This window comes from Cataglyphis hispanica, chromosome 8 (genome assembly GCF_021464435.1).
Source record: "Cataglyphis hispanica isolate Lineage 1 chromosome 8, ULB_Chis1_1.0, whole genome shotgun sequence".
Taxonomy (NCBI): Eukaryota; Metazoa; Arthropoda; class Insecta; order Hymenoptera; family Formicidae; genus Cataglyphis; species Cataglyphis hispanica.
The window spans coordinates 5,156,864-5,405,472 of record NC_065961.1 but is presented as its reverse complement, the minus strand read 5'-3'; the positions used below and the strand labels follow the sequence as shown (position 1 = coordinate 5,405,472).

At 33.7% G+C, this 248,609-nt stretch overlaps 19 protein-coding genes and 2 non-coding genes across 33 annotated transcripts; 10 read left to right on the top strand and 11 right to left on the bottom strand.

Moving 5' to 3' along the window:
- Positions 1 to 1,414: 1,414 nt before the first annotated feature.
- LOC126851503 (17-beta-hydroxysteroid dehydrogenase 13-like) lies at positions 1,415 to 2,945 on the top strand. The gene is made up of 6 exons (XM_050595555.1): positions 1,415 to 1,573; positions 1,674 to 1,850; positions 1,927 to 2,076; positions 2,148 to 2,407; positions 2,525 to 2,650; positions 2,726 to 2,945. Exons 1-6 carry the CDS (start codon positions 1,430 to 1,432, stop codon positions 2,790 to 2,792), a joined length of 924 nt encoding a protein of 307 aa, XP_050451512.1. The 5' UTR covers positions 1,415 to 1,429; the 3' UTR covers positions 2,793 to 2,945.
- Positions 2,946 to 3,508: 563 nt separating this feature from the next.
- Positions 3,509 to 5,684, bottom strand: LOC126851495 (aurora kinase B). Its single transcript, XM_050595544.1, has 6 exons — positions 5,386 to 5,684; positions 4,913 to 5,104; positions 4,695 to 4,829; positions 4,463 to 4,621; positions 4,072 to 4,303; positions 3,509 to 3,960 (listed from the first exon to the last, which is right to left on the bottom strand). The coding sequence occupies exons 1-6, from the start codon at positions 5,493 to 5,495 to the stop codon at positions 3,862 to 3,864; spliced, it is 927 nt and encodes a 308-aa protein (XP_050451501.1). The 5' UTR covers positions 5,496 to 5,684; the 3' UTR covers positions 3,509 to 3,861.
- Positions 5,685 to 8,025: 2,341 nt separating this feature from the next.
- On the top strand, positions 8,026 to 14,304 carry LOC126851476 (probable cytochrome P450 305a1). Its single transcript, XM_050595510.1, has 8 exons — positions 8,026 to 8,462; positions 10,494 to 10,748; positions 11,552 to 11,792; positions 12,093 to 12,252; positions 12,340 to 12,448; positions 13,015 to 13,195; positions 13,375 to 13,634; positions 14,072 to 14,304. The coding sequence occupies exons 1-8, from the start codon at positions 8,372 to 8,374 to the stop codon at positions 14,257 to 14,259; spliced, it is 1,485 nt and encodes a 494-aa protein (XP_050451467.1). The 5' UTR covers positions 8,026 to 8,371; the 3' UTR covers positions 14,260 to 14,304.
- Positions 14,305 to 16,178: 1,874 nt separating this feature from the next.
- LOC126851455 (symplekin) lies at positions 16,179 to 22,204 on the bottom strand. Its single transcript, XM_050595453.1, has 16 exons — positions 22,065 to 22,204; positions 21,426 to 21,622; positions 21,101 to 21,334; positions 20,726 to 21,012; positions 20,344 to 20,573; positions 20,085 to 20,270; positions 19,551 to 19,996; positions 19,179 to 19,451; positions 18,815 to 18,998; positions 18,492 to 18,733; positions 18,172 to 18,350; positions 17,938 to 18,098; positions 17,697 to 17,832; positions 17,229 to 17,593; positions 16,919 to 16,996; positions 16,179 to 16,795 (listed from the first exon to the last, which is right to left on the bottom strand). The coding sequence occupies exons 1-16, from the start codon at positions 22,116 to 22,118 to the stop codon at positions 16,709 to 16,711; spliced, it is 3,339 nt and encodes a 1,112-aa protein (XP_050451410.1). The 5' UTR covers positions 22,119 to 22,204; the 3' UTR covers positions 16,179 to 16,708.
- Positions 22,205 to 22,348: 144 nt separating this feature from the next.
- On the top strand, positions 22,349 to 25,209 carry LOC126851482 (ketohexokinase-like). Its single transcript, XM_050595517.1, has 5 exons — positions 22,349 to 22,474; positions 22,756 to 23,147; positions 23,913 to 24,237; positions 24,305 to 24,567; positions 24,643 to 25,209. The coding sequence occupies exons 2-5, from the start codon at positions 22,993 to 22,995 to the stop codon at positions 25,088 to 25,090; spliced, it is 1,191 nt and encodes a 396-aa protein (XP_050451474.1). The 5' UTR covers positions 22,349 to 22,474; positions 22,756 to 22,992; the 3' UTR covers positions 25,091 to 25,209.
- A 450-nt stretch (positions 25,210 to 25,659) lies between these two features.
- On the bottom strand, positions 25,660 to 45,563 carry LOC126851640 (uncharacterized). The gene is made up of 15 exons (XM_050595791.1): positions 45,389 to 45,563; positions 35,261 to 35,420; positions 34,238 to 34,392; positions 33,964 to 34,141; positions 33,609 to 33,738; positions 33,382 to 33,502; positions 32,743 to 32,868; positions 32,310 to 32,370; positions 28,281 to 28,427; positions 27,591 to 27,745; positions 27,089 to 27,266; positions 26,726 to 26,855; positions 26,478 to 26,604; positions 26,219 to 26,344; positions 25,660 to 25,905 (listed from the first exon to the last, which is right to left on the bottom strand). Exons 1-15 carry the CDS (start codon positions 45,403 to 45,405, stop codon positions 25,836 to 25,838), a joined length of 1,881 nt encoding a protein of 626 aa, XP_050451748.1. The 5' UTR covers positions 45,406 to 45,563; the 3' UTR covers positions 25,660 to 25,835.
- Positions 45,564 to 49,071: 3,508 nt separating this feature from the next.
- Positions 49,072 to 49,145, top strand: Trnai-aau (transfer RNA isoleucine (anticodon AAU)). Its single transcript has one exon. It is a non-coding gene; the product is annotated as a tRNA-Ile (tRNA).
- Positions 49,146 to 50,037: 892 nt separating this feature from the next.
- LOC126851480 (uncharacterized) lies at positions 50,038 to 73,835 on the top strand. Of its 2 annotated transcripts, none has more exons than XM_050595515.1 (6): positions 50,038 to 50,359; positions 70,080 to 70,149; positions 70,598 to 71,308; positions 71,627 to 71,870; positions 71,966 to 72,056; positions 72,310 to 73,835. In XM_050595515.1, exons 2-6 carry the CDS (start codon positions 70,098 to 70,100, stop codon positions 72,418 to 72,420), a joined length of 1,209 nt encoding a protein of 402 aa, XP_050451472.1. In that variant the 5' UTR covers positions 50,038 to 50,359; positions 70,080 to 70,097; the 3' UTR covers positions 72,421 to 73,835. The 2 variants fall into 2 exon arrangements, with proteins under 2 accessions (XP_050451472.1, XP_050451473.1); XM_050595516.1 differs by lacking the exon at positions 50,038 to 50,359 and adding an exon at positions 53,754 to 53,804.
- On the top strand, positions 53,730 to 53,802 carry Trnar-acg (transfer RNA arginine (anticodon ACG)). The gene has a single exon. It is a non-coding gene; the product is annotated as a tRNA-Arg (tRNA).
- A 130-nt stretch (positions 73,836 to 73,965) lies between the features above and the next one.
- Positions 73,966 to 90,372, bottom strand: LOC126851472 (tubulin-specific chaperone cofactor E-like protein). 2 transcript variants are annotated; one of them, XM_050595503.1, is made up of 8 exons: positions 90,085 to 90,372; positions 81,726 to 81,909; positions 79,849 to 80,459; positions 79,258 to 79,660; positions 77,750 to 77,919; positions 77,453 to 77,561; positions 77,131 to 77,235; positions 73,966 to 76,773 (listed from the first exon to the last, which is right to left on the bottom strand). In XM_050595503.1, the coding sequence occupies exons 3-8, from the start codon at positions 80,445 to 80,447 to the stop codon at positions 76,621 to 76,623; spliced, it is 1,539 nt and encodes a 512-aa protein (XP_050451460.1). In that variant the 5' UTR covers positions 80,448 to 80,459; positions 81,726 to 81,909; positions 90,085 to 90,372; the 3' UTR covers positions 73,966 to 76,620. The 2 variants fall into 2 exon arrangements, with proteins under 2 accessions (XP_050451460.1, XP_050451459.1); XM_050595502.1 differs by lacking the exon at positions 81,726 to 81,909 and having other exon boundaries at positions 90,085 to 90,371.
- A 5,840-nt stretch (positions 90,373 to 96,212) lies between these two features.
- Positions 96,213 to 113,942, bottom strand: LOC126851639 (protein stoned-B-like). The gene is made up of 13 exons (XM_050595790.1): positions 113,167 to 113,942; positions 104,382 to 107,101; positions 102,865 to 103,997; positions 102,275 to 102,733; positions 102,024 to 102,192; positions 101,595 to 101,793; positions 100,858 to 101,352; positions 100,367 to 100,601; positions 100,058 to 100,226; positions 99,712 to 99,826; positions 99,160 to 99,478; positions 98,619 to 98,829; positions 96,213 to 98,466 (listed from the first exon to the last, which is right to left on the bottom strand). The coding sequence occupies exons 2-13, from the start codon at positions 107,066 to 107,068 to the stop codon at positions 98,322 to 98,324; spliced, it is 6,336 nt and encodes a 2,111-aa protein (XP_050451747.1). The 5' UTR covers positions 107,069 to 107,101; positions 113,167 to 113,942; the 3' UTR covers positions 96,213 to 98,321.
- Positions 113,943 to 114,610: 668 nt separating this feature from the next.
- On the bottom strand, positions 114,611 to 180,243 carry LOC126851450 (uncharacterized). 8 transcript variants are annotated; one of them, XM_050595431.1, is made up of 18 exons: positions 179,762 to 180,243; positions 178,184 to 178,296; positions 177,843 to 177,900; positions 165,399 to 165,459; positions 164,310 to 164,391; positions 161,205 to 161,290; positions 160,522 to 160,675; positions 159,409 to 159,593; positions 126,595 to 129,463; positions 125,585 to 125,761; positions 120,782 to 121,001; positions 120,254 to 120,489; positions 119,534 to 119,864; positions 119,184 to 119,392; positions 118,443 to 118,642; positions 118,192 to 118,364; positions 117,939 to 118,103; positions 114,611 to 117,818 (listed from the first exon to the last, which is right to left on the bottom strand). In XM_050595431.1, the coding sequence occupies exons 1-18, from the start codon at positions 179,823 to 179,825 to the stop codon at positions 117,325 to 117,327; spliced, it is 5,877 nt and encodes a 1,958-aa protein (XP_050451388.1). In that variant the 5' UTR covers positions 179,826 to 180,243; the 3' UTR covers positions 114,611 to 117,324. The 8 variants fall into 8 exon arrangements, with proteins under 8 accessions (XP_050451388.1, XP_050451389.1, XP_050451395.1 ...); XM_050595432.1 differs by having other exon boundaries at positions 165,399 to 165,456; XM_050595438.1 differs by having other exon boundaries at positions 127,726 to 129,463; positions 179,762 to 180,232.
- Positions 180,244 to 182,806: 2,563 nt separating this feature from the next.
- On the bottom strand, positions 182,807 to 188,095 carry LOC126851467 (transmembrane protein 62-like). 2 transcript variants are annotated; one of them, XM_050595492.1, is made up of 13 exons: positions 187,376 to 188,092; positions 187,155 to 187,266; positions 186,927 to 187,064; positions 186,525 to 186,851; positions 186,299 to 186,431; positions 185,704 to 185,859; positions 185,464 to 185,611; positions 185,256 to 185,378; positions 185,099 to 185,180; positions 184,886 to 185,014; positions 184,639 to 184,813; positions 184,323 to 184,550; positions 182,807 to 184,260 (listed from the first exon to the last, which is right to left on the bottom strand). In XM_050595492.1, the coding sequence occupies exons 1-13, from the start codon at positions 187,577 to 187,579 to the stop codon at positions 184,203 to 184,205; spliced, it is 2,013 nt and encodes a 670-aa protein (XP_050451449.1). In that variant the 5' UTR covers positions 187,580 to 188,092; the 3' UTR covers positions 182,807 to 184,202. The 2 variants fall into 2 exon arrangements, with proteins under 2 accessions (XP_050451449.1, XP_050451450.1); XM_050595493.1 differs by lacking the exon at positions 185,704 to 185,859 and having other exon boundaries at positions 187,376 to 188,095.
- A 2,050-nt stretch (positions 188,096 to 190,145) lies between these two features.
- Positions 190,146 to 192,637, top strand: LOC126851498 (uncharacterized). Its single transcript, XM_050595550.1, has 6 exons — positions 190,146 to 190,401; positions 191,029 to 191,191; positions 191,360 to 191,574; positions 191,662 to 191,715; positions 191,802 to 191,911; positions 192,139 to 192,637. The coding sequence occupies exons 1-6, from the start codon at positions 190,348 to 190,350 to the stop codon at positions 192,338 to 192,340; spliced, it is 798 nt and encodes a 265-aa protein (XP_050451507.1). The 5' UTR covers positions 190,146 to 190,347; the 3' UTR covers positions 192,341 to 192,637.
- Positions 192,627 to 194,281, bottom strand: LOC126851483 (odorant receptor 67a-like). The gene is made up of 4 exons (XM_050595518.1): positions 193,926 to 194,281; positions 193,247 to 193,636; positions 192,963 to 193,167; positions 192,627 to 192,825 (listed from the first exon to the last, which is right to left on the bottom strand). Exons 1-4 carry the CDS (start codon positions 194,279 to 194,281, stop codon positions 192,640 to 192,642), a joined length of 1,137 nt encoding a protein of 378 aa, XP_050451475.1. The 3' UTR covers positions 192,627 to 192,639.
- Positions 194,282 to 194,375: 94 nt separating this feature from the next.
- Positions 194,376 to 197,686, bottom strand: LOC126851493 (phospholipase A1 member A-like). Of its 3 annotated transcripts, none has more exons than XM_050595542.1 (8): positions 197,363 to 197,686; positions 197,133 to 197,270; positions 196,720 to 196,771; positions 196,373 to 196,518; positions 195,975 to 196,217; positions 195,373 to 195,573; positions 195,137 to 195,296; positions 194,376 to 195,032 (listed from the first exon to the last, which is right to left on the bottom strand). In XM_050595542.1, the coding sequence occupies exons 2-8, from the start codon at positions 197,188 to 197,190 to the stop codon at positions 194,960 to 194,962; spliced, it is 933 nt and encodes a 310-aa protein (XP_050451499.1). In that variant the 5' UTR covers positions 197,191 to 197,270; positions 197,363 to 197,686; the 3' UTR covers positions 194,376 to 194,959. The 3 variants fall into 3 exon arrangements, with proteins under 3 accessions (XP_050451499.1, XP_050451500.1, XP_050451498.1); XM_050595543.1 differs by having other exon boundaries at positions 197,632 to 197,648; XM_050595541.1 differs by having other exon boundaries at positions 197,133 to 197,686.
- A 2,795-nt stretch (positions 197,687 to 200,481) lies between these two features.
- LOC126851492 (ubiquitin-like-conjugating enzyme ATG3) lies at positions 200,482 to 203,160 on the bottom strand. Its single transcript, XM_050595540.1, has 6 exons — positions 202,819 to 203,160; positions 202,277 to 202,465; positions 201,944 to 202,189; positions 201,710 to 201,862; positions 201,482 to 201,609; positions 200,482 to 201,393 (listed from the first exon to the last, which is right to left on the bottom strand). The coding sequence occupies exons 1-6, from the start codon at positions 202,888 to 202,890 to the stop codon at positions 201,231 to 201,233; spliced, it is 951 nt and encodes a 316-aa protein (XP_050451497.1). The 5' UTR covers positions 202,891 to 203,160; the 3' UTR covers positions 200,482 to 201,230.
- Positions 203,161 to 203,271: 111 nt separating this feature from the next.
- Positions 203,272 to 204,636, top strand: LOC126851501 (uncharacterized). The gene is made up of 5 exons (XM_050595554.1): positions 203,272 to 203,473; positions 203,555 to 203,690; positions 203,780 to 203,937; positions 204,021 to 204,133; positions 204,446 to 204,636. The coding sequence occupies exons 1-5, from the start codon at positions 203,328 to 203,330 to the stop codon at positions 204,502 to 204,504; spliced, it is 612 nt and encodes a 203-aa protein (XP_050451511.1). The 5' UTR covers positions 203,272 to 203,327; the 3' UTR covers positions 204,505 to 204,636.
- A 220-nt stretch (positions 204,637 to 204,856) lies between these two features.
- LOC126851464 (sodium-dependent neutral amino acid transporter B(0)AT3) lies at positions 204,857 to 211,979 on the top strand. The gene is made up of 14 exons (XM_050595487.1): positions 204,857 to 205,137; positions 206,165 to 206,423; positions 206,492 to 206,678; positions 206,744 to 206,859; positions 206,946 to 207,053; positions 207,135 to 207,218; positions 207,310 to 207,471; positions 207,596 to 207,706; positions 207,780 to 207,981; positions 208,046 to 208,248; positions 208,336 to 208,537; positions 208,617 to 208,776; positions 208,855 to 209,118; positions 209,207 to 211,979. Exons 2-14 carry the CDS (start codon positions 206,241 to 206,243, stop codon positions 209,403 to 209,405), a joined length of 2,181 nt encoding a protein of 726 aa, XP_050451444.1. The 5' UTR covers positions 204,857 to 205,137; positions 206,165 to 206,240; the 3' UTR covers positions 209,406 to 211,979.
- Positions 211,980 to 212,283: 304 nt separating this feature from the next.
- Positions 212,284 to 214,176, bottom strand: LOC126851496 (E3 ubiquitin-protein ligase CHIP). The gene is made up of 4 exons (XM_050595545.1): positions 213,925 to 214,176; positions 213,385 to 213,583; positions 212,963 to 213,285; positions 212,284 to 212,862 (listed from the first exon to the last, which is right to left on the bottom strand). Exons 1-4 carry the CDS (start codon positions 214,039 to 214,041, stop codon positions 212,620 to 212,622), a joined length of 882 nt encoding a protein of 293 aa, XP_050451502.1. The 5' UTR covers positions 214,042 to 214,176; the 3' UTR covers positions 212,284 to 212,619.
- A 17,712-nt stretch (positions 214,177 to 231,888) lies between these two features.
- On the top strand, positions 231,889 to 235,748 carry LOC126851638 (tigger transposable element-derived protein 1-like). The gene is made up of 4 exons (XM_050595789.1): positions 231,889 to 232,015; positions 234,577 to 234,963; positions 235,071 to 235,277; positions 235,417 to 235,748. Exons 1-4 carry the CDS (start codon positions 231,889 to 231,891, stop codon positions 235,746 to 235,748), a joined length of 1,053 nt encoding a protein of 350 aa, XP_050451746.1.
- Positions 235,749 to 248,609: the final 12,861 nt, after the last annotated feature.

The window sequence follows — 248,609 nt, the reverse complement described above, 5'->3', positions numbered from 1 at the left end:
TATTCTCTCAATTGTTCCTTTTAAAATAAATTCGCGCATTGAAAGGTTATGTTATGTAAAACTTACATTTCCCAAAAAATACTGATTCAAGTAATAAGCCGCAATTTGAGGTACAACAGGTACTAAGCCTACAATAAACATCGATGGAAGTATCTCGTACCACATTTTTCTGAAATTCTTACAATCTGACAGAGATGTATGAAATTTCTCCCTTTCGTAAAGGATCAAGACAATGACGATATAACCTATGCGACTACGCGCAGGCGCAGATACATTCATACAGATGGCATGAATAGAAAGAAAGAAACAGAAGAGAGAGATACACAAGATATCAAAGTTTTTTTCTCAAAATCAAATAAAAATTGTATGCGAAATTTCTTTTTATTTAAAATATATGATTAATGAAATAATCAGAATAATTTTATTAAAATTATTATCAAAGTAATGTAACGTTTTATCAAAATATTAAAAAGCTTATTTGCACTTTACCATTGCATGAATCAAATAAAAAATGATGCCACGCAGCCTCGCAGCCATAAGATATAAAATACATAGATCTATTATCTTCGAAGCCTATTTATTTATTTCTAGAAACTCTAGCACTCAAAAAAAATTGAAAAGGATTGCATTCCGATGATTCCGATTCCTCTTTGCCTATATCATCAGCTGATATTTTGACAGTTGATACTCGTCTATATATTTTATGTATCTATGCATGCAACGATCTCATGTCGATAAAAAAATCACGACTGATGTATTTTTACTGATATTTTCTTATATCTATGAATTGATCGGTGGAATTTTAATAATACTCCAGAAATCAGATGTTCGTGTACGTGCATATCGAACATATATATATATATATATACATGATTTAATTCATTTGATATATAATTATAGGAAAATTCAACACACTTTATTAAATATTTCGAGCGCTGCATTAGCCGAAAAGTTCTAAATAATTTTAAAGATCTAAAGATGTATCGATTATGTCGAATCGACTTGAATTGATTAGTCAGAGATACCTCGTTTAAAATTTTTTCGACTTTATTGAAATCTGAGATAACACTCTTGAAGAAATCGGGTAGTGATGAGGTGATGGTGTCCTGGCACGATACGCGTTATCAATAAAGTTCACGGCATTGCTAGATATATATATATATATATATATATATATATATATATATATATATACATAAATGAGGTATATACATCGTTACAATTCTTGAAAAATTTACATTGTACTTATTAAATCTAATAAATGATTCCTACAAGAATAATATATATGTAGGATGAGCTGAAATATCGGAATGAAACTGTGCGTTTGTTCCATGAAATCGTTTTCTTATCTTGTTAAGAATCACATGTATTGAAGATGATTTTGTATAATGTTGTTTATTCTTCTCAGGTAAATATTCGATCACTAGAGATGTTGCTCAGAATATATTCGCTATGTATTTTAACATTGGATCTCATGATGCTCCTCTGTGGAATATGCTACGCTATCCTGATTGCAATCTATAGAATGTTTAAACCGCCATCCTTGAAAAATCTTAATTTTGAAGTTGCTATGGTAATAGTGGGAATATATAATTAGCCAAATATAATTATAATATATAATATATAAACTGTGATGAATTCAAATTTTGTTACTAATGTATGTTATAATTTAGATTGTAGGTGCAGGACGTGGAGTAGGTAGGGAACTCGCTCTACAGTTATGTCAATTTGGTGTCACGGTTGCTTGCGTAGATATTAATATTGAAACTTGTATTGCTACTGTACAAAGTGCTAGGCAAATACATGGAGTATGTAAGAATTATCAGTGTGATGTACGAGACAAGGAAGCAGTATGTATTTTTATTGTTAAGTCACATAATCATGTCGATTTATTTGTATTCTTATTGGTATATTGATATTAAATAGGTTGTTCGAACAGTAAATCTCATTAAGAAAGAATTAGGAGACATTACAATGCTCTTCCATTGCTGCGGTTTGCCCAGTCCACGTGCATTAGTACAAGCATCATCAGAAGTAAGGGATATTATGGACTTAACAATCATTAGTCATTTTTGGGTAAATGTCCTTTTGATATGTATTTTGATGTACAAAGTTTGGAGAAAGTATACTCAATGTTATTTTTATAGTTGTTGGATTCAGTTTTGCCATGTATGCGACATGCTGGTAAGGGTCACATCACAATCTTGTCTTCTGTCGCCGGTCTTTCTAATGGATCAAGTAATCGTAAAACCAGAGTTCCCTTATCTACTGCTCAATTTGCACTACAAGGATTAGCTGAGTCTTTACACATGGAACTGAGACATTCAAATAGTAATATCATTGTTTCATTAGTTCATGTATATTCATTTATTGTTGGGACAGAAGCTGCGAAAGATATACGTTTTAGGTAATAAACACATTTGTAAGCTATATATTTAATTTATATCATTAATTTTTATTAATTTTATTGCATATTGATTATTTATTTTTTTAATTTCTAAATTTCTCAAAATATATTTTGTAGAATACCAAGTTACTTTGGTACAATGTCTGCCACGGAAGCAGCTAAACAAATTTTAGATGGTGTTCGCCGAAATTACGCAGAATTTAGTGTACCAGGATATCTGTTTTATCTCGGACATATCCTTAGGTATTTTTGTCATTTTTTTATGAATTTATGAAATAATAGATGAATAATAAGCTAACAATTTTCTTATATTTTCAGGATTCTTCCAAAAAAGGCATCCTTAATGTTGCGAGATTTGTTAGACACTGGAGTTGATTTTGCATGATGTTATATACAAGTAATATTTTGTTATATTTTTTTTTTAATATGATTGCGATATTTTGTTATGTGCAAATACACATACCTTGATACTTAATGTGCATGAAACTCAAAACTGCTATTTTTGAGTATGTATAATGGTTTTATATTTACTTATTTCTTAAGAAGAAAAATATACAGCAGGAATGAGAATTTATGCAACAAAATATATTTTATTACTTTCATGTAATATTATCATATTATTTAATTATATTTTACTTGCATGTTTATGGTGCATAAATATAAAAGTTACATTTTACAAAGTATATTTACAAAGATATAATATGTACATATATTGTACAATGTTGAGACTGATTTGTAGATTTTAATTTTCATGCATAAGCAATATACTGTGTATACTGTATATATAAATCAATTATATTAAACTGCTGTTTGTATAATTTTAGTGCCTGAATTAATGATTATATTATTTATAATGATCACAATGCAGTAGTAACTTTTAAACAGATTTGCATTACTATATAATAGCTGCTTAATTTTCAATATTATGCAAATAAGCAAACAAATGATTAAAATATATCGCTTGCTTAATTCTATTTTTGGAAAAAAAGATTTCTATTAATTGAGGATGTGTATCTTGTTTGTTTTCACATACATTTTACTTGATAGATGCATAAGTTTATTCATTTAATAAAATTTATTACTTTAGGAAAAGTAACAAATACATTAAATTATATCAACTTCAATCAAAATAGTTGGTCAAATTTGTAAAATGAATATTATTATATATGATAATATTTTGTCTAAAGAGATGAATACAAATCCAGAGTGTTTTAAAAGTTACAAAAAATTAAAACATGGAAATATTCATAATTCTAAATATTACATGATATGAAAGAACACGCTATAAAAAAACAAATGTTGATACTTATTGATATTTTTGATTCTTTAGTCCTTAGATATATAAATATATTTTTGATGTCGCATCTAACTATAAAGCAGAAAAGTAATCAAATACAAAATATATATATATGTTTAATAATACCAATGAAGAAAAACCTTTTCTCTCTTTTAATTCAAGCTTTCTGTTTAGGTGAATCTTTGTGTTCTATAATCCAGGGATGTCTTTTAACTTCAGCCATAGAAATTCGCTCCGTGCTTCTTTTTTTGATTAGCTGTAAAGATAAATTTATAAGTTAAATATATATTTTTATTATTTGTATTTATTTTTTTATTATTTATATTTATTATATATGTGATATAAAGATATGAGAGATAAATGCTACCTTAGATATAAGGTCTTTGGCTCCAGGTTTAATTTCAACTGGCCATTTTATATGAATAGTTTTTATTTTGGCATATGTTTCTTGCGTAGAACCACTTAAAAAAGGTGGCTGTCCTGTAAGGAATTCATAACAGAGAATTCCCAAACACCAATGATCAACATAGATATCATAGGTCTGTCCCATCACCATTTCTGGTGGCAGATAATCTAAGGTTCCACACAATGTGTTCCGTCTGAAAGGATAGAATTTTAATATCAAACTGATTCCCTAGATTTGAACGGAATCAACTCTTTCAATATTATCAAATAAATAATACTTTTGAAATTATGATAAAAACATATTCGAAATATTAGCTACTAAACTAATAAAAACGAGTGAATTTCAGGCTTACTTTGAGGATGGTGCATGCACAGACCATCCAAAGTCTGCGAGTTTTATATCACCATCATATGTGAGCAATAAATTTTCAGGCTTTATGTCCCTATGAATCACATTGTTTTTGTGACAATATTCCAAAGCATCGGCCACTTGATAAGTATATTTAGCAGACCTGACAAAATATTTGAAGCATAAGTAATTTGTAAAAAATTATATATACAATAATAAGAACTATAAATATATACAAGTGCTCATTAAATTTCTCATCTGGCTGACGTTTTAACTCCTTATATAATTCACCTCCTGCGGCAAATTCCAAAACTAAATAGATTCTTTTAGCATCATGAAAATACGTTAATAATTGAAGGATATGTGGATGTCTGTAATAATAAATATAAATAAATGAATCAATTCATCTAAAAAAATATTTATATAAACATGTCTTAGAATGTAATGTATATACCTTAAATGTGTTTGTATTTCGATTTCTCGCATTACTTGCTTCTCCACACGTCCTTTTACCAATTCAACTTTGTACAATGTTTTTAAGGCAACCATATAATGAGTAGTCTTCTCTCTAGCTAGATACACACGACCGAATTTTCCTCTTCCTAGAGGTGCTCCAATTTCAAAATCTTCTAAGTTCCATTGGTAGCTTAATTAATAATATATATTATATAAACTGTGCAAATATTTAAAAGATTATTTATCTGATTTATGTTTTATGAATCTTTTATTTTATACAAGATTAGTTGAACAAAGTTTAAAGTCTGGCAATAAAAAATATTATTAATTTGATATTAATTCATGATCAATTTAAAAATCCTTTAATAATAATGAATACATAATAAAGCTATTATATGCTTATAAGCTTAATAAAGCTTATTTCCTTTAAGTACTTTTGTATAATATTGCTATTTTAATATATTTACTTACTTTTTGCCCCTGTTTTTAACGTGATCCATCATCTTACGAATTGTTTCTTCAATAGCTTCCTTGTACTCAGATACAGTTGATGGCATTTTGAATGCCTGTCCACTTTCCATTGTGTGAATAATATATTGTACAATATTTATATGTTACTGAAAAAGAAATATATGATGTAATATATGTATAAAGTCTGTCCACTATTATTCTTTCTCTATTAATTGTATAATATTATTTATAAACGTAGACGTAGTTCAATTCAAATCAATCAGATATGAATATGTCTGTACGTGCCACATGATAACTGATATTCTTTTCCCTCGCATTTGAATCTTAAATTTCAACGTCACAAATAAGCGACATCTGCATTCAATGGATACAACTAACGATAAACTGATGGATTGTCCAGAAGCGATGGAATCTGATTGATGGATTTATGCAAGTAACTAGTAATCAGAGATTCAACTTTTGGTCAATAGTTGGACTAGGTATTATATATGTCTATGGTTTAATAAATTTATTTAACGCATGTCTGTACGCATTTGTCAGAAAAGAATGGAAATTGAGAGGTTATTCCAAAAATACGCGGGAGCACGCGTATTTTATTTTTGGAGTAGAGAAATTCGATTGTCTTCAATTTCAGATAAATCCTAAAATATAGTAACTATTATAATTGTGCTTGTTCAAATAGCTAAAATAAGCTATAATCGCTATAATCCTATAATCGCTTTCTTCTCTCGTTTTCTTCTCTTTATATATATCCTTTACATATACTTATTCTTTATCTGCTATTTCATGCATTGTTTTTTTTTTATTAGGCCATATTTAAATATATATATTCTTTTACATAGAAATATATTTTAGAAAATTAAATATACAATATATGTTATGGGCGTGATATGATATATATACGTTACTCAGAAAAAAAAAAAAAAAAAAAAAACACTAAAAATTAGGCTATTTTGAAAATCATTGAAACAGGGAATCATCGTAAACAAAAAATTGAAAAAAACATTTTATTTGAAGCTTGAAGTTTCAACTATAACGTGATATCAATTTTTTTATTTTCTTATTTCTAGAAAAGGTTTTCTTTCAATATCATGTAACTCGGTCAAAAAAATTAAAATCGTAGGAAAATTGAAAAAAGCAATTTGTAGGCAAAATATTGTAGTTTATAAAACTTAAGTAGAATTTTTCGAGAGAAATTTTTTTATCGATCTGCAGAGCACTAAAAATAAATAATTTTAAGGAACAAAACAATGTGTTCTTTTTTAAAGCAATTTTAAAGCAGAACAAGTAAAATAAAAAAATTTTTTAAAACCACCGATAGCGGGTTAAAATTCAAATTTCCAACTTCAAAATGCTTTTTTAATTTTATATCTACAATGATTTTTTATCGAGTTTCAGCGGTTTGAAAGTAGCCCAATTTTTAGGGTAAAAAAAGTATTCCCTATTTTTTTTTTTTGAGCAGTATATATATCGGATGTATTATATATTTAACGATTAGTAACTATTATTATTATTTTCAATTTTCAGATGAAAATAAATTTGTCAAGATCATTTAAAAGGTATGTTAATCATTTTGATGTTGGCTATACATCATGATAGAAAAATGCATTTAATAAGGTACGTATCATTTCAATTTGTTACGATAAAATCATAAGAAAGACCGAAATTAATATATAGTTTCATTTATTTTAAACTCGATTGCGTTTAAGATAGATAATATATATTAAAATCTTTTGAGAGTGGGTAAAAAATAAAACGTGTAAAAAAAATGCAATTAAAATAAACAGATATGTGACAGTAGAATGTAACAAGTAGATGAGCAGCCGCTCATTATTTCTTAATTTATGCATTAATCGAATTAATATTATTATATTGCACCGTAATTTTATAAACTTTCTTTATAGTAATTTGTTTACAAAATTTCTTAAAATTAAATAAAGAATTGATATATATTTATAATTTATATTAATTTTTCATCTGATATAATTGATTTCTTTATTCAAGTTTTACTGAAACTTAAATTAGAGATTAATCTTTTTGGCAAACTTGAATATAAGGATTGAAACTAATAAAAAATTTCCTCAAGTATATTAATTTAAAAATATTAATGTAATCATAAGGTGACAATATTATGTTGGATTTAAGAGTATTTTTTCGAATAATATATCTCATATATGATTTGAATATATTTCAATGAAAACGTAAAAATTTATTTCGAATTTTCTAGCTTCTTCGGATTCTCAATTATCGCGTAATATCCGAAAGATAGACTCACAATATTTAATTAATATGTTATTTAATTAATATTTAATATATTAATATTTAATAATCGTTGTTAATTAATTCGTATGTACCATATAAGTTAATTTTCGCGCCAAGAGCAGCCATATATACATTTAATGATATAATCGCCAACATTTTTAAATGCGCATTGTTAATGGCAACATTAAAATGAAACAATAAATTAAAGATAACATATTATCATTAAAAAGAAAATTTAATGTATCGACAAGCATATCATTAAATAAATAATTTAAATATATGCGGTTTATTATAATGCGCTTTATCACCGAGATAAGTTCGTTTCGCTCTCGTTAAATAGAAGTTTCCTGGTTGGAGCCACCATCATTAACTATCGAATATAACTCGCTGTAATCCGACAATTTAGTCAGTAGTCAGTTGATCCACACCCATACAAGTAGATCTCTTATTCGGGCGCGCTCAAATAATGTCAGATATCTAGACATTGAGTTGTGACCGAATAAAAATAATTTTTGTTGAGTAACACAGCTTCGTAAGCAGGTCTACTTAAACAATTTTCAGTCTTAATAAGACACGTAAACGCGATCAATTGAAGAAGTCAATTTTAAGCTCGGAAGTCTTATCAAAATTTATCTATCTGAGAACGGATAGAACACGACGAACTATTCTGAGGAACACGTGTTAATTCCGAGAAGAGAAAGAGAAAAAATATCAGCGAGACACAATGATAATGATATTGACCGCGATAATTTTGGCTCTTTTCCTAATCATCATATTACAAGAAATGTCAAAATATCCATCAAATTATCCACCAGGTAAAATGTTATTATTCTTTTGCTCCTCTTTTGCTCTACAGAAAGAACAGTAGATGCAATTATATTGCGTATTTTTATCTTATTAGAATCATATGTTAATATAATAAGATCATATTTTAATATAATAAGATTATAATATATTTTTTCTATATAGATTAAATGTCTAATTATAAACGAAATGCTTATATCCGTAAATATTCTTAGTTATATAATTTTTCATATACAATACAAAATCTTATTCTCTCTCTTTAATTAAAAATAAAATTTAAGAGTTAAAAAGAGTTTTTAACTTATTTCAGTGATAAAGACTATAATAAGCCGCATATATTTAAATTATTTATTTAATGATATGATTGCCGATACATTCAATTTTCTTTCTAGTGATAATATGTTATCAATTATTTATTGTTTCATTTTAACATTGTCATTAACATGCGCATTTGAAAATGTTAGCAATTCATTATAATTAAGTCATATCATGAATAATTAAATTGTTTAAAATGTATGCCGGAAACTATTTAAAAGATAAATCTTATCTGTATCGTTTAAATAAGAAGGAAACTTTTTTCTAACTCTTTTAAATTTTATTTTATGATTAAAGAGGGAGAATATATATACAGTTGATCAGAATTCATGGAACAATCAAGAAGGAAATGAATCTTAATGCCTTAAAATAAATCGAAATGATTGATTTTTTTTTTTAGTTAAAGTTCTGTTTTCGAAAAAAAATGAGTTTGAAAATCTGTCGATTTTCGATTACATGTTTATTGACTGAAATTCAATGAATTCGATTTTATTGCGGACGTTTTCGTTTTTTTTTTTATTCATTAAATTATTATTAATTTTGTCCAATTATGTACACGTATTTGACAGATTTTTAAACTTATTTTACTCGAAAACGGAGCTTTAATTGAAGAAAAATTATTCAAAATTATTTCAATTTATTTTGAGGCGTAGAATTACCTCCTTCTTTCTTGTATCATAAAGTCTAGCACACTATGTATTTAATAACTATTCTGATGAAAAAAGTGACGCGATGCTAACAAATTTTATTGTAATTTACACAAAATGCATTTTTTACGTTGCTTATTAAACATTTATCTTTTAATTCTAAAAAATTATTTTTATATGTTTGTAAAATTTGAACAAATTATTGCATAAATTTGAGCATTTTATATATATATACACTTGATTCTTAACCTTGACTTCTCAAAGATAAGTAACATATTGTTCGGTTTAGAGCAATATGTTACTTATCTTTGAGAAGTTCAAATTTTACAAACATATAAAAATAATTTTTTAGAATTAATCACTTATCACTTACTGCTCGAACTATTTAATATACTTGAACAATTTAATATAAATAACTGCGAATTAAATCGATTTATTAAATTAGGCAACTAATAGTATTTTCAATTAAACGGATTTTGATTAATAATGTCATTGTATCTACCAATAAAAGACATTTCATTTGTTAATTTGTCAATTTCTCGCGTCATTTTCACACAAAAAATCGCTCTGTTTCATTTACAGACATAATCTTATTAACATGACGCCACTAATTTTTTTTACGAATATTATCTCTTCAACGTCAATATTCTTAATAATAATTATAATGGCATACTTGATATGCATTCTTTAGAATTTTTTTTTGCGTTTTTTGTATGTTTGCGCTTGCGGAACTAATATCAACGGACTGATACATTAATTTTATTATTAACACGCGCTAATGATGACCAAAAAAAAGGCCGAAAGGTTTGCCTAGAATTTTTGTAAAGTTTACCTATTTACAATAAACTTTGATGCGCTACTAATAACCGCGCTTGGCTCGCATTGCCTTATATATACATTTCCAAAAAAAAAAAAAAATCCTTAAAATCAGCCTTTTTTAACCGTTACTAATTTCTACTCTTAAATAAATGTTGATTTATAATTATTTCTAAAATAAAAGTGAAATTAAGCATCAAAGAAGAGACATTTTTACACAATAATAATTTTTACATTTACTTTATATATATAAAAAATTTTTAGGTCCTTTTCCATGGCCATTTGTTGGGAACATATTTTATTTTCGAAAATTGTTAAAAAAGCTTGGCGGATTACATTTTGCTTTTTTGGAACTCAGCAAAAAATATAATAGCGATATCATCAGTCTACGATTAGGAACCAACGACATGATTATTGTTTCAAACAGTAAACTTATACAGGAAGTACTTAGCAAAAGAGAGTATGACGGACGTCCTTGGAATGAATTCATAAAGATACGAAACATGGGAATGAAAAAAGGTAACGAATTTGTTTGGAGTTATATTAAAGTTTCAAATTTTAGCAAATTGATTTTTTTATAATATAAAAACTTGTATGTACAATTTTATCATAGAGATAATTATTTTGCTACTTTAGTTTTTTGAATTAAAGTGGAATTTCTTTTTTAAACTGTTAACGAATAACTAAGTTATTTATACATATGCGTTCTCAGCTATCAGTTTTTAACATTTCTATTTATATCTCATATCTTCTCAAATATTTGATAATAGTAGAAATAAATTTAAGACGAGAACAATCAAGTAGGAAATGTAGATAACAGTCAAGACACAAATATCGGTGTGTGAATTTATTATTATTGTATCTCATATATGTTAAATTAATTTTATTAATATTTATTATATCTTCTAAACTAAAAATTTAAAAGGTTTCTCCTCTTCAGCATACGTCATATATCACTGAGAATTGAATTGTTTTATCTTTTTTTTTTACTTCTCGAGAAATAAAATTAGAGAATTTCATATATTGTATTTTAGGTATCATATATTGTATTTTTTCATATTTTGTATTTTACTATTTGATATTTTTTTTCGATATAAAGTCATGATAAAGTCACCTAAAATACAATATATGAAATTCTCTAATTTTATTTCTCAAGAAGTAAAAAAAAAGATAAAACAATTCAATTCTCAGTGATATATGACGTATGCTGAAGAAGAGAAACCTTTTAAATTTTTAAATAAATACGTCCGGTTAATATCTGAGAATTGTTGCCTAAACAGCAAAAATTAAGATGATGACTTAATTAAAATTACTAATATTAGGAATCACGATGAATGATGGTCAAGATTGGAAAAAATTACGCTCTTGGTCGGTACGCACTCTAAAAAATATTGCTTTCGATAAACAAAAAATGATGCAGTTTCTTATGGATGAGCTGACACTTATCCTGGAGAGACTAAAAGATGGTGGCGTGCAAGATATACACCCCATAATTGCACCAACTGTAATAAATGTATTTTGGGCTCTAACAACAGGAATGAAACTTTCTGAAGATTCGTCAAGGTACGAGATGTTTTTCGTATAATAACTACCGTAAATTTATTTCCCGAAAATTTTGAATGTAATTCAAATGTAATATATAATCGATTCTTTGCTTTCTGTTTTCTGTTCTTTACTACTTCTCTTTCGTTAATTTAATAATATTTTATATGTAATTATGTGTTAAGTGCACAAAAGAGTGTGTTGTGTTAAAAAACTGACAAAGGTCTCTCCGAAAGCAAACAATGAAAAAAATATAATGATTCATTTATATAAATCGATTTGATCTGTAATGGTTTACCGTTTTACTCGTTCTGACTATAGATTACGGAAATTTTTTACCTTAATGGATCGTCGCTCGGATTTATTTGATATAGCTGGTGGAATTTTGTCCGCTTTTCCTTGGCTACGTTACGTCGCTCCTGAGTTCACGGGATATAAAACCCTTCTCGCATTAAACTACGAACTTAAGGACTTATTAATGGTAATTTTAATGGCTTTTATTTTTAGCGCCTTTGCTTCCATTTATCAAATATATTTACGATCTATTGTAATTGTTTCGAATATATAGGAAACTATTAATAAACACAAACAACAATATGTCGAAGGAAAAGAAAATGATTTTATCGATGCATTTATCCAAGAGATGATCACGGAAAATGATAAGTCTGTGTTTTCAGGTACGAGTCCAATTGCTTATCGTTAATGACGTTCAGAGAGTAATGCAACAACCTCATTTTCTTTTTATAATTTATTATAAAGACTTTAAATATATTGTTACATCATATAAACTCTTGATATTCATTTAAGTTTATTTTTCAATATAATCCCATTTTAATTTTGCGATTTTATGCCATTAAAATACGCGAGCTTGTATATTGCTTTTATTACTCTGACTGTATGTTATTTTGCGACTTAAATGCGAGAAATTGAAAACAAATTAAAGAAATTTTATTATAACATTTTTGTTTATAATAGTATTTTAAAATTGATTGCTAATTTCTCTCTCTTGATGAGTGCTTACAAATCGAGTTGTAATTGTCCATCCATTCTCCATCGATAAAAAATTTAATTAATGTTTTTTGCACATGACTCAACGACTTTATTTTTAAAAAGCTATTCATCATCATAGCGAAAGACCTTGAAATCACTATACACTTCACTTTTACCCGACAAAATAATGAATTAAAAAGAAATAATTTATACTATTTTTTTAAATGTGCGATGTTTTATGTTTTCCTTTAAGATGATAATCTCATTTTAACGTTGCTCGATTTTTTCATCGCTGGAATACAGACCACAACGGCAACATTAGACTTTCTCTTTTTGCAAATAGTCAATCATCAGGATATACAACGCAAACTGCATGAGGAAATCGATGTCGTAATCGGCTCCAATAGACTTCCTACTTTGGAAGATAGAATAAGGTAATAATGTGTGATAAAACTTTTAATACATTTTTATATAAGCGTCGAATAAATTTTTATTTCAAAATATTTTTTGTGACTTTTATTTTTCGCGTGTATTTTTTATTACTTAGCTCTTGAAAAGTATATTTAATTTTGAATTATTCATTTTAAATTACTTATTTAATTTCAAATTACAGAATGCCTTTTACGGAGGCTGTACTTTGCGAAAGTCAACGTATATGGCAAGTTACACCTATAATTGGTCCACGTCGTGTTCTCAATAATACGACACTTGGAGGTTACACTATACCAAAGAATGCCACCGTTTTATTAAATCTAGTTTGTAACAATATGAATCCAGAATTATTTCCTGATCCGACTTTATTCAAGCCAGAAAGGTATTTGGATAAGCAAGGCGCTTATCAAATGGACCAAAATTTAATACTATTTGGAAAAGGTAAATGATTTATGGAGAAATAAGTTATAGAGAAAAATTAAATGTTGCAACATATTTTACAAGATTTGTCAGTTATAATTATGTATTATAATTATGATAGTTCTATCGTTCTCCAATTGTTTAATAATGCAAGAATTTAGTTAATAATGCACGATCTTCTAATCGTGAATATCTTTTCCGTTGAAAAGAAATAGTATTGTCTTAAACAATATGCGAAATCGTTTGCTACAATGAACTATAATTATAGTCAAATTGAAATCTGGATATCGATTATGTTTTTCTCTAGGGCGGAAAAAATATTACTATTGAAATTAATGACAAAATTTTTTACTTTTCACGATTTCGCCCTAAGAAAAGTTACATGGTTGATATCCTGCAGCAATTATTTCGATCAATATTCGACAAATATTCTAAAAATTCTTCTTTTTTTTTGTTAGGGAAAAGAAGATGTCCTGGTGAAGTATTGGCAAGAAGTGCTTTGTTCCTACTGTTTGTCGGCATAATGCAAAAATATTATTTACGTCCAGTACCAGGTGAAAAATCCATCAAAATAGATCATATCAGTGGAATAATAGTGAAATCAAAGCCTTATCAAATGTTAATTGTTCCACGAAATGTAACGTAATATGGATAATATATTCAAATTTATTAAATTTATATAAATATTAAATATTAATTATATTATTATGTTCTATTTAAAAGAATTTATTTCGAATAAATTTCATCTTGTTTTGTTTAACATTTGATATTAAAATAGATTTGATTTTAATATTTTTTATAAAAGATAAATGTAGATTTAATTGCTGAAAAAAATAAAAATGCGATTGAAGAGATCCTCTTTCTTTTTTTTCTTCTCTTTATGTAAAAATGTGTCTATTCTTTGAAAGTAACATAGATACGACTTTGGCGATTAGTCATAAATGTAGCTACGAAGTTTGCAAACAACCTGGTGTATGGATGATCTGGTTTGTATCAAATACGAATCTTATCAAAAACTTTGATACGATGATCGCTTTTTTCAAATATCACTCTACAACCCAGAAATCTATAGCATGTTATAAAAAGATAGAAATATCAGGTGTAATCTGTTGTGTTGATACTTTCAAATATCAAGTCTATTAGATCACAAGATAAGATAATAGACTTATCCTTCCTCCGATACAACTAATAAAAAAAACTGTTTAGAACTGTTGTAGGTGTAGGCCATGTAAACATTTCGCTCGTGTTTTTCTCGTTTGTTTTCTGCTCGTTCATTCGCGAATATACCTTTGTATTTGCAGGTATTTTAATTCTTTTTAAGTGAATAGAGATATTTGATATACTAACAAATTTCTTCTATTTTCAAGATTCTTCCAAAAAAGCTTTTCATATTAATTTGTTAGAGACATTGGAGTTAATGTTACATGTAAGTATGCAATATCCTATACATAAAAATATCTTATGCCTAATGTATATGTGCAAATGAAAATTACAATTACATTCAGAGACTAATAATAGTTTTACTTTTTAACAGATTATTATTATTCTTGAAATCTTTACTAGATGTTGTTTCTCACAGCAAGAAATTTCTAATTTCTTTTATTTTTTTAACGTTTATTTAAAACTGTTTTGTATATATAATGTTTCATCATTTATTTATTCCTTAAGAGAAAAAATATGATAGATGCACAGATATGTAACAGATATGAGAATTTTTTTATGTAATAAAAAATTTTATTATTTTTTTATATACATAATATGAATTAAATAAGCTGTTTAAAAAATTGTTTACTTAAATTATTTTTATATGATTCTGTGATGTTAAATTCCATGATTAAATTCATTTATGTTTTTATACATATTAAATTTTTTTGAGTACACATATATAATTTCTAACGTACATATATACATATATGTGCAATATTTTGAAATTAATTTGTGATTAATTCAATTATTATGTACACCCGACAGTAATATATATATATATATATATATATATATATATATATATATATATATATATATATTACTATATATATATATATATATATATATATATATATATATATATAACCGATAGTAATATATACAATTATATCAAACTAATATGAACATTGAATTATATTTTTTTCTATTCCATTAAAATATTATTTTTGTAATAATCGCGATATAAGTGTAATTTTCAAACGGATTTATATTATTGTAAAATGGCTATTCATGTTGCGATGTTACGCGGGCAAGCAAGCAATTAATCGAGAAATGTGTGTGGTCACTCGCGAGCTTTTAATTTTAGAAAATTAGAAATTTATGAGATAAAATTTCTGTCAATCAATTTAAAATTCTGTCAATCAAATTAAAGTTTTAACTAATCTAGTTTCCTATTCTCTAAAACTTCATGTGTATTGTATGTGAAATATATCTGATAAATATATTATATTTTAGATAACTTACACACTGATATTTCTCTCTCTCTCTCTCTCTCTCTCTCTCTCTCTATATATATATATATATATATATATATATATATATATATATATATATATATATATATATTGTAGCATTAAATCAAGGCATTAATCATAAATGTAAAAAATTTTTTAGAGATTTTAAGAAAATTGATATTTTTTCAAATATATCGAAGTTCATCAATAGCTTAATTTATGAGAAGAATCAGATAGCATCCATATGCTCTCAACATCACATTATATATTAAAATGAATATATAGATGACAATGATATATATAATATCAAATCAAAATCATTAAAAAAATATTAATAATCACTTAAATCGCTGCTATCTTACTGTTTTATCTTAAAATGTTTGCGATTTTACTCTTCCTATAATCGCACATTTAGTGCTAAATGTTAATTGATTAAAGTTTCAAATTCAAAATTATACTCAGTGCCAAATGGGGCTATAAATAGGGATCATTGTCAATGCAATATGTAGCTGTAATACACATAGTTTACAGCAAGGTAAACAAAAATAAAAATAAAAAATAATTTACTGTATAGATTACAGTATTGCAGATTCGTTAAATATTAAAATACTCAGTAGACGATGCTTCTGATCCTAACACTGGAATGATTTTATACTAATCTAAACCGGGAGGAGCTGGTTCCGAAAGATCAATTTCCATTGTATCTGGTTTTTGATCATTCGAATAATCACCAGGTGGTGCCTGAAAGAAATTGATGGAGGAGATATTTTTGGGTCTCCCCAATATCGTGTTTATTTTAAAGAATTATATTATAAAGAGAGGGCTTAAAAAACTGTTCCTTTATATACAGGCATCTTTACTCACAATATCAAACTCATCGTGCATGTCACAGGGCACTTTACCCTGTATGACATCCATTATCGATTGCGGAATGTGTGCTTTCTAAAAAATAAAAATAAATATTGTATCTTAATAAAATGTTCTCCTTTTTCTTCATTGAATTACCAAATCAATATAAAACATACATAAAATATTAATATTATTTATATTAAAGCTTTGCTATATTTAATATCAAATTTAGAGTATGTAATTTTATTTTAATATATTTATTCATCTAATAAATTCAGTTATGTTTAATATTACATGTGTGATAAAAACATGCTAAGGAAAGTACCTGATTCTCGGCAAAAGCTTCAACATGGGCTAGTAAAGGAGCGCGTAAATTACTGGCCATTCGGAGCGCCTCTGCCAATTGTGCCGGCGGTAATTGCAGAATAACAGCAAAACTTTGTGGTTGAGTGCGTTCGCAACATTTGACAAAGCCTTCCCATACTTTTGGCTGTTTCCACACTTGCTTCAGAATTAGACGCTGAAGTATGTTCATGACAAATCCGCTTAGCCTGGGATAAAGAGCTAAACTCTGTATAACTGTGCGCATCAGTAGTGTTGGCAGAGGTGTCATCTCCATAAGGTGTTGCATCACAACCGCGACCGTTTCTTGCGTATACGCTTGTTTTTCAGCAAAGCAAAGAGAAGTTGCTGAAACGAGAAGAGATATATTCGTAAAGTTTATGGGCAATTACAATTTTCTCTTAAATATAATATCCTCTTAAATAAACAAATGTTACAGAGAATGATTTACCTTTAATAACAGTTTTTAATTCAGCCTTGCTTGAATCTATATTATGTAAAGCTATTAATAATTCTGCAGGTGTAATAGGTGATGTATGAGGTATACCGCTATCATTATTATGTGTTCCAAGTAATCTATTAAATACCTTAAAAAAAATAAATATATTTATTAATAATACTTTATAGAATTATGCTTAAGAGATAGCAGACTGAAAAACGACTGAAAGAAACTTAAAAAAAAATATATTTACTTCTTTGACGACGATAGGATTTAATTTTATCAGTTTTGGGAGTGCGGCAATCACTTCTTTTTTTGTGAGTCCATTTAGGACAGGTATTAAAAATCTTACATCAGAGACTCTAGTCTGATATAACTCTCGTACCCTGGCTACCAATTCTGTACTTGGAGCAGCTACATATACAAACAACATGTAAAATACAAAAATCAAATAAATATATTTTATCTATAAGTAGTGATAACATACATTTCTCTGTAAGAATATGTATAATCCTTGTAACTAAAGTTTCAGATCCTTTTGGACAATTCTCAACAAGTGCGAGCAGCTGTGGGCTGCCCATACCTAAAGATCTTACTGGTCCCTCCACTAATCTTAATACAATACGTTTCACATCTGCTGCCATTGATGTATACACTCTCGCCAACCTATCATAATTAAGCATATAATTGTAAGAATAGAGATACATATATACTTATATATATTCGTTTTTTTGTTTTTTTTACAAAAAGATATATATATATATATATATATGCATTTAATATAATATATGTTTTAATTGCACTTACTCGTGAATGAGATCTTGATGTTCACTGAGAAGAGCAAGATATAAACCTAAACAAGCACGTGTAGTCGATTCAGTCCATTGGCTTTCAATTTGCGGTCTGCCTCTATCTTGCCCAAAAACAATTTCAGGTGGGTTATGAAGACGTAAAAAGCCTAGATATAGAACTGCATATTCCTCAATCAGTTTACTTAATTCTGGCCTGCTGTACAACTGACAGACTAATTGTATAGCAGCCTCCCGTATCTATATAAATACGTTTTATGTGATTTAATACATTTGTTGTATATAATTATGTGTCGTATAACACTTGATTTAAAATCTTACTGTATTGTTTTCATGTCCAGTATGGCATAATAAGACATTTAAAAATACTAGTTGTTTCGTCGGTCTACGCACTACCATTTCTTTCAGAAGATGCAATGGTGCAAGACCTCTAATTTCATCAGACGACACCATTTTCAAGGCCTCTACAGCATCTTCAGTTATTAGTGGTGCCTCCAGATATAATCTTTAAAAGAAATATATATATATAGTTTGCCAATTAGAAATTAATATAGGTACTGGTATATACACATTTCTTTTTTTTTCTAGCACAATATTACATTTCTACATACATACATATATACATACATATATATATATATATATATATATATATATATATATAAAAGGGCAAAATTAATATTACCTGGATAACAATGTATCGCGATCTTTACCCTGAACTAAATCGATAGCTGATACTAAAGTGCATAATAAAAAGTTATATGCTTGATGTGGAGCTTCCTGTGGTTTTGTACACAATGTAGTCCGCCTTTGAAATCCTTGCAACAATGCATACTCTTCATACAGCCAACCTAAAGCTAAATCTAATCGATTTCGCATATCATCGGTAATATATCGCAGTACAGCTTCCTTAATATAAGGATTAAAAGTAGCTGCTAGAGTAGTCAGAATTTTAGATCTGTAACATAGAAAAAAATAAATTATTAAAGATGAACATCTCTATTATATATGAGAATCTGTCTGTTTATCATTATCTAAATTTATATTCTGTTATTACCTTATAGCGGCTACGCCACCGAGAACTGCGGTCTTTTCTGAAAGTAATATTCGATTGACAGCCATCAACAACATTCGATCTTTAGTTTCCTTTGAAAGTGGTTTTGTCACTTCTGTTAATTTTAATGCTTTCAAACGATTTCTAGCTTTTGCAAGAGATTTTTCATGAGCTTCCAATGATGCTTTCGCTTCTTTCTCCTTCTCGCGATCTTTTTCGCGTTTACGTTCACGCTTTGCTTCAGCTACGCTAATAGTGGGGTTCTTAATTAAATCTTCCATTACAGCGTCTTCATCTTTGGTATCTTTTTTGTGCTTTTTTGCTTTAGTTTGTTTGATTTGCGCTGCTAACAGCTTAGCAATTGTTTGGCGTTGTATATTAATATCAGTAGTTGCAGTAGGTTGATATTCCCTTTGGAAAATTGTTGTCATAGTATCTGGTACCCATGCCTGTTGAATGCAGCCATTCAGTAAAATAAGATACATTTTAATAGCTTAAACTTTGAATATAAATTAACATATAATTTGTAATACATACCATACTGTCCATCACTAAATCTGTGGCAATTTCTACACTGAGTCTTTCAGCAATAAAACTTTCAGAAAGTTCAATCAATTCTGGTAATTTAAATGAAGGAAGAAGACTTGATGCAGCTTCTACTTCCTCGGATATTACAGCCACATCAATTTTTGCTCGTTTTGCAGCACTAGCAGCTGCTACTTCCTATGTAATAAAAATTCTTTAAAAATTATACAAACACAATAAAAAAATGTTTCTTAAATGAACTCTCATATACCTGTTGACGTTTTTTTATTCGACGAACATCTTCTGGCTTTGGATAGGCCTTAATAATTTCCTGCTCTTTTGCTCCAAGTTGTGCTAATTGTTTAGCTATAGTTGAAGCATATTCTACACTAGCAGGATGTTTTATTAATCCAAGAAGCGTAAGTTTTAATTGTTTTTGTACACTAGTTACTTGAGAATCAGATAGCGTTGGTGGAAGATCATGTTGCAACCTCTGTAAAGCTACATTACATCATTAAATTTTATGCAGAAAAGTTTTAAAAATTAGCTTATATGTATATATATATATATATATATATATATATATATATATATATATATAAGCTAATTTTTAAAACTTTTCTGCATATATATATATTCTGCTACATACATACCTTGAATTACATTTGGCATAAACTGTGGTCTCATTTTAGCAATTAACGCCAACGATCCCATGCATGTCATTAAATTGACGCTACTAACATGTGGAGATCCATGAAACTTAATCAACAAATCCATAACGTGATTTGCTTCTTCTTCTAATTTTCGTCTACGAGCTATTTTCAGTGTTAGCGGAATATCTTCAAGAGAAAAATCATCAGGTTTCTTTGGATAATCAGGATCTGGATATGTTTGTATTAAAATTACACCTTCAAGGAATTTTACAGCTTGTGTTCTTATTCTGAAATTAAAAATATTTTAACAACATTAGATTTACCTGTTTAATGATAAAAATTATCTTCATAATTATTTTTGATTATTTTACTTACCCATCGTTATCACTGTCAATCATATTTATGATTTGAACTTTGAGAGCACTTAGTTGAGTCCATGCCAACTCCATTTCAGATGTAACAACAGTAGCACTAGCAATCCATTTGAGAGCAGCTCTAAGAATTCTACCACTAGCTCTAAGTGCACGTTTAGCCACAGCCGATGTTTCATCTGATGCTAATGTAAGAAGTATTTGAACTATACGAGGGATTACCTCTGGTTGTTTTATTCTAAAAAATTAATTATAAATAATTATATTATATATTACATAAATATTTCTTGTAAATATTGTGAATGATAATAAATAAATTTAATAATAACCCAGCTTCTTCGATGAATCCTGTAATGGTTTTCCTGACCTCGGCGCTTCTATTTATCGAAAATTGAAGAACATCGTCCAAATAAAGCTCTAACAAATGTGGCTCTTTATTCAACAGAAACTCTTGTATTTTACATATATTTGCAACCTTAACTTCTTCAGAGGGGTTCATAGAAGCCTCATTTATCCATTCAACAATCTGCATATACGATAAAATAAATTTGAAAGCAATATAATAGTAATAATCCCTATTTTCTCTAGTCTTAACATTAAAAAAAAAAAAAACAATAAAATTGCTACTACATCATTAAAATATTTTTTGTTTTCATAGAGCATTATGCATTCGCAATATTAGCAACAATTTGTCATTGACATTTGCGAGTGACAGAACCAAACATGTGTGCAAACGTAATCTTTGATTTTGTGCATAATATTTACATAAGGATTGCCATACATTTTACCACAAAGAGTACAAAAGCGGCTCTTTGCGTTTTCTCTCATTTACGCGAATGCATAACGCGAACGACGTATCGTCGAATGAGACACGGTAACATGCCATTTCGCCGATAAAGTTTCGTCGACAGACTATGCGCGCGGATAACGAGACGCGAAATTTTGAGATGAAAAAAATCGCCACTAACCAAATCGCCCGCTCCCTTTTCCGGCTCGGATCTTCTATGCAAACGTGGATCCATCGTTATTTATATATACAAACAAACGGCAACGAATCGTGGAATTTTAACACGGAATTATTAAGCCAGCAGGCGCGAATTTCTCGAGCCACGTGTGTCGCATAAGTGCGTTCGACGTGCGATGACACGCGGTTAATCGTTACGACAAATAAACGAGCCCTCCTCGCTCAATCGTATAATATTACGCAAATATCCGTCGCGGTACCGTAAGTTTGAAGGTAATTTCAAACAACGGGTATTGCGCGGTATGCTAAAAGCTCAATGTCGTCGCCATCTTGGCATTTTGAGCACCCTTCACGACCTTCACGACGATTCTCCTCCTCTTTCTGGCCATTTGGCGCAAGAATTTGAATGATCACGTAAGCGACAATACATTATAGATTTTTCCTCCTATTATTATATTATATAAAATACTTATAAGGGACAATTTTTTTCGAGCATCATATAATTTTCTAATTATGGCAAACTTTATTTTTTCTAAAACACAAACAATTATATTTCCATTATTTTTCCCGTATAAATGGGCAGAGAGTACATAAGAGAAAGAAAATAGATTAAATTTAATATATATGTCATGAGTCCACGCGATAAGTCATGATAATATATAGAACATATGATAATCAAGCATTCTTTATTTCAGATCTGCAATTGGTTGACTCTTCTTTATGCATATACGCTTTATGGACGATCTATGTAAAATTTATGCGAACAGGCCCTAATAAAAACAGATAAAGTTTATGTGCACGATTGTCAGCTAACTTTAGAAACGTTGTGGGTTGTGGGTGACCGCATCTATTCACGTGGCACGTGGGAAACTTCAAACTATTAAACAAAAGCATATGCTTGACCTTGATCGACACTTTCAATTGTCGACACGATGTCGAGTCCGGAGATTGACTTTAACGAAAAGGTCGTCCATGAGTCATCCTCACCGATGGAACTTTACGTGTCGAAGATCTTATGCGTGGGACGCATCTGCCTTGATATTGTTCAAACGTGCGAGCAGTTTCCTGCGGAGGATTCTACTCAAAGGTTAATGTATCATAATGTATCGTTACATGGTCCGAGATTCGTTCGCGCCTAATTCAAATGAGTTTGCCGTGTAAGCGCACGAAAATCTCATTGGCCACACCTCACATATATGTCCGTGATTTGCGACTGCGTATAAATTTCGTATCGATCATATGATCTTATGATGGAAATGATTTTTCTTTTTCTAACTTTTTTTTTAAATAGATAAATTTTTTAGCATCTTACATGAGATAATTCCAATAAAATACGCATATGTGTCCTCTCAACAATGTAAAATGTTTAAATTGTTTTTTCTATAAGAAAGCGATCCATCTGACATTGACAATAATAATAAGAAAGAATTCTGAGAATAATTATTTTAATATTCACCACATATAATACAAAAAAAAACTTGCTTGGATTTTTTTATCTGGAAAAAAGCATAAGAATATTAAAGAAATGACAGTGACGAATTTAATGATTACAATATTCATAAATATATGAGATAAATTAACTTTTTGTTTAACGTTGACCGTATTGATCTTTGCAAAAATATATATTTTTTTTAATGATAGTATTTGTTTTATTATTATCTTGTATTTTATATAAATTACAAAACATTTAATTTTGTGGAAGAAATTCTTATGGAAATTTTACTTTTTGTAATTCTTAATTTTTAAAAGTTATACATATATTATATTGTAGTCTTTTAATTTCTGATTTAAACATATTTTTATTTCTTATTATTTTATTCTTTTTATTTTTTATTGTAAATATATTTTTCAGATCTATTGACTATAGATGGCAAAGAGGGGGTAATGCATCAAACACTTGTACTGTACTATCGTTGCTAGGACAGTCATGCGAATTTCTGGCTTGTTTAAGTGCAGATGAGCATGTCAATTTTATGCAAAATGATCTGCGTAAATATAAAATTGACTATTCGCACTGTCCTATGATAAAAGGCACTGGCTGTCCTACTGCAACTATTATATTGAGTTTAAATACTGGAACTCGTACAATTGTGTATCACAATCAAAATTTACCAGAATTGACAGTAAAGAACTTTGAACAACTAAATTTAGCAGAATACAGCTGGGTTCATTTTGAAGTATGTTTTATAATGTAAATGATAAATTTTTATGTAGTAAAACAATTACAACATTTTATGTTATTAGGGAAGAAATATAGATGAAATGTTGCTTATGATACAATGTATAGAAAAATATAATAACTCTTTAAATGGTACAAATAATCACGATAAGAAATGTATGCCAATTACGATTAGTGTGGAACTAGAAAGTCCTAGATCAGGTCCAAGATTATTAGATTTGTTGTCATATACTGACGTAGCATTTATAGCAAAAGATTTTGCTAAGAACCAGGGTTTTAACGATATGAAGGAGGTAATCCATAGCATTGGCCAAGATGCCAGACTTAGGTAAGAAATACAGAAATTATTTTTTAGAGTTTATATATAAAATATTACTGTGATGAGAGATAAATATTTTTCTAGAGGAGCTATTATTTGTGCTTGGGCAGAAGAAGGTGCAATTGCTCGTACTCCTTGTGGTGCGATAGTACAGTCTCCTGCTTTTCCACCACACAAGGTGATCGATACTTTAGGGGCAGGTGACACATTTAATGCAGCTGTTCTATATTACTTAAATAAGAGTAAATTAGAATTTATGCATAAATATAAAGACGAGGAAGCGAATGATACTAATAAATTGGGGGATGACACTATTGATAATAGCACGATAATTAGACGAGATATTAAACAAAAAAATCTTCATATAGAAAATTTGGAATGTAATCGAACAAAATTTATTGATGAAATGGTTTTACAAAGAGCTATCAAATTTGCATGTTATATAGCTGGTGCAAAAGTCGGTTTAAAAGGCTTTGATCGTCTTGATAAAACTTTTAATCATATCTTACAATCCGATTTTTCAATACATTAGTGCAGAAGATATATTCATATATATTGTATATTTGTTTATTATTATTGTGGATTTATATAAATACAATATAATTTGCATTTTATATGTTTATGTAAAATAAAATTTAAATTAAAAAAATTGATATTTGTGCGTATGTATGTATTTATTTGTGTATGCAAATAATTGTATCTTTTGATATATTATTTTGATGAAGCGATAATTGTAGTTTATATATTCACTTAATATAAATTTTGCAGTGTATGTATATACTTTGTATAATTTGTCATAGAGCTATGCTTTTTAGAAATAGCATATATGCTAATGCTTGTGTTCATCTATCTAAGATAGCCAGAAATGAATTCTTCTATTCATTTTTGATATAAAATAATATTTAATATTTTTAATATTTATATTATCCCTTTTTCACACGCATAAATTTCAATTTTTTTTTTATTTTTGAATTATATATTTTAAAAATAATTATATATATATTTATTATCTTACTTATGAACATTAATAAATTTTTTATAAGTAGTGGAATGTAACACACATATTATAACGATAAGATAGAAACAAAAATAAATACAAAATAGGATAAATACAATATATAATAAAATAGAAAATACAATATAATGAAATACAATATAATAACATATAATAATATACGAAAAATTGATATAATTGTATCACATATGGTTTCTTTTTTTTTCTTTTTCATAAATCTTTAAAAATTTGATGATTTACAATTATACCATTTTCATATTAATTAACTTTCTGGTTCTACACCAGTGTCTAAAAAATCTCTTATTCTGTCTTGTGCCTTTTCAGGTAACAATCTGAAAAAATTAAATTATATTGTAAATAGTCTCTATATATTTTAATACATATTTAAAATAATTCAAAATATAATTGCAAATTGTAGGATATATTTTAATTTATTATATTAATAAATTATATAAATTTTTATTATACATACTACATACACGCACACATAATAAAAATAAATTTTTATTTTTATATTGAAAATTTAATGCAGTTGTCGACTTTAAGACAAATGTGGTATATTAAATACTGCACAATTCATGCTTTCTCATATTTTTCACATACAGATTTACAAATATATCATTATAAATATTAGATTTTAGTTACCTAATGAATGCAATGCTTAATGACCAAAATGAAGGTACAGAAAAATTGTTTATGTTTCGCCGTTGAGCACTAATTATTTGTGCAGCTACATATTTTGGCATATTTAATGGCATAAAGTTCGAAAGCCTGGAAGAAAGATGATACAAAAATATTCATTGCTTAGAAATCATCATTCAGAAATAAGCGAGGGGGTTTTTTACATTTGCGATTGCAATATTGCATATGCTCGTTTGTTGTATTAATTTTGTCTTAAACTTACGATTTATTTATTTTTGGATTTTTGCAAAGTCCCGTATCTGACATGTAAGGATAAATGGTAGAGAATTGGATTAAAGATTTTCCCTGGCTAGATATTCGTAATTCGTTCTTAAGCGTTTCCATAAGACCTAAAAAGTAAACGCTTGTGAAAGCAACAAATTTTTCCAAATTGTTAATTATTTCGAATGAAATTATTGAAGAAGAAAATGGCTTATAACGTCTAAGTATAAAATCATAAAAAAAAATTACCTCTGACTGCAAATTTTGTAGCGCTATAAGGCACTAAATAAGGAATCCCTACAAGTCCTGCTAATGACGAGAGTGCAACAATATGACCATGATTTTTTTCAATCATGCTTGGTAGAAATGCTTCTAACATCTGAAAACAATATGAATATTAATTCGCGAAGACGAATAATATATATGTCCATCTTATATATTTTTCATGTTTTTTAAATATAAGCAACGATATCATATTAAATTTCGTTATGATATAAAATTTCCGAGTACTATAATTATATTATCTGAAAATAATATAAAGCGAAAATAATATTTTTTTAAAAGCGAAAAACTAATTTAATATTCATACACGATCATAACTTCAATTCTTACCCAAATATGTGCTAGTATATTGATATCAAAGACTCGTCTGATCTGATCGCTTGTATAATTCAGGAATGTGTGACATGGCATTATACCAGCATTATTAATTAAAATAGTTACGTCACCGATTTCTTGTTTTATTAATTTAGCTATCTTGAAAACTTGTTCTCTTTTAGATACATCACATCTGTAGAAAAAATTAATTAGTCTTGATCATACGACATTAATTATATGTATATCATATGATATAAAAATTATAATATAATGGCATTATTCTACTGATGTCAGCTGAATTTATATTGAATGATATTTGGACGTAATATGATGTAATATTTTACATTATCTATGACGTGCAAGTTAATAAATGAAATGTTTGTCATATAACAAATAAACTATTGGCTCCATATTCTGCCAAGTTAAAGCAATTTTGATCATTGTAAACAAAAATAATGACCAGATCCTTTGATCATGATATGTGAGAAATAAGTAACGCTATAAGAGAACAACATACTGGTACGCATAAACCGGACTTTTTTCAATTTCCTTGATTTCATTTGCTACCTTCTCATTTAATTGTTGATTTACATCTAAACACACAACTGCCGCACCTAAATGTGCGTATTGAATCGCCAACTCTCTGCCTATACCGTGACCAGCACCTGTTATCTATTGCATTAAAATATACGTATAGAATATAAAAAAATGAGACTAATTACTATGCACATGATAAAATTTTTGTATTTTCAATTTGTATAATGTAATATCATAAATATATAATGTGATATCTTAGGAATGTTTATTCATTATTAATTACGCATCGAATTTGATATCAGAAGCGCAAAGTCGTACGAGTTTTTTTTTTTTTTTTTAATAATTGTTTCTTATTTTTATCTTTTTAATATTGCATTTTTTGAACAAACTTTTTTTATTTGTAGCGGTAAATATGGTTTAAGATCACTTAAAAAAAATTTTTTTTTGCAATTGCACATATACAATATAATGATACAATATAATATAATGAAAGAACGATAGCATATCGAAATTTTTTTTAGTAACTAATATTAATTGTGTGATTGTAGATAAATAGATAAATGAATATATTCACACTATTCGCAATATTTTTGCATTTTTTTTGTCAATTTCTTTCTTTGATTACGCGAATTTTTAATCTATATCACACATACACACATTTTGTACATACCAAAACAATTTCACCAACCACACTTTTTTCCTGTAATCCAAATAATTTGTGACATATGCTCTCACAGATGTAGTAAAGAATTTGCAGAAGAAGTTGTAATATTTTTGTCAAAATATATATAATCTCGTATAAGATAATCATGGTGAACTGTAAAAAATTAATAATTTCTTTATACGGATATATCCCGATTAATTGAAGTTATTCAAATTTTAGAAGCTATGATAGATAATTTATTGAACGATGTTTTTAAAATATATATTTCGAAACAGTTTTATCTTTAATTTTATAATTTATAAATCTCTCTAAATAGAGATATGTATATTATTAGAAGTTTTATAAATAACTTTGAATACTTCTAAAAATATTATTTTCCAGACATACTTTTGTAAAACTTTTTGTTTGTTTCGATGAATATTATTAATTTTCTTTTAAAGTTTTTATTTACAATTTATTTATATATCCGGTGTAAAAGATCAAAAGTTTAAAGTTAAGAGATCAAAGTTTTATAAAATGATTTTTATGTCACATTTTCACAAAAATATGTAATTTGCAAAAATATTGAACAAATATAAAATTAATTATGTATATCTCCAAAAATACTCAACATTTAACAAAATATTTCAAATTAAATTTATTCTATTTTAAAAAATAGAGAGATATTTTCAAATTTTAGAAACATTTTATTTGAAATAAAACTGTTGACTACGGTCTCACTGTTGATTTCTTTTTTGGAATAGACTAATTTTAATATAAAGTATCTTTTTTAACATGTTTTACTTACTTACCGTTACTTTTGAAGATATATACGTAACAAGGTCAATAGAAATTATGGAAATAATACACAACTGGTTTAAATCGGATATAAAAAAAATTTACGTATTGTTGCCGAAAAGTTAAACGATTTCCTAGCTATATGAAACAGAGGCAAAAGAAGATATTTTAAATAATATAATTTTTATAAACGGAATGTTTAGAAAGCAAGCGTATGAAGAAAACTAAGAACTGAATACGTGTATGATAAGCTCGGCTATATTTATCTAATTATAGTGTTCATAATAATCGATTGGCTAGTTGAAGGTTGTTTTATCGTGTACTTGTTTAAATTTTTTTCCGTTCTAGTCAGTCGAAGTCGAGTTAATCTTTACAAGTAAAAATGAAGGTGAGCTTTCTCGTTAACACTCACTGGCGAATGTCCAGAATAAACTATCGCTCTCGTAGACTCGCTTCCAATCTTAAAGAGGATACGCCTTACGTTACGTTTCTACATATTTATAAAAACTTGATTGCTCAATCTCTTGAATAACTCTCATTATTCTAAATAGTCGTAGTATTATAGACGCATGAATTTAAAAAAAAGAAATTGCTTGAGGAATATTACCTAGGAAGTAACAATATAAATGTGTATTAGAAATTTAAAAGGAATAGGAATTAAAATATATATTCGAAATTATATAATTATATAAAATAATTATATAAAATATACATTCGAATTTTAAAATAACGATTTTGTTTTATATATATATATATATATATATATATATATATATATATATATATATATTGTGAAAGTTGCGTACTGAATTCTAAAACAATGATATTGAGTTATATAATTTGTCAAAGCTGAATATAACACATTATATCAATTTTATAAAGAGATTTTTTTTTAAATATTATTTTTTGAATTGATTTACTCTAAAAAAAAACTATAAGAAGATAGTAAAACAAAATAAAATAGTAAAAATATTTTTAATTGAGTTATATCGTCATTTATTCATTTTACTATTTTATTTATAATTTTATTTATTATTTTATTTACTAATTTATTTTTATTACAATTATTTATAATTTATTTAATGTTTTCAAAAAAAGAAAATTTTTAATATCATAACTATGTTTTATATTCTTTTATCAAAATAAAAAAAGTTCACATTTCTAATATATGATTAGCTAAGAATTATATTTTCATTCTTTTATATTAGACGTGAAATAGAAATAGATCTTATTTTTGCTGTGTTATATTTTCTAGCGATCAAATTTAATACAAAAAAATGAGTATTATAATTATAGAAATAGAAATTATAAAAGGAAATAATTTTTAATTCTTTTATAGTGAAATCTTTATTTATGTAATTACTTAACAGTTATTACTAAACAGTTGTCATCTTTTATTTTTATATTTCTAATATTTTGAAATTTAATTTATTTGACAAATAACACAGTGTAATAGAAATATAATAGATATAATTAGACAACAAATTAGATATAAATTCGGATCTCGAGCAGCATTTGTATTGATGAATATTGTATCGAAATTGTGACTGCAGTTTTGATACAATAAATTTCCTTAAAGTATGTGCGTACAATATGGATATGTTATATGTATATATAATTGACTTTTTATATATTTTTTATCTTCGTTTTTTTACTTTTTATAGATTGAAATTTAAATACGCCAAGTTATTAATCTTCTGAAAGGCAAGCTTATATTATTGATAGGAAATACGCATTATATTATCGTATATGCAGCTCACAATTAGCAATTTACAAGCAATTTTATACACATAATGTATATTATATTATATTATATTACGCTCTATCATAATGATATGAATTACTAATATATATATATATATATATATATGTATGCGTGTGTGTGTGTGTGTGTGTGTGTGTGTGTGTGTGTGTTATAAGTAACTTATTAAATAACAATACACACAAATGTGAGCAGTAATATTCGGAAAATTATTGAATTAGTTTTATGAATAATAGACTATGCGCGATTTATATCATTACGTGTATATCATATTTTGGTCATTAATTTCACAGAACGAAATATTATTGTTTACGAACTAATGTATACGCTCATATGATTAGAAAATGATAAAGCATTTTTATGCAGTTTCTTTCGAAATACATTTTGCAAAAGATTTACTTATAGTACGTATGTTATTATAAAACATCTACACTTGCGCGTTTACACACATTATCTCTGTTTACAATAATTAATTATTTACTTTATTAATTAATACTTCATTAATTAATTAAAATAATTATTTTTACTCACATGTGTACGATACGTTCAAAAAGTTCCAAGACCGAGTTTTTTTTATGTATTAATACTATCTCTCGATCAATACTAGAATTAGGTAGAACCAATCTTTTGACATTTCTCATATTTTTTCATTGCATTATGTGCATTAGTTTCTTAATAATGCACATTAAAAGATTGCTTGTTTATTTTGCATTGTCCCAATTTCAAGAATGAAGCTAGAACAGGCCGCAATTAAATTTTGCTTCAAAAACAGTGACGAAAGCATATTAAATGATGGAAAAATGTACCGATTGCCTTAATTGTGCAAGAGTATTTCTGTGATTTAACCGATTCCAAGAAAGCCATTCACTCGAAGACTAGAAAAGAAAGGAGTCTCTCTCGACAAGTATCATCACAGACTATATCATCACGACTAACAATAATACAATTACGACCGTACGCTTTTCGCATCATTTTATATGTTTCCATTGCCGTTTTTTCATTTTTAAAGCAAAATTTAATTGCAATCTATTGTTTCATTCTTGAAATCGTCACAAATGCAAAACGAACAAGCTACCTTTCAATGTGCATTAATAAAAAACTATTGCACATAATGCAATGAAAAAATGTCAAAAAGTTGCCATCATTTAGTTCCAGTATTAATTGAGAGATAGTAGCCATTAAAAAAAAATCAATCTTGGAACTTTTTGCACGTACCATGTATAATAATAAAAGTATCGAAAAAAGAAAGAAAGACAATTAAATATCTTACCGTCTTATTTTAAACGTATTAATAATATAGAAATCGTTGGCAATTTTGACTTATATTTTATCTTATAAAAAATGTGATAACATAAAAGATTTTATGTATAATAGTATAAAAAATTTTATTTACTTTTTTTTGTATTTATATATATATATATATATATATATATATATAATACAAAAAAAAAATATATATATATATGAGCGTTTCTTGCTGTTAACTGTTAACTCGCCACCTCGACGCCGCTGTCTATGAAGTCCATTATGCTGTGTAAAGCATTGTCGGGATACATTCTGAAATGAAAATATTTATATACTCGACACTTGACGCTTTTTTTATCTTTATTTATCTAATTATTTGCTTAGGAAACTGTGACAGATATATTAACGAAAATTGACACTCGCAATATAATATGAAAAAATTTGATATAATAACGATTATTGAACATGTCTGATTGCTCATTAAATAAATACAATAATATATGTATATCTCTTTTTTTTCTCTCTTTGTCTACAGATATATCGGTTTATTTTTGACGGTCTTTTTTATGTCATCAACTATGATTTCAAATATTAATGCATCGAAATATTTTTTACGTTGATACTTTCTTTACCTTGTTAGAATCTTTATACATTCAAAGATTTTGTAAGGAAGATTTTGATTACCTTAGGACTTTGCTCAATGACAGCCACAGTGAAGGCACAGATCTCTCTCGATAGTCGCATCTCTGCGCATGGATTATTTCTGAAGCTGTTTGCCCCGGTGAAACCAACGGCATGGCATTCGGAAACCTGTTGAAATTAGAATATTTATTGATAATATCGATAATAAAAAAAAATTAAAAACTTCATGCTATTTTAAATTTTACTGCAAATGCTAAAGAAAAAGTGCGTGTGGTCTTAACGTGTACGATCTAAAATAAACTGTAGTGAATTTATTTTACGTCATACGTATGTTCCGTACATTTTTTCTATTTGATAAGAAAATCGCGATAGCTCACCTCGCATCCAAAAATTTAGTCTGCATGTAAAAAGTATAGCTAATTATAGTGATATGTACATAATTATACTCTTGTGCGTATTCACATGTAATCTCTCATTGTGATTTATAAATATATCACGAAAGATCTAATTTTACAAATCACTCTTGCATATAATTATTTGTTGCAATACGTAATAGTACATATAGTACTATTATCAACAATAATATAATTACATGTCGTGTGTATATTACAAAACATTCTTTATGAGTACATTCTTTGTATGTATATGTACGTTTCGCTCGTATGTACGTCTTACTCTTACTTTAGTTTTGGTTTCTTGCAAAGTCCGGTGTCTACCATGTACGGATAAATGGTTGTGAATTTGATTAAAGATTTCCCTTTGCTAGATATTCGTAATTCCTCGCTCATCGATTCCATTAGACCTGCAATATTTGCATAACAAAGTTAAGAATGCGCAGTCTCTCTGCTTTACATACATGAGCATGTTTACGTATAAAGTGCGATATTAAAATTATACGATTCGCTCACCTCTTACTGCGAATTTTGAAGCGCAATAAGGAACTAAATTCGGTAAGCCACCAAGTCCTGCCAATGACGAGAGTGCAACAATGTGGCCATGATTTTTTTCGATCATGCTTGGTAGAAACGCTTGCAACATCTGAAAATAATGGAAATAGTAGAACACTGTAGATAGTGTATCTTGCAGATAAAAGAATATTTTACATAGTATTATATATATATATATATATATATATATATATATATATATATATATATAACAATTAGATTATTTCTTTCAAAAGACAGCACATGTTTAAAGGCCGTTTATTTGTACATGTATATTTAATTAATTTTCATATGTTTATAGCTCTTAATAATTTACCCAGATGTGGGCCAGCACATTAATGTCGAAGATCCGTCTAATTTCGTCGGTCGTGTGATCAAGGAAAGCGTGGCAGGGCATTATACCAGCATTGTTAATCAGGATAGTAACGTCACCGACTTCCTTTTTGACTCTCTCGGCTACGCTAAGGACCTGTTCCCTCTTCGATACGTCGCATCTATGAAATAAAGATGCTTCTGTTAGAATTTGATCGAATTTTAATTTCAGCGCTTCGCGAGAAGCGTCTCAATCTAATCTTATAAACAATACGTACTGATATGCATAAACTGAATTACTGCCCGTTTTTTTTATCTCGTTTAACGTTTCCTCATTTGTTTGCTGATTCAAATCCCAACATATCACGGTTGCGCCAAGTGATGCGTAACGGAAAGCCAACTCCTTTCCGATACCATGACCTGTGCCTGTTACCTGCATAAGTAGAAAAAAAAATGTACATGATTATTTATAATTTATATATATCTTTTCAAAATAATCATTATGCTTTTCAGAGGCAAAGATAATGTTAAATCTCATATTTTATTTTAATACGCAAATGATATTAATTTGTCTTTATTAGAATTTGTCTTAAAATTGTTTTTGAAGAAGTGAAACATGTAAAAAGTAAAAACTATGTAATATATTTTTTGCAACAAACGCGTTAATTATGTATATATTATTCAGAGAAAATCACCTAATTACGAGCGAACTTATAAATAATAATTATAAATTTGTATTTATAATTATATTATAATATTATAATTATATTATAGTATTATAATTACATTATTATATAATAATTTATATTATAATTTATAATTATATTTATTTTTATTTTTATTATAATTTGTTGTTCATATTAAAAAACATTATTTTAAACGTTATTTTAGAATATTTTAGAATATTTATAGAACGAATATTTATAGAACGAATTTATTCTTGAATAAATTATGACATGATTGCAATTTGTTCTATTCTAAACGAAACGATAAATATGAATTTATATGCTCACTATAAAAGCTTCTAACGTAAAAGTAAAGAAAATAACAATGTTTAAAATATAGTATTAATAGTAATTCATCATCAATACATCATTATCTATGCGCATATAAATTGCAATAATTGCGTTTTATTTCTGTATTTGGCGTAGAAATAATTCTTTTAAATTACTAGAATTTTTTGCATGTCTAGTGCAGTATGTATATATATATATATATATATATATATATATATATATATATATATAATATGCAAATATAGTTTTAATATCAGTAATGCACATTGTAAACACGATACATACTAGAACGATCTCACCGGCTACACTCTTTTCTTCTGTTGGAACAAAAAATTTGTACACGCTCTCGCAGATGTAATATAAGATCTTTAAAATAAGCAGCAAGACATCCGCCAGAACTAACGCACCATTATATGCCTTTACCATGGTTATCTGATATATCGATCTGCAAAATTAAGGAGAAAATTTTGGTTATAATTTATATTATTAATAATATTGAATAATCTTTTAAATAAATTATAATAAAATTATTTAATAAATTATTTTTTGCAGAAAATAATTTATTAAAAAAGTTATTCATAGAACTCATAATAAACTTTACGTTTGTAGAGACAGAAAAGGAAGAGAGAAATCTTGTGAATATCAACATATGTATTTTAAATAAATTGACAAAGAAATTTTTGCAAATTATATATAAAAGAAATCTGATGTATCAACGAGGTCATATTTCAACAGAATACGCAATAGAACAACATAAATTGCTCTCAACGTTATAATATTCCCGGCGACTATTATTCTCTTTTTATAGTGTTGATACTTTTCATAATATCCTCAAGAATTAACATATGATTGACAGGTAACGATTAATCATCATAGTGTGATTGCTATTATTCTAATCTTCATTAATTTTTATACATTAAAATGGAATGAATAAGAAAATATTTTAATTGGTATGTCGTTTGTTTTCTCATAGAGGGAACTTTGTTTTATTTTTATTTCTCAATATAAAGAGAATAATAATTTATATTAATTGCAGCTAAAACTTTAAGAACTAGTAATTTATTAAGAAATGTTTTTATTATGAATATAGAATTTCAGTTTTTGTATGTGCTAAGATAATAAAATATTTACATATAAAATACATATATAACACATCGAAAACTCATCAAAATCGGAGGGAAACACTTTCATCCCTTCCCTTGTTGTAAAGAATCGAAAGATTAATGTAGCATCATTAATTTATTTATTTTATTTATTTGTAGGAACAATAAAATGGTATAATACTTCTTTTTACTCATATCATAAAAATTGATTTTTTTTTTGGAAGGGAAGAATCTTGAGACAATTTTTCCAAAATAACCGAGTTTATTTTTCTCCCGCGCGAATATGATAGCTCTATAAATCAATTTAAACTAGGTAACAAGAATCTATCGTAATATACGTCTACATTGTGTTATATAATACTCGTACTGCGCAAAAAGAACATTAGTTATAGTAACGAGTTGCAAATCATAAAATCATATTTTGATAGGAATATAACATATAATTATTTCGAGATTATGTCTCTCTGCATTAGATTATCATAAATTATGGATTAATTTATATATCAATCTTCTTTCTATTATTAGAGTGATAATATAATACTTTGTCATGATTAATATTACGTTATTATTCAGAGATTGTCTGTAGAGATAGTGAATAGTGTTTTTATTTTTTTATTAGTTTTTTTTTATATTATTAAAACAGCACATGTGATTAATAGCTTTGTTGATATTAATGATTCCCGAACTTCTGAATGAAAATAGATTGTTTTATTGTAACTTACATTTTGAAGCTGGAAACCAGAACGATATTACAAAATTTAGCCGTCGACCTTTGTTAATGAATTATTTTCTAAGCTTCTTTTATTTATCTAAATAATGCAAAAGTTTTAGAAATATTAGATGAACAAATGCATTGGACCTTCTATCTTGTTGGAAGGAACTAGGTTACTGCAGCAATTGTGAGTATATACTGACATATACTGATTACATGTTACATATCGTGATACACGAACGCATGGTATGAGCTCATTATTGTATCTAGCATCTCTATTCTGCATACTTATTAATTATGTTTATGATTTCTTTTTTGTAATATTTAATCGTACTTTTTATCTCATTATATAAAGAGATATAAATATATAAATACTTATTTATGCATTTCGAAGAGTATATTTTTACATGCAATTTATATTCGTCACGTTGTACTGTGTTGTTCAAAAAATTTTGATCATTAAACAAGTAATCAAATGCAATAAATATTTAAAGTAATTAAATGAATTTTTATGTACTTACTATGTTCGATAATTTTACATTATATGCTATTAATAACGTCTTTTTAATCAAGATTAATTTTAAAAATTGGTATTAACACGTTCTTTGAAGCTTCAGAAATGCGGAAAAAGAGATTAATCACGCGATCTCGCAAATGTTTCAAAATACAAGGCCACACGTTTGAGTGACAAAAAGTTTGTTAATATTTAATGAAAAGTATATATAAGAAACGTGTCAGAATTTTAATTTTCTGTCAACAAGTTCATTCAGATAAATATAATAATATTTTTTTTGTTAAGCAGATTGATAAATATATTCTACATATACGCTAATAAAAATGTTATATTATATATATAACTAATATATCAGATATATATAATATACATATTTAATTATTTATTATTTTTCTCATAAGAGAGATAAATATTTATACTGCATCTTATATAAATATTTGTTATGCATAATAATATTATGCATATATTAATATATTAATAAAGATAGTTTTAATTTAATTCTTGAGTAGATTTTATGATAAATGACATTATCGTTCTTTTTATATTTTTCTTATTATACATGGCAAATAAAATGCAGTATATAAATATCTCTTTTGTCAAAAATAATTTGTATTAATTATAAAAGTATATATTAAATATTAAGCTTCTTATCCAAAAAGTATAATAAAAAATTGAAGCTGTTATAAAACAAATAATAAAAAATAATTTATACTATACTTTTTTTCATGATTTAATTTATCAAAAAAATTCTTTCAAGTAATCTTCAGGTTGTTCCCCAGAGATAATTAATATGTGTGAAAACGACTCTTTTTATATTGCCGTGATAAGTATTTTGAATCATAATCTGACAACGTGTTTCGTACAAATCCTGCCGACGGCAGTTCAGAACCACATTTTATGCAATCTTGACCGTGAAGGTAACGAATCGAATGGTTTCCATTCCCCCTCCAGACGCAAATTCTTTGTCGGGTCTGCGAATATCAGAGCCTGTTTGGACCAGACACAGAATTATTTGAGAGAACATTTTTCTCTCGCATCAAAGAGAGTAGCCTTACCCTCTTTTATTTTTCCTTGATCTTTTTCTTTCCAATTCGATGTACAGTTTTCTTTACAAATTTGGATGATTCTTATAAAATGGTCATTAGTTGAACGTTCATTTAGCTATGGTCTAAAGAATTTGTACAAAACATGTTATTCGGTTATAATTTTAAGATCACTACAGTATAAAAAGGGGTATTTCCATATACATTAATTATCTAGGAAACAATCTGAAGATTATTATCCAAAAGGATCTTTTTCATAAATCAGATCGCGAAAAAAAAAAATAATATAATAATATAAATTATTTTTTATTCTATTTATTTATAAGATATTTAATTTTTTATTATGCGTTTTGAATAAGAAGTATAATATTTAATATACTTTTATAATTAATACAAATTATTTTTAAGACACACACACATATACACACGCACATACACAAGAGATATATTTATATATTGTATATTAAGTTTAAATTAAATCTCGAATATCAAGAATAGAATCTTTTATATGATTTATAGGAAGAATTAATTTTTTTCATTATTATACGATAAAAATAATTATTAATAGTTATAAAAATAGTCTGGCTAATATATTACAATAGAGATTTATATGCAGTGAAAAATTGAAGACTTTGAATGCCGCTAATTTTGTTCAAAAGTTTTTTAAAGTTTTTAAAATTTGGAATATTTATAATGTCCGATTAATTTATAAAGTTACCTCATAAAATCATATATTTTAAATTTCTCTCGTTGCACACTATCTGTAGACTGTATTACAAAGCATCTACAATTACATTAGCGTGAAATATAAAACGGATACAGAGAAAAATTATGATATACACTTGCATATGCTTGTCTTATAAAATTTACGATAAACTTTCGAAGCATATTTTTAACAGAATATAAAACCTATTTTTGACTGCGAACATTTTATTAAATTTGATGTTTTAGTGCTTTAATACAATAGAATATTTTTTACAAAAGAATTTTTATTTTTTGAATTAAAGTCAGGGACAAGATGATCAGATAATGAATTTTTTTAAATAATTAACACACGATTTTAAATATCTGTTTGATATTTAATATTTTTTTTTTGAACGAAATTTATATTTTTGAATACTTAACGAACTTTCAACACAGATCATATTTTTATAATTTTAATTTCTTTATAACACATATGATTGATTTATTAATTTTACATTTGATTTGCTTTTAATTGCGTTAATGACATCATTGATTTAATAATATGTTATTTTATCTTGTTTTTTTTTTTTTTTTGAACACAAATAATTATTGTACGTTCTACGTTGTTTATGAAAGAAAAAACTACTAGTATCGTGTCTTCTGACGTGTCTTCTGATGTATTTGAATAATCTGAATTCAGAGATTTCATTGTAAATTGAAGTTTTGCTCTTAGCATTGAAAATCAATAAAAATATTTAATTTTACTTAATTTGCATAATTTATTTAATGATAAAGAAACTATATTTATATAAAATATATTTTATTTAAAAAAAATATATATGTATATATATATTATTTTAAAATATTTTTAATTTTTTAAAAATATTTATTTATTATTAATATTTTTAAAATATTTTTAATAAAATTGTAATTTATTTTTGATTATTGAGAAATATTAAGAATTAAAAAAAATGTTATTACTTTCCAATAAAGAGTATATTCATAACTAAAGTTGATTATCAGAATGATAGAAATTGATTGACAAGTAGAGAGGACGGATTCAAAGAACAGAGTTGCGCATGCTGTTTATAACTCACATCTTGCATAGTTCTTCTCTTGCAACACATCTGCTTGCGTTCGTTTGAATCATTAAAGACGAACAAGTTGATCATAATTTCTTGTAAGAACAAGTTTAACATGACTAGTATAAGAGTATCAAAAATGCGAAATAATCGGCAAATTTTTTGATATCACCAGGGATTAATCTCATTCAAAATTAAGTTTTATTTTAGCGTTCAATAAAAAGGAATCAAAATTTTCTATATCTCGAATAGAGGTCATTCCCTCATTCTTGCTGCTCACTCCTTCACTTTTCCCTCTCGCGCGAAAACGAAAACTTTTCAAATTACGTTCAGATACTCACTGATACTCTCAGATCTGCCTTTAGGTAGAACACCGAAGACAATGCGGATGAACTTGGATAAGTTACGAACTGTCGCCGTTTGTGTACGGATCGCGACTAAACTGCGTTCGACTATAGAGCTTCTCTGACCGCTACCACCACGAATTTTCCATCACTACCACAATCGCGACAGCTGGTTGGCGCGCGAGCGTGAGCCATCGGCCTTTGCCAGAGATGTCTGACTATAAGACGACCGCAACCATTATCAACGTGCAGTGGAAACGTCTATTAAAGCGAAGCCGTCTCTGGACGGATGGGTGGCTGGGTGGGTGGATGATCGTTCGGTACGCGTTTGTACTTCCGCCAGTAGAGCATCGTTATAAGAGCTGGGGTAGCTAGAGAGCTCGAAGGAAAAATTATGGCTCGCAGAAAAATTGAAGTCGCAATGTAAATATTTCTTTCTCTCGAATATTGATCTGAAACCCCTGGGAGATCAGCGTGACATTAAACCGCGCGAGTTCTCCGTAAAGTTCATCGAGCAACGCGACTATTTATGTCATGGTTTATTGAGATGTTGGGTGAGAAGAAGAGAGACGAAGGATCTCCCTCTTTCTCTCTCTCTCGGAGAGCTGCTCTTTAAATAGAAAAGCAATCGCACGATTCAATCTCCATTTTTGTAAAGATTACTGTGAATTGTTGATTTAGAATTCTATCAGCTGATTACAATGACGTTTTTTTTTTCAGGGTTATCAAGTTGCTCTTCAAGAATTCAAAGTGAATGTTTGGAGAGCAGCTTCGATGCTACGGTCGTTGTGGAAAAACATATAGTTACTTTCTAAGAGTTTATTTCAGAGGGTAGAGATTTTAATATCATCTTTAATATGCATGTCAAGTCTTATAGATGCACTTATAGATGTATATTTGGAGAAATTTCCGGAGGGAGCTTGAATCTTAAGGAAGGAAACCAATGTAGCAGCTAAAAAAAGGCTATTTTTATTTTTTTCTGAAAAATAATTGTTTTTTTTTCGTATCATTTTATTAACATCGCAAAATACATAATTTAAACTACTTTTTGTGAAATTTTTGAAAATGTATTTTGTGATGTTAATAATGTAATTTGAAAAACAATTATTTACTAGACAAAAATCTTTAAATAGCCTTTTATTAGCGGTTACTTTGGTGTCTCCCCTCAAGGCGGTTCACAATATTGGCTATTGTAGCTATAAATATTAATATTTTTTAAAAATTTAATTACTAAAGATTTAATAAAAAGTAGTTAAAATTATGTACTTTTATTTAATTATGTAATATCAATAACATTATTTGAAAAAAAAAAATTGTTTATTAGAAAAAAATCCTTTAAAATATTTTCTTTAATCATTCTACTGATTTTTTTCCTTAAACATCATACTTTCGCTGACATCGGAATGCATCTTTTTTTTTTGCGAAAACTTGAACGAAATTACGAGATCTCCCGCCGGATTTACGCGCGATTCCTCGTGATTCGAACGCTCGCCAACGGATTGCCTTTCAGGAGCGTTTGCGCAATTTCACTTTCGTTTTACAATGTGCGAGTCGGCTGCGAGCCGGCTGTTCCAACGGAACGAGATCCGCACGCCCGGATGCATTTTACGGCGGGCACGTCGAATAACGCTATCGTGTAACCCGTCAACCTTTTGAGTAACATGTATACATTTTGTATAAAATTAATTCATGGATAAAATTGAAAAATTCGCCGATTATTTTGTATTTTTATTTTTCTTAACTGGTCAAACTGGTTCTTTCAAGGAATTACAATCTCTCTTATTTTTGTACTATACGTTTTATTTATATACAATATATGCGACCTATCTAAAATAAAAATAATTAATGATATGTGTGATCCTTGCGATAAATTTTTAACTTCTTAAATATCTTTGATGATGAAGGAGAACTTGAAGAATATACAATTGTGAGACCAGTATGTATAATTTTTTTAGAGCTTATCTTTTTACAATCGTAGAGTACACTTGAATATTGTACTTTCGTCTCTCATTAAAATTCTACCGAAGTCCAGCCCATATATCTTTCATATAACTTTTTTATCTTACTTGATAAACAATGATAAGGTAAAAAAGATGCATAGATATATAGAAATATGTGTTTTTTCGAGAATACGTAAATTTCTAAGATTGTTGCATAAATGTTATTGATGCAAATACAAAGTACGAGAGAATATAAAAATATGCTTCTTTGTCATTCGAAAAATAAGTTATTGCTTACATTTTGCTTAATTTATGTACTTGCAAAAGAGTTGTTTAACGTATACTACGCAGAAGAAATTTTTTTACTTATTTTTTTAACCTCTCACACTGCAGCTAAATTGAGCGAAGTGAGCAATAACAAAGTTATCATGTCGTGACTTTTCAAAATAAAATAATTCTTGCAAACTTAAGTTCAAAGTGCATAGATAAAATCTTACTTTTAGAAATTCAATTTAAATCTTTATAAACATGTTTGCATAAAATATTTAATTAAAAAAAAATAAATATATAAATAGTGATGTAAGTAATTAAAATGCCTGGAAAATTAGAATACATTGACAAAGATAAGTTTTATTATTTTGCCTTCTTCTCTATGAATTTTAAACATTTGGAGAAGACTTGCATTGAGAAAAAAAAAATAAATACTTTTTAAATTAAATTGATTATTATTAAATTTAATACGACATATTAAATCTAACATGATGTATTTGACTTAAGTACTTAAATATTTCAATAAAAAAAAAAAATTATATTAAGTTGAGTGCATATAATCAACTCAACAATTTTTTTTTCTTAGTGAATATGATTAAATTCAGGTTTTTTGTTATTTTTACATTGTATATATGCATTGAGTTTTATCAATGAATTTTAATTGCTATGGCGCTAATTATGTAAAAGTCAAATTAAAGTTATAAATATTCTTGCAATTTAATAATCTTACAAATTTTTGTAATCATTTTGAAATTAAATTAAATGATTAATGATTAATAACAATATAAAAAAGGCTTTAAATTTATAAATTTGTCAAAGTAAATATTTAATGAGATATTCGTCGAGAATAAAGATTTGCAATATTAAAAAATATTTTAATTTTAAGATGATTACAATTTGTAAAATCATTGAATTTAATCATTTAAATAATAAAAAACGGTTACATAAAAAGCAAATAAGTATTAACTCACATCTGGATCTTATTTGCTTTTTATGTAATTTTTTATTATTTAAATGATTAAATTCAATGATTTTACAAATTGTAATCATCTTAAAATTAAAATATTTTTTAATATTGCAAATCTTTATTCTCGACGAATATCTCATTAAATATTTACTTTGACAAATTTATAAATTATAATATTAGATATTTTATATTTTTTACTTTTAAGTTGAAAATTGCATAACTTTGTAACATTGAAATTTGAAATGCGATAATGCGCTTAAATTTATAAGCATAAAAATATTCATAAATTTTCATGATGTATATACGTGGCATATATTAGCATGTATATTATACATTAAATAATAATCTGGGAAGAATTGTAGAGATGTTTGAATTACGAGTATTTCATGATGAATTACCGGTTCAAGAATCACGCTTAGATTTTATATATAAAGTTGACGGATTTATTTAATATAATAAAATTATTGTCTTGAGATATTCCTAAGAAACGTTTATGACAAGATACAAAGTTCACGCATTATAAAATAAATTAATGAATTAAATCTTTTTATTAGATATACGCGATAATGGCTCACATATATGTATACATATATACATTTGTATAATAATAAATCTGTCAATTTTATCATTTACATATTAATCTTTATCTTAAGATGTGGTTGACGTTTATAACTATTATATATTCATATCGATCGATTGCTATGAATTTATTATTTTATTTTATTTTATTTTTCTTAAAAGATGGGAAGCTTATTACGATACTAATATTGCACCACATATATATACACATATATTTTTTTTTTCAAAATTATATGTTTGCTTATTAGGATACAGCGTTGGGCTCATATGAGTCATATTTTAAATAAGAAAAGATCGTTTTACACAAATATGTAGAATAAAAACAAAACTGTAGCATTCCACTGCACTCCACTGTTATTAAACTGATAAGATCTGATCACACCGCGAGTGACTAAGAATCAGGCTGCGATTGACTGACAATGAGAATTATATCTCAACCAGTTGATCGCGATTGATGGGTATTGTGCAAGCTATATGTACATACATATTTACTAAAAATGCTGGTAGATGGGTCAGATATATAGAAGTAAACGGTTAAAAGGAGTTGAATTTTTTTTTATTAAATTGCAAGATGTCAATTTTGTATTTATTGACCTAAGAATCTAAGTATATATTTCTATTCTTCGTGATGCGTGGTTTATAATTAAATAGAGCAACTCGACAATTAATAAATTTGTAATTTATAACGACACTTTTTAATTGTCATATTATCTTTTTTGTTTTTATAGATTTTTTATAATTTTTTTTTTTGGTTTTGATTGATTTTATTTTAATTATAAATTAAAAATTAAGTAGAATAGATTAAAAGTATATATATATATATATATATATATATATATATATATATATATACACTCTATTTTATTCTATTCTACTTACATAAATATCCGAGTTTGATTGACATATGTCTTTTTTGTATTAATAATTTTTGTATTAATTATTAAAAATTTTAAAACATAATTGTGTAAACGAGTATTAGGAATAGATAAATTATTTTCTAAAATAAAAAATAATTGTACTGAATTGATAAATCAAAAAATATCAATCAATCAATGTCATTGATATATAACAATATATCAGTGCTAAATTCGTTCTCTTGTTATCTTTATGCGCGTACGTGTTATATAATGAATAGTTATTAATTAAGATTTTATACAGTGATAAAAATTACTTACACGTTATCACTTGACATAGCAATGATATTATGATCTGTTCTAGCGAATTTTAGTTTCTCAAAGCAACGTGACACAGAATATACATGACACACAATTCTGATAAATGTGATATTATGTAATATTAAATGTAATATTATTAATGTCGAACAATATGTATTACAATGTTTGTCGATCTGTTCGGTACTGATGGGATATCACTCTGGCAGCGAGTCGTAAGTCCAAATGATAAGTTATATTTGTCTTGCGATAATGAGAATGATTTCTTGATATTAATTCTCAATATACGTATGTATACACAAACTTATAAAAAGACACACACACCGCCAAAATTTTAAAACGTTACATTTATGATAACTGATATGCTTTTCAGAATTGGTTTTAAATACAAATTTTAATGCTTTAATAATTATTATTTAGAGGCTATTGGTTGATTTAAAGCTATTTATATGTTATTTATTATGATTATAATAAATGTCAATATTTAATAATTATATAAATAATCAATATAAATAATATATATCAATATAAATATAAATAATTAATATTTAAAAATTAATAAATTGCAATAACGCATATATCTTTTCATATATTATTTAATATGACATCGCGTGTTTAAATATTACATAATTTGACTGAATATTTTTTAATATTGTATCTATTCTCTTACATAAGAGATACATCACAAGCGACCATCTCGGGACAGTATTCCAATTTATTGATTTCCTTCGGTCGTAACATTTATCGATCGATAACTGCGCATTCAGTCTTTGTATATGCAATGTAAATCTCTGACTAGAACGTAAGATAATATATTTTCTACGTATGTCTTTCAATCTGTTTGGAGAATCATATTTTGCGGGAAACTATCATTAGTTGATCGTGAGATAAAAACATGCTTTTTATTAATAACATGTTTGACTTAAAAATTAAAGCATGCGTACGATGTTTGCTTTAATTAAATTCTTTCAGAAAATCTGTGAGACATAAAAAAATCGCAGAATTTTTCGAAACAAATTCTTCTCTAAAAACAATTTGGAATAATTTATAATGTATTTTAATAAATATATAATGTATTTTTATTTTTATTATGTATTTTTATTTTTAAAGTAAAAGAGAGTTTAGAAAAAAATATTAACAATGAAATTTATTAGAAAAGTATAAAACTATTAGATGTATGATAATTGCAGTATTGATATTAGCGCAATAAAAAAAGTTACGCCAATAATATTTCTTTTTAGTAATGAAAGTAATAGTTATTACATATTTTCTTTTTAATCCATGAGGGATTAATTTAGCGCGAGATTACTATGTTTCGACTTTTCTCTTTTTTGCTTTCGCTTTATATTATTAATTATTTATTTTATACTATTCTTTATTGCTCTATTATTGTATACTCTGTTATGATTTCTGAGAAACTTGCAAAACAAAATGAAAGGCAGACGAATGTAGTAGCTGTGATAAACCGTGTTATTTCGCAAACTTTTATAATCCGAGACTGATTGTAAGTTCTTTTCTCGGAATACTAATTAAGTCAAGTATGTAGCCTCAAAATAAATACAGATAAAATATAATATAGATGATCATTTTTAGAGATGAAGTTCTTCATCAAAACATTTTTTTTTTCTCTTCTTTATGAAGATTCTTCATAAAGATTAAAACAAACTTAAAAAAAGTTCTCATTTATCATTACAATATTGAAATTTATAATTCGGCTTCAGACACAAAACATGCAAATGAGAAACATTGTGATAAGTTGTAAAACCTAATGAATAAAGCATTGATAATCCGACATTAGGCCATATATTCTTGTTTCCAAACATTTTGAAAGGGAAAAAGAGAGAGGGAGAAGAAAGACTTTGAATTATTTTCTTTTTTTATCTTGCATACATTACAGATACTCACAACTGTGTATTGTAAAGAAAAAAGAGAAGAAAAAGAATCTGACGTCTTGTTTCTCTTCTTTTCCATAAAATTGACTCATGAACATAATTAGAGATATATGTGTCTTTCCATATCTAATTATGCAATGTTTCTACAAATTTATGGAAATAATAGATAGATTTAGCAATATCTTTTTGCGAAATTTTTATTGCATGAAAACAATGTTGTTTAAATTTATTATTCTGGCTTCATTTTCATTCGCGTATTATATATGAATCTCTCAACATTTCGTACAATAAGAAATATTATTCAAAATGCATATAAATTCTTTATAATTTATAATTCAAACATATAAAGTGTTAATTATTATGCATTTGATCTTTATAAAAATTCCTGCCTCTTTTTAATTCTTGATTTTTTTTTTGATAGTTATATTTCTCATACATGCAAAACACCTTGATATTTTATAATTGCATACATATTTTGTTATGACATTTTATTTATTATAATTCCATATATCTTTGTTTTAACTTATAAGCTAAGATTTTTTTTATTATTTTAAAACTCGCATACGTTTATGTATTTTGATATATAAAAGAAAATCTCTCTCTTTCTCTCTCTCTCTCTCTCTTTCTTCTTATAATTTCTAAAATATATTTATTTAAGAGAAAAGATTTGAATTAATTAATTAGTTTGAATTTTTATGACTTCTTGAATTATAGAACTTACATCGTAATATATCGCATTGTCCTCGAAGCTCGAAGGGCATCTCGATTTTACGATAGTGCCCTTGCACTACCATATGTTAACATATGTTCGTTGACGTCCGATCAATTTACACTTTATATATAAGTTGCAAAAGAAGGAAGTCACTTATAGACTTGCTTTTAACCCATGCACTACGTAATACAATCAATCGAAACGAACAGCAGTCCATTGACCGGTCCTGTGTCGTTTCTATGAATAGTGGAATCGATATAGGGTTCACGAACTCTTTCCCGCACAAAAGAATGAAGATGCGTTCTCAGACGAGGACGACTATGTTTGAAAGATGAAGGATTATCGGTGTATGCAAGAAAAACAGATGGCCTTACGCAATATTTTGTAAATAATCTCGAGTTGTGCAGGAATATATAAATTCGCGTGGCAGACATTATGATAGAAACGTAAATAAGAGCCACTCAAGTATTTAATTATTTTTAGATACGTATGTTTTTAATATTTATATTTTTGTTAGATAAGGAAGATTTATTATACTTGCAAGGGAGATACTCTTGAAAGATTATTATTCTTAAAATTTATTTAGTAAAAGATCTTTAATTAATAAAGATTTACTTAATATTAAGAATTGTTTAGCTATGAAAAATAAATCTAATATTATTATATCTTACAATATTATTATATATTATATTATATAGGTAATATCATAATAACAATAATTTATTTATAAAAATAAATTAAATTAAATATCTTGACTAAATTTTTCAAAACCTTTGCTTTCTCCATATATTTTTATTCTTACACAAATTTTTATAAAGAGTTTCTACGAGATATATTATTGATTCTGAGTACTAAAGATTAATTTAAAAAATGAAAGTTGTAACAAGATTCATTAGCTCAGTTGGTTAGAAGCGTCGTTTTATAAAAATAACGAAGGACGAGGGTTCGATTCCCTCATGGACTAAATATTTTGCCTTTCTCTTTTACACAATGTATTCGCACAGAATATACTTGATATGATTTTCGCAGGTGAATGGCAGAGTTGTAGAGAAAATGCTGTCACGGCTAGATGCTTGTAAGAAGGCCCATTAGCTCAGTTGGTTAGAGCGTCGTGCTAATAACGCGAAGGTCGTGGGTTCGATCCCCCCATGGGCCATCTTTTTTTGCAATTTTTAAAATAATATTTTATTAAAAATTTATTTATTATATTTGTATTAAAAAGATATTAATATTAATTAGAAATATTGTAATATACAGAATACAACAACTGTAAAGGGAGCAGTTTATTCGAGATATTATATATGAGATTATGAAAAAAATTATGCAATTTATTATTTATTATTTTTAACAAGGCAAAATATTTTATTTTTTTTAATTTCTATTTTCTTGTTTGTTTTATTACATTTAAGTTAAAAATTTTTAAATTATTTATGTAAATCAGATTTTTTTATCTTTTCCTTGTGATTATCTGTTCATGATTAGCTAAAAAATAATAAAGTGAGATCTCTATATAAGTAACTGTGGATAAATTGAAACATTCGTATACCATTTATGCAATTAAAACAGTCGATAATGTTACCGTTCTTCAATCACTTTTTCAATGACAGTCACGAAAATATATTCAGTAATTGACAGTCTTTAAAAGCATTCCATCATGCTTCCGATAAAATGAAAATTTTTCAAGTTTTGAAATACAAGTTTTTATTGTTATCCGAAATACAATAAATAATTTATATCACAGTTATATTTTACTGCGTCGGCAAAATAGAAAGATCAGGTAATACAAGAATGTACCGTCACCTGTGGTGACGCGATGGCGGGGAAGGAGCGACACCCGGGCAGCCACCTGTCGCGCGCATGCGCGCTCGTCGCGTCGCGCAGGACACCATGTCAGATTCGGGACGCGCAACGTGATGGAGGGGATAAACACAACAGAAAGCCGCCGTACGTGTGAGACACGTACGTAGTTTTTCGAGTGTCGTGTGTATCCCCTCTACCACGATTTGACGTGTTGCTGAGCGTCCGGAATCCGGCATCAGTGACACCTCGCCGCCGATCGCGACGAAACAACGTCAGTGTGAATCAAAATGGCGAGCGCGACGACGGTCTGCGAGAGTTCGCGGCGCGTTTCGGCTCCGCTCTCGTTTCTCTGAACAGAACGCACGCGATAATGTGATCCACGTGACTCGCGTGATCGCGAAATTCAAGGGCCCGGTCGCGCCCATCTTTTACAACACAGTGCACAAATACGTCAGCAGGATACATATACGTGCGACCAGCAGGCCAGTGCGAGCGGGACACCCTCCTGCTTCTCGGACGATCAACACGGGGTGACATCGACGCGCCAAATTTCCCCAAGAGCAGCTAATCGTAAGTGTTGAATTATCATTTATCGAACTGAACGAATTTGACGGAAATCGAATTTGGTTATGTTTTAAAAATTGGAGCAAATTTTTTGTCGGAATGTCTTATCGCGTTAACGCGGTGCTCGATATCAACGTGACAGCCGCGACATAAATACGGTCGCGCGCGCTTATCGACTCGCTCTTACGCACGCGGCAAAAAAAAGGAGCTCTGCACTAATTCTCTCTCTTCTTTCTTTTCGCTACTTATATATCTTACGTAAAAGAAACGGCGTTGTATTTCGTAGAGATTATAGAATTACGTGATTATCCTCTTATATTGTCCGCATCGCGTAGACTTTTCCTTCCGTGCAAATCGAGCTACGTGAATTGTTAAAAAATTCGACGAGATTTCATTCGTGTATTTCGCTATTTTATGGTCTGATAAGTAAAAATAATAACAAAAATCTATATTTAATGTGTATATATGTAATATAAATAATCATAAAAAGAGACTTAATATAAAAAGAGATCAATCATTGAATCTTGACAGATATGAATTTTCTTTAATAACGTGATTTTTGAAAGATACGATCGGACAAAAATATAATTGATACGACGAGAAAAATATAATTGCAAACGTAAAACACTTCTTCCGGTTACATATATTTATCGTGTTACAAACTTTCGATATTGGATGTTGTAATTATTATCTCAACTTTTTATTCAACTTTACAATGAAAAGCCAGAAATAACCGAGACGGTTATATATCCCCCTATAAATATTGAAATTGCATTACTATCTCTGTCTTTCTCTCTTGGCTCGCGTTTCATTACTCCGGGATTTCTCTGAAAATTACATCGCGTATTGATTTACCGTTGTCGACTGTTGTACACGTTCGTTAAAAAACATGACACGCGTCGAACACAGCTATCGAGAACTTCGAGAATGGAATTGATATATATATATATATATATATATATATATATATATATATATATATATGTATGTCGATGATATAAATGTATATGTACATATACGAAGATGAATCGCGAGAAACAATACGTCTCGTACATCTCGCCGCACTCTTCCGGAAAATGGGTGCGCTTCTCTTCTTATATATACCTTCGATATCGCAATAAATAAGATTCCATTTTATCGTCTTTATGTGCGAAATAAAAAAAAAAATTATCTTGCATCGTACTAATATCGTCGTTAATCAATTAAATTATAATGTAATTAAATGTAAATATTGTATTATTTGGAATTTTCATATTAACTTCCATCCAATATATCTCGATATATTGATACTTAATATCATATATTTATCAAACATATGTGTTTATTATGACAAACTATTTTATATGATTGTGTAATTAATAAAGCAATAGAATTTAAGGATGTTTCGGCTATAGTAACAAAAAACTGTCAAAATTAAAAAAAAAGAAAAACATTTTATTATATTGTTTGAAAAATCAAATAAATAAATCCGGATTATAAAAAAATTAAAAAATCAAAATAATATGGTTTTTGACATTTTCAAGATAGTTGTAATATTTTTTTTTTAATTTATGATAAAAACTTTTTATCGTGAATATCCCTGAAATCAACTGCAAGAAACAAAAAAAAACGAGTAATTTGCAGAAAGAGAGAAAGAGATAGATAATATTTTTCTACAATTTTTAATAAATAATTGTTAAATGAGGAAGTAGATATAAATCAAATTTTTTGTATAAATGTCTATTAGAGTTTTCTTAATATATGTAAAAAATTTTATTTTGTCGGCAATGTTTTTTTTCCTTGTCAAATTAGTCAACAAATGCTAACAATACGCGATTTTTCAAGAATCAATACTAGATTTAAATTTAAATAATTTTCAAACTCTTAAGAGAATTGTGTTTAGATTTTGCACAATGAAAGAAGATTAAAAAAGATTATAAATAAAAATGACTGATTATTTTTTGAGTATAATCTACGTATATTCTAAAGAGGGAGTTGTTTTTTTTTTTTTAATTGTAAAAAAAATGTTTTATGCAATTTTTAAAATGCGGTCTTGGATGTGCCTATGCGTCACGTTCGACTGAACAGCGTTTTATGTGATGCTGCGCGCTACGAAAACGAGCGGTTCGCCTAAAGATCGATGCTCGACTCCAATTCAACGTGTCCGTGAAGTATTTGCCTCTTGCGAAGGGAAGGGAAGATTACGATTTATAAGCGAGTGCGAGAGACGGGCGTTTGCACATAAAGCGCGAGCGCTTTTTCATTATTTAATGAAATTATCAGAATACATCACTCGCGGGATATTTAACCGTCTCGTTTATTTTCGGTTTCTCATTAAACTTGCAAATTGAAGTGAAAAGAGGGGTATTAATTAGATCATCCAATATCGGAACTTAAATTACGTTTATAATTATATCCTTGATCTCGCTGGATATCCAGCCGCAACTCTCAAACCGTTACGTTATCAAAGAAAATTCAGATTTATCAGGTTTACACTTGGTTCACATTTAGCCTTTGAAGTCATTGTTGTGTTTTAGATGACTTTTAGAATCCAATAAAATTTCGCGGAAGAAAAATGCGTTTTGTTACGAAATATATATTCGGAATTTATTTGAATTATATTATTTAGATGAATTATAAAGATATCTGCCTTTTCTTCGGTTAATGTCAGATATTCCACCCGGAATTTGCATGAATGACAGCGCGAAAGGAATCAGGATATTTTTTTAAAAATAAACCACTATATATATAAATTATTGACAGGTTCTTTATTCGTTTGATAGATTTCTTTTAAAATAAAATTTTGAGATTACATATATAAATGAAATTGAGAATAACATAAAATTTGTTAATAGAAATGTTTGATCAAGTTTGAAATATTAATTAGTATCGATACATTTAAATCTTTCATTGCAAACTATAAAACTAGGTCAGATCTGAAAATCCTGAAGGACATCGAAAGAGAGGACATGTCCTCGGAAACTAGGATATCCGGTCATTTCAATTTTCTATCTTATTTATTTTCATTTATATATTTATATTTATGATTGAGATTTTTGCTCTTCAAAATAAACGAAATAATTTTTCGTAAATGAATTTTTTAACACAAATCTGAAGAAGCCTGTAAAACTTAATATAAATTGGAGATATTTTTAAATATTTATATATTATTAACAATATGAAAGAAATTTATGTAATAATATATATAATAAATGTCACATTTCTCTCTTGTAAGAATATATTAGGCTTTGCTATTATTTATAATAAATTGTGGCATTATTTATTATATTATTATTGTATATACAAGTATCAAATATCAAAAATAACTATTTCTCGTTTATATTTGGCGATTCCACTATCCCTTAATAGGTCGTTTAAATCTATTTCGTAATCAGATGGTCCTGTGGCGCAACGGATAACGCGTCTGACTACGGATCAGAAGATTCCAGGTTCGAATCCTGGCAGGATCGGAGTAAGTTTTTTTTTCTATTCTGTTTTATATTTTTCTGATTTTTCATTCCACCTTGATCAGATATTGTTTATGACAATTGCGCAACATAACCGGTTAGACGTGTTATCCAATCGAGTATCACGAGTATAGCGTATCGGAAAAAATAGAGAGAGGCCAGATAAAAGAGCATCGATATATACAATATACATCACGTAATGGGAGGAAATATTTTCCATCGTTGTTAGTATTGTAATTAGACTCTCGAGTATCGCAACTAATCGTACAATTTCTGATGAGACAATTAGTGCTTGCGGAAATTATGCGGAACGTTTCGGTCTTTCATCGATTGTATAAGCGATGTATTGTTGACGGTTCGCATACTATCGATCAACTTACGTAAACTCGGAAGGGAAGGGACATTTACAGCAACGAAATGATTCTTCTGTTTACGTAAAGCGCGTTTCGCTATTCATTAAATTTCATTGAATATGATACGAAAATAATTTTATGTTAAAAAAACACGTATAAATATTTCATGAATTCAATTTTTACAATATTTGTAATCAAATATTAATAAAGTGATAAATTCAATTTGAAACACGCGAAAATAAATTTGCAAATGATGAGATATCTCTGAAGAAGCGATTGCAGGGTGTCTACTCCCTGGAAAAACGTGGAAAACTTGAAATTCTCAGGGAATTCTTTTATATCTAAAAAAAGGGGATTTTTATGGAATTTTGTTGAGACAAGGAATTAAAAAAAAATTCTCTCTTTGATTTTTTTACTTTCATACTGTTATTAATAGACAAATCACCAATAAGCCATGTGAATTATTTGTTTAAAATATATTATAAATATATATCTATTTCTGTTTATAATTCAATGTCTTAACAAAATATTAAATGTGCAATCCATATTTAAACTATTTTTATTTATTTTTATTTATTTATTATTTTTATTTATTCTTTATTTTCTTTTTATTCTTTATTTTAATTTTTAGTGATAAAAAATAAAAATGTTATACAAGTTAAAAAAATTTATTTTAATGAAAGCTGTTCAGTTTTATTTTCAATATATTCGTAAATCTAATTCTTGAAACTTAAATGGTTTTGTGTTTTTTCTTCATATGAACGAAAAACATTAGAAAATGCGTAAAGTAAAAAAATTCATTTTAAGAAATTGCATTAAAAAATGTTTAAAATATTCTCGTTACCTAGAATTTTGTATAAAAATGCCTGGAAGAGGAATCAGGGAATTTTCAGGGAAATTTTTTACAAGATTTGAGTAGACACCCTGGATTGTGACATCGATTTATTAATTTTCCGACGATTCTACTTTTGGGACAATCGGTGCATTCGAACGTGTGTCTAAACTAAGCTCAACCAGGAACCGATTTTTTTCGCAACGCGAGTGCACGCGACGAGTTCTTCGAGGAATATCCAGAAATAGTCCGCGTTCCAGGCGTGCCGACCTGATGCGCGTGTCCACTTCCTTTTTTCTTCACGCTCGGCGCACCTTCTTGTTGGTCGAGGAGCGTATTTCGAGACAAATTCTTTTATTCGTCTCTTCTTTGGGACTTCCGCGAGATCTCACACTTTGATACTTTGGATAAAGCGTCCCAAAGCGCATTGTTCACTCTGTGGAATTGTTGTTTTCAACGATACACTTTTTCTGGAAGCGAAAAACTTTTCTGAGAAGAGAAAATACAGCCGAAAAGATGTCATAATCTGTAGGAAAAATGGGAAACCTTTAAGAAAAAGATATTAAAAAATAAGTAAATATTTAATAATATGATATTTTGATGAAAAAATATATTTAAATAAATATACGGATGTTTGTTTAAAAAATACGCTTGATATTTTCATTTTATAGTAATATGAAAAAAAGTCAATTTGTAAATCAATTATTTATCATGCTGAAATGTAGTGTATTTTTTATATTAAACATGATATCAATATAAAACTTGTTTACAAGATAAAACCTCTCTGTATCAGTTTTTTATTACATTTATTTTAATTATTGTGGTTGCGTGATATCGAGAGAAATATTTTAAATTTTAATTATTTTTTTTTATGTCTCTGTGTTTTCTCTATATAAATATATTTGACGTGTAACTTTTGCTCGATGCTTCCGATATATTATATTTATCTTTCTGTATTAATTTCAATCTTATTTAATTAATATATTCACATATTATAATTAATATTTTCACACAAACACACACACACACACACATTCCAGAAAATTGAAATACGTGATATTATAATATATAAAAAAAATATAAAATTTTGTTAAAAGTGATTATTATTTCAAAAAGTTCAGAAAACGTAAAATTAGAATTTGAAAATTAAAATTGCAATTCAAATATAAAAAATTTTTTTACTGTGAGATTATTTTTAAATCACTATCGATCTCACTCCGTATTCCATGGAACGTTGCTTGCCCATAAGATCGTAATATGCGTTGCCGTAATTGTTCGCTCAGCTGTTCCTCTAACTTCACCCGCGTTCTCCCTCGGGCTTCCGTTGAGGCGAATTTCCGCACAGGAAGTTCCTATTTCCTCCGAGCGTCGTGCGAACAGAACGAAGTTTGCATTTTACTTTTGTAATATTTGCTCACGTTTACGAAGAATGAACCGTGTCGTTTTGGAATGCATCGATCTTCGGTCAAAGAACCTATTGTTGCTTCCATGACGGATCGCGGAAAGGCAGCTAACGATAAGTGAAAGGATTCCCTTCCCGATTCTTATCGTATCATTTTTTAATGTGAACTTGCCGATTACGTAAAAAAAAAATATTTCTTTATCCGAGGAAAACGATTGCGTGAAGAAATTTTGCGAGATATTTTCCCGAGATTTTTCTACTATTGTCGACGAATAAAAATGATTGACTCGAGATTGGAACTGGAAGTAATATTGGAAACGAAATGTATGAAAAAATTTAATATTGTATCGAACTTTCAAAAAATTTCACGAAATTAATATTCGAGATTTTCGTGCGAGTACTTTACACAAGATCCGGCCGATGTTATCTAGACTCGTCGACAAGCGCGGTTTCTTTTCCGCAACGTGTTATCGTTTGGCGGACGCGTTCAAAGGAAGAGGAAATTCCTCTCCCTCGATTCTTTTCGGTTATCGCGGCTTTTCTTCCCGCGCAATGAAGAATGAAACAATCAAGCACTCTCTTTCTCATCTTCATTCAGCATCTTTGCTCTCGTATCGTGTCGAAATATCGTGCATGAAGGCTTTACCTAAGTTGCATAAAATTCTATACTATTGTACGTTGAGGTATGTACGAGATGCATCAACGATTTTCATCATTGATGAAAGCAGCTGTGCATTGTATAAGCCTGCGTTAAAAGATATCCATCACGGGCTTCGTGATGCCACGTGACTTACAGAAACGCAACTGGTAATCCCATTAAATAGGCGTTCCATCTTTCTATCTTTCTCTCTCTCTCATCGAATATTACACCTATTAAAATTGATCTATATTTATCCGCACGCACAAGCGTGGACAATTTTCTGACTGTCACAAATTATTTCATTTACTGCACGATCCTCATATTTTTTTTTATTAAGACATTTTAAAGACTCCCGACATGATAATATAAAAATAATAATAATTCTGGATTAATAGCGCGATTAGTTATTTTAAATTATGTATATATTATTATTACATTAAAATGCTTTTTATAAATTCTAATATAGAAAATATGTATACTTTAATATTTTTATTATATATTAAATATATAAAAAAAACAATGTGTGGAGATGAAATTTAAACTTAAAAGAAAATTTGCTTGAAATTCGCGCGAAAATGAATTGTTTTCTTTTTGTTACATTAAAAACTATTTATGGGGGAGATTCAAACATTTTGTATAACGCTGGAATAATATGATTTGAAAATATAACTCTAGAAATGAGAAATAAAAATGTTATTATATATATAAAAAAATAAATATAATTTTCGCGCAACAAAGTTCAATCCTTTTCAAATATACGATTTTGTTACATAATTTTAGAATCACTCTTTTAATATTTTCCACAACATTGTAATCTATTTTGTCAATTCGCATCGACGAAAAAAAATAAAAACGCTTTATAATAGTCATCAACGTTCTTTTAAAATCTTTTTTTTAAAAGCTTTAACAACGTTATTAAATTATAAAATATAATTAATATATACATACAGTTTCTTAAAAAGAAAATTGTATAAAGATATATAAATTATGTATAAGATTATGAATAATCATATATAATTAACTGATCAATTTATCGATGAAATTAAATAAAATTTTGCCAAAACGTGACACAACTTCTCTTGTAATATTTATCTTGTAATAATGTCAATTACGATTAAACGGTTTGAAGTTTTTGCTTCTTATCGATCGCACTTAATTATATTTGACGAAGCGAATTGCTGCATATACATGAGACGCGATGACGCTGCTGCAGCAGCGAAAAACTGCAATTTTTTTTTTCTCTCTGAAACGCCCGTGACGTACGTGACGCAGAGAATCGCGCTAATTGCGACAGCGAGACTTTACAGCGGCATGCTACTACTTAATGAACCTTCGCACCTTCGTGCGTGTACGCGCGTGACCGTCCGTGTGACCCCGTGCACGCAAGCGCAAACGGACTGTCTTTTTCGTGTCTTTTTACAGATTCAGCGTACGTTGTTTTTTTTTCCAGCTTTAGATAAGTCGCACTTTTGTAAAAAGATTTGTAACAGGATTTACAAAACGTATTTTTTCATATCTCGTTAAAATCCTCTGTTATTTATTATTGATAAAGAAAAATAAAGACAATATAAAGTTAATTATTCTAATATAAAGTTTGTTTTAGACGATCTGTAATTTATGACAAAATTCAATATTTCATTTATTATTTAAATTTATTATATAATTTTGTGTAATACAGAAAATATTTAAAAGTAAAATTCACGCTTATATAAAATATCAGAGTACCTACATATATATACATTAGGATATATATATCATATTTATAAAATTATAAATTGGATTCTCTATTTCTCGAAAATCTTCTAACGAATTATATCGTGTAAAGCGAGTTAATAAAACACGAACAAGAGAAGAGTAATAATATTAATTATAATTCTATCGTTGTATTCAGTTATAATTGTTTAAAATGATTCGAATATATTTTCTTTTATTTTATTTTAAATAGAAAATTATTATTATATTTCAAACTATTTTAATAAAATATTTGAAACTATTCCGCACGAGAATATCATGAAAATTATATTCTAAAGGTTACATCGTAGGCATTAATTAATGAAGTTATGCAATATCGTTATCTGTTGCTGGAAATTATTGTACGCAAACTTTTCATCGATAGTTTGCTTCGGAAAGTGTTCATTAAACTGATTAAAGCGCACGTCAGAAGGGCCAGAGGCAGGGAGGATTGAAACGAAGCAGGCAAAAGAATCTCGAGAAGAGGTATCTATTTCGATACATCACCTTCGATATAACTGATTCAATTCGCATGCTTATAATTGGATCGTACGCGACTTATAAAACGGCTGCGAAAGCGAATCTTCACTTTCGCTAGTTTTGCAACAACGCATGCGTGACTTGTGGTGCAGCTGCAGCTCACGAGGCTTTCGCGCTCTCTCTCTCTTTCTCTCGGGAATAATATATATGCATTATAACTTATTATCTCCCCCGCGAAGGAGTAGAAATTCACAGTGCAACAAATTTTATATATATATATATATATATATATATATATATATATATATATATCCAACGTTTATGCAGTTTCTCTCCTCACTTGAATTTTCTATGAAATATATTCCACGTCCTTCGACCGCGTTTCGAAATGATGACAAACTACGTATATAAACCGATGCGTCAGCTAATGTCACTTAAACGTCGGTCAAGTAATGCTAACTTGATAATGCGACGATCTTTTTATTGCACATGCATGGACCGTATCGTCATTAACGAATGTTGCATAAAATGTTCACGTAAACTTCGTAAAAGATAATTACACGTCATACTCTCATGATTTTTTGATCTAATCTAAGAATTGCTTTTTCCTCAATATATTATTTATATAGTCGCATAGTTTTTAAAAAAAATATTTTGATGAAAATATTTGTCAAATACATTTACGGAAAAAAGCGTCCTTTTAAATATTTTTATAAATAATCGTTATAATCTGAACTACATAATTCAATTGTCTCTTATTATATATTATAATATCTTTTGACTTTTAATACGCTTGCATTTCGTACAATGCGATGTTCGAATAGTGTACATATGGACAGTGTTTTCACGATAAAAGCCACATTTTTAATAAATTGACATAGAGATTGCTTTTTATGTTCACCAGGCGACAAGATAACCGTGTAAAATACATTTTTATCACATCTGTTAAGCATCCATCTGTTAGCGTTATGATACACGAATAAACCGACACAAATGTATCGATTTTACAGTGCACTAATTTTACAGAACAATACGGTCAAACTCAACAATAAATATTTAAGGATGTTTTGACTGTAAAATAATAGTAAAAAACTGTCAAAATTTAAAAAAAAAAACATATTTCTTATATATTTTTATTTCTTATATTAATTATATTGTTTGAAAAATCAAGTAGATAAATTTGGAAATTATAAAAAGAATGGAAGTATCACAAAATAATATGGTTTTTGACGTCTTTGTAAAAAGAACATAGTTGTAATTAATATTTTTTCTAATTTATGATAAAAATTTTTGATCGTGAATATCCCCTGAAATCAACTAGAAGAAACAAAAAAAAAGTAATTTGCAGAAGGAGAGAAAGAGAGAGATAATATTTTTTTTACAATTTTTAATAAATAATTTTTGAACGAGTAAATGGATCTAAATCAAATTTTTCACAAATATTTATTAGAATTTTCTTAATATATGTGAAAATTTGTATTTTGTTGGCAATATTTTTTTCTTGTCAAATTAATCAATAAATGCGATTTTCTATAAGAATCAATACTAACTTTAAACTTAAATAATTTTCAAATCGTTTAAAGAATTGTGCTCAGGTTTTGCACAGATACTCCGAAAAAATAGTAGAACAGTTTACGAAATTTTCTTGCTTATGTCAATGTTTTGACATATATCTATAAGAAAAGTTTAGAGAGAATGTGTCTGTTTTACTGAAATAACATAAACCTTCCATTTAATACACATGTGATCATTAATGTAAATTATACAGTGACTAAAATAAAGGTAGAGAGACCGCTATTAATACATTAACAAGGATGCATTTACTACGTAAAAGCGACATAATCGATATGGAAGCATGTCAAAGGGAATGATGCGTGTCATAATACTTCGCTAGTCCATTCCGCACTTAGTACCAATTAAGCCAGTATAATTAATTGTAAATTCTCTGGAATATATAGGCTAGCGGCTAGTAATTTTCTGAATCAATTTATAGGCCGACCGATCGATTAGATTAGATTAGAACCCGCGTTAGCAACCCGCGCGATAAATTATAATTACGAATGTAATTGCGCATCGATATCATCCACGCAATTCGAATCCCGTTGTGAAAAGTTGATGTGAATTTAATGTTTAGAGAAAAAAAGAAAAATCACACATATACTATATGTTGGGATGGGATTAGCGTAGAGTTTCTCTTTCGTGGAATTAAATGTAATTGCCATCGGATAAACTCATTCAAACTTTCGATCATAAATGAAGAGATTTTATCTTCCCTTCTTTCACGGGCGTAACTCGAGTTTAATCTACCGCAGAAATACCTCTGATGAATAAAATCCTCAATAAATTTCGTGAACAGTATTATTACAAAAATGAATTCGTTCTGCTCGTTCTCTATTATCATCCACGTTTGCAATTTTCATATGAATCTTTTCTTTCGAATATATTATATTACAATAAAAACACATTATATTATATTACACATTATATTATATTACAATAAACTTAAAAAAACGCGCGGATGAGAAATGTATTACAGTAAGTTTAAAAAAGTGCGATAAATTGTGAATGTATCTTTTAAATATACGATAATCTCGATAGATATTTTTAAAAATAGTCAGGATAAAAAAGGAGTCTACCGTTCTTAAAATAGATTTTCTGAAAGCGTTCACATTTTTCGCGAACGGAAATAATATCGATGAAAATGGAGTGTCAGTCGGGAAAGCGTCAAGCGACGAGAGGAGAATCGATGAACTAAAAACCATTTCCCAATCCCCGTTTTTTTACGACAAAAATACAAGAAGAGCGACACCGATTGTTTGACGAAACGGTACCGCTCTCGGAAAATTGCAACGAAAAGGTGTCTGTGAAAGACAATAGGGGTTCCAAGAAGAATGTTTACGAGTGAAAGAAATTCTGTTACGAAGAATATCATCAGAGCATCTGAAGATTCACCTCGTGGAAATCTCTCTTGTCGAGAAAGATTCCCATCGTAATTGTACTAAGCAAGTTGCGTGATGTGTAACGATTACAATCTTTATGGAATTTCGGCGCAAGGTCGAATTATTAATAGAATGAATGAGGTGTTTTTACTTAAATTAAAATTTTAGTTAAATAATATGCTTTTATCGACAATCTTTAACTGTGTTTTTCACATACAGTCGACTGAGTAATAAAAAAATAACGCTTATAATAATTAATAATATATCGCAATCTATGTATTTGATAATTCTTCACAAATTGTCATTTGTTTTTACGGATTTAAAATCCCGGATTTTACAACCGCTATCTCACGCTTTTACTTTACTCATTCACATACGATTATGATTGCGAAAGTTGCAAGGAAGTGTCGAGGAATAAACCTACATTTAATAGATCTAATCAACCACATCTAAAAGCGGTGTTCGACAAAATATCGCACTGTTTAGTTCAAAAGAAGGATATCCGCGTTTATATCGTGTAATGTATAATAAAGTATCGATATTAATTATATTAGATAAAGAAATATATCTAGAGGATTTTTTTTATCACATGAAGGCCAAGAGTAGTAATATTTTCTACATTATTGTAAATATAATATCTATTATACATATTTATTTATTATTACAATTACAAATTACTTTGTTATTTTGATAGCTCTTATTAATTATATTTGTCAACTGTCTTTTAAAAACATTATTGTAAGTACAATCTGTACAAGATTTGCATAATTATTAAGGATGTTTTGATTGGACAATAGTGGCAAGAAATTGTCAAAATTGGAAAAAGGACATATTTCTTACGTTTATACTCTGTTTGAAAAATTAAATAGATAAATTACAAAAAGAATTAAAATATCACAGAATGGTTTCTAAGGTCTTCATAAAAGAAAATAGTTGTAATTAATATTTTTCCTAATTTGTGACAAAAATTCTTAATCGTGAATATCCTCTGAAATCAACTGTAAGAAATGTAAATAAAAGAAAACGAGTAATTTGCAGAAAGAGAGAAAGAGACAAATAATATTTTTCTACAATTTTTAAATAACTTTTAAAGTAAGTGGATCTAAATCAAATTTCTCATAAACATTTATTATAGAATTTTCTTAATAAAAGTGAAAATTTTTATTTTGTTGGCAGTGTTTTTTCCTTGTCAAATTTGTCAATAAATGCTACAATTCTGATTTTCCATCAGAAACAATAATAACTTTAAATTTGAATAATTTTCAAATCGTTAAGAGAATTGTGTTCAGGTTTTGCGCAGATATTTAGAAAAAATAATAGAACGAAATTTGCATGCTTTTGTCAATGTTTCGACTTATGACACATACATTCTTAATAAGATGCATGAGATTTTAATCGCATTTAATTTTTTTTTGTCTTCTCATTGGTTATATAATATTTTTTTATCGCGTCGAAAAATTTGCGGACGCTCTTAAACGTCTTTTAAAAATCGCTTTCGAATGACACGGATTTTAATACGTTCCTTAGTAGACTTTAAATCTCGCGTTTTCGCCTATTTAATGGCCGAGATTCTCACGCGTGATACACTTTTATGTAAGATTAATTGGTTAAAAAGGCGATCTCACATCTTGTGTTCTACAATCGGGACCGTGTTATTCCGAAATATGGTGAAACTTCCTCGGAGGAAATTAGATTGCAATCGGAATATGCGCGCGTGTGTGCGTATGTGTGTGAAATCATATTGTGAATATAATATTGAACACGATCGAGTTGCAAATAACAGCTGCTGCTGTTATCTAAATTCGCTTCGAAAGACTGACATTCCTTTTAATGAGTGATTTCTTTCTTTCTGCTTAGCATTGTACGATTATTTTTGACTAAATTTTGATTTCAAATTTTTTTTTATCAGATCGCTCTTAAAGAGCATTAATTTAAAAATGTAGTTATATGACAGGAGACGGTGTGCCTTCAATTCTCTTATATTTATTTGTATAGATTTATTCACACATTCGATTAAATATTTTTGTGTCTTTTTTTTTATATTTACTATTAAATAAGGGATAAAATTGACAAAAGCTATAGAGGGAATACCAAAAATTGATTAGTCATTATATAATAATTGAATGCATCATTGATTCCAACCATTTACTTCGCTATATCTTCGTAATATTTTTTTTATATTTTTTGTGCTTTATGAATTATATTACATATTATATATTATATTATATATTATGAATTATATACATTGTAAATATTATGCACGGTTGCATCATACATAACACAACACTTAATGTTTGTTCTTTATCGCTTTGGCCACATGCACCGACAGAAAAAGATTGCGATAAAAAGCTTCTTGCGCAGCTGCAGCAGAGAAATACCATCCAATGGGAAAACATAAATGAGAAAAATGAAAAATTGTTTGGATCTAAATGTCACGCTGACCTTTTCGAATTGGGGATGACCGGTGAACGCAGAAATTCGAGAAAAAAAAAAAAAACAATTTTAATTAAAGAAAAAAAAAGAAAATCCAATTCTCTCTCTTCTAACAATGGCAAGCCTCTGCGCGAGTGCGGTGATTTGTGAAATCGAAGTATAATAAATGATTAGGAGAAGTTACACACCGGCCGCTGAAATTAATAGCATCGCGGATCATTCCGCTTCGCGGCTCGCTTTATTAAAAAGTGACTGAAAAATAGAGGCCGAGAGTAATCAGTTCACGACATATTAGCTTCGCGCAGTTTGCTCGAATAATTCTCTTTCGCATTCGGATACGCGGTGACAAATCGCGATTCATTTTGCAGTCCTCATTAGTACCACTTCTCTAATCCGATCGCGCGTCAACTCAACCGTATTTCTCTTCCCGATGCATTTCGCTCGATAAAACGTAGCTCGACAATCCGACAATCTTCGCGGTCTGATGATTTATGATTGCGCAAGAAGTGCAGTAATATTTTTTTCTTGGCTTGCCGCAATGTAATAAAAAATATCTTGCGTAAAATACTTGTACATATATTGCATTTTTTTTAATAATAATATTTAATAATATTTAATAATATAAACATTTTAATATTATAATAATATTTATATAATAATTATATATATATATATATATATATATATATATATATATTTTATTAATAAAATAATTATATTTAATAATAATGAAAGGATTCGAATTATAACAGTATGTTGTTGGAAACTGGAAATAATAAAAATTATATATTTTTAGTTTCTTAATAAAAAGCTTTTTATTTTATAAATCTTAATTTTAACGAAGAAATCGCTGAAATAAAATTTTAGAATTTATCTTCTCGAAAATATTGATATTGAATATTTCTGAAGAATACTCTATTGGTAATAATTCTGATTAGAGATTTCTAATGTAACTTAATTTTATTATTATATTAAATCCAACTCAGGTTAACCTTCGGTTAACTTGAGGTAAACATGGAAAGTGAATCAAGTGCAAAGAAATCCAGTTTCCATTCAATGCTGTTATTTTGGTTTTTAACACGTTCTTTCCGGAGATTGTACGATCAAGAAGTAAAATACGCTACTTTTACGTCATGCTCCAGCGATTGTATCCTGTCGCACATTTCTCCCACTTTTTATCGAATGTTCTATATCAGATTTGAAGATCGAAAGCAACGGAATTGAACAGCAGCAACTTCTGCGCCGTGTATCAACTCTTGTTACATTAAAAAAAATAAAAAAGAAATAATTTTTTATTTTATTTTTTTTCATTTTTTTAAATTTTATTTATAACTTAATTTTAAAAGTTCAATTACACGCAACTGTCAAAGAAGTTATAACTTTTAAATACACACACACACACACACACACACACACACACACACTTTATATGCGAAGATAAAGTCAAGGTTTGCGCAAAAAGATTGCAATTTAACAAGTTGATTGGCACGGTTATGTGACTCGACACTGTAATTTGATGGCATGATATCATAGATAATAAATTACATTGTAATTTCTCGATGACGTGAGAAACACACATAACGATCTCTGTGAGGATGCAGAAAACGGTGACTACATGAAACATTATGGTCTTGGATCAAATAACGCTGGAAAACGATAGAAAAGTTGAAAATTCTACCGAATTATGGGGGAGAGGGAAAGCGCTAATTTACGTATATTAAACGCCTTGTATCCACTTTGGAGAACGTTATACGCGGCGGTTGTTGAACTCGGATTATACGTTGCTGCCTGAACCGCGAAACGACCAATTTTTTTTTTACGAGCTTTCACGAAGACTGTATGTATAAGGCAATAGAAGTCAATTCATTAAATCAATTATCTCTTTGGTCTGAAAATCAAATGGAACGGAACGTACACGATATGTGAAGTGAACGCCTCCCACGCGGCTTCGCTCTTCGATGTGTTTGTATTCTTACAATTAAAAATTATATTTTAAATTATATATTAAATTAAATTTTAAATTATATTCAAAAATTTTTTTTTAATATTAAGTTTCTAAACTTTACAATATTGAAATATCAGAAATAATGTAAATTCTGTTAAAATAAATTTGTTATAATATAACTTGAGTCTTGAAAAATGATTTTAAAAAATTTTTAAATTTGTTTCAATTTTGATAACGAGAATAACGAATGACTTAATCTTCTCGTATACGTCGACATAATTCAGATAATCCACAGAAAAGATTTAAATCTTTGGTGTAATAAAAGACTTTAGTCTGACATTTTCTGTCGAGTATACATATTTTTCGTGATAAAGCAATTTTATATACTAACATGCAATTATCTATTTTGAAAATGGAGTTTCTACAGATCTTAACTTTATTCTCACAACGTCAGACATTTGGACTAAAGCAACTAATTACTGTTAATGCGAGCAGCAATTATAAGCGCGTTAACGGCACATTTATAATTGGGCGCATTTTGCATTCTATTTCCTTTTTTTGTCGACCCAAAAACGAAGTAGGACGAGGTTTAGCACGCGGAAGTTGCGTCATGCAACGCGCGATGTGCAGCGCATTTTTTTTTATTTGCTTGCACTTTGCAATTTCATACTTTGCGGCGATCGTACATTTACGAAGCGTAAATGTGTGCTTACGCGTTCTAATTCGTTTCGTGCATAGCGAATTAAGTAGATGTTCTAGCGCGACCCAAGTGTATTCTTAATCGCACTTATTCCTTTTTGATCTTGAAACGAAATGGAACGCGGTATAATGCCGCTAGATTCGCGTAAACATGTTAAGTTCAATCTGTATTTAAGGAGGAACTGGACGGATCAGTCAAAATTCAATAAATAATTACATTTCGAGATTCGTAAATTCAACATTGCACACACGTACACACACACACACACACACAAACATTTTTAATCTTTTAAAATATGTATAAAATTAATAATAAATTAATAAAATAAAGATTTGTCCTGTAGAATTAAAATTTTTTATTTAAATATTTTCAAATAATTTTCCGCTTCAAAATCTTTATATTTTGAAAATTTTCTTTTATTCTCCTACTTCCGAAAATGTTGGAAACATCCACTAAAATCCAAATTAAATTAAAATAAAATTAATTAAATGAAAATAAAATCCAAATTAAAATAAAATTTATCTAGTCACGTCCCTGTGTGCGCTCCATTCATGGACGCGTTACGATGTGCGAGATCGCGAGAGCTTCCGGCCCATGAATGAAGTCACATCGATGTGCGAAGGGTGCATTGTCAACGAGGTGGATCCTCTGTCGTCCGGCAGAAAAGAGGAGCGGTCTTTGTTCCGCTGTCTTTATTAAGCCTGAATTACCGGTCGCAAAGAATTGCGATGTTCTTCGGAGCATCTCTCTTCTTGCTTCCGGTTCCATCACCGAGCCATGCGTATCCGCGCAAAGGTGCGACTAGTTATATATGCTCGGAGGAGCATGACCGGCTTGACTAACTGTACACGTGTCTCTCGCATGCTGCTTAATTTTATAATCACTTTGGTCGAGGGAAGGCTCGTTTCCGCAGCCTCCGGCAGGAGCCTGTGACAGAGATTTTTGATCTAGAATATTCCTATGAGAATTATCTGAAATTCTTGAACTAACAAGAATTTTTTATATAACATTTTTATTTGTTTTTATATTTGTCACACTTATGAAAAAGTAATTAACAATGCGATATCTAGCTTCGAAGATAACTAGTTTCATTTTTCTCAAATTAAAAAAATTATTGATTTTTATTAATAAAAGTATTTATATCGAAATGGATGTAAAATTGAAATGAATATAAAATTAAAAAAAGAGATTTGATATTTTTTTTAAATCTAGAAACCGTAATCATTTTCATTTATATTTATCTATCTATATTAATTTACTAAGAACATTTTTCTCTTGTTTATATTAATTTTGAGCATTTTAAAATTTATTAAGATAAAACGTGAATCGAGATATGCGTTTTTGAATACGCATTAGATAGTTGTTTTGTCTTACATCTACTGAAATGTGAGTAGAGGGGGAGAGATAAGGTGTATGAATATCGTATGGGAAGGTAGCGATTTTTATAAACTGAATCCATTGATTTTATCGTTGGCGTAAAAATGCATGAAAATAGAACGCCTACATATGTGTTTTGTTTAAAACCTTTCGTGTTTAAAACAGCATCTGACGTACAAAGAAGAATAGCAATTTATATCTATACGCGACGTTCCATAAAAAATTGCCTTCAAGTCTTCAACTTCCTTTAGACACACATATGATTGTTACTTTGGAAGTTTAAAATAATAATTATAGATTTGCGTAATGTTAAAAATTAAAAGATTTAGGGATGTGTGTCATATGTCAAAACATTGACAAAAGCATAAAAATTTCGTAGTAAACTCTAATAAGTATTTATGCAAAACTTATTTAGATTTACTTACTCGTTTAAAAATTGTTTATTGTAAAAAAAATTGTAAAAAAATATCTGTTTCTCTCTCTCTCTCTCTCTTCTTCAAAATACTCGTTTTTTTTTTATTTCTTGCAATTGATTTTAGGGATATTCACGATCAAAAGTTTTTTTCATAAATTAGGAAAAATATTAATTATAACTATTTCCTTTAAAAATCTCAAAAATATTATTTTGTGATATTTTAACTTTTTTATAATCCAGATTTATTTTTTTAATTTTTCAAACAGTATAAACCTAAGGAATATGTCTTTTTTTTAATTTTGACAGTTTTTTGCTACTATTGTACAGCTTTTAAAACATCCTTAATACACTCGGACACGCATGTGTTAACGTATAGATAAAGCTTTTAATAGTTCTTAAATCGATCTCAGATTGATTTTCTATTTCGATAGAATCTTTTTACTCGCGATTATTCTATCGAACAAATTTCTCTTTCGTCGGGCAATAAAATGGAAAAGTCATGACGATCGATCCTTAAATAATGCCATGAAATACAATTCACGTCACGTCGCGAGCTGCAACTGGTTGCAGTCAACAGAGCATGACCATCACACTGTATCCTATTGTTCAACGTGTCTTTTTCTCCGCAACATTTTGCGCCGCATGAATCCTTGGTGCACAAATAGATACACGGATAATCTGTCGTTAATTTAAAATTACTATTAGATTATTAATATTCCATAAATAGAGAATTTTTTATGATTTTATTGAATTATTTCGTAATCGTATTCCTGGAACCGGTAACTGCCGATCCTAAAATTCCTCTCGCGCCGCAATGATTCACGGATCTCGCGATTGAGCAACACGCAGATTACTCACCGTAATTTTTAACCTTCTCCTTGATAAAGTAACCAGCATTAGCTACTCGTTCGTTCGTTCGAATCTAAATAGCATTTTAATACACTTGAATTAGTTGTATAGTGCGATGATCGATCATTCTGTGCGTTTGTTACACGTTGGTTGGTTTTATATATAGATGCATTCGTGTTTTCAGATACATCCAGATGACGCGATGACGCTACATTGGTGGATGCATTGGTTCTGGGTTACCGCGCAATTTCTTGGTGAGTCATTCTGTCAAGTTTTTTTCGAATATGTTAACATAGTGTAAGCTTATTAATCGCAAATAATCTCGTTTTTTTTTACTTTTTTTCTCTCTTTTTTTTAATTTGTTTATTAAATATTTTTTGTTAATTTGATAGAAGAATTCGGGCGGTCTTTTGCTTTAATTATATCATTTTATGCAATCAAATGATTTACGATTACGAATATAATTCAATTATCAAAATTCAATTATGATTAACTATAATATATTTTAAATAATTTTCGTATAATTAAATATAAATATTTTATATTTAAATTAATTTTTATAATTAAATATAAATATATACATATATTCTTAATATGTCAAAAATTAAAAATAAACATTTAAAAGAAGTTGAGTAAAAAAAACTTGATTTTAAAAATTTCATAGATGAAAAATTATTATAATATCCATTTCTTTGATGACAGTTATTCTCGGGAATCCCTTGCCGTCTACCACGTCGGATCCCGTCAATCAGCCTCAGCCATCCTCGAGAACGACGTCCCCGTCGACCGAGGATATTTATCGCTCGTCGAAGCCAGCGAGGCCGAGCTTTCGCATCGCCAAGGCCATTGGTCTTTATCCCCAAACGAATACGGCAGTGGTGGCTGACAGGCAGCAACCCGTCACCACCGTCGTTTCATCACTGTTGGAGCCACGTGAGAGTAACGGTCTCGGAACGATCGGTCACGAGGCTATCAACGAGTCGAGCTTCCACGGGAACATATCCGACGTCGTGCCAGTCGGCGTAACGACACCGGCGCAGCGCATTATCGAGAGATTCAGGAACCCAACCACGAAGAAGGACAGTAAGGTCACGTGGATTTTGACGACGAGCAAGTCGTCGGGTAGACCCAAGTACGATCAGGAGGAGAGGTACAATCAGTCGAGCGGCACCGGTAGAAACGTCAGCTTTGACGAGGCCGAGGATCTCACCGTGTTACCTCTCCAAGAGGAGATGAATAAGGCCGACCTGTCGCTAAACAGGACGAGGTCTTCTCTCGTAACATCTTTATCCGCGGCCGGTGTTACCGGTAACGCGGCGATCAGGACGTTCAATCGTTCCGAGGACGAGGTCGAGATTGACGAGGAGGTGGCCCAGACGCAACACTTTGCCACAGCGGCGTCTATTCTTGAAGGTGAACTCTTCAGGAAGAATTATATGCGAGCAAGTGAATAATTTCGCGGCCAATTAACAACCATGACGTTAGCTCGCGCGAGAGATAAAAGATTAGCGTTGTATTTTAATTTACGTGGATTTTCATGATGCCTTTATTGACCTCCTTTCTCATACTTGTTAATTCTGCTCTACTTTTCAATTTAAATTTAATTCATCTTTTTATTTGTCGCATAGAAATGACTAAATACAAGACAGTTGTATTTTTAGTGAGCATTTAGCGAATACAAAAAATTTGGGTGTTTTAAAATCATAATTGAAAAAAAAAATAAATTTGCAGTTGGCGTGAGCGAAGCCACTCGTCAGAGCAGAACGAGGAACACTTTCATTACGCAACACTTCCAGAGGGATCAAATGCAGGGAGACAATCGGTCTTCCGATTATATCGATACTGATAATAGCAACAGGGCCGAACAGCAAAGCTTGGGAACATCCGCCGCGGGTATAGCCGCTATAACGGGTAGTTGTTTGGCGACCGTGGCTCTGCTCAGTACAATGGGTAGTCTCGGGTTTATTATATACAGGTAACAAAGTCTTATAATGTGTTTTTCATTATGCCCGTTAGGTTAAACGTCTGCGTTCGCGTGTAATGCGTTGATTTGTTTCGCTTTCTTTTCAGGCGCAAGTACTTGAATCCCCCGCAAACATTGAATAGCGATAAATGCAGCAATCCCGATAGTTCCGGTTACATCGATGATTCCACCATTCGCGTTAGTATTATTATATATGTATATAGATGTACATAGATAATTCTCTAACATTGAAAAGATCAATAATTATATATATATATATAAATTGTTCTAGTGCATTTAATGAAAATAATTTAGTGAAGTGTACGTGTTATACTTTAAGTAAGCTTCAGGAATATACTTCTAACATCATAACGTTATTCTTCATAAAGTTTGATTTTATTAGATAAATACATTTTTCGAATTTACTAAAAAAGATATTTTATTTTCGTAGGATAACTCGGAAGAAATGTACAGTTTGGATAATGACTCGTTCCTAAATTCGCTGGAAGCTATGACAATACAGAATTACTGGACGGACAGTGTTAAGCATACGAAACTATGACAAAAGAAGATAACCCATCCTGGCAGGAGAATCGAAACGTTCAGCATTTCCGACGGTGAAGCGCACGAGCAAATCTCTCTGCTCGAGCAATAGTACTTACACTAGTCCTTGTGTATTCTGGTTATCGCGCGAAAAGTTTTGTCGAAGTTATGTGCAGCATTCGTCTACAAGAATCGTTAATTAGCCTCAATGATCTGCATCAAGGAAGGTAAGCTACCATGAACGTTACCATTGTGTACGATGAAAAAATTGTAGATCAAAAATTTGCGAGACGACGCGTATCCGTTCGCGGATCGTTTCACGCGAGCGTTGATTTACGTCACTTCCTCTATATTTTTCTACGACGCATGCGATCAGTAAAGTCGCAAGCTTAAGTGGCGCAATTATTCCTCTCAAATATTTCCATTAATAATATATAGTGCAATAAATACACAAAAATTGATGTACTTGTGTTATTAAGTTAATACAATAACGCTCCTCTATTCTGTCTAGAAAAGTAAGAGTACAAATAAGACTATATTAGTCCATAGCTAGACCTTTCGCTAAATTAAAAAGAAAGAAATAATTTAATAAGGATATTGAAGAAAGAGAGAAAAAAAAGAATATAATATTCTTAGGAGTACAATTATTTATATTATAGTACAATATATTTCCAATTATGCGAAAATGCGAAAATGCGAAATTGGAAACAATATGTACAATATTGTACTTACCAACGTCTTTTTAATCTTGGATTGAATACTAACGTCTTCTACAGTTTCACTTTAAATTTCATTACGATTATGGTGATTAGTTCGGCCATATTAATGAATTGTTTAAATATTTTCGAAAATCGGATTTACGGAAGATCGGACCAAATCGTACGTAGATCTAGCTTTATGCCTTCACGACATATCCAGCAGGAATATTGATTCCGTTGTTTTCCATTACAAATCTAGTTTATACTAATGTACATATATATTGTTGTAACGTTTTATGTATAAATGTCTGTGGCGTTGCGTCTGACGTGAGGCGCGATTAATTTTAAGTAGCTTTAGCACATTTAGTCAGATATATTTCTATACATCTGCGAAAGGGAGAAAAAAACAGAGAAAATACATTGTGATAGATCGTAGGATTTAAATAAGTGTAAAATTATCCGGTTCGTTTATGGTAACGGTTGTGAATAAAACACGTATGTATTATAGATTAACTGCCACCGTCCCATTTCTTTATCCGTAAGCTTTATTTGCAAGTGTATTTCCGATTGTTTCAATTTCAATCAATAATGAATAATAATCGTTGAAATTTTTATGAGTTTAGATTTATAATTGCTTTTTATTTAACATTAATGTATAAGCGTATAGTTTTTACCCACAAAAATTGTTCAAATTCAAAAAAATTCAGATACAATAAACTAAAACTATAATTTATAATCATGGATGTTAATTAGCTCTATGATTGTCATTTTTCGTGACAATAATTCAAAAACTAATCGTCAGGATTCAATCATGGCCATTTAAGTTCCTTGAGAAAAAAAATAAGGCAACAATCATTAATGAACGATTTGTCATATAAATGATTTATTTCGTTAGTACGTACATTTGCGCCAGCACAAAAAAAGGATCATATTATTATATATAAAATGAGAATAATGCAAAGTTCCTTTTTTCGAGACTAGACACATGCAGCATGGGATTCCTTTACCAGGCGGTCTTTATCCTTCCTTCGTGATCGATTTTCACTTACGTTCTTCGCCGTCTCTTGCTAATATCGACAATCGATTGTGTGCATCAATTATCGCGAAGGCAGGATGCAAATGGCATTGGAATCCGACAGTTAACGTCTTGCTATACTCTTTCCATCTACGAGAAACATCTAATCGAATTTTCCGAGTAGCAAGATTCATAATCATAAGAAAATCATGTGTATGTTATTAATGGATTTTATCATGAACAAAATTACTTATATCTTATATCTATGTCTTCTTTCGTTATTGAATCCATTTAATGAAATACTTTTAGTTTCTTGATAATTTATGCTAAACTAGAAGAGTACCAAATTTGTATAATAATATAGTAAAATCTGCTTTTACTACATACATGTTGCGAATATTTCTTTAATCATTGACCAAAGATTATTATTGGCAAATTATGCTACTTTTTATTAGCATCGCATCGTCGCAAGAGAATTCGATTAATGCTTCTCTTTATGTACAGAGAGCCTTGTCACACATTCTGAATCACGCTTTATAATATTCACAGGGCAGTGTTAGAAGTATCAGAGTTACCCTAGTACGCGTAAAAGGCAGACATAAGTGACTCTTCAAGCTTCGTTGCTTTTATATGAAGACCGAAATTCGATACACTGTCCGCTTTCTTTCTCTAACGCTTGTAGCTGAATATATTGCGCAGTACCGCCGGATTCAAAGAACAAAGCAACGTAACGTTCTAGTAACTTTCTTTTCGCAAGCTCGCTTGTGCCCTAAATCGAGATAAGCCGTAAATGCAACGAGATATATTTGTAGCGTTCCAGAGAGAAAAACATACTTTTGAGAATCGAGATGAGAATTCTAAATTATGAGCGTATTATTAATTCTTAAAGCAACTTTTGTTTATAAAATCACATTGGAAATTTATCTTACGATTCTATTCATAGTTATCCATGTATTATATGATCTCCATTCACTTTGTGACGAAGCAATAATGTACAATAGTTTACTCATACTGCGTTATAGTTCACCATAGAATTAAGGAAAAAAAAATAATGTTTGAGGGTAATTTATACTTAAGTACATACCGAGAATAGACTATCGATAACGCAACGCAGAGCTTCAACTTTACATAAATTTTATATGGTTTCGCAAATTTCTCTCACATTTTATCGAATTAAATGTTGTAATATCCTAATTTTAAATCATCTAGACAGGAAAAGACGAGGAAAACTGATGACGCTCTTGTGCTGTTTTAATTTCGTGCAGAGTTAAGAAAAAGAAATTTTTATATAAACGTATCATCTTGAGAGAAAGTACAGAGATCATTCAAAAGTTAAGATTACAATAAAAGTGAATGACACTTGCGAACCAGCGATATATTCTACTAATCTGAAGCACGAGATTTCCCTCGCATGTTATATCTACGCACAAATGAGCCTCGCAAAAGATCGCACGCATTCTTCATATCTATAGAAATACGTGCGCGACGGAAACGACAGCTGCGAGTGCTGTTTAAACACTTTTATCATTGCCCGGTGTTTGACAAAGAGCAACGAAACGCGTTCACGAACGAGTACTTCTTTAAAGCTAAACTGTGACCTTGATCTACAAAAATATTTCATTCTCTTCGTCAATAGCAACGTGTCTCGTTACAGTTGTGTTGGCATTAATTACGATTACGTGAACACGTCACATAATCCAAGTGAACTATTTTTCCCTATACGAATCCCTATCGTCCCCTAAGTCGAGCGTCGATAAATAAAAAGATAAACTCTCTTGAAGCTCGCATATCGTAACTACATCGAATTTGGTTGGAAATTGAAATATTGACTATGTACAATCCTTTCCCATTACATTTTGTCGTCTAAAATAGACGAAAATTATACTCTACATTAGAGAAAACTTACAAATCGACGACCATCTATTTTATCTAAGTGTACATGTATACACTGGAAACAATTATTCTTTAAATATGCCAGACTCGTTAGTAGCGGTTAAGTTCATACTAGAGACGATGGATGAGTTTTTTATATAGATAAATAATTGTATATAACAACGTCAGACGACTTTGCTGCGATCAAAATGCGATCGATCGCGATAATTCATGATGATGATTTTCGGAAAAATATATAGTTTCTAAAGAGATACTTTATGTCCTAAAAATTTCACTTGATATCAATTCATGATTATTGTATGTCAGTTATTATTTCTGAAATATTTGCAATATGATATAAAATCGAACATTTGCAATTCTTCTAAACTGTTAGTTCACATATATCTCCATGCGTGGGAACGTGGAATTGCTCTTCGCCGATTATAACAAATCAGATCTGCAACATTAATAAACGCGGTTATGAAAACCGATGTTTCTCTATCGATCTGTATCGATGGGATCATTACAATTCAGCAACAAACGAATCGCATCGCGAAGCAATAAGTAAGAGATCAAAAAACTCGAAGAGTTATTGGATTTCTTCAATACCGCTCGATTCACGTGTCGATTTTCTTCAGGAACGAATGGAAGATGTAGCTGAAGACGTAGACGCGAATCGATTCAATTTGCTATCGATGATGATCTCGTCGCCGTTTCTAATGTTGTATCGGTAGAGTTGCTTGTTCGGATACAACATTTCTTCCGGTCCGTATTGCGCTTTCATTACCTAAAACATCAAGATTCATTCCGCACGTATTCCTCGAGATTTGTATGCGATATACTTATTCGCGATTTTATTATAAGTGATAAGATAAACATGTTTTGTTTTTAATAATTGATAAAAATTCACAAAGGGTACACCGAGAAATTGTTTCCATACCTTGTTATTAATATTTTGGGAAATATTTTTTACAGGAAGTTACAAATTTTAAGCGATGGCATCCAGGATAAAGGAATCATATGAGAGGATTAATGAGGTATGATTTATATCGCGACTTCGGGTTTCTCAAAGGAACGATGGCGCAACCACACATTCTAAAATAATATTAAAATCGTTTAATTAATGTAGAACCGAACGGCTTACCTGATCAACGTAGAAGAGTCTCATTCTGTTGGCAGGAATTTTCACCATACTTTCCAATTTGGTTTTTAATTCGAATACTGTTCTATATACATCGACCGATCGTACCTAAAGGAATTAAAATAATATGTAACTTAATACACTATATGATGTAGAATTTTTTTATACATATCGCGAAATATTTATACAATCTTCATATTTAATTGTATTAAAAACAATTTTTAAACGAAAAAAAGAAAAAACTAAATTAATTTTCAAATTGCAAATTTTGTTTTTTAATACGACTTATGTAAAGTGTGATGAAATATGACACGGAATTAAATACCTCGACGAGATCTCCGTAAGTGAACGTGACCTTGACCCTTTTCTCCGGTGTCAAATCCACGTTTACCAAGGGGTCCAACTTTCCGTGAATAGCCACGAGCTCGGAATATCTGAAAATTGAAAAAGGGGGTCAAGTTGGGGCGTCTGCGGCGTAAAGAAGCGACGGCCGTGAAACTCTAATAGGCTCAAGCAAAGTTAGAATCGCAACAACTCGCGGGAAAACCAGAAGTGTAACGTGTATATGATTCGAAGCGATCGCCTTGATCATCAAGAAAGAAACGACAATTTCGAGACTTACCTTTCAGGCCGATCAGCTTCCGGTTTGTCCATATAATAACGTATAAAAGCCCTCTCGGCGTCCTCGCGTTCCTGAGACGATATCACGCCGCCGCCGTTCAAAGTCTCGACGTTTGGCAATCGAGCTATTAGTAGCTGCCGCCTCTCGTGTTCCGTGTATTCTCGAGGACTCTGATGTTAAATGAAGAAATATAAAGCGGTGAATAAAGATTCGCATAAGTCAATTACTAATAAATACATATAATAAAGAGATCTAAATTTTATATGTTTATATATATGTTTGCATTTTGAGAAATTATAACAAATATCTTTGCCATTTTAGCTGTAAGAATGGACGGATCTATAGTAATATAATTCATAAAAAAAAAAATAAATTATTGATACAAATAAAAATAATATAAAAAATAATAATTTATAAATTGAAAAAAAATGAATAATGAATAAATATATCTGAAATTATAATTCAAATTGGATAGCGTTATCAAAAATATGACTTACATTTTAAATCAATTATAAACAATGTCAAAGAGCTATGCTTTCATAATATATCGCAACCGCAATTATAGACACCGATAACTTAAAGAATAGAAACCACATTCTGCAATAAAACTGGTTGTGCATTGAATTGAAGGTCACCATGTTATGCGCATGTATCGTTTTAATTGGCATCGTTATGTGTTGAACTATTTTATTCTTATTCTGATTAAGCTCCTCCGTTTTATAATACAAAGGAGCGAATATCTTTCGCATAATTTCTTAATTCATACAGGACTTGGAAGCACAAGATGCGCTTATAGAGTTTATCAATCCCGAAAATTTGTTTTTGAAACTCATGCGTTGCATTAACGTGCAAGTCTACTTGAGCCAATGCCAAGACTCAATTGCTTTACGTCCATGCGGAAAGATCTCTTCGAGCTTTCTAGGACACGCGTATTTCTACGTAGTCACAAACAACTGTCGCATTCGACGATGTCGGAGATTAGACACGTGTCTCTAATCTGTCTATCGTCGAGCGCGTTCAGATTGAAAGACGCACTTTGAGAGGGTGAAAATAACCCTACGCTTCAAATAATTTCCGTAACGTATCATATTCCATAACGTATATTCTCCTTAATCGTTCGTGGGATAAATTTGTTTTGCGTTACTTCAAAGAACATAACTTTGCCTTCTGTTTTAAGTATATAACGGTTAAAAGCTCAAACTATTGCGTGCATTATAATTACCTTCTCTGTTAGAATTGATTTCTGGCTCGTGGAAAAATTTATTTTATTTTATTTTTATCGACACGACACAAGAAGCTTTAGATATTTTATTTTGTTATATCACGTGTATTATTCATTTAGAAAAGATGAAGAACGAATTATGCATCTCAGAAGTGAAATCGCATCCGGTCTTTAATCGACGAGCGAAACGTGGTATCGAAATACATCAATCGGAACGTTTCCCAAACGACGAAGGTAATGAGAGACTCGCCAATCTTTGATCGTCGGAAGAGGAAGAGTCGCTTACCTCGAAAAGCGGACATCCTTGAATCCTAAGCGACTTGAGTGCGGGGAACCTGGCGAGTCTCTCGACCTCGTCCCAGGTCGATAACAGGGTACCGTTCACGTTCAAGAACCTCAGCATCCTGAAGGGATCGTGGGGTGACTTGATGGTCGTTCCATTGGATTCCGACTCCGACTCAGATCTATCGTAGTTGACCTTGCTCTCGAATATCCTATTTCCCTTTTCCTCCGTCGATGACGTGTGCTCATCTACATCTAAATGATTCATGTTTTCGTTGTCCTGCCCATGATCCTCTTCCTTCGCTCGTCGATCGTTCTCGGATGGCAAATTCCGATTTTCCTCTAGAGCGAGCGATCTGATTGGGCACTCAGCGAGAACAAGACTCTTCAGATTTGGAAATAGATATCTAAAAAAAATACACGATGCCTATAATGAGATCTCTTAATATTTGAATATTAAGAGATTTCGAAACAAGGATAATATTAATTGTAGTTTGAATGTGGATAAAAATAGTTTTTATAATATAATTTTATTTCGTACATTAATGGATCAATTTCTCTTCGTTGTAGCATAAAATGATACATAGAAACTTACCCCAACTTGGAGATCTCGTTCCAAACTTCCACTGGATTGCCGGTGAAGTGCAACTTCTTCAGCGCCGGATTGACATTCTCCGGCTTCTGATAATCGAGGTCCACCGTTTTGTATTCGTTCAACGATAAATGAAGCTCCTCGAGATTCCGTAGAAGCCGCACCAGTCCCTGCACCGTCGACCAGGACACCCTAGTGCCGTTCAGCACGAGATTCCTCAGATGATCATAGTTACCGTGCTTGACGTCTAGTACCTCCGCGAGGCAGTTGAAACTAAGATTGACAAACTTAATTTTGGGCATGTGTTGCAGGATGCCGAACACCTCCGTCCACTGCGACAGCTTGTTCTGCGCCAGATCCAGTTCCTCGACGTTCTTGCACTTGCTACGTAGCTTTTCGGCATCGTTGCCCGCCGATTCGATGTCGCAGTCCTGGAGCACCAGCAGAGCAGGCACCGTATGTCGCGGCGACTTCTTGGGGATGAAGATGCTAACTGACAGAGCGGCTTTGGGTGAGCCGGACTCCGCTTCGTCATCCGTCAACGAGCAATCCGTCGTCGAGCTGCCGTATTTCAACTCCAGCGCTTCCAGCAACGACGGCATTTTTATAGCATTCTAGAAAAATTTTTGAAGCGAATATGCTTATTTTTTTATGTCCTACAATTAATTGATTTAAGAATACTTAAGACTTGTGCTACAGAATAGCACAATTATTATGAGAACAGGGTACATGATAAATATTAAATATATTATTGAAGTTGCTATTTTAAGAAAAAATGATAAAACTGAGAAAGAGAGAGTAGAGGAAGTCTTAATCTGTTTGAAAATATAAATTCTGTTCTCCCGAATGAGAATCAAAAAACAAATACGATTGAATTCGCACGCTATCGGCTGAGTAACATAAAGCGATTCCGCGGGAACAGAAAAGGGGGAAGGAAAAAGGGAGAAGGAAAAACCTTCGAGCCGGTCATCCTCGAGACAAGTTAGAATCTGGTCTCACCATATCCGCTAAGGTCACGCCATTGTCTTTTTGTGCAGCGACTGAGAACCGGTTCTCCGGGTAGTCGACACAAAACATTCTTCGTGATTGTGCTCGGCTCGCCCACGCGCCGACACGCGAAGACGGAATGAATCTAAATCTGTTTTGTCTATCGGTGTGTCGACTGAGAAAAATCATTCCCGATAAAAAAGGAAAAATTAACGAGGGAAAAAAAAATTTAATATTTTAAAAATGAAGCCTAAAGTGAAAGAACTCACAGAATATCCATCACTGTTTTGGGATCCCTTTATTTTAAGATTAAAAATCGGACTCATAGATAAAGACTTAGAAACATTAATTATAGACACTTTAGTTGTTTTTATAATAGCTCAATAATTTATATTTTATTTATATTTATTTTATTTATATTTATTTTATTTATATTTTATTTATATTTATTTTATTTATATTTATTTTATTTATATTTATTTTATTTATATTTTATTTATATTTTATTTAACTCTGAAATTAATTCTTTATTTTAATGATATCAAATTATTAAAATTGCCTTGTTCTCGAACTCTAATTTAAGTTTTGAGGCCATTAATTCGATTAATATCATACGGAAAAACTCTCAACGATTTTTCATGGTATCGCGATTTCTCGAGCGTATTAGCGATGTTTCGCTATGCAACGGCAATAGTAATCATTCACAGACGAGTTTTTAAATCTATTATACACGGCACGATTATTAATACGTAGCCCTGGATTACCACATCTTCAATCAGCGAATAAATATCTTTCTACACTTATACGGCCCACTCGGTCATACGACGCGTCTTCACTATGCATGACGACCGCGATTCAACCACCTTCCACGTGTCGCGCAACACGATACGTACCTGACTTTAATGCCCACAATTGCATTATTTATTAGACCGAAGAGAGTGAGATTGTTGCATTTGTATTCGCGAAAGTGTAGCGTCCGGCACAGTTTCGGCGTATCGAGACATCTTGAATTGTCCTGAGTTTGACAGCAGGAAGAAGAACACTCCTCATTACATGATCTAGTATCTTACTCGCATCCTGCGAAAATTATAAGACCGATAAAATTCATACGAAACAAAATTTGCATGCATCAGGAACTTTGAGGATTCTCCGAGTCCGCTCGCAAAAGAGGAAGACCGCGTTACGTCGATCGGACGACATGTAACGTAAAAGATTCGCTTTTGTCGAGCGCACATCAAATTACACTTGCGTTTACATAAGAAGATCATTACGATTACGTCGTGTCGCACATCTCGGAGCGTTTCATCAATTTACAGTTATTTTACGCCTGTGCATTCTGTAAAATATGTTATGGAGACTTCTCGCATAATCGCGATGCAAATTTCGCGCTCTATAAATATTCATCGTGATAGACAAATAATGATACATGTGATGAGACGAATAAATTATTTTTCTCTCTTTTTTTTAATTCACAATTTTTCTAAAAGATTCTATCCACTCTTGAGCTCGCGCAATTAAATTTTATTCTTTGAGGAAAAGAAAGTATGAAATCTCTCGCATACATTTAACAAGAAAAGGAAAAATTGAAAGACGAACATGGACATTCTTCAGAGAAAATAAGTATCTCGCTTTATGTATTTTTAAAAATAAAACAAAAATTAAAGAAAATACTTAAATGACTCGGAAATTCGGATACATTTGTTTGCGGAGAAAATCGGCAAGATGTGCGAAACCACATCGCGTATCAGATCGCAAAGGGTTAATTCGGGATGCTCTGGTTTTCATCAAGCTCCAATGACGTCGTCGAACAGGACCGATTTAGAGGAATAAGTGTTATAAATCGCGATCTCTAAGAGCGCTCGACTCTCCTACGTAATAGCGGCGATATCGGTTCAACGGCCATGCGAAATTAACTTTCTCCGCTCTACGAGCGAGCAAAGCGGGAGGCCTAAGCCACAAAATCGTGCGCTGCATCGCGCGTCACGTTAAAATCGGAGGCGCGTGTTTGTTGTTGCTCCATCCCAACGCGGTAGAGTCCCGGGAAAGTCCGGGCACGGTCAGTGGACACGTTTTCTGTATCTAGGAATTGCGTTCTAGATTTTCATCTTCTTTCGCGAGACGAATTTCTCGCGCAGATAATTTTTTTTTTTTTTATACGAATGCGATAGATGGATTTTTCAGTGATGGAAAAAAAGCACACACAGTAGTTAGAAAATTATTCCAAGAAAAATACGAGGTGTAGCATCCTTTTTTTTTATGAATGAATGTTAGTGCTTTAGCTAAATGAAAGGAAGAGTTTTTGCGGGGAACCGCGTGTATTATTATTTTCGTATGAATTTATATGATAATAATTACGTGTTTCTTAAGCGAGACGTAATTTCGGTTTCAAACTCACTTGCGAAATCACACGATTTACTATTTAGACATACAATACGTCCGTGGCTGACAATAAAATAGAGAAAAGCAAGAGTGAGAATGCCGTGGATTTAGAACAACTTTTTACGAATTACGAAAACCGTAAATGGAATACAATTGCAAGAGATTCACTCTCTACGTAATTTCACGCTGGTTGCAGATGTGTGTTTCGATTTATATGATAAAAGAATATTTATATTTCATATTACGACCTCTGAAAGCGAAGCCCGAGCATATCGACGGAGGTTCGAAGCGAAATTCCATGCTTCGAGAGAGACAAAAGATCCAAAAATATACGTTTTAAATTTTAATTAATCTCGATCATATATCATCACGTTTAAAGGACAACAGAATATAAATAGAAAATAAGTATATTTTCCACACAATAAAAATTATTTATTTTATATTATTCCCTATAAAAAAATTAACTCTAAATTCATTTATCAGCATCATAAAAGAGCAGACGGGTTTTTCAATTTTGGCTTCCTCATAGAGGATGATCTCAAAATTTGCGAAAGTTACAGTGTGTATAGACATTTTTCAAAAAATTCAAAATTTTATAAAAAGTGAACCCTTTCACCGATTTTTATCAAATTCAGTGCCAATCATCCTTTAATGATACTCTCTCCATTTTAAACAATTTTGCCCAATATCTCAACAATTGCAAAGTTAAAGTTTTGTACAATGTACATATGCATAGACATTTTTAAAAGAATATCATTTTTAGACATTTTAGAAGATTCTAAACACATTGGCGTAGAAAAAATATGACAAAAAGACAGCGAACATATAGCACGGGTACTCGCAGTTGACAATCAGCTGATTCGCGAGGCTCGAATGGCATTAAAGCGAGCCTTGCATCTCGTTCTCCCGCGCAGCCGGCTACGCGTAGCGTAACGCTAAATATACGACAGTGATGATGATTACGAAATGTCAGATAGAATTGGCGACGTAGTGGGTCACTCATGTTGCCGTTTATACAACGCTCGAACGCCGGAAAAGAGACGCGGCTGACCTTATTTCTCATTAAAAAAAATCCGGTCTTATCGTCTTCAAAAATCTTACTATTTTAAGCAAATTTATTCTCAAATGATCACTTGACAATTGCAGTGTTGAGTTGGAAGCGCTATTTTTTTTATAGATAATGTATATAAATCTCGATTTCTTATCGTTTATTATTTTTTATCGTTATGATATCTGCAACATTTTTAATTTATATTATATTTTACAGAATATTTATTTTAGCTTCGTCGTTTCTATTAATTGTAAACCTGTCTAGTGTAGGATTTTTAATTTCTGATTTATCTTTCAATTTCTTTTACGCTTCTACCAGAAATTTCAAGGTCGGGACACAAGCGCCAACAAGACACGATAAATTCAAATGCGCGTTTAACGATGAGTCTCGGTGAACGAGAGTAAGTCTTCGAAATTTAAAAATGGGATCGAGGTTAAATCGCAAAGGAGGACATCGGTGGATGCGTATTTTACGCGTATTTTATACGTTGTCATAAATTTTATATTTTGATCCACTAAAAAGAAACTTAAAAAGAATAAATGTTACGTGTCGCCTTCTCTCTCTCTCTCTCTCTCTCTCCTTTTGTCTCTCGTGTCAGCATCGCGGAAATAAAGTAGGAAACGATGGATTAGGCAAGATTGGAGCTTTCCTTACGTAGCGCACAATGCCTTTCACCGATCGCAAAAAAGCGAGGGAGAAAACTAAAAGCACCGATCGCGCATCGGAGCGAAACGGCGAACGTCTCTCGCTTTTCCGTCTCACGTGTAAAACCAGATGAAGTAACGTCGACGAAAGTTTGCGTCGCTCCTCCGCTGCGCAAATGCAGCCGTGTCGACGGAATATTACTCACTTTGCTCAAGGTTGCTCACGGACAGCACACAATGCCTATACATCTTTGTTGCATAGAGTCGCTATCGTTCGGTCAGCAATTTTATTGGCGGAATACCTTTCACGATATATATGTATATAATTCGTGTAAAACTATATTAAATGAGCATCCGGTTCATAAAAACGGCTTAAAACTGACGGCGAAATAATTTACAAAATTTCGAATTAAGATAACGTTCAGAGATAATTTTTGATATATATTTGATATATATTAATTTTTGATAATTTTTGAATATAAAAAAATAATGATAAAAAAATATAAAAATTAAAATAAAAAAATAAAGCGTCAAAAATTTATTAGAATAATCAATTATTATATATAAGAAAAATTTGTAAATTGATTAAAATATTTTCTTACAAAATTTTATGAGCCCAAATTTTACGGATGCAATTATTAACAATACACTGACAGCTGATAAGCAATGCCCCCGATTTCGCTTATCTCATATATTAGACATACTACTGGAAATATTCTACATGTATACATAATCAGATAATGTACTGTCTCTCTCTCTCTTTTTCTCTTTGTCCGTCGCTCGAATCCTAAAAACGCGTCTCGCATCAGCGCATGGCAATTAAATTGATGTGTGTGAGAAAGCGGTAGCGACGAGAGGAGGAGAAATATATGTATGTCATAGAACGTCTGTGCAATTTTTCATAGTCAGATCTCTCGATAAGTTTAAAATTCCGTTTCTTTTCAGGAAAGATTTGATGATCATGATTCGATGTAATTAGCGTGATTTCGAAATTTTTAACGTTATATACTTTCGCTCAAATTAAAACTGATATTAAGTTGAAATGCGGAATGGACAATAATTGCAAAACGAAATCTCCTCGACTCTAATTCTGTAAATTTAATATAAAATATTTACTTGCAGCTGAGAAACGCTGCGCAGTAGTTTTGAAACGCTTGGTGTGCATTATAGATAGACCGTTCATTAAAATACTATATATATTGCGGCGAACCTCTCCCTTTCAAGCACAACTAGCTGCGCGTTTTAGCAGCGGTTTATTCCTATATTGTAAGAGTCGTTAGACGTTATAAGAGTTTCGCGAATAAATTTTCCGAATTCGTCCAAAATCTTCGAGAGCCGATCAAAAAAACTTTGAAGTCATACAAAAAATTTTTGACAATTTTTTTTCAAGATTTCGATAATTTTAATAAATTATCAGGTATTATTTTTGCATCTATACATCAATCATGCGTTAGATTATAGATTTATCTTTATTACGTCAAGATGACGAAACATTCTCAAGCAATAGCAAGCATTCTCAAAATAAAAGAAAATAAGAATAAAAATGCAAATAATCTCTTGTCGATATTTAATATAAAAATATTTATAAAAATAAATTTATAAAATTTATAATATTTAAAAAAATAAAAATATTTAATAATGCTCTAGATTTCTGTGAATAATTGATAACACTCGGTTTGTCTTATTTTATTTATCTACCTTCGTTATCTAATGGATTTTAGTTCTTTTACACTTGCCGTGTGTAAACAAACACTTTCCGTAGAACGCCCAAGTAGTCACAGAATGAAATTGCACGGAATCCACTTTCTTTATCGCGAGGAACAACGGGAAGTTTCGCGAAAATATTCATCCGGCGGAAAATCTAGCGAAGTCACGCCACCGTAAGCGGAAAATAACCAGTATCAGTATGTAAGATTTTTTTAATGCGCTTGTTAATAAGATTGATTGCTTTGATTAAACTTAATCAGCAATTTGTTTAGACCGGATATGTTTACTGATAAAATAAATTCAATAATACGTGCAAGAGATACACACATACATTATTTACCAAAGATTCTCAATATCTTACAGACAATCGACAAATATTATTTCTGTGAGATTTTTATAAGATTCATCTCATATAAATATATAGATGCGATCTCAAGGAAAGGATAATTCTTGTAAATTTTATATTTTCTTTTTGTACGCACACACACATACGAGATCGAGAAAAAAAATAGCAGAGTCATGTTTAAATTTGTTATGGCTCTATAATAGTTGCAAAAAACTGTCAAAATTTTAAAAATATATATATTTCTTATGCTTATATTGTTTGAAAAATCAAATAAATAAATCCGGATTATAAAGAGAATTAAATTAATCATAAAATGATATGGTCTTTGATGTCTTCGTAAAAGAAAATCGTTGCAATTAATATTTTTCCTAATTTATGACAAAAACTTTTGGATCGTGGATATCCCTGAAATCAATTGCAAGAAACAAAAAAAGACCGAGCAATTTAGAAAGAGAGAGAGAGAGAGAGAGAGAAACAGATAATATTTTTCTACAATTTTTAGCAAATAAAAACGAGTAAGTGGATGTAAATCAAGCACAAATATTTATTAGAATTTTTTTAATATATGTAAAAATTTTTATTTTGTTGACAATGCTTTTTCCTTGTCAAATTTATCAATAAGTTTTACAATATTTTCGACAAGAATCGAATTTTCGCGAATCGGAAATTGCGATTTTCCATAAGAATCAATATTGACTAACTTAAATAATTTTCAAACTGTAAAGAAAATTGTGCCCACATGTTGCATAGATACTCAGAAGAAATAGTAGAACAGTCTACGAAATTTTCATATTTTTGTCAATGTTTGACATATGACACATACATCCTTGAAGAGATATCTCGAGTGAGAACGGGAAGATTTACAGAGATTCACGCGAGTGCGCATTGAGAAATCTACGCGGCACAGCTGTTTGATTTCTACGTGACGATCGATAACGCAATACAGCGATGCAATAGCAACAAACTGCAAACTGCGACGTATTTTTAGCGATCGAATGCACCGAGGATCTTCGTAAACTTTGGCTCTGGCATCGAAACGTGCCTCACTCGCGCATACACTCCTCTCCTCCCTTATTTACATAATATAACTTGAAATGGATTGAAATTTTATGTGAGAAAAGTTGTTTATTCGCATCGCGAGGATAGAATTTGCTGCACAAAGGCATTAAATCATCGCGAATGAAAGGACTCTGCTGTCGATGGGACGTGAAACTGATTAGATTTCAAACCGACTCGAAACGAATGCGCCATCAATTGCGTTGTAAATGTCAAAATAATTTGCATTTTATTGCACTTTAGCAAGAGTTTATCTCGCAACTTTATCTCGCATTTTTAGAAATAAAATTTAGTGAGCAGAGAAATAATAAATAAACTGCGTATCCGTTTTCAATAACGACAAAGAAAATAAATTTTTCCTTTGTTTCGCTCATACACTTTGTAATTTATTTCTCGCTGACTTCATATACTTTTATAATATATAATAGTAAACGTAATGCCGTTTATTTGTCTTTCTCCTAATTAAAATCTTATGATGCTCGGATAGCATCAGAGTCGAGTTGCGTGAAATCCTATCCTCCATCCTATCTCGACCTTGTGATCTTACCAAGGCTATTTACGCGGTGACAATACATGCTCTTTGTATGAAAGTACAATTGTAAAATTCGCTAGAACAATGAAATGGTTGCGGGGGAGCACCGCTGAGCACGTTGGAATTCGATTGCGCAATCGACGATCGGGACGTTTAGAGACGCTTTTGCCAGTAGGCGCGTTCGCTCGAAAGTTGCGTAAGTTGCGCTAAAGTGCAATGGCGCGAATAAAGACTGCGACAACAAGCTCCGAGTTATATCTGTGGAACACATTTTCTCGAGTTATGAACCGTTAAAGCATCGCGATACTTTTCAGCCACCCCGTATATAAGCGTCTACTTTCTATCTCGTCTTAAACGTTACGCAATATTTCGCGAAGTTTTATCTAAGTGTTTTATCGAGTGATTCATATCGACATTGAACAATCCAACGATCTAATAAACTGACTCTCTAAAAACGATAAATTAATTTTGCGAGAATTACGATGGTTGTCTAGAAATGTCACGCGATAAACAAGGAGTCTTGGATTTGGTAAAAAAGATGATGCTCGATATAATGAAGAAAAGTAACGGAAAGGTGGTTCCTTGCGGAATCGGAAACATCGCGATCGATTTGCAGTCCGATTATTAAAAAAAAAAAAAAAATTAAAATAAAAGAAATAAACCATGTTTAAAATAATAAATATTAGACGAAAACTAATATTCATATTTCGTAGCGAGGAAGATTTTTTTTTATTATAATGCTTTATATTATTACAAATTAAAATTTGAAAATATATGAAAAAATAAGCTTAATTTTCCATAGAAGTGACATGACCATGTTATTAAATATGAAAAAGTAATTATACAAATTTTTACAAATCTACATTTATATTTTCATCTATTCTCATCTCTTTTCATTTTGACATTTCAAACTACATCTCTTTCCTATATATGCGATAATAATAAATTATATAACTGATAAATTTGACACAGCTCTCTCTCGTATCATTGTTACTACTCCCCTGAAAAAAAAATAAACATGAAAGTCGCTAACGTTAACTGAATCACCCTGTAGATCAAGGTGAGTTCCACATCGCTTCCGGACGGCGTCTTACAATTAGATCTAATGATTGATACCGCTTGACGTATATGTAATCAGGAAAACCCGATAAAAAGGAAGCTTCCTATGAAAATACGGCGATGTCCAAGACAACGCGCGAGCGCGAGAAACGAGCTTCGGAGTCTTATCTATCGAGCGGTATGAACAATCAGGTCCATATTCGAAGAAGCCTCTTTGGCTAGGCTCTCTCTCTCTCTCTCTCTCTCTCTCTCTCTCTCGCCAGACAAATCTCGATGATTCTAAACTAAACGCGGACGCGTAGGTAACGCAATCACAATAGTTGCGTGCGTGTCACAAGAGCGTGACGGACGCGAACGTCGCGTCGCGACTTCCGCGATTGACGTTGGGCGCGGGTTTCCGTGAAAAAAAAATCTCGAAAGGGGTCAAATCGGGTCAAGGATCAGGTGGGACTTGAACGCCATCCGCATCTTTACTTACTACTTCGCGAATCGCCTTTGATAATCGATCACGTCACATCCGTGGATACATACACATATAATATAAACACAGACACACAGCACGCGTCTCGCGCGCGCGCGCGCGCAGGAACCGAGCGATGGTTATCTCCTACGCATTCGACTTCGCGAGCGAGATGTATTTTTCCGTCGCGTCAGCAACTTCACGGCGTCTCGCGGACTCGGACGTGCGATTCCTCGAGCGGAGGACGAGTGACGTCGCGCGCGAACGCGCCGTTCGCCATCCAGCGTTGGACTGGCTCCTTTGTTTAGTAAACAGAAACAGCTGAGCGGCCGAGCGGTGGAGGTGGTGGCCCGCTACTCCGTACGCCAATATCGACCGCATCGCGCGTGCGCGATGCCCGCGGTGTCGCGGTCACGTGGTCAGGAACTGTCACGTGGCCGAGAACGGCCGATGACGCGCACACGCGACAGTCGCCTTTAAACTGTGAACGCGAAATGGTATCTGATCTTTTCTTCTAACGAGCTCCGAATTTGGAATTGTAATTCGAAATAAGAGATAGATGAAACGTCAAACTATCGGAAGGTCCTTCCAACATTGAATGCGGAAATTAAATGTAAAGGCTTTTGTTGGTGTTAAATGTTGGATTGTAAGAGGTCTGGAAATATAATTTTCTTTAGAAATATTTGTTATATATTTTTTATGATCTGAGATTAACTTTTAAATAATTTGTTTCTTAGATTTTTATATTCAAAGTCTTGGATAATATCATTTTGCATCGAGAATTTGCATAGATTAACTGATTTACTATCGTTAATGCAATATAATCGCGAAATAAAAAATACACGTGACTTCAAAATCACATGTAATTCAACATCATATACATATATTACACTTTGGCAAAGTCTCAAGATTTTGTCAAAGTGTAATATATGTATATGATGCATATTTTATTTTAAATCAGCTTATATGCATAGGATGTATAATACAAATCTATATTGCAATTTATATTTTTTTTTGGAAATGTAAAAGTCATTAAATTCAAAATATCCATGCGATTAGGTTATAGTGGATATTTAATTAGATGTAAATTAGAGAAAAATAGCTACTATAGAAACAAATCATAGAAAAAAGTTATGTCAGAAATGTCTATGTATATTTAACGTAGTTGTATCATTTTTGTACTTACGGAAGTATGAAGATTAGAAGAGGATTTCGCGTGATTGCATAGTCGAAGACGTGGGGGACCTGCTTGATCGGATTATAAAATTTAAATGAAAAAAGACCGAGAGAGAGAGGATGAAAAAAAAGTTATACTGTATACAAAAAATTTAGACGTATGACATTTTCCCGAAGCAATGTGAATGTGATTACTATTTAGGGGAAAGCGGACAATCAGCGTTGGCATGGAGACTTTTTATCACGTTATTCTGTGCTTTTTAGGTATTTTTTTTCTATTTCTTTTTTTCTCTTCCATGATACGAGAGTATATGTCATTGATTGATTATTGCCTATCAAGTCACGTATAAAATTGCTCCGTTATATACTTTATTACATTTTTTATTATAATTTTCATAACATATCTATATATCTTTTCTCTATCACGCACACTTATCAATTATGTAATTAAATATCAGTTTGATAATTAAAGACAATTAATACTTTCAAAATTCTTTGCTTCAATTTCCAAATGGCACGAACATAAACAGAGATGCAACATGATTGTAAAATTACTGTTGTTGGGAAAATACAACTTTATACGTCATTAATTTTTATTTCCTAAATAGCTTTATATTATTTGTCAATACATAGAATTTTTATCACCGGTACCATCAGAAAGTTAACAGTGTGTTACACTTACTTCATCTTTGCTTTCTAAAATGTCTATCGTACGCTCTCTCTCTCTCTCTCTCTCTCTCTCTCTTTTTCGCATTTATAAATTATTGTACGCGTTAAAGAATGCTCTTGAAACATCTCTGTTGTTCATCTTGTTACTCATAAGTGTAATCATGTAATTACTAATGTAATCATTAGTATTAATTAGGTTACACAATTAAGGTAATAGATACATCTATATAATACATTATATAAGTGCATTGTGTGTGTTATGCATACATACATATACATATGTTTATTAATTAATTAGAAATCAAAGGTACTTCAGGCATTTGGTATATTTCTTTTTGCTTGCAAGGAGTTATTAATATATATATATATATATATATATATATATATATATATATATATATATGCATTATAATAACTATTATATATATATATATATATATATATATATATATATATATATGCATTATAATATTATTTCAATCATCACAAAGAGGACTGAACGATGATCGAACAGATTGAGAGAAATCGGAACAAAAAAGTCTTTGTCTACACTCTCTACGTTATACAATTCACTCGTCGTTAATTTACGTCAATTTGCGGAGCGTCACTTACGCGAGCGAGAAACGTACATGCTCAACAATTACACGAATTATCGACACTATATTTTAAATATTATACGGCCATAACGTAACGAAACCAATTAGCTCTTCATACTTGTCAAAAGTTATAACCGCTCGTAATTCAAATTGTGAAATCTGTACGAGTTATAATAATAATGTGTTTTTAATTTAAGTTTTTTTTTCTGACATTATTTTCTTCAAGAAATCATATTAATATTAAAAAGTCCTTTAAGTCATATTTAATATTGTTGTTGATTCCATTTTTATTAATTTTTAGAGGTTTCAATTGTTTAACTTATCTCTTATCATGTCTTTATGTCAGATCTCTCTTCCAATAGAAAGTGTCGTATTTATTAAAAAAGATAACTCTAATAATTTTGAAATTTCTATTTTCTAGAAAAATAGATCTGAATCATTAAGTGCTTAAGATATAATCTTGAGTATTTTTGTCTTACATGAGGAATATGTATTGCAATTTGTTTAATTCAATTTAAATTCCTGTAGAAAGATGTTACGGTAATGATTCGCATAACATATTTTTCTCTCGTTATATCATCGTTGCAGCAATCGCATATCCGAATTACGGAAGTATTTGCGAAAATATTAGAAGCTAGCGTTATTATCATTATATATCGCGTTTCTGACAACGTATTATAATACGTCATAAATCTTACGCAGGAAGAAAATTCTTGGCCACCAATCAAATCCTGGTCAGATTATTGTTACGTTGTTATGTAGAAGTTTTCATGCTTCCGACAATTAACGATAAGGAAACTTGCAACAAGTGAACGAATCAATTTGATTTTGTATAATATTATTCATTTTTTGTCATTGTTTATTATTGTGTTTTTAAATATATATTTCCAGAAAATACGTTCTTTACCAAAAAGTAGTAATATATTTTTTTTAATTTCGTTTATTTTTTACCAAAACAATCGTGACTGTTTAAATTATATTCGCGTTTCTGGAATCTTTTAATTTTACAATCGCATTATCCATTATTCATGCTATTTCTCTCTGATTTATTCTCTTTCATATAAAAGCGTAAATGTCAGATTCTTAATATAAATTATGTACAAATTCTGTTAATTAAAAATTGGAGAAATACTGGTTTATACTTTCATGTTGCGACAACTTATATGTATATATGCGTATGTCTCGTAGTATATATTCTTGAATTGTTTGAGAGCCCGAAAGAAAGGAACATTTTTTGCCAACCTTGTTTATAAATATAGCATATTAAATTGATCGAAATTTGCATGCGAACCGATAAGTGCGGACTGTTTATTTATCTTATATATTTACTCGCGTAACTCAAAAGGAACGCGTGCTATGTTCTATGAAAAGCTCTGGTTTACGATATGTAACGTAAGTTATTTATTCGATCATGTCTGCATACATTACTGCTTGCCACGATGAAGCAAAAGTGGTACACATACGTTTGTCAGTTTTTCGTTTGCGTTGATATCGATTAACCCTTAAATGCTATCATCCGCCGATTTAACATGCATTGTCACAAGTAACGCGTAATTACACAACATCAATATTAAATTAATAACACGTGTATTTTTTTTATATTAATATTTTTTTTGGTCCTATACACTTAATCTTACTAATCTAAGAATCTATGAACACATTTCAAATTTTACATAGAGTTCAATATTTTTGGCAAAATCTTTGTGAGACAACGCGTTTCGCGATCGAAAAAATAAATCTTTGAAATTCAAGAAAACTTGACACATCAGTATCGATATATAATCGCGCTTAACATTTCAAATATACATATAGAGAGACGAAAGAAAAATATACACTATGTAACATAAATTTTTCTAACGACAGTTAGCTCTTTTCTCATTTACTCTCGCGACAAATACATTCGCATTGCGTAAAAAAACTGCAATGAAGCTTCCCTCGATGATCTCATTTAAGGGCGATCGAGACGATGCAATGTTCCCTAAAGAAAACACTCTCTGTTACTCTCTCAACTACGTACACGCACCTGCCACTTATCAAGAGACATTTCATTTTTCATATTTCCTACTCTCAAATCTTACATATCGTTCTCACAAAAAAGCGCGACTAAACTTTATCTTTACAGACTTTTTTTACCTGTACAGAACATTTTCTTTTATTTTTTTTTTCAATACGATAAGAGGGGACAACGGTTATATAATATATATTCTACTTGTTCCTTTACAATATTTATTTCTTATGCCAAATATTAGATCAACGGAGTTTAAATCTATTGCCCACTCTATACTTGATTTCTACTTGATTTATTATACGGGGATAAATAATGCTTTTCCTCTCAAGTGGTCGATCAATGTACGCACATGACACATTTATATATATTATCGCAATGAGGGGGAGGTTGTGATGCTAAATTTTTGCGTCTACTTTCAATTATTCCGCTGCATACACGCTAACATCAAAAAGCTATACTTTTTTTTTTTTACAGAAGTATAGAGAGTACCATGACATTTGGCGAAACTCTCGATTTATATATCATATTGTTATCGATAAACTCGCGTGATTGTATTAAAATACAATATTGTAAATGAAATCAACAGATTGCATTATATAATATGTCATTCGTCAAAGTGTAATACTTTAGAGAGACGATTTATATGTATAACATTTTCATAACTTTTTGCCTCTCCTATGTTTACCTTTTTTCTCTTTAGAAAAAGAACTATCGGAGAGGCAAAAACATATGTAGAATCATACAACAAACATGTGGCAAGTGTCAACTTGTTTCTTCGTTAAATGTTTAAAATTTAATTCACAAAATCGCGTAGGATTTCCTTTCTCTCTCTCTCTCTCTCTCTCTCTCTCTTTCTCTCCGCAATTCATTCTTTCCCAGAATCATTGTAAACACATCGGAGCCGCGCTCTTATTCGCTAACTCTATTCTTACCCTTTCCTAAAATCTATACATGCAATGTTTAACTGTACTTTATATGCTTTTTTTTTTGCTTAGATACACGAACGCCGTTTCTGGATCGCACGACGATACGATTATGCGTATTTTGAGATCACGAGCTGGAAACGTCACGTCTTGGCGCAGATCCCTGCGAAGGGGAAACCTGTCCAAAATCCGTTTAAGACACCGAACTCAAATAAACCTTGACACTGTAGCTCGAAAAGCTTTGCGCTGTTTCAAAGAGCGAGGAGCATCGTTGGATCCGATTTAGGTTTGTCAAATTTCTCGCGCGTACTCTCTTAAAAACTTTCGGCACACCGTGATAAGCTATTACACATAAACATTTTTATATTTCAACAAGATAGAGAGAAGCCTCTTTGTTATATAAAAAAGGATGAAAAAGTTTCCAATATTGAAATTATATGACTTGTCAAGAATCACGGGAATATAATTGATATTTATTTTGATAAAAATTCAAGTAAAATAACAGAATAACAGTAGTATACCTTTTGTCTTTGATAAATTTGTATCTATCTTTTGTTATATAAAAAAAAATTATTTTTTTTGTTTCTGTTAAAATTAACTACTTTTTATTTACACGAAATATTTCGCGAATAAAAGGCGCGATTTATGAAGAAGTATCAGAAATTTATACGTCGCCGAGGATCAGAGTAGCAATCAACAATTGGCGCGATTAATTACTACGGCTTGCTTGGCATATATATATATATATATATATATATATATATATATATATATATATATATATATAATATTACTCACTGCCGAATGACGGAAGTTGCACTTATAATCTAGAGCCTTAATCTAGACCTTATTAAACTAATATACGATCGACGGTATGTCCGTGTCGTACATTTCTCTTAATAGCTAGGGACTAGAATCAACTCTTCTGACCTTTCTTGCAGGTTGAGAACGTGTCAACAAAAAATTCAAAACATAACTGAAACTTACATCTCTAATCATTTCAATATATTTTTATATATATTCAATATATCTTAATGTCTACTAAACGTGCGACGAGAGTATTTTGTATTTCATGGATAATTAATGGAGATTTCTCTCTATATTATGTACTCTCGCTCGAAATCCCGCAATTTAATTATAACCATAATATAATTAAATCGCGGGATTTCGAGCGATTTAATAATCCCGCGAAATAATTATGCCACTAGTACAGTAAATCTTAAGTCTAATATTTGGTGATGCTGCTTTTCTGCCACAAGTCGGTACTATGTTGCGCACCGACCGGAAAATGACGAAAGTAAAACGATAATGAAAACGGAAACTTACATTTCTAGAGATCGCATAACTAACGCTACAAGCACTTAGAGATTATTAACGCTTAAATAACGAATATCATTAAAGACTAGACGTATTCTCTCGCAGTCTTACGAATTTATCGCATTCTCGTTGAGCTAGTATTACGCACACACGATGGACACTCCAGTGTTGTAAAATTATCGATACCTATATTATTGTTGCCCGCACGCTATCCTACAGACAATTTTGTATAACGCACACACGAATAAATTGATTTATCTACTTAATATCTATTAGCGACTAGATAACGGTATGCGTAGATTCTTTATAAGCTCAAAAAACAATGGGATATGCTTGCGTCTATAAAACCATAATATCTAACAGATCATTGCTCTCTGATCGCAACGACAACGTTATTTAATACAATGTGTTCGTTATCTGTATCTTTCTCTTTGCTGCGGATAACGTTTCCATTAAATAATTTATGGAAAAATTTCGATAACGTTATTAATATTCTGACATTAAAATAATACAAAATTAAAACTTTTAAAATATATCAATAAAATATTTGTATAATAATCAATTTAAAATCTATAATAATTTATGAATGTTGTCATTCTCGTGATAGATTAAAAGATTCAAACAATAGGTCTAAATAATTTTAATGCAAATTTTTGGACGGAAAATAACGTGTAATATTTACGATCCGATCGTTTAAAAAAGCACGCGACTGTTCTTATCAATAATAGATTTTCATAGCCATGAGAGTATCGAGATAAGTCTTTGAAACGTCGTCATGAACACAAAGCTTTCCACCGCGAGTGTCACGACTTAACAAGCTAAATGGAACGAAAAAGCGATATTGTCCTTCCGTTTTTCACAAACTTATTTCCTCCGTTTACTTTACTTCTCATTATAATCGCTATAATTATTGCGCGCGAATACGGACGAGATGTATCATGAATCGCCTGCTTGCAAGATTATTTTTCTACGATAATTACAGATTAAATCGAGATAAAAGCATCAGTCCAGTCCGAAGAAAAAAGTGTAGATGTGAAAATTTTCCAAAATCGAGGCTAATCTTTTTTTTTTTTTTTTGAGGGGAGGGGAAAGGAATCTCGAACGATTTATTCTCGCGATCTATGTGACTCTGATCGGACAGTTTTAGGATAATCGTTGTGTTTTTTGCGCGCCACACTTTTGAAGATGCTTCCTGATAGCTCGACTAATCTCAGGTTTCTGCTGACCTGGTTCCATTTTATTCGTCCATAATTTCGAACGTTAACTTAACGCGCAAAGCCATTACGCTCTCGCACACACGTGCAGAATTTATCGGCGATTTACAAAACATCCTCGCGTTCGCGCGCACATTTTCTCTTTGTATACAGATTAATACATGAAACAGTATTTATATTCACGTTCTCTTATAAACGACTAGACTCGGTCATACGCGATTCTTCATCCAATCCATCTCGACTTACGTAACGTGTTCTCTTTAATTCTTCCGCTCCCGCGCTCTTCTCCACTTCTTTCTCTCTCGTCTCGGTACGCACTAATTATCACGGATGTTCGATCCAGCGACCGAGATTAATCTGAAGAGAAGGAATCGGACTCGGCCGCCGCGTCCGACGCCTCGCTGTGAGTCTCCGGCGTGCTTTCCGGTATCTTCTTCGCGATCGTTGCCGCAACGTACGGATTCGGTCCTTCACCCTGCGTATGCTCGATCCCCACTCTAAGCAACATTTAATAATACGTTTAATTATCCGGAAATAAACTATCAGATTTGGGCGACGCAGATATTAATATCCAAGCGTAACGGGCAATATTTAGAAAATTCTTGCTTCGTATAGTTTTTCGGAATCAAGATAAAATCTCTGGACCTACCTATATTCGTGACGCGATAAATTTCGGACATACTTCTCCGGAGGCGCATCACTGTCGGTATTTTGAAGGCTGACGCTCCTCGCGGTGGTATGGGAGACCTGGGTCGCCGGCATCGTGAACTCCACGTAACAGTACTCTGAGAGATTTTCGGGGATCTGATCATAGGATGTGAGTGCCATACGGCAAACCAGCTGATGCGTCGTATACGCGCCTGGAAATAAAACGAAATTGGAAGAGAGCCAACAAAGCTGACTGCGTGATGATTCGCACACGCGGTATATTCGAACTACAGCTTCGTCTGATATTTCCATTCGCGCCGCGTTTATATATATACATATAGAGCCTAAATAAATGTTTTTATTTTTTATTAAATGTATTATTAAGATGTATTATTTAGATTCTCACAAAAGAACTACATTTTACGATGTACATAAAAATTAGATCGAAATAAAACGTAGATATTTTTTACAAATATTAATTATAAAAATAAAATTAAAAAATAAATGTTTCTAAATTAAAAAAAAATACAGAGAGGGAATACCTTGTCCCTCTTTAGGCAGCCTAGGCATCCTCCATACGATAGCGCGATGCTGATGTTCATATTTCGCCTGACCGGAAGTGACCTCCATCAGTTGCGGTTCTAACGTATCAACGGCGCCCAAGAACCTCTCGATACCCTTGATCTTTCCGGTTCTCCTATGCGCTGATTTCACTGAGCCATACCTGAAATGCTTCTCCACTCTGAAGAGGTAAATCCAGCATTCGGGTATAGGAAAGCGAACCATCACGTCTTCGCATGGTATTTGGCCCAGTTTCCTGGATGCGAAACCCGGCACGAGAATATCAGCTCTCAACTCCACCTAATAACACGTAGAAAGAGGTCAGATGAACTAAACTTCAACTAAAACTTTTATCAAACTTTTATCAATGGTATATTTTTATAATAAAATGAAGAGAAAATGTATAACAACCCTGATGGAAAAAAGATGTATTTGTTAAAAGCAACGAAAAGTACAAGTTTTAACTTTCATTTCTATAAATATCGAGAGAAGAAAAAAGTTTACGCTAAAAAATTATGGAAAAAGGAGCTTACCTTGTTCCCAGTAATGCACATGACAGCTTTTAGCTGAAGCGGCAATTCTCTGTTTTTAGGCGGTCTTACACGGAACCGCATCAATTCAATGTAACATGCATCAGGTGGCTTGAACCTTAGGATGTGTTAGTGCAGGTTTAATTATAAGTTGAATTCACATATAACTTTACATGCATGTTTGCGGATTAATAAGATAAAATCATATTAATTTCTTAAAGTAAGGATATTATATTTTACCTACAGCGTTCATAAAAATTTAATTTTATTAGAAATCATTAAAGTTATTGGCAAAGTCGCATTTTTATCTCACGATTTTAACGCAATAAAATTGCAATGGTATACGAACTTGATTATCCGCGATCTCTCGTACTCGTCCTGCTGCACGCAGGAGTGGAACTCGACGTTCTCCAAACGAATCCATTCCTCCGTTACGACCGGGATAATGTCGTGTCTGCCGACGACTTCTTTACCTTGTCGCCACATATCATTTATTCCTAATTCTACGTCGGGCATACCTAGAAGAGAGCGAACGTTTGTGATCAGATTAGATCCGATTAATAAAAACAAAAACAATAAAAAAAAAATTTATCATAATTTGTGCGAGGGAAAAAATTATCACACGCGCATGTATTCGTGATTTCTGAGGAAATACTACCGGAAAGGAATCCCAAGAAGAAAAGACGAACGCGTGCAATCTGCTTCTCCACGTGACCTTTCGCACTCTGCTCGACATACAACTCATCTACGACCGTTATTTGGACCTCTTCCGTTTTGTAATGTAATGCTCGATCTCGGTGCACCGATAACCTGAAGAGAGCCTCCTCGATGGCGCAAGAGAATTGTTTCATATCTTCGTAACATTGAGAACCGAGTTTGAATAGCTGCGAAATCTGCGAAACATTTAATGAAAATTGATATTTGCTCGTAATTTTAATATTATAATTAATAAGTATAATTAACTTTATCATTATAGTATATAGTATTAATAATATAATATAATAATAATATAATAATATATAGTATATATATATATATATATATATATATATATATATATATATTATCAAAAAATTTTTAATTACTATATTTTACGATACAATATAAAGTATCTAAATCATTTCAATGTTAAAAAAGAAAATAATTTACTTGAGGTGAATGTTCAACAGGAAGACCCAGTTTCTTCAGATCACTGCCGAACTCTTTAACGCCTTGGTAATCCCCCTGGATAGCGTATGCCGCAAACTGGCTCAGCTTGTTCGTGATCCTTTCCGCTTTCGTGACTTGACCGGGTCGAACGCCCGGCCTCTCCTTGTAGAAGATGTACTGCAGCTTTACCGTAAAGATCTTCCCGTACTGATCGAATTGCTGGGCGCCGATATCCGAAACCGAATAACAGGAGAGCAGAGGTAATTCTTGAAATGGATCTTTGTCGTCCTTGTTATTGAACAGCTGAAGAATCGGACTGTCAGCCTGATAGACGAGTTTAACGAAGATTTTCTTCCAGAATCGTTGCCCTGTGATTTTCTTCTTGTTCGGCTGACGTAACTGCATCTCCCAACCATCGCCGGTATAAGTTACCCTCGGGAAGTCCTCGAGCGGTTGGCTAACGTCTTCGTCGAATAAGGGAGTAGGCGGAGTTTCCTAAAAAAATATATTTTTTTTATTTATATGTATATATATATATATATATATATATATATATATATATAAATATTGATAATATTTGTTTCAACTCAAGCTATATGACACACTTTTCGATTTTTTTAAATATTATTTTAGTGGTGCTTGTCTAAAGAAAAAAAAGTGTTGCATAAAAATGTAATAATAGAGAGAATGCAACATAATTTAGAGGAACGTGACGTAACGCATTAATGCGTGAATACCTGGGAATCTGTCCTGGTCATCTCGGCTGTCTGAGCGGTTTCGGATACCACAGCATCTTGCGCAATTCCGGATTTATCGAACGGATTGAAACGCGGCGAGGAATCTGCGTATGCAACCACCTGCGGACTCTTAGGTGGCGGTGCTAATGTAGGTACAGGCCCGCTTTCTGTCATTGCCATCTGATCTCCTTCTTTCGGTCTTAAATGAATTAAAGATGGACATTATATATGCATAAATATATATTGTGGTATAACAGAAGCGTTATATTTTTTAATCTGTTCTGTGCGATAATTCAAACTGAAAAAATGCCATGATAATTTTTAAATTTCCGACAATATTGAATGTCATTAAATTATAATTATTATAGACTCGAAATCTCTTTTTATCTCTGATTTAGCGATTAAATGATTATGTTTTTTTTCACTCACTTGATGAAAACACTGAAATCCGGTCCCTCATCCGACTCCGCGGACTCGGCTCTTTTCACTTTCGTGTCTGGCGGCGGAGCTGTCATGCTCAAGAAGGAATCAAAACCATCGGATTCACCGAAACCGGTAATTGCCGTTTCCGAGCCAGCCACTGACGAATCTCCCCAAACTGAAAAAAATAAAATCGCGACAAATTACTAAGTACATCCTATTCAAACTTACAATCTCTTCGCATTTCATAGTCTACCTACCATCGCTAGAGGTGTCCATGGCAGTCGGTCCGCCACCGAAGGCATCCAGGAAGGGATCTCCTCCGTTGGTTTCTGGTTCGGCAGCCTTATCAAACTTGGACGCAAAGGCGTCGAACGAATCGCCGGTTTCCTCGATCGCCTTAGTCGTAGCAGCGAAGTTATCCAGCTGCTCTTCGGGTCGGTAAGCCTCGTTGCCGGGAAACTCCGTTCCGGGGATCGGACTAGTGGAGATTAGACCGCCGTCAGTCTCTTTGGTCGGTTCACCGAAGTCACCCAGTAGATCTGAGGCGAAGGCGTCTTGAACGGGTTGCGTGATCTCTGATGTCGCGAACAAGGGCTGAGCAGTCGATGCAGCTGCAAAAGGCGCGGAAGTAGCTTCGGATACACTGAACGGCGTTGCTGTGGTAGTGTCAGTCATGGAGAAAAAGTTGACGTCAGTGTTGGAAACTTGCTCTCCTCCTGAATGAAAAAAAAAAGTATAAATCAATGATAAATTTTACTTTTAATATTTTATAATTATTTTTTCTCACTTGTTCTTTTTTCTTTCTTTTTAGTCTAAGAAAATGAAGAACATTTATTTTCCAACCAACCTTGGAAGAGTTCAGTAGCCGCTGTCGATGCGGGTTGAACGGTAGGGGCGGATTCTGCGAGGTCCAGAACACTGCCGGATTTTCCCACTTCCGTTTCGACATCCACGAAAGGACTTGCGGAAGTTATCGAAGGCCGTTTCTCGTTACTGACAGCATCCTTCGGATATTCCGCTCCGAAAACAGGTTGTGCTTGTGAGGCCACCGGAAGTTTCGCTTCCTCGCTCATACTCGCGAAGGGATTATCTTGCTTGGCGGGTATTCCAGTGACGAGGCTGGTAGTGCCCGTGGTGGTCATGGAAGTGGAGAAGATGGTGGATGCAGTGACATCCGTGTTTGGCGCATTGAAGAGGTCCATGATGTCTTGATTGCCCGCCGACTCACTGGCCTTGTTGTTGTCATCCGGAATAAGATCTGGCACGTTGCTGTCGACGTCCAGAAGATCGGCGAAGCTGTGCTCCGGGGTAGGCGACGGGGAATGCATCAAGGTCGGGCTAGGTGTTCTAGTCATCTGCAAGCGATCTAAAAGATGATTCGAAGTGGCGTCCATAGCACCTGTGACCGACAGTATCAGGTCTTTTGTGTTTTTGGCGGGTGGCACCGGCGGGGGTTGCGGTCTGGGTGGCGGAGGTCTCGACGGTGGTGGCTTTCCATTCTTCGACGGAGGCGTCGCTGCCGGTTGCTGCGGTGGACTGACAATCGGCGCTGGTTGTTTCTCTATCGTCGTCGTCATGGTCGTTGTCATGGTCGTCGTCGTTGTCGTCGTCATCGAAATCGTGCCCAATAGATCCACATTCGTGTTATTAGACGTGCCGAAAATGTCGGATGATTGGCTAGTGAAGACGTTGGTTGCTGGCGTATTAGTATCGGTGATTGCCCCGAATCCGGCATCCGGAGCGTTACTTTCGATGCCAAAAGAGGCGAAGGGATTAGTAGATTCGGTGGACATCGCTGACGGCTCGTATGTCTGATCGCTACTGAAATTCAGAAAAGGATTCTCGCCCGCACCGGAACTTGTCGTGTCGGCGAAATCCTGGAGAAAAGGATTGGAAGCCTGCGGAGGCAGGCCGCTCTCCGGCTGCGCCGCGTAATCATCCATCAAGAATGGATTACCACCCTTGGAATCCATGATTGAACTCGATTAATCGACTTGCGAAACTTCAATTAAGAATTTATTATAACGATAAAACTTGACCAAAATCTTTGGAATTATATATTTGCCAAAATATAGAATGGACCAATTTTAATCTGTTTGTGTCCGCTCTGTGCGATATTAGATGTAGATATCATTCGGAACAATTTTAAGTCAGTTATTCGCGAATGTTTTTGGGAAATCTTCAATCTTAACACAAAGATAGCTGACGCATGCAACGAGTAGACTTTACAGATTTAAATAGTTTTTCATGAAGCTCTGAAGGTTCACCGAATGTATACACTTATCTTGAAAAATGCGATAACCAGATCCTTGAAAGATTTTTTTTAAAGATATCATAGAAAAGAAGCTTCTGTAAGAGTTGTATTACTTCATCAATTCTGATTCAAGCAGCTTCAATTCAGTTCGTCCAGGCTCAATGGTCGCGAAACTTGTGTCGAAAGGATCCACGTCGTCGTTTAAACTAAAGTCCTTGTTCTGAAGTGGTGTCAACACTTTATCGCCGGGATCCTGTCCGTCCAAAGCCAAAAAGTCCTTGGACTCTTTTACCTCGTGCGCTCTTGGATCAAAATCGTCGATTTCCGGAACTGTCGATACCGGGATGATTGGCACCACTGCGGGTAAATTGATAGGACGTGGCGGCGGTTGCTGAGGGATCTGTTCTAACTCGCTCTCCAATATTTTTAGTTCTGCTTTACCAGGAAGGATGTTAGTCGCAATGGAAGTATCGAAGGGATCTGAGTACGAAATCTCCTCCTCTTCAATGGGCTTGTTCTCGATCTTAGGTGTCAAAGGTTTTGCATCGACCTCGACCTCTGCATCTAGCAAACTTTCTTGCCTTTGTGGTTCTTGTTTCGCGATCACTTCCTCTTCTACCTTCTGTATCAGCGATGATTGTAGCTGCGCGAGTTTTAGGCTGGTCGGTGCAATCGAAGTAGCGGTAAAGTCACTCTGTCTCCTGATTGGCTCGGCGGCAGATCTCGGATCAAAATCGTGATCGCTCAAGCTGTGAGACAATTTGGGTTCCTGCTTCAGCAGCTCCGACTCGATAAGTTTGAGTTCTGTCTTGCCTGGCGCGACACTGTTGACAAAACTTGTGTCGAATGGATCGACATCTACTTCCTCTTCCTCCAACGGTAACGACTCTTCTATGGACTTCTCCGAGTAGTATGGCGTCAATGGCTTAGAAGGTAGAGTCTTCTCCTCTTCGGTAGTCGCGAGAAGGTCGGGCCTCTTCGATGGCGTTGGCAATTCGAATGCGACGGCTTTGGTCGGAGCTAACTCGAGAATCTCAGGTCGCGAAGTATTCTTCGTGAGATTCGTTGGTGTCGCTTCAACCTTGGTATTCTCCTCGTCAAAGGCAACCTCAAATACGGGCTTAACTGGCACGGGTGGTCTTCCAGGCGGTTGTTTCACGGATGGCGATTGCTTTATTGGCACCTCATCCTTCCTTGGATTGAAGTCGTCGTCCTCGTCGTCGTTCTCGACGCAGTTGTTGGACTGTTCGCCAAGCAACTCCTTCTCCAAGACCTTGAGCTCTGTTTTACCAGGTGGAAGTTCTTGCACTGCAGATGTATCAAACGGATCGACGTATGTGATCTCTTCGACTGGTGCGATCGGTTGATCCGCCAATTGGCTAAGATCAGTCGTAGAACCACCTAGCAGATCCTTTTTAAGTAACTGCAGACTGTCATGACTGCTTTTCTGCTCGTCGTCCTTCAGCAGACCAGTTTCATAATCTCTATTCAAGCCAGCGGGATCAGTCAGGGATATAGATACTTCCGAGACAGGCAATTCTTCAAGCTCCTTCTCAATAAATTTCAATTCCGCTTTACCCGGCAGAATATTATCCGCAAATGTGGTATCGAATGGATCGGCCTCATCAACGAAGGTAGCCGCTTCAAAGCTGGCTTCGATTATATCTGTCTGAAAGTCGACCGTTTCGGGCTCCTTTGCGGCAAACGGATCGTCGGCCTCCTCCAGACGAACTGGTTCATCGGGCGCAGCGTTCAAATCGAATTCAGCATCATCCAAGTCAGGTATCTCCTCCAAGATAGTTTTCTCCTTTAGCACCTCAAACTCAGAGATATCTAACGGACCGTTCAAAGTTTTCTCCGCAGCTGTCGATGTCGTATCTTCTTGAAGGGGAGTGACAGGAGTGACTGGCCTCGGTAATACAGGCGGCAACTTTGTCAAATCGACAGGAATGTCAGGAAGATCGCTATCGTCGTCCAGCAGAGTCTTCTCTACCTCCACCGGCTCCGCTACAACGGTTTCTGGAGGCTGATCCGCTTCTTCGAAATCGTCCAACAATAGATCCTGTTGAAGTCTCGGTCGTCTTCCTTTGGTAATCTTGCAAGTGCTTACATGATCGATCCTTCCCGATAATACCTCGACGGCATTACCTAAACTGACTAACTTTTTGCCCTTCTTGTCGACTGTCTTGAGAACCTTATCGGCATTGGTGGTGTCAAATGGATCGTCACCGGTTTCCTCCTCGGTCGGACTATCCGGTATATAAGCTAATTGGATATCGATATTCTGGAGAACGTCGACATAAGTGGTGTCGAAGATATCCTCGTCGGCGGAGTCTTCCTGCTCATCCTCGTCTTCTGGCACTTCCACAAAACCGTCCTCGTTGATCAGCGGCTTCCCTTTTTTGTTCTTATCCTGGTCAGTCTCTGGCGGTGCAGCCTCGATTGGATTACCCTCTGCGTCGAAACCAACCCACTTCTTGGAATCTTCGCCTTGTTTCGCCTCGTCTTTCTTCTCTTCCAACGGCGCTTTTCGCTGGAAGAACGAGGTGGACTTTATCCGATCGAGGTCATCTTGGGTCTTTCGCAAAACCGAGTCGACACCGGCAGTCAGAGCCTGGAACTTTTTCCACTCGTCGGAACCAGCAGTCGATCCGCCGGACTCCTCGGCTTTCTGTTGGGCCTCCGCCCGCTCGCGCCGATAACGCTCGAGCTCCTCCGGATCAAATTCCTCCTCCGCGCCCTTCTTGCCCTTCTTCGACTTTTTCTTCTTCTTCAGGCCTTTGGCTAGCTTGTGCATCCTCTAAGACCTACTGTGGTGTGCGAGAGGCTCCTGCAAACAAAACTCTGGATCATATGGGTATGAAAATATAACGCTACTTATTTGAATAATATCTATTCAAATAATATTTTTTATCACAATAGATAGATAAACGTATCCGCTATTGAATGAAAAATTAAAAAATATTATTTTTTGGTTTATTGAAAACAAATATTTAATTGCACGCGTTATAATCGTGCAAATAAATATATGACGCAAGAATAGAAAATTTTAAATATCTGTATTTGGATATGATAAATAATCAAGATCTTCTCTTAATAATTTTTCGCGCATAATTTTGAGTCATTAAAGAAACTATGATGTCAAATCACCGAAGCAATTTGTCATTGGAAATCTGTGTCTTGAAATAGCGACCATGCGGGATCATTGCCAAAAGAGGCCGATCGATCGCAGTGCAGTAACCGAATGTATTTTTCCCTCGTTCCTCAAGCCATTCGATAAACGAAAATAACAGTCAGTGGAAATACAATGAAATAACTTTTTCCGGACGCATTTCTCAGAGATGCTTTATGGATCAACATCAAACTTTCTCGTAAACAATCTTGTCAAAGTCGGAATCACTTACAGCTTTAAATAGAAAAACCGATAGTTATATCTTGACCGGAATTCTTCTACCGAGTTACTTCTGAGATACCTCATATTTTAGCAAAGTTACGCAACTTTTGATATTGACGGTACAATGTATTTTTCAAGGAAAGAATAATTGTTTCGAATAATGCACATATTATACAAAGTAATATAAATACGGAAGTAATTTTTATTAATATTTTCGTGAATTAATTACGCGAATAATTTATAAACAAATCTATTTTACAAAGCTGGACGAAAACAATTTGCTGATGTAGTAAATGTAATCCTCTTACGTTTCAATTATCTTATGCTAAGTTAAATATATCGCGTGTGTCGTGCGATAGATCACAAACAAGCAGGTTATGCATGCTAATATTAATAACGAGCTTATTGTACGTATGCATATTTGTATTTTAATTTAAACTCGTGGATCAAACTTTGTGTCGATAGAACTTAATTAAATATATTGGCATGTGATGTGCAAACGAGAATATTACTATAACGCGTTATCGATAAAACAATGTATGTATATGAAAACAATCTCTGTTTTCCATTTTCAGCGTTCCTGCAATAAGCTTCTAAAGAAACTAGAGCGTTAGTCTCTTGATAAAAGGGCGACACGCATATTAAAGAAGATGGAAGATGAGAAGGTACAAGTTGGATCATAAATTTTGAAACGTGACGTTTCGTCTTTTATACGTATTAACCCACACGTTATTTTCTGTAATAACGATATCCTTTTCGCACATTTCCCTGCATCCCTTACGTTACCATCACGCTTCACCAAGTAACTCTACTGCGAAGTAGCACCCTCTACTACTCTACTGCGATGCATACGTGTATAAAAATTTCCTCGTGTATGTCGCGAAACTATAATCGATACATGAAAGAAGAAAGAATGAAAGATACTTTTGCGACCGAAAAATATTCCTTTTACACTGTCAGCAAATATTCAATGCAAGAAATTGTAGAAATTTTACTGCTAATATATAATAATACTAATATATAATAATATATAATAATACTGCTTTATATAAATTGCGCTATTAATATTATCATTACGTCATAGGTTGCGCTTTAAAGTAACATTAAATCACAGTAAGAAATTAATATGTATGCTAAACTAGTATATATGTTAATTACTACTAATGTATATGTTAATTACTATAAAACTATAAAAGAAAAAAAAAAGAACAAAGGAACAGAAATTTTTGAGTTAAAGTTTTAATGTGACAGATGTCATCGTGTCACAGTTATAAAGTTATCATAGTATAAATAATCTTAGAGAGAAAAAGAATAAATACTTAGTAATGAGAAATTATCCGGAGGAGTTCCTCGTATTTTTCAAGCACCTTAGCTTAGATCAGACTGATTCTATACACGTTCTAAAGTCACGCAGTCGACTGCTACTTGTATCAACGTCTCTTTCGCTTTTCTCGCAGTCAAATGGAAATTAATTATGCATCTCATAAATACTTGATATGCTTATACTCATCTCTATTAATTAAAAATCTCAACAAGCTGCCGGATCCCTAATCCCCAGATAATATCATTCCATCGATCAATATTATTGACGAGACGTTCCACGCAGAAGATATTTCGAAAAATTAGGAATAATATATCTTCGATAATGGAAGCGCTGATCATACCATATATTCAAAATACATCACTTAACTGTTTTCACAAACTACTCAGTTAGTGCTTATCATTAAATCATAGATTTATTTAATAAGATATATTTAATTATCACAACGATTATTGCGGCAGAAAAATTATTGATGATGTAAGATTTGGCGAAAATCGCAAAACAGCTGATTTGATCTAGAAAAATCACGTTACATCTAATTTGCGTCCGATACTCTATATATGTGTATGTATATAATGTAATAAAACGCTAATGTATATTATTGTATAATAATAAAAATAACTATGTGAGTGTATGTGTGTATGTACAAAAATGTAATAGTGAAAACGATTACTTCCGATACCTGATATAGTATGTACCTGGTTATATATATATATATATATATATATATATATATATATATATATAATAAAATATTTATGTGCATTATTGTATAATAATAAAAATGACTGCGTTTAAGAGTGTGTACGAAATACAGCGAAAGCGATTGCGTCCCCGACATATACATAATAAAATACCTGCGTGTCTTTTTTATTGTATGACATTAAAAATGACTGTATGTGTGTATGTGTGTGTTTGTGTTTGTGTGTGTGTGTGTGTGTGAACAAAATGAAGTATGCAAGCGAAAACGATCAATCCAATAGATTTAATGTACTTTCTAAGATTTTCTAATGCGCTATTTTTATTTCTAAATAATTTTATTGTATTGTTTGATGAAACATCGACGAGAAATGGAAAAAAATTATGTATAGCTGTATGTATATGTAGCTGTAAGAATCAATAATTATCTGTAAAATATATTTTGTAATTTTTTAAAATATCTAATAAACTGTATTAATATTAGAAAATACAAATGTCTTTTTATTGAATATACCTATCCATTTCCACATATCTTATCGTATCATATACCTCTTTATTAATTATATTTTCCTGATACATTTTTGCCGCTTTTTGGTTCTAAAATTGATTAAAACTGCATTTCTTAAATTAAGTATCAGGAAAATATAATCAGCAAAGAAGTGGCACAAACCACAGTTTTAAGAAACGCGAAAAATTAAATATTCGAAATCCGCAAAAGTATCAGGAGAACATGATCAGCAAAGAGGTAACATATCAGGAGAACATAATCAGTAAAGAGGTGGCACAAATTCAAATTTTAAAAAGCGCCAGAATTTGAAGTTTTAAAATTCGCAAAAGTAACAGGAGAACATGATCAGCAAAGAGGTAACATATCAGGAGAACATAATCAGTAAAGAGGTGGCACAAATTCAAATTTTAAAAAGCGCCAGAATTTGAAGTTTTAAAATTCGCAAAAGTATCAGGAGAACATGATCAGCAAAGAGGTAACATATCAGGAGAACATAATCAGTAAAGAGGTGGCACAAATTCAAATTTTAAAAAGCGCCAGAATTTGAAGTTTTAAAATTCGCAAAAGTAACAGGAGAACATGATCAGCAAAGAGGTGGCACAAATTCAAATTTTAAAAAGCGCCAAAATTTAAAGTTTTAAAATTTGCAAAAGTAACAGGAGAGCATGATCAGCAAAGAGGTGGCACAAACCAAAATTTTAAAAAAGCGCGAAAATTTGAAGCTTCGAAATCCGCAAAAGTATCAGGAGAACATGATCAGCAAAGAAGTGACGTATCAAGAGAATATAACCAGCAAGGAGGTGGCACAAACCAAAATTTTAAAAAGTTTGAAAATATGAAGCCTCAAAATCCGCAAAAGTATCAGGAAAACATGATCAGCAAAGAAGTGGCGCATCAGGAGAACATAACCAGCAAGGAGGTGGCACAAACTAAAATTTTAAAAAGCGCGAAAATTTAAAGCCTCGAAATCCGCAAAAGTATCAGGAGAATATAATTGGCAAAGAGGTAGCGCAAATTAAAATTTCAAGATCCGCAAAGAATTTAGGCTTTTAAAATCCGAAAAAGTATCAGGAGAATATAATTTATAAAGAAGTGGCATAATTTAAAATTCCAAGAATTGCGAAAAATTAAATTTTCGAGAGTATAATTAGAAAGGAGGCGGTACTTAATTAAAATTAATAAACTGCAATTCTAAAAATATCTAGAATTTTAATTCTGGAATTTTAAATTATGCAAATTTAAATTTTGAGATATTGGGAATATGATAGGCAAGAGAAAGGTAATACAAATAAAAACTTCAAAAATTAAAATTTTGAAAACTACTTTATTTTCTTTTTCATTTACAGTATAGTAAAAATTACAATTTTATTGTTCTTACAACTTATCTCTCAAGTTTCACATATTATCTCTATATAACTTATAAATTAAATGCTATTTACGAGATCCACTGATATAAAACAAAGATATAGATGTTCATAGTTTCTGTCCATTAGATATAGATGTTCACAGTTCTTCCGTCCGATCTTTTTCTTTAGGATAACTCAGATTCGATTTTTTCTTGGCGTAGGAATTTTTTCATAGTTTCTGTCCGTTAGATATAGATGTTCACAGTTCTTCCGTCCGATCTTTTTTTTTAGGATAGATTTCTCAGATTCGGTCAGATTCGATTTTTTCTTGGCGTAGGAATTTTTTCAGCCACTCACACTCAAAACTCGTTCTTCAGCATCTTCGAGAAACACATTTTCGTATTAGAAACGTCAAACTTGAACGGATAAAATAATGCGCAACACACGCGGCAATAAAAATCAATACTTTATAAACGCCTAGTAGTATGTTAACGAAGGGCTACTAAAACGGAACGTCGCAATGCAATTGATTGCGAGATAAGATAACAAAACAAAAATTATCAAGAATGATCTTTTCCGTTCCGGGATCGATCAGGTATTAGCCTATCGCATATTCTGTCATTCATCAAAGCGCACGTTCAAGGGATAGAGCAACGAGTGCCTCGAATTGGAACACGCGGAGCGGCACGAGTGCTAATTTTATCTGTACCGGAAAAAGGGTGGTTTTTATTTGCTTAAACAAAAACCACTGACGTACGACCATTGATAATTCATTTCTCGGAATTTCCCGAAGTCTTCCTCGTGCATGTTCGATTTTCTGCGCAAGAATGTCTTTGACATTTCGATTGCGAAGATATATAAGACGATACTGTCTTCGACAGTTTCGTGAAATGTATCTTGCGTACGTATTAGTATTTTTTAGTATGTATTCTAAGGAAACAGAATAAAAAAAACGAAAAATCTTCTGTAATCTATAGTATTATATAATCTATAAGATTTCAATACAACCGGCGAGATGAAAATATGCCATATGGGACGATTTACTTATCCTAGCATGCGCGGAACGTCATTTAGAAATATACCACTAAATTGTTTCTATATCTTCTACTAAGAACATCTACTACCTCGTAAACTGCAACACGGAAAGCGTCAAACAATGATACGCAATGAAACTAATTAAACGTGCAACTAGTATAATAACTAATATATACACTACTGACATCCTCTTCTGAAAAATCAGAGCAAAAGATTTGCGTTCTAGTCTAATGCGAACGCCGTTTCCGTATCTGGAACAGAATCTAACACGGCGAAATAATCCGCATGACGATTACGTCAAAGTCAAATGTCAAAGTGATAATATCGAACGGATAGGACTGGGAAATGGTCGCCTGTTGCGGGCAAAGGACAAAAACGCCGAAAATCTCAACAGAGTGGAAACAGTTCCTCTTTAACTCCGCGAACGCTCATCGGGATTCCGGAGCGGATCAATTCGAGCGAGAGCGTCGAGGGTGGGCACCCTCGGTCGCTCCGAAGCACGGGGGTGCCCTTGGCGTGTGCATATATATATATATATATGTATATCGTGTGCGTGCTTATGTATGTATCGTGTATGACACGTAATACTCACGATTTCAGCCTCATCAGCCACGTTGGTACGGCACACATTTTTTCCGCGTCATCCCGCTCGGCTTGGTCCCCGGCTTGGTCGTGGCTCCGTGTGCCGGTGTACTCAGTTCAAAGAGAAAGAGAGAGAGAGAGAGAGAGAAGAAAAGGGAGAGAAAGAGAGAGAGAAAGAGAGAAAGAAAAACGTCAACGACGGCGGCCGCGCCGCGAGATCAAACCGACGGAGGATCCTCGGCGACGACGGAAGATGCGCGGGCGGAAGCTTATGTGCCTTCTGGAAACGAGCGGCGAACAACGACAGCGGCGACAACGGCGTCGAGCATCGAGAGAGGCCCTGCCGAAAGCGAAGGCGACTCACCTCGTACTCTCTCCTGCGGGCCGAGCTATTTCCAGCATCGATCCGTTTTCCCGTCCGAGAAGAAACATGCGCGGCGGCCACCGCACCACCCACCACCCCCAGCGGCGACGCCAGCGACGCCGGCGATCCGAAGAATCGACGCCCGTCGCCGTCTGTCTCGTGGACGACGTCCGAAAGGCGAGGGGACGATTCTTAGATTAACCGCCCTATTTGGGCTCTGGAGCTAGATCCTGGAGATTCGGAGCGTTTGTTTCCCGGAGAGAAAACGGGTTTCTTCTGCTTTAAATTGTCCTCTTGAGAAGATCAATTAAAGTCGCGGAAATGAAATGAGACGTCGTTGATTTAACGATTGTTTCAATATCGATTAGTATATAATTAGGTTTCCGATAATCTGGTCGTTCTAGAGCATAGACTCCGAATCCGGAAAGGGTGGCCTAATAATAAATGAGTGACGTATCGCTAGTTCTAACATCAATCTCGATAGACCGATGACATCGCCAATAATATTATGCAATAACATTCGTATAACTCTCTTAAAAACAAAAATTTTGCATAAATATTGAAAGATGCATCGAGAAAGCACGAGTATTAACATTACGTTTTATCCCCTTCTCGTGAAAAGGATGCAATCCGATTAAATCCAATTAGATTAGTCGCATGGAAAAATTAAGATAAACGTAAATTTTAAAGAAGAAGAGACGGGAGTAAAGTCGGGGTACGGTGTGAAAGTATTACGAGAGAATGATTCGTTATCGATGATCAAATATTTTCTTTACGAACAGAAGTGATTGTGTAACATAGGTAGAGATGGTAAAGTTTTTAACAACGGAAAAACAATATATATTATCTTCTACAACCAGGACTCTCTTAGAACATATATTCGAGATTTGGTGTAATCTTGTGACTCTCGCAATACATGTGTGCGCGTATATACGACGTGGTATATATACATTTCGTATATATATTTCTTCATCATACATATATTTCTTCTCTCTTTGAAATTGTACGTTTATTTTACACATAAAATTAATATATGTATAATTAATAATAATACGAATAATAATAATAATAACAATAATAATTATACGAATAATAATGTACATACTTTCACCGTTGTTATTATGTTTACATGTATTTGTTTACATAATCATGACGGCAATAAGAATCAGATGTATAACAATCGTAATTGCGACATAATCAACCACCGTACAAGTTTGCCAAACGAGCAAACATCTGCTGTCAAAAATTTGATTCGCCGATTAGATTCCAGACACATTACGTAGAGGATCGCGGGATCAACAATTGTTTATCATGATCATTCGACAAAGTAGCACGGAATAACGATGATACAATCATGATAATAATAATAGTAATTTGAGTATAATAATAATTAAAAAAATAATAATAATAATTTTCGCAAGAATAACTATATCCTTCCACTTTTGCCTCTCACGTTCTCTCTTTTCTATACAAGTGCACAATTATTTACATAATCAATATAATGACAAATTCTAAGGTGCCTTTGAGCGCGTTTTAAAACTTGGATCCTCTGGAAAAAATCCAGAATTTATATATTTGGCACATCTCAGCTTCTTTTTTTTTTCATACGCGGTTCTGATACTTGGCACACGATTTTAAATGACGGTCGCATGCATTGATTGGCTCTCTCCTTCTCTCTCTAACTTTCTCTTGAAAAGATCGATTTTAAATACCTAAAAATGGAAATAATAATTTTTTTTTTTTTTTTACCGAAAGAACATCTCTACATCTCGCGCGTTTGCAACTTACAACTGTTTCACATTGAATTTAGTGTATTCTCTTCTATCTTTTCTTTTTTCTCTGAATCGAGACTAATGTTATACGGTTGATCTAATCGCGATACAGTAGCCCACCTGTTCGTCTCTCTATTCTCGTACTGAACGACACATCATTCGCCGAGAGTTTGTCGGTGTCGTAAAGTCATTGAAAAAAAAACGGAGAAACGAGTTACTTTTCTTTCTGATAATACACAATTATTGCTAACGCAAGGATACCTGCAAGACACACATCGCACACTTGCTACGATGCATTTACCGCACATTTACCGTTTAAATTTTCGAACGAAACGCCGCGATGGTTTCTCTCTATATATACTATACTCTTTTATTTATTTTTTTTTCTTTTTTATTTCGCGTCGATTTTTTTCTATTCGTAGCGATACACTGACACAGATAAACATCTTTTACCCTATTCGATCGCGTCGTATAATAATCGCTCCCTGTAAAAAAACACTCAAGAGAAAAAATCGTTTTTTTTTTTATGCGAAATTTCCGAGAGCTCTTCCATTTCCGGAACCACACAGTCGAGCCTAAGTTCTATTGCGTTTAACGAATCTACGGGTTAGAAAGACACGAGTTTCTGCTCTCTAAACAAACACGGAATCGTCTAGGGCGAAAACGGTAAAACATGTTAGCGAGTTTCGCAGTCTTCTTCGAGATCGCAGACACGTTTCCTCTTGCGTTCGAAGAAATATATTGTGTATCGTTATGCTCGTGAGATCATCGTTTCGTATGTTTTCTTTTCTTTTTTTTCTTCCTCTCTTTCTTTTTTTTCTCTTTACAACAACAGCTTCCGTTTGCGGATATTAGAATATAGCAGAATTGGCAGAAAATTTCTAATCAACGGTCACGTGAAAAGACATGCGACTCTCTATGATCGTTTTACGGAAGTTAAATGCAATGTATGATATACATATTCGCAAGAAAAACTAAATCTACGCGAATTTGCGCGATATTTATATTAATATCGTTTATTACATTCGCTACGTTGAATGAAATTTCTTTGGATAGGTCTGAGAAAGTTCGTTTTTTTTTTCACTTATCAAAATTTATCAAAACGTATACGTGTGTATATGTAAATGCATGATCATAGAAAATTAACGTTTTTTCACGAGCCCCCGTTAGAAATTTTTCAACTTTTAGGAGAGACATCAGGTCAGGTACACTTCTTCACGTAGAATCACGGGTTAATAGAAGGAGCGAGACGCTCGGCAGATGTGCTTTGGCGCATCGCGAGATGATGCTTTTGTATATTCGCGTGTCTATAATAGTTAACCGTTTGTCAGTCTGAGAATATAACCCCGTAAATATATACTTCGGAAATTCCGTACGAACGTCTCTCGGCTTGAATTGATTTTGAGACGTTAAGATAGATAGGCCCAAGCCGCAGCAACCGTGTTCGAATTTCGAGCTTAACTTAAACTTAAAAGTTTTTCGGCCGACGATCGTCCGTAATTTGATTACACGTTACTCAAATTCGAAACATCGTTGACGCGACCGAGCCTCGCGAACGTTCTCTACCACGGTGATACATAAAAACACGATATATATTTTTGTTTTTATATCAAACGCAAAGTCTGGGAGAATAGTCTGTAAAAATGTGAGAATTTCTTGCAGATATATTTGTTCTATTCTCCCCCTTTTCTCTTTTTATCTCTCATTCAAAGACTGCTTCCGATGATTCTTTATTTCATGGCACCAAAGTACGACAACACACGCGGAAGACTCTGTCAGGCGAATAGTACTTGCAATACAGTATAACCGGAGAGGAGGAAGATTTAAAAGATTCGCGTAAGAAACATAAAACTATGTAACAGGCACCTGTAGAAGAACCGGTTCACCGAAGCATTCTAGCAAAGTCTTGCTTGGAAGATTGCTTAAAAGCACTTGTCTTGCAAACAGATGACCGCAATACTGGCCTCCGATCGCCGATTCCCTCCGAGACACGCTCTCGGAAATCCTCGTCTTAAAGCGTAAGACCGCATAGTTACTGAAGAACCCAAGACGCAGGCACCCATTGGGGTTCTCTCTCGAGTGAGTTAATCTCCGTGAGTAATTGGTTATACGCTCGATCGGTATCGTTATTCACTATAAGCATGTCAAACAGGTGACCATATTTATCCTCCATCTCGCGCGCTTTCTCGATTATGTCCTTCAACTCCTCTTCCTTGAAGCTTTCGTTATTTTTAATCCTCTTCTGCCTCAGCTTCTCGAGACTCGGAGGCGCGATAAACACAACATACGGCTTCAGATCCGAATTTCGCAGGATCTTGAGACTCTGGGGATGTAGATTTAAGACACAGATTTTTCCGGAATTAACCACTGTCCTGATGGCCTCCACGGACGTGCCGTAATACGCTTTCTCATACTCGCCGTGCTCGACAAACTTACGACAAAGAATATCAGATTCGAATTGAGCACGTGAAATAAAGTGATAGTCTTGACCGTCGACCTCGGAATCCTTTTTCGGACGACTTGTATCTAAAAATCGAAAAGCAAAATGTGTTCATTAAGATGAATACAATTAGACGTATTTGTCTATGAAGAGAAATATAAAAACATTAAATATCGATCAGTAAAGTAGAATAGAATGGCACTTACGAGGTATCGCTGCGGCAAAACGTTCGCTGTCTTGCATTAATCTTTGCCTGAGTTCGTGTCGCCCAATATTAGGAGGTCCGATAAGTACAATTGGCCTTTTGTGATTTGCACGAGGATAGTATAAGGCGACTTCTTCGTATGTCAATACCTCCTCGCTGTCGTAATCTGTGAAAGAAGAAGTTGTGCATTGAAGATAAATTCCGAGAACAATATAATTGATCTACTAAGTCATATATTTAAGCTTTTTACGTACCATCTATGGCAGTTGTCGCGTAAAGAGGGTATCCGTCGTCATTGAAGTTCGCACCAAACTTATTCCTTTTCTTCTTCTTTGGATTTTTTCTCGCGCACAATAGCGTGCTAGATTTCTTCGAGCCTCGCACCGTTGACTTGTCACCGGCTATTGTCTGCTTCATGGATTCTCGTCTATGAGAATAAAACGTAATATATATCAGAATCAAAATGAGATTGCAGTCGAACATTGGCAATCAGAAGTTAACTCACTGATGCTGGAACGCTTTGCTAGGTATCAGACCGGCCAGAGTCTGATCCTCTTCGCCCTCTCGATATGCTTGCCACCAGTTCGGATCCTCTTGGGAAATTACGTGAAGTATATCGCCCTTTTGGAAGCTTACGCCTAATTCTCGACAAGGTATATAAAGATCTTCCTCTGGATCGTAATCAAAATGCGCTCGTATGTGTATCTAGATGCAAACGATAAATGTTTTATGTGGTTATTAATGTTACGTATTATATCTTTGGTCTACATTAAGTTAGTGGAAACTGGAACAGCTGTTTCGTCGCTATTAGCGTCGTGATCTATAGATACTCCACACGCGTAGCTTACAAGTATCAATGTCGCATTGTTAAAGAACAAAAGTCATTTGTTTATATGTATATGCGATATTTGCGCGCACTCTTGTATACATGCGTTCAATTTTAAATGTTCCAAGTAAATTTAAAAAAATAAATGTAAATAATAGAGTACCTTAAATGACATCGATTTATCCAAACTGAACAAATGTTAAAATTATAAAAAGATGATCAAAGGTAAAACGATCAATGTCACTTTTTGTCTTGAAAAGTTAAAGGACAAATGTTTTCTCTGATCTGACATTTGCTCTTTTGCCTTCAACACAAATATCGCTTGTTCCAGTTTCAACATTTACACATGTAGTTCGCGTTTCCGCGAACGAAGACGTGCACTAAATATATCAGGATCTGTACTGTACATCTATGCTGTACCTGTGTCGTGTCTTCCCTCCTTAAATTATTTCTGTGACTCGTCTGTTTCGGAAGTACCAAGAACGTGAGACTACCCTGCATGCCAGCGAGAATATCGCAAACCTCATTTACAGTCTTGCCGCGCATTTCCACACCGTTTACCTCGAGAACCTCATCGCCCTCGTGCAGGAGTCCCGACTTGTCCGCCGCTCCACCGCGCACAACACGTCCTTAAAAGACATTTAAATATTATCATTCTCAAATCAGAATCATCACAATATAAAATCACACGCGCGATAAATTTCGACCAGTAAACTCTCCATCGAAAAAGTAAAATTATTATAAGAAAATTATATTAATGTTAAGATTACCTATAATCACCGCGTCTCCGTCGTTTCTGACGGTAGCACCCAGCGGTTCATTAGTTTTCTCGATTCGAATGATTTTAATGTTGTCGACCATCCGAGAATCTTTCCAGCTGGACGTCGGACTCGGCGGACCGCTGGGCGGTGAAGATGACGGGCTCCGCTTCCTTTGCAAACCGTCCACGTACGAGACAATGGAGTCGTGCGCGAGAAGCAAAGCTTCCATGTCGTAACTCGTTAGAATGTTCGTTAACTCTTCCACAGCAGCTATTGTTTCTGCGCTGCCGACACCTGTTGAAGTCGCTGACAATTGCCATTTTTCCAAGATATCCACGCACTAAAACAAGCACATCATGCCAAAATAATTAAATTATGTTAAAATGAATAAATACACGTGTGTGTCTATAATTAATTCCTACAATTTAATTAAAAAATTAATATTATTTATATGCTTGGAGATAACAAAGAATTAGTGACGTTGTTAAAATATTCGTAAGGATTTATGAAAGCTCCTCGCTTCCATTATGTTTATTAAATTATATACCAACGTGTCGCCTAACTTTATGACATAGAATGCCTTTATAAAATTTTTAAATAAGAACTAATTAAAAGATATTAAATAACATGAATAATATTATAACATGAATAATATTATATACATATATATGTTTTCTCCTCGTGTATCTTCAATATATGTACACAGTATTACAGTTAAATTTTACATACATCTCGCGCCAAACTCGACGCATCATCGGCGTGATGTTTGAGAGTCTTGCCCGCCCTCAGCCGATTTTTCAAAGCGTGACGCGTCGCCAGAGCAGACGCAAATTGATTTTGCACCAAAAGTGCGCGAACTGCCTTCAGTTCGGTTTCGACACCTGGACCCGAAATTCCAAGAGCACCTGAAATATTTTGTAGCTGGAGCTGCAGCCTTTCCAGTGTAGCAACCACTTCGCCATACGCTGAAATATGAAAAGAATATATTTGTTAGAAATTTTCTCGCTCGTGCCGCGGAACTCACTGTTTCACATATTTATTAAAAATTATTGTTGGTAAGATCTCACTTGTTTCAATGTCATGAGAACTTATGAGAGCGAATAAGATTCTTTCGAAACAAATGCAAGAAATTGTAACGCAAAGTTAAAGAAACTTAAATATACTATCAAGATGAGATTGCGCAATGCTGTTATGTCTTTTTTCAATTTATGCTCTTTGCAATTCAAAGAGATCTGCAAAAATATATTGTTTGCGTACTGAGGGTTTTAGGAGGCTCCTTCACTTCTTGTATCGCATTAGGAGTGGCATGAGTGATCCGGCTGACGGTGGTCACCTCATCCTGTGCGTAGGCAAGATTTTCCTGACCAGCAAGACTCGTCGCGTGGCTCTCCAAGGCTTGGAGCTTTTTAGATCCACGGAGAGAACGGCTGAGCATCTCCTGTCTTTCCTCCTCATCCTTTCGTTTCCGTAACTGTTCCTATAAGTGCAACATAAACGATCCATTTGCTTTACAAGAAATAAAAATATTTTCAAGATAATTTTAACTTTATATCAGTGATAAAATTCTTCGCTTAAATCCTGAAACTCGTCTAAAATGTTGAAATTTTATCTGATGATTATTGAATATATGGAAGAGAGAGACACGTGTATTTTCATAAAATATTTCATAAATATCATTTTTTTTTTCAGAAAATTAAAAATATATAATTATTTAAATTTTATTAGATGTAACTATGCATATATCTCTCTCTCAGTCGTACTGTATATGTGTATAATTTTCCTATATCATTTCCTTCATCATTTTACATATATATAAAAATAATTTTTTCAATAAATTTAAAATAAATTTCAGAGGAAATTTTATTAAATTAAGCTTACATTGTATTTTTCCCATACATATACCTGAACAATGTATGCAATTCACTTATTTATTCTAAAAATTATAGATTGAATATTTCAATACAAAAATGGAGCTATGTATTGTTTTAAAAATTCTTACCTTGTTGTGAGAGTTATACTTTACCTTGTTATGTGAGTATTACAACTCTGATAACGATTATGCAAGAATCTGCAAGATAATTGTAGCGTGCAATTGTGCGTAACGAATGTCGCAAATACGTACATAGTTCGTTGAGAAATTTATAGAACACACATATTCTCGTGCGAAAATAAAGAGTCCTTGAACGACATCAAATTCGATCGAATATTTTTACGAATATATCTAGGTATCGGCTCGTCAATTATTCCGAAGCAGCTTATATTCGGAGAAGTAGCACTACTTTTGATTCCTAATGTCAACGAAATCCGGCCGCACATCAAACATATATATGCATACACACATTCCATATCTGCGGATGACGTTTCTACATACAAGTCATGTGTTTTCAATCTACAAAAATATTTTCAGCAAAATTTATCTTAGTATAAAGATTTCTTTTCTTATGCTAATTTTTCTTGTAGTAAATTTATTTAAATCGGTTATTGCAATGTATTTTTACTAAAAAAATTATATAAAAATTTATTAAGTAAATTAAATAAACGAAAACTCTCTCTCTCTCTCTTTTATATGTTTCAATTTCATATAACTGTTATTGTGATAGAATCTGATATTTATTTAACATGAGATTTAATCTCAAAAATTATATATAAATCGTTAAAAATTTGTAGTGCAATGCGTGAATTTATTCTAATATATTTTATCTGAGAAAGATATAATAAATCGATTCAAAAACGCATTAATTTTGCCCTTTCAACTGATAATAATTATTATAGCAACAAAAAAATTTAATTTAATGTAAAAGTAGTTTTAAAGTAACAAATAATCCTAAACTCTATAATAATACTCATGCAAAAAAAATGTATACAGTTATTTAAAATTAAAATTTTGCTATTCTTAAATAATTATATGTAAAATAATTCTGCTAAAAATCTTATAATTATTACTAAATTTTTTTTACGACACGAGCGATATATATTTAGCGAAAAGTATAATTTATATGATACACATATTTTTATCTCTTTAGCGAATCAACAACTTCCACTTCAAGTTACGCCAATTTGTCATGATATTGGCCGTGTGTTATTCTGTGATTCGCGAGATCTACGCCCACCGGTGTCAACTGATAAAGCCAGGCGTTAGTCACCCGTTCAGTTCTCTGTCAACGTAAAATCGCGATGTATATTATGGTAACCGCATGGCTGACTATGAAGAAAAAAAAAAACGACCCCGCGAGCTCGTAATTTTCATTTATATAACGAGCATCGCGTTTGTCGTGTGACACTACGTAAGGATAAAAATATCTTAACGAAGCCCTGTTTATTCAGCGATGTAAGGTTTCCTGAGCCACTCTCTTGAACAACGCGATTAGACAAAACTGACGGCCAACGTAAAGCGCGTTAAAAATGTTATGTGTGTGTGTGTATCGATGTACGTTGGTGTAAAAACGCGATTGTGACAGATAAAAATAATTTCAGGAAAGACTAATAGTTTTAGTAATCTATATGAACGCTTTCACAATCTCTACATTCTTTGCTCGTGAAAGGTGATTTCATTTTGATAAGAATTAATTTACGAAATAAAAATTCGTATATTAAATGATATAAATGATATAAACTCTCATAAAAAAATATCAAATATTAAGATGTATTTTTAAGGCAAATATATGAATATATATTAATATATAAATATTGAAAAAATATACTTGGCTGTAAGTAAGCCTTATAAGTAAGCTAATAAGTATAGCTAATAAGGACAAACAGGAAAACAAAAAGAAATGTGTTTTTAATTCGGGACACCTGCTACGGCATATTTCGAGATATTAGAGCAGAGCGAGTCAAATCGAAGGTCTGGAAAGGGTATCCGCTCGCTTGAGGCAGATCAAGAAAGTGAGGTCAGGGAAGTGTGTCGAATAAAAAAAAAAAAACCGAACAGAGTTGAATGTAACAGCAGCAGCAGCAGAGAGCCAGGTCTGCTAGTCACCCTACGTCTACAACCTATCGAAACTTGGTAACGTTACACTTCAGGCATGTAATCTTAGACTATTGTGAGGTTCTTTACATTCCAGACCCGCACTCTTGACTTAAGGCAGGTAAGAGAGTGAGAGCGTGGTGTGAGGATTCCATAAGATAAACATACTCACGCTGCTCCGCACGACAACGCGACGCCGTAGTCACGTATAAAAGGGTTCTGGCATCTCTCACACTTACAGATACCCCCGAGATTGTGATGAATTTCAAGTGTGCGGCACTTCGATCCCCGACTATCTCTGGAGCTTATCCACGATTCTTCATCTACGATAGATTCCTTTTTCTTTTGATGGATTTTTAACAATTTAAAAAAAATCTAATAAATTCGATAAAAAAGCGAAAACTTACTTAAGGATGTATGTGTCATATATCGAGGCATTGACAAAAGCATGAAAATTTTCTAGACTATTTTAATTAATTCTTCTGAATATATGTGCAAAATTTGAGCCTAATTTTCTTAAATTTGGAAATTATTTAAGTTTAAAATTAGTATTGATTCTTGTGAAAAATCGGGTTTTCTAGCACTTATTGATAAATTTAACAAGAAAAAAATATTGCCAACAAAATAAAAATTTTCACATATATTAAGAAAACTCTAATAAATATTTGTCCAAAACTTGATTTAGATCCACTTACTCGTTTAAAAGTTTTTTATTATAAATTGTAAAGAAATATTATCTGTTTCTCTCTCTCTCTCTCTCTCTCTCTCTCTCTCTCTTTCTGCAAATTACTCATCTTTTTTTTTGTTTCTTGCATTTGATTTCAGGGATATTCACGATCAAAAGTTTTTGTCATAAAATAGAAAAAATATTAATTATAACCATTTTCTTTTGCGAAGACCTTAAAAACCATATTATTTTGCAATTCTTAAATTATTTTTTATAATTGAAATTTATTTATTTAATTTCTTAAACATAAACGTACAAATGTTTTTTTTTTTTAATTTTAATTTTAATTTTGACAGATCTTTGCTACTATCCTAGCCAAAACATCCTTAAATGATATGTGACTACAAATATTTCTGCTTTTATGTTTTATACAAAAGAACATGTATGATGAACAGATATTCACGCGTTTATGTTACAACAGAAAAGAGATAAAAATTTTTTCTTCGTTGAATAATTTCGAATGCGCTCGTACTATTCACGCGTATCTCGATGCGCCTAATTAATTTCCACTCGTGCATCAAGATCGCAACTCATTCATCAATCAAACTTTGTCGGAAAACCCCTGCTGCAGGAAATTCGAAAATTGCGATGCGACTATTTGTCTAGTGGTGTTCCGACAATAACTATTGTCAACGGCTCGCAATTTCCCACGCAAGTGTTCACACATGCAGGGATGATAGCAATGAGTTGTGCGGCCTCTTAAATAACGATCTGTCATTTATCGCATCAGTTATGCAATGCGATCGATTGCGAAATGCTTGCACGCTATTCGCAAGCGGTTATAAATCCAAAGGGAGAGAGAGAAAGAGAGAGAGAGAGAAATCTTCCCCTATTTTTCCCACTGTATTACTTATTTAATAACTTAATCCGATCGCAAGGGCAAAAATCGTAAAAATAACGCCCCTTGAGAAACGTTAAAAGACGGCGCGTTATCGCCCTCGTGAGGAAAGCCTCCTGTCAAATATTTCACGAGCTAGACCGACGATATTACGCAATCAACCTTTCTTCAATCAATCCATGCAAATGTTACGTTTCGCGTAGAATCTTTCTCTTCTTTTTTTACGATCCTGCTGTTACGAGGCATACAATTATTAATAATTCAATAATTCATTCTTGGTTATCAGATTTGTACTTCTAAGAAGTATGTATATCTAATTCTAATAATAATTATTTGAGCATTAAAAAAAGCATGCTTGTGTATAATTGTAGTTAATCATTTTTCCCTTTCTTTTACACCATACTCACTTGCGATTACGTCTCTTCCACCGAAATTTGACGTAGAGTTTATGATGCAGCGCTTCTCGAATCATCTTATCGTGCGTGTTTACATGACTCAACATAACACGATAATCCCTTCTATCCTTACCTGATATTTCCTGATAGAGTGAAGCTGTTGCTGCGTCGGCTCGGTGGTGTTGGCGTTATCGCTGGTTTCGACATTATTATTCTGCGTAGAAAGACGTAGATTATCCTTCGGTGGTCTGGCCGGCGCCCTTTTCTGTTCGCGAGGCGGGATGGCAGGTTTGACCCCGTTGAGACCGGCCTAAAAATCCATTCCAAAATACAATTCGTATTAATAGTCCCACGTGCTTGACAATTTACTTTGCCAATTTTATCGCCCCTCCTCTCAAACACGTGTGTGTTTCGTTCTCTTTTTGTACTGCAAAACATACAGAGTATTCAGTCGATCTAGCGTATGCACACGAAAGGAGAGGAAAACTAGAGAAGCTGACGCAGTAGAAAAGCGAGAGAAAAAGAGAAAGATGCATGCATGCACTGCAAGAAAGCATGTCGAAAGCAAAAATATCAAACGGAAGTAAAATGCCGATTCTCTCAGGAGATGATTGCATCAAAGATGATAAAATATTTATTTTTAGTATATCGAATTTTTCAACATATCAAAATTGAACTTGTATACAACGTTAATGATAGAAAGCCTGAGTCATTTAGAATCCCTAACTCATTCTTTCACTCGCTATTTTGAAATATATCGTAGCCCGAGCTAATAATATTTGAAGTATTTCCAATATATTGTTGGCATTTTACTTAATAAATTTTTTCTTTCCGTAGCTAGTGTATAATCTACTACTTTACCATGCCGTCGACGACCTCACGTTAAATGTCCCATATTTTTTTGCATGCTCTTCGTTTTAGCATCTTTAATCGAACAGTCGTCTTTGTACTTTTTTCTGTTTTTGCAAATAATAGAAGAATTCGATTTAAAATATTTCAAAAAGCGAAAACGAGCAATCTGTCCAAGTTAACTTCACGGGAGAGACGCGATTGATTGAAATTTCCAAAGTGCAAGGACGCCGTTCCAATTACTCGACAGACGAAAATTGTCAAAATCGAGTCGCAAAGTCCATTGCGGTTTACCTGTTCGAGGGAGTCGACGTGCGCCGATTCGCGCGTATAACTCTTCAAAATGCGATCGTTTGACAGTCTCGAGCTCCGCTTTGTACATCCATCAGAATCGTGCAAAGTCGTCATCGGTTGGTCCCTTCCGTTCTGTCCTACTGTGATGCGACGCGAGATTTTCGGGTTGCGGACAGGATCGCGAAGAGAGAGCAAAAAGCGAATCCGAACAGCCGTTAAATTCGAGATATCCGACATGCTCCTCCGACAAACGCGAAATTTCGCGTCGTTGTCGGTCGGAACGTTCGGCAACTTGGAACACGATTTGTACTCGAAGGACAAGCTCAAATTTTTCCGATTCTGCGTATTCGGGGAATCGCTACGATTGTGCAGTTCCTCCTCCTTTTGCGAACGTTGGAAATCGTCGGAAACGTCATTGAAGTTTAGATGACGCACGACGGGACGCTTCGCGGAGGATAGCTCGTGCAAGGAATTCCGAGAATTCTGATTCCTCTCTTGGATAAAGGACAATTGGGTCGGAGTGTCGGCAAATTTGAGAAACGAGACATCGGGCAATGAAGGATTCTGTTCACGCGTGGTAATCTTTTCCGGCCAGTCGGAAGGAGTAATCTCTGGGATTTCATTTTCAAAATCCGCAAGAAGACATTCCGATGAATTTGCGATACCTTTGTCCTCGGACAAAGATAAATTAACCGAGCGCGTATGATCACCGATCGTTGTCGAAAAAGAGGAAGAGATCATCTCATCATTTTCGCCTTCGGCGTGAAAGGAGTTCTGACAATCTTTAGAAAATTCGTCTCCAAGAAAGGATGAGGAAGACGAATGTTCGGCGTTTTTTAGAAATTTCCTACGCGGGAAAGCAACGCAGTGAACGTTCTCGTCATGGGACACATCGAAGCAGGGATTTTCGTAGAAGAGCTTGTTCGAGGCTGAGGAAGAGAGAGAGACAGTAACCGAAAACTCTCCCGAGTTCATGTTGAATGATTGCAAAACAGGTTCGTTAGAGCAAAGCTGCGTCGGTGCGTTAGAGTGATGCGTGCTAAGAAAAGCGCAGCGAAGCGATTTGCAGTGCTCGTTGTGCATGATAGAGTGCAAGCCATCGACTATCAAGCTCTTGACTCTGGACCTTACCTTCCTGGCGTCGTGCTTACGGTCTACCATCGCGTTGTGCGCGACTATGGTCTCCCTAGCACTACCGTCGCCGCTAGGCAGCGTCGTGTAACGGCTATTGTCGTTCGGGGGTAGACAGGGGGAGGCTACAAGCGCGGTTGTCGTGATGGTCGTCGTGATTGGTGTCGTCATCGTCGTTGTCGCAGGGGTGCACGTGCCCCCCTTGCTCTCGCGATCGCGTTTTGGCTCGAGAGTGTTGTGCTTGCTGTTGCCGGGCGTGGTGGTCTTATTAGGCGGCGGGTATACCGGATGGCGCTTGGTGACCGGCACGAAATCTGGCGGACAGTCAACGGCTACCTCGCGATAAGTGTTCGAGACCACAAAAAAACTGCGATCTATGCCATTACGCTCGAGATCGCCCGACGCTTCGCTTCTAAGCGTGGAGTAGCCGCTGGAGATTTGTTGATGCCTATGTTTCTTCTTGGGCCGGGTCGACGAGGAGGACAAGGAGGAGAGATGGCTCAGCTCGATGCCGAGCAGATCATCGGTCGAACCGGTTCGGATCAGTTCCTCGATGTCGAGGCTACGTGATTTTGCCTTCAGCTTGGCACGCTCGTCGACATTCCCGCGACGCTTCGTGTTTTTCGCGCCAGACTTGTTCGCCGAGTGCTCCGTCGTTGTTCGGGAAGATTCCATTTGTTGGTCTTCCACGCGCACAGGCGATGCCTTGTCCTGTTCCTTCGGAATCCTCGGGACAGACGAACACTGATCGTCTATCAATCTGGTCATATCCGAGGCCTCGTCGGATCGCAGTAGACCCTGAAGGTCTTGCAGATCTGTTAGTCCATAAGCCGGATTATCAAAGGATGTTGTATCCCGAGTGCGACCAAAAAGCGGAGCTATCTTAATGTCGGGTATCACCGATCTGCACGGGGAGCCAAGATCTATCCTTCGTACATCATACAACGTATGTCGCACGTCCTTATGTTTATCCTTATTCTTGCTATGCCTTTGCTCACACCTCAAGCTAGTATCCAAAGGCGCAGTGCTATCCGATCTACCTGACGAGCTCCTCGGACTCGCGGAATCGTCGCTGCACGTCTTCAGCATGGTGGGATAATCTTCCTTGGCGAACGGATAGTCGTCTTCGACGTCGATACCGGACTCCTTCTGTCCGTTCGCGTCCTCGTCGACGTTCTCGTACTCCCCGAGAACTTTCAGGTCACTCTTCAAAACTGGCGAATCGATCACGATTGGACTGTCGCGATATTTGTCCATACTTGCCGAATCCTTCTTGGCGACTTTTACTTTCTTCTCCTCCTCGTCCTCGATCTTTAGCTCAATCTTCAACATGGGCTGAAGACCGTTGATTGTCCGTGGGGCGGCGTCGACGTCGTCGTTCGATACGAGTCTAATGCGTCCGTTCGCGGGTGTGGTGCGCGTCTTAAGGGTCTCGTTTTTAAGGTTTAGGGATAGGTCGAGGTCGCTAGCGCTACGGGGACGATGCTGTAGCCCGTTCCTATAATCGGAAGAGCGGTTCTTTACCTTGTTGGGATAGGCCTTCTGTAAAAGGGTGTCGGGCACATCAACAGGTAGCTCCCGATGATGGCCCAGGGCGCCAGGGGCCCACATCTCATCGGGCCCCAGTCCCTCCTGCGGCTTCTTCGCGTCGCGCGAGCTGCTGTTGTTGTTCTCTTGCAGCTGTTGCTGTTGCTGAGAGTGTATGTCCGTCACGCCACTACCGCTACGCCTTCGGGACCTGAAATAAGAGAACGGACTCTTTAATATTGTTATCAACTCTGTATTCTAAAAAATTTTTCGATAACCTAATGTGTATAAAAATAAATGTATAATTCAGACTTATACGTTCATATTTAAATCTAAATTTATAAACAACCTTATTAACTTTAAATCTATCAATTTCAAACAAATATCTATTTATTTATATTTTACGTTTTTATTATCTTTGATAATTTTTCTTATTCAAATTTGAAGATTTTAAATTAAAATAAACTTCAAAGTTCAATATATTAATATTTTTATAAATCTTATATATTTTAATTTTTTTTACAAAAAAAATTTCTTTAAATTTGCAGTTTAATATTTTTATAAACTGTAATATATATATATATATATATATATATATATATATATATATATATATATATATATATAATAAAATATTATAATAATAGAAAATTAATTTTTCATAAATAAATTTACAATTTATTACTTTTATCAGACAATATTCAAATTAATTAACCAATAAATAATATTAATTAATATAAATAATTATATGAGGAATAATTAATTATTAATATGACTAAATAATTCTACCACAAAGATATTGAAATTCTTTATTTTTTATTTGCTATTTGAGCAGAAATAATTATCGATCAATAATCAGTAAAAAGGCAAATAATATACAATAATAAAATTAGCAAAGACTCGATTTAAATTCTGAACAAATTATCTCCTTTTTTATCAAAAAATAATAATATTTAATTCTAGTATAATTATTTTCTTTTTCAATGAGAAATAAATGAGTAATAATCGAATTACTAATTTCAACATTGTCTCACAAGCCAAAAATTTGCAATTTGCATTATAAGTAGAAAATATATATATATGCGATGAATATTTGCTCTACATATGTCGCGGCAATACTTGGGATATTCCCACCTGTCATATTTTTAGATTTCATAGAACGCGAACATCGTTCACGTGGATATAAATTCAGCCGCTCTATATATCACATGACTCTCGATAGTGCATGTTATATGATGTTTCAAATGAATCTCCTCCCGGTCGTTCGATCGTACGCGAAAAGTCACTGAAATATGCGGACCGGAAAGAAACTTTCGATACGATAAACCTAAAATATATGTATTGCCTGCTGTCAGTCGTCGCTTTATCATGCTCGAAAAGGATCGCGAGATGGTTCTTTTCCGTTATAAGTTACCCACAACAAAAATATCTTGCTCACCGCATAAAAATTGCGCAATAAATATCTCGCGATCGCATAGTAAATATTGTAATTTTTCTCAAAGATCAAAACAGATCTATTTTTACAACTGGCAAATTAAGAGTAAAAAATCGGCCACGATATAAAAATATGACCGCGTTATATATTGCATTCGCAAATTGTCATATCTGTATGCAAATGCCAATCAGTAGTGCAAAATAGCCCCGTAAAACAGCAATGCTATGCAATACTGGTTCATGAAAATTCAGCATACGCGAACTTCAATGGTATAATAAAGCGTATTTAAATTCTGTCAAATTATTTGCATTGTATTACCAGTGTAGTCAAGAGAATGACAAAATTGTCAAATTAACAAGCAATTGTTGAAATATAATTTATCAAAATTCTAAATTTAAATCGCTCCAAGTAAAATTTTTTACCGCTTAACAATGTATTTGTTTGGAATCAACATAATGATAAAAAAGCAGGAATTTTTAACATCCCTTTTGATTTAAGAACTCGTAATCCTCGTTGACGTAAATTGAAGGAAGTGCACATGTTTTTTTCCGATATAAATAATGGAGCGCATACATATATGAAAATATATACGTGATAAAAAATAAATACACATGTATACGGCATATCTTCTCTGTTATTTTAAGTAAATATCCATGCGTCCAATATTCCACGCTGGTTCACAATAATTTGAATATTGAAGTGTTGCCAAAAAATATGATGAGTCTATCAAAGTTTCCACGAAATCATCGAAAAATCTGCGTTTTTCCAATTTGCCCAAGTTATCAGCGTCCATAATTTTCACTCCTACACATAGACGCTTCTGTTTTATATAATACATTATGAAGGAGAGCAGAGCATAAACCAGATTTACGCGACAAAGACCGTCCATATACATGTATATGCACACGTCCATACAGAAGACCAATAGACCTTTTCGCAGATCTGGTTACACCGGGCCTGGGGCCCTCTAAAGCATTCAACGGAGGAACGCTATTACACTCGTCGGTCCATACGCAATTGCGTGCAAGGTTCACGGGATGGATAAAGAAGGAGACAATGGAGATCGCGAACAAAGGCAATAGGAGGAATACGAGGGTACCGCGATTCAATGTACGTGTACATTTGGGTGTAAATGACGCCACGGCGTTTTCGGTCGCATTCCTTCAGAACACGTTTAACGAGATCTTCAGAATTCTTGCGATCATCTAAATAAGTAATGCACCGAACTTTTCTCTACGATTTTCTCTATCTATTTAATTTATTGAATTTTCTTTTCTTTTTATTTCATTTTCTTCTCACCTTCTGCTCTTCCTTTCATCTTTCTATGGTTTAACCAAAAATTGGTTTAAATAATAAAAAAAAAAAAAATTGTGGAATAATCAACAAGCAAGATAAACATCAAAAATTAGCTAAGCCGTAACAGCATAAATGAAGAATATTTTTAAAAAGCTCCGTCGTCGATAGCTAAAAAAACACATTTGTACATTTAAAACTAGTTATCCTAAAATCTATAGAACGTATTACAATTATTTTGATCTCATTCGAAAGATAATTTAATTCTCTACAACTTCTATTTCAGTACTTTTTGTTGAAAAATTTTTCATAATATTTTCACAATATTTTTCTGTCTCTGATGTTTGTAAAAATGTATAAAATAACCGTGATCTCAGTAATTTTTAGACACTATATTTTTAAGGAAACATTTTTCGACCCATGTTTATAGAAAACTTTTTGTTCAGAATTAAATTTCTAATAAAATCTCAAATTCTGACCGGAACGTTTAAGCCCACCCTGTATAAACATTGCAATAAATAATTATATTAATCTATAATATATATAAAATATATTTTTCATTAGATTAGTAATATAAAAAGCGTGTTTCTTGCATACAAAAAATAAATTTCAATCACGCATTTCTTGTATTTTTTGCTAACAATTTTATAAACTTTAACATCCAGGAAAAGAAAATTCAATCTTGATGGCTACACTAAGGAAGCGATCTTATTTTTGTATCTTCCGCCTGTCAGGTTTCTTAATGTATTTACAGCGAAAATTAAATATCTCGATGAAAAGGCAGAAAGACCTAATTTCGACGACCGGCCGGATCTTACTGAAAAAAAGGTCGCATTTTTTTTCTTTTTCTCTCTTTCTTACCGGACACCTTCTCGCGGATTGTACTTTCCAGGAGTAAATAATCGATCGTAAGTGAGGATCGCGTCTGTACTCGTTACGCGTGGAGTTCGTAAAACGGAAAACGGTGAGCAGGTTTACAAAACCGCATATATTTTAGACCTGTCGAGAAAAGGACCTTCGAGAGGACTCGCTTTTAAAGGGAAGGAACCGTCGAAGTAACCGGTGTGGGGATGCATTTTCCAGAAAATAGACGAGGTTAAACCGAAGGAGTCTCGAACTATGGTTTCGAAGAAAAACTTTTCACAAAATTCGTGAGTTCCCTTCCATTCAGACTAAGTGCATTCTTGTCCGTCGGTCCGAGAGGACGATAATCCCAGTTGAGGGGAAAGAGAAATTCTACCTGATTCTATTCGCGAGAATGACAATAACGCGAATTGTTATGTCATACTTTCGTGCGCACGAAATATTTTACGCGAAATATTGAACGCCATGATCAAAGAGATGAAAATATAACGGCATTTAAACTGATGATGATCGGCTATGTAAAATAAATTAATAATAACGATGATTATTCTGACCTGCCGTGTGTTCCGGCTTTCATCCGCGTGAGTTCACTGAAAGCTAAATAAAGTCACGAAAGCTATCGTGATCCATAATACCTATAAAATGCAATGTCGAAAATAATAATAAAGCTTTTGTAAAAAAAAAAAAAAAAGAAAATGTGATGCTCACTTTTGTCACCTATTCAGACTTTTATTAAAAAAAAAAAAGAGAATTTTCTTGGGAGAAAAAGATTTGATTAAAAAGTTTTCTCGAATTTTTCAAGTTTCGCGAACTAAAAATTTGAGATCCATCTTAAAACTTTTTCTCAATATTTCAAAAAAAAAAAAAAAGATGTTCTTTAGCCACACGAAATGAGCGCGTGCAGCACACGCTTTAATTGAAAGCTTTCGTTCTCTTTTTTCCCTCTTCCATACGAAATAAATGCGGAAATTTAAAATCGTGCATCCGAGAAAGTGTCGCTTTCCACGAAGCGCCTTTACGCGTCGACACTACCAATTTGCGATAATTGCGCCGAAAAATTCGCGGCCCCGCGAGATATACGAGTGAAAGTATCCTGATGAAACGACGAAGGAATTGCGGGAGGAATGCGAGCTGTCTAATAATGAACGTATCAGCGCTGCATATCTCTTTATACAAATCGTGACGCCTGCGAAAGGTCACTCTCGCTTTCTCAATTAATTTCTCCATTCATGTCTACATTTTTTATCGTATCATCCGTTCTCTCACCGACTCAACTCGGCTTATTCAATAGAGATCGCTATTCACGCTGTGTTTTTTAATAATACAACGTCGTGCAACGTGCACGTTATTACGTTAGTGCCAGATGATTCGAATGCGCGCGAGACTAAATGATCTCGTAACGAACCACGCGATGATGATCGCGGCGTATCGTGAAAAGACAATGTCGCGGATTTATTTGCGATATATTTGCGATATCGGCGACAATACAATTTCGCGACAACAAACGACAGCGACAATATCGGGAAATTCGTCGCTCTCTCGAGTTAACTCGTCGATGCCGACGCGACAAAGCTTTAATTAAACGTCGCAGCTCTTAACGTCGCGCGCGAGGAGGACGGAAATATCGATCTCCACGACGCTCTCGATAGAGATGCAATTTATTTTTGCAGCGAAATAATAATTACAGCCGCGATGCGATGGGAGCGGAACGGAAATCAAGTTTCGCTAAATTACGACGCGCGTATAACTGCCCGTATTTAACGAAAGATCGGGGCGAGCTCAAGGCCCGAGAGCAATTATTCGCATAATCGCGTGCGATTATGCGCCTTCGGGATTACGTAACGCCAGTTACATACACGCGAGGATTTGAATAAATGCCATTACATTTCGCGCGATTTGAATTCCAAATTTTTTCCAAACATTTCCGCACAGAATCTCCGCGCGCGAGATATGACATTTCAATAGAAATTTTTTTTTTTTGTACAAACATTGGAATTTCTCTTGTTCCATAATAAATCTATCGGTGCACTCTATGCAAAAGAATGCGAAATAATTTATTAGATCAAGCGTGTTGACGATACGCAGTATTTTGCGACAGATAAATACATATAAATCTTATTATATAAACTTTCAAATGTGTAAAGCTTGTTATATAAACTCGCCACCGATGTGCCATTCAATTATAGTTTGCAAGTACAGTTAGATTAAAGCCAATAGAGCTTTAAGCTGCTGTATAGACGAAGACTAAATTCAAGCGAATTCATCCAATATACAGAAATTCACTTTACGGAGAAATACCGAGAAAACATCTGATATTTTAAGCACATTTTATAATTCGCAAAAAAAATTATCTGTTTTCTATCTATAGAATTTTCGAGATATAATTAGTCTTTTTATTATCTTTACGAATTTATACAAATTAAATAAATATATTCGTTATATATAAAAAATAAAAAAAAGAGTACTTTGTAAAAAGATAACAAAGAGAATTGTCGTTGATTTGTCACGGCATTTCGGACCGCGGTATCTCCACGATGCTGTTCGACTCTCGGTATATCCGTCCCTGGCTTAACGATACTCGTGGAGGCGGGCAGGCAGGTGAGCAGGGCTGCAGTCAAGAACGGAAACACGTGATCTCCCCTTGTTTCAAGCTTCATGTGAGAATTCACGTTTGATGTTCCCAGAGTCGAGACCGCAGAGATATTCCCCAACGTGATTTTATACAACTTTAACTATGACTAGCATTCCACTTTACACAAGTTTATGATACATATATGTGGCTACGTGTTCACATACTTGTTTCGAATTTCATTAAAAAATAAACTCTCGTGCAATTAAAATTTAGAGAAGAAAGACAAAAAGTATATTTTTCAGCTCTAAAAATTCCGAATTATTTTCGCTTAAAAAAATAAATTAATTAAATTTTCAATTGCACAGACTATTAACATTAAAAACGCGGATACCTGTCGTACAAATAATCTGTATATAACAAGAATAATTCGAAAATTATATTTTCAGATTTTTTAAAAGCAACGCGAAAAATAAAACATAAGACGCCCTTGTAGAGCCCGTGCATTGATTCCGTGCACAGTGTATAAGATGGCGCAAATTATTGGCTCCCGATAGGCTATCTTACGCCGATATTTATGTTCTCTCACTATGGTAATAACGCACAGATTATTACTGAGATCTCTTCCGAGTGTACTGAGCAATAAATGGCGCTTGATAACAAGCGGGCTGCTATTAAATTATCGAATAGCTATATATCTCACGAGAGACCTTTAATACATAATGCCTATGTCGCGTTACATATAACTCTCTCCCTACGGGATACCCTTGCCCGGAATATATCCGGATCTCTTTACCAATCTCCATATCTCTAGCCCTCGAACAGGGCTATCTTTAATTAAGAGCGCTACAAATATAAGGTTTATACCTTTTTTTTAGCCCTGCTACCTGCTACCACAGCATAATTTGCCTGCGTGCGACATTTTTGCTTCCTCATAGAGGAAGCTTTGTTTTCGCGACTAAATTTTTTCAATGCCAGGGTGTTTCGAAACGTCGAAAAATCATATTTTTTTTAAATGTCTGTATGTATGTGTACGTGTATGTATATACGGAATGTACATTATACAACTTCTTACTTCCGCAATTTTTCAAATAGTAAGCTAAATTTTTTTTAATGAATAGAGTATCATTAAAGGATGGTTGATATAAAATTTGGTGAGGATCGGTAAAATGATTCATTTTTTATATAAAATTTATAATTTATTTTTTAAATAACATTTTAAATTTTTTGAGAAATGTCTGTACACGCAGTCTAACTTTTGCAAATTTTTAAATGTCGATTTGAATTTTTTTACATAAATAAAATATAATTAAAAAAATGATTGGTATTGAAGTTGACAAGAATAAGTGAAAGGATTCATTTTTTTAATAAAATTTTGAATTTTTTGAAAAACATCTATACACGCTGTAACTTTCGTAAATTTTAAGATATCTTCTTCTATAAGGAAATTAAGAAACGCTTGCTTTAAGAAGCTTAAACTTGTGAGTAAAATAAAATGATAAAAAAGCAATATGCAAATTTCTAATTTACACAATATTCATCTTGTTTAGAAATCGAAAATGCAAAATTGTATGTGCGTGTGTGTATATGTGTGCGATATTTCTTCGCAAGTAATTAAATGTTATAATTAGGGATATGAAATGCGTGTGCAACACGCAAGAATAGCGACCGCGGTTTGCCGTTTGCCAAAATTGTGATACAATGGAGAAATATGTACTTCCCCCACGAATCTCTTTGTTTCAAATACCCGCGTGTTACAACGCGATTGTCGTTGTAAGCCACCGCGAACAATACAATCTGTCGTTGTACGCTAATAACGTCGAGTATCAATATTTAGAGTTACGACATTCCGAACGCGCGTGCGCTTAAATCGCTTTCAATTCTATGCAAACTGCCGCGGAATAAATAATGAAACGGCGAAACTCTGACGGAGAAGATTTACGAGTACCCTGGCAACAGTTCGACAAGTGTTCTAAGGCCGGAAAGTACTGACGAGTTTTTGTTAAAATTTATCACCTGCCGATATTTCATGCGCGATGCAACCGGAAATGTACGAGCGTATCGAAATCGTGTCATCAATTGTACACCATGTACCCGAAATATGCTAAAACGGTTAGCAGAAGGTTTACAAGGTGCTTTAGAAAAAATAAAAATGGGCCATAAAAATTCAATAGTATATTTAAAAATAGGCCATAAAAATTCAATAGTGTATTTCGACGATTGAAAAAGACGGATTTTCTCTCGTTGAGATTATATTATTTTTTTTCAACTATAAGAAAAAAAATTCTAAATAAAAAGAATATTTTAAAGATCTTTTGGTCCAACTTTCTAAATTTTTTTTATCGCATGCGTTTCCTATTGTTTTTCACTGATACAAAGAAAAAAACAATAGTAAGTTTTAATTAAGTTTTAAATGCAAGATTTGTAAATGTAATGAAAGAAGCTGTAAAAACAATTTGTCTTACAAAAATAAATTTTCGCAAGATAAATTTTTTTCATCTATATAATATTATTATTTCATCACTAAAAAATATGCAATAAAAAATATGTATTGTATATTCTATATTTTGTTCTATATTTTGAATACATATTTCACAACTTGACCAATCGGTAAATTGTCAATTATTTATTATATTGCTAATAAGAACAAAATTATCAAAAAATCGTTTTTTTTTTAATTCCTTAAATTCCAATAAAATTCCAGGAGAATTTCCTAACTTTTCCAGATACAAAAAAAAATTCTAAGAATACTAGGTTCTCTATGTTTTTCCAGGGACTAGATATCTATTTAAATGCAAGAACATGCGTTATATTAAATAAAATAATATATAATGATAATATAAAAATTATAATATTCTTGCAAACAATTTTTAATTCCTAAAAAATCAAACTTTGCGTTATTTCGAAACAATTACAAATACAAACAAATTTTCTAAATTTCAGGAATCTCCGTCAATCCATCTATGTCAAACACATACAATGCTCATAAAAAAAATAATCTTCTTTGGCAGGTTCAAACCATTTATCTTTGGTCTCGTATCAAAAAATATGTGAAAGTTAAAAATTGTTTTTCATGCTTTTTCAAAAATTCAACGCTAAAGGTAGCCAGAGATTTGGGATAAAAGGCCCCAGGTAGTAAAAGCCTCGATCTTTCTCTGAGCTTTTATTTCAATGTTTCTCCTGTTACAAACGTGATCCCGACTATGTCAACTCCCGTGGTACGGCAATAAAAACTAAAAAATAATTTTCACCTGTTTTTAGGGAAAAAAAAAAAAATGAATTACACCGAGTTAGCAAATTCCCAAATGAAAAAAGTTCGGGATATATAAAATACTTTCTGCTCTGTTCGTTTCTCGTGTCTGACTCTTTTTTTTTACATATTCATTTTTATATCGCAAATGAACATCAGCGATCGTTTTCGCTCTTCGCAATCGCTCGCAGAATATTTACGCAAATTATTTACGACCGTCCGGATCGCGTAGATCGAGACGCGCGTCTTGTCGCTGGGAACCTACCAGTGTAGCGTTTTGAGGATTCTCATGGCGTGGTCCTCTCAACGATTCGTCCTTCGCTCAAACCTCATAGACGATGCTCGCGCGACGAAGCTACGTACGGCCCAAGAATCTCAATTGACGCTCCCGCACTCACGATCTTCCGTTTTCCTTCGACCTCGACGTTGAACCGTTCGTAACTAAATACTCTTCATTATCTCCCAACCTGTCGTCTTCCTGCTTACGTTTGATAGATCTTATCCTTTCAATATCAGCTTCCTTCTTCTTGGTATATATATATATATATATATATTTTTTTTATATATATTTTTTCACCGAAATATTTCTAATCCTATCTTTTTAAGTTTCTCTTGCTTTTAGTACCCTCTTCAGAATTTTCACGTTTTCTTTCAATTAATTTTAATTCGCGTCTACACTTTTGCTCTTGATTTGACCTTCGCAAGATGCTTCTACATTCCGCACACGATCCTCCGCTTCGCCTTACCACACCCCGTCGTTTCATGCCGCGACGTCATTAAATATTTACGCCTCTTCTCTCTTCGCGGAGAGCAAATTCTTTCCGCGATTCTCTCGCCGCGATTTTTTCTTTTTTTTTTTCACCGTCTCTTCACTCTCGATGCTCAAGCATCCCGACAATGGACGCGCGTTCTTCGTGTTTGTTCCCGCGCCGATCCTACGCCCACGCGCGTCTGCGAATCCGAATCCACCTTCGTTCTCTCCGCGACTTTTCCTTGATCTACGGGAGATCTTTCTTCAGTTGAATTCTCTCAATCGATCCCTCGATCGATTCTTCAACCTTCCATTCATCACGTGTCAACCACAATTATTTACGACTCGCGTGACAATTCGTTATGCCTCGCAATTTTTCCCGGAATTATTCTCTTTCTCTTCCTCCTTCCTTCGTGGATCACTTTATCTTACAGCTCGACCTTATCTCGCCCTTCGCTGGCTCCACGCGTCAGCGTATATCCTCGCGCACGGTGGCACATTCCACCTGTACACCGAGGGGCACACAGGTATATATGCACACGAATACGCCCGCACATATAAATATATATGTATACACCGACACAGGTATACGAGCGGTCACGCGACGGACGGACTCACGGCGCGGACGACGCCGTGTGCACCACAACGACGACCGGCAAACTCAACGGAGGAGGTGTATGCACCTTCCGAAGGCTGTACGCGACGAAGGAGGAGTCGGCGGTGGCGGCGGCGGCGGCGCACTATATCGTGTGGAGAACGCTCGTACCGGTTTTGGCCCCTGTCGCGCCGGCGGACAGATATTCCCGACTCCGTTAACCGCCTTAATTGCGCTCCACTTCAACCCCGATCACTTCAATCGCGGCGATCGCGCGATTCGATGGTAAACAGCCGATTAATGATAATAGCCGATCGAACGATCCTCGCTTAAGCTCGTATCGGGCATACGCCCATCATTTGCTCCGAGATATTTGCTTCTTCGAATTCTACCACTCACTGTAGAAAAAAAAAGAAAAATACTGATAGCTTTAAGTTTTCTTTTTTTAATTGGGATGATCCCTTCGCGGTTCCCGTGAGATTCAACACGGAGTGAGACGAGGAACGGCACGAGGAGGACAGGCGTCCCTCCGGCTTCGAACTGACGTGGGTTTGTTGGCTTCGGTTTACCCCCAGAGAGCCGGTGCCCCCTTCTCGTTTTATGTCTCTCTTTCTCACTCTTCTACCTGTTCAGCTCTCTTCCCTACCATCTATCTATCTTTTCTCCTCGTCCCTCATTCGTACATGTACGTACTATCCCTCTCCTTCTCAAATGTACCCCCTTCTACTCCTCCACCTCCCTCTTCGACGCTCACCTTCCACCTTCCAGCTGCGCGTTCCTGCCTTACCTCTCTCCCACTCTACTACCTTCTCTTCCCCTCCAACTGTTCACCGGTTCAACCACGAATATCTCCTTCCATCTCGCAGCATTCGAATCGTCCATCTCGCTTCTTTCGATGCCTGCTCATAATTTTCTATCCTTCTTCCCCTGCCTCCCCCTCACTCCGGCTTCATCCGTTTCTTTCCCATTTTCGGCTCCTTCGTCGCTTTCTTGCTCCATTCTTCGTCGTTGTTCCATCTTTCCTCCTCCCGCCTTCTATCCAACTCGGTCTGCATTCCTGTTTCTCCGGTTCTCTGTTTATCTCGGTGAAGCGCTCTATCCTCGGTCGAGAGTTCGTCTTTGTCCAGACACAAATTTGAACCTTTTCTCTCTCTCTCTCTCTCTTTTAATCTTTTTATCTTTTTTTTTCTGCTCGGAGGTGGTTCACTTCTTTCTCTCTTCTCCACTGTTGTATTGGCTCGATCAAATCCGAGACTCCTCTCTGCAGCCACGGCGATCACGTGGTTCCAGCATTGAAGTCTCTCGCTCTCTCTCCCCCTTGCTTCCTCCACCTCGCGCGAGTTCAACACGCGTGAGTAAGTGTTCGTGATACGCGCAGGCAGACATACATACACCCTCATTCTCACGCATACATTGACGTTCGCATCGCGATATCTCGTTCGCGTATAGTATTTCGAGTCTCAGCTGATCCGACGATCGTTTCGTCTTTCTCACGATTATCAATCCGACCTTGCTTCCTGAATGTGCCCGGGGCATCTTTCATCGCGAGAAAAAGGCGCGATGAAGTCGCGAGCAGCGAGGCCTGAATAATGGCAAACTCGATAGCTTCCAGCAATTTATCGATCCCCGTATAAGATACGAAGCTGCACGCTTCTAAATTCTTATTCGATTAAAAATTCGATCCCCCGTTACACTCGATCATATTACTTCTCGCAATTTGATATCTCTCTCAAGAATGACTCGTCAAGATATCGCTATTAATTACAATCGTGGCACGTTTTTTTTTTTACATAATTTCGCACGAAATCTGTTGAATATCCACGTTTGAAAGAAATTTTAAATTCTCTCATTTTTTTAGACTAAAAAAAATACATAATATAAATGTTAAAAGTAACATTTCAATGGAGAATCGTGTGCTTTAAGTGCGTCGCACTTGTGTGATCGGAGCCGCGAATGGATGGGGCCACTCGACGACCATCGAGAAATGCAGGAAGCTGAGCGTGGTATCGCGCGGGACACCTTGATATTGTGTGCAGATTTTGCATCTGCAATTTTATTGTTCCCGGCGAGGAGGATGGCTTTGTCCGATTGTAAATGTGTGCCGCGTCAAATGGGACAGAATGCGAGTATCCGCCCTCGATCAATTGCGCAACTCTCATTATTCCGAGTGTTCCGTAACGTTTGGATTAACTCCATCCATCGCGGAAATATTTATCGATTGTGTTAAAAATCTCCCATTGAATGTCCCGTCTCTTTTGTGTGCTCACTGATCCGAGAGAGTCACGTCCGAAGGATAATTTGCAGGAATAAAAGCGTGCGAAAGGCGTCCCACTTGATTCACGCCACGCTAGATTAAATTGTGTAATTCTTTGACTGAAGTAATTCAATAATAATGAAATTGGGAAATGAGAGAAGACAGATTACCGCGTGTAAACAGCATAATCATCGTGAAAACAATATCTGATCCGTATGCGAGTCAATGATTCGGCGATCATTTGATTGATTAATCGCTAACGTGTTAATAAACAGAGCATCCCATATTCAGCATGTCATCATCGATTTAGAAAATAGAATTATATTTAGCGAAAATTTAAAAATTGTTTGTTGTGCAAATTCTGATTTTTTTAATGTTAAAATGTTATTTTGTATGAGATATCCATATTATAAATTTATTTTAAAATAAAATTTACTGGAAATTCATTGAAAAATAATGTTTATTATCTGCATCTCCGTTTCTCGAAAGCTCACATTTTTCATTAAGATTGATCGTGCTTTGATTAAAATATCCGTGAATGAGAGAAGAGAATTTAAGATGTCAAATTACGTGGAAATAATAAAGTTCTTGCCAGTTCATTTTCTTAAAAAGATACGTCTTGATTTGTGCAAGTAAATGTTATTCATTTATATTCGCGTATACGGATAGATTCGAAGAATAGCTGTAATATTTCGTAGAAAGAAACGCAAGAAAATAACGAGGACAAACATGCGATGTTTTCCCTCATCCTTCGAACGTTGACGTTCGTTAAACGAGCAGGTACCACTATCTACTTTCGTACAGGTTATTTTATCACTATCCACGTCAGAGATATAGTGAAAGAGATTCTTTTCTTTTACGCTTTTGGTCACATAATCACGGTCATTTTCCGTTTTAGTCGCCCTTTTTTGGCCTTTCTCCAATCTCTTCGAAGCCAGAAACCATACGTTGCATGTCGGCGCAATGTGGTTTGCATAAAACTGGAGAAAGAATAGCCCACAGATGATGGAATTCGGCGAGGTGCAGCCCAGACATTCTCCATTATTCTCTCAGACCATTCGGGTTAGCCACATTGTGCCGTTTTCTCAGCCGATATCACGCAGTGAGGAATCTCCTTGCAATTCAGCCATTTCTCGATAACAGAAATTCGTGCCCAAAAAAATATGCAAATCTGATTCGCGTGACAAGCTTTCGTTAATTTTATATTGTTGCAAAATTTAAAACAGTTAATAATTTTTACTGCATCAGCGTAAAAAAATGTTCAACAATGTCATTGCTAAAATATGTAAGTTCGCGTACAAAAAATAAAAGTGTTTTCGTCTTCAAAAAATAACACAGCTGATTCTTCCATTTATGACTTCAATCATTTTCGATAAATTTATCATATTAGTCCTACAATTTTATTTTATTTTTTTTTTAATGCGCGTTAAAGATTAATTACGATTACAGGCCTTCTGACTTAAATAAAGGCCTTAAATAGAGTCTCTTGAGCCGAATATTTGATCGGAATCAAGATTGATGACGGTCAATATATGACTCACATCAACCGATATCGATCGTTCTATAGACATTGTCAAATTGTGTGTTGACCATCGGTAGCATATTCGTCATGCCCGCCAAGAAGATTAACTCGGCCCTATCTATCGATATTGTTTGCCTACCGATCTCCGTGTTCGGTCGTCGAACCCAAGCAAGTGCAGCGCGATAAAGCGAATTGACTTTTACCGTAGCACATGAGAGCAACATGATCACTTTTTACGAACCGCATTACGCGACTCGCCCTTTTTACGGTCGCACCAAGTGTCAATTTTCGTAAGGACAATCCGAAGGGGACGAGGTGACACGCTTCTCCTCCTCCCCTCCTCCACCCCAGGGCACGCTTTGTCGACGCCGCGAGAGGCGAAAACTCTACACCGTGCTGGGTAGGAGGGAGAGAAGCAGAAGGAAGGGGGTTGGTTTCCTCTTGAAATTTTGGAACGCACTCCGAGTGTACGAGACTCGAGTTACGAGATGCGAGCGGGTACTTTATAGACGCCAGAGTATCGGCAAACGGGGACAATGGTACCGGCAGCCCGTCCCACTCTGCGGCGTTTTCGAGTGAAACCAGATTCGCGTTCAGGCGGGAGATCGTCCTGTTTAAAAAGTCCCGCGTGGCTACGGATTCTTTTAAGTCTAACGTGCTACGTGTATCTTCTACGTTTCAAGTGGCTCTGTCGCCAGGGCCCCTTGCCGGGCCTCAAGTTCCCGGTTCACCGATAGGCGTAGCGGAATCGTGCGACTTCTCGATCGTTGGTGGTCTTACGTGGCGCCGAAAGTTTATATAGTCGTACCTGAATTTTGCGTCCCAGGGACTATTAACGTCTACTGCAAAGACTTAATGAACGATCCGCGTGACTAATTCGTCTGCGTGACTAATTTATCTCTTGTATTGCGTCTGAAGTCAACACAAACCATTTAGAGTTTTAGATCTCCTCGCATGTCTGTATTATATTAGTCTGTATAATTATAATATTAATTAAATATATATAATTATATATATATATATAAATATATATATTATATATATTATATAAATATATATAATCTATATAATTAATATAATATAATCTATTACTAAATTAATTTAAAACTCAACCTAATCGTAATACTCTATTTAATATAATACTCTATTTTTAAAGCGCTCCAATATTTTAACCATTTTCAATTATGAACTAAATTTTAATTCGCGATATATCGGGGCATCCTTTGATCCTTTTATACTCGACTGATTCAAGGAAGCAGCGGATCGATCCGTATACAGGGTGACGCGAGATTCACTTCCTACAATCTCTCAATGTATGCAAATAAATGGGAATAACAAAATTATTGCGAGTTTTTATTATAATGTGTTATTAATTATTTTAGATTAGTCGGGTAGCGCACGTGAAGAAACTCGAGATCGCTTTGCAGGAAGTGTTTCGTGTTTCGAATGTAAACGGTGCCGTTTAATATCCAATCTTTCCAGCCATGACTGGTCTGTGATGCTGCGTCGAGAGGCATACGTATTTAGGATGTGCAACTCCGAGACTCTTCACCGGTCGCTGCTCAAAGGACTCGGCGAGCCTTTTCCGGTACGCCGGCGTCTGTTCGGATGAGGGAAAAGGGGCGGATATAAAATCGGGAAACAATTCGTCCCTTTGTCTCGCGGCGGATTTGCGGCAGGATTATTAATATCCTAGGAAGGGAACGGAAGTGGGACGAAAAAGCACTCCATTGTACCTGCCCTTGTGTGCGTCCTTTTAAATAATCTCGCTTAATCTATGAAGGGATATTAGCGGCTATACAGTTACTGGCAACGCCATGAAACTGCGACCCGGTCGGTCGCGCGCTCACGCGGACACTTTAATTAAAGCCCACTAATGCGAGAAAATTTATTACGACCGCAAACATCGCGATCTATCAAGGTAACATGCTGCTTCAAGCATGTATGTGCGAGATATCCATGCCAAATTCGGATATTCAATCAAACTTGAAAAATATACAATTCTTCTTGATAAAATTAATAATTAAGTATTTAATGACGTATTTAATGACATATTTTATTGCTAATAAAAGCTTATATTTTTTTATAAAGTTTTAATATAAAATTTAATTCTTTTATTATCTTTTTAATTAATATAGAAGCGAAGATAATATTTATTTATATACATAAATATATATATAAATATTTATTTATTACATATATATTATTTATATGCATATAAAATAAATAAAAATTTATATAAATTAATGTGTATATAAATAATATATATAAAAATATATAAATAATATACATAAAAAAAAAAAATAAAAAAACGATCCAAAAAATGTCTCGTCCATTCCGATATTACGCTTAATTTAAAATGAATCAAAACGTCACACGGATTGACGCGCGAAGGAAAGAGGCGTATTCTCGCAACAGATAATTTTTTTTCGTTATCTTTAAACGTCACAGTTAAACATCCATGATCGAGCAAATTCCAATCATCGTCGCGGAGCAACGAAGGTAAACGTTTACCTGCAAAGGATGGAAACTCCGAGACGCCAAGCGAGGCATACCCAGCATACCTTGCACGGGTCACACGCCCGGTTTAGGTCGATCCACATTGCCATGGCACGACTTTGGTGAAAAGAAGCGTACAAAGCGATGAAATCTCTATCGAAAATAATCGTGATAACGCACGGGTGTACGCTTATCATGAGTGGAAAGGAAAGAACGACCGCTGTATACACGCGATATAGACATACATTAACACGTACGGATATATACGGGATGCGCGAAATCGCGTCGACACGACAATCGGGCGCCGTGTATGAGAACTGGCGTGCCTGGAATGCGGCTCTTATCGGCGTCGGTACTTGATATCGAAAGCTTATCTTGGCGGTCTCGCCTCGCGTCGTGTACCGTGCGAGCAGATATGATACGCGCGGATGTACGCGCGCGTTAACGAACGCGTAATAATTAATTCGCGATGAGTGCGAGGGCTGAATTTCGGAGCGGCACTTTGCCCGATTGTTTCATGCATAAATGCACGACAACCGGGATGAATGGATTCGAGGAAGATCATTTGAACAAATTATTTCCCACATAAATATAGCGTACAAAATTATTATTTCTTTTTTTCAACCGACAATAAAAATTCAGTATTTTCTCTTTCATGTATGTTTGTCTTTATCATATTAATAACAAATTACATATGATTTTAATTAAAAATTAGTAAAAATTAGTAAAAAAATTATTAGAAATTATTATTACTATTATTAATTATTATTATTAATTATTATTAATTATAACTATTATTTATTATTAGTAGAAAAATTAATAAAAATTTTGTACAAGCTTTACTCCGATATTTCGATCGTTTTAAGATTACTCGTATTTAATCTTAAAATATAAAACTCATTAAATATATTAATTATTAATTTAATGAGGAAAAACTGTTTTATTTATATTATTCTTCTACAGAAAATTAGAATGTCAAATATTTTCCCGCTATAATTTATTCGCTAAATTCAACCCGTCAATAGTATCCTTTTCTCGCGCACTTTACTCACGATAGCACGATCTCGGATATATCGTCGTATTATCTATTCATATCAAATGTTGATTCTGCATGCAACACAGACACGTATGTGTTTGCACCTGAAACTTCGAGCTGTGAATATACACGCATCGAGGGGCACGCCCGGGGACCGACATATGTTCCATGTTCCATTACACACACGATAGGCAACCCCTTCGATGAGTCACTCGCGGTAAATAAATAAGAGGACAGTTCCTCGGAGTGCATTCAAGTGCACAAAGGCGACGATACATTTTTTTTGTCTCAATACATTTATATATCAATTTTCTTCGTCATGACGTATTCACTAGTCGCGCGGCGATGTGACGTCGCGCGACGTGACGTTAGATCTTCCGCGGTACGGAAATTAAATCTGTGACGCACGCGGATGTTGATAGACGCCGGATTACTCATGCACGATCGTGCGTGTCGTTCTTAAGTCGGATGACTAACATAATCGAGGACCTACGAAATTTTTGATTTTCGCCCGAATCATTGATTACACATTAATGCGTTATAACATAAATTGGTTGGAGAAATCCGCGATCTCGCGAGCGCGAAATCTCCGCGCTCGTAATAGAATCAACTAACTATATCCAATCCTTGACCTAAAAACTCATTGATCTACTAGCGGATTCCAGCGGAGTTTTCCTCGTGTCCTACAAAGCGCGATTACGCGCGAGTGACGAGGCGACGCGCAATTATACGCGGTGTCCGAGAAAACGGCGGTGTAATTTAAAGCGAGAGGATCCCCGGTGATAATCGAGTCAAGTCTTTTCCAAAGACAAATTACCATCGCTTTTTTATCAAGTGGGTGAAAAATCCTTTTATTCGTCCCCGCCGTTCGTCGTATTTACTCTTCTCAGACTCTCTGAGAGTAATGAGAGCAAACTTGTGCGTTTGCAAAAAAAAACTTTTTATATTACGCCTCTCGTTTCTAGCACTCTTTGTCTTTTTTATATATTTATTACATATAATATATTTTTATTCGTGAAAATTATATGAAAATAAAGAATTTTCGCATATGAATTGTTAGGGCGTTCGTTTGAGCGACGATATCAATTTTATATTAATGTTTTATGAGTATCAAAATTTTTCAGATATAAGCGAAATATATTTTACTGCACTTCTCGCGTCGATGACGAGTCTTCCGGTGTGTCAGGTGCGCGTCCCTAAGTCGCGGTTGAACGACAGGAAACACAGGTGTGCGCGTCGGTGGACCCACCCTATTCTACCTACCTACCTACCTACCTGTGGACGGAGGGAAGAGTCGGACCCCAACCTACCTACGGTTAGCTTTATGACGATTACGGCGATGCGTATCGGGCCGCGTGCAGCACGGAATTCTTGAGAAAGTTTAGGCGGAGGGGACGTCTCTCGACAATGGCATCAGATACGGGTAAATAGTCGCAGGTAATCCCGCAAAGCCTCCGGCTTTTCCCCTGACGCTCATGACTGCGAAGGTCGACAAAAGAAAAACGCAGGCCGAGCATCTAAATTCCACGAGCAAGCCACGACTGGCCTTCGAGATCACAAGGCGAGAAAGAACTTAGTCAGACTCCGCTGGCGTCGAGTAAATAAAAGAATATCATTCTTCCCCCGTAAATATGAGTCTGTGTTTTTAATTGAACAGTTCTTAGCGAAAAGAATTTTTCCGTTCCGAATTAAAAGAAGGAGAATTAAGTTAAATTTAATCTTAGTACTTGCGAAAGAAAAACGACTGACAATGTTTATTATACAATCGACGTTTCATCTTTTAGTGTTATATTCTTCACTGTTTTATTTACTACAACACTAAAACAATCTAAAAGTTTCTAATCAAACTATATTTCTGCGTCGTAAGATGGAAAAAATATAATATACATTAAGTATGTTTTGACAGTACAATAACTGTTAAAAACTGTCAAAATTAAAAAAAATATATATATTTCTTACGTTTACACTGAACGTAACTTACGTTTGAAAAATCAATTAAATAAATCCAGACTATAAAAAAAGTTCAAATATAAAATTGTATAAAATAATAAGTTAAAATACAAAATAATATGGTTTTTGACGTCTTTGTAAAAGGAAATAGTTGTAATTAATATTTTTTCTAATTTATGATAAAAATTTTTGATTATAAATATCCTCTGAAATCAACTGCAAGGGACAAAAAAAAACAAGTAATTTACCGAAAGAGAGAGAGAGAGAGAGAGAGCAATGTTTTTTCTTGTCAAATTTATCAATACACGATTTTCTATAAGAATCATAGTAACTTTAAATTTATAATTGCCAAACCAAGAGAAAGAATTGTGCTTACATTTTGCACAAATATTCAGAAGAAATATAACAATCTATGAAATTTTGTTATTGTCAATGTTTTGACACATGACATACATCCTTAACTTATAAATAAATAAACTGCTCGAGGTTTATATGTATATATATATGTTGTTATATTCCAAAGTTCGTTGTATCGAATGAGCATAAAATTTTCATTACAACAGATCCCAAATCTTATTATGGTAATACCGTTTGAATTCCTACTCATTAACTTCATTATTATAATTTGATACCATGCTCGTTAATAATAATATTGTCGTTTGTAGAAAGCGCATTAATCATCTCCTGGATTATCATATATTTGTTGTAAATTATCATTACCATTGTATGCGAAATGTCTAATAAGATCTGTTTGCAAAATAAATCTTTGTAAAATGTCGAGGAAGAGAAACCCGAATTAATACTTGAATACTTAATATTGTGTCATTATATGTACAAAAAAATCGTATCAATTGTCAGCTGTTGGTCAATTTCGCGGGATAGAAGATCTCACTACACTCTTATTAATATACGTTAGGTTCGAGTTAATCGCATTAACTTCATTAACTCTGAAAGCTCGGACAAAACGCGAAACTCGAAAGTGCGAATTATCTGGATTTCACGCGCGGTCGCGGAGAGGTGATTGCTGGTTTCCGCATATAATAGGGAGCAAACTTAACATTCCGTTACTTCCCGCGGACAGCGGACGACGTGGAGAATTAATGAAATAGCGGAAGCAATAGCCGGAACTAAGTGGAACACGGAATTCATTACGGGAATGCGTTTGAGCAATTACACATCGATGTACCGTACGCGAGCTGTTGATTGGATTTGAGTTTATGCCAAGGAACGCGGCATAGATGTTGTAATGAACTTTCAATTAAGTCTGCAGTGAGATTAGCTCTCCGCAACGTATGAGTAGGACTATAATAAAGGCAAAAATGGTTTGAAGACAATTAAAATGATTCAATAGTTAATTTTAAGACAAGTTTATCTTTTACGCGCACAAATATTTTTCTTTCACTAAAATTTAATTTTTTTTTATTAAATTTTAAAATTTAATCCATGCGATTATTTTGTAAGTATATCTTGCTATAAATAAATTTAGCTATAAAAATGCGTTCAAGCTTTTTTCTTTTTCCTTTCCTTTCACTGGACGTAGAATTTTTATTTTTTATATTTTTTTACATTTTTTATATTTTTAGATTTTTTTATATATATTTTTTATAAATGTTTATAAATTTAAACTAAGATAAAAAAGCCCGGCGCATTATCTTTCATTGTTTAATTAATAATTTAAAAACTTGATATAAATTTAATACATCATCACTTGATAGATGTAATCTTGAGCATCACGCGGAAAATCAATTAGGATCCACCAGAGCGAGGAATGAAAAAGCCAACGAAAGGGTCATCGTTCGATTTGACATTACACCATGACATGCCTATTACCGCAATCGTACACGCGATGACTGTATATACATGACGATCATCATCGCTTGTTGCGACGGTAGAGGAAACTGCGGAAAGCATCGAAGCGAAATGCTCCATTTCCCAGGTACCTCGTTGTTATAGGCGGCGGCGGCGGCGGCGGGATCGGTATATGCAAGCTATATGCGTTATTTAAGTGCCGTTTTCCGCGGTGCTCAATTAATCGGCTTGATTAACGACCGTACCTGTCAACGGCCACAGACCATTATTCGCGACTCGCGTGGCTTTTTTTTTAATACCGCAGCGGCCTTTACTACACGTCAACGTATTCGACGAGAATCGCTGAACTTTGGACCGGATATATTTCTCGTGACGTTTCAGAAATCGTCGCGCAAGTCACATTTTAAGCCACGACGAATGCCACGTCAGGAATATATGTCAAAATATCGCAGATGTTTTCATCTTCGTTATATTAACTTCATACACGATGCACTTGCATTATTACATCATCGTAGAGAAACAATACATCTTTCTCGAGGAATTCAATTTTCTTCAAAACAATTCCATTGCCGGGAAAAGTACGCCCGTTTAAAGTTCCCCGGTCGTATTTTCGATTTATCCGATATAACAGTTCTCGTATATACTCTCTCGCGAGCTTCAAGTAAAACTACTTCGTCCGTTACAACGCGGTAAACACAATCGTATACAATAGATAGAAGCCCCGTATTTCTGCTATGGATCGCGCCACCGGAATCCAACTTCTTCGTCAAGTTCTTCGATCGAAAATAATACCGATCCGAGGACGCGTCCCACCATCATCGTCCGGCTTGCTATTTCCAGAAAATCATTGTTGCTGCTTTCCGCCGGAGCGCAGGGCAATAAAACGTAAATAGGTCGCGATAAGTTATGGATATAACGAATATTCGTATCCTACGCGATCTTATAGCGATGTAGAATGTAGGTCGTCATGTTCCTTCACGGTTTATATTCTAAGCGGGAATATTTTTGATCATTCGGCGAGATGATCCTTCGCTTTTAATTAAAAGTAATTTTCTGGCCACGTTGCACGTGACGTTTATATTGATACCAGAAAAGTAATTTTAATTACCTTCTACAATTTTTTTTAAAACGAAACCCACGATTTCTTCTCCCACTCTCATCGCGGTGTAGCTTTAGCGTTTACTTCTCAACGGAGAATTGAAAAGCGTATATATAACACTATTTTTATGCAGGCATAACGTTTTATTAGGTTCTGCCAAGTACATAGCCAAGCGCAAATATCTTCTCCCTGACTTTAATTCCGACGCACGGAAAGCGGGACGTAAAATCAGTTCGACTCGGAAATGTAAAATTACGTCGCATAAATATATATATATATATATATATATATAAAATAAATATATAAAGAATAAAGTGATAGAATAGTATCCAACGTTTACAACAGCATTGACAACGATGGTCCACGTGCATTCACTCGTTTACATTCGGGATGTCGGTGGCGTTGCAACAGGCGACTCTTTACAGACTTGTTTACAATCGTTCGGCGCGAAAAAATATGCACATAATTTAGATAAAACCGTACCGCGAATCAAAAATTCACTTTACCGTGTATTCTAAATAATAAGAGTCAGATATTTTTTTAATAAATCAAATATAAATTATAATCGAGACAGGAACAAGGGAATATGAAAAAATGTTTTTTGCAAGAAAATAAACGTGCATTTAAATTTTTATTTAATCTATAATACGGAATACTTGAAAAAAAAAAAACGTATATCCATTGATGTATCAATAATTTTTATACATGATAACGATACATTTTTTTTTTTTTCAAAAGATAACGTCTATTTCCGCTCTCTTTTTCCAACCTTCTTAGACTCGTTCGTCCACATTCCTTATATATTCCTTATATATTAATTGCATAACTACGGTGCAATCGCTATCGTATGGCTAACGTAATATGACATAAGAAATGTAATATGACGCGATAGCGTCACTTATTTTATCTGCATATTCCGATGAAGTTTCCACGAGTGTAGCATCACGGATGCTGCGCGAGGGCGAGCATTGAATAAACATTCGCCGAAAGAAAGCCTTCGCTCTGCTTAGAAAAGTGTTTCGCATCGTTAAACACTCGAGAGACTCTTTCTTTCCATACTTTCCATCAGAGGGCAATTAGATCCGCGTACACTTCTTTTGTTCAGCAATCCTGGGAAATTAAGGAAGGACGACTTTCATGCGACAATATTATTCCACCGTCGACGCGTGATGTTTTCGCGAATTAACGAGCGACTGTATGATTTCCCGCTCGAAAATCTTGCAGGAGATATCAAAGGTCTCGCGTATATACATTTGTTACTTTCTCGTGGAAATCGTTTTCGAATGACGAAAGATAAAGGATGGTAAATAAAGGGAAAGATAATAGAAGAAAATTGTCCTCTTATTTTTTTCTTCCGCGAGCAATTTAAGCATTCAATCTATTTTAATTTTGCGCAAATAGCTTGTTAATTACAAATGTTAAACTCATTATTAATTTGAAGTTTTCGTATAGTATCGCAAAAATTGTAAAAGGGAACATGTATGTTTAAACTCTCGAAAAATAGGTATATATTCTAGATTTTTTGCAGCGCAATTAATACAATATTATTAAGTACTTAAATAAAAATTTTCAGCTAAAAAAAATTTTTATTTTTCGTGTTATGCAAATATTTGGAGATTTTTTTTAAGAAAAAGTCCATTTTTTTTATTTATAAAAAAATAGGGAGTCGGATTAAAAAAAAGCTGCTTCGTTAGCAGATATGGAATTTTATTAGGAACTCGCATGCAAAATTCGAAATCAATCCGTCGAACGTAATCCGAGTTTTCATGCACATCGTGCATGAACTTTTTCTTAAAAAAAAAAAAAAAAAGTAAGTAAAACTTTTTCAACATGCCGCCATTTATTTCTATTATTTAGTCTGTTTATTTAAATAGTTAAGAATACTATATTAATATTATAAAAAAATTAAAAATTTTTATCAAGTCGTTGCGTTATGAAAAAATCTAAAAAATGTACTCACTTTTAGGTTTTAAACAAATATGTTCTCTTAAAAATCTTTTATACTTATCACACATTTTTGTAATTCAAGGAGCTGTATATATTCGCGTTATGCATTTAAATTGTCTATCGCTTCTGTGTAAATATGAAATAATAATGTATTATTTCTCTCTGTCATTGGATCTATGTCGATAGTAGGTCAGGGAGAAACGGCAAGTGCATTATCATCGCGACACGTTTGTAATTGAAGAAAGATTGTAGATTGCAGTGTCACACACGTCGTCTTACACGCACACTACTTTATTATGCATTTTGCTGTGTAGCTCTCCTTTAACGATATTTAAAGAAACGCATACCTCTTTCCAAGTTATCCGTATAACGTAACCGACCTAAATCGCCATAAATTGCGCAGTCGATCTCTCTTCCAGAAGAACGGTGGAAAAACTCGAGCGGAGTTATTGCCTTCACGGAAATGCAAAAAAAAATTGGAGCACAGACGCATAAAGGTGCATGTGTATGCGTGTATATAAGTACGTCGCGATGTGCAAAAGACCGTGAATAATACATGCAATTAGCGTTTTTTTATAAAGAAAATTCTTTCTTGAAAATAATCCTCAAAATATGAGATAAACTTTCTCGCTAAAAAGTAATACCTCTCATAAACACAAGTTAGTATATATAATTTCTCGGCAAATTTTTATCTATAATTATATTAAAATATATTGCAAACTCTAGTTTCTATCGTATGTAAATTTCACTGCATTTTAAACATTTTAATTAACGAGACTATTCAATGTAATTAAATATAAATTTAAGATATTAAATTAAGAGTCGATTATAAATTTTCAATTAAATTCGAATTAAATGGAGAAGTAAGTATTGCGAGTTACATTTGCATTTTCGAGAAATTCAATTCAATCTGAAAATTCCGTTTGTAATTGAAAAACTCGATACGCTATGTTACATGCTTTACTTCCTAGTAGGTATAACGATACACACTCTGTATTGAGTTGAGAGAAATCAGTCCTCCAAAGTCATATATCCTTTGCGTAGAATCCGTTTAGGGAACTCCCGAGATTAGACCTCGAGAATTAATATGAACTTGGCGTAAAAGGCCATGAATGATGCGCATAATGCGTTAGACGCGAACAATGGACAGCGGGCGTGTCACGTCTCTCGATACATATGTATACACACACACACACACACACACACACACACACACACACACACACACACACCGATCCTCACACACTACACACACATACACATCCATCTCTCTCTCTCTCGTTCTATTCCACCTTCCTGCGCCTGTCATCTCACTCCTATCTGTTCATCCACGCATCACTCTTCTTTTTCTGCCTCTGCGCGTGTTTTCGTTTTTATCACTTTGAAAGCGGAATATATGCTACTGCGTGGTCGCGGAACAGGAAACGCCATGGGAGAGTGAGCAATCGGTATTCCGCGACTGTGTGTCGCACACGAGTGAACTGATGCTACCACAGAGAGAGAGAGAGAGAGAGAGAGAGAGAGAGAGAGAGTGTGTGCTGCGTATATATATATATATATATATATATATATATATATATATATATATATATATATATATAACGAGAGAGAGACGACGGGACCGCAGGAACGGCTTCAATCACGGGAATGCACTTGAAATTCGCTCGCCTCTACCTCCAGCCCTATGTCGTCGCGCGAATCTCTCGCACGTACGCGCACAAATTGTTATCCGCTTTTTTGCGATCCGGAAAAACTCTCGCAAACGCGCCGTTTACACGGTTTCTCGCGCGCCAATTCTCGACTAAATTATCGGGCTTGATACTTTTCAGCTAAACATTTTTCCTTTTTTTTTTTATCAATTATTAATTGTTCTTTATAGATTAAGCCTGAATTATTATGAAAAAAAAAATGACAAGTGACATTTCAAATTAATTAATTAATTTCGAGATTATATTTACATAAAAACCTATATTAAAGATTCTTAATCACATTTTTTTTTTTTTAACCGAGATATAAATAAGCACAATTCGATGCACCGATAGATAGACTTTATAGGAAATCGCTATACATTCGTTCTTTTAAGGCAATCGTTGTTCGAGCTGTCCGATGCAAATGCCGCTACGACGTGAAGAAATGTCATCGTTTCGACCGGACGCGCGTAAGCGTAAACGCAGTTACCTGGTACATACATATACCGTACGTCGAATGATATCGATTACGAAGGAGAGCGAATCAGTCGGATAACGAATGTCGAAGATTACGATAATTAAACATGGGATAAAGACAAACTAAAAAGTTATCTCGTTAGTTGCTTAGTAAATGATCGATGTACCTTTCAAAGGTTGTCAAGTCAAAAAAAAAAAGTAGCAAATTTAACCAATTTAGAATTATCTTTTAGAGTTTATCTTTTAACAAGGTTTAATTGAGCATTCTCTCTCTCCTTCCTACGCGTCCTTCTCCTCTTTTGCGTTATTTAATTTTTATTATCAAATCTTAATGGAGCAAAGTAAAATTTCCTCAATATCAAACACGAGTAATAAGATCTCGTTCAGAAAATATCACAACATTTTAAAGGGAATATCGTCATAAAAAGATTTCGGTCAAAAAAGAAAAAAAAAAAAATCGAGAGCTCCGAGAAGCTGTGATGTAATAATAAACGCGAAAAGCCGGCTTGTGCAAATGCCATTCTTTGATACGCGTACCAAAAATTGCGTTAGTTGCAATAATCACGCGGGGCTTTTAGGATGCGTCGCGCATGAGATGCGTCTCACTTTGAAACGTGAAAACTGGCACAATTTCCGGGCGCCGGTGCTTCCGCTCGTGCGAAATTGTTATCGAAAATCCAAAGAAACGAGCGATACCGATACGCGCCTCCCCTTTATCTCCCTTGCTTAGAAAGACTCGTATGATAAATAATGCTTTCTCTTCCTCTGACAAAGGAAAAAGAGAAAGATAAAGAGAGAGAGAGAGAGAGAGAGAGAGAGAGAGAGAGATAGACTTGCTGACGACCTTTCGCATTTCATTTTTGGTCATCCCTGCATTCATTTTCGAGCCATTCATTCTGCAGCCTCCCTCGTCAAAAAGCGCTCCGTGTCAATAGAGCGCATTTATTCGCACCTGAGAGCGACCTCATGAATAAGTTACCTATGATCTGTTCGGACCGAGCCCGAGACCCGCCGACGCGTTCTCTCTCAGTTATGACACCATTAAACTTTCCTCGCGTCGTTAATTATTGTCCGCGCATTAATTATTGTCCGCATCTCGTCGCTCGCCGCGCTTCGTTTGACAACAAAGTTTTAAACGAGTCCCTGCGAGGACAAGCGGCGCGATTCCTGTTTATCAGGTCTAAGAACGAAGAACTAAGAACGAACGCGAAATAAGGCAGCGACGCGCGAGATTTCGCAAATAAGAATCGCGGATTTCGAGAGAGCCCGTATCTAAGAGAAAAGCAAAGAGGAAGAAAAAAAGGAAGATAGCTCGTCTGTCATCATAACTCAAGCAATGTTTCTTGGAAACATCGAGTTTTAAATAATACATACAAGGACACGTTAATTGTGAAATTATAATGCGAAAAAAATCGCGCGATAAAACGGGAAATAAAATCTTTTTCATTCTACGCGCGCAAAATTGGAGAATCCTATATACGGGTACGAGTACCACAAGAGTGCCCAGCTACACTCGTGTGCCGAGTCGTCGTACTTCAAGTCCTCTCTCTCTCTTTCTCTTTCCCACACAAGTCCTTATATATGCCATGCATCCCTCTCGTGTCATGTTAGAAACGCGCAGAGGAGAGGACGCCAGGCAGGAAGAGAGACAGCGAGAAGAGGGAGGAAGGGAGATGGCGAAATTCAGCGAAAGAAGAAAAGAAGAGAGAGAGAGAGAGGGAGAGAAAGAGAGGGATCAGGCCTCTGTCGAGGCGCTGCATACCGAGGACTGGAAAACGCATTGTTTAGGCTGCACTCACACCGTCTCAGGATGGGTGTGTCGCGAGCGTGAAATACCGGCGAAGTGACTTGACTCTCTCTTTCTCTTTCTCCTCGGAGTCGAGTGGAGCTTCGACCTGGCGCTCCGACCTGGTGCTCGAGTCACGTCGCAGATATCGCAGTAATTTAATCGGCTCTATCGACGATTCAAAGATGCACTATCCGCGAATCGGATGTCACTCTAAATGAGTCTGCAGACTCGGTCTCTTGCACTCTGCTCGCGGTGCACCTCAGATTAGCCCGCACTTAATCGCATTCGTGCAATTTTTTTTTTTTTTTGAGAATTAGAGTTTATCAAATATAATATTTTTATTAGATTTTTGCAAAGATTTTTTTTTGTAGAAGAAAATAATTAAAATTGTTATTAAAATTAAAATCAAAGATTTTGAAGAATCTTTTTGTAATTATAATAGAATTACAATTTAAAAAAAAAATATCATTAATGAATAAAAATTCCAATGTAATATCATTAAAGCTTATGATAAATTATAGGGGGCAATTTCATATGAGTTACCATGTCAACTGAGACAAGAAGAGAATATATTATAAATGAAGCACGCAGTTGCCAAGATATATTATAATACAAAATAAAAATATTTGAGAGAGAGAAGGACATACTTGTAAAATTACTTCAGAGCTATATCTTCGTATTTGCTAACCGGAGAGATTTTTTTCGATTTTATAAAAGATCAAGCTAAGTATGTTCATGGCGACATCCAGCGGACATCGTCTGAATGTATGCTTTTCTATCAGGGTAAAGCAGAACACGCGGGATTATAGATTCGAGTAATCCAAATAATTGTCTCTCATTAAGACACTCACCGCTTGAAGCACAAGTGTGTGCTTGCAGAGTGGATAAATTATAATCACGAAAACTCGCAATTAAATATTTAAATTAGTTGTTAAAAATGCTAATTTCGCCAATACTGAATCAAATCTCGTTCACTTATCAGACTCATTTCTTGCCAAACACACTTAATAATCCTGTTCTTAGCGCGGAATTGACCGTTAATTATCGTGAGTAAATAAGTAAACCATATAATAATTAACGAACAATTTTCCCGAAAGAGCAGCCAATAAAAAAAAAAAACTTTTAGATCGAGTCGTAAAGATAAACCGCGAAATGTTCACCGGGTTTAGTAGATAAATGCCGAAATGTTGATCGCACGAGAAAATTCAATGGACCTACAATATAAAGGACGGCAACAAAGACGAGAAGCGCCGATCGAGCGATTTGAAGAGGAGCATAAGAGCCTCGGGGTCTCTTAAAACTCTCGCACTTACAATCCAACGTACTTACCTGCAAATTGGTTCGTCTCGCTCGTCCGGTGGATTCAGGAAATTGCCGTCGTTCACCGCCGAAGACGTCGATCCCCGCGGCGACCTCGGGCCGCCCTCCGGCTCGCCAATCAGCACTTCTGTCCGACCATTTTGGAAAGGGCTGCTCGCGCGACGTTCGCCAATTCTTCCTCCCGGCACCGGTTGCTGTCAAGCAAATAATAAGCAATTTTACAATTTTTTTGAAAGTCACACCCAAGATATAAATCCGAGCTTGTCGCGTTTCTCTCTTTTCAGTCATTAATTTGGAATTTTTTGAGCAGATTTTTCCTTAACGATATTATTTGATTATGATGTCTAGTGTTTGTATGCATGTGTGTGTTAAATATTTTTATAATGACAATGCGTATAAATTTTGATACTAATTATTAATTATAATATAATTGATTATAATATTATAGTATTATAATATACACAATATTGCTTAATGCTGAATGATTGCTCATACTTAATTTTAGTGTTCAGATAAAGATAAAATTCAAGTATAAGAAAAAATAAACTTGGAGAAAATTTGTAGCCCGATCATTAATTCAAAGAAATACAAATAACAATAGCTCGCGAGTCTTGCGAGAAGACTCTCATTAACGTGTCTAACGTTGGCAATTAAGCACGATAAACTACCGATGCCGATTTACTATTCCGGGAAACTATGTGTTTAATAATTACTTAAGAAATCTACAACGGATGTTGCTTATATAAGCGACGCGCGATTGGTGCCAACGTAATATAATGTTGAAAAAAATGTGTCTAAGAAATCTGCAGTTATAATATAACTTATATATGCAGAGCACATGCAATTTATATTATAAAATATAAAAATGTATAATCTATATGTATGAATATGTAATAAATCGTATATATTTCTAATTATTTATATTAGAAAATTTAGCGTAATAAATTTATTTAATGTTATAATAGCAAAATGTTTTGTAATCTTTAAATTGTTATTTTTAACACTCCTTTGTAACATAAACAAAGTCAAACCAAAAAAAAATTATATCTCGAAAAATCAATTTTTTCGAATATAAAATTTCGTTTGTATTTACTTGAAGATTACTTAAGGATATATACTAACCAAGAGATTCGCCTCTTCGTAACTATGTTGTTTTTCCAAAACGTCCTTCCGCTCCTGCGAGACGTGTTCCACTCGAATGTCTGCCTCTTTCGCTAATCCTTTAGGAATCGTACCGTTGCTAAGTTTCGTGGAGAAAGTATTCGTGCTCAATTCCCTGAAAAACAATTGAAACAGGATTGAATTAATTTAAATCTTCTAATATATATAAGAAATGTAAAATATAAAATGATAGCTATAAAATTAAATCGTTGAACAAGATAAAAACGGGCGAATACGCGGCAGCATTGTGAAGGGATATCAAACGCGACAATCGCAATTTGTCATATCCGGCCTGCGACGATACCTTCTATAGGTATCGTGCATATTTTCCCTGGTTTTACAACACACATTGGTGGTTTATTATGCTTTGACAGGAACATCCCAGGAGTTATTAAGCCTTCAGAAATTAATTACAAGAAGCGGGTCCACAATTCAATACGAATTATTTTTTGAATTATTAACCGTAGTATATCTAAACTCCGATTTGTTTATTAATTTTAAGTTTAAGAATAAAAATTTTACAAAAAATTGCACAAAAATTTATATCCTCGATAATCTACATTATTAAAGTTGAAAACAATAAGCTTATTTCTAAAAAAAATTTAATAGTAATAATATAAAAAGAAATACATAAAGGAACTTACTTGTCTGGCAAAGTAACCGTAATTTGGCCATTCGTCACGTCTTTCGCAGCGGAATCCTCGCTCGTAGATGCGACCGCGTCGTTTATCTGAAACATTCGCCAGATATACAGCATTAGTTGTACTTTATTCTGGAGTATCAACCTAACGAGAGTTGACCGATTGCCAACATCACAGGAACGCATTTCCTGATAATATTAGATTCACTATATTGTATCTCATACATATTTTACACGAGAAAGCTACAACCGCGGTAAATAATAAATCCCATCGTGATTGCGTTTTGTTTTTATGTCACCGCACGATGATTAAAAATGTAATCGAATGTAGAATTATATATCACGATCACGTGACGGTTATACGGCGTAGCATTCAATTTAGCTTTATGAAAAATTGCAGAAGCCGGATACCACGGTTTCACTTCGTTTTCGTGTCGCGCGTGCTTCCGCATTTCTGGGAAAAAAAAAAAGTGCCATCTCCACATTTATTTCCACCTTCGATGCGTAACGTATCTACAATTCGCAACACGTTGATACGCACGCGCGCTTCATGTCAATGTTAAAAAATTAATATTAATTTTAGTAAAAATTAGTATTGATATATAATGTTGAAGAATCGATACTAATTTTGATAAAAGTTGTATTCGCCATAAATGCAATCGCAAAAAGAGATAATCGTCGACGTGTCTATTATATAAAACTCAGAACCAGTCAGAATAATGTTTATGCGATAAACGGCGCGGATACCGGACCAATGTCACGATTATATAGTCATGAAAAAGGAATGCTAACAGCTCTTTTCTCGTAACATTTTTCCCTCACTTTTTTCCCTCATTTATATATCTTAATGTACAAAATGTTGTGTGTATGTGTGCTTTAAATTTCCTAAAAAATATTTATAAAAATAAGACAATTTAAAATGTGTGTGAGAGGGAAAAAAATAAAAAATTTTTCTTCTCTTTTTGATATTTTCTCTCAATTGAATACTAAATATTTGTACATCATCAAAAATTTAAAAATATAATTGTAATTCTGAAAAACCGCATGTATACGTAATTAGATCCATGTGTAAAAATATCTAATTAAAACTTATTTTCTATTAAAAACTCATCAGCCAGAATGTTTTAAGCGTCTTCCTACACCGCATCTTAATCCCCATCCCATATCCCATACCATAACGTCGAAAAAAAAAATTGATGCGATGGAATGGTCGGACAATTTCCCGAGTGATACCGCAATCGCGTCGACAAATTAATCCGAGAAGTCTCGTTACATCTTGCGCGCCTTTTAACTGAATTATCGTGCTAATATGAAAAAAAGACTATAATATGCCGTACTGTGGATAGCAATAAACGCCTGTTAACGATATGAATTGTAATATTGAGAAAACTCGTTAACGATCCTCACGTTACAACAGCTTTCGTGTGGCTTCTTCATTTGCACGAGAGAACTCGCGTTGCGTGCTCGCCTGCTTATACGACATTTTAAGCCCGCATGCTGTATCGCAATCACGCGCAAAACAATCCCGCATACCCTAAAATAAATCTCGAACGTAGTTAATAATGAATAAAAATGCGCGGAATTTTTTTTTTCAAACTTTTATGAACAATATCTCCTTTCCCCTTCTTCCCCCAAAAAATAGAAAAGCAATCAATTTTATTTAATATTTGCAAATACGCGATCTTATATTTACATTTAAAAACGTGCGAATATATTGAGAGGAGACAATTTTTTTTCATATCTATAAAGCACAAACATAAAAAATGTTACGCGTTCGTAGCGTCAAAATGTAAATTTATCTATTAAAATAATATCGGCTTCCGTTCCTGCTAAAAATCACGGTATACTTTTAAATAAAGTGTGTCGGTGATTTTAGCCAATTGATCAGTGATTAGTGTCAGGTATCGATACACAGTATCGAAACACGTTCTTACATTATTTTCTTCTCTTTTGCTTTACGAAACACGACCTCATAAAACTCATTATTGCGTAATCGTAAAGCGCTATTCGAGCCCGGGGAATTCGGACGCGCGAAGGCGCGCGAGCGATGCAACCGGGGAGAGAAACGGGCACATACGTAGCTCCGCACTCTCGCGTAAACAAGGCCGCGCATAATCGCCGTACCCGCCGCCGCTCACTCCGCTCATTTACTTTGCATTCCGCATTTCATAAGCAGCCTCCGCGCCTAATGATTTCGCTCGCGGCCCGATCGATTCGTTCGCACGCAGCCGCGGGATTCGCGGACGCGAATTGTTTAGCATGCCGGATTGGATTTAGCGACGACGCGAGAGCGGAATAAGAATCGGCCCGGATGACAGAAACGACGAGAATGCGCTTCTCCGTCTGCTATTCACGTGTGCGACCAGATTGTATTCAGTATTACCGAATTAATGTTTCCGAACGCGTCCGTGCGCGAATTGATTACGCGCGAGACACATGTCTGTATAACACGCACTATTAAATATTTTTAATCTTTAATTTTTAAATAATTTAAAATTTTAAGAAATTTTGAGGAGAAGTGTATTTTGAATATTATTACTTTTATTAAGATTATTAAAAGTAAAAAATCAAAGTGGAATTTAAAGGGCCGGATGTAACAAAAACTATATAAGATGAGTCCAAATGTTTCTGTCCTTGAGATTTATAGGAAATTTAATTCTGAACAAAAAGGCTTGTATAAACATGGAACATCGAGAAATGCTTCCTTAAAAAATCAACGCCCAAAGAATTAATTTCTTTGTTCAGTATTAATTTCTTATAAAATTTCTTACCGGAAATCTCTGGCCGGAATGTTTAGACCCACCTTATATATGAGAAATTCTCTCACTTATTCTTTTAAACGTTAAACATGTTAAAACTTTATAAACGAGATATCGTAACGAGACAATGACCTAGTACGTGTAAAGATCGATAAAAAGGATGACGAAAAATCACGTTTATTTAAAGTGACGATGAATTTGAAGTCGATTCTAGCATAAAAAGTGACTTTCCATTATTCGGCGAGAAAAAGGAAAAAAGAGAGGCGTATCTCATCGTGAAACTATCGAATCGCTCCAACACGATATTAACAAGCGATTCGACTAATTATGTGTCCCACGCTCTCGCATACCTGCTGATGTAGAATGCCCTGGATATCGCGCGGCTGGATCTTTTTCAGCGCCGTCAGTTTCTGCAGCCTCTCCCGCGCGCTCCTGCAAACAGAGAAAATATCCGTTTGTAAAAGATATGTCGCTATGTTTATCCTTATGCAAAGGCGAACGAGATACTAGAATGAGGAGAGTGAGTTACGAGAGAGACAATCCTTATCGCTACAAACGACAGTGTTTTCTATTCGCTGCTTCTTTTTCAGTCTTTCTCTCTTTCTCTCACTTGAAAACGCAAATACAACTGCGTTTGCAAATTGCAAGTAAAACCTGTTGTTGAAATCTAATTTGCAACAGCGACAAGACAAGAAAGAGAAAGAGAAAAGAGATTATCCATTTCTATTAAAAATACTTTCTCGGAAAATAATAATCAGGAGCAATTTAATGGGCGCTATTTTTTTTTTTTTAATAAAATATATACACATACATATATGATTGCTTTTCGTGGTTGAGATAAATTATATCCTTGAGCGATTAAATTTTGCATCCGAGAAAAAATGTATCGAGATGAAGTGAACGTGCAAAATTGATTCTGTCTTATTACTATCATTAACAATGAGATACCATTAAGTCAGTAAGTCTGTATGAAAGAAAAAAACGACAGATCAATATTCCGAAGGAATATAAAAAAAAAAAAAAAAGAATGAGACAGAAAACGGAGAAAAGAAGAGAGATATCTGAAAAATACGAACTTTTCCCGATTACGCGATATCTCATCACGGACTGTCATTATCGACTCGATTGAAACGCATACTTCCGTGGGATTCTCGTGACATTTAGATGACGCATTCTCGCGTTCAATCAAAAACACATATTCGCCCGCCGGACATCACCGCCTTTTATGTGACGTTTAATCGATACACACGATTCCGCGCCCCGATAGGAATGTATTTACCAGGAGCGGGGCACATTTATTAGAGATTTCCCGCTCTCCGCATGCGTGAATTCGCGCTCGTGTGTATTCAAGAGCGTGCGTTTCTTATAAGCTATTATAACGCATTCTAAATGCCAACAAGATCTTTATAATTATCGATGCAATTATCTCATTATCTCACCTTTCGACGGCGATAACCCAGGCGTCTCGTATCCGCCCAGCGTTTGGCCCGTCCAGCTCTTCTGTCAGAAATTCAAAAATTAATTAAACTAAATTTATCGCATATTTAACATGTATATCAAAGAACTCATTATCAGGCCGCGGTTAAACAACGGCGGCCGTGTAAAGGAGAAAAGCAGAGATAAGTGAAGCATAAATCGAGAGTCTGACAAATTCCCTTCGTTTCTCATTTATACCGCGCGAGAAGCCACCGTGATTCCTTTATTAATTTAATACCTCCCTCCGTCCGCGCGGACGGTGGTTTGTTTTCTTTTTTTTTTTTTTGCACGCGTGCGCAAAAAGAAAATTTTTATATCCATCCTCGGTTATAATCTAACGATCATTCCACTCGGAAATATTGATAAAAACATTTTTCCACGCGAGTTTAACCTCCCTCCACGATATTAAACGGGCTAAATTCGTTGCGTCGCGCTGCGAAAACTTCGTTATACGTTGCGCGCTGTCCTCGTAATTTTTTGTCCATCAGTTATTTATATATCCTCCCTCAGCGGGGACCTACCGCGTGTATCAACCCACTTTTCTATAAAAAAAGAATAATCTGATCGATCGCCAGCTACCGTTCTTAGTGCATGGCGCGTCTTCTTCGTCGGCTTCCTCGTCGTCGTCGATGAATTTTATACCGGACAGATCAAAATGCTTCTCCAGATCTTCGGATTTCGTCTTGTAATTCGGGAATTCCGCGAATTTCGGGGGATCGTCGACGATCGATTCGTCGACGATGATCGAACGGCTGTCGAGGCCCGAGCGCGTCGAGCAACCGCAAAAGATTAACTTGCGAAAGAATTTCGACATGTTTATATCACGCGTAAATAAACAACTTTTATCGAGCATAAAAAAATTGTTACTTTATGTTCAAAGCTCGAGAAATTCCTCTCACAGCTATGTTTATGTTTTTTATATCGGCATTGAGCCGCATTGATTTAAATTTATTTTTAATCTTATTCTATTTATAAAAGCATCTTGTTCGATCATAAATACACACGTACTACGAAAGGACGGAATATAAGAAAATAAAAGAGAGCGCGAAGTATTTATCTCTTTTATCTTATTATTTAAAACGCGCAATTTACTCGCCACATTATGCCCATTTTTTTATTTTTCTAACTTTAAATAGACAGCAAATTTCTTTCTCTATAAAACGAGTAACGAATAAATGTCATCTACTATTCACTTTCCTCTAACGCAGCGATATTTCAAAAGTCATAATTGGCAATCTGATCAATTCATCGGTTACACTGGCTGCAGTCGATTGGCTGACTTGTTAACAATATTCGGAATATTGCGATAGCGACACAGTTCGAGAGACCCCGTGAATGAAAGATTCGCTCCTCCGAGAAGCTTCCCGAAAGCTTTTCTGAAAGAGAACGATATTCGCGTGTGCACGTGTGTCACAAAACTAGAAAATAAACTCTCAGTCGCCGCAGCCGGCGACTGAGAATGGATAGCACAGACGCATTCACGAAGGAGTTTATATTTGGAACTACACGCTGACACAGACGATAAAAATTGACAGAGAGCGCCAGTTCAACGTACCTCAACGTAGCGCGGATAAAAACGAAATATATATTTTTATGTAATTTTTTTTTTGCGGCGAAAATCTACGCCATCATCGAAAAAATTTCTCAGAAATTGAAGGGAGGAACGCACGAGATCGAATAGCGTGCCGAGTTGTTCTTAAATTCCTAAAATACGTGTAGACCAACCTCCCGTCCCATTCTTTTCGCTATCAGCTGATGCGATCCCCGACCTGGTTTCTTCGCAATCCGCTTTGGTGCGAACGGAGAAGCTGATTAAATATACGCCTGGCGGTTTTCGTTCTAAGAGATCTCGGGACATTTTTATTCTCGACTATTACAGATTTTATGAATAAAACTTCCAATTTTTGTTTTTCGCGCTCGTGTCAGGATAAAATTGTTGCAAAAAAGAAAAAAAAAACGGGAAAAAAAACAGATAAACTAATCTCTCAAATCAGAGAAGGGGATACGAGAAGAACAATCGATTGTTTTTTTTTAAACCGAGAGAGCCAGATCAAATTAAATTTTGCATAACATTTATTCGACTATATAAACCATTTATATTTCCCAATCGCCTGCAGTTTGATAGATATTTATTTACACACACTGCACACGTATATGCACTACCCGACAATGATTCGTTCCATTCCCCTTGTGAGATGAATGTAAATGTAGGGATACTCATACTGAAAACATTACAATCACACGAAACTACGATTTACTCGGCCAAAAAAATTGAATACCTTTATTTATTTTTTACACCATATTTTTTTAAATCTTTTATTTATCTTTTATTCTTCTATTCTTTTATTCTTATTTATTTTTACTTAACACGATTCTGTTATTAACAAACAATATACACTTATAAAATGTTAATCGTAAAGTGTAATAATTACATTTTTCGAAAGATAATGCGATGACATACGGAGTGATTCGTGTCACTATCTTCTTACTCGAGCTTCGCCGTACGAATGACAACAACATGACGGCGTATCAAAACAATAACACGTTGTACGCTCAATCCCCTCCACTGTTAAAGTATTTTATATGTTAAATACTATATATAGGGAAGATATCCCCACTCCTATATTCACCTTACTAAGGCTAGGGAAACGGAACGAATCATTGTCGGATAGTGTTTGTTCAATACGATACATATCTCGCGCACTTTGTTCATTGTCTTGTGTACGTATTGTGCGAGTCGCAATTGCATATCACTTGAAACACTCTAGACCAAGTAATTCTCCGTGAAGCTTTCCGTGTCACTACCTGCATACATTTATTGCTTTAAAGCCTTTTGTGCTACGTTGAAGGGAGGAGCGCGAAGAAAATTCGCAACAGTCCCAATTCCTTTTCAAAATGCTCTGGCGTATCACCAAAACGTATTCGGATATATGGCACGGTAATTCGGAGAAAGCGTGTTTTCATCTGAAAGCGCACACCTCATTCTTCTATTCCGCTTTCATCGTAAAACGTTTCTGACAGCGGCAAATGGATATAAGCACGTGCAAGAGTTAGGCATTCAATTTCTTTTCAGGAATAAATTGCTAGGAAATTTCTTGTAAATAATGGCAATGCTAAACGACTATTATTTGATTAATGATTATTATTTAAATGATTATTATTTAAATAAAAGATATTATTTAATTTGGATATTGAGTCATTTCCATGATACCGGCTAATATTCTAGTCAATAATCTACTAATTAAATCTCGCTTTAAACGATTCATAATTTGCTATAAAATTCAAGAAGCAGAAATCTTGTAATAAAAATATTCGCAACAATCAACGATTATTTGAATAATTAATATTAATAAATAGTCCTCAAAGCGTTCAAAATTATATTAACCTATTAATTATATTAAACTATTCGATACAAATCAAAACAGCATACTTGAAATAGATTGCAAAAATAAATAGAATATAAATCACATAAAATTGTCACGAATTATCAACGTTATCCGTAATTATTGTGCATTTATAATAATTATGTTACTATCGATTTATTACAAATTAATAACGTTATGGAATTAAAGCGCAAAGTATTTTTCGCTGACAGTAATGCTCCGTTTAGCATTGAATACAGCTTGAATATCACATTCGCATCCCATGTTTACAATGAATAAGGTACTCGTATGAATGTGGCAAACAGAATTTAGAACCAAATTGCATTTAGCGCTGCAGAGGCGCGAATACAAGAGATAGCACAAAGAGAGAGAGAGAGAGAGAGAGAGAGATGGGAGAAGAGAAGCCTATTATACGCTCGCAAATTTGGTGACGCGGTAAATTCGGGTCAAGCTACGCGTTGCCGCGTTATCCGGAATGGTCTCGTCAAACGTACCGGAGGAATCTACTTCGTTGGAACGGTAACTAGATGCTCGCGCACATGTGTCGTATGTACATGTACACGTGTATGTATATACGATGACGTCGATCCAACTATGTTACGTTAAGTAGGCTTTACCTGAGCTGATCGGAGCCAAACCGCTTTCCCAAAGATACCGCGAGTTCAATAGTCAAAAATAGCGGTGTTAACTCGCAAATAATTACAGTCCCGCGTTAAAAGCAATGCGCGAAACCATAATCCGTGTTTTCTATCTTTTCGAACGATCGAGAAAAAAAAAACAGCACATTTCTTCCTAAAATGTATATAAAGGGGGGAGAAATTTATTCTGTTTCTCTTGATTTTGTAAAAAATTTTGCAACAAATTTTATATCTTGATATTATGAAGATAAATAGAAAAAAAAATAGATAACGTCTAAAATTATGATCTGTCAAACGCGAATTTAGAATGTGCTCTTTGTCTACTTTTCTATATATCTCATATATAATGTAGAATTTACAGATAAAGATATACAAAGAGAACAGTACTAAGGCACGAGATGGTCTCCATCATATGATTTGACGCAAAAGGAGGCGAAAACCAGTTTTCTAACTGTATAAGCTTTAATACAATGGTGTATATATATATATGCACACACAGAACACACAGACACACACATAAAGCACAGCCTAACATATGAATTATTATTTGACCGTCATTTTGACTCCGTATCATAGTACATTTAAATATAACTTCCTACATTTTTGTGAATATTTTTAATTGCAATAAAAAACTCAAATATTTTAAATCTTGCAAAATTTTCTTAACATTTCACTTGTATTCTGTCTTGCACATATATAGCATAATTAACTTTCCGTAAAATCATAATGTATAATCAAAATGTATAATATATAAGGTATAATGTATAATGTATAAGCAAAAAAAAATGGTAATTTGATTGCAATTCGAAATTTTTAATCCTCTTAAATACGCGACTTTAATTAAAAAACTAATATTAGCGTACCATAAATAAAAGGCAAAATTTTAATTAAACTGACAAATTTACATTATTAATTCTAATAACTGCGGAGTTTCTCTCTTTTAACAAACAGTTGGAAACACAAACTATACATAGTGAGTATTTATACTGATTAGTCATTTCTAAGAAAAATGTATGCAAATTTTACAAGGAAAAATTAGTCATCCCTTTTTCCTCGTCGCTTCCTTGATAATCAATTTTCTATATCGTCACGTTTCAAATAGTTTTGTCATTTTTAACTTTTTACTTTCGCGTAGAACAATGTGCGGCTATATCTAAGTAAAAAAAAAATTAAATAAAATTTATTTAGTCTCTCCGCGATGTGTGAAACGACTGACAAATTGTTGGAACGAAAGGCGTCGCTCAAGATTATATTAAAGGTAATAGAGAAACAATCGCTAACGGTTCGTTGACTTTTACGAGCGCGATAACTGTTTTCCGGGATGTAACTACATCGAATCAATCGAGATTGCGATCTCAATCGCATGCGACTGTCAGCCAAATTCTCATTAAACTATGCGCATTACTATTGACATAGTGACTGTGTACTATATCGTACATCAATATGTCAAGTATGCGATATAATCGCATCGACATACATAATCCAATGCATGTAAATATCTATTAAATTCAGATCGACAATTGAGACAATAGTCAAATGGATTGCTTCTCTGTCTCGAAAAAAAAAAAAATATATATATATAATATAATTTTTAATTATTATAATATAATTTTTATTAATAATTAATATTAAATTATAATATAATTTTTTAAGCAAAACGCAAACATTTATAAAATGTTACATCTTCTTTCGAAAATAGCTATTATTATTATTCGCTATTATTGTTCATCGTAATCTAATTAATGTTTATTTTTACAATCATCAAATAATTGCGTTATATGCGATGGAAAGTAGTAAGTATGAGATGCAATGTCTATTAGCGATTACATGACACTTATTTAACATTACATCACTACGCGATATGGTGCGGGCTACGTGGAATGTCTGCGTAAAACCTGTTTAAGAAATACTGCAACGACGGAAATGGCAAAAAACTGTGCATAGTCAGCCTTTCCTAAACGACTTTCTTTACCGCGCATATCCAATATATTTACTTAGAATCAAACAAAGCGTCATTTAAATCCACAACTCTTTCTTTTCATAATTTTCAGAAATTTTCAACTAATAAAATAGAAATTTGTAAACTCGTATGCAATAAGAGTGCAAACAATTCCGGGAAAAAATCTCCTGTACAAATCTGTCAAAAAAAAGAGATATTAGAAAGATTCTGGGATATACCGATGCTACATCGATCGACGATAATCAACTCACACGTTGTAGTAAAAAAAAAAAAAAAATTTGCGGTACATTCGCGGTTCCCTTTTTCCCCTATACCTATACTACATTGCCCGATCGGAATTCAACAGGTTGGGACGAAACAATTTAGCGCGCATCACGGGAGAAAGTGCGGGACGATTTAAGCGATCGCGTCTAATTTATATGTCGGCGGCTGACGATCTGCTCTCCTCCCGGATCGTTCATTGTCGATTTCTGCCGCATGCCTTCTCGCACGCGAGCGCATCAGCACGCACGCACAGGGTGAAAAGTGGAAAAAGGCAACAATATCGCGATATCCGCGACAAATTCGAAATCTAATTTTCCCCGACGAAAATTTTGCATATTGTTAGATCGTTGCCGATTGTTAATTAAATCTCCGAGAGAAAATCTGTTAGATTAAAAATTATATTATTTATTAAATATAAATTATAAATTATTATAATAATTATATATAATAATAAAATTAATTATAATAATAAAATTATGTTATTTTATCTTATTATAATAAAAAAAAATTATTATAATTATAATAAAAAATATATTATTATATTATATATAAAAATTATTATATTTATAAATTATAATTATTAATTATATTAAATTCTTTATTGTTAAAAGATTATATTTATTTGTAGTCTCAAAAACTAATTCATCAAAGATTTTTTCTTCCTCTTGAGCAAGTCTTTAATTTCCGCAAAAATCGAGAGAGACAATATACTGTGGTTTTTCTATATCGTTCCACCGAACACCTTGTATATCTTTGCTCCGGTGTCTGCTGCTTTTGCTCGACCTCCTCCATGTTTAGAGCTCGTAAAACCCGTGCTCCTGTCTTATGTACCGGTATCAGCACCGACTTTATGCATCTTTCGTTTCCTACTCTCCTTCGTCCACATTCGAGAACGCAGTGTAGCGCATAGCGCTTCCTCGTTTCCTGACATGAATGTCGGTGTGTATCCCAGGAATGGGTAAAAAAAGTAAAAAGTATATGAAAGTATTTGAAATAGAAAATAAAAGTATTTATATAACCTATTTTTCTCACATCTATAGCGGATTATAAAAATAATTTATATAAAATAATAATGATGTTTATTAAATCATGTTAGATATTTTCTTCTTTTCCAAAATGTCTCGTTTTTTCCCCCAAAAAAATATTTTTTCCAAAATGATTATTATTGAAACAAATGCGTATTTATTTTAGTCAATTCTTTCTAATTATTATTTAAAAAATTATATTTAAAATAATACATGCACAAGAAATAATAATTGAACTAATCAATGTATAATAGATTGAGAAATAAAAATATATTATTTCAACCAAGAATTTTTCTGATAATTCTTTCAAATTTATTATTTAATGACCACAATTATCACATTTCAAATAAATAATTCCCATATATCAGTTACCCATCATTTTCACGGAGAATAAGAATTTCCAAATAATTTTTGATTCCAACCAAACTATTCAAATCATTATTTTCGATAGTCTGGCATTTAATAGTCTGGTAAAACCGTTGTACACACCATCCGGGGAGCGCGCGTGAATACGCCCATCGCACGACAATACGCGTTTGACACGCACCGTGCGCAGCGCGATTGTTAGTCCGCATCGGGGAAAAAGGCATTCCGCATTATTCGCGGTACGCACGTACGCACAGTGCGGAAGGCGGATGTGCGGCCGCGCGGATGTTGCTCGACGTAAAAATCGTGCCGGTTCGGGTCTCTTCACATCGGCGACTCTTTTTCTTTTTTTTTTCTTTTTTTTCCATTAATTTTCCCAGACATTTCTAAGCTCGACGAGAAACGCAGATTCGCTGATGTTTTATAAATTGCTTTTGCGTATAGACAGTTTCGAAAAGGTTTTTAATGGATGAATTTCGAGACGAGTACGCGTGTTATATAAGTAATAAAAGACACGTCCATTGCAACGGAGAGCAGATCGGAAAGGATGAAAAAACATTCATGAGCGTTGGTGCGAGATGTGACGTTGACCGATGATGCAAGAACGTGACGTCGTCCTCGCGCGCCTCTAATAATGAATTATTACAGATATTCGTCAGTCATTCCTGAATTTCTTTTTTTTCGAGAATAAAATTTAATACAATATTAAAAGAATTTATCCATCTATATGATAATGGATAGCTCAATTTTCTCCTCGAGAAAGGAGAAGTTTTCTGTCAATGAATCAAATTTAACAAAAAATTATAATTTAATTACTTTACAAAATATAGTTAATATTGATACATATATTTATTTATTACACTCTGCTCTCAGAATTAATTTATATTTTACCCACTTAAGATATTTTCTTTCGCTTTAAATATTTTTATTTAAAAATTTATCGTAATTATGCACGAAATGGTGGATTACATGAATTCGCGTTTTTAAACATTTCAATAATAATAATTTCACAAGATTTTTCATCTCCTCTTCCATAATATAATATAGAAGATATAAAGAATCTAAAATGAAGCTAAATATCCATATTTTAATACAAGAAATGTAATTCAATTAAAAACGTAATATAAAATTCAATATGCTATTATCCTGAAGAAAATTATTATTCTCGTATCCATTATTTTGTAAAACTCATTAGAAAACATCTATTTTGTACAACACGACTACAAAGACGAGTAGAAACGTTATATGCAAGAGAGAATGTTAATAGAACATCTGAACTTTATATGCAAATTTATACAGATTTTTAAAAAACATTCATGAATTAACAGACTTTTTAATTAACAATAAAACGAGAGGGAAAAATGAAACTATGACTAGTTACTACGGGATCTGAGAAAAACATGCCATAAAATAATGATGATTTGGAGAAAATATTGGATGGATAAGCAAATAAATGGATAAAATATAAATATCTACATATCAAGTATGATTGTTATAAAATGACATGGCAATATTACAAGAGCTGCGCGCATATAAATCGACGATTTAATAGAAAAAGATGGCGCGTGTAATTAAATGCAAATAGCCGCGAAAGCTTTCGCGGTAAATTGTATGCAATTATCGTGTGACAGAACGATAAGAGACACGTAATAAAAATCGAATTATAAACCAGGAGCATAAGCAGCGCAGGTGCGAGCTGAAAACCGCGAAACGACGAGGACGTACGTATCGGAAATAAGTGGCGCGCGTGGTATTGCAAAGTCGACATGTCACAAGAGACGTGGAAAGAGACGGACGAAGACGGGAAGAGGAAGGGAGAGGAAGAAAGATAGCGGCCGAGGACGGAGTAAGAAACATTGGCACGTTCTGGTACCAACACCAGAAAATCCTCCTTGTCCTGAAAGTCGACCACGAAGAAGTGGGTATTCCAAGAGAGAGAGACAGACGATCAAAACCGCTCGAAGAAGCCGAGAAAGGAGCGAAAAGAGCGCGCAACGCGAAGAGGAAATGAGTGGTTACCTTCAACAGAGATCGGCACAGCAGGTCGTCGAGATGATGACGAAACAGAAAGAGAGAGAGAGAGAGAAAAAAAAATAAAACACAGAGATGAATCTCTCTCTCCTCGTTGAGGTTGCCTGGTAGCGGCAACTCGTTGACGTAAAACGTCGTTCAACAACACAACAATCGTGCACAGAGGAACACCAATATTTCACGAATTTTTTATCACTACGTGGTTCACGCGCGAAGCGACTCACCGAGCGTTCACCTTCGACCCGCGGATATCGCGTCCGTCATTCGCGCGACTCCTCTCGACGACCGGCTGCTGGTCCAACGAACGGTCGGAGAGACAGCACGCGAAATCACGTTGAGGCAGCGATTGACTCGGCTCGCACCTGGTGAACGGTGATCAGAGACGAGATTTATATTTGTTACTCGCCGGACGAGAACAACAACAGTTGACGGTACCTGCCAACGTGTGCCTGCGAGCGCGCGGAGCCGCTTGACGCGTACGAACGGCTCCTCCGTTACTGCCGAGCGGCGCGGAGCGTGACAGCGGATACCATCCGAAGGTTATACCGCCTGGTCCGCCATGTGCAACCGTGAGCCTGCCAACCTGCCTACCTGCCTATCTCTCTCCGCTTTCTGTTCTTTCCCCTCCTTACCCCCAGCCGCGATATCGTACGGCCACCTGAAGCGTTTACCTGGCGAACGCCGAACTCGCACGAGCATTCCCGGGATCGACCGACGATCCTCCGTTCGAATCTTGCCGCGGAACGAGCTAGTGAGATAAGAGGAAACTATTGCACTCTCTATTTTTCAAATATGTTAATTGTCTCATATAACGATAACGAGAATTTTAACATTAGCGACTTGATCACACCGCTTTACGTCTGAAGCTTATATAGTAATTATTGTATATATTCCGCGCAATCAAATTTATATTCAGAAGAGTTTGTTTTTACATATCCCACCATTCGCCTTTGTGTATACAAACACATTTTTTACGTTAATATGTACGTATATTTTTATCTTTTTGAATGTTTTTAAAAAGATATCAAATAAATCGCAAATTTTGTGTAATAAAATATTATTAAATATGTTAAATTGTATTTTTAAATCTTTTTAATAAATTTCAGTATCTATATTTTATATTTTAAACGAGAAATTGTTGTACCTAGAGAGATGTGTCTTTGAAGATATTTTTAAATACAACATGAGTTTTAATACATGAGTTTGTTTTTTCTCACAAATTATTATAATGTGCTGAAATAAAGGAAAGATGAGATTCTAAAAATAATATAAAAAAATACAGCAATATATAAAAGATATTTACGTGAAAGAAATCTCTCCCCATGTGAAATGTGGATCGCAGCAATGTATTATAAAGCATGTCAAAATCACTTTCCTCCCGACAGATGAATAAATTCAGAATTTCTAGAGTAATAGAATTTAAAACAATTTATGATCCATGGAATATACGAGCTCTCTCCATATTTGAAATTAAAAAAAAAAAAATAACTCAAAGATTTATAAAATCAAGATAAAATCTGTGTCTCTCTACGTATTACAATCTCCTCTATTAAATCCTATTTTTTTTATTTATTTATATGTTTAATTGTCTAAAAACAAATGCCCTTGAATTTGTCCAGCGATAAATTGCATGATTTAATTAACATGACATGAGACTCAAATAGCCATTCGATTATTACATTACACGCTACATTAGAGATTTAAGCGATTGTGAAATTAGAATTACATAAATATCGAAAATTGTTTTTAATACAGAAATGATTCAAACGGGTAAACCATTTAAAGAGTCTGCAACTCACTATTCGTGTTCACTTTACGAATCGATTGCAATAAGGTTGTTATCAGCGCGCGCAATATAGCGACGCCATTCATACGAACGAATCACTATATTATTATCTATGCGTCGACGTTTTATCCTCCACATTATACATCAGCCGCGCGTGGAAACAATGTATGACAATAAAAAATAATTATAATTCTTTTACAAAGCACACTCTCTCTAACACGCACATCTGTATCTATAAATCTCCGCTGTTAAACTTTCCTGACACTCGAATCTCTTGCTTTCGACAGAAAGAAATGCGGCTTTCACTGCACACTGGAATTTTTTCTGAATGCTTCCTCAACTGTGCTGGAATTGTGTCGATATTTGCGATTTTTGACATTTCCGCTCTGTGACCAAATTCTTATTTTTTCAACTCCTCCCTCTATTCAACTCGGTCATCCCAAGTGACACGCGTTCCACGGTGTTTAAGCGCTTTTGCGTTTGCTTGACGAACAACAACATCGTACATGACAACGCGAAATCGAGCATGTATTCAAATTAGTTTGCACGTTTGCTCAAGAACGGTTACGATAAAGCAACAATACCATCCGCTTGGCGATAGAATGTCTCATTTGCTTTAAAAACACCTGTTCAAAGAAAAACACGCAGCCAGCGTTTGAAATAACGAGAAGTAGACAAAAAGTGGCGACGCACGTGAAAAAAATAGCCGCTTCCGCTTATAATTTTAAAACTTTCTTACTTTCTTCCTTTTGTGTTTCTAAATTTTTAACTATTATATAGTTGTTATTCGCTTAAAAAGATCTAAAATCTCCGCGATAGACAATCTCATTAAAATTACCATCTTTAGTAATTTCCTCGACGCTTCACTTATTTCTGTTCTTTGAACTTTTAATGGACTTGAATTTTACTACTGATTTTACGATTTAAAATATAACTATAAAAGAATCGACTCACCCATTTGGTTGCCGCTTCTTCTCCGGAGACGTAGACATATTGTTCGAGATTTGATGCACTGAAATCACAGAAAAATATAATTATTTCATTTTTGCATAACTAGAAGTACAGAAATTATATAAATTTCGTATCATAGAGAATCTTTTTATTTTAATAATATTATATTAATTATATTATCAGTTTTACATAATATTAATTCATCAATTATTATATTATTTATTTCTTCCAAAATATTAAAATTTATTAAAAAATATGAATAAGAAATAAATTATATCAAATAAACTCCAAATATACAAATAATGTAATCTAAAATATACTGCAAAATATATAGAGATAATTACCTGATGTATATATTGGATGACTTCGTTATGAGTTGCATTTTCTAAGGTGCGGCCGTTCACTTCCAAAATCTCATCACCCACTTCTAGAGTATCCGCATTATCCGCCGGCGATCCTGCACAAAGGAAAATATCTTACTGTAATTTGGAGTTTTTAATTATCAAAGAAGATTTAATGTGCTGACAAAAAAAAATATTACCCGAATAATTCTGATACATAAATTAAATACTTCGTTTCAAACGGATATTTCAATTCCAAACAGGATATCGCATTCAATAATCCGTACAAAATGATACGTTAAAGCTTAAAGTAAAAATCGCAGATTAAGCTCTGAATATAACATATAATATGCTTCGTAAACGAGAACGTATATTTACTAATGAATACGACCATTTAGAGGGCATTGCGCGCCGTAAGCGAACTGTAAAAACAATTGACTGATACACATTCTTTCCTAAAGCATTTTAAAATTCTCATCTCATTCAAAATTCGCTTTCTTTCGACAAAATGAAAAACAAACACAACTGGTATAAATGCCTTCTTATAATTCTTAGATATCTAAGATATCTAATTAATAGAGCTGATTAATAAATAGCTAATTTATATTATAAAAAATAAACAAAAATAGATAGGTACCGTTTCTACAGATTATTTATATAAATGTATCTCGGATATTACTCGTACATTCTTTGTACAAATATTATTTTTTCAGAGAGAGATCGAAATCGAAATATCTCGTAAGAAAAATATCTAACAGAAATCGATGCGGGTGAAGGGGTTAAAACGTGAAATAAGCAAGTCTTCCTCGGGGCGATAAAGCGCGCGTTACGATAAACGTAAAGGTCAGCCTATAAATAACACGTCGCGAAACGTCCTCTCCATGTAAATCGTCGCGCATTACCGTAACGCGTCGTGTAAATCGGAAATCCGTCCGTCGCACATTTCCTGTTTCCGAAAGCGTGCGACGTTTGCGCGACGTGTATAAGCTACACGTACGATTATCTGACTGACGAGTAAAATTCTCACACTTTGCCATCTCGTCCCTACTTGTCGCATATAACAACTCGGAAGAGAGACGCAATCGTCTGAGGATAATCAAATTTATCTGGAAAGACGTTTCAGTCGACGCATTCAATCGACAAATATTCGACGAACACCATATTATTGAGATAAGAGAAAATCTAATATCCTCCAGATCACCAAAATATCGTGAATTAGAAATTATGTTGAAAATATATATACCATTTATAATAGAATATATATATATTTAATTCTATTATAAATTATATTATATTTTATTATAATATACAATTTTATAATATTATAATATACAATTTTATAATATTATAATATACAATTCTATTATATTATTATAATATAAAATTCTATTATAAATTGCATATAATATATTCTCTCTATGATTTAATTTTGCGAGAACACAGACTCTAAGATTTTGCATTTGATTTTATTTGACGTTTCATTTCAAGACATGTGTCTTATCGCGCGGGCACTTGCGAAAGATTTCGTCGAATATCTGACGACTTAGCGAGTTCTGTTAGCATTAATCGCTATATACATACCGTACAACTTGATCTTCCCGTCGTCGTTCGTCAATATAATAATGTATCCTCCCAGATCGACCATTTTCGCTGGTAGTAATTATCCTCCGTACGTGTAGGGGTTGGGGGAGGGTAGTTCGCTATTAGATTATCTCGACTGCACTCCGCGCGAGATGACGTGCGCGCGCGCGCGTGTGTGTGTGTATGTGTGTCGTGCAACGTGCAAATCACTAATTACTTCGCACTGTACGCCGGTTCAGGTGCGCCCCGAAAAATCAGCCCGCCGTTATTAACGTCGTTAGCACATGCCATTTTCCCGTGTTTCCTCTCGCATCCTCACATCATTTTGGTATCGACCTCGTGACCTACTTTTCGCCCGGCACTCTAACAGAGCGATTATATTTTTCGCGACGCGACACTTATTATTTCTTATTCGTTTCCCCTCGGTGTCGGTTTCCTTTCGCGCCTCCTCGCGAGATTCCTTCTTATCGTATATATCGTACAGAGTAAGCGCGCATACATTTAACCGCGCCTTTGGCGTGCTTATACCGCACTTATGATCGTATCGCGAGATCGGAAACCCGAGACGCTTTAACGGACACTAAGGCATCTATGCTCCACACGAGGGTGGTATAAGAAAATCTCTATTACGACGAGAATTACGCACATTCGATAACGAGGTGTCACCTAAGTGAGAGAGATGGACTAAGGAACACATAATTATTTTTCGCTTTTCGTTTTTTTTGTTACGTTCGACACTCTACCGCGCGCGATCGCGATTTTATTATTCTTATGTACTATCGCTTTTCTTTTTTCTCCCTTTTCCTTCCGAAATGACACGCGCTCCCTCGACGTCGTTAGATCCTTGTCCTCGCGAAAAAGTCCATTGTCGCGAAAGGGGGACGAGGGGAAACGATGCGGCGCCTCCGCGGGGCCCCGATAGCGCGGGCCCCCTCCCCTACATCCTTTCGGCGATGTACCTCGTGAGCCACGGTTGTCAAGAGTTAGCGATCGCCGGTTCACAATCTCGCGGCGAACCGGAGCGCCTTATTGATCACCGCTTCGACTGGCTTCGCTTCCGTGCACGCACCACCGGCCATCGTCCCGTCGTCGTCGTCGTCGTCGTCGTCGCCGCTGTCGTTCCGCATCCACCGCATCGGCCCCGCACGACGCGGGTGCCGAAAGCGCGTACTGGCTCCGACCAGCTGCTGCTGCTGCTGTTGCTACTCTGCTCCTGCTGCTGATGATAATGATGATGATGATGATGATGATGCTGCTGCTGCTGCTACCGCCGTCACTCCTTCGTTCTCGTTGAGTGCGTTAGCGATATCACCCTTGCGACCGTACATCGACGATGATCGTCATTATGGGACATTGAGTCTCTAATAGCGTGAAAATCGTGAAAGACGTCTTAAACTTCCCGCGGGATTCCTCGGTGAAGAGGGAGGTCATTTTACGCAATTGCGACCTCTCTCTCTCTCTCTCTCTCTCTCTCTCTCTCTCTCTCTTTCGCCCACGATACGTCGATGTTTACGCGTCTTCTATGCGTTCGCTTGAGCGAATCAATCCACGTCACTAATCATGGAATGAATGATAATTCCGCGAGCGATCTTATTAACGCCTATCAGTCCGTCCTCTGGATCGCTCGTGTAATCCTTTGACGAGAGGATCGCGCTCGCAGAAGTGACAGCGGCACGTCCCTCGTGTCGCTCCACGCGACGATGAGCGAGAATCGAACCTGATGGAACCGCCGCGAGGATCCCACCTCGACATCACCGCGACATTTCCCCGACACTCCTCGCTTGTTCCAAGTTCCACAAAATCTTTCTTCGTCTCCGATACTCGTGTGTGCTTGTTCTCTCCAGCAGGATCAACACCGGGAGAAAATCTCGAAATCCTGGATCGAAGCTGCGATCTTGCAATCCTCCTCGTGCGGCGTGCTACCTTCGAACGTCGAGAACGACCACCGATGGCGACTCGAAGCTCTCACTTTCGCGCTTCGACCGTCCCCTTCCTTCGATCACTTCGCTTTCGGGGTCTTTGGGTTAGGATACGGCACCGTATGTGCGTGTGCGTGTTCCATTTCTCACCCTCCTCCGCCACGACGGCGCGCAACCACCACCCTTAATCGGTCGCGATACGATGCACCTCGGGAGCGGCGCAGTCCCCGGCCGAATCGCGCGAGTCGACTAACTGGGAGTTGAGTGACAGAGGAGTGGTGGTGGCGGCGGCGAAGATCCGATGTGTTCCTCGCGCGGGCGACACGACGTCGAAACCGGAGCGGTGACTCTCCGGGGAAATTGTCGCCGCGACAGAGCGGCGGACTTGGGTGTGAACACCCCTGCGTGTGCGTGCGCGTTGATCGACGGCGGCGGCAGCCCTGCTGACACACACACCGCTCTCCGCCGGTTGGAGCGCCGCCTCCAACCCTCGCCACGGAGCGGCGCGCGACGTCATCCCCCGATTGGAAGCATCCCCTGGTTAGAAGCAACCCCCGATAGCGGTAATCTCCGATTGGCGCTAACTGTGATTTTCGAATGCCGCGAATCTTCGTGCTGACTCGATGCCTCGCTCTACGCGATCATCGCGATCGTTGTTTGTTCTAGATGTTGAGAGATCAACATCATCATAATGATATAGCTTATGTGATTATTGCTCTCGTCATTTGATTGATAAGAAACAATTCTTACTCACCCAATCTTTCGATGATTTATTTCAAGTTTTTCGCTTGAAACAGGAACCAGGGAAGGACACTTGAAGAAATGGCGCACTTCAAACGGCAATATAGAGGGCCCTGCGTCACGAACCAATATGACTCTGTGGCAATCTAGGAAATTTACTATGTTACCAACTTCGCCAAAAATTATTACAATGTAGCGACATCTGGTTAAGTACGATAAAAATATTTATAATTATCGACATTGGTAACGTATCGATTGAAAAACTTTGTTTTCGATCATCGGTTTTCTCGAAAATGTAACATTATTTTAAACTAGCTAATGTAGCTAAAATTAAAATTTTGTTTATTATATTATATTATTATTAATTATATTTTATAATATTACGTTTTCACATATGTCTCTCGTAAATTTTTATTTGTCATCTATTGTTACATACATACACTACTGAATATGAAACAAGGAATTCTCTGATACGTTACATTTTTTATATTATTACATGTTTGATCATATTTGGTACCGCATAATTACACTTTAATAGAATAATATTACTTTCACTGGTTTCTTGTAGCATTCTATATCTTTCAAAGATAGCCAACCTTTTTATATTGTGGACAAATGGCACAAAAGATTCAAATCTAATTGCTATATCTAAATTAGCCTGATTCAATATGATTGTCGGTGCTTTTGATACACTTTATATGAGGATTTTGTTTTACACAATAAAAAGAGTTTTTGTTTGTTGAACTCTGCTTGCCTAATATAGTTTGGCCATCTTTGTGATGTATTTATAATGAAGACATTTAACATATAAGTTTATAAATATAAAATCTGAGGAGATTTATTTTTAAATATATAAGTACTGTCATGAAAAAAATATAACGTGGCTCTTGAATATATAGAGAAGTAGAAAAATATATGTCACAGGAAAGTGATTGAGATATTCAGTTAAAAATTCTGAACGAGAGCACTAAAGTTATAATATAGTTTTGTCTTCTGAAGAGTTCCACCATTTAAAGTGGAAAATATCACACATTCTGTTGTTCTAATATATCTCTAACTTCACAGAGAAGAGATAAAGCAAATGACAGAGATATAAATATAGCAACATTTATATTACACAAATATTTTGTTTGTATTTCTCTTTTTATAATGTTCTAATTTGATTTTTGATTAAAAAAAAAATAAAAAAATAGAAACAAAATAAAAAACAGGAGCATTTTTCTATTTATAAAGAAACTTTTTTTGATTTTGCACTATGGACAATATGGAAGTAGAAGAGAATAGTAGCTATCATAATGCAGAATCACATCAATGTTAAGTATCACATTGCAACATCTGCTCCAGGAGCATATTGCAGTTCAAAAATAATTAATAAAAATTATGAGTTTCAAAACATACATAACTTTTTAAGAATAATTATATAATAGATTATTACATTTGAATAATATAAAGTATAAAATAATGTGGCACTTGTTAAAGGAACATAGACTTCTTTACAGAATGCAAATAGTATTCAAAAGAGGCTTTTGAAATATATAATTAATAAAAAAAAATATTTTAAATATTTTTTAACACGAAAAAAATATTCAGGCATTTTTCAATACCTGATTATTTTAGTCGGCTTTTTAATTTCACAATATATATACCTATATTTGAAATATTACAATAAAGAATCTACTCAAAACTTTCTTGTAAATTTAATAATCACAAATGCAATAATCATTTGTATGAAACATTAAAACTTACCAACACTTCCTCATAACGATATTATACCGTTTTTATTAAATTGCATTGTTGTTATTAATGGCTCCATGAGGAGACCATACAGATGCAGCAGACCTTAAAGAACAGACAATTACAATATAGATTAGGTACAATATAATGCAAATATTAATACAAACCTTAAACATGAGAGTGGCATTGTGTTCACATAATAACATAATAATGCTGCTATGATAATACTCCCAGTTCGTAATGGACATAATAATATTGCTATTATACCATATTCCAGATATAAAATATAGGCCATAATGGATTGTATGAGGATTAATATCCAAGTTGGGCCATAATGCCAAATTAAACGAAATTTCGACATGGTTTGTCTTGCAGGATTTTCAGCCTCTTGCAATCTGAAGTATAAGTAACTATTACTCCTTAATAAGGAATTTAAAAAATTTTTTATTATTGTGACAATAATATTGTCACAATATTACGAACCTACGATCAACTCGATGCGCCATAATCAACATAAGCGGTAAATAGAAACAACATAATTGAAAGTATCCATATGCGTAAGTGAAACCACCTGGTAAATATCTGTTTCCAATGAATATTCCCCATATAAAGATCACACCTATATGATCCTCGATTATTTCTCCCACAGTCCATGGACCTGGAATCAGTTCATTAAATTATATAATTAATACATTTCACAAGTTTTTTCAATGTATTTCTATGCACATACCAATAGTTAAATATAGCGAGTACAGCATCAATCCATAAAACGCCTTATCAATGGTGGATAGTATCCACAATTTCCTAAGCCACCAATGAAAAAACTTGATACGTAATCGTGGTCTATGCATATGTCTATCTAGATCAAAAAAAGAGTTTTTTACAGTATTTACTTTATAGTGTAATATAAAATATAAGATTTATAAATTTTGCATATATTTACTTTTGTAATACATGTGAAGAAATCGGAGTAAGCACAGTGGCACAATTGATATTGCCAGTGTTACAGCGAATAGAAACCGAAACTATGACAAACAGCATGATAAAATTATTATATACTTCAATAAGTAGAAATTTAATTAGACACAGTGCTAACTTACGATGTAAACGACGTTGAACATCAGTACTAATTTAGGTAAAATGCGTGATGATAACCATGATCCATCGAGAGAAAATAAATGCGATACAACTTTTTCTCTACCCTCTTTATCAATTACACGTACCTGAAATAATTTTTCATGTAAACAACATTTATAAAAATAGTATTTTAAGAAACTTTTATAAGTAATTGAGACACATCTACTGAACTGTTATCTGATGAATACCCTCTCTATATTTTGTCGAATTCCATGGCAGCACATAAAGAGGACCTTTTATGTGATCACACTTCTGCCAAGCATTGTCATCCAATTGAATTTCAACAATTTTTAATGAAACTGTAGAGAATGCTAGTATTCTAAATCAAACACAATATAAGAGTTAAATTTTAGAAGCCAAACACATTTCATATAATAAAAAAATTACCAGCTTTAATCGAAATGCATTTACCTGACATGCGTGGATGTAAGAATGGATTTCAAATTTTCTTTTTGTGACATCATAAATAGCATATTTTTTGGATTGGTGATTAATACTACAGGCCAGTCATTATGCTTTATATCAATAAATGAGAATTGACCATGATCTACTGCTGCGAGGCGATACCTAATAATAAGCGCGTGTGTGTAAGTGTGAGTAAGCATTTATTTGGAAACTAAATAAAGTAAATTGATAGCGAGGGAGATAAGCATAGCTCTATGTTAAAAATATTGCGCTAACATAAAACAAAAAATGTTTACATGATTCCAATAATGAAGCAAAGTGTTTTCTTCTATTAGTTTCATGTAAATTAAAAGAAATATAAATTTTATTTATTATTAGTTGCAAAATTAGTATAAGAATTAAAAATGTGACATATGCCACATTTATAAGAGTTATGTTAATTTATTTTGATATTACAGAAAAAAATTTTTTTAATAATTTATAAGTTATTCCTTTCCTCCCCTCTCTCTTCTCAATATTAATAATACTTCATAGAATATGAAACCAATAAATAAAATTATGCATTGTTTTTCTTGGATATACAAAAATGTATTTGTCTTACATTCTATTGTCTTTCCAATCTGCCAATTCTAACTCAAGGAAGCCCGCCTTTTGTAATGTGTACATGTTGGGTACCATACCGCCAAGCATGTGATAATGGCCACATAGGTACACCATACTCTTTCGGTATCTACCTTTTATAATAAACAAATGAAATTGTTTTAATTTATACAATTAAGATAAGTAGGGAGATTGTGCTTTTATATATTTGTTATATATATCCTTACCTAGAATATTCCTGATATTTGTATCAGATTGTGACAATATGCATGATGTAGGATAATGACCAAATACAATTGCGTGATCCGCATTGCTTTCTTTAGATTGATTAACTAATTGTTGTATCTTATCAATTTCCTGTTGGTCTAAAATACCAATAAAATTAAATGGTCTTCTGGGTCCTGGTTTCAAACAAGCATCAATTGCAATAAAGGAGTATGTTTCAGAACCAACATTAACATTATACATATAGGATCTGGGATATTTTTTTCCTTGAATAGAATAATTAGAATAATAATTATTTTTGGAGTCAAGACTGACCACATTGAAATTATCTGAAAATAGATAAAGGTTGTAATATTTTTTCCTTGATTTATTCTGCATGTAACTGAAATGCTTGCTCCTCTCACCATGATTCCCTCTGACATCCAACCATAATGTTCTTTCTTTGATATTAGTTTCGTCTATTATATATTTATAGTATTGCCATTCTTCGAGTATTTGCTTAGAACCCATTTCATCTATACTTTTTGCATCAGTTAAATCTCCTATTAAAATATAAGCATGAAGTAGTTGATTAATTTAATTTTTCTGATCAATAAATATTTTGGTCCAGTTATATCTCAAACATGAATTACCTGAAGCAAGAACAACTGTAGGCTTAATTGAGTCTATCGTCACATTACAGAATTCTTTTAACTCTGATATCCTAGATGGATCTTTAAAGATACTTATATGTATGTCGGATATCTAAAAGTAACAAAAAATTATTGTAATTTATCTTCAGGATGTAATGATATATCAAAAGAATATATACAATTTGCATTGTATATTATCAATTATTCTAAATATAACAAACCTGCAAGAACCATATCAAGTGATCATATGACTTTCCTATGTCATAATACTTTGGTCTAGACCACCGTATCTCCCCATTATTATCCCTCAACGTCTCGTCCGGCAGACGTGAGTCAACGCTAATAAGATCTGCTACATTCGCCACAAAGATGGACAACATCAGCACAAAGACCAAAAGAACAATGGTTGATTTCGATATTTTCATTGTGATGATATAAACATGCGATCATGTAATTTTACAGGCGAAAAAGAAAAATCGGGGAAAAAAGATCCGGCTGTTTTTGTGCTGCGACCACCTGCTCCGATTCCAGGAAACGAACCGGATGCCGTTTATTCACATGGAAGCCGGTGAATATACCTGGTGACATTCACTGTCCCCGACGAAGGGCGAGCTGGGGAAGACGGTCGAGCGACTTAGAGAGGATTGCCTTGGAATCATATCCTTACGTGTTTGCTAAACAACGTAACTCAGAAATTTGTGACCATCGTGAGAAAAGCGAGCTGCATCGAACACGTTTATGCGCATGATGCATTCGAACGAAGCATATGATTGATCCGAAGACGTTTGAAGAAAGCTAATAATACGAGTCCAAGATCGATCCGGTTTACGATATCATTTATTCATTTTATTATTTATATCTCTTAGATTCCAACTAGGCTATGAAACAGATCCTATGCAGAGCCTTTGATATTTGATATGCGTATGACTGTCAGTTTTTCCTGTCAATATACACATTGATAAAAACATTTCTGCATTATCAATATACGATTATCATGATTTCTATTTTATCAATGTCGTTATACATTTATCGTTTCGTACATAACACTGCGAGAATATATAATAAATTAAAAAATGTAAATTAATGTAAATATAAAGCAAACGTAATGAAAAGAATAAAATATATATTTTATTTTTTGCATAAATTTTCTTTCTCTTCTTGCTGAACGTTTTCTTTTTATTTTCGGTTTTTGCAACCAGACACAAAAGCTCATTATTTTTATTATACTTTATATTTATATTGTGTAAATGATCACTTATAAATATGAATACAGATATAAATCATAAACTGTCATAAACTTCCGAATATTTTTCCGAGTCTGCCGAAGTTAATCGAGTAGTTATTCGCCCGTTCTTTTCAATCCCTTCCGTCGATTATCACACAATCGGAACAATCAGAACAATCGCTCCCTAGAAATATATAGAAGTCTGTGACAAATTTTCATTTTTCACATTTCCGCTCTAGAAGAAAAGTACATGTTATCATCACTGCTATTTCATCCCATTTCATGATGAACATTGAAACACACACACACTCATATATATATATATGCATACATAGGAAAACAGAATCAATGAGGAGATAAATAGCTCCAGTATAGATAATGACTTTTCAATTTTTTAATATATTTTTTAATATATATATATATATATATATATATATATATATATATATATATATATATATATATATATATAGAAGATAGTCTTAAAGCAAAAGTAGTAATTGATACGATTGATAAAATTGATACATTAATGGTAATTATAAAGATTTTAAATATATTTTTATATTATTAGTGGTTAAATTTCTTATAATTTATTTTATGTAACAAAATTTATTTTATGTAGAAAAAAATTGATCATTGGAGCAAGAATAAAGAGCCTACAAACATAATTTTTATTATTACAAAAGTTGAAAGGTTTTTTTTCGCGATATAAAATATTATATTTGTCAAAAAAGAATGTAAAAGCTTGAGATGTAAAAAAATTAGTTTGCAAGATTTTTAAAATTTCGGAAAACAATTATGATGTTCTTGACTTGAAAGATTACATTAATACAAAAATCAAAATTATTCATAATTTTGTAAATTAAAATGACGAGTTTTGCAGAAATAAAATAAAATTTTATAATTAAAAACTGAATTTAAATGATGGTTAATTTTAACTAAATGTAAAATTTATCTCGCGCGAAGACGTCATCAACAAGTTTCCTGGCCGCAATATGTACGCAAATCCTGACCACATTTGCTGGCCATATGTGATGGTCATGTGATGAAACATTGGTTATATATATCTGTATTCTTGGATTTTGATCTATGTAAAAAACATACATATATAATTTAGATTTAAATAAATTGTCGGAAATTTTTGCGAAAATTGTTACAATCTTTAAAATTTTAATTTTTTTGTTTCTTGCATATTTACATCAATTTATATATATATATATATTTTAAATTAATTTTTTTAATTAAAATAAATAGCAACAAATTTTAATTACAACGTTAAAAAATAAAATATAAAAGAAAATTATAAATAAAATATAAAAAATATGAGAAATTTTTAAAATCATATAATAAATTGGCGTTCCATTACAAATGGAGATATGGAGATAATAATGATAGAATATGAGATATGGAAACGTAAACAAAGAGAAAAAAATTCAATAATTCTAAAATTAATTTTCATTAATGAAAATATAAATTTTACAATTTCACAAAGTTAATTCTTATGTATCTTTTTAATTTTTTGATTTTCGGCAAAAATTAATTTCAAAGGTGCAGCTTTTTCTTTTAATTTCCTCTTTATTCTTTTTGCAGTTTATATGTATATATATATATATAAATCTATTTCTATAAATCTTTCTAATAACTTCTTCTGCTACAACTTATCTCATTTAAAAAAGAATGCAAACGACCGATTTCTCTGACGCGATTTGATGATTCCAGATAAGTTCTCGGAAGCAGATAATAATGTGGCTGATAAGAGAAACCGACATCAGTCTACAATCGGAAGTCGTCATGTATTCAAATCAGTTTAAGTAGTCCATGAAGAAAGCTACTTGCAGCTTATTAAATTGCACAGTCGTTAAGTTTCACTTCAATATAATATTGAGATCATTTGCATAGTTTTCCTCGTTCTTTGCAATCTTACGTTGTGTGTATTATTATCGTATAAGTGAAAAAGAAACAGTAACGATGGCTCTGAAAAAATTTACAACAGTGCTTTTGATAGAAATCTTTATTTTACCGGTATGTGTAAAAAACAGATTTTATTTTAATGAACAGATATTATTTTAATGAAAGATTTAAAAAATCAGGAATTTAAACATACAGTCCATATTTTGAACAAAAGGCTATTACAATTTTTGTTTAATAATATTAACTAGTAAATAATAAAATATTAAACAGTATTAAATGTAATATTTAATATACATAATTTTTTAACAAAGCATTTGTAAATCTATGTTTATATAACATATTTTTTTATTACTACTCGTAAAATATACTGGCACAGTTTGGCGGAAAAAAACCTAAAACACCGTGTATAATAAATAAAATAAAAATAAATAATTATAATTAAAAAAATATACAATATTTAATACGATATAAGTAAAATACGAGCTGATGTAATCAGATAAGTGGCGAGTGTCAAAAAATCAATCTTGCCGATATGTAATCAATCTTGATTTATACAAGATAAATCATATATGATCAATTATTCTTTTCTTAGAAAATAAAACATAATTTTTGAACTTATTAATCAAAATCATTGTCGAGATATTGATAAAGAAGAATGGGATTAAATATAAATGAGTTCAAGCAAAACAAGAAGTAATAAAAAAGTAAAAGATTAAGAATAACATTCATCTATTTCAGATTGTTCTCGAGGCACGCTTTTATCATGGGCAAGAGTCTTACAGACAGTATTACGACAATCGCCGCATTAATAGCGAGCAATTGAAGGATCCGGTGAAGATTCCCGAAGAATCGTATTACGATCACAATGACGTAAATAAAGAAATAAATTCGCGCTTTGGAGGTAACATTATAAATATAACAAAACAACATTATTTCGACAATGAACGTATATATATTCAGTGTTAAAATTAAAATTTTTTTACTTACAATTTTTATAATTCAGGCAATAGTATCTTTCTTCTTATAATCTTCCATTAAACGTAATATTCTTGTGAATATGGCTTTCTAGATAACAAGCATACGAATTTCGACAGTAGTTTTGTATTTCCGGATGACAGATTGCAAGCGCGAAATGGCGCTGGTACCTATATAATCAGTCCACCGGCGAAGTGCGATGATAAGCAGCAAACCTTCTGCGAACATGTCCCAAATTATCCTGAAGAATTTGTGAATCAAGCAATTGCGAACAATTCCAGCTTGTTGCATTATGCGTACGAAGATATTGTTAGTAAATATTTGATAATTTATTGTCATAATTAGCAAAACACATGGAAATTTCTATTCTTAAATTAAATTTTTTTCCATTAATAGTTAACCATTGAACCGCGAACAGAGATCAGTGAGGAACCGCTTTGTGTCTCTGTGGTAAAATCATTTTTAAATTAAAATTATTCATTCTCAGTGCTAGTTAAATTTTACAGATTTTCCATAAAAATGGCATTAATTTTTAGGAGCGAGTGATTCGTCCAAAAACGGGTCAAAACTTGAATAACAAATGGCGTTACATCCTTCAATCGAACGAGTCGAATTTTTATCAAAGTGTACGAATCGAAACTTGCAAGTAAGTGCTATACAATGAAAAAAAGTGTTATAAATTATGTTTAGATTAATTTTTAATATTTATAATATGTATATGTATCTATATATGTATTCAATACATGTATACATATACATATAATATAATTCAGAGAGTTACATGTAATGAGTATAAAATTGTTCATTGTAGTAAGACCATAAAGTAAGATCATAGAATGTTAAGAAAATTGGCGTAATATTTTATATTTCCAGAGAAGAAAATGCTAAATGCAGAATGATTGACGGTTTTGCTGAGGGATACATCACAACATGCAAACAGAAATATATTTATCGCGAGTTGTCAGCCCTCTCCGACAATGGTGAGATCGGCCGCGATTATTTCCGCTTTCCTGCGAGTTGTTGCTGCCATGTTCAGTTCAACGTCGACGACGAAGTTGTCAAATGGAGAATATAATCAGCTTCAGAAAATATTCCGGAGTTTCGTCCATAGATAACACATATAAAGAATATTTTTAAAAATATTTTATAGATTTGTAGATATTTTTTAGTTATTCTCTAATCGTGAAATTAGTAGCTTAGAGTTTAATTGCAAAAAAGAGAAGAGAATGATTGATCTCGTTCGTATTAAGAGCTTTTCAAAACGTTGAATGCCGAATAAGATATTCTGATAATCTGAAAGAAAATGAAAATTAAAGAAGCATGCAACAACATGTAAGTCAATAATTATTAAAAATATTTTTAGTATCATTAATATCATTTTTTGTAATGCCATCTCTCTTTTACCTTCATAAAAGATTCATTGGATAAAGTAACTATATAGCCACTAGTTATCTTTATTGGTTTCTTAGATCGTATGATTATCAGCAAAAGAGTCTTCATTAAATCAACGGGAAGTATCGGCCAATCCATTTCATAAATGGCGTTACCGACTTCAATACTCTACATGTTTAAGAATAAATTGCTTAAAAAGAAAATTTTAATTATCCGGCTTCATATACAGCTCAAAACCTTTCGAAAAAAATAATGATGTTTTAGTAGAAATTTAAATTTTAGTAAAAATTTTTTTATTATTAGACCTTCAGTGTCACTTCATTGCCGAACCAGCAGTATAAATAGATCTGCATAAGCATGCAACCAAGATATGACAAACTCCACGCAAACTCGAAGCTCAGCAAGCTCTTTGTCGACATTTTGTAGATGCTAAGGCAGAGCACGGTCGAGCTTATGGAAAATTGTAGGAGGATCATCAGTGTAAACACCGTATTAACGCGTTCTGCCAATCTGTCAGATTATGATTATTCGTTCAATACATATATACGTTTTCTCTCCCTTCTCGTGAACAAATTTTATCATCTTTCACCTATACACATAGCGATGGTGATGGACAAGCTCGCGGACGAGCCACTGTTCTCGCGCTTTCAAATCTTCTTTAGAGGTGCTGGATTTCTGAGCTTTTCGCAACAAATTCGGTAACATATGAGCGCGATGACATAGTATGTCCAACTGAGCGCAAGTCTGGATCATAAAACCGGAGATGAGAGTCTCGTGAGCGACGCTGGCGTTCGCACAGACCATCAATCCAATAGTTTGGTGGAGCACGGTGGCCCAATAAACAGTAGTCGACGAGATGTCGTATGGCACCCAGTCGGACAACGGTAAGGTCCTAGTGTTGGCAAAATGCCGGAATTGAGCAATCGTGGCAAAGAAGACGGCCGACTCGTTCAATATCTCGCAGTAGATAGTAATTGTCCTGAAAGAACATTCAAGTCAAAAAAGTTAGCGTATATAAACAGAGATTATTTTATTTTATAATCTATATCAGAATTTATTTTATTTTATTTTATTTTATAATCTATATCAGAATTGTAAAACTTTATAAATATCGATCCATTGTTTTAAATTAGATTTGCTTCGTGGATCTTTAATTTTTCAGGCTCTTCGGGATCTTTTTGTCTCTCGTAGAGAAAGATTATTTCAAGGACTGTGTTACATAAATTTCAAAGGCAAACTTCGCAAAATTAAACTTTATAATTACGCACTTCGCGTTACGATCGAATTTCCGTTGAATATTCATCTCGTGATTGTCCCTGGGTGTGCAAATATCTGTCAGCAGCATATCAGTGAGACCGATGATTTTATCCCGACGTAACACTAGGTTCATCACTTTGCAACTAACGCCGAGCACCGACAAAAACAGCGAGAACTTTTCGATGAAGGTCTCAAGATCCTCGATCATGAAACAATCGATTAGACCGCAAAACGTAAATGAGTGAAGAAGAAAAATCATCACGACGGAATAAACACTATACGCCCAATATTTGATGGGTGTCAGATTGGCAGGTTGCCAATAACCGGTGTATGTCAAGAGAGCAAACGATAAGGGAAGAGTGTGCATTTTTCTCGTTTAAAATGTTTTTTCTAAAGAAAATTCTTCAAGCTCTATAAGGTCTCTAAGGTAAAAATGCTTTTTGCGAGACAATTCTGAAGAAGCTATTTTATTGCAGTTTCTGTTTCTTTGCATCAACATTTTATTCTATACCGCTTTCTTATTCTCTCTAAAAGAATTATCTCGACTTCCGCCTTTGATAATTCATGCATAAATAAGTTTTACTAATCGTTGTAATTGAGACATTACGATACTATAAAGACTATCTTTTATGCTATTATCGTGACTATATAGTTCCGCCTTATTGTAAGTTTTTAAAAATAAATGTTAGCGTAAATGCTATCTTTCATTATCACGATCAATAGATGAATAGATGGATTGATCTATGAAACAAGAATTAAATTAATAGAAAACTGCTACTATATAACAGACGAAAAATCAATATGTAGAATAATACAGCGATGATTATAACTTAATATTACAAGAAATAAGACACATTGTACTCAATTCTTCATTCTTCTTAATTCTTCTTCAGAAAAATCAATATGCTATGAATATAGCATGATGTGAAATGCGCGTATCGAACAATAGACGTACTAGTCGTTCTTTTTTATAAGGGTTCGCTATTCTAGATCTTGAGATATATTCTTTTTAATATTGCAATTTAATTGTACAGTCAACTCTCGATTACAGATGAGTCCCTTCCTCGTGCAATCCAAAAGGACTCTGGTCTGCCGTCATTAAATAAATGCTTCCTTGCCTATAAGAAAGAAAGAGAAAGAGAGGTAAGTATTATATATAAAAAAATTTTAATTCATATTTTTCTTCAATTATTTCTTTAGAGCTTAAAATTTTTTTACTAACGCGTTGCTTGGAGTGCCGTATCCCATGATGACTCGCGTATTATTATTACATTTGCCAGAATAAAAGTAATATAGCGAAGGGCATTCCACGCCCTGAAAGGCCGATTCATCGGTTAACGACTCGGCATAAAATCTCCAAGAACGATGATGACTGCAAAAATCTGAAATAATAACGATGAAGATGTAAGAAATAATTTCAATTAATATCCAAATTTATATATTTAGTAAAGAATATACCTTGTTTAGTGTTGATTGTAGCGTTTAACGGACAGCCAGGCTGTACACGTAGACCACCATTTGGGAAAAAGTCCACCGTGCCTGTAATCTTAGCAATACCATAAAATTTAACATCCGTGTGTATGATATCTACGAAACGAGCATCGGAGAACGTGAGACGAGGTTCGAGAAGATTGAAAAAGGGACCGGCGGGATCCAATCCTGTGACAAGAAGCTCTTTAAGTATTTTTCCATACCACGCTGCTCTAGTTCATTACTTTAATGAATTTGAATATTGAGATTTTGAGATAGCAAATTTTTCGAATTTATAAATTTTATTTTTTTAATAAAATAAATATTTCATTTATAATTTGAAAAAAAAAACAAGTTTAAATTCTTATTTTAATTAAATTCTTAGGAACATTAATGTGTGTGTACTATTTCTATTGTTATAAAAGATTTGAATTAAATATTGCTAATATATATGACTTATCAAAATATCTCTTAAAATATTATTTTAAAAACATTGCTTTAATACTGCATATAAGTATCAGCGATATGTAAGCAATATAAAATTAAAAAAAAAACGTTGACTGATAAAATAAAAAGTTGATGAACTTTACCCGTAATCCTAGGAATCTGAAAACTGACACTTCTGCCGATATAGCCGGCGATTTGGCTGCCTAAAGAGTGTGATACGATATGTAACTTTTCTGAATTGAAACCCGACGCTATCATATTATTGAGAGTTACTGTGAGAGCGGCTGCAACATTAGGAACGTTTCTCACAGCTTTTAAGTACGAATGGCTCACCAGTTTACCATAATCTACTGCGATGATATTGTGGTCATTTCGCTTTAAGTAAGCTGAAAAAAAAAATATAATTATAATCGCAAATAAAAGCCAAGACGATTCCTTGGCTCTTATCTGTTGCCAATTTTCTCATTTAATTGTTCGTACTCTGAGCCTATGACTGTTATTATTACATATTTTTTTAAATAACTATTTGATGTCGAAATACCTTGTACTATTGTTTGTACACTTTCTTTCTCCAGATGTTCCGAATAGCCGTGAATATACAGTATTGTCGGCTTGCTGTATTGTATTTGAGATAAGAGTGCATCGGTATTTTTTAACGAGTAATCGACGTATTTATCTATAGTAGTTCTGAATAGGAAGAATGCATTAATATAGAATTGCATTAATATAGAAATCGATTTTTATAAAGATTTATATCAATTTTATCTCGTATCAAAAAAAAAAAAAAAATGAAATCGCAATGCAAGAAACCAATTAATTTAACTTGAACCGAAATTTGATTTTCAGGCAATGAAAATGTGAGAAGAGTAAAGATGTAAAAATAAATACCCAACGTAAATACGCAGAAAGATACTCTCAAGATCTGCGACGGATCCTCCGCCTATGAAAGAGAATTTGGCTAATTTATATTTTAAATTAAATATTTTCTTTTATATCGCGCGCATGCGTTATAAACAGGAAAAATTTACAGCAAAACATTAACGAGGAAATGAGAAAATGTATACAAAATATTTCTCTAATGTATATTAATTTTTAAAAAACATTATTGTCCTTAATTTATTTTTGAAATTCATCAAAAAAAAAAATCAATATAGATTGATATTATTTAACGCATCTAATAACAGTATATTGTATTTTCATTATTAAATATATATTATATAAATTATATTTATAAATAAAATTATTTTTATATGAATTATATTTATAAATTGGATTGAATTTATTGCAAAACCGATACTTACAGATTATAGCCGCGTACATCGTAATACCGACGGCAAATTGTTGAGAAATATGTATCATTGTGGCTCTAAGGATACGCTCTGTAGAATGAAAAAATCTCTGCGCTTTTTATTTGTCCTGTGCACGGGCAATATAAGGAGCTAAAAATCGTTAATATATGCGCTCTTAGATTTACGAGACATCCTGTTATCCAATATCACCCCGACAGCTTTGTATATAAAGAGAAACGCACGTGTCAAGCGGCAGAGAGATACGATTACCCTTCTTGACGGAGAGTTTAATGCGTTAAATATGCAAGAGAATATCGCATACACAGAAAAATTGTGCAATTACTAAGAAATTATTATAGAATAAACAGAGATAATATACACATAAATAAAGATTTGTAAACAGTAAATAATTATAAACAATAGTCACACAAAATATATAATATATCGATTCACTAATAATTGTTAAACACATTAATTGTTAAAGTTAATACTTATGTCATACTGTTCTTACGAGTGCGGGAACGCAAGTGTTGCAAATACGCGTAATCGTAAAACTTTGAAACTTTTTTGAACTAACAACATTTTATATTCTAGCAATTGCATATATAAGCATATGGGGGAAAGTGGAGCTAAAATGTCAAGGAACACTTCTTGTTATTTATTTATGATAAATGCTGCTTTGGCCAACCAGTTTTATTAATCGTAGTTTGATCGCCATCATTATTTTATGTAACAAGTGGCACACACGTGCGCACGATATTTCTTTTTTGAGAGACGTCCAGAGTTTTCAGGCCAAAAAAGAATGATAGACGGGCCAAAAAAGAATGAAGAGACGTTCAAAGTTTTCGGGCCAAAAAAGAATGAAGAGACGTCCAAAGTTTTCAGGCCAAAAAAGAATGATATTGGGGAAACAATCGAATCGTAGACTTTTTATACGCAGGCACCTATTTTGATAAACGCAGCATAGCATTCTTTACGTATTACAGAGTAGTATTAAGTTAAAAAACTAAATAAGGAAATCCTGTAAAACAAGTTATAGCAACTTATATAAAGCAAGAATGACTTATGATTTTTGTTTGTAGGATACATTTTTGTATTGCATTTTGTAATTGTACGATGTTTTACATATTTTCAAATGGATATCCGATTTTACTCTATACTGGACAAAACCGAGTATTTCCACTTCTTCAAAAAATCTTGTTATTCTTGGTAACCAAATTCTTTTTTCAACAACTAGCCTCATCTTCTCGTAGTTCAAAGTCCACTAAAAACTACTAACGGTCAATAGAATTTTTTCTGCTCTCTGATAGTTTGTAGAAAGACAAATCCGAAAAAGTATCCGGTTTATCTACTTTTTCCTATAAGTGTGTGTGTGTGTGTGTGTGTGTGTGTGTGTGTGTGTGTGTGTGTGTGTGTGTATGTGTGTGTATGTGTATGTGTGTGTGTGTGTGTGTGTGTGTGTGTGTGTGTGTGTGTGTGTGTGTGTGTGTATATATTGCATATTTTGTTGCTTTAATTAAATTATTTTGTGAGGTATCTCTTACATTATATATATATTAAAAGATAACTTTAAATAATGAGATTCGGAAATATCGTAAAATTTCATTTTTATATAAATGACAACATGTAGAATAAATTCATCAATTTTAAAAAAGACGAGGCATTAAAAAATAGTATCTTTTAGTAAATTTCTGCTAACTGCTCGTAAAATAATAAGTACGACATAAAATCTGGTAAAATCCTAAAATACTGTCTTAGTGACTAATCCAATCGCATTCATGTTAATTTATGTACAGGTAAATTTATGGAAACGCCACAGATTATCAGAGTAGCGTAAGTAATTATGTGTATCCTTGACACGTGAAGAAACAAATCACAGGTAAGTCTGAATTTTAATCGCTCTTATTTTTCATATCGTACAGTGCGGTCTCATGCGCCATGGTATGGAACGTAATCGCAATGCGGAATTGGCGGAGCGCACATGATTGATTCTTTTTACGTTCGTTGATTCATTCTGCCTATTTTTATCGCAAGTTTTTATTTTATCCACTTACTGGTTGTATGGAATTACTTATAAACTTGTGTGTATGTGTGTTTATAAAAAAAGACAAAAATACTGAATATTCAACAGAGATCCATAAGAATATATATATTATTAAAAAATGTTAAAATTTTAAATAATAATTGTAATTTTAGATTAATAATCCATGCTAAATATAGATCGCATCCAATATTCTCGTTGTTTTTTATTTCTTTTTGCGGTTACAATAATATAGCTTGATATTCATAGTCCGTTCTTATATATTTAAAATAGTCTCAAGTGTGGTCTTGGGTCGTCTTAAGATCTTATTCAATCAATGAAATGGCCGCATAACATCTTAAGACCATACTTGAGATAATTTTAAATGTAAGAACGACTATGAATACCAGCCTATTATAACATATACAATAAGAATACCTTTACAATCTTGCGGCGTAATTTCTGCTTTTTAAATATACAAATATTTTATATATAGAATTATACTTTTTAAATATATAATTTTGTTTTAATTTATGCAACAACCCGCAAATATTGACGAACAATTTTTCATAGTTTATATTGTTAAATATTAACAAAATTGTTGACAATTTCGTAGATTGAAGAATTCATGAATTTTGATAGATGTATGCATATATGTGTGATTTCGATCCGCATTAATTTGTATTTCTATTACCTAATGCAGCAGAAAACGCGGGAGCGCAATCTGTGCCAATAAAAAAATATACACAGTTTCGATAGATAAAAAATAAAAAAATCTATAGAAAGGATCTTGTAATTGGCAAGTATGTATTGCGTTTTCCTGAGTTTTTGCTCCATAGGACAATTTATAGAAAGTTTATTGGACATACTTTGTTCCGCCAATTCCGCATTGCGCATAAATTCCATACGATGGGATTATACTACACTAACGAAAATTGAAATCCTAAGGAGTTATGCTGGGTAAATAAAAATTACAAAGAATGGTTTGTTTACATAAGAAATATTTATTTTTATAACATTTTTAATTTCATATATATATATATATATATATATATATATATCATATTATTTATTTATATATATATTTTTATTTCTATATGCACATATAAATATATATATTATTTATGTATATAAAATAATAAAAATACATATATAAATAATATATATAATAAAAAAAAAATAGAATGTGATAAAAGTAAATTACTTATGTAAACAAACATATTATGTAATTTCCACTCACCCACTTCTTCTTGATGTTAGGATTTCAATTTTCGATAGTATATTAAATATTTTATACTTCAAATGATATATTTGCGCAAATAAATCGGTCATATGCAGGGGTAATGTTTATAATATTCCAATTTATTTTCGTAATAAATCATTATAATAAATTTTGATAAATATTTAAACTTTTGTTTTTGTAAATAATAAGCCAACAAATAATTATCTTAATTATTAATGTATATGAAATTTTTTTATTAATGTATAGGAAATTTTTTTTTTATATTTCTCTATTGAATTCGTTGCTTTTAGCATAGCCTTTATTCTTTACTTATTGTCTAAAGATTATTGGATCAAATAATATTTTTATAATTCAGTATTTTGCAATGTAAAAAGTCTTACGGTTCGTTTACTTAAAATTGATCAAAACGAGTATATAAACGGATCCCCTTAAATGCTAAACGTTTGAGATCCGTGCAATGTGATATCTTTGGATTCTCGGGAATGGATGATGTTCATATAGGATATTATATTTTCTTAAATTCATAATCATGACTCTCCTCGAATTCACAATACACTTAGGTTTCATTTAGCGATCGCAACACTCGTAGGATGATTTTATTCTTATTCCTCACCAATAAACAAAGGCGGATAATGCTTGCGAGCATTGCAATCGTTAAATAGAACATAATCCTAATACATATTCTTAGCTTACAATTTCGAATATCCTTATAATCTTCGCATTTACGATGAAAAGCGTAGTAAACATCGATATACATAAATATCCCGTGTATCCACTAAATACAGTTCGCAAGCGATTTATATTAATCACAATATAATGAAAGTAATTTAATACTAGTGTGACACATTTAACCGATTGCATTTAGCATAAAATTTTGCGTATAATCGTACTCGATAGTCGGTATGACTGATTGAACAAATTTCAGGAATATTATGAGGTACATATGCACTCCCAATTCTCCGCCACCTTCCATTACTGTCTCCATGATTTTTTTCATCACTTCCGCGTGCCTGTGTAAATAATAAACCATTTAATCCATTAAAATTCACGGATTTAATAAATATAAATCAATCAGCTTTTTTTGCTTTCTCATTTTACCTGCATGGATGAACAGAAGCCATAGGAGGACCAGGTATATGCGGGTGAGTTTCCATTGTAACTGTTTTCTTAGCATGATCCTGACTAACATCTTCGTACATCTCTTCTACACTAAGCGGTTTCCGATTCTATAACGCATTTAAAAACAATAAAAATGATAAATAAATCTAAAAAAACAATAATCCAAAGATCTAAAAAATTTAGATAGAAATAAATACGCGCATTTACCTCATTGTATCCATACAACCATAATCTAGGCGTTTGATAATATTTATCATATGTAATGTACAAATCATAGGTGCGAGTGCGAATAATTTCTCCCTCCGTAAATGAATCCCGTTTCTCTTGACCAGATTTCTTGGTAGTTTCCGTCGCCGTGTGCTACATAACAAAATTGTTTTTCACAATCATGGAGAAAAGATTCAAAAGTATATTTTTTTCTTTTTGAAAATTTGTCTTTACCTTATCTTGTTCATCTAGCATTCCGCTAATTTCAAAAGCGTCCATATCGGCAGCGTCCTCATCATCCTCATCTTCATCTGCATTATCATGAGTTTGTGATGGCTCCTCCAATGTCTCCTCCAGAGACATTTCCGTTACTCGTTCATCTAAGCCAGCAAGACTAGTTGCATAATGATGAGTATCTACCCAGCCACCTTCAGGATCATCTGCTTCTATGATACATTCTTGCTCGTTGCTATACTCCATCTATAAATAAACAGTAAATGATATAATGATATATATAATTATATACAAAGAAAGAAAATTGAACATAACTTTCAGTTCTGACATTACCTGCTTACAACGGCGTGTGCAGGGCACATTACGAGTGAGTAGAAATTGCTTGCCCTTTGGTAAATAAGACTTTGCTCTATCCTCATCACCAGTGGCCCATTGCCATGTAGGACAATGATGTACCAAATGATCTCCAGCTGCTACAAATTCCTCTGGTGTCAAGACACCTGTCTCTCGGAATTTGCTCTCCTTAAAATCGGATAATTTCATATAAATAATAAATATGTAATATGTAATAAGTATGAATTAATAAATCGTATTTATTGGTGATGAGAAAATTTCATAAAAAGATAGAAAATATAAAGCAAACCTCTTTCTTTTTATAAATAATTTCCGATACAAAAAAAAAAATTACTTTTTATCTTTTAATTATTTTTTTATGAAAAATCTCGCCGATGATATCACGATTTACTGGAAATTCTGTCATCTATCGACTCCTGTTCGACGACAATCTCCCTAACCAAAATATCTAATCGACTCCGATTAATTACCGATATCCTGCGAGAGAGAGAAAAAAAAAGGAAGTAGAATTTGAAAATTACCTTCAGTACCGGCGTCAAATATTCGGCGACACCCAACGCGGTGCCCTTCACTGAATTTATCACACTTTGCATTATTGACGACTCGTTGCGTGTCCGCTGCGTTCGCGAGAGTATGTCGAAGAGAGATAATCTCTACACGTGGTGCACGAAGATGCGCGCGCGCGAGAGAGAGAGAGAGAGATAGAGAGAGGGAATATCACTCAAAGAAGACCCACACTAATCATTTCGATCCGCGGAGAAGATTCCTTTTCCCGCGTGTCAAATCTAGACACCTGCTGTTTTCCGGCTCGCCGGATCGATTTGCACGGAGTGACACGCAACGCAACTTCGTCCGTCTGACAGGTGATCATCGAAAAATAAACATGGAGCATAAAATTATAAGACGGGTAATCGCCGGAAAACTCGCGCTGAAATATTATTACCAACAGTCAGAAAAAAAGGCATTCCTCGAAATTAATAAACTAGGCAAATGTTGGCAAAACTTTTTCCGTCTAACCTCCTAATCTGATATGTCACGAAAGCTTAACATGTCTCTTGTCCGATATTTCGCACGTTTAGAAAACTTGGACGACAAATGGAAAGAATTAGCGGAGAAAGCTGAAAGGCCACTCGAGGCTCTCGCTAATCAAGCCGAGCAATTGCGACATGTCACAAAGTGAGTAAACAATGAATAATTCTATTGCGGATTGGTGATAATTTTTATCGCGGGTTCAATGAGATGGCGTGATTGTTGCAGTGTAAACATAAATGAAACGGAGAATAGCGTGAATGGGGAGACGCAGGAAAGATTGATATTCAAAATTCTTATGGGTATCGAAGATGAAATTACGCTTCTCCTCGATATCTTGATGCAATTTAATGACAACAATCAAGTATATCTTTATTTATAATTCTCTTTATTTATAAATAAAGTAATTTAATGAAAAAAAATGTGGTATTTAAATGTGATTATTTTTTCTAGGACTTGAAGAATTATTTAATCAATTTGGAAAATGCGAGAAGTCAAGTATCTCTTAAGGATGAAACGATGCAAGAACTAATTAAGGGAACGTCTTATCGACCAAAGCTCAATCTGCTTCTAGAATGGGCCATGGAAGGTTTCCAGTTCTATAATAATATGTACTTGCTGCTTATAATAGAATTCTTTAGCACTTTTTTAATCATTTTAATGTGATTCACTATAATCTATATGCACATTTCAGGTATCTTTCTATCAGAGACTGCATGAAATCGATTGATTACAAAAGAGAAGAGACTATTGATGATCTGATCTCTTCTTTTGTGGAAGACCAACGTGGGAGGCGGAATATAAATAGTAAGTATATCTCATCTTTTTTTTTTGCATTTTACAGAGTTACTAAATTGTATATACGTGATATGATTAATGATGAACAAATAAAATGTCGCGTTTTTATTATACTTTTATTATTTACTATTTGATTTTTATGTTTATTTTTGATAGTATTGTATATAATATTAATAAAATAAGTATTACACATACATATATGTATATTCAATCGCTATTTTGGAATAGAATATATCAAACTATTAATATCCGTTAATATTTTGCTTAAACATTCAATTATTCAAATATGGAAAGTTTCAATAAAGATTATATCTGTTTTAGAGATACTCGCTTTTACGCAGTTCCTTGCTCTTCAAGGAGACTCTTCATTAAGAAGGTGAAAATATATGAAAGCTCCAGAAGCATAAAAAAATCGAACAAAAAAAAATTATATCCTTATGGATATTATATTACTTACATTGATTATAACATAATTTTTATTGACATGTAGAACTATTTTTATAATAAAATTTTTTTACAAAAAGATAAAACAATTAATTAATCATGAAAGATAATGAAAATTTATTATTGAATATTAAAATTTTTCTTATATTAAATTGAGAAATCATACAATTTTTTATAAATTATCTCTCTCCTTAAAATTTTTTTGTCAATTTATTGTATCTATATATGATAGTATAATTTTTATTTTTTTATATAAATTTTACAAAGTTTTATCTTTTACACCTCCAGAATAACGTTAAGTTATGATCCATTTGTCGTCCTCTCCTTTCCGTCACGCTATCGGTGTCTTTCTTTCAACGGAAAAGGACTCGCGCGCAATTTCGCAAGTGTCGCGATCAAAAGAGAGAGAGAGAGAGAATCGAGGCGCCGGCGTCAGCTATTGATTCTCTTGAAATACCGTGATTTCAAAAGTTACTATCACCAGCCCACACACTGGGGTGTCACCAGTGGCGAACCGCTCCTCGACCGCGGACAAGGTCCTCGCGCGTTTCCTCCTTTGGTCCCGGCAGGTCGGTAAAGATTCCGTTTCATTCCTTTTTGCTCGCGGCGAAAAAAAAAACGCGAACAATCGCGTTTTTTCGGACACTCTCCCAATGTGGACGGACGTTTTCAAATAGAGCTGTTTCACTTACCCAAGAGAATTCGGACTCTCTATATGTCAATCGTGAATTCCGCACAATGAAGAGAAACACTCGTCTACGCGAGAGTGGCATATATTCGTCCAAATAAAATGGGAATTTTTTGTACATATATGTCAAGCTATATATGCATTTATTTTAATTAAAATGAATCTTCTTTTCTCTCGTCCGATTGTGTATAAGATATTTAATGAGATTCGTGGCCGTGTGCTCCAATGAGAACGTGCACCTACGTCAAAGTAAAAATCAATTTTCAGTAACGTTTTCAATCGATTTTTTTATATGTACATGTAAGAGATATGTGTACAAGTTCTTTTTACGTAAGAAAAACAAATGCGTACCTAGAAAACATTTGCATATTTTTGTAAAGTGGTCGACACCTGTGCGAGATTTTATACATATATATATATATATATATATATATATATATATATATATATATATATGTATATACAGATAGATTCGAACCCAGGAAGCTGTCACATGCACATATGTATGGATAGTTTCTGTGTGAATAATAAGAAATTACAATGACCAATTCAACAACGAGCGTAAATTAGCGTGAAAATCTGCAATGATTAAATAAAGTGCATTATTAGGGGAATAATATTTAAATTATTCGCGAATCGTAATAATTACATAAATTTTAATATAAATTTGATATTAAATACACACACACATATATATATATATATATATATATATATATGATTATATATAATAAATTATATTAGTTATGTTATATTAATTTATTATTAATTTTTTAAAAATATTTTATATCTTATTTAAAAAAAAAATTACAAATGTTTCATTATGCAATTTACTAACAATTTTGCTTTGCGCTCGTTTTTATCTTTGTATTTAATCATTTTGATGTTTAAAATTTTTTTTTCAACAGGATGGAGTGTCTAAATCTTCTTGTTTGATCAGAAAGAATCGAATTTGAAAGGAATTAAAACGAAAACGGAAAAAACATGGCGAATACGGCTCACCTCGTCCGCCGGCAAAGCTCCCGCGATCTTAAACCCCAGAAAAGTGTCGATAAGCTTGAGATGAAAGAGATGCGTAATAGATTAGTGGTGGATAATCGAAAGAACGTCGCCACTGCCAATTACGGGGCCACTAATGCGGCTTTTGAAGATAACAGTCCTAGCAAGGTATTTCTACCTATTTCATTCGTTTTTATATGATATCATGAATTTGGCCTCGTTGCCTTTATTTATAGAACAAAACAGGAAACGGTCCAGGCTCCGGCAATAATGACGGCAAAGCGATTTTCCGACCGGAAGCAGGCGAAGACGAGCGTGAAAATTGGGATAGCAAACTTACATTTCTCCTGGCGACCGTAGGATACGCGGTGGGCCTCGGAAACGTATGGCGGTTTCCCTATCTGGCTCAGAAGAACGGCGGAGGTGCGTTTGCTTAATATTGCTTATTAAAAGTTTCTCCTTCAATCATTATTTTTAATGTCCACCAGGTGCTTTTCTAATTCCTTATTTTGTGATGTTGGCTATCGAGGGTATTCCTATATTTTATCTGGAATTGGCAATCGGTCAGAGATTAAGAAAAGGTGCCATTGGCGTGTGGAATCAGGTGAATAGAGAAAAAAATCCATAAATTACAATTTCACTGAAATAAAGATTTGTAATAATGAGTTTTCTATCGAATTTCTCGAAAAGGTATCCCCATATATGGGCGGTATCGGAATCAGTAGCGCCATAGTCTCCTTCAATGTGGCTCTTTACTATAACACCATTATCGCCTGGTGCCTCTTTTACTTCGTTCAGGTAAGAAAATATCCGCCTATAATTGATTCGTCTCGTCGCATCTATATCACTAAAATAAAAATTCTAAAAATCTGTTTAAAGAGTTTCCAGTCGCAGCTACCTTGGGCGGAGTGTCCAAATAGATACTTTCCAAATGGATCTTACGCGCCTGAACCCGAATGCTTGGTAACGCTGAAATTTACATTAGTACAATACTATATCTTATTGTTTATACATTAAGTTTGCTATCGTACGTAACTTGAGAATCGGTCAACAGGTCAGTAGTCCGACGCAGTATTTCTGGTATCGAACCACTCTGATGGTATCAAAGGATATTAATACGCCGGAAGTGTTCAATTGGAAAATTGCTCTGGCGTTAATCATTGCCTGGATCCTCGTCTACATGTGCATGATTAAGGGTATCGCATCCTCGGGCAAGGTGCGGCAGATTTTTTTTTCATTACAGATATTAAATATAACATATCAATTCTATACCTCTAGATTTCTTCTATACTTCTGTTCTTCTGGACCTCTTCATCAAATGATAATATTGCTTTTCTCAGGTTGTGTACGTAACCGCTACGTTTCCATACATCGTTCTAATCATTTTTTTCTTCCGAGGAGTGACATTGAAGGGTATGTCGGACGGTCTGCGGCATCTCTTTACGCCAAAGGTACATTGAATATAATAATCTTTTATATATCGCAGTTATTTTATATAATCACCGACTTATTTCTCTATTTCAGTGGTACACATTGACTGACCCGGTAGTCTGGTTAGAGGCTGGAACGCAAATCTTCTTCTCTCTAGGCCTAGCTTTCGGTGGTCTAATAGCGTTCTCTTCGTACAATCCGGTAAACAATAATTGTTACCGCGATGCCATCATGGTCAGTCTGACGAATTGTTTCACTTCCATGTTCGCAGGAATTGTTGTTTTCTCTATCATAGGTACGTACAAACGTTACCTCCAATGTTTTCTTATTTTTAAATCTGCGATTCTGCATTTTGATAGGGTTCAAAGCTACCATGGTTTATGAACAATGTTTATCAGAAAGAAATAACACGTTAATGAATATATTTGGTCAAGTTGAGAAGATACCCGAGGATATTCCGATAAGTGGTACACTATTGAACATCACGAACGGTAACGGATCACTAGACAACTTGATAATGCCGGAGCTGCCCGAGTGCGATCTAGAAAAAGAGTTGGATAATGTAAGTTGTAAAGATAAACTTTTTTATAGTCTCTCTCCTGCGCTTTTAAATCACGTATAACGATAATTATGATTACAATGATTACAGTCGGCATCGGGCACAGGTTTGGCATTCATCATCTTCACGGAAGCGATCAACCAATTTCCCGGTGCTCAATTCTGGTCAGTACTGTTCTTCTTGATGCTCTTTACGCTGGGAATTGATTCTCAATTTGGTACTCTGGAGGGTGTCGTCACCAGTATTGTCGACATGAAGCTTTTCCCGAACTTAAGAAAAGAGATTCTGACAGGTTAATTTCACAGCGATGAGAAAATATATTTTAATCTAAAAGAAGTTATTGATAAGAATAAACTCGATTTTGTGCGCAGGTGTGATTTGTTTGGTGTGCTGCACAATCTCAATGGCCTTCGCTCATGGAGCTGGCAGCTATGTCTTTGTGCTGTTCGATAACTTCAGCGGAAACTTTCCGTTGCTTATAATTGCTTTCTTCGAATGTATAGGAGTGTCCTATGTTTATGGTTTGAAGAGGTAAATGTAGAAACACTCTTGAATTTTAAGATTTTATATTAGAGATGTATGCATTGTGATGCGTTGCGATAATTTCAGATTTGCCGACGATATCGAACTGATGACCGGTAACCGACCTGGTCTCTATTGGCTGATATGTTGGAAGTATCTCAGTCCATTGGCAATGTTGAGTATCTTAATCGCGTCTTTCGTCGAGATATTTTTCGAAGGAAGTGGTTATCCGGCCTGGGTGGCGAGTAAAGGCGTTACGGAAAGACACGAGTGGCCTGTCTGGGCTTTAGTTCTCATCTCCATTCTTATTCTCACTTCCGTTTTATGGATACCTGCAGTCGCTATTTGCAGGTTGGCATTGATCTTAATAACACCTGTAAAAAATCATATATCTTGTTTTACGCACATCTTAAATTAAACGCTCAATGATCTTTTCTAGATACTATGGAATTCTCATCATCGATGACAACGAAAAGGCCTGGTTTCCCGCGGCGGATCTAAAAGAATTTCATGGAATTGTGCCGCACGAGGTAACGGCGGCTGAGACACTGCTGTTTTGCATCAGGAGCGACGGTTCCGAAGGATTATGCTGCCCTACGGGAGGCCCTAGCGACGACGAAGACGAGGACCTCACCTAGGATCGATTCTTGACTGCGACGCGCGTTTCCGCGGATGATCTCGCTTTAAGAAACGCTTTACTTTATCCTGTGACCATCTTCGACTGCTTGCTGCTTGCTCAAAAGTGGCTGCAATCCATTTTGGTGAATCCGGTCGAATAGTAGTCAGCGCATCCGCGTAGTAGGATATTGTCTATTGTGTCAATTAACATAAAAGCTTCGGTAGTAGAAGTCATTTCTTCATAATTTAAAGACGGAGATACATTCGATTAAAACAAAATAATTTTTCTTCCAACTTTAACAGTTATTAGATGTTAGATTCAAATTTTTTTTTATAATATTTGAAAATTCTGTAATTAAAAGAAGAGTTTTTCTGGGAGCCAAATATCCGGAAACATTGATGCAAGTGAAGAGTTATTTGAGAATATTCTTGAATGTATTTCCATCTGAGAGATGTAATCATTTGCAATTTTGTTTGAGTTTAAGTGAGATTCACTATGCGAAAAATTGCTTTCAAAACTTCGCAGATAATGAAGAATATTAGGCTACAATCTATATATACAGTTTTCGAGCGAACGATACAATCGCGCATTGTGTGGGCGGAAACGAGACGTGATCTTTCCGTGCGGAAAATTACCAGTTATACAAGTTAATGATGAAACATTTACTCTTTAGCGATTGCGAATAACATCAGATTTAATAAAATTAGCGGTAGGAGCCGTCCAGTGGACTTGGGTGAGTGTATCCGAAACATTATTTTAGATAGAGAGTCTAGGATCAAAGCATTTGGGTCCTTAGATCTATGGATATTTGAAGATCGAAAATACTTTGAGAATCGATGAGTCTAAAGATTTAATATAAACACTTAAAAATCTAAAAATAACAGAAATAAGGAGATAAAAATATCCAGATGTTTAAAAATATATAAGAATTTAGAGATATAAAAATTGAAATATATCAAAATATATAATGTCTAAAGATATATCTTCCCAAAGATCTAAGGATTCAGGAATCTACGATTGATACGCGGATTAATGACATGACAATAATAAGTTTAGCATAAAAAGACTAAAATTGATGACAATAAAATAATTGGATTAAATCATGCTCGACAATAATATAAACATTGCGCAACATGTGATGCGCATTTAAAGATACCTGGATAGCAAGAAGGCAATTGATTCGACTCGATGAAACTGGTTTCTTCGAGCGAAGAGAGATAATCATCATCCAGGCCACGTAGATTAAACAATTAACAATTAGTTTCACGTAGGTCAATTATTATTTTAATTTTAACTCTGTTATGCATCAAAATCGATCTGTGACATAGAGTATATTATAAAAATAATAGATAATATATACATATATATATATATATATACATATATTAAAGTAAACCATTTGGTTTTAATGAATGAAGTCAGAATCCAGGTCGAATTTGAACGTTAAAGGTGTCTTTGAACATTCCATGGAATCTTCCTGTTCGCACTCTTTTGCGACACACAATATTCAAATGGCCTGATACCTTCCAGTGATATTTTAAGCTCTTAACTCTTTGCACTTTGAGTAATTTTCCGTATTGAACTAATAAAAAGAGAAAAAGAAAGGAAAAACCATTAAACTAATTTATATAGAAAAGGTTATTACAATTTCACAGTTAAATTTTCCGTAACAATATGTGATAATAAATATTAATTTCTCATGATGTTACTGAATGCATATATATTTAATGAGATTTTATAAGTCCATATTGAAACCAAATATTCTAGTGCAAAGAGTTAATGAATTCATGACTAATTGGTTGTGGAATATTCACCTAAAACGTACAAATGTAATGCGGACAATAAATATAGTAGAATTTTGTTTTCTCGAGTTATCTATTAGTAAGCCTAAGCAGAGAAAATAACTGCATTAGCAATCGTTAAGAAAATGACTAATTAATTAAATAATAACAATAGGAGTCATCAATTAAATAATGACGGAAATTGTCATTAGTTAATTAATGATGAAATACAAACCATATCTTGATATCATATCATTTCTTATAAAGTATGTACTAGTTTTTTATCTCGCATACTTACTCGATCTCTATTGGCAAAAGAATCTTTTGGGAGACAAATTTTGTATCTTAATTAGAAATTATCTTTTTTTGAGTATTTTTTAATAATATTTTATCCTCTGTACATTTTTGTGATTAAAAATTGATAATCTTTTCAAGTTTTAAAACATAATTAACAATTTCAAATGTAATTCATGTATTAAGGAGATAAATAAAAAAAAAACAAATATTAAAACGAAAGACGTTGCAATGGTTCATTATCAAATGATTGCAGTAGTTATGATTGGAACTACAGAGATCGTTATTTATCTCATCAGACTTTTGTTAACCATATATATTATCGATGTAGCTTGCGCAATAACTTAAAAACAATACACCGATGGCGGACGGTAATAATTGTTATTATTACATATTGATTATGATGATTACGATACATATATACAATAATATTGCGTATACGTAAAACTGTACATATATATATACATATATAAATATATTGTTGTCAGTTGAATGTTAAAATAAATACCTTGAATGGATTTAGATTTCTCTTCACTATTGATACTTGACATTTGGTCATTAGAATAATTTTTTTAGCAAACAATAATACAATACAATAAAAACAATTTTAGTAGCAAAAAATGAATAATTTATTCAGTAAGATGAATAAAAAATTAGATATATATGTTTATAATTCTACGTTTCTACTTAGAAATTTGAAAGTTTTCATCTTTCAGCTTTGAATTTTGAAATTCTAGTTTCAAACTTTTATCAAAAACAATTATTACAAAATTTCAATTTTATAAAACAAAAATTGCCGACTATAGAATAAATAAATCTATATGCAATTAATTATATATTTCCTCTTATGGTAATGTCCCCTGTATCAGTTTACATTAATCCTTACTTTAATTAATTATTTACTATTACTATACTTACATTCAATAATAATAACTTTCACGTTTCTCATATGGCATATTTCAGAAAAATATTTAACAATAACAAGATAAAGCATTTTCTCATTATAATATATACTCTATTACTTTACATTTTCTTGAGATTTCTTCCTTTAGATATCTTTCTATAAATTTCTTTATCAAATATCGATTTTTTTCGTTCCATTGCTAAAGATCACCATTGCCTTAATATAAATCTATGGCAGTAAATTATGTATTGACATCAGTAATGCAAAGCCCATTCGTTTTCCTGTAAGAAAGTATCAACCACTTCCTTCATCGCCAAATTTGGGATTAATTGATCTTGCGTAAGACGCACACGCGTAACTGGATCAAAATGACCAACTCGCTGAAGATGCTCCTCGATGTCTTTCCGTTCGTATGTGATTCCACTAGGTGTAATCACTGGTTCTTGCAAGATTTCAAAACTGATCTTACCGCACAAATAATCAGGCACTTCTCTTTTCTGCAAACAATTCATTTGTAAATAGTAATTGCACAGACTATTACAGAATATGAATACAATGACTCGTGTTGAAAGTAACAGAAATAGGAAAGAAACAAACCCTTCTCCTCTCGTCGACTTTAGCGAAGAGATCATTGAGTCGCGATAGGCAGGTATCTCTCTTCTCCTCAATCTCCTCTTTTCTCATAGCAAATTCAGTTGAACTTGCATCAGTATCGGAATCCTTTGTCTCCTGTTCTTGTAAAGCTGATAAGTTACGTTTTGCATCATCTACAATCAGCTGGCTCAAATAAGTCTGCAGTTCAATATCTTGAGCAATCCTCTGTTCTTCCCTCACTTGAAAACGACGTTTACGTGCCTGTCGTAATACACTGGTGATGTCGTCACCATAATTCAATTTCTGTTCCTTTGCCAAATCTACAGCTGCATTGTTTCCAATATTTACAATTTTACTATAAATCTAATCCATTCTTTCTCTTTCTTGAAAAAATAATAAGAATATAGATCTACTTTGCTATTTACCTCTCTGCAAATGTTTTACAGCTTCGTCAAAGAGTTCCAATTCCAGCAGGGCGAGTCCCAAGAAAAAATGACCTTTCATCAAGCAAGGATCTATATCTAAGGCTCGTCTGCAATCCTTACAGACAGATTCCCATTGTTTCAATTTCAAGTGACACAGTGCTCGATTTGTGAAGTACAATGCTTGGTCTGGATTCTTTATCTGCAGCAAAAATCAAGAAATAAGATTATTTTGTTGTGAAAAATTATTCTTTCTTTATTTAAAGATATAATAAAATCGTATTAGAAGTATATATATAATCAAATTTCAAAGTCTTCCCTCGTTTCTGTGAAATTCTAGTACAAATTTTCGACACTAGGTGCAGAGCATCAAACTGCCATCTTTGACAAACACTGCATGTGATTCATGATTCAAAACAAAAAATACTTGCTGCGTATGTAACAACTGGTAAACAATCGAGCAGGCGCACCAAAGTGCGCAATAACTTAGAATTTCGATTTGGAATCGCGGCGATATCGAGCATGTACTCAAATGTCACTCACAATCGCCTTTGTATAGCAATTGGCCGCGTCCTCGTACTTGTGCAGATCGAAGAGACGGTTCCCCTGTTCCTTCAGCTCCTTGTCGGACAGGTTCGCCGTCGAATACATCTTACTCATGATGACGGCCGATGATCACGTCGCACTACATGCACGATCAAATCAATTATTCGTAAACGAGAAGCTATACGCGAAACGAATACGGCAGCCTTTTATCTAACCTCTAAACGAACGTCAAATATTTCATCTTTGTTTCGTCGAGTCATCGACTTTGACCGACTCGACGCGATCTAGACGGGAATGCTTGCAGTTTGCCCGCCATCTTTAGGGTGTTCGAAAAAATTTCGATTGCTAATTTCTTTACCATCGTCGCACTCGCAGATTTTAATTCGAAATTGGAACATTTTCCGCGAAAGAGAGTTGTATCTCTAAATGCGATTTTGTACACTTTGCCTTTTATCGTCAGATCCATCTACGCGGGAACGACGTCGTCGTCAAATAATACCTCGGCAAGTGTAATATTACATAGTTTATTGTGCGTTGTGAATTTTGTCGAAACAGGCGAGAGGTGAGTAAATAAAGATTTTACTGCATATATCAAAGTTTTCTTCCTCACGTAATGTATGAAAAATTCATTATTCATTTAACGAATTATTTCGAAAAATATTGAACCTGACATCCTTGTTACATGTATGTGTAAACCGTTACTTAATAATTGTAGATATTTACAAAGCAATATTCTTGTAGCTTTTACATCGTAAAACAATCATCAGGGCTGAATAATTTCAGAGATGCAAATATTATAAAGACGTCTTTCTCTCTTTTTCATCTTCATCCCTCTTTTTAATGAATCCGAGTATTAAAATGGCAAAGAGAGTCATACGAAAAGCAGGCGCGCGTTTACTCGACGCTCGATATCGCGTGGGCGTAATTTGTCAGCCATTCAGCTTGATAACAATATGGATTCGATATCTACATAGTATTAAATAAGAGGCCCGTAAGGCTCGAAACTTGGTAGCGTGTCTGGGTCAGAAGCAGGTGGCGAGGGAGGGGGGTGAGGAAGAGGGAAGAGATTGTGACCCGGTTGGTTCGTTTGAGACTTCAATTCCGTATTCTTCTCTATACGGGAATAGAAGTTCCTGCCACGGTTTCTTGGTGACAAATTGGAATTAGAAGTAATCGCGTTAGTTGTTAACGAAACTCGCGGGGTTAATCGAATCTATCTGGCTGCTCTTCGACCGACCCAATCGATCGGACCGACCGGCGTGGAGAAATTCAGTGGGCGCAAGCACACACCTGATCGGGTGGGTGCCGGCCAAGATTTATTAGACATTTGAATTAGTTTGCGCGCTATTAATCCCGGATTGTACGACGATGCCCCTCGTCCATCGGTCTAGACCCGGGTCTGGGTCGTCATCAGAACTATCCATTCAACTACACACCGCGCCATTAAGGGGTTCGTCTGGAGGCTATTAAGCGTGTCCACTCAGATTACAGCGGGATTCACAATGCGAATCAGGTCTTCATCGATGTTAGAACAGTGGCTTTATATTTCTGTCAGTTTATTCGCGATGCTATAATATGTAGGAAAAGTCGATGCTAAAATGGGTAAAAGAAGATTTATTTCGTTTGAGTCTGAAAGATACTCTAGTAGAAAACTAATAATAGAATATTAAATATAATAATTAATATTAAAATAATAATTCTATTTTTTTATTGTATTACTGAATAGTAAAGTAAGATATGTCAACATATACACGATATACGTTCAAGAAGTACCAAGACTGATTTTTTTTTTTTTTTTAAATGTATCCATTTGACATTTAGCACATTTTTTTCATTGCATTATGTGCAATAGTTTTTTAATAGTGCATATGCAATATTGCAATAAAAAAAAATATGGGAAATATCAAAAGATTATACTATAGTTCAAATATTGATTGAGAAATAGTGACACTGATATATTAAAAAAAAAAAAAAAAATCAATCTTAGAACTTTTTGAATGTGACCGTGTACATAAAAATCGAAGGCCTCCTACAATCTTAATATTCGTAATATTACTATATATTTAATAATATTACTATATTTGTAATATTATTTTTTCGATATATTTATATTTAAGATTCACAAACTTACTTCTCTCTGACCAATAAATTTACAATACAATTGATTGAATCTCTTACTGCATGTCTTACAAATTTATTATGCTTTGCAAATTTTAGCACATTCACAGTCATGCATCTTCCGTCATGTACATCCATTCGAAGCTTATCCGCTTGATCACCATATGGCTCGTATGGGTACCGACACACGTGTTATTAAACGACGGGAAATTATGGTCATTGACGTCGCATGTCGTGTACATACGTCGAAGGAGCTGGTCGAAAGGATTCGACCGTACCTACGCGATTACAGCAAAATTACTCAATCCGATGGCAATCTGGCGAATTACACCTCGAAGTAACGGTCAAACGCCGAAAGCGTTTGTGTGGGTGTGCTTGACGGTTCGGAGTTCGGAGAGAAGGGACTTGGCGAGGTATGTTTCGCGCTCACGCTACGGCGAACATAAATATCCACCCCTTCGGCGAGCCATAGGTCCGTCGAGGCATCCGCGGTGCATAGGAGGGTGTGCACATAGGCGCAAGCGTTATGTATGCGCACACAACTAGGCTGTATTATCATTTCTTACGGTCTCTAGACACGCCAGCTATAGTCAGCCATGATTTTCGCCCCGCGCGTTTCCTGATGCCGGAATTTCTTACAAAGGGGTAGTTGGCGAGGGGAGGGAGGGGAAAAGGATTGGCGATGCACGCGTGTTATTATTCATACGCGGCGCGAGCAACGTGCATGCACATGCATTTCCTTAACGCGTGCACCTCGTTGGAATCGCGCGATTTCTTCTATTCCTGTTTATCCTCGAAATTTCGATCAAGAGTTATTCTCGAAAAAAAAATTGTAGTAATAACTTCAACCAGATTTTTATCATAATCGCGTAATATTTAATCAATTTACAAGTCTAATATTATATCTGTAATTCAGATCTACAAGACTATTGAATCTTTAATCGTTTGTAATTAAAAATCTATTAATGTATCACTAGTGAAATTACGAGAAGACGTCCTATTAATGATTGAGTTATTCCAAGTAATATGATATAAAATCGGACGATCAATTGAAAAAGATTCAACAGGCCACGGATCTTTAGGTATGGACGCGCGTGAATATAGATTTTCCTCTTACGACGGAGAAAGGAATTGATATTCAAGGCGGGCGGATGCACTCGCATCTCCACACGGGAAAGAAGTCTTATGCGAGAATATATATTGTGTATATATATATATATATATATATATATATATATCCATGCAGCATCATATATGTTGAGAATATTCTAATTTAATATCGAACCCGTCTACTTTCGAAGCTTCAAGTGCCAATCGAGATTTCCTTACGACTTGCAAAACGTTTCACATTCTATTAACTTTTCGTCGAATTTCTCTTTACGCATACATATTTTCCTTTTTTATATATCCTCGTCTTTTTATTATTAACATATTTTACAATGCAGATAATACGGATGTGCCATTCAATTTATGCAAAACCGTTTTCAACGATTTGTTCACTTTTTTTTTTTTATTGATTATGCTTTGTGATATTCATCACAAGAGCCGTGTAACGAACACGATTTTGTCATTAAGCGAAACGAGGCGACGCTCAAATTCTCATTCACAGCATATAATATCCGATAAATAATAATAATTTGCAGCAGTTGGATGCTCGACAGTTCTAAAGCCGATATATTAATCGGACTAGTGAAAATTGACGAAGCGGGACAAATTGATCTCTATCAGTAATTGCTTTCACATCGTTATATAATTAATATATAAGTTTGTAACTCGCGCGATAAATGAGTTTATGTATACATATATACGCTGCGAATAAATCAATGAGTGTCCCGTTGTTTTTAAGGGAAAGAGTTATTTTTAATGCAAAGCAGCCATTTTTATAACAAAATAATAAATGAATATTAGCGTAATTTTCATCGTGTATTGTATTGATCAATTATACACGCAAATATTTAAAGATGGATAAATAAATTTTTAATAAATAATAAATTGATGAGACTTTATTGCAGTTTGAGGTTTGTTGGAAGAATTTTCTGTTTTTTAAGGATATATCTGCAGATCGATTTGGCTTTATAAAATCGCGTGAAGATACATCGTTATACCCTGTTGTTGATTTGATATTTCAGTTTAATACCTGAATGCATCGGTTTCCCCAGATCAACAAGGGATATCACAAGTGGACCGGAATATCAACAATCGTTTTCATCGATGAATAGAAATATCTATCATATCCATATATAACGGTATGGATTTATTCAATAGACAAGAGATATTTAATAGAACGATCAAAGCCATTCCGCTGCAAAGCTCGCTTGTGCTCTTTGATTGCTACCCCGAAATATATATATCGATACAGGATTTCATCGTGTAAAATATAAAAATCTGAACATTCGATCAGAATTGCTATTATCTTACTATTATTTTATCGATAAAATTGTAACTTTTTAAAAAGTAATTAATTATAAATTTATCAACTAGAGAAATTTCCTAAATAAATATAGACAAATAAAACTAGACACATTTCAAATAATATAATAAATAATCCAAAATAAATTTTAAATTTAAGAAAAAAGTATCAGATAAATAAATACCAGAATAAATTGGAAGTAACAAAATATTGCGATAAATTTGAAATAATATCGTCTATTGCATTTCTTTTTTTAACGATTATTTTGTGATAGATATAATTAGCGATTGGGACGGATCGATATGTTCGTCGTGGAATAAGAATCCTTCGAAGAATTCTATTGTGACAATACCACGCTACATAGACAACGAATTCCGTTCGTCACGCTTGTCACGGCATCGGGCTACTTACTCGACTTGTATAATTATTCGATACCCGAACCGCCGTTGTCGACGACGACGAACTTAGCGATTCCACGGGGAACGCGCGTGTTGCAATGCCCGGGATAAAATTTCTTGACGGTTCGAAGAGACGAGGGCCGTTACTGAATATCAATGTAGAGGAGTCTGTCTCACCGTTTGGGAGACGGACCAATCGATTCCCGAGCAGGTTGTTTCGAGGACGACGTATCCTCACTAAAGTGTAATGGGATCTGGCGTTTCATCCTTTACGGTATTTATCCCCTTCGGGTTCTTAAGTATAAAGTTATTCTAATACATTTATGTCTCACGAAAAGTCATATAGCATAAAAACAATTGGAATCGTAAATTTTCGAAGCATTCTATTTTAGAAAAGACAGTTTACCTTGCAAAAGTAGAGGTAAAATAATTCTACTATATTTTTAAATAATTATGTAATAATATAACTTCTTTTTGATATAATATTTGTAATCTTTTATTTTTATTACATATTTAAATATAATTAAAAGATATTAAAGAGGAAAATATGAAAAAGAAAATATAATATGGAAAAAAGCTTGATAATTAATGAGAGAGGAAAACGAGAAAGTACGAATCAGATACAAATACACGTACATATGTGATGAAAAAAATTCATAAAATCTTAAAATAAATTACTATTTTTTAGCAGGAAAACATTTTACTCTGTAATTGAGATTTTTCGCAATTTGAATGCGATATATATTTGATAGGAACATAGTTATTAATTCTTTTTTAAATAAAGTTAAAAAAATAAGAATAAACGTAAAAATTATATAAAAAATATGTAATAATTCAATAAAAATTTAGGTAATATAAAAGAAAAAATTATAAACTAAATAACATTAACGACAATTTGAACCAAGAAATAGATTAAACATATAGTAAATATTGTAACTTGAGATAAGTTACTTTTTTGCGTTATTTTCTTTTCTTTTTTGCGTTATTATAGATGTGCGTTTCGCAATTACAGTATAGAATTTTAAGGAGAAAAGATAATATTCCATGGATAATTGTTAACGTGTAATTAATTATTAATCAATAATTGCGCTATAATCCGTTCGTCAATTCGATATATCAGATTGATTAAACTATGTCTACGATCAGCTGTGCGTGATATCGTCGAATTTCGCGGCTGCTTAGAAGAACACTAGTATAATTCTCCGGAGCTTATCGAAATGGAATTATCGAAGAAAAAATGATACTCATAGATATAACGCGTTCTAGCAAACAGTGTACATCAGTTTCGTATACAGATCGCGTGAAAATATTTATTCTACTAACAACGCGACCGTAGGTTAAAAACAAGAGCCGGCCCATGCAAACACGGTTGGTATTACATCACTATTTTTTTCTCTAATGAAAACGTTGAATCAGTGCGACCAGAGCATGGGAGTAGATATGATATAGATAGAGATATTTGTGTATACACACATGATAGTGGTATGGTGTATATTGTGATAAAAATGCGAATGGAATTATCAATCGCCGTGTTGTTTATCATTTGTGGACTTTGCGTTCTGCTGCTTAAAAATGTAACTCTACATTTCCGGATCAGCATTCGGTGTATCCCGGAGAGTATCCAATCCTAAGCTTCTATTTCTGACAAAGCTCGACGGAAAAAATTAATGGTTCCGATACGGAAATGGAATGGTGCCGATGGAAAATGATTAATAATTTTATAACGGATTTCACGATCGAATGGAAAAAATCGAATGGAATTTAATTATTAAAGATGACCTAGTCATTAGATAAAGAAATTGATATATCTACATGAAAATAGAATAATAGATTAATATTTCCGTTATTAAAATTCTCTTCTTATTACATTTAATTTATAGGAAAATGCTTGCTGCGTAGGAATACATTTTTTTCTAATCTTCATTTATGTTTACTTTTCTGTTCTCGGAAATAAATGTTATCAAACTAAAATATTCATGATGATTGGGGCTTCAATTGCTGTTCGATGCTTGTATAGGCAATCATAAATGGCCAAGTTTTTTTTGCTATCGAAATTAATGCTCTCGATGTTTGCCTTCTTCAAACGTATGGTTCGTTATACAATATCGATCAAGTTCTGCATCACACTGGATGCTTTACTTAACGTTTTTCGTAATCGTGATGGTATGCGCCGCTATAACTCTTTGCTTTCCGCCGAAAACGAGAGGCAAGATTTTTGTGCAGATACAAAAGGAGGTGAAGGATTGAAACGACCCAAGAATCGGCCTGTCGATTCGTTCATGCCTCAAGAGGAAGATTCTCTATTGGATATCGAGTGAGCATATTGCCCTCGTAAATTGTGCTTTTTGAAGAAAGATTAATTGGTATAATATTATAAGAGATCTCTCTCTCTCTTTCTCTCTCTCTCTCTCTCTCTCTCTCGTCGCGAAAATTTTTATCGTTCTCGACAGAAAGGAGGAAATTGAAAATTATATCTCGCGGGCGAAAAATCGAAAGAGATAATCTTTCAAGGTGTATGAGTGAAATTTTCGGCAACCACGTTACAATTGAATGTCATCGTTGATGTAGATCGCGATTGTGAATCTCGAGACACGCCGGAAATAGATCGCGTAAACAATTCGTGGATATTACTCCGATTCCTGTCATCTGTATATTTTAAACGAGGAAATACATTCACAAATCATTTAACGATCTCGGATAAAAGCCCGCGAAAGAAACGGTGACAATCAATACATTGTTCAATGTATTGTTCAATACACCTGATGTTACCTGATAACGTATCTTTTCTATTTTATTGTATTTTTGATAAGTTGCATAATCGGATTGTATGCGTATTGCGTGCCAAAATCGGCTTATAGAAGCAATGTGTTAGCTATGGTAATAAAATTCAAAGTCAAAATTTAAAAGCAAAATAAAAATTGAAAGAATTTCGATTAGCGATAAGAACGAATTTAACTCGAAAATTTGCAGATTTATTTATACGTATCATTAAATTCCGCGATTATTCTGGGCCTAGCTTAAAAAATATAATAAATCATATATATATATATATTTTTTTTATCTTTAATTCTCTATTAAATAACTTTGATCTAGTTAGTATTTATTGCGATTATTAAGGGTGGATTTTTATAAACAGTACAGCGTTTTCAGCATTTAGTTTAGATTGAATTGTTCTTCGCGAACGTTGTTGAAGATAAAAAGGTTCGCTGTTAGTTAGACGAAAATCAATCATTGCGGTTCTTTTCGTTATCGACGTAACGCAAAAAAAGCCCATTAGGTGTTTAATGCCTCTACCTAGAGCGTTCAGGGATAGCTAGAAGAACAGAACTCAGGAATAGGGTACAAAGAGAGAGAGAGAGAGAGAGAGAGAGAGAGAGAGAGTGTGTGTGTGTGTGTGTGTAAGAGAGTGGACGGAAATTGCACGGGAGAGCAGAACCTTTACGTACCGTGCGGAACCGTCGAAGGAAAGTTTCTCGTTCTCTTAATATCTGAGAATCACTATTCAGTCTTACAGAAATTGCTATTGGCAGAACCATTAGAGGCTGGAATTAGTTTCGCGATCCCGGATATCTGGCGGCCGCGGCCGCCCTATACGGTTCACTTATCTTACTTTCATACCTCGCATTAATACTTTTCGCCAACTCCATTTGCTTCCTTATTTCGGAAAGCCTGTTTGAAAACGTCCTCAAATTAGTATCGATATGCACGATTTTTAATATTTTCTTTAATAAGCAACGAATAAAATTGTGTGATAAATATGATATTATGAACATCACTCGATTAAATCTTTTAGTATTCTGCATCAGAATAATTATAATTAGCATCATAATTATGTTTAAGTTGATTTCGTGCGAGTATAATGAAAGTTATAATTAAGGATAGGAAAGATTTTTCCTTTAAATTGTATAAAATAATACAAGGCGTCTATTCAAAAAATTTCTCTGAAAACTTCCTGATTTTTTAGATATTTTTGTTCAAAATTCCAGATAAAGAGAATATTTTTAATATTTTTTGATACAATTTCCTAAAATAAGTTTTTTTATTATAGACATTTTCAAGTTTCAAGTGCTAGATTTACAAATGTATTTAAAATAAAACTGAATAATTTTCGTTGAGGTTTTTAACTTGTATAACATTTTTATTTTTTATCACTGAAAATTAAAATAAAGAATAGGCGTTTCATATATTTTATTAAAATACTGAATATATAAACAGAGACAGATATATTTATAATATATTTTAAACACATAATTTGTGAATTATCTACTGCTTACAGTATCAAAGAGAGGCTTTTTTAAAAAAATTCTTTGAGTCTCAACAAAATTCCATGAGATTTCTCTGATTTTTTCAAATATAAAAAGATTCTCTGAGAATTCCATGTTTTTCCAGGGAGTAAAAACTGATAATAAGATAGTTATTTAAATAAAAATCAAATTAAAAACGTGATCTTAAAATCTTTTGATTTTTAGAGCTTAATAAATTTTTAAAAAATTTTTATGAAAATATAATCTATCTGTACTCCACAATAATAAACTTTTTTCATTCCTATTTTTTACATTGAATCGCTCGAAGAGGATTACATTCGAAACATTAAAGTTTAAAATTCTAGAATCAAAACACTACCAATATTACATTGGAAATAAGATGCTGATTCTGCATAGAGATCGTTTAAACGGACATAAAATGATTACCTATATCCACCTATATTATCCTTCCGGGAGTCTCTCTCAGAACTGATTATTTAAGGATATTTAGGGATTCTCCTTAGTGATTCTGCCGCAAATCTGTAACGCGACGGCCATCGCAAACCCATATTCTGAATGGACAAACATAGATATCTCCTACGTACGCTGAGGCCTAAGCACGTTGTCACCATCCGACTAACACGTGCATCGTGCCCCTGCGCCGAGACGCGAACAGAGCCTCCTACTGTATATACAATTGCATCATCAGGGTAAACACACCGACGACCACCAGCATCAGCTGGCGCACGCATACACCGTGCAGCCAAACACCGTTCCACAAACAACGTCGCGGCGTCATGAAAGCGTCGATGCTTCATATAATACGGTGCATCCTCCGTTTTGCATCCCCGATATATCCTTCGTGGAAGGTGATCTCCTATCCTCGGATTTGCGACTGCGACCGTCGCGAGTTTCATGTTGTAAATGTAAAGTACTGTTAAGGAATACTCGGAATACTCGTTTGAACTCTCGAAAAATAAATACATTTTCCAAAAAGATTTTTTTACAGCGCAACGACTTGATAAAAACTTCTTATTTTTTTTTACGATATTAATACAATATTATTAAGTACTTGAATAAAAATTTTCAGCTTAAATTTTTATTTTAGATTATGCGAATATTTGCAGATTTATATTTTCATGCACGTGTGACTTCAAATTTGCATGCGAGTTTCTAATAAGACTTTTATTAATGATACTTTTTTTAATCCGATTCTCCATTTTTTGTTTAAAATTTTGAAAAAAAAAGACGAATAAAATAGCTATTAATATGTTTAATAACAAAAAATTTGTATTTTTTATTTCAGATATTATAAATGAACATTTTCATACACATCGTGAAATTGGAGTAGCTTAGCAAATATTCGCATAACTAAAAAAAATTTTTTTTAAGCTGAAAATTTTTACTTGAGTTAATAATATTGTACTAATATTATAAAAAAATTAAAAATTTGTATCAAGTTGTGCTGCAACAAAATCTAGAAAATATATTCATTTTTTGACGTTTCAAAGTGCGGTATGCGTTTTTTAAAACGATGAAAAGTAGAGCGGATTTTTGGATGATACGGATCGAAGCTGAAGACAACCGGAAGGACGGCACATTGCGGAGTGTATTCTCGTGATGAAAGTAAATCGAAAGATCTCATTAGTCGTAGTTTGTTTCGAGTGTTCTGTATAAGAAACGCTTAAATGCTTTACTTGGCCGGCGATGCGAAACCGTAAATGATTTTACTTCATCGTTTAAGGCGAGATGCACTTTTAGAATCAACTGTCATTCGCGTGTAACTGCAGAAAATTAATTTATACAGAAAGATTCTACAAATTTGTGACGCGAAAAGGGAGACAAGGTTATAATCAACGAAATGCTCGAGATAAATGTGCAAGATAAACTTTGGACATATTTTCTTCGCACAATCTCATAAAGTTCTTTATGGATCTTTCGCTTCTTTGATACAACGATAATCGCCGCACTTTATACTGCGCCGTTATACACATCCGAAAAGCTGAGGGAAAAAAATTCATAACAATTTGGAATCTATTTTAATCTTTGTGTACAATACCGATTAAAATACACATAAAAAGATAATACAAATTATTAACTGGGATTTAAGTTTCTATTGTGCTTAACCAATGGAAGTAATGTAACGAAATGGAAGTAATGCAACGAAAAGCGCGATATAAACAATCCTCACACGTGGATGGAGATTTTGTCCGAAAGCTTTGATCATACGTGGTAATCAGAATGTGTTATGTAAGCGAGGTTTTGTGTCTCCCGCAAATTATATACATTAAAATAATTATGCGAGTATGGTGACAACGGGAAATGTCGCGTGTGCTTGAGCGCTGCCGCAATCCTCTTGCAATCTGATTACCGATTTTCTCCCATTATTACGCAATCGACATGTACGCAAGGGCGGGGGGGGGAGGAGAGGGGGAGAGCGTCATTGAGTTTCACTTTTGTCAGCGGTGCTAATTGGAACTGCTTTGCGTATTGCGTTCTCGTGTCCTTTATGCGCATTAAATTCCTCGTTACGAGAGATCGGAGAGAGAGAGAGAGAGAGAGAGAGAGAGAGAGAGAGAGACCTCTCGGCTCGCGCGCCTCTACATCGGAGCTTGTTAAAACGTTACTGCGGTTGTAAGTAAAGCGCGAAAGCAATTAGTTCCCATTTGCAATTTGCAACGTTGTTTGATTTAGCTCGCAGCGCTGCGATGCGGTGCGATGCGGTGTGCGAGCCTTAAGCGCGCGTGCTTAAGTACACAGGTGACACCTGAATTAAATACTGGATCGGAACGAACACGTTGCAAACGCGCGCGCACGTTATTCGAGCACGTTTGGCGAATTAAGAACTGGCCGCGAATGAAACAATTAGATGACGATGAGTTTGCCACGCGAGTACTTTAGTCTTATTAAGTAAGGTAAAATATAATAATTTTTAAATTTCTCTTTTCCCATCATTTTTATCCTCCCGTTCATGGTATCTTCAGAAAGAATAAAATTATGGTAATTATGTCACAAATGCATATGATTGTGCATTATTTAAAATATGATAGCGGGATAATAGTTTCAAGAAATATTCCGTGTATATAATTAAAAAAATCTGAAAAGCTTCATTCAAAATTCCGTAGATATTTCGAAATATTTCGACCTTTTGCTTTTATTCAACCGTATAACTGAATGAGACCTCGTGCGATCATTAGTGATAACGTATGGGGAAGGTGAAAACGTCAATGAGCAATAAGTGAATACGGGCTCGTCGCTCGCGTTACCTTAATTCGATCATTTTTCATTATTCTCCGTCTATTAATCACGTCGCTTTGATTGATTATAAGGGCAGCGACAGTTTGGCATGGAGCGCTTTCTCATAAGCCGGTGATCAAACGCTAATTATGAGGCTTAGATCTTTATTCCTCCCGTCCCATTTCCTCCACATCGGTCGCGATTAGCAACTCCTTCTCGGACACTTTGAAAAAGCGACTTTTAAACCGTAAAACATCGGTTTATCAGCCGGACGATTTTTTTTTCCACCCGAGATGATATTCATTACTGTGATTAAAGGTACAGCGGGATAAATCATCTCGCGATTCGCAGTAAATACGAATTTGCATGGCGGCCGAGACGGTGATATATATTATTTGAATGCGGACGGCGTGTGATATCCCTCTGATTGAAACGTAACGTATAATTGAATGGACCAATTAGTTAAGTGCAATCGCGAGAGTAATTCGCACCTGAATAATAATCTAAGTGATAAACTCGCCGGTATCGCCGACATCGGGATTCGTATTAAACGAATTGGGGGCGCTAGATTATTTACAATTTTTAACTAGCTATAAAAAAACGCGTAGATCATTAATATAATAATATTCAGAAATTAAAGCAGCGACATTCGCGTAAAAAATTACACGAGACTCTTGCTTTAATTCAGATTATTTTAAAACGGCTATCTTTTTTATGCGCGATTTATTTTCTCTGGCTTAAAGTCGATCTATCCTCGGTCAACGTCTCTATTTTACTTTCAAAAAAAAATACATCCCTCAAAATTTCGCGCAATAGCTCTAAATGAAAACACACAGCTGTGTCTAACGTTTTTCTCGCATAATGGCAGAGAGATAGACGGCATATATTCTAAAAAAAAAAAAAAAGGAAAACTAAAAGAGGGGGAGGAGAATATGGCCTGGCAGATGTGTACCTACCCGTTACATCCGCGATAATGATGAGTTTGCTGAACGAGGGGGGGCACTAATGGAACGTCGGACGGACACTCTCCCGCGCTCGCCAGAATGAAATATTTCACGTCCTCGTTCTTTTTTACAAGCCACTCGCGCCACGCTGCATAGCCAACGATAAAGATATACACGGACATTTACGGAACGAGGGCATAAAAGGTAGGGCGGTTTAGCGTAGTATATTTAATATACCTCTCTGCTATAAGCTATTGTAGAATGCATGCGCATGGAAACCTCGTACAGCGGATCTAATCGCCATAGTAATTTTAATGATTTCCTCGATTTGCATCTAGTGATACTTCCTGCACCGAATGCAATCGTTTATAGCATAAAATGACAATCGAAAATGTAATTAAATCATTAATTTTCGATTAATTTTTCCCTTTGAATCGCGCGAGTAATTTTGTCAGATTTTTTTTCACCTCAATACATGTCGCTGACAAATCGAGATATATTACAAATTTATTTTATTTTTTTTGAAATTTTATTCATCATTCAATCGGCATTTTAGTAAAATTAATTTCCTTTAATTCGAACATTATAGTGATATTAATAGAATATACTCGATCGTGTTCTCACTCCTTATCACGATCAATCATCGCGCAATCTCGCGTTTCGCAAAATTCAATCGATTGATTGCTGTATAAAATTAGACTCATCTCTGCGTCACGATATTCACGGATTATCATCGATCTCGCGTGTGTGAAATGTCATCTAATTGATGGACATGAAAAAACCTTGTGACTAGCAAGCGTAGATGTCGATCACGAATCACATACTTAGAGTCGCGAAACAGCAGGCTGGTTTTTTATATCTATAACATTTATATTAACTAATTAATATTAAAAACCACAATATCGAGTTTTTATTGCAAATGCAATCAAATAGATATCGAAACACATCAATAATCACTATATCGTTTATCAATTTCAACGCACAATTGTCAATTTGGTGTCTATATAGAAAAAGTTTTAAATAAGTATCATCCTTCAGGATTACCATTAAAATGATATATAATCCGGGATGATTAATCGTCCGTATCAATTGTGACGTGAGAGAATAGGGGAGAAAAAAAAGAGGAGTAAAGTATACTGAATAAACAGCAATATGCAAATAAAAATTTTATACGGAAATTTAATTATCTGTTAATCGTTCACGCTGGAGTTTCAAAGGAAAAGAGAGAGAGAGAGAAACAGTTAAAAGTTTCGATTTTGGAATCGCTTTTTCGCGATTCTTCTGCTTGACTTGCGCGATTTAATTCGGCTCGCTCGCTTCGCCGAGCTCACGATCTATTTCCAAGAATAGATCACGCAGCGGCGAAAGATTTATCTTTTACTATATCCGTATACCGACTTTCTATGGGAGAGGACCCTCTCGTCACGTTGCAGGCTCGTATATGGACTATCGCGAGCGGCAAAAAGGAATTTTATTGGCAGGAGTCGCGGTATATTACGTTTCGAAGCAATTCGCGATTATTGGAACGTGTCTCATATAATGCGAAACGCTGAAGGTCCGTGATTTACGGTTTCTACCGATGGATTTTTTGATTAGCTGTTCGTATACATACATACATACATATATATATATATATATATATATATATATATATATATATATATATATACAGAACCGTATGCATTTCCATCGTATATCAACTATACACTGATGTGGAGAATAATTGTGTCCGATATGATCCATTATAATTTATGATAAAACAAGAAAAGGTTTAAGAATTAATTTTCTAAATAATTAATTACAGTTATTACACGCGTCTAATTGACGAAAATGTTATAATTGATCAATCGCTAATTAAATAATCTAATTGCATTTTAACTGTTGAATAGTTCAATACTCGAGTGTTGATCTTTGACTAATCTGTTGGATATAACAAAAACGTCACTTTGATGCAACATGATGGAGTTGCCACTGATAACTGTTTAGATTGAATCTGTAATTTTACCCTCGGGCTTGTGTCAAATTTTGTAAGTTAGTCAGATGTCAACATCAAAGAGATTAAATTACGTGAATGCAAACTATATATACGCGAGAGGGAAGTTAAATTACGTTTAATAGAAAACTGATGATAAACTTTTTCGATTGCTTTTCATCGATCGGCGATATGTGTGTGTAGGAATAAAATTGTTCTTTAGTTCGAAGTCAACTTAAACATTTTCTCTTAAATATTCTTGTTTATACTTAATCATCAAACTTTCAAAGTCTAGGAAAATTAATTTAATATATTAGTATTTAATTGCATGAAATATTTTAACTGTAATATAAGAATTTTTAATAAGCTGATTGATAGACTCAATCTTTTTTTTTTTTTCACAGAACAGATTGCCATGTGTACTCTTTTGCATAAAAGATAATTATAAGCTATTCTCTGTGTTTTATATCAAAGCAAATGAATAAACCGATTTTCATCATTAATAAATTCGTATGCGTGACTACTGGCGTCTCTTACAAGCATCGAATAAATGATTTCGCGCGATTCGAAGAGACTAGCGTTGTTGTTATTAACATTAATATCGCCGCGATATTATTGTAAACGATTCGCGTTCGCGCATTTAATTTTAAGTCGAACAAAGCAAACGCGTTAACCGCACGCGGGGCCGCGATGCGAACTCTGTGTTATCCAAAACGCCATTAGGTGCTTTACATTGGCGAGTACGCTTCCAGAGGACGGTCACGTATCGGCCCAAGCATTTGAATACTCTCTCAATTACCAACATGTCGTTCGGAGCTCGGGCAACCGTGACATCCACCATTTCCGGCCAATCCTCCCCCCACACACCCTCCCCCCCCCTTTCTCCTTTCGCCCCTTCGCTGTCCGAGCAAATTTTACGCTTCACAATTCTGCTCGTTTCGCGGGATTGTCAATCGTGAAATCCAGTCAGCAAAGTTTTTGAGGCTTTCCTATACACTCGTCTGTCAGAAACAAATAAACACACGCTGGCTGCTCATCTAGTGTTTACAAAATATATTTGTCGGTACGGAGCGAACGAACGGATAGAAACTGAAATGCGTTTTGCGATCGATAATTAGTGTATCAGTTCTGTCTTACGATATTATTGTTTGAAGATTCAATTAGAATATGAGGATGCTCCTTATAGAAAACTCGAATGATGTCATTATAAACATCTCAAGAAACTTGATATCAAGAAACCTGTACAAGAGTTTTGCAATTTCGACGAGAGACTACGGATTTATCTCTTCGAGATTTTTCACCGAGATTCGATATACTCCTTTTCCCGATGTTTTGCCTGCTAACGTAGCTACAGATGCAAGTGGAACAATATTATACCTCGCTGATCTTAAGTTTCTTCCTTGTTTTCGTTCGTACTTCCTTATATATTGACATCTGATCCTATTGAAAACAATCTCCGTCTGAGATAATTGACTCAAGGAAAAATAACTGTGTTGACGAAAAAGTTGCCGAGTTAAATATGTCAGTAAGAACGATCTCTCGATAGGAAATGATTGCTTCAGGCAAAATCTTCTTGTTGACCAAACAGCAACAATCGCGAATAAAAGAGAATAAAAACAGAGATATTTTTTTTTATAAAAACTCTCTTCATTAGACATACATATATATATATATATATATATATATATATATATATATATATATATATAATACAATTAATTTAAATATTCGCATATATGTGTTATTCTTTTGCTGTAGAAATACATGAATCGTAATACTTTTCGAGAAAAAAAATAAAAGAGAGAGAAAGAAGAATGTGAACACGGCGTTTTAAGTACCGCGCACTTTAAGAGGATTGAAAGCACGCCGGCGGGGCTACACTGGTGGAGTGCTTCGAGGATTGTTCGAGTTTCAGTATCTCTCCGTGTCGCAGAAAAATTTCGCGATGAATCTAATTTAAACGATATATATCGCTCGTAATTAAGCCAACTTGGCGCGTAAATTGTAACTGGTTTCCCCTTCCTCCTCCCCGACTTTTTCAGCCGGTGAAACAACGCGTTAATATGTTACTCGTTACGCGAAACTCAGAAAACAATCATTTCGAAATGAGTACTGGCGGCGCGTTAGCGGCGATAATTCCTACGATGAGTTCCACACGAAGACTGGTGGCGGCTATTCCCTTTGGAGACACCATTTGGCAATTATGAAACTCTGAAATTCCCGTGGATTACGCTATTCAAACTTAAATATAACGAATTAGTTACAAAACTGAAGCGTCCGTACCCAGCATCGACGGTCATCGGTGTGCGCGCTTGTCGGACTTTTGCCAATCGGTTAACTTTGATCTGTCTCTGAGAGTCGTTACGTGGCACGTGTCGCATATGTGGCTATCGCGTGATTCGATATGTGTATGCGCGTTTGCGCAAATCGCTGGGCGGTTACCAACTTTTAATTATACTTTTGTAAACCGCTCTCGTTTCGACGACCGATTATCATCTCGTCGCGCCTTTCGAGAGTATATCGAAACCGTCCGATACTTTTTTTTTTATCGGGAAACGAGCGTCTGACCGGCGTCGGAAAATTAAAGTGAGAGAAATTGAAGTGAAGGGAGAAGAATCTTGTAGGTGCCGCTGAAGGAATGACTGCAGTTCTACAGCGTGAGGAGATAGGGTCGTTGTCGGGTACAGGCATTAGGACGTGGATTGGATTGACATTACCGTTCCAAGTTCTGTTATATCCCTCGAGAAATCAGCACAGTGCTGGCAGTACCACTGTTCGAAGACCCCTCGGACATACGTGTGCGGGCGGGACGCTATTATTACAAATACCGAGACTTACCTATATGTACACACATATACATATATATATTTCTTTGTGATGATAAATCCGTATACATATAAGTACACGGATTTGCCACATTAGACGGATACTGTGCAACATGCGTCCGCGTTCTCATCAATCTATGATGATTTATGAGGATGAGGAGTATTAATTTTTGCAAGTAACATGTGCGTTGATTGCGATTCAATTTCGAAATAACACGAGTAATGTCAAACTTGTAGAATAATTCAGAAAATAAAGAAAATTATAATATATTTGTAATAAATTTTTATCTATTTTTTTAAATTTAATTTAAATATTTTTTGATAAATAAAAGTATATATAAATAATTGTTATTTAATCGACGATATTGATCAAAATATTTTAAAATCACGCAAATCAATATCGAGATATCAGGAATACATTTGTCAAAATATAATGATAAAAATAAAGTTATTATTTTTTTATATATTATTTATTTTATTTCTTTTACTTCTTGGCTTTTAGCTGAGGTTACTAATAAATTGATATATTATTTATTTTAAAATACTTGTCATAATAGTTATAAGTTTAAATTGCCAAGATAAGAAAAAAGGAGTTTGCTAAAAATTGCAAAAGGAATTTGCGGAAAGTTTTCGAATTCTATCTCTGTAACAATTTCGAGATTATACACTATATACACTTGACATAAGCAGCTGATTCTATTTGCTGCACGTGTTTCAAAGCAGAAAATATGTTGTACGCCGATGGGATTTATTCAAAGCAAAAGAAAAGAGATGAATATATAATATTATTGAATAGAGTTACACAATATAAACATACAGAGATAAAAATTGCACAATATAAACATACAAAGATAAAAATTGTAGAATTTAAAGCAGAGGAATATTTTCAATTCTCTTTCAATGTTCAGCACAAAAAATTCAAATTTGGATGTAAGTGAATGCTATAATTTATTGTTAATTTTTTTTAAAATTCTAATTCGATTTTTTTGCTTATATTGCATTTATTGTTAGCAGGAAAAAATTAATATTAACGATGCTGACTTAATATTATGCTAGCCTTTCGAAAAACGAAATTTATAGCAAACTATAAATACAGAAATAAATATATATCAAAATTGTTAATTAATTGCTCAAAAAGATAAATTTCAAAAATATTATTTTTTTTATAGATACATTACAACACAAAATAATATAATAATATAAGCAAAGAGTAATTATAAAAAAGTAGAAAATTAATAATATCAACTTGATATCAAATTATTTTTCGAATTAATTACTACTGAAATATCCTAATTTGCAAATTTTATAAATAAGTAATAAAATAAATTTACAAATAATAATTAACAAATAATTGAAAACACTTCGACGTTCCATTACATTAAATGTTCTCTGTATTTTAGGATGTGTTAAAATATTTTTCGAATTAATTATTAAAATCATTAAAACTGTGACAATAAATAAACAATTAATTTTATTAATAATATATTAATATCATATTAATTAAAAAAAATAATTGATATGTATTGTTATTGTTATTCACAGATATTAATTAAAGTAACCATTCATTTCTGAGATGATTGCAAGTTATTTATTCAAGTCACTATAGACAATAATTCTTAAAGTGAAAGTTCTTGTAATTTTACGACGCTTTTTCTCCGCACAGAATGACGCTTTCAATGTCGCGCACAGTTCTACCCTCTTTTCTGGAAGTTTTTAAGAATGAGACCGCAATAACAGGCTTTTTAAATGCATTACAGTAAAACCTGTTTTTGTGCGGTCCTTTTTTATGCGATTTTGTTTTTGTGCGATTGGTTTTGTGCGATTTATTTTTATGCGGTATATGAATCTTAACGGCGTTAGCACCAATTTAATGTTTCCTATCAATGTACATATACATGTTGTGGACGAACTCTGATTACGTGGTCTCCTTTGACAACGGTGTATCTGGACTTCGCGATGCTCTGTTCATTTATTTTAAACAATCTCCTGACAAGGCAGAGTCAGTTACGTACACAGTATTGTCGCTCGACGCGCGAACAGCATACGCTTCGTATTCAGAGTTTTATCCACGATTCACGTGATTAAGGATTCATTTTATAGTGAGATTAAAGGTAAATAAATTAGTTACTTTTGTTTCTATTTATATGTAGTTTTTATGATTTTTATTTTAATTTTAGACATAAGCACTCCCTTACAATGAATAATTATAGCCAAAAGAAAGTAAAAGACAGACAATTCCATTAGAAACAAAAATTCTAATATTAAATAGACTAGCAGATGGTGAAGGATCTACAGCTGTTGCTAATGAATTTAAATTAGGTGAATCCACGATCAGAGCTATACACAAACGTGCGAATAAAATATATGAATCTTTTAATAGTGCAACAAATGACAGTAGTAAAAGAGCATCGTATTCGAGAAATATTGTATTAGAGAAGACGGAAAAGGCTCTCGTGTTGTGGTTTAAAGATTTGACTAAAAACGAATCCCCGTTCACAAAGAATTAATTCAAGAAAAAGCTAGACATTATTTCAACCAACTGAAGGACTTAGAACCAAGTTCGTCATCCTGTTCACGAAACGTGACATTTTCTGCGAGCAACGGCTGGTTTGCTGGATTTGTACAACGGTACGCACTTCACAATGTGAAGATACAAGGCGAGGCAGCGTCCGCCGATGAAACGGCTGCTATGAATTATCGCAAAGTATTAGCGGAAATCATTGATGATGGTGGATATTGCCCAGACCAAATATTTAATGCTGATGAGACTGGGTTATTCTGGAAAAAGATGCCCAGTCGAACATTAATTGCGAAATCGGAGAAAACTGCAAGTGGTTTTAAAGCGGCAAAGGACCGAATCACACTTCTTCTTTGCAGTAATGCCTCTGGTGCAAAGATGTTAACACCACTTATTATAAATAAAGCATTACACCCACGTGCGCTAAAAGGCGTAAATTTATCTGAATATCCAGTACACTTCATGGCCAATAAAAAGCATGGGTCACATCAGCTGTATTTACAACATGGTTCAATGATTGTTTTGTACCAGAAGTTGAAAAATACATGGAAGAGATGGGTCTTCCGTTTAAAGTATTGCTAATTGTAGATAATGCACCCGGTCATCCCTGTATAGAACATCCTAATATACAAATGGTGTTTTTACCACCAAATACGACCAGCCTTATACAACCACTGGATCAGGGCATAATCGCAAATTTTAAGAAACATTATATCAAATTAACTTTCAGCTACATTTTAAAAAGCTAGAGGACGATAACTTAAGCCTAACTGAGGTTTGGAAAAATTCTCAATTTTAGACTGCATAAACCATATTATTGCAGCAATTGGACAAATCAAACAACACACATTAAATTCGTGCTGGAAAGTGATCTGGCCTGAATGTGTAATTAATCGAAACGTTACCGAAAACGCGTCAACGTTATTATCTGAAATTAGTGCGCTCGCACATAACATCGGCGGAGAAGGCTTTGACTCTTTCAACGATAATGACCTGGACGAGATGATTGAGGACCAAGCTGTCGATGATAGCGACATTATCAATAGTTTGATAGATTATGAAAATGGACAAGAAGAACCGGAATCTATTACTGCGGATAAAATATATGCAGGGATCCAGATTTCGAAAAATTGGAAACGCATTTTCTTAAAATAGATACCAATGCCGAAAGACGCTTAAAATTCCAAAAGAGCTGAGATCATGCATGTCTCACTATCGTGACGTTTACAAGCAATTGACCAGTCAACCGTCGTCACAAAAACTGATCACCGACTTTATGGTACAAAAAACAAACCAATTTAAATCCTATCTTCAAGCGACGAAAGCGATTTTCAACCGATTCATCACAAGAAGATGCGCGTTTTAGATTACGACGAGTAGCAGCAAACTATTTAACGTATAATTTGAAAACTTCTCCATATATATGTACAATGAAAAATTAAATCTTTTACAATTTCTTTAGGTCTAATTTAATTATTTTATTTAATTGAAAGCATTCTCTCATCTATTTCATAAGTCATTGATGTATTTTCTAAGTCCGACTTTTTTATGCGGTCCCTATCCACCGCATAAAAAAATTTTAGGCGGTATATCGTACAAAGTTGTTTATTATATGTAAGAATTTATAAAATTTTCGAATATTTTTTGTACGATTTCTTTTATGCGGTCCCTATCCACCGCACAAAAACAGGTTTTACTGTATTTGCGTCCATAATAATTTAATGTTGTCAAATTGATAAATAGCCGCATTTGTTGTCGACAATAACGTGCGATTCACGTTCGTTAACTCATTGCGATCCGATTAATTTTTGCAGATGCAATCAACATACATCAAATGCCAATTTGCTCAATCTGTATATTGCGATGTACGAATTCGCGCAATATTCACTTCGCGCGATCGAACACGTTATTATTTAATAAGTGAGAAATTTATTTACGAATTTATATTTCACTGTAAGCGCGACATTACGGGCTGCGAAATAAAACATTTCACGCGAGGGGGATTCGTATTGTCGCGGAGAATTGTGTGCAAAATGTACCATTCGTGCGGTTATGTATACACGCGGATCTATTATTCGCGAGAAGTCGTTCTTCTTAAGAACACCGATTATTTCTGAATGCGCTGCGGATAATGAGAAACTCTTCACACGGAAGGCGAGCGCGACGTCAAGCTTAATGCATAATGCGCGCCGTTCGTTTGCGCAACTTAAATACTTGATGAGCGTAATGAGAGAAAAGGGCGTTTTTTTTTTTTTTACCAATTTTCATTTTGCGAAGATAATTGCTGTCGGCGATTTAAGCGTACACAAACACACGAGACCGATAATTACTCCGTAAATTTAATATGTATTGTGTGTATTTGTTTTATATGCATCTTGTGAAACATCGTGACGCAAAATTGAGTACGAATTTGTCATTTTATTTTATTTTATTTTTTTTTTCATAATATTGATCCTCACGTGTAAAATAATAACGATTATTGCTTGAATTTTATGGTGATAAAATCTTTGATCATTTTTACTATATTTCGTTCATTATTATCAAAGGATTATTCGCGCAAAATATATTGCCTGGGATATAGGTATGAATACGTTCCATATTCGGCGATTATTAATGTTTGATATAAAGAGGATGCATGAAATATTTTATTTTAATACTATATATGTTTTAATAACATCGTGTCCATTTCTCTCGCACAAAACCACTTGTAACTATCAAGATTCACGGAATGTATATCCATAAAAAGAAAGAACAAAAAAGAAATAAAATATGCCAATATGACCTCTTTGATTCTGATATCGTTTATCGTTATGACACTTTCAATCGAAACTGAATTATGCCATTAGATCGACACTATATATTTTAAGAGAGCGACCTAAAATCCTTTCTGAAAGTATAATAAGGATAGTTAACGACCGCGTTGTCATTACCATGAGAAATTCCGCTCGGAACTATATCGGAACTATTTCGACGGCTAGCTTAACAATCTCGAGATATCAATTATCGTCCTCCCTGACTTCGCGATATCGGCACTGCGGATGGGAAGATTTGTCCTTACTTACTCGCGTGCGAATGAGCATTTCCATTAGGGGATAGAACCTCTGCATCAGGGGATATCCCTCACGATGGGATGGAACATTAAAGCGGCGTCAAAGGGTTAATCAAAATCGCACTCCCTTCATCAAAGACTCCCAAATCGATCCCCTTCGCTATTTTCTTTTTTTTTTTTTTTTACCTGTTTCAATTCTTTTCTTTACTCGTGTCATCGTCTTTCGGTTGCACCTGATCGTCTGAGATCGGCAGTTTATCCTGTCTATCGATTTTTTTTTTCACACACCACACGCGTGAACATCGACACACCGTCCATCATAGTCGCGTGTCCTCGTGCCCGTGTGTTGGATAAATGAGATCCAATGTGAACTGACCAGTCTGGTCGTCCCGAGCTACTACATAGCTTACAAAGATCGAGGTTCAGTTTCTTTTTCCGGGCTGTTTATATGAAGAGAATCGTGGACGGAAAATGTACGCTCGAGGAACCAGTACATACTGCGAAAGAGAGAGAGATACGAAGCGGGGGAGAACGGAAAATGGGTGTAGAAACTTCGAGACGTATGGGAAAGACTTATCATACAATGTTGCTCCATCTCTCTTCCGCAATATCGTGATCCAAATTCTTTTGTTCTCTCCCTCGTACTGTCCCCTCTTTCGTTTTTTGTGCAACGTGTTCGGCAAGAATGATGACGATATAATATTTATAAATACTAAAACTATTTTTTCTACCATAATAACTAGATGACATACGCTTTCAAAATTTTTGAATATCTTAATCTTATAAATATCTCGAGATTTTCAACATGAGTTTTCGTTTAAGATTGATTCTAAAAAATACGTTTTTACTATTTGCATCCACAACAATGTGTAATTTGCCAAAGCCTTCTCGTTTCTAATTTCGTTCACAATTCGCGAGCATTATTTATGTCTCGCTTTTGACGACGAATATCGCTGCGTTCAGCAAACGTGCCGGACACACAGCACGAACCTTTCGCGTTCCCCCTTTTCTCGTCGTTTCGTGCTCCCGGACCCGCCCTCGTAAAAGACGTAATGGTTTTTCACGTCAGCTGAGCGAGAAGAACGCGGCCGTCGACCTAGTTGCTCGTTATCGCGAGCGGGCGATCATCCGGTGTCGAGTATTAGCGGCTGCAGATTGCATCTGTTAATGGGCCGGTATTGTTCGCGCGGATCGAAAGAAGAGTGTCTTCCAACGGGGCAGCGCCAGCTGCTGTCAGTGAGGGCTGCTGAAGTAGCAAATTGTTTCGCCATTCAGAAGCGAGACCCGAGATCCGGCTGCGTAATTTTGCCATCGCTGTAATCTGCGCGACGACAGAGAGATTTAAATTCGTAAAAGCACAAGAACATAAATTTTTAAATGCTATTATCTGGCACAAGTATTTCTCGACAAAAGAGATTTAATGCATATTTCAAATTCATTGATTAATTAAATCATATTAAAAATATAAAAATTACTTGTCTGTGTGCGTGCTCTCTTTTATAATTTTAATAATAGTGTCTGATTAATTGATTATAATTATAAAAATAGCAAAGAATCAGAAATCGATGAACTCATAAGATTTCATTTAGCAGAGACTTGATACGCTTTTTCGGTATATTTTACATAAATGATTATTTATTATCGTTACAAATAGAATTAAAAAAAAACTTGGTTATTAATGCGCCTATTGCATGTATCCTAATGACGTATCTCTCGTTGCAAACAGGCATTTTGATCAAACAGTCGTTTTTGATTAATGTTTCCGGGAGCTAATCATATTGTAACTTCCTGTGTCATAAGATTATTCAATTACAGATATGCCGGACAAAATATTATTTCTTAACGTAAAAATATACTAATAACCAATAGAAACTTTTCGAATCTATTTTGTCTTTTTCGTTATCTAAAGATTGAGACATTAGAGTTATGTTAATAAATTAAATAATATAGTCCGGCTTTTGCAGAGCTCTTTTACGGACGAAAGTGCATTTATTTTGCCGAGATTGACAAACTAACGAAGCTCTCTGTCAGAAACTTGTGAAGATTGGAAACTCCAGTTACTTGAGAAACGTAGAGAAAATAGAGAAAATATGCATAAGGAAAACCGCAAAATCGCTAATTAACTAGGTTCAACATTGCGGAAAACGGCGGCGTAGAGTTAACTCTCGAGCTCTGTCGGTCTAAGCAAAAATCGGTTCCATTCGCAGTTCCAAAGCGCTGGCAGAAATTTAGATTATGCATCTGACTCGAAAAGACGGAACGATCCGGCTTGGTTCGTGGAAAATTCTCCTTCCCGATCTACACGCTATTTCCGTCGACTGATTGAGGATCTTACGCGGATTGCGGTCCAATAAAGGGTTGCAAATATCCGTGAATGTTCCAATTATAATAATATAATATAATATAATTTTTAATTATATTATATAATTTATATATATATATATATATATATATATATATATATATATATATAATATAATATAATTTAATTATATTATATTATATAATTTTATTAAATTATATTATATAATTATTACTACCTCGTAACTAATCGATTTTTCTACATTAATATTTCTAGTTTCTAATTTTGGAGAAAAAAATATTTTAGAATTTCTGCGAAGAAAATTATTTTCTCTTCAGCAAATGTCAAATAAATATAGCAAAGAACTAAAGTTTATATAAATTTATCAGTTAAAATGATACGTGAATGACACATGTTTTAATGTCCATCAGCGATGTCCTAGTTTGCCACAGTATTGCGATCAAGTAGCTGGGCAATGAGATTTTTCATCTTCCGGCGGTTCCTCTATTTCGACATTGTGGATTTTATTCGACGAGATTCCAATCTTATAAAACGCAAAAGTAATCAAATGAGACCGTAACTCGATGCGACGGTAATGATGGCACGGACTCGAAAAATCGATATATTTCTCTGACGCACGTGTTTATTTATCTGTCAAGTGCCTTTGACATTTGTAAAATCCTTCACGACAATAACGACACGACGATTCTTAACTGCGTCAGACGCGTTCTCTTTTCTTTGTTTCACTTTCGGCGTCGTAATCAAAATTCCAACGTTCTATGTCACTCTAATTTTTCTTTTCTGAAATAAGTACATCCCCCTGATGCTCTCCCTTATATATTCTCTAATAGCCGTGACAAGTTAGCTTCGCTTCATCTCCGTAAATCGCCTAGAGCTGCTGACCGGTCTGAGCAACACTTTTATACAGATATTCCCATGCATATACCCTCGAGGGTTCTCCATTATACCGACCACGTCATCTCCTTTCATCGTCATCGACATCTTTATTTCGTCGCTCGTCGCTATCATTGTCTCCACAATCGCACACGGAAAAAGAGTTCTCCACGTTCATGTGTGCGTACAAATTTTTTTCTCTCGTCTCCGCGGAACAAATCTCCATAGCGTAACGAGAAAAGATTTTTGCCGGAAATAGGGATGAATAAAACTTCGCAGAGTACAAGATACATAAATGTGTATAATAGAGAAGATGACGGTTGGAAATATATATTCGTATAATTATTTAGTGGATTTATTAGTACGACTCGTATCTATTCTCGTTTTAATCTGCTTCAATCGTGTTATAATGTAACAACAGATTTAAATAAAAATTCAATATGATTTTAATTTAATTTATACATGTTTTCATGTTTTCGTTGAAAAATACAATTTCCTTAAAAAATGTGATTAAACAAAAATTGTTTATACGCCTCAACAAAATATTCTTTGTAGAATTCCTGAATATTGTTACTTTTTTCATAAATGGTTATACAGTAGAAATAAAATGATTTATAAGAATGTAAATGTGACAAAGCGAATTGTTTTTTTTTTACATTTTGAGATAATATCTTATTATTCTAGAAAATATATTCTCGACATTCGAGAGGATTTTTCTAACGACCGCCAAAAAATAGTCCATTAAAATGTTTAAATTTTTTCCAAGAATGACATCGTCATAAATTTCTGTCATCCTCGTATATTAAGTGTCCGGAAGTCTGCTAAGAGCGACGCATGCATGATTAAGTCTTTATTAAAAGAGAGAGATGTAATTATCATATTAAATCATATTATATTAATTTTATTTCTCTCTCTCTCTCTTTCTCTTTTTGTCTGTCTCTATTTCTCTCTGTCGTTTACGATTTAGTCTCATACTCGGCCGTCTAGAACGATGCCATCAAAGTACGCAATCTATTTTGGCCTTTGAGTCCGCTACCTCTTCATCTAACCAGCTCGACAGTTACGGAATTGCAAGGATTCCGGCTATGGACCGCGATTCATGAGTAATGGACGTTTGATGGCTCGACATCCCTTTTGCCGATAGGATCCTTTACGCTACCGAACCTGTTGCCCCAAGTTATAATTATAAGGATCTCTCAGCGCATTCGAAAACAATCTCTCGCATATCATATAATATATTTAATAACTTTCGAATCATAAATAATAATTTCCCTGTCCAATAACGATTTAAATTGAATTAAATGAGACATGTAGTGATCGATATCGATATCAATTAGATCTTGAATAATGTCAAACAGGATTTTTACTCAAAAATTACTAACATCGATTATTTATACAACCGACAAATAATTTATAACCTCAGCAATAATAAATTTATTATTATAAATATAAAATGAGAATTATTTGAAGATTAATTTGTGGAGAATATTCTGCATATGACGAATCAATATGTAATCTTAATCGCTTGATAAAATTCAGTAATGTATACAGAGTGACTTTAATATTCTGTAACATCTCTCTTATTAATAATACAAGACGATATTTTGTTATATGAGATAATATCTCTTGAATAATATTAATGAGTATATAATATTCAAGTCAAGTTATATGGCTCGGTCTGTATATAGGGTACTAACGATGACGCAAATAATTATTGTGCATTACATCGGGAAGAGGAAAGGGGAGGCGATGGTATGGCGGAGTGGGCGCAACCTCCTGGTTGCGTTGCACCGACGTAATTCCTTCCTTCCAAACGGACTTACTTCGCCGTACCGTCTGTGCCGGATGCGCGGCCTCCACCGCAGCGGACTTAACTCTGGCGTGGCCAGTAATCGTTAGATCGGTAGCACACCTCGGGGCGAATCACGGCACGGCACGAAACGTTTCATGATTTACACTCTTTGATATACGGTATACACATACAACCACCATCTCGGTCCGCCGCGCATTCTCTCATCCCCTCTCTTTTCGTTAGCAGTCGCGCAGTGCGTTGGCGTGTTAACATCCATCGATTATTCGCATAACTCGCGGAACGCGCCGCCTAATGGCTTATTATTATGAGCCGAGCGAAGGGGATGAAGTTGTAACGGATCGGTATCACCGTATCATTAGCGATCGGGGCTTCGGAGGAGAATTAGGCGGGGAGGGAGGGGAGGGGCAGGGGTCGCCCCCTTCTCGCCGCTAAGTTACGCCGAACGTATGCTTTATTCAAATCGTAATCGTCCACTTACGGTTCGGTGCTTTCGCCAAGTAACCGCCGGTTCTGCCGATGTTTGCAATCACGCTCGCGCCGCGATAACGGTCGTGTCGTTAGAGAACGCCGTTGAAAAGGAGGAAGAAATGTGCGATTGTCGGGATGTGTTTGAGAAAATGACGAGGTGAAGTCTCTGCGAGAATTCATATCTCAATTTAAAAAAAAAAAAAAAAATTCTACGAATTTGATATCATTGTAGATCGACGGGAAATGGAAGAATCTTATCTATCGAATCCACGGGAAGGTAAAACACGAGGCGCGTTCATCGCGCCGCCCCTTTTTCGACGATAATTTCGGCGAGCGTTAATCGCGCGTGAATTGCAACTACGGGATACTCGGGGATATTAAGAGCCACTCTCGTTATTGCGGCGGTGGTGAATAACTCGAGCACGAATAATTCGCCGCAGAATTCTCGACTTCTCCTAACTCGATACGCGCTTTTCTTTCCCCAGGAACACATTACACGATTGTTGAGAACAAAGAGGTCGAAGGCGGCGGTTCTTTATTAAATTCCTGAGAGATGCTTCTCCGTTACGTCATACCTCGAAGCGTTCGAGCCCGAGCTCGCGCTGTTCAATCGCGTAAACCCGGACTGGCTTTAACAATGGACAAGGATAGAGAGTGAGTGAGGTCAAGAAATAAGCGAGAAAGAGAGAATGAGAGAGAGAGAGAGAGAGAGAGAGAGAGAGAGAGAGAGAGAAGAACGATGCACGTCCCCAGGTTTTCAATATTCATTGATCGACAGCCTGCGGTTGTGGTTCATACTAAGAAGAGAGAAAGAGAGAGAAAGCTTCATTTTGATTTAGCATAAAATTGAAGGTAGCTTCCATTTTAATAATATGCACCCAGATTCTGATACTGCGTTGTTTTAAACGGTAAAATAATCCCGGGAAATTTTTCTAATAAAATATAACGATCGAAACAGCGATATTTTAACATCTTTAAATGATTCCAAAATATCGTGTTAAAAACAAATAAAAACAAATAAACACAAAAAGATAGGAGAAATAAAAACACAAATTAAGATTTGAAGATATTCGCTTCGAGTAAACACTCTCATGTCGAAAAGAAAAATTTGTTTTTAGCCGTCGCGTTTGTTTACCATCGGCGGGATAATAAAGTTGAAGGGACATTGCGCTTTAACTTGAGCTGTTATACGCGTGATACGAATACATGTCGCGCACACATATACGGATTTAGTTTATCGATCTCGACTCGGGTCATATACTGGGTAGAGAGAGAGAGAGAGAGAGAGAGAGAGAGAGAGAAGCTTTGCGGTTGCAGTATACCGGGGCCCGGTTGCTTCAGTACGGAATTAGATCGCGCGGGATTTCCGGAGACACGCCACATACCTCTCGTTCTCCTCTTCCATAAATGTCTCTCGCTGATAGCGTAGCCCCGTGTGTCCCGCCTGCGACTTAGCTCCACGATCTTTGCAGTGCCGTGGTGTAATTGCCACGGATTAATTTCCCTTCAAATACGCGGCGTCGCACCCGGTTCGGATACGTGTTGGGCCAACTACCGTCGCTTCCGGTTAAAACGGTATCCATTCTGTATGCGACCTTTGCTCATCGAGCCGTGGAAGGAGTTTTAGGATGGAAATTCGCAAAGTTGCGCAAACAGCTGTGCGGAGATTAACAATACTGCGCAATTCTGATGTAACGTATTTGTCACATTTTCATCGATCGTGTCGTCTAATCCGCAAAAGCCTTCTTTCGTCCAATTCAATTTAATCTTTTGTCTAAAATAATTTTTTTTGTATTATTTCTTTCGTCTAAAATAAATTTTTTTTTTACGATTTCTTTTTTCTAAAATAAATTTTCTTTTTTTTTATAATTTCGATTTTTTTAATGCTGATCTTGAATATTAAATTTTAATCTTGAATTTCAGCGACATTTGTGTTTTCAGCAAATAAATGATTTATATAATATATGTGTAAAGATAGCAGATGAATAATGAATATGTGCATAATGAATACGTTCATCATAGATTTAAACACCTGCTCATGTTTTAATAAGTTTGAAAAAGTGTACACGCTATATCAGGAGCGACTGATTGATAATGCATATGACGTATGCATTTTCCGACTTTGCGGAATTACATCCTGATTCATCATCTCATCTATCATTACCTAGCTTGTTTTACATTATTATTTTTCCTGACTTCCTAAATGCGTTGTTCTCATTAAAGCTTCCATTAAATACTAAATTTTATAATTTAATGATTGCTCCAATAAAAAAAAAAAATTTCTATCGACATAAGAATAACTTGGCACGCTAATAATAATAATTTCTACTGAAATTGGTGGTTGAGGATATAATTTGATCGCTAATAGATCGTGATATTTAATTATAATTTTAATTATGCATAAAAAAATTAATAAGTCATACTGGTTGAGAATATTCTGCGTGTTATCTTCGAAATTGATACAACTAATTTTATTATAAATTATTCGTCGATGTAGCTCATCGCGGATCAGTACACACTAATTTTAAACAAACTTAAATAAACCTGTCAAATATCTCGTTTGAAACAAGTGTCTCAAATAGAAACGTACGATTTGGGAAATACAAAATAATCGCGAAATTACATCTTCCTGATTTCCAGGATTATTCTTAGACATAACTCTCCTGCTCTCGTTTTATCTCTCGTAATCGAAAAAAAATATATAGTATCGTTCTCGCGACTCTCGTGGAGATTTACATGTCGACGAGACGCGTAAATGTTTTTCCGAAAAGAGCATCGTCGAAGCAAACAATATTCTAATTGTCGATGAGGACCGCGGAAAACTTGAAAGAAGGAAACACGCGGTTACGTCCGCTTTCGACCTAGTTTACGTACATGTGTCCATGAACCAAGCCCATTTACATGCGGCAAAAGCGTTCGATCCCTCTTTTCCGCCTCACCGTGCATCTCCCTTTCCTATACCTTCAAAGATATTTTAATACAGAGGGAGCGCGAAGAGACGGGGGGTGGGTGGGAGGAGAGAGATCTGCGGAGAAGAACACGCTCTCGAGTTTCACGGGGGCTGCACCGGAGGGTGAGGCGAGACGACGGCCGAACTCGAACTTCGGTCGACGATTAATATTTGCAGACAATGGGCAGCGCATATTTCCGCGGCGTCCCTTCCTGCTACTCCGGTGCTTCTTCCATCTCTCTCTTCTACCTTATCGAAGTCGTCCTAGACAAGAGAGAAAGAGAGGGCCGCCACGCGCGTGTGTGTATACGAGAGAGTGTGTCCATGTATCTCGCGGGTCCGTGCACATGATCACCGGGCTACCCGGTCGCCTCTTCCCTGTGTCGACGGTACGTGGGCATGTGTGTGTCACGGCACGTCTGCTGCCTAACGTACGATGCAAGTTTCCATTGTCCCGTCTAACTCGGAGCGCGCCCACTTTCCGCCGTATTCCAGGAGGAGAGACGGAAAGATATATATCGAGAAAGAGAGACAGAAGAAGACGCTCATAGACAACCACTGACGACTCGAACCTTAAATATCTCCGACACTGTCGGCCACTTTTCGAATGGCTTTAAATCAGGAAGTTTCCAGCCCGCGGCTATCGCTTGCTATCGCCGCACACAAGATCGACTCTTCCGCGAATTACTAAGATCACAGGCAATTTAGGTAGCTTTTGTCTCGCTGAGAGTAATATATCCTCATCTCATTGCGCGCTAATATATCGAACTCTTATTAATTTTTAATCACAGACCTCTATGTAATAAACTAGACTGCTAACATAGCTATATTTCATATAAGAACGTGTGAAGCAAGGGCAGTCATTTATAATTGGGCAGAATATCGATATGAATCCGATATTCGATCAATTTCATTCAAACGTCATTTATTCATTTTTTAAATGTGTACGTTTAAAATATTTTAAGAAGTAAAAATATATTAAGTATATATATATAATGCACATATAAGAATAGAAATGTCAATGACTCGCATACTTGATGGCTATTCAAGTAGATATTCTAAAGAAAGAAATATCAATTTTTTCAATAATTATATAACCCGTGTTTCTTACGTTTTTAGAAATTTTAATTATTTTTTGTTTTATTTTATGTTTTATTAAATATTTGTGAATTAAAACTTTCATATAAAATATTACAATTTTCTCTTTAAAAATAAGAATCGATTAATAGCCTGGTTGAATGCGATAAAAAGACAAAATTGAACACCCAATAAATATGTACAATCTGTAGTGAATATTTTACTGCAAATGATTATTTTCATAGTCCCGAAGTTCAGAAAACAGGTTTAAACTTATTTTTCCCAATTGTAAATGGCTGCCTTGTCAGATCAGCTGTTACCAGCTTAATATATTATATAAAAGTCTGTATTCTTAACTCTTATCATTGCCTCTCCATTAATTTATTACTCTCTACATGTTTTGCATGAAAAAGGATAAAAAAGATAGGAGGAAATATTTTTGCAATATACATTAATCGAAAAATACATTCTATCTGAATCAAAAAAATAAGTGCTTATAAACATGACATTAAACAATAATAATAAAAATAAATAATAATAAAAATGAAAGAAAAATATATATAATTAATACATCGCTCTCAATTATATATATACAAATATTATTTCATGTTACAATACAATTTCAATGAATAATTGAAATATTTTTGATAATTTTTTCATGAAATACACACATGTCGAACGTTTTTCAGAAATTTAAATAAAATATTGAAAATATCACCTATTATTTACCTGCGGCACTAAAAGTAGATACATAGATATAATGTACGAGAAAGATACAATGTTCGCTCACGATCGTTTCGCGCACGATTTAGCATTTTGCTGACTATTACAGCGCGGAAATGCATCGCGTTGCACACGATCGTCGTCATGGCAAAGAAAACGGAGACGCGGAACGTTTAGTAAACGCAAGCCAAATATTTACTACAATTTCTCCTGCGTGTTCCTCGTGGAAATTTAAAAACGGAGCGAGCGCGAAGAATGCAGTATTTCTCGACGCATTATATCGGCGCACCGTGTATATTATTCGCGTCCGCTTTTGGCAGTCGACCGTGTAAAAGCAGCTGTCTCTTCATGCGCATTCTTGTACCGGCAATATCCTTGTTAGAACACGCAGAGAGGTAGCAGTATGAAAGTCGTGACGTCATAAATATTGCGAATAGGATCTATGATGTATTATAGTGGCGTTATTCTCATCCTTTCTGAAATATCTCTTGCAAAAAAAAAAAAGATCGTTACTATCGTATCAATATGTTATAATAATCATTGTTTAACAGGCAGACGATGAAAATGTATTGAGCAAATGCAACGAAATTTGTATGACGCAATATGAACGCTATTATAATTCCTCGCTTGACGTATAGAATAATTATAGACATATATTTTGTGCAATATTAATTTGCAAAACTATTTCAAATACCAATTATGTATTCTGATGAATTTTAACTCTCAAATGCCGCGGTTAA

Coding starts and splice junctions, on each gene's coding strand:
- LOC126851638 (XM_050595789.1), top strand. CDS start 231,889: ATGACTGCAGTTCTACAGCGTGAGGAGATAGGGTCGTTGTCGGGTACA. Junction 234,964..235,070: donor TCTTTGCAGTAATGCCTCTG/GTGCAAAGATGT, acceptor GCCAATAAAAAG/CATGGGTCACATCAGCTGTA. Junction 235,278..235,416: donor TATACAACCACTGGATCAGG/GCATAATCGCAA, acceptor ATATTATTGCAG/CAATTGGACAAATCAAACAA.
- LOC126851467 (XM_050595492.1), bottom strand. CDS start 187,579: ATGAAAATATCGAAATCAACCATTGTTCTTTTGGTCTTTGTGCTGATG. Junction 187,267..187,375: donor ACTTGATATGGTTCTTGCAG/GTTTGTTATATT, acceptor TGTTACTTTTAG/ATATCCGACATACATATAAG. Junction 184,261..184,322: donor ATGCCACTCTCATGTTTAAG/GTTTGTATTAAT, acceptor CTGTTCTTTAAG/GTCTGCTGCATCTGTATGGT.
- LOC126851501 (XM_050595554.1), top strand. CDS start 203,328: ATGTCACGAAAGCTTAACATGTCTCTTGTCCGATATTTCGCACGTTTA. Junction 203,474..203,554: donor CAATTGCGACATGTCACAAA/GTGAGTAAACAA, acceptor TGATTGTTGCAG/TGTAAACATAAATGAAACGG. Junction 204,134..204,445: donor TGGGAGGCGGAATATAAATA/GTAAGTATATCT, acceptor TATCTGTTTTAG/AGATACTCGCTTTTACGCAG.
- LOC126851455 (XM_050595453.1), bottom strand. CDS start 22,118: ATGGATCCACGTTTGCATAGAAGATCCGAGCCGGAAAAGGGAGCGGGC. Junction 18,351..18,491: donor CATCAAGATCTCATTCACGA/GTAAGTGCAATT, acceptor TAATTATGATAG/GTTGGCGAGAGTGTATACAT. Junction 17,833..17,937: donor ATCCTATCGTCGTCAAAGAA/GTAAATATATTT, acceptor ATTTTTTTTAAG/GTATTTAATAGATTACTTGG.
- LOC126851482 (XM_050595517.1), top strand. CDS start 22,993: ATGTCGAGTCCGGAGATTGACTTTAACGAAAAGGTCGTCCATGAGTCA. Junction 23,148..23,912: donor GCGGAGGATTCTACTCAAAG/GTTAATGTATCA, acceptor TATATTTTTCAG/ATCTATTGACTATAGATGGC. Junction 24,238..24,304: donor ACAGCTGGGTTCATTTTGAA/GTATGTTTTATA, acceptor TTATGTTATTAG/GGAAGAAATATAGATGAAAT.
- LOC126851483 (XM_050595518.1), bottom strand. CDS start 194,281: ATGCACACTCTTCCCTTATCGTTTGCTCTCTTGACATACACCGGTTAT. Junction 193,637..193,925: donor AAATTCGATCGTAACGCGAA/GTGCGTAATTAT, acceptor ATGTTCTTTCAG/GACAATTACTATCTACTGCG. Junction 192,826..192,962: donor GCAATGAAGTGACACTGAAG/GTCTAATAATAA, acceptor TTAAACATGTAG/AGTATTGAAGTCGGTAACGC.
- LOC126851498 (XM_050595550.1), top strand. CDS start 190,348: ATGGCTCTGAAAAAATTTACAACAGTGCTTTTGATAGAAATCTTTATT. Junction 191,192..191,359: donor AATAAATTCGCGCTTTGGAG/GTAACATTATAA, acceptor ATGGCTTTCTAG/ATAACAAGCATACGAATTTC. Junction 191,575..191,661: donor ATTATGCGTACGAAGATATT/GTTAGTAAATAT, acceptor TTCCATTAATAG/TTAACCATTGAACCGCGAAC.
- LOC126851639 (XM_050595790.1), bottom strand. CDS start 107,068: ATGCACAAGCTAGCCAAAGGCCTGAAGAAGAAGAAAAAGTCGAAGAAG. Junction 103,998..104,381: donor GAATCAGAATTGATGAAGTA/ATACAACTCTTA, acceptor CGATTAATCGAG/TTCAATCATGGATTCCAAGG. Junction 101,353..101,594: donor TGACCAGGACAGATTCCCAG/GTATTCACGCAT, acceptor ATATTTTTTTAG/GAAACTCCGCCTACTCCCTT.
- LOC126851640 (XM_050595791.1), bottom strand. Junction 34,393..35,260: donor TAGCCGGTGAGATCGTTCTA/GTATGTATCGTG, acceptor CTACTTATGCAG/GTAACAGGCACAGGTCATGG. Junction 25,906..26,218: donor TTAAGCATTGCATTCATTAG/GTAACTAAAATC, acceptor TAATTTTTTCAG/ATTGTTACCTGAAAAGGCAC.
- LOC126851464 (XM_050595487.1), top strand. CDS start 206,241: ATGGCGAATACGGCTCACCTCGTCCGCCGGCAAAGCTCCCGCGATCTT. Junction 206,424..206,491: donor AAGATAACAGTCCTAGCAAG/GTATTTCTACCT, acceptor CTTTATTTATAG/AACAAAACAGGAAACGGTCC. Junction 208,777..208,854: donor TATGTTTATGGTTTGAAGAG/GTAAATGTAGAA, acceptor CGATAATTTCAG/ATTTGCCGACGATATCGAAC.
- LOC126851496 (XM_050595545.1), bottom strand. CDS start 214,041: ATGAGTAAGATGTATTCGACGGCGAACCTGTCCGACAAGGAGCTGAAG. Junction 213,584..213,924: donor ATTGCTATACAAAGGCGATT/GTGAGTGACATT, acceptor TTTTTGCTGCAG/ATAAAGAATCCAGACCAAGC. Junction 212,863..212,962: donor AAGTCGACGAGAGGAGAAGG/GTTTGTTTCTTT, acceptor AATTGTTTGCAG/AAAAGAGAAGTGCCTGATTA.
- LOC126851476 (XM_050595510.1), top strand. CDS start 8,372: ATGATAATGATATTGACCGCGATAATTTTGGCTCTTTTCCTAATCATC. Junction 8,463..10,493: donor TCCATCAAATTATCCACCAG/GTAAAATGTTAT, acceptor AAAAATTTTTAG/GTCCTTTTCCATGGCCATTT. Junction 13,635..14,071: donor TTTAATACTATTTGGAAAAG/GTAAATGATTTA, acceptor TTTTTTTGTTAG/GGAAAAGAAGATGTCCTGGT.
- LOC126851503 (XM_050595555.1), top strand. CDS start 1,430: ATGTTGCTCAGAATATATTCGCTATGTATTTTAACATTGGATCTCATG. Junction 1,574..1,673: donor TTAATTTTGAAGTTGCTATG/GTAATAGTGGGA, acceptor GTTATAATTTAG/ATTGTAGGTGCAGGACGTGG. Junction 2,408..2,524: donor GCGAAAGATATACGTTTTAG/GTAATAAACACA, acceptor TATATTTTGTAG/AATACCAAGTTACTTTGGTA.
- LOC126851472 (XM_050595503.1), bottom strand. CDS start 80,447: ATGCCGTCGTTGCTGGAAGCGCTGGAGTTGAAATACGGCAGCTCGACG. Junction 77,562..77,749: donor GAAGCTGATCGGCCTGAAAG/GTAAGTCTCGAA, acceptor TTCAATTTTCAG/ATATTCCGAGCTCGTGGCTA. Junction 77,236..77,452: donor CTTACGGAGATCTCGTCGAG/GTATTTAATTCC, acceptor TAATTCCTTTAG/GTACGATCGGTCGATGTATA.
- LOC126851495 (XM_050595544.1), bottom strand. CDS start 5,495: ATGGAAAGTGGACAGGCATTCAAAATGCCATCAACTGTATCTGAGTAC. Junction 4,622..4,694: donor GAGAAATTTAATGAGCACTT/GTATATATTTAT, acceptor ATATTTTGTCAG/GTCTGCTAAATATACTTATC. Junction 3,961..4,071: donor CCAAAGACCTTATATCTAAG/GTAGCATTTATC, acceptor TTATCTTTACAG/CTAATCAAAAAAAGAAGCAC.
- LOC126851480 (XM_050595515.1), top strand. CDS start 70,098: ATGACGCTACATTGGTGGATGCATTGGTTCTGGGTTACCGCGCAATTT. Junction 71,871..71,965: donor CTCGGGTTTATTATATACAG/GTAACAAAGTCT, acceptor CTTTCTTTTCAG/GCGCAAGTACTTGAATCCCC. Junction 72,057..72,309: donor TCGATGATTCCACCATTCGC/GTTAGTATTATT, acceptor TTATTTTCGTAG/GATAACTCGGAAGAAATGTA.
- LOC126851492 (XM_050595540.1), bottom strand. CDS start 202,890: ATGCAAAGTGTGATAAATTCAGTGAAGGGCACCGCGTTGGGTGTCGCC. Junction 201,863..201,943: donor TGCTAGATGAACAAGATAAG/GTAAAGACAAAT, acceptor TTTGTTATGTAG/CACACGGCGACGGAAACTAC. Junction 201,610..201,709: donor GGTTGTATGGATACAATGAG/GTAAATGCGCGT, acceptor AATGCGTTATAG/AATCGGAAACCGCTTAGTGT.
- LOC126851450 (XM_050595431.1), bottom strand. CDS start 179,825: ATGGTCGATCTGGGAGGATACATTATTATATTGACGAACGACGACGGG. Junction 164,392..165,398: donor TGGGTTATCGCCGTCGAAAG/GTGAGATAATGA, acceptor CTCTGTTTGCAG/GAGCGCGCGGGAGAGGCTGC. Junction 160,676..161,204: donor ACGGTTACTTTGCCAGACAA/GTAAGTTCCTTT, acceptor ATTGTTTTTCAG/GGAATTGAGCACGAATACTT.
- LOC126851493 (XM_050595541.1), bottom strand. CDS start 197,190: ATGATACATATTTCTCAACAATTTGCCGTCGGTATTACGATGTACGCG. Junction 196,772..197,132: donor GATGTACGCGGCTATAATCT/GTAAGTATCGGT, acceptor TCTCTTTCATAG/GCGGAGGATCCGTCGCAGAT. Junction 196,218..196,372: donor TGTACAAACAATAGTACAAG/GTATTTCGACAT, acceptor TTTTTTTTTCAG/CTTACTTAAAGCGAAATGAC.